The following is a 243,793-nucleotide window of genomic DNA, read 5'->3' as shown; positions in this document are numbered from 1 at the left end:
ATGTGTGTCTTTCGAAGGAGGGTTTCGATTCTAATTGATTAGATGAGGAAAGAAAAGGCTTGCTCAAAGAGGAGTAGGGAGTTAAAGTTTTTCTTGGTGAATGGGAACCCTGGGGCCCTTGAGCACGTGTGGTTGGTATGTTAATCTGGCAGCCATCAATCTGCAGTAAAGGTGTTGGACTCTTTCACCCTTCAGCACAGATGAGCCTCAAGGTTTCAGAACTTCTTTTGAGGGAGGTGTATCAATTACGTCTTTGGGGCTGTAGAAAGATAACTCCAGGAGAATCCAAATGACTTCCTCAAAGTTTGTTCCACCTGCCCTTACTCATCTGGTGCAAAGGAACTGTCTGAGCTACACGGACACATCCTGGCACAGCCCCTGACCGCCGAGGCCTTTCCCGTTTGATCACCGAGGTGGGGGTGGGGATATAGCGCCGGGTGGTGGCGTCCAGCTCTACTAGAACTCGGGCTTAGGCTCAGGGGACCGGGGAAGGACGAGGCCTTCCACGTCTGAATGGCTCTAATTCCTGCATTAGACAAGGACACGCGGGGCCCGCAGGCAAAACGTGCATAGTCCAGGAGCAGGTTGCGGCCCCGGTTCCCGCCGAACCGTAGCAACCGCCAGGAGAAATGTCGGCCGCTGAAGGGACAGCGCGGTGGAGGCGGAGCGCGGGTGAGGGGGCGGAGCGCCGATGAAGGGGCGGGGTAGAGGTCGTCGGCGGGGGCGGAGTGAGGACGAGGGGGCGGAGCAAGACTGAGAGAGGGGGCGGAGCGAGGGTGATGAGGCGGGGCAAGACGGCTGGAGGGGGCGGAGCGAGGACGATGGGGTGGAGCGAGGATGAGGGGAGGATCGCAGACGGAGGCCGGGGCGGGGCATGCTCAGCCTCAGGGCTCCGCCTCCCGCTGCCGCAGGCGCACCCGCCCCGCCTTCGAGCTCCCCAACAGCCGCGGCTGCGGCCGAGCGCGGGGAGGGAGGGGAGAGCGGGTCACGACGCTGCCGGGGCGGGGATAACCCCTCACGTGGAGCAGATGAAAGGGCCGCGGCGCGACGGCCGGGGGAACCGAGTGGAGCCTGCGACCCACAAAGCCGCTGCCGCCGCGATGGGGCTGTGAGGCGTCCGCCCTAGCTCGGTCCTCCGCCGGCCCGCGACTATGCCCGGCCGCGCCCGCCCTCCGCGCCCTCCCGCCGCAGGACCATGAGGCCGCGCTCGGGCGGGCGCCCAGGGGCCCCGGGCCGCCGCCGCCGCCGCCGCCCCCGCGGCCCCCGCGGCCACCGCCTGCCGCCACCGCCGCCACTGCCGCTGCTGCTCGGGCTGCTGCTGGCGGCCACGGGGCCCGGCGCGGCGCGGGCCAAGGAGACGGCATTCGTGGAGGTGGTGCTGTTCGAGTCGAGCCCGAGTGGCGACTACACCACCTACACCACCGGCCTCACGGGCCGCTTCTCGCGTGCCGGGGCCACGCTCAGCGCCGAGGGCGAGATCGTGCAGGTAGCTGCCCGCCGCCCGGGCCCCGCGCCGCCGCCGCCACAAGATGGCTCCGGGGGCTGCGCCCGCCGACCCCGCCGCGGGCTGGCTGACTGGCGGGCGGGAGGGGCGGCGAGGAGGCCGGCGGCATCCCGCCCGGGCGGGCGGGACGCGGCCTCCGGGGCACTGCAGCAGGGTCCAGCGCACGTGGGGGCTCTACCTCCCGCGGGTCCGGGGTGGGGGAGGGAGCCGCTGGGCATGGCACCCACTCTCGGGCGGCCCCCGGAGCCCATTGGGTACTTCTGTCTGCCTCAGGTGGAAGTCTCGGGAACTACCTGTTGAATGCCAACTTTGGAAAGACAAGTGTTGAGGAGTTGGTGGCTTGCTACAGGTCGTAGGCTGTGCTTTCCAGCCAATGCATGCTCCTTTTGGGAACGCCCAGGTTTGTCTGAGGGGCTGCACAACATCAGGTTCTTTCCTTGCAACCTGCCGCCAGCCTCACCTGAGTGCTGACCCTTCCAGCAGGGCTCTGGACAAGCAGGCAGGAAACCTGGCGGAGTGGGGATCGGGGGTGCCCAGCAATGGTGGTGGAAGGCAGCCGTCGCTGAGTGCTTCGGATTGCACTGAACCGGAGGGAGACCGCCTGCCCGCCCCTCGGCCAAGGACTAATGTGGAGGCTTGCAAATCGCCAGCCAGGGTCGCTTTCTGACAGGGCCTCCACCTTACTGCAAATGAAAGAGGTTTGCGTTCCAAAGGAAGCTAGCTAGGGGGAGCGTTAAACTGTGCCCACGGTTTGAAGGAGGGACTCTTCCCTGAAGTCTCTGCGGGTGGTTAGCGGGATAGATTTCCCGCTTCCTTGGACATGATTTTATCAACTTGTTAGTAGAGGGCCAGCGCACTTATGGCTGTTAATAGGCGCGCCTCTGGTGGGGGTGATTTGAAATGGTTGGCATGTCTTTGAGCCTTTTGGGGTGATGGGATCGCTGCAGGGCCTAAACTTTGGGCCTTTAGTCTTGGGTGAGTTATAAAGAGAAGGGGGCTGTGCGGACTGACTGTATAGCTGCCTAGAGTGTAGATTGCTTCTTCCTTTCTCTGGTGCGGACTCAGAGCCCAGCCCGCGTAGGACTGCAAGCATGCAGCTTGACTCCTTAGAGGTGTGTCCTTTACAAAGAGGGAGGATGGACCTATGGTGTGATTAATCAGCATTGCCTTACAGGACTCTTGTCTAAAACTTCTATCTGATAAATAGAAGGCAAAACACGTTGATTGAGTTCTGTGACTACAGACAGTTTTTAAAAACTGTTGAACTTTTTTCTTTATAATATTATTATTACCATCTCTTAATATAAAAGCTTTAGAGAGCATGCTTTGCAGACGATTCCTAAACATCTCTATTGCAGCCTTCAAGAATAGTTGAACTTAAATCTTGTTCCTTGCGACTTCTTGCCTCTCTTTGAGGCTTTCACTGTGTCCTGATGGCTTTGGAAATTGTTTGATTTACAGCTTTCCAAAGGCTGGGGTGGCGGGTAGGGGGGTTAACGTGGTTCTTCACTTTTTGAGGAGACTTTTGAAGTTTGTGATTTTTACCTCCAGCGTTTTAACTTATACTCTTTATTCACAGCAGTTTGGCTAGCTATCCATTAAGAGCAGTGCTGTGCTTTGGAGATAATCTTGGGTTCACCATTTAATACAAAATTAGCAGTTTAAACACACCATTTGTAACTATTTTATCCTTGTGAGTAGAGAGATAATGTGTAAATTTGGCAGAAGGAATTTATTCTCTTTTGAAACTTTTTGAAGTGCTTATCTAATTCTTTGTAGTCCATTAGCTTAGCCAAAAAAAGAAAAAAGAAAAATTAAGTCAACAATTGCTAAGAAAAAATGACATAAATGGCATTTAATAAGTTCACCTGTTAAGCAAACACTAATAGGTGTCCTTAATTCCCTTATAAGTGCAATAATATTGGTGGGCTTATCTGAGCTATCTGAACAGCCATTCCTTGGTGCATCCGATATCTTTAATAACTTTATTGTGGTGGCCAACTTGTTGAACTGTGTCCCTAGATGGAGTGCAGTGTGGCTTTTAGGGCTATGTGTGTACAAAGGCTGGTATGCTTTTATTCTTCGAATACTATGCAGTTGAAGAAATTGTTGTGATCCCCGTCTACTGGCTGTGAATTTTTTTTTTTTTTTTTTTTTTTTTTTTTGTGAGAGGGCTGGGGTTGTAGCTCAATGGAAGATTGCTTGCCTAAGCATGTGTGAAGCACTGTGTTCACTTCTCAGCACCACATATAAATAAATAAAATAAAGGTCCATTGACAACTAAAAAAAATTTAAAAAAAGGAATGAATAGGAAAAACAAATAGGTATTCAGCTTCAGATTATTCATGTTTTTTAAGTACTCTGAACTTTTCAAAACCTTTTATGTACTATCTTAAAATACTTAGTGATTTGCATTTAATGTTTTATGATCTTCACAGTTTATTTTCAATAACTAAAACTAAATAGTAGGACTATAGCCTTGCTTTTTTTTTTTTTTTTTTTTTTATATCCAGTGGGGTTCTATAACAGTATTGTTCTTGGTTAAAAAGAGGGGAAAAAAAAAACCTGAAAATTTCTCTCCTTTAAGAATTTTAAGATAAGAAATTGGTTTGTATTATTATTTTTTTCTTTTCCTATTATATACCAATGAAAATATCTGTGTGTTTATACAGTAGATACCTTATCATAGTCTGGCTTGCCCAGCTATTTATAATTAGAGTACTTTTTCAGTCATTTGCATGGGTTAGGGTATGGAGAAGTGTGTGTGTGTGTGTGTGTGTGTGTGTGTGTGTGTGTGTAAGAGAGAGAAGATTGTAATTCAAACCTTGGGATTTAGTCACCAGGAATATTGGTTCTTCCTTGTGCACTTTTAGGCTTAAATAACTATCCCAAGGTCAACAGTATAGTCAGTGTGAAGATATGTGTGTATGTATACATGTGTGTATATATATGTATTTGTACATACACATTTATATATTGTGAATACAGTTATGTAGGTATGAAATTCCATTAATTATTTGTATTATTCATGCAATGTTGTAGCCTATTTGCATGTAGGAGTGTCAGCATGCATTTGGAGAGCTGGAGGAGTTAATTACACTTCTGTAGTTCTGAAGCATGGCACTTTAAAGGTTTTTTAGACATATTGATACATATTTCATCTTTGAGCCAATTTGTTGCTGTTAATGAGATCATTATCTGAAACTTTTAGACTTGGCTATGGAACCCACATGGTTGATGATGTTAAATAAAGAGGCCCGATTAAACACTGGCTAGTGGTATGTGGATTGGTTAAACAAACAAAGAAAATTTGCATTGCTGGAGATGAAAGATTGTTTTAAAGTGGAAATACATTTTTTTCCCCTTGAAGTCAAATATTTAGAAATGCTTTAGAAATTCATTTGTGGAAGGAATCAGAATGATAGATTCTGTGTAACTTTAAAATCAACTTTTCTGGACCCTAGGTCAGATTTGAAGCTGGGAACATTAAGAACTAAATCAATTTTTTCAGCTGTTAGCGGTGGAAGGAGAACTGGGTGGTAGATTAAAAAGGCTGATTAAGGAGCTGGCTCTCTGGCTCAGTGGTAGAGTGCTCGTCTGGCACACATGAGGCCCTGGGTTCGATCCTCAGCACCACATAAAAATAAAATAAAGGTATTAAAAAAAAGACTGATTAAAGTCCTCAAATATCCACTGTTAAACTAAAAGTATCACAGAGAATAATTTTAAGAAACGAATTCCTCTGCCTGTTTCCCTGTCAGTGTGGTTTTTGCAGGTTAGCATTTGATCAAATACTTTCTTTTCATCTCCATTTTGAGCTAACAGGCCTGCCTCTAAAAACTGACTTGGCCTAATAGAACAATTACATGCTGACAGCTGACCTGGATTTACACAGAAGGGATTGCTGACTGTCTTGTCAAATGGGCCTTCATGGGTTAAAGCCAAGCATTTAATTTGGAGGAAGAATTAGGGCTGTATTTTGTGACCTTATAAATTCTTAGAGTCTCCTATTTTCTGTCTTGTACTCTGAGATCTCATGGAACTTACTAGTATAATTCGGAATAAGGATGAAGTTGGGAGTGGGAGATAAGTGTGGAGTCTGTAGACTAAAAGGAAGGCATCTATGGCTTCCATTTATGAGCCTGTGTTGTATACAAGGCAATGTGCCAAGCATGTCATGTGTTTGTCATCTCATCCTGACATTAACTCAGAATTAGCAACTATTGTTAACCCATTTTACAGAGGAGGAAACTGATAGGCAAGTTTAATTCTCTAACCTCACACAGCTAGCAAATGATAAAACCCGGATCGAAACCCAGATCTGTATGGGTTCCTTGATCTTTTTTTTTTTTTTTTTTGCCAGATAAACAACTTTGCTTTGTTAGGATTTTGTTATTAATTTAAGTCTAATGTTTAACGATCTACTACAGGAGTTCTTAACCCAAGGGTCACAGATATCCAGAGATGTCCTGTGAAACTCTGAATTTATTCACACATTCTTGTGAATGGGCACTTTTGTTTTCCTAAGCAGACATGCAAACTTCTTGGATGGTTCTGAAGTGCTACCCTCCTCCCAGGAGGAAAAGAGAAGGTCTGATCTACTACTTGTCATGGACTGGAATAGTCCAGTACTAAGAATTTGAGTGAGGTGATGTGGGGCTTAGGCTGGCAAGAGAAGCAGGAAAGAAGGCTGTGTATTTCTAGGCCTCCACGGAGCATATTAATTTGATAGACATTTACCAGAGCCCTGTTCTACATTGATACTATCTTCTGGTGTTCACAGTCTCTTGTGGTGTTCACAGTCATGTGCATGGATAAATGATAATCCTTCCTGACGGGGTTTTCCCAGTCAGGAAAAAAAAAAGTGAAAAAATAGTCAAATAATTTTTTTTTAATTTAGATGAAGTGCAAAAAGATGATCTGAATACAGGATTTAGGAGGATAGTATGAATGTATTCCTTTCCACAGTTCATTGAAAAATTAAGTGATGTGTCTGTTGGCATTGAAATGCTTTAAGAGCAGCTCCTCACACCTTCCCTCATGGACCTAAACTCTAAGGGAGTAGTTCCATTTGTTTTTATTCACCCCTGGATCCATCCCTGAGACTCCCATACCTGCTACTTACTCATCAGACACTTGATATTTGTTTAATGAATGATGGATTTAGAGTGGACGTCAGGTAGACACTGAGTGTCATGGGGTTTGATTAATTAATGAGAACAACTTTGTCTGGCTTGGCTGATTAACTTCAGGGTTACTTTTCCTTTTTGGTTATTTCCACAAGTTTGCTTGGTTAGAAGGAAAGGATATCTCTCTCTGGTTCCAGAAGACCCACTGGTATTATAAAATTGGGTTATATGGAGAGATCTGTGTGGGGTATGCACATTCCAGGGCAGGATACCTAGCATTATAAAAGTCTCAAGTTAACCTTTTCTAGATAAAACACTACAGACACTGTGGATAAAAAGATGTTTGAATCACTTGTGTCCCCGGGAGTAATTATAAAGGCTTGGTATTCAGAAAATCATCATTAATCTGAATATATGCTAAGTGAAAAATTTTGCTTATGACGGTTTCCCTAGTTTGAAGAATGTGGATTTATAATTTATAGTTCAAGGCAAAGGTGATATTTAAATTAATCTTCATGATCAAAAAGAACCAGTTGTAGTCCTTTAATATGTTAGATAATATGACCAAAATCCAGAGAGGTAAAGCACCTTACTTAGGGCCACATGGAACAACCCAGGGTTAATATTCAGGTCCCCCAACTTCAGGCTTTGTTCTCCCTGGCTGCATCTGAGCAGAGGGTACTGGGGAAGAGCAGATGCAGAAGCATGCCTTATGATCAGGTAGATTGTTGAGGAAAGCCAGGCACTCTTCAATTGTACATTGAGTTTAAGTGGTTGCTTTTCCTCTCTAATTAATTTAAATTGACTCTGTCAGTCTTTGTCAGAACTTTTAAAAATAGCTGCTAATTAAGCTGGTATACACTTGTAGTCCCAACTACTGAGGAGGTTGAGGCAGGAGGCTCTCAAGCTCAGCCTGGGCAATATGATAAGAACCTGTCTCAAAAGAAAAAAAGCTACTAATGATTAATATTACTTACTTACCATGTGCCAGGCCCTGGGTAGTGCTCTGCTCTCATTTAACAGATAAGGTAGGTGACATTTACCAGGTTTTCAGATGAGGAAACTGAGTGGAGAGGTAAAGTCACTTGTCAGAGTCATTGAGCATGTCAGTAAGTAGAGCTGAGATTCAAACTCTGGTCCCTTGGATTCTAAGACATTTCTGTTTTCACAAGACTGCTTCACTTGACACTTCTTGTGATGAGGTTATCAAACTGATGGTGGAATTTAAAGTTGAGCTTAAACCGTGAATGGTTGATCAAGAAGTGGGTCTATATCATCAACTGGGAAAACTCCCTACTCTCACAGAAATTTATTTCCTTCCTTCCTTCCTTCCTTCCTTCCTTCCTTCCTTCCTTCCTTCCTTCCTTTCCAACTTGCTTTCTTCTTTTTGTAATTACAGAAGGATCATTCCAACTTGTTTTTTCCACTAAGAGCCAGGCTGCCAAGTTTGGAAAGAAGGACCAGTGACTTGAAGTATACAACTGTCACTTGATGGCACTTCCGTTGTTTTTGGCTATTGGAAAGCTGGAACAGCTGAAGTATTCTGGCATTTAAAGGGATTTCTGGTGTGAGACACACCTCCTTCCTGTGGCTGACTTTTCAGAGCCATTCGGAGTCTGCATGGCTTTCTCCAAAGAGGTCACGTACTATGTTCATTGCCTTTCTTACTTTGCATAGGCTGCACATTCCCTAATTGTTGATTAAAAGGCTTTAAGAGCCCAAAACTGTGCATCGCCCTGCTCCTTCCTTTGGCAGACATTTAGTGGTGCCCTCTGTCCATCAGACCCCGAATGGGGTGAAGCAGGGAACCCGGATGAGTAAGACTCAGAACCTGCCTGCAGGCAGCTGAGGGTAGGGAGCCAGACCCCAAGCTGTTACTTGCACTGGGACTAAGGCTACTGAGAAGTCCCTGGAATAGGAAACTTGGTCCTGGTACTGAGTTTGGGCCTGGGCAACCCATTGTATGTCACAACACAGTATGTGGATTTAACAGTTTGGCCTTTCCCCCACTCCTTTCTACTTACCTTTGAGGTTAAGGCTGATAACCCCGTTGTGGAGACGTGCCTTTGTACCTGTCAAACAGAATAGGCAGGAGGTAAAGAGTGGAGTCTCTTTGTTCTATTTGTAGCCTGAATGAGATGTTTTAAAATCTGACTTTTAGCAGCTCTGTTGACTCATGATAGTGTGAAAAGAATAAGGTCAGCCGGGCCCATTGTGGTTCAGAGAAGAGCATTTTATTTTTATTACTCTTAAGATGTGTACTCTAAAGACTTAATATTAATCCTCCTCCTCTTCCCAGCAGCTAGTGTGATTATGATTGTTTGGATGTGAGAGTTGATTTGGTGGGGAAAAAAAACTTTGATGACTCTTGGAAGTTTGATGTGAAAATGTATGTTGAAGACTTGTGGCCTCCTGGGGCAGAAGCTGCTGCATTTTTTAAGCGAAAAAAGTAAAAGTAAGGATGGCTTAGCCTAAGTGTATGTAAAATTCCATCCAACACTAAGAATTTGATTAAAACTTGATTTCTGTTTGAACTTGAGTTAATTTTAGTATGTTAACTTGTAAGCAGACAATCACCAAATTCCTACTGTGGATACATTCTTGAGATGAAAAGTTGCTTTTGTATATCCATGATATATAGCTGTGACTTACAGATGTTATTTCTCTGATTTCTCCAGTACAAATGTGGGCTGCCTAATTAATTTCAGTTTATAAAAGAAATTGAGATTGAGCATCTAAGAAAGCTTCTTGAGGCCACAGAGCTGGGATTTCAACTTGGGTCCCCTAAAACCAGTGTTCACTGCCCCACTTGACTCAGGACCCACATGTATTTTAGTGAGATTTAGGCAAAAATGTTAGAATAAATTAAATTTTTATTACCTATAGACAGGGCTCAAACTCTATCTTAAAAAAATCTGTAACTAACTTTAAAAAAGGTGTACAAGTAATACAGGTTTATTACAGAATACTTGGAAAATACAGAAATATATGAAAAAAATTCCCTCTATCTATGCCTAACTCTGTTAACCTTTTTAATACCTGTGTGTTTTGGAAGCTCTTTAATTTTTTCCCCCATGAGCTTATAGGGATCTTAAAAAAAGCTGGGAAAACATGTAGTACCTATAACCCTTTGTCTATCTTGAGTATTTCCTGTTAATAAATGTTGTGAAACATTTTTAGTGACTGTGTAATATGTTCTTATTTTCTGTTATTAGAAGTAGTGTTGGGGCTGGGGATGTGGCTCAGCGGTAGCGCGCTCGCCTGGCATGCGTGCGGCCCGGGTTCGATCCTCAGCACCACATACCAACAAAGATGTTGTGTCCGCCGAGAATTAAAAAATAAATATTAAATATTCTCTCTCTCTCTCTCTCTCCTCTCTCACTCTCTCTTTAAAAAAAAAAAAAAAGAAAAAAAAAGAAGTAGTGTTATGAGGAACAATCTTTCTTTCTTTTTTTTTTTTTTCTTTATTTTCCTTTTTCTGTGCTGGGACTGGAACCCAGGTTCTCCCACATGCTAGGAAAGCACTCTACTGAGCTATATCTCCTTGCTGCTTTCTGTATCCCTTGATTATTATCATGGGATTTTTAGAATTAGGGTCATAAATATAAACATCTAAAAATATTTTTAGTTGTAGATGGATGCAATACCTTTATGTATATATTTTTAAAATATTTATTTCTTTAGTTTTTAGGTGGATACAGTATCTTTATTTCACATTTATGTGGTGCTGAGAATCGAACCCAGTGCCTCACACATGCTAGGTGAGTGCGCTCCCACTTGAGCCACATCCCCAGCCCATACCTTTATATTTTTATGTGGTGCTGAGGATCGAACCCAGGGCCTCCCATATGCTAGGCAAGTGCTCTACCACTCAACCCCAGCCCCAGTCCCAGTCCAGTATAAACATTTTTAAGATTCTTGCTACTTACAGTCAGATTGCTCTGTAGAAAGGTCGTTCTAGATGAGCATACCTGTCTCTCAGCGCACCCCATTCACAATGGATAGTGTGTCATTCTTAAAAAAAATCTAAATAACAGCAGAAAAATAACAAAGTCATAAAGTGAAAGCCTATATATTCCTGCTTTTTAGTAAATAGTGGAATCCTGGCTTTTTTTTTTTTTTTTTTAATAACAGGGATTGAACCCAAGGATGCTTAACCACAGGGCCACATCCCAAACTGTTTTTAAGTTTTGAGACGGGATCTTGCTAAATTGCTGATGCTGGCTTCAGAATCTCGATCCTCCTGCCTCAGCCTCCTGAGCCCCTGGGGATTTCAGGCATGTGCCATTGAGCCCAGCACTAATCCTGTTTTTTTTTTTTTTCTCTGTCATGAGATCTGAGTTATGGCTAGTTCTATGTAGGTACCTTGCATATCCAGCTACCTCCCTATAGGTGTCTCTGAGCACATTTCGGGAGCAGCAGGTTGCCCCTGTGCTCTGGGCAGGGGTGTGGTAGCTGTCTAGGCAGATGGCATTGCTTGGAGGCCTAGAGGAGACATTGTGGCCCAGACCATTGTGCTATCTGTAGACCCGTGGCAACAGATTGTTGCCCAGGAGGGTGCTACTGCATTTGCTGTTCTCTGCCCTGCCTCTTTCTTATAAGGCTTATGAACACCCTGGGTTGGGAAAGGCCAAATAAATCCAGACTTGAATTCAAAGTGACACTGTCAGTTCTTGGTGGGTATAGATACAAATAGAGCCAAGCGTCAGACTCTGAGGGGTACATCTAATGGGCAAGCCTGTGGGCTAAAAACAGTTTCTAGGTATTTTGTTCCATTCCCATTAAATATCTAGAAATTTTACATGTAAATTAACATGTTGAAAAATTAGAAGATCTGGCAACATTAGGTCCCCATGTGGTAACAGCCTGCTGTAGTAGAGTAACTGCACCCTACTTCAGATGGGGCGTGAGCTCTCCAGGTTGTGAGTCTCTATACCATCACCCAGCTTACTTCATAATTAAATTCACCAGTGCCTGATTCTTGTAGGCATTTAAGTTTGCCATCCTTGCTATTTCTGAAAGTTCCAATGTTGAACCCCTTCAGGTTGCACTTTGCAAGACTCCCTTCTCTCCTTTCTCTCCTTCATGTCAGATGTCCATCGGGGGAGCCCCAGGGGTCTCAAGTTATTCTGCTGGTTAAGGTTGTATTGGCCCTGATGTGATCAAAGTGCTCTTACATTGGTGTGGGTGCTTTTATTTTCTCTTGGATTTCTTGAAGGCTGAAGTCTCATATCCTGCGCCTTCATTAGGATCTTTGTCCCTTCTTTCTTTTTGTTCCATGCTTTTAATTAGGAGAGTTACTCTTTGAGATGAAGGGCACCTTGAAAATGGCACAATTTTGCTCTCACAGTGAGGTAACTGTGGGCAGGTGCCTCCTGCCATTGGTCACAAGAGAAACTGGCATTAAAACTCAGGTCTTAGGGATTCTGATGTATTCTTTCTAGAGCAGCATTTCGCTTTATGGTTGTGTTCTAGAAAATCTTCCATGAACCTGGTGCTTTAGTCCCTGATGTACTTTTAGTTGTATCATCTTGGTTTGTCTTCTCACCTGGGAGTACATTCTGCCCAGAAAGAAGGCTGTCTGCCATTTAGGTGGTCCTGGTTGCCAAGCCTTGTCCCATACTTGACACCAAATGCTTTTCTTTTTTTTTTTTTTTTTATTGGACGTTCATAACATTACATAGTTCTTAATACCAAATGCTTTTCTTTGTACCTGATTGTGTATTTTTCCTTAAATGCATTTGACATTGTGAATTCAGCTCCTTTATGTGATTTTTGTAATATAACAGTGTACCTGAAGATGTGACATCTTTTCTGAAATGCCTCTGTCTTGGAGTAGGTAGTGAGCTGGCGGCTAATGGCACATAAAGAATGTTGCAAGCTGACTTGCAAACTGTTTCAAAATTTAAATCAAGTTAGCTTGTGGCTAAGTCAAAGGGGAATGGTGGTGTTCTTATGATGATACTTGGCTTGCTCTACCTCTTGCTGACCTTACTTCTTCATGCCTGCTGTTGCCCAAGCCTTTTTCCTTCTCTATTCCCATCATCTCTTCTTTCCCACCAGATTCATCTTTCTGAATTAACCTCTGATCATACCAGTCCCTTGATCAGAATCTTTTGTGACGTCTTGTTGTTTACTACTGAGCTAAGAGGCTGGCTGGCTCTTTAGTCTTTCATTGTTGCCTCTGGGACTTGGGCCTGTGTATTCCTGCCCTTGTTCCCTGAATGGGTCCCAGTTTTTCCTCCCTCTGTGCTTTCCATTTTGATTGCCCTTCTGCGGAAATATATTACTGCACCCCAACATTCCTGAATGCCATTTTTGCTTTCTCTTTTACCCTTTTCCAGTTTTCCCACGTGCAGCCAAATTTCTAGCCATTCCCATCAAGCATTTTCTTGTTCCACCAGTATGTTTCTCTGAGCCAGAGCACTCCATCTTTCTATTGCCTTGCATGTAAAAATTCTCAGATATTTAAGTGCTTTTAGAGCATTATGCTTCAGGATAGCATAGCGAGGGCGATGCTAGTGTGTCCAGAAAAAGACTGGGCTTTTTGAGGAAAAACTTTCTATGATTGTAGCAACTATTCACAAGCAGTTTTCAGACATGGGTGTGTCCTAGGGCTATTCCAAAGAGTCAGGATGGACCAGACTCTCAAAATAACTTCACCTTGCCTGTGCTCTTTTGGAGGTCTGGGGAAGAGAGGTCGGGTGAGGAAATGACACCTACTAACTCCTTCCAGCCTGCTGTGTGACTGCCTGGGTATGTTCTGAGAGTGCTGGAGAAGGTGACATCACAGCCTGACTGTAGACTTTAGGGATGTGTTTTATTTAAGTATGTATAATATTTGGTGTCACTTTCCCTTAAGGTTTTCTTCTCCCTTTGGAAGCTCTGGCATGAAAATGGCACAATTTTGCTCTCACAGTGAGGTAACTGTGGGCAGGTGCCTCCTGCCATTGGTCACAAGAGAAATTGGCATTAAAACTCAGGCATGGGTCTTGATCTTGTGTTTAAGTGCTAAGTGGGAAGCAGAAATTTAAAGTACTACAGTAGTATGTCTAAAGAGTTCAGCAGGCTATGCATGAAAGAATTTTAGATTTCAAATTAGTGACATTTGATTTTCTGCTCTGCTGGGCCAACAGTAAGCATTTAGGAAATTATTAAATTATTGCTTAGTTGTACATGTTGGCATTGAGGTTTTTACTTTTCGGTTACTGTTGTTGTTTTTTGTGGGACAGTGTCAATTGCATGGGCATGGGGACCTCCAGGAATATTCCAGAGTCTATCTGTGATGTATTGTGTTTTACTTGTACTAGAGGGTTTTTATGACTGCCTTTTCATAGCGTGTTCACTCTGGAAATGTTCCAGTGGCCATCAATAAATGTCACCCTCATTCTAAGCCAAATGAGTAGGTAATATGTAGTTTTGAAGTTTTGATGTTATTAGGTTTAAATCTCTAGGACACATATAAACTAGCTTGTGGCATTAAATGTGCCATGTGGGTGATTTCGAGTTCCAGTGGCAATGGTAATTTTTGCATTTCCTGACTCTTGTGTTTAAATTTGCAGTCTCAACATTGCATCACCATAGGTTTTCACATTTAATGAATATTTATGTTTAACTGAGTTCTATACGAATGCGGTGGTTTCTGACTTGATTATAGCTTGCGTGTGCTGTGGCCAGGAGTGCCCTACAGACAACAGAGTTGGCACACGTCTCAGCATGCCAAGCCCCAGCGGATGTGGTTAGGGACCACGGTGACTGGTGCCTTAGTTGTCATGCCAACCTTGTTTTTGGAAGGGGGTGGGGGCTGTGAAACAACCATGAGATGGGACAGAATAGTTTTGAATATTCCAAGTGGAATTATTCCCTAGAAGTGCCCCTTCAAGAAAGATATTGTAGAAAAGCCTAGAATTTTTATTGCATACTGGATAGCATTAATTGCTTTTCTTAATGATTAATTTTCTTTGGCGAGACTGTTTTAATTGTCCTTTTGCAAGCCTGTGGAACTTATTTGGTGGGCTTTTTGTGTGTGTCTTTCCTACATACTGTAAAGAGGGAATCTTGGCTCTTAACATTACAAACCCTGCCAACATCCCTTGCCCTCTGGTAACTCTGACCTAGTGATGTCTGATTGGAGAAGGGAGAAGGAATAGACCAGGAGGAAGAGTGGATGGGGGACTTTTTCCTGTCTCCTTATTTTCATTTCCTTCTTTTTTTCCCATCTTCCAAGAATAGGATAGTCTTTCCTTGTTTTCCTATTCTTGTATATCAGCAAAGACCATGATCATGGGTGCCATCATCTGTAAGTGGGTTCTTGGGCCCTGCTTTCAAACTTTGGCGAGTAGAATTGAGATGAGGAGAGGAGGGCCGTGTGCTTAGCATCCCACCTCAGTGCCCTTTGCAATGTTGTCTTGCATGATTATTCTGCAGTGCTTGGTATTCTGCAGTGAACTGTCAGAAGGGGAATTGATCAGGCCTAGTAAGCCAGATGGGATTCCAGAAGGTAGAGTGGGATGGACTTGGAGGTGCCATCCATTGTGCTATGTCACTTCTTTATAGAAGGAGACCTGAGCCACTGAAGGCTCACACTGACCAGGTTCAATAGCTTATATAGTCTGGTAGAGGGCTTGTCCTCAAACCTCATCACACAAAAAAACCAAAGGAAAAGTTTCTGTTTCAGAAGAGGGAGGCTAATCGCAAATGTAATTTTCGCTTGTTGACTGGGAGTCAACTTTGATATTCTCTACTAGAATGTAACCTCCTTTAGGGCAGGGTTCATGTCTTAATCTGTTAACACTTCCCCACTTCAGACCAAAGGGCCTATTTGTGCAAAGTATGAAAAGCTGTTGTTTCCTCAGTATACTGACTTCTATTTGTGGCTGTAGGCTGAGAGCAGAGGTGAATAGCACTCCCTAGTGTTCTGAAGTGTGGGAGATGGTGCCGCAAGGTTCTCCTCCTTCTCCCTGTTGACCCATGAGGCCCCTGTCTATAAATGGTTCCTTTTTCTCCAGTGCTTCCCCTGCAGCAATCTGGTTTGCTGTTCTCATTTCTGAGGTCCCTTCCTAGAAAATCAGGGAGCCATAGAATTGTGTGTAAAGTTAGAAAATAGAGATACCAAGGGGGTGTCAGGAATTGAGTATGTGGTTCTCGGCATCTACTTTGGCTGGCTGCTTGTCTACTTGGTGCTAGCTCTCTTTTCTCTCTCTCTCTCTCTCTCTCTCTCTCTCTCTCTCTCTCTCTTTAAATATTTTTTAGTTGTTGATGGACCTTTATTTTATTTATTTGTTTGAGGTGCTGAGAATCGAACCCAGTGCCTCACATATGCTAGGCAAGTGCTTCATCACTGAGGCACAACTCCAGCCACAACCTCTCTTCTTTGAAGGTCGGTTGACTGGAGTATGGAGTTCTGAAACTTTTGGTAACTTATAGTTTAATGGGTGATCCTTTTGTGGGGCTGAAATAGCCCCATTATTTTTTGGGAAAAAATACAAATATATTCCTAATCACCAATTCTCTCTTTTTTTGGTGCAGGGCCCAGAGATTAAAGTCAGGGGCGCTTGACCACTGAGCCCTATCCCAGCCCTATTTTGTATTTTTTTGAGAGACAGGATCTCACTGAGTTGCTTAGGGCCTCGCTGTTGCTGAGGCCGGCTTTGAACTCGAGATCTTCCTACCTCTTGAGCCGCTGGGATTATAGGTGTGCACCACCGCGCTTGGCCCTAGTCACCAACTTTCAAGTTAACTTTTGAACTATAACCTGATTTGTGTACAAATTCTCTTTAGTTCTTATAACTACACCTTTTAAAAGCCAGCTGGATTTGGGAGGACACTTTCTTGTGTCATGAAGCTTTGGCATGGCTAATTAGGAGCGGTAGTTTTCAATTTTGCATTGCAGATACACAGTGTTTGCCAGGTTCCTTAAAGCATATTGTAAGCACTGAAGAGAGAAGTCCTTCTGGGTTTCCTTTGATGATGGGAGAGGCAGCAGAGTGGAGTCAGACTGACACTGCCAGATACCTGCTGTGGAAACTCGGCTTTGCCTCTGGATCTCACAGATTCTTCATCTGTACCATGGAGATAAACCCTTCCTAGACTTGCTGCAAAGATTACACGAGTTACTCAGCATGCAATTGATGTTTAGTCAGGATGGGATGAAGAAAAAGAACATACATAATTTTGTGATGTTCCCCACATATACCTAACATTTAAGTTGTGGTTTCCAGATGGTTGAAAAGTTTTATTCTGAAGTGGTAGCTTTTCCAGGTTACCACTCTTTGAGAGTGATAATACCATGGGAATCTTTTTTTTAAAAAACATGTTCAATGCCATCTTGCTTGTAGCTGTGTTCCTTCTGCCCTGGTGAGGGATCCATGGGCTCCTCAGAGAGAGGCCCAGGCTGTTTGTTCCTCCCTGACTCCCAGTCCCCTCTCTCTTCTCTGTGTCCTGGGAGTGGTGCTTCGCTGAAACTTACCTGCTCATCCCTCCTGTCTGCAGTTAGATTACCGCCAAGCCTCAAGCTTTGTCACTTGGGCATGTGCACACACACACAGACACATGCACATGCTCAGCTGGATGGGAATTATGAGTCTCATGTGCTTCTAGGCTTGCCGTCTGTTGTTGCTGAACCACATGGCCTGTGTTTGGGTAAGACTGCTCTGACGGAAAGCAGGGTGGTTGATTGCGCCTCTGGATCTGGCCAGGGTATGTGGAATGCTGTGATACACTAAGGCCACGCTCTGGGGGCCTAATTATGTGGCAAGCACAAATGACTTCAGCGCTTAGTTTAATCCAGTAAGCAATTTTGCCAAAGCAAATACTTTATTAATCTTACCCCCCCCCCGCCACCAAATTAGACACATTGACTTTTTCTAAAAATGGGAATGATTGGAGTGCATTGTGGGTCTTTTTTTTTTTTTACCCCCCCCATCCCCCTTCCACCAAGGCTGGGCTGTGCATTCCTCTCCTTGAATGGAGAAGGTGATTTCCATCGCTGTCTACCTCCTTCTCTCACATTCCTGAAACCGGGTGATGGAAATAGATGCTCTTTCTGTGAAGGTGTGTGTATACTTTTCTCCATGGGGCTCTGCATCTTCCCCCTTCAGCGCAAAAGAGTGTTTGCTGTCCTGATGGAACTTTCCTGGCTGGGAATTCATCTTGGTTTCCTTGGGATTCTGATTCAGGATGTGTGCAAAGAAAACTTTTTTGGGGTGACTTCTGTTAGTGACCTTGAGTGTATCTGGGAGGCTCAGCCATAATTTCTTGTATGGCTTGTGAGCGAGGTCAGTAGGACTTCCTACCCCATGCCCTGCGTCTCTCCTCAGAGTGTGTTGGGGCAAAGGGCAACTCACAGGGTAGAACAAATCTGGGATTAGAAAGTGAGTTTATTCTTATCTAAACTAGAAAAAAAAAAAGACCTCCAAATAAGCAAGCAACCTAACCGCACCTCAGAAAACATTTCTTGGTTAACCTCTTCCTTCCTCTTCTTCATGTGGCCTCTGCCTTTAAGTCTAAGTTGACTTGTTGGGATTTATCGGCTTTGAAGTTCTAAGGTGCTATTTTAGTATTTTTCTTTCACATTGCAGGTTTTGAGGCTGATTTAACTAGATTCTGGAGAGAGCTTACTTTACAGCATTCTTAAGAGCTCGGACAATCTTGAAAGAGTTAAACTCTAATTAGCTCATTCCTAAGGTATTTAATGCCCTTATTAAAACTCAACTGCTTGTTCACTTTTTTCTTTAGTGAATCAGATTTCTCGAGGAGCTGAGCCTTCGCTCCTCAGATCACAGGCTCACATGTTGAAGCTGGCAGTGCTAGAGGCGAGTTCCTATCTGTGTGACAGCATTTTTAATTTAACAGGACCGCCTTTGATGTTCCCAAATATTTATAGGCAGCTTTAGATCATTTCAGTGTGTGCTTTCTTTTTCTTTTCTCTCTCTCTCTTTTTAAAACTGGAGCAAAAGTTCTTCCTCATGCAACAGCCTTCCTTTTATCCTGTTAGTTTATTTTTGTTTCCTTTGCAGCTTTGGCGAAGGCTCTTTGGCTGCATTCACACACACATGAAGTCGACCCTTCGTTTTGCCTCCTTGGTAAAGGCCACCTCTCTCTATCATCCTGCCTGCCTGAGATTGCTTAAGGGGCTTCTGTTCATCCCTTCACTTTCTTCTATTCATCCCTTGACTTTTTAGAGTCTAAGTTCTCTTCAGATTTGACTCAGGAATCTACTTTCTGACTGATCCGAAAGCTTTCAGACCAGTGTAGAGACCTGGGCAGTGTGTGTGGAAGTGACTCTTTATAGATGGCCAGGCAGTGTTGTGGTATTCTGTCCTTGCTTCTGTTATCCGGGCCTCTGCAAGTTATGACTTACAATGTAGCTTCAGCAGATTCTGTCGTAACTGGGGCAGGACATCCAGATGGACAGAACTCTCTCTTGATCATTATAGGCTTGCCCTGTTTGGCTCTGCCAGACTTCTTGGCCAAAAGAAATAGAAAATCAAAGACTTTAGTCTCAGGGATGGGAAAAACAGAGCTGCAATGTAGATTTATTAAACCAATAAGGAAAAAGAAGGAAACTTTTTACCAATCAAAACAAATGATAGAACAGAGGATAGTGATTTCTCTAGCCTGGGCTCAGAGTAAATATTCTGCTTGTGAAACAGTCTAAGTTATTGAACTGCTGTTACTTACCTGGCCCTAGCAGGCAGGAGCCCAGAACATTTCATGACAATACCCCCAACCCCCCATTATTGCTTGCTTTGCCTTCTACTACTTGGAAGCCTTGCAGGGCTGAAGGTCACATAGGTGGTTGATGAAATATTTGAATGAATGAATACTGTGTGTTAGACACTGTCCTTGGAACTTTATACTGTTTGTCTCACTAGATCCTTGGGAGGATTAAGAGTGATAAGAAGCCCCCATCCCCCCACCCCTGTTTTGGCACATGAGGACACCAAAGTGCAGCCAGTAATTGGAGGACTGTGTGTACATCCTCACCATAAGTAGTGTGAGGAAGGTAATCCAGTGGTGGTCTGCTAATCTCTCACAGCTAGAAGCCCTCTTGAGGCTAAAATCTTTTGTGTGTTGTATTCTGAGAGTTCAGAACTGATTAGGCTCTTGCCATGCAAGGGGCACTGGGTGGAGAGCACAGCCCTGGTACTAGACAGGCCTATATTTGCCATCTTTGCCACTGCCAGCTGTGTGACCTTGGCCAGAAATTCACCCAAACTTGGTGAATTTCTCTTTCCTCATCTGTAGCATGGGTCACATCGCTTGTACCTCCAAAGCATTTTTTAAGATGAAGTGACATAATATATGTAAGATATACATTAAATGTTTAATGTATGTTAGTATCAGTGGCTGTTGCTATTACCAAATTATCATCATCAAGGAGTTCATAGTCCTGTGAGAAGACAGGTAAATTGTTCTTTAGATGACAGCTTGGCAGCTACAGCGGAGAGAAGTGCTGATGCTTAGTGGGAACCTAGGACAGGGCCAGTGGCTGGGAGTTTTATATACTTTGTTTTAGTGGATATGTACTGAATGCTTGCTTATTTTGTGCCAAGTGGAGTTACTGAATCACACTGATTCCCCCTCCTCCCCAAATTTTCCATTTTCCTTCTTGGGGGAATTTAAGCTAAAATGTTAATTGCCACCTGGAGAAAGATTTCCTGGAGTCATTTTCACATAAAACCGCAAGGTGCCAAATAGCACAGCTATATACTCCATTTAACAATTTATCTTGTATGGCCTTGTGCTATCCTTCAACTATTATTTTAATCTTATCTAATTTCCCCTAATTTTTCTGGTCTCTTCCACATGAGAACTTTATGGTCCTTGAGAATGTACTATCAACTTGCCAAAGGAGCAGGTGGTGACCGTTTTGTTCCCCACAGTGCCCAGATGGTGTCCGTGCCTTCTCATGGTCTAGTTCTGTGAGGATTTGTTGATAAGACTTTGCTTTGATTTGTTTTTCCAACCCAGCACCATATTCAGACTTAATTACTGGCACTGTAGCTTTTTTCTCTGCAGAGTTGCATTGTCTCAGTCATTGGCTATACTGAAACATGAGTCACATTCTCTACCCCCCCACCCATAGCTTTGCAAGCAGTGGGGTTGGTTGTGTAGTAGAATTTTTCTCTTTGCTCATAGTACATAATCTAGAGTACTTGTACTTGTTGAATTGATTGATAACTTATTTAATCTAGAACAAAAGACACAATTGAAAGGCAATTGTTGTCTTTGTATACTTAAGAACCCAAGTAAAACTGGGAGTGGTTGCATGAGGCTGAGGCAGGAGGATCGCAAGTTCAAAGCCAGCCTCAGCAACTTAGTGAGGCCCTAAGCAACTTAGAGAGATCCTGTCTCAAAAAATAAAAAGGTCTGGGGATGTAGCCCAGTGGTAAAGTTCAATCCTGGGTTCAATCCCCAGTCCCAAAAAACCAAACCAAACCAAACAAACAAACAAACAAAAAACAAACAACAACAAAAAAACCAGTGGTGATGATGGGGAGAACCCAAATAAGCCTTTCTCTAAAACAGATTTAAGATCATCTCTAGCTATGTCATTTCTCTTTTGAGTTTTCAGTGGGAAGTTTTTCTCTAAATATGCAGTTGATTTGATGTTAAGATGATGCTCTTACTGCTTTTGAACTGTGAAAATAGTGTTTTCATTTAATTTGGCTCCTTTTGGAGGGACCACAGGGGTCAACTACTTACATTCAACTTCGGGTTTTTTTCTTATTTTTTTTCTTTCAGTCCAGAGGTAGTTTACCACTGAACTACATTCTCATTCCTTTTTTAAATTTTTTATTTTCAGACAAGGTCTTAATAAGTTGCTGAGCCTGACTTTGAACTTATGATCCTCCTGCCTTACCTTCCCCAGTTACTGGGATTACAGGTGTGTGCCCCCACACCTGATTCCATGCTTTCTTTTATTTTTTTGGGGGAAGTACCAAGGATTGAACTCGGGCTCTCAACCACTGAACCACATCCCCAGCACCTTGCTATTGCTGAGGCTGGCTTTGAACTTGTGATCCTCCAGTCTCAGCCTCCCCATCCACTGGGATTACACGCTGGCGTGTACCACTGTGCCTGGCCCATACTTTTTAAAAATGGCATGTTTGATTTCACATTAGAAGTAGCTTCTGATCAGCTAAAAAAACTGATTGGAAGACTGTTCAGAAGAATGCAAAAATGACAAGGCAGCATGGCTGCAGTTCATCTCTGTCTCATTTTATTGAGAATGAAGTGAGTGAAGCCCTCTATATTTTCTTACCTTCTCCTGGGCATCCTTTTGTCCTTGGTGCACAGTGCATGCTGGCCATGCTGTGGATAAGAGTTATGTCTAGGAAACGTTTTAAAGCAGTGTTGGGTAGCATGCAAATCTCTTTTGAAGGGAATGTGTGGGCGTTACTAATTAGCAAAGTTTAGAAGAAAGAAAGAAGTCCAAGAGGGCTGAATTAGTACAACTAGGCCTGTATGTGGTGAAGTTTACATTTCTTTTTTTTTTTTTTTAAACATTTTTACCTTAGTTCTCGGCAGACACAACATCTTTATTGGTATATGGTGCTGAGGATCGAACCCGGGCTGCACGCATGCCAGGCGAGCGCGCTACCGCTGAGCCACATCCCCAGCGCCTGAAGTTTACATTTCTAATGATTTCAGGGAGCATCAGTTTGCCCCGTGTCATGTGCAGCATGTCTGTTCTTCCCCTTTGGCTGTCAAAACTGGGAGCAGAAGCAGAGTCCTTTCTGTCTTGGCTCTCCCTGGGCTTAGCTGGATATGTGATCCATTGAATGAAATTTGTTTTTGTTAAAGGAAGGAAAGCCTGCATTGATAATAAAGCTATAGGACCTGTGCTTTCAGTTTAGGTTTTTAAAATTGGTGATTAGTTTTATCTGCATGTGTTGAGGGGGAGCCACGATGAAGCTTCTGGCCTAGTGGAGACCATTGGTACCCAGGTGGGGGCCTAGTGTCTTAGGTGAGTTTTTAGATATGGTTGTGTGAAGAAGCTTTTTTGATATTTTGAATTTCTTTCCAAAGTTTTGAAGCCCTTTCTGGTCTTAGCTCTTTGTTGCTGCCTGCAGGAAACTTGCTTTCTGGGAATGGGCAGCAATTTGAAACTAACAGCTTTTAAGCCTGGGCCTTTCCTGGGGCTTTCATGTGGGCTTGTTTACCAACCCTACTGTGGACTCTTCCCTTTAGACCAGGGTGATTTCACAGAAAATCACTGAACTAACACCTGCCCTTGCAGGTATAGAATGTTATGCAAATGAGGTCTGTGTACTTATGATCCTGGGAATGTAGTTACTCCAAAAGAAGGGAGCACCTTCATTTAGCCCTACTACTTACATAGTGAATTGAGCCACATCCCCAATCTTTTTTATTTTTTTAGTTTGAGACAGAGTCTTGCTAAGTTGCCCAGGCTGGCTTTGAACTTGTGATCCTCCTTTTTTAGCCTCCTAAGCAGCTGGGTTCACAGGCAAATGTCATTGCACCCAACTAAAATATGATTTGTGTCAGGAAGTTTCAGTTTGTCTATTAGACTTTGGATCTGAAAAATAGTAAGAAAAAGAAAAAGAAATACCTTAATACTTTCTTCTCCTTATGGTTGTAAGCAGTCCTGGCCTCTTCCTTATGGACTGCCTTGTTACTGCATTTTGGGGTAGGAAAGTGAGGAAATCTTCAATAGGTTTCAGATATTGCAAGGTGTATCTGACCTTGCTTTGCTTATCTGAGTTCCAGCCCTAATGACCTCTTTTTCCTGAAGAGGGATGATAGATATGGGGCTTGATATTTTCTGAATATTGCTCACAGAATCATTGCCAGCCTTCTCTTGAGATTGTTAGGGGTGGCCTTTATGGGCCAGTGGTAAAGACAGGATGTGTCCCTGAGATGGTCCAGTACAACATGCATGGGCTAAGTGCCACATGTTTGGGGCCAAGAGAGAGTATCTAGATTTTAAGAAAGATTGGTGCTTGGATTGGCCCCTGCTGGCCCCTGTGGTGGGAAGGCAGTTTTTGCTGAGCCCCATACTGGATTGGCATCTAATGGGGGCTTTTCCTTGCTTGTATAGTTTGGGGTGTTGCCTGGTATAGAACATGCTTTTGGCAGATTCAGGAGGCAAGTGAGGCCTGGCTGGAGTCAGGAGACCTGATCTTCCTTCTGGTCTACTGCTTAGGGACTCGAGGGCAGCCAGCTGTCCTGGGCCTCATTTTCCACGACTGTAAACTGAGTACTGTAAACTGAGTTCGGGGGATTGGATACAATTATTGGAAGGAGAAGAAGAGATCTGCAACTGGCTCTCAGAAAGGTGTTTGGTGGGAACAGAAGTAGGGAGAGAGGCAACCTAACTGGGGAATCAGGGAAGGAAAAGAACTTCAAAGTGTGAGGGAGAGATGGATGCCTTTGAATGCCAGGGAAAGGTGTTGACTTTAACCATTGAGACCAGTGGGGACATCTATGTCATTGCTGGATTCCCCCCGCCCCCCTTTTTTCTTTTCTTTTCTTTCTTTCTTTTTTTTTTTTTTTTTGAGACAGGGTCTCGCTGTGTTGCCTTTGTTGCCTAGGCTGGCCTTGAACTCAATCCTCCTGCCTCAGCCTCTGGAGTAGCTGTACTACCACACCTGGTTGGTTAGGTTTTTGATGACAAAACCTCCTTCCTGCCCCATGTTTTCCAGCAGTTTGCAGTTGCAACAGTCCCTTTGCAGTGGCCAGGGGGCTGTTCCCCAGTAGTCACTCCTTTCATGAGAACTGCCTGGAATGTTAAGGGAGTAAGTGATGTTCTAGTGACAACCCTGAATTCACTTTATTAAAGATAAATAAATCACATGCCAACTTTGGTCTTTAACTGTTATTAGTTACAAATTGCTCTCCACCTATACACTCAACCATTCATGACACCTTAGGGGAAAATTGCTGTTGTGGCATTTGACCTTGGCTAACACTTTTTTCTGAGGGCATTTTTAATGTATCATGAGTGTGTAGAAACTTCTGGGGAGCAATTTATCAGCTGCCTTTCAAGTTCTGCCTATCACCCTTCCATTTGTGTTCTGTCTATTGACTGTCCTGGGCTTCAGCAAGAAGGTTGTGATTGTTCCCTATCCTGAGCTAGGTCCCCTAGGATTAGGCAATAGGGCGATAGGCTGGTTTGGACATTTTTCTGGTTATTGACAGGCCTTACTGTGGCTTCTCCCAGATGAATGAGGAATATATTTTTCTAAATCCAGCCAGTGAGCCAAATGAGCCACACTGGGATAAACTCTGTTTGTTTACAAATTATGTAAGAGAAGGGCCTGGCCATTAAATTCTTCTGAACCAGAATTCCTACCCCTCTTCAAAGTTGTAATCAAACTAAACAAACACTTTCCACAGGAACTAACTCCGGCCTGAGAAACAGGAGCAGATGCTCCTGGGAGGCCTTCAGCAACTTTGGAATGTTTAAAGTAGAAATATGTAACCAAGGTGAAGTTGTTCCAGAAGCATTGCTTGCTCTAGCCAGAACTAAAGCACGTGTCAGCTTTTTTATTTAGGGCAAGAGGTGCAGAATGAACTGAGCCAGTCCAGGCAGAATTTTCTTGAGAATGTTTAATTTTGGGTTTTTCTCTCCCTCTCCTTTTCTCTTAGTATCAGTTCCTTGTGACCTTTATTCCTGTCTGCTTAATTAATTAATTTATTTATTTTAGCCTGGTCCTTATCTTTTCTCTTTAGCTATGCTGGATTACATCTGGGGATCAAGGAGGCCTCCTCTTAACCCAAGCCCTTGATTATTGCTTCTTTGCCCCTAGGAAAGATGTCAGCTGCAGCACAGACACTCCAGGGGAGGGAGGCTGGGGCTCATCTTGCCTTTGTTGTTGTCCCAGTAAGACCATTCCTAAGTTAATTTTTGGGATAGACAAAGACCCTCTAGGCTCAGGGACATAGTCTTCTATCTCTTCTTAATTTGGTTTTTTACTGGGTGACTTATTTAGGTTTTGTAGTGGTAAATTTGGGGGACTTTAGGCATACCTGTATTAAAATAGATGTATACTTTCTAAAGCCACATGCAGACTTCTCTGGAGTATGCCCTAGATGAGCATTTCTCATTTTCTCAAGAACACCAGTCTTGCAGAATGTTCCAAGTGACCTAATTTTGAGAAATGCTGTTTACCATCATTCCCTCTTGAAGAAATATTCTGCATGGTAGTGAATTAATGGCTTTAATAAATCTTACTGAAAAGATTTTATTCTGTTTACTCTGGCATTTGTCAAATATACTTGACCACAAAACTCCTTTCTCCAAGGACCCAAAGTACTGGGGGAGATTCTGCTATAGGTACTTGGTATTAGGTTGGTTTAGGATCTGTCCTTGTTCAGTTGGATTATGAATAAGGTAGGCCAAGACTGGTCACTTCCAACTTAAGGACCCTGGGATATAGCCATCACCATGCAGAATGGCCTGGACATTTTTTTTTTTTTCCTATTTCAGCTGAGCAAACTTGTGTCTTCTATATAACTGAGTGATGGGGTATAGTTCTGTAGTATGAAAGAATCAAGAAATAGCACCTCTCCTTGAGGAATTTAATTTTTATTGGGTTGAGAAGAGTCATAAAAGATTGAAACAGTTATACTGTCCAGTGGTGTATGGAATAATCCCAAAGTGAATACAACCCCAGCTCCAAGTGACCTGTCCTGTGGCATTTTGGAGGGGGGTGGGCAGCAGGAAACGGGGAAAGTCTTTATTGTGACTTGATTTCATGAGCTGTTTTCCAGTTGGCTGAAATGCCTGGAAAGCCTCCTGGAAGGAGATGTTCTCTTGATAATCTGCTGGCCTCCCTCTTCTGGGTTTCCATCCTGGATCAGGAGTGGCTATGCTCCCCAATGATTTTTAGCCTGTACATTTGGCTGCCTGGTTTTGAGAGCCTGCAGCCATGGAGGAGTTGGATGGACATGCCTTTTTCATGTTTGTCTACTGTGATTAATGCATGAAAGATGAATGTAGTTGCCTGCAGGAAGAGTAAGTGACATTAGCTGGATTGAAATATTCCACCTTTAAGTTGCTAAGAGGAAACTCAGATCAGGAGTTCAAGTTCTTCTCTATGTGTTGTATTTTGTACAGTGTTGACTTGGGGTTTAAAAAAAAATAAATATAAAACTGGGGTTGACCTACCTGGTGATATTGTCAGCAACAGCCTGAGCATCTTCGCCTTAATAACTTTTGATGAGGCCCCAAGCCCTGCTCTCTTGCACCTGGGCTCAGCTTCTTTTCAGTGTGTCCCCACTGCCTTCCTCCTACCTCCATTGAGGAGGCATTCCCTTTTTTGCAGAGTGCTAACTGTCAGAAAGTCCTTACGTCTAACCATACTTCTGCTTCTTGGTTTCAGTGCTGTCTCTTGTAGTGTATAAGTGGGTTAGGGCTACCACAACCAATTATCATAGACTAAGTGCTTAAACAAGAATTTATTTTCTCACAGTTCTGGAGGTTAGCAGTCCAGGATCAAGGTGATAGCAGGATTGATGTCTTCTGAACCCTCTTGCCTTGGCTTATAAAATGATGGGTGGTTGTCCTGTGTTTTCACATGGTCTTCCCTGTGACTTGTCCAGATTTCCTCTTATAAAGGCAAGAGTCATATTGGATCTGGACCTGTTTTAACCTGATTACCTCTTTAAAGATCCCATCCCAAATAGTCACATTCTGAGGTACTAGGGTTTAATATTTAAACCCATCAATTTTTGAGACATAACTCAGCCCATAACATAGAGCCACTGAGACTTGAGGACCTTTCACATTTTTGAAGGTTGTGATCCTTATCATCAAAACCAATAAAATTGTGCTTTTCTTGCTGAGCAATCCCAGTTCTTTCTGTCATTCTTCATAGAAGGTGGTTTGATTAAAAAAAAAATTTTCTTTTTTTAGTTGTAGATGAACACAATACCTTTATTTATTTATATATGGTGCTGAGAATTGAACACAGTGCCTCACACATGCAAGGCAGTCTCTCTACCACTGAGCCACAACCCCAGCCCCAGGAGATGGTTTTGACATTTCTCATCATATTGAGTCTGAACTTGGTTCAGTTTAGGAAGGACAAAGTGGGATACTTTGAACTGAAGGACAAAATGAGATACTTTGAACTGCTTTGGTATTTCAGATAGAATTCATTCTAATGTTTTTCCCCAAGAAGAATTTTGATGATTTCTGAAAAAAATTAAAAAGCTGAAAATAGGCCTGCAAAGTTTCAGTAGCAACTATTCAGTTTGAACTGAATGTGTCTGACCATTGACACATGTGTGTGTATAAACACTCTCATGAGTTCAGTGCTAACTATAAGTCTTCTTTTGATTCAGGCATTTGTGTTCAGAATTAAGAATGCTAGATTTATTTACCACTCTTCTTCCTTCCTCATATTTCTTCAGTTTTAGGAAATTTAGTGGGTATAGTTATTCCAAAAGAACAAATGATTGAGGAGGAGATTTTTTTTTCCCTTATACCAAGTTGTAGTGTAAATAGATTTAAAATTATAAGAGATCCTCTTCATTTTTGGAAATTGTTTGTTTTATTGCCCATTTTCTCCACCAGAAATTGTCAAAAAGGCTCTGATTTGTTCTTTGCATTTTCAGAACTCATCAGGATGGAGTTCAGAAAAGGTATGTTGAATGACTGAATGAGTCCTCTTAATCACCTTGTGCTCATTTAATTGGGAGTGTCCTGATGTGTCTTAGAGTCCTAAATGTGGTATAATTGGCAATTCTGGTTGCTTTTCCCTTTTTAAATTTTTTCCGTGCTGAGGATTGAACCCTTATGCATGCTGGGTAAGCACTCTACATCGAGCTACATCCCCAGCCCTTACTTTCCCTTTTGCTGTTGAACTGTGGAGCTTCCCATGAAGAGCCCCATCCTGCTGTTCATTCTTCTGCTAACTTGTGGTTTGTAAATCCTGATTGATAGTTTTGACAGCCTTTCTCTCTTTCCTGTAGTCTCTTTAGATCGAGTGTGATACTCTTGGAGTTCTTTCTTTGAAGACGCTTGACTACACCACCCAGGATTTCCAAATTGTAGCCCTTCGATCCCCAGAGCCCTGGCCCCACACAGCTGTTAGGCCCCCTCTGTTTTGGAGGCCCGACAACATTAAAAACACCAACTATTTATAGCATACTTTTCAGTGTCAGTAAATTATAGGTTGCCCTTGCCAGTGGGATGGGGCAAACACTCATCTGCCTGCAGCTCTGTGATTGCCTAGCAGCCAGGTGGCAGGAGCTCAGCCTCACCTGAGTGCTTCTGGGGCCTCACCTATACTTGTATAGGATGCTAAGGCTGCTGGGATGCCATAGAGTTTCTGGTTAGAGTTCACATCCTTTGAGATAGAGTGGTTAGGGATGGGGCTGAGTGGGGTGGGGGTGGGGAGACACTGATGTATGTGTGCTCTTAAGAGAAGCCCATGCTGATTGCACTGCTCACTCGTGGGTGGCTGTGTTTTTAGCAATCTGCACACAGAAGTTTAAGACTTAACTCACTGGTGTACTGGGGAGTATTGTGTGCGCTGTTCATTTAGTCTTCACTGGAAGGGTTCACCAAATTTAAACTAGATAATTATAAGAACATTGATTCTAAATTTATGTAAGATACAGTCTGTAGGGTGACAGATTTTAAGAGTACATAAAAGCTTTTAAAAAGGCCCAATAGGGCATTGTTGGAAAGGGCTCAGCTTCTAGAACACTGCTGAAGCCATATTCTCCCTTGGCTGCCATGCCAAGTTGGACTTTGGGGGCTGGTTTTGTGTGGCTGCTTTTGAGCTCTGCAGTTCTTTGCATGGATCAGGGAGGGCTGGGGCTGTTCTCTTAGCTGGAGTTTCCACTGAAGTGCTAACTGCTGGATTCTTTGACCCTGCAGCCTATGAGGGTATTTATAACTAGCTGTTTGCGTGCTTAGAGGAACTGAGTCCCTGCTTTTCTGTAATGGTTTCAGAGCCATGTCCTCAGTATGGCCTGAAAGGGCAGGCCTGGGGAAGTATGGGGACTCCTGTCTACTCCCCATGACCTTGTTCTCTTATTTTCTGGCATGCTGGGTCAGGCCAGTGGCCCTTTCAGGGTTAATTTCTGTGCTTTGGAAGCAGCTGGCCAGTTTACACTCCTCCCTGAGCTGTACAAAAATACTTCCTTTGAAGTGTTAGGAGAAGCGGTGAAGGGTAAAACCTGGTGAAGAGTAAAATCTGGAGTGGGGCTAGAATGCACTTCTCTTCCAGGGAGTTTGCTGTGAGACGAAGCCCCCAGCCTTCATTATAACCTCCCAGGCTGGGGGGATCTTCTCAAAGAGCTTTCAGCTTTGAGCCCCATTGGAGCTGGCTGTGTGTGTGTGTGTGTGTGTGTGTGTGTGTGTGTGTGTGTGTTGGGAGCACTCGTGTGTGTGTGTGTGTGTGTGTGTGTGTGTGTGTGTGTGTGTGTGAAGTCTCCATGAAAGGAGTGTTTCTCAACAAGAGAGTTAGAATGCAGCTACCCCTTTGTAGGTGACAGGAATCCCTTTGAAGGCACTTTTCCCTGAGGCTGTTCCAAGTGGGGGTCCTATCCTGGAGTATATGTGAAGTTCTAGAGAGGCCAGCCCTCTTCTTGCTGTCTACTAGGGTAGAAAAGCTGCCACTGATCCATCTCATCTCAGTTTCAGGACAAATCTCAGAAGTCCAGATGAGCACTGGGTTCAGTATTTGTGACTAATCTCACCTCTGGGTTCCTGTTCATTAAGTGGAGCTGGCAGCCCCTGACACAAAGGTATTTTAAGGATCCATGGAAATACAGAGTTGGGGGCACCTTGAGAAAGTGCAAGATACTTCTCTAATGTAGGCTCTGCTGTTGAGCAGAAATGGCATTTAGGATAAAGGGGCCAAAGAGAAGAATGCCAGAGCAGAAATGAGACGGAACAAAGCTTGAATGTCTTCTTAATCCTTGAGTATTTGCAGCAGAGGAGGGGTTGGAGCGAGATGGGAGGAGAGGCAGCTGTTCTATTCTAGAGAAGAATGCCAACCTGTTTCTCCCTACAGATGGGGCCACACAAGTTCTTTCTGAACTGGAGTGTGCAATCTCTTCTTCCTTGGAGATGCCCTCATATAGATTTCTTACATCTTATTACACTAGCTCTCTTAGACAAGGATGAGGGTCACAGATACAAAAATAATACCATGTGGCTAACATTTATTGCTGCATTTTGCCCGGCATTGTGTTAAGCACCTAACATGAATGATCTCATCTGTGTCTCCCCAGAGCCCTATGCTGTTAACTGTTCTTGTCTCCACTTTATAAATACGGAAACCAAGGTCAGAAGAAGTGAAATGACTTATTTCAGGTTCTATTATGTACCAGTATGGAAATACAGACCCAGTCAAGCTGACTTTACACTCTTTACTCTTGATAGAAGTTATAGTAAGTGATGGAGAGTGAAGTTTAATTCTGTGCCTCAAACGTGGTCAGAAGCTGTTTATAGGGAGATGAGTGGAACATTGAACTCTGTTCATTCAGGCAGTTTTGACCCATGTTAGGTTCATTGGTTGACTCTTATTGATCAGTTATAGTTGAATAAACAAATGCCTTTTGCCTCGTATTTTTTGAAAGGTAACTGTTCTAACGACCAATTCTCCATGTTGTCTTTATAACACAAATGCTGTTTCTCTTTCCTTGAAAAGGAAGGGAAGATGATTGCCTGGCTTTTTAACTGAGGCTTTCTTAACAGTTGAAGATCTTGGTGTTGGGGATAGACAGATTGCTATACATTCAGGATCCTTCGTTACAGGATTTGCTCTTTCCTCAGCCTAGAATCAGAGTTGACAGTTCCTTCAAAGGGGCTTGAGATCCTGTTCTGGATCCTCCTCAGCTCACAGCAGGAAACTGAGTCCTGAGAAGCTGAGTAATCCCCCTCTCCACCCCCAAGTCATGCTTGGGGCCAAACTGAGGGCCAGCCTGGCAGGTTCCCAGATCACTGGCCACAGGCCTCTTCTTTTCACCTGAATTTCAAACAGGAGGGAAGATGAAAGGGATAGAAATGACAAGTCAGAGGAGTAGGAGGGCTCTCATTTGCAAACAGTTTCTTTTGATCTTCACCCCTTTGTTTAAAAAAAAAAAAAAAGCCACACATACAAAACCACAACTGAGCACATGGTTCCCTCTAGTTCACTGAGGGGCAGCATTTCTCTTTTAAGAAGGAAGCCCCCAACCCCCAGTGGTCTGTTTCACTTAGGGCCCCACACCCGCTCTCCCCTTCTGCTACTCGGCTGCCAGATGTCATGCTCCTCTTCACAAATCTTTCAGAGCTTTTTACTGCTTATAGGATGGAACCTAAACCCTGCCTTACCTTAATATTCTAAAGCCCTTGGCATTTTACTCCCAGTCTGTCTTTGCAATTGGGTAGCCATAGAAAAGTTAGCTCCAGTCAAATGTCTCTTCCAAATGCGCTTTGGCTTTTATTTCCTCTTTGCGTACATTCTGCCCATCTTTCAAAGCTGCTGCCTTCAGGTTGGGCCCTCACAACTGCAGCATCCACTTGTCTCTGCTGCTTCAGAACTAAACACCCTCATCTGGCCACTCATTTGGCACTTAATAATATATTCTTTTGTGGTGTTTAATTTATAGGTGTGTCTGTCTTCCCAGCTGGAAGGGTAAGATCACTGAGGTCCATGGTGTGCCTTCTCAACTAGCTGCTTTGTAGTCACCTGCATCATTCCATGGGCCCAGGTGCAAGGATCTGGGACTGAAATGCCATAATTTTTCTATTAATAAGAATGAAAAACCTGCTTGGTGTGGTGGCGCCCGCCTGTCATCCCAGCGGCTAGGGAGGTTGAAGCAGGAGGATTGCAAGTTCAAAGCCATCCTCAGCAAAAGTGAGGCACTGAGCAGCTCAGTGAGGCCCTGTCTCTAAATCTCTAAATAAAATACAAAATAGGGCTAGGTTGTAGCTCAGTGGTCAAGTGCCCCTGAGTTCAATCTCCTATCAAAAAAAAGAAAAAAAGAAAAAGAAAAAGAATGAAAAATCCACTAAATGAATTTCTGAATAAAAGGGATCTGTACAGTGTCAGAACCGGTACTTTAAATCAGAATTATTGAATAAATCAAGGAATTTAGTTTTTTTGGTATGTGTGACTTGCCTGGCATATGATCTATAAAAGGATTTTTGTCATAGAGTCCTTCAAGGTGAAAGCTAATAAATACATGCTATTTTAAATTTGCTGTTGATGTTTAGCACCCTACTTACCTTTTTAAAAAATATCTATTTTTTAGTTGTAGTTGGACAGAATACCTTTATTTTTATTTATTTATTTTTATGTTGTGCTGAGGATGGAACCCAGGGCCTCGCACGCGTGTTAGGTGAGTGCTCTACCACTGAGACACAACTCCAGCCCTCCCTAGTTGCCTTTTTACTTTTAGACTTTCACATCAGTGTTCTTAAAACTTCTCCCCCAACTCATTTCTTGACTCTACTCATAGTTATGTTTTTCTCTTAAAAATATTTCTAGGGGCTGGGGTTGTGGCTCAGCAGTAGAGCCTAGCACTTGGGAGGCCCTGGGTTCGATCCTTAGCACCACATACAACTAAAAAAATAAATATTTAAAAAAAAATTCTAATCATTTTAGCTTTTATGAGAAGATATTTTGTTTTCTCGACTGTTTTCTGTAGTTTGTAGTTGAGCTCTTGATTCTGAGGGGATCAGATATGTTGAAGCCTTCCCTGGAATTTTAAATTTGCCCCCCTAAAGGTGCACCTTTCTGTAGGGGAAGGATTTGTTTTCCCTTCTCCATCTCTTCCCAGTCCTTTGTCCGCCTTCTGGCCTTGTGTGTATGAAATTCTGGCCCTGAACACCTAGCTGCCCTGGCCCATGTCCCTTTCCCAGTTAACTTTTTTGTGCCCCTTCTGTATGTGGCATATGCAGCTTCAGCTGTGTGTGGAATATTTTTGCATCCTTTTTCCTTTTGGCACTTTTACCCTTTCCCAAGTGTAAAGCAGAAGAAGTGCTAATGACACAAGGTTAACATTGATAACTGTCCATTTCTAAAGTGCAGAAATAGGCTTGGAGAGGCTAGGTGACTTACCCAAGGCCACAGCCAGAAATGAGCAAAATTGGCCTTGTGAAGTAGCTCAGGGATGTGCCATGTCCCATGATGGCCCATTGTGGTGGTGTTGGAAGTCTAGTCATTTGTCAAGTACCTGTATGTACCTCTTAAATGAAAGGAGTTGTCCAAAGGAAGCAACCGGAAGCACTTACTCCAGGTGTTGTCTATAAATTGATTTCTGGGCTGTTTTGGCTCAGTGGCAGAGCACTTACTTTGCACATGTGAGACACTGGTTCTATCCTCAGCACCACATAAAAATAAATAAACAAAATAAGTCTATTTCTACAAGTAATGGTTATTTTTTTCTGTTACTGGGGATTGAACCCAGAACCTTACACATACTAGGCCAGGCAAGTAAGTGGTTTATCTCTGAGCTACATCTCCAGGCCTTTTTATTTTTAATTTTGATACAGGGCCTCATTAAGTTAGTTGCCCAGGCTCTTTGAACTTGGATATCCTCCTTCCTCAGTCTTTGAGCTGCTGGGATTACCGGCATGTGCCACCAAGTCCCGCAAGTAATGGATTTTGAGAGCTGGTTCTGGTATTTCCTCCCAGTTCTTGTGTATTCCTGGGTATTTTCCCAGAGAGTTGGACTCTGTGTTCCAGCAGTGGTAAAGAGCCCCTAAGGGGTGACACTAATCCCTCTCTGCCCCTGCAAAGACTGTCAGGAGAAGTGGGGTTTGTGGGCTACCGTTTTGGTAGCTCGGGTGACCATCCTGGAGACACAGTAGGAAAGTCAGATGTGATCTTCCCTTATCTTCATCCTGTGGCAAACTGCATTTTTCTTCTGAAATTAAAAATCTGTGAGGAATAAAAATAGCAAAGCGTTAGAGGTTAACTCTTTTTTCAAGCTCTTATTATAGAAAATGTTATATATGCCCCACTAGACAAAGATGGTGCAGTGCACAGTGCCCTGGCCATGTACTCATCACCATCCTCCCTTCAGTAGCCCTCCATGCCTGGCTCCACTTGTCTCATCTGTACTCCCAAAGCAAAGGCAACCTGTATCATTTTTTTCCTGTAAATAAAAGATAAATATCCTTAAAACAAACAAACAAATGGAATCACAAGGCTAGCTCCACAAGAAGTAAATGTTAAATTAGTGAGGTCTCGGGAGGGACAAGCATCCACTCCACCCTCGCACTCCTTAAGACACTCTGTGGCATCTGTGTGTCTGCAGTGGAAGTGGGGTCTGAGGGCCTCCGGTGGAGCCGGATCTGGTGGGGACCCAGCCTGCCTGCGAGAGAGAGGCTCAGGCTCTGCGCTGGCCCTGAGATGGTGATCTCGGATCCGCGTGGGCGCCGTGATGGTATCGGGTTTGCCCCCGGGCAGGAACCCAAAGATCAAAGGCACCGCGCACTGGGGTGCTTCAAAGCCGCCAGAACAGCCCGGATTGATGCCCAGAATGAGAGCGCTCTGCTGATGTAATCGTAGCCTGTGAGACAGGTTCTTTCTTTCTTTTTTTTTTAAACAAAGACACCCCTTGTTTGTTTAAGGAGTTGAAGTGTGTGGCATGGAGGACAGGCGGCATCGGGATGTCTCCTGGCCCAGGTGGGGCTATGGTGGGGCAAGAATGATGCAAGTAGCCAATTTTTAGGTAGTCTTGCAAATTTTCTCCATGAAAGAGAACCAGTTTCTGTTAAGAGCAGTTAATCCCCTGCCCCCTTCTTGGGTTGTCAGGTTTGTTCCCAAGTGACATTCCTGAGATTTTGAAAGCTGAATCCCCATCGAAGGAGACTCGCTAGGAGTACAACTGGTGAACCAGGTGGGATGTCAGGTCCAAAAGGAGGCAGGCAGTCTGTGGGCTGCCTTTGGTCAACCTGCCCCTGGCTAGATCCAGGAAGGAAGTGCATCTCTTCCCTTCCCCAGAGTTGTAAGAGGTTTCAAGAGGCTGGCAGGCAGAGCCATGTGGTGGGGGACAGGGACTCCCAGCAATATGTCTGAATGCCAGGATCTCCATCACCCTCCATTCTCTATTAAAATCACAGAAATATGACTGATCTTTGGGGTGTACCCAGATTATGCTGGTGTTTAATACACAAATCAGTGAAACCCAGTAACACATGAGTAAACTCATATCCATGTTGTTTCCTTGTTTAGTAAGTCTTACAATTAGCCAGACTGACAAGGTAGCCCTCCAAATTGAGCCAGTTCACTGGGTGTTATTTCTTCCCCAAATGTACCCCATATCAGAATTCAGGATCAGTAGGGTTTAAGGTATTCCTCAATTTAAATCATGGTGACTGAATTCATCTTGGCATCTTACAGGTGTCCCAACCAAACCCAACACCTGTCAAGTCAGATTTCTCTTCCCAAACCTGTTTCTTTTCTGTTATTCAAGCTATGAAGCTGATATCATTCCAGACTATGCTGGCTTTCTCCATGCATGTGGAATTGTTGGTAAACTCTAAGAGGGAAAAAATGGAACTTTTTCTTTCCCTCCCTTCCTTTTCTTTTCTATTATAAATTAGGTTTCCCCCATCTTCTACAAAAGCACATGCTTTGTGTTTTATTATAAAAAATTTTAGACACATAGGAACAGGGAAAAATTTTACAGTGAACACCCATATATATCCACCACTTATATTCATTCTATCACTAACATTTTACCTAATTTAGTTTATCACATAGTTGTCTGTCTACACATGATTTTAATATTTGAAGCCACACTCAGCACATTGTAGGTACTTAGATGCTTTAATGAATGTGAGACTGTTTTTGAGGGCCTCTTTAATGTTTCTGTACCTTTAGATCAACTCTCCCCTCCTACCCTGGCTCAAGTTGAGATCTTGCCTCTATATTCAGACACTCAAGAGAGAACCCAGGAGGTGGCAGAAACCGTGGACCACTTGGGGTACAGTTTGCTGTGAAGACCTTGTTATGCTTAAGTGATTTGCCATCCTGTCCTGAAGCAGAGCCCATTATCTTTCCTTCATTGCATCCTCCCTCCCTTTGCCTTCTAGTGGTGTGGCCTTGTGGCTGCCATGAGCAAGGGCACTTTTTTTTTTTTTCCCAGAGACTATAGGTTTTTGTACAATGGGTAGGGGAGGAAAGTGGCATGGTTATTATAGAGTATGTGATTAGCTATGGGGTGGAACTTTTGGTAGGTTTTAAGTAAATTGGTTTGGAAAAAAAATCTCTAAACAGCATTTTTTTTTTTTTTAAGTAAACAGAATGAATCAGGTTTCTTGAAGTATCAATGTGCACCTGTACTTTGGGGTTAGGGGGGGTTCCATTGAAGTTGGTAAAATCTGCTTATCTTAAATGTTAACCCTTTTATAAAAAGGCTTTAGCTCTCACTTGTAAACCTGTTAGAAGGATCCTGGAAGCCTAAAATTCTTGGACTTACTTTAAGTAAAATGAGCAAGTTTTGCAAAGTTATGATGGACCACACACACTTGGTTGCATTGTGGCTTCTTATGAGTGTAAATGTGTGCAATGTGCCTGTAAAGTCTTAAAGAGGAAGCAGCATTCACCTTTTTTACCATCATGAGCAGGAGATGGACAGGGTCTATAAGCTTAACTGATTCTTCAAAGAATGGCTAAGCTCTTCCTTTCTTAGAGGTAGCATATTGTAGTTCCAACCTGTAGTTTCCCTGCTTAGAGGGCTTAAACTCAGATATGGTCTAGGATATGTGTTTGTGTGTGTGTGTGTGTGTGTGTGTGTGTGTGTGTGTGTGTGTGTATGTGTGTGTATTTAGAACAATGATCAGACTTCACAGTGGTCTCCCATGATCTCTAGGGTGCAAGAAGTCTGTGACATGAGTCGAGTAGTGGACCTGCTGACTCTTCCTGTTGTGCCTGTGTTAAACCTGTAACTGTAGAAGGCAGCTACATAGTTTTTTTTTTTTAATATTTTTTTTAGTTGTAGATGGACAACAGTACCTTTGTTTTATTTATTTTTATGTGGTGCTGAGGACGGAACCCAGTGCCTCACATAGGTGAGATGAGCTCTATCACTGAGCCCCAGCCCCAGCTCAGCTATACAGCATTTTAATATTGAAACTAAGATCACCATCTCCAGCTTGATTCCTTTAAAGAACATTTTTTTCCTGTATATTTCAGAGTTGTGATCAGTGATAATTGGAAGCTGATTGATATATTCCTACCTTCTATTTGGTCTGTTTTTAATTCTTACCCAGTTCTTTTATTTTGGAGTTTTTAAGCCCATAGAGCAGTTGAATGAATATTCAGTTTATGGCAAAAGAATTGCTCAGTTAATTTTTAAAAAAAATTTTTTTTGGTTATAGTTGGACCCAGTACCTTTATTTTATTTATGTATTTATTTTTATGTGGTGCTGAGGATCGAACCCAGCGCCTCGCAGGTGCCAGGTGAGCGCTTTACCCGAGTGCTTTACCGCTGAGTCGCAACCCCATACCAGTTTGTATTCTTTTTTTATACATACTCTGGGTTGTTTTTCTTTCTTTTTCTTTTAACCTCCTTTTCTGATTCATTTTTTTAAAATCTCTATTTTTTTCTAGGTCGTTGGAATGTTGCCAACATCATGACATTTAATTTAACCCCTCAATACCTCAACACACATCTGTTGAGACTAAGGACATGCTCCTAACCACTATGCCATCATCACACCAATGACTTGACATGTTTAAAGATCTCCGTCTCAGATTCTGGGGTGGGCAGGGTATTGGAGATTGAACCCCAGGGGCCCTTTATCACGGAGCTACATCCCTAGCCCTTTTTATTTTTAATTTTGTGACAGGGTCTTGCTAAATTGCTCAGGCTGGCCTCGAACTTGTGATCTTCCTGCCTCAGCCTCTTGAACTTCTGGGGTAACAGGTGTGTGCCGCTGTGCCTGGCTCAGAAATGTCTTTTTATTGTTGGCCTTTTAAAAATCCAGGATTTGTTCAAACCTCTCATGTAATTTAACTTTTTCTTTTTTTTTAAACACACTGGGGATCAAACCCAGGGTTTCACATATTCAAAGTAATTTTTAAAGTATTTAGCATACATACATGAAGCAAAATACAAGGAAAAATTTCCTACTATCTTGACAAACCAAACCAATTTCACTTTTCCGTCTCCTACGTTCTTTAAAAATGAAGCTTCAAATAGACTTTTTTAGTTCATTTTTTTTAATTTTTAATTTTTTTTTTTTTAAAGAGAGAGTGAGAGAGGAGAGAGAGAGAGAGAGAGAATTTTTAATATTTATTTTTTTAGTTCTCGGCGGACACAACATCTTTGTTGGTATGTGATGCTGAGGATCAAACCCGGGCCGCACGCATGCCAGGCGAGCTCGCTACCGCCTGAGCCACATCCCCAGCCCTAGTTCATTTTTATAACCAAGATAATTGGAGGTATTTTGGAATAAAAGAAAGAAATAAGACTGACCAAAACTGTTGTGATATTTTACCAGAAATTGTGGTTGAAAATTCTTTCTGAGAGATTTGGAGAATACCAGGAAGCCAGTGGCCTTGGAATAATGTTTGAATCAAGAGGGAAAAAAAAAATCAGGTCTTCCATTTGTTTATTCAAAAGCTGACTTCTGATGATGTAAGAGAATCTGTAGGTTGTAGGATTCCCTTTTCCCTGTCTTAGACCAACCAGGTTTCTCTGTCTCCGTAGTGTTGACACTTGGGATGGGCTGATTTTTTTTTTTTTTAAGTTGTAGATGGACACAGCACCTTTATTTTTATGATTTTGTGTTTGTGTGGTGCTGAAGATCTAACCTAGTGCTTCACACATGCTAGGCAAGCACTGTACCACTGAGCTACAACCCTAGCCCTGGGATGATTTTTTTGTTTGTTTGTTTGGGGGCCTATCCTGTACATTATAGAATGTTTAGCAGCATCCCAGGTCTACCCACCAGAGGCCAGTAGTAAACCCTCTCCCCAGACATGATGACTACCAGTGTCTTCAGATATTGCTGAATGTCCCTGGTTGGGTCGGGAGTGGGCAATAGTCAACCCTCAGTTAAGAACCATTGCTCTAGAAATTCTTTAAGATTAATTGTTGAGTTGCTATTAACTATGCTACTGATAAATTTCTTTGGAGGAACATTTCCTATTATAATGAAAGTTCTTTTTAAGCCCTGTCCCAATTTGAGAACCCAGAAATTTATAGATGTCACTCACCAAGGGATCAGAATTAGTTGGCAGATGACAACCGAGTATGTGCCTTTTCATGATTTTTACACTTTATCTGAAGTCTTGTTATCTGATACTTTTGGTTATCTGAAGGTGGTTGGGTAATTGAAAAAGGTCAGTTAAGTTGAAGTAGGGAATGATTTTAAAAGAGTGATAGTTTAAAATAAAGTTATAAGGGATTGGGGTATAGCTAAATGGTAGAGCACATACTTAGCATGCTTCAAGCCTTGAGTTCAATCTCCAGTACCAAAAATAAGTAAGTCTAAGACTGGTAAGTTTACATACAGTCCTAGGCCTTTACAAAGGGGACAATCAGTATGGGCTTCTTACATCATGGTTGAAGCTAACAACCACTACTTCTCATTTACATTTCTGGGTTTTTAAGTAGCTGAGCAAGACAAAGACACTTGTAAAGCTATTGAGAACCTTCTATAATTTCACTTATTTTCCTTTGTGTCCTCAAATTTGCACTTAGTTCTCAGCACTTATTTAAAAATTAAAATTAAATAATATCTACTCCCATTAGCTGGGTGCAGTGACATATGCCTGTAATTCCAGCAACTTGGGAGGCTGAGTCAGGAGGATTGCAAGTTCAAGGCCAGCCTCAGCAACTAAGTAAGGCCCTAAGCAATGTAATAAGACCCCATCTCAGAATAAAAAAGACTGGGGATATGGCTCAGTGGTAAGTACCTCTTATTTCAATCCCTGGTCCCCCCCCCAAAAAAAAAAAAAAACCAACATTTAATTTTGTTTTTTTAAAAAAATTGACATAGTTTTCATAGAATAAAGCTCTGGTTTTTACATTGATATTTAATTTAGTTAGATAATTACAGGAGACAAGTTGGCCTAAAAGATAGCTCAGCTGGTGGGAATAGTGGTATGTGGGGCTATTAGAAGTTTCTTGGCTAGGAGTCTTCAGTGGTGCAGATGCTATTAACAGTTAAGCAGGTCTGTTAATAGCCCTCCCACTGTGTTCTTGAAGTGCATGAAGTAGCCCCCAGAGAAAAGTAGAGGTGCCTTTTCTAAGGTTGAGCCTTCTTAGGGGCCAGGAATTTGGGTTCAAGCTACAATTCTTCCCTTCTATCTGTGGATTTGAAGCAAGCCCTTCAGTGGCCCCATGCCCCAGGTTGCTCATCTGTCAAATGGAAATGATAGTAATGCTTGTCTTAGCTACAGAACAGGTTATCCCACAGGTTACATGCTGGCCATGTAACAGGAAATGCCTTTGTAAAGGACAGGGGGACACTGAGTTGTTGTTAATGAGCCAGCTATTACTTAGCCTGAGAATGAATGTGCTCTTCCGAGGGTATGTTGGCTGCTACTGCTTCTTTGACCACAGAACACTTGAACAGCAAGAGATTTTGGTCAGAAGAGGAAATGCAGAAGGCTTTGCTCAGTGCAGATTCATACCCACTACTGAGGAAATGGCTTTGGGTTTCTACTGTGTTGATGGTGAAGGCACGTCGTAGGACTGGGTCTTCGTCATCTGTCTTGCTTGAATGGAGCTCACTGGCTTCTCAGTGATGAACCCTGAGCGCAGACAGTGGTGTGAGAGCACAGGGGGTGAGTACCAGAGGTTGGACTGGAGTGTAAGCAGCAGCCAGCTTCTCCTCACAGAGCCTTTACCCTTGCTTTGGTGTGCATACAAAGTGAGTGATATTGTGAAGACTGAATTACCCAGGAAGAAAAAGAAGTGATCATTTCAGTACAATATTTTAGAAGCTTCATCTCCACCTCCCCACCCCTTCCCATCAACCCTAGGATGCTACTTTCTTTCTTTCAGTGAGTCATCAAGAAGTTGACCAGAGTTGAGCTGTTTGAGGTTAGATCAATCTGGCAATGATGTTCATACCGTGAAGGACTTTTCGTTGGGGTGCCTTATGGATTGAAACAGCCTGCATAAAGCAGAGCTATTTCTTTTGCCCTTTGTAACCTTCCTCCCCTGGCCCCCAAAGAAGCTACTATCTCTCAGTCTTGGTCCACTAGGTAAATGTGTTTCTTTGTGAGTATTTGTGTTACCTAAGAACCCTGAAATTGTGTATCATTTAACATGAGGGGGAACCCTAGGATTATTGTCCCAAAGCTGTTACCAGTAAGGCATAAGTTTTGCTGTTAGGCTAGCAGTGTTGTTTTCAGATGGGATTTGACAAAAGGCAAAATAATGAAAGGTTCCTAAGCTCCTAGGGAATACTATCCACTACCCATACCCATCTATGCATTTGTCCGACCATCCATCCAACAATGCTAGGTACCATATAAAGCACGAGGGATACTTCAGTGGAAAATATACCTGTCCTCATGGAGCCAGCAAAGTACTGGGGAAACTTAGGTTCTAGCACATTTCTATTCTGGAATCAGAGACTCCTCCTGTCCAGTTTACGCTAGATTTGTAAAGATAATTTGTGATTGAGGAATAGCCAAGCTTTGTTCAAACAGCAAAATGCAGGTAAGGTTGGTATGGTCAGAAAAGGTAGAAGGTGTGATGGGCTCAGTGACACCTGAGAGAACATTGGTAAGGATAATGCAGGTCACTGGCCAGGTATGCATCAACTTGGGTCAAAAGCCTTGGAACAGACAAGAGCGGTATGTGGCACCAGTAGCTACCCTCCTCCAGCACGGAGGACCCATTCAGCCACTCATGAGGCTGTTGCTGAGTGCCACTGGCAGTGATGAAAGCACAGAATCAGGGAGGTCTGTGTGGGGCAATGGGTGGTGGGAGAGTTTAGGATTATCTTAGTGGGGGGAGGCCTATCCTCTCTCCTGGTCTTGGTTTCCTCACTTGTAAAATGAGGCCTATATCTCAAAAGGTCTTTCCAGATTCAAATTTTAAAAAATAATAATAAATTTTGACATTGTTGAGTAAGAATGTAACTTGTTGCCTCTGATCTTTGCCATGATTCGCCTGAATGGAGGGGAACAGACTTTCCTGGTCCCCATTACCTTTGGAGCCAGTGCAGAATGTCCATTTTTCTGACAACTGGATCCCTATTGACATGCACAGAATCTTAGTGTGAGAGTATAGTAACCACATGGTGACACTGGGTCCACGTGTAAGCATCCTTACAACCTATCATGAGGCTGTTCATCTTGCCCTAAGAGAAATTGCTGCCCTCCCCTGCCCTCCAGCTGAGAGGCAATACTGAGCAGAGAAGTGGGCCTCTGCAGCTGGAACCCCAAAAGCCTGGACTGAAGTGACCTTTACAGCCTTGACTTGGGTGTCATTGGCTGTGGTTGACTCCCCTGTAAGAGCCGTCACAGAGGAAAGTCATCAGATATCTGTTTGCTCTGTAGCCTTCTTCACCACTAGCAAGTCTTTAGGACATGTCTTCCCTCAGATCCTGTCTGTTCTCTCCCTCTTTCCCCAATGCCCTCTTCTCCTTTGGTCTACTTTAATGGAGAACAAAACTACTTATTATATGGAAAAATAGATTGCCAACGTTTATTAGGATGGAGTGTTATAAGGGAGTCTGTGTGTTCCACATCTAACAGTGGCCATAGCTTCAAAAGTATATCATTTGACATTCTAGAACATACACTTTCCTCTCAAAGCAAAGCTGCATACCCAGATTCCAGCACAATCTTCTCTTTCTTCTTAATTTCTCTAGAAACTTTTGGAATCTACTTAGAAGAACTAAGGAACTGCACATTGTATTTGTTTCAAACCTAATCAAGTCAAGTTTGAGCAGCATAGTGATTCAAAGATGTTTTAAATATTGTTTAGATTTCTTTTTTTAAAAAATAAAGCACTTTCCCAAACCTAAATAAAGGAGTCTGTGTTCCCGATGAGCCACAGGCTCATTGAGTTAAGTTGAGCCTGCTGCTGCTTATCATAACTATTAAGGAGTTAACGTTACCTCTGCCATGTTTGAACATTAACCAAAGGGCTTCCTCTGCCATATCTGTTATCAGCAATTCCTTGGAATACTTTCTGGCAGTCGAGCTTTGTTCTTTCTCCACAGAGATGCTAGGTCAGAATGAGAATAGACATTAGGCCACAACAAAGGGAGATTCTTGATTACGTCCAAAGAAACACTGACTTTGTGGTTACATTGAGTTTGCCTTCGCAAGATTTTGTATCCTGTCAACCATGACCCTATTCCAGGAGTTATCTGAATCTAGGGGAGAAAGCTGTAGTGATTATTTCGTTATGTAACAGTAAAAGGAACCTATTTTCCTATTTGGGATGCTCATTTGAGTTGCTTCATGGAAACTGAGTGATAGTGGGGTGCAATTAAATGCAGTTGAGAGCTTTCTGCTTAAGGACTTGGGGTACTAATGTTCCCTAGGCTACTCACATGTATGGGAATGATTAAGGAAGGTACCGCTGTAGTGCAGATGTGTTCATTTGATTATTAACAAAAGGCTGGATGACCCAGAAACTTAAACCCTGAGAAGAACAAAAGTACTTTCAACTTTACAAATGGGAAGATCTTGGAGGCTCTTGAATAGCTCCTCTGGAGTGCTTTCTTTGCCACCTAGTTGCTTTGGAGCAGGGGCGCCTAATAGCTTCCTAGCCTAGAGGGCCCCATAAAATTTTAGCCTGTTTCTATATAGAGTGCTTTGGAGTGGCCATTTCTCTTTGCTTCTCATTTACTCTCAAATACCCCTTGGAAAAAGAGCTGATGAGGTGCATTGAGACTTGGCATCAAAAGCCATTCATTGGTAGTCATTGCTTAGCTCTCCTGTATTCTTGGTCTTTAATTTTTTTTTTAAATAATTTTGAAGAATTGCTGCCATCATGCAAGAAGATGTTAAAATCTGAGCAATGAGAAAGTATAAAAAATAAGAAGGGGAAGCCCTCCTATCCTTCTCTTCCTCCTGTAGATTCGATTATGACCAGCTAGGTGTCTGGTTTTTCTTCACTGTGTATTTATCTTTACATGGTTTTGCATAAGTGGGATTATCCTGTACATCAATTACTAGACTTGCTGGCCCAGGGCCTCCCTGAATCTAGGGCACTCTAGGTGCACTACAGCAAAATTTTGTGTTGGGTCACGATGTGTATGCTATGAGACAGGACATGCTCCCAGGCACTTGAGCAGCAATTACCTTAAGCCTCTGGGGTTTCTCCCCCCCCCCCTTTTTTTTTTGGTGGTGCTGGGAATCAAACCCAGGGCCTTGCATATGGTAGGCAAGCACTCAACCACTGAGCAGCATCCTCAGCCCTCTCTTCTCTTAAGCTTCAGACGTTATTCCACTTCCTGGATATGCCTGTTTCAATTCTTTATTTTTCCTGCCTTGTTCTCCTAATAGGGCTCTTCTAGAATGAAATTTCTGCGAAATTCAATTTCTTCTAGAGCAGTGCACGCAGACCCCTTTGTAGGAGACTTTTAAGCCTGCTTATGTGCCTGCCATTTGTCCCTAAGGTACCCCTGTGAGTGCTCTAATCACATGATTAGCTCTGGCTCTGCTGAGGCAGCAGGTCTTGGTGTCCCAAGGATAAAGCCTTGTTTTTAGGTTTCCAGTGATCCACCCCAACCTAAAATTGCTGTCTTTGCTTTTGGGGTGCTCTGCACATGTCCTTGGTTCATTTCTTTATTCAAGTTCTTTTCCTGAAGCATATTCACCAAGCTCCACTTCTTGCAGTCAAGACTGTTGTCTGTACACTTGAGGCCTGGCCTTTCTGCTGTTGGAGTGCTCTGCAGGTAAAACGCCCATACCAGTATCACCAGAACCAATCTGGCCAGCAACCTGGGCTCAGTATCCCACCTCATCCCATCTCCTCTAAGAATGGTAGGAGTCCTGCCTCTAGTGGCTGCAGATCATGATTTGCTACATTTCTTTCACTATGGTTTATAATAGAATCCATGTTCCTAATTTTGATCATAGGGTCACCTCCCAGCAGTAGGGTGATCAGCAACAGAGTGTTCTTCTAGTATCTCTAAATATGCTCCCCACCTGAGTACCCAACTGTCCCACTAATCCTGGGGATAAGAGAGGGGAGGAGATGATGCCTTCATCTCAAGAAGCACTGCCTGTACTTTTGCTCTTCTACCATCACTGGACTCACCCCAGTAGTCCTTCCTAGTGCTCTCTGTGGTGCGAGGGAGCTCCAAGGTGCATAGTGGTTGCAGGGTCAGGGTAATTCGCTGCAATCTGTGTTCTCATAAACATGGGTTTCTCTTCATCAGACTGTTACTCCCTCCCAAGTACCATCATTGATCTTGAGGCATTTCTTAGGCATCTCCATTCCACATTGTGTTCCCATGCTCCTGCAAATGTCTTTCAGCCTGAGGCCCCTGATTAGGGAGACCAGCCTCCTCTCTGCACTCCTGCTGCTCTCTCATCATCCTCTTGCTCAGAGCCCTGACCTGACTCAGCCACCACCTAGACCCAGGGGTCCTTCTAGCCTAGGTGTTGTGGATGTCATGGCCACCCAACATGCCATACCTATGTAGTCTCAATACTGTGGCCAGGTGCTGTCCCCTGCCCAAGAGTACTTCAGCAGCCTGCCCTGGAAAAGCATGGAACTCAGCACCTGAGAATGTAGGCCCTGCTTCTTGGTTCTGGGAAGGTTGCCCTGAGCAGCTGCTTGATCATGAGTGGGTGACTTCTGATCATAGTACATTTATACTTTCTCTTCTACCACCCCAGCCCATTTAGGCTCTGCCTTCCCATGGAGTTGGAATGAACTAATTAACTGTAAGAAGTATGATTTTTTTGTTGTAGTTGTTGTTGATAGACCTTTATTTTATTTATTTATATGCCGTGCTGAGTATTGAACCCAGTGCCTCAGACATGTCAGGCAAATGCGCTACTGCTGAGCCCCAGCTCTAGCCCCGATTTTTTTTTAAAGGGGTGATTTTTAAAATTTTCCTTGACTTTTGTAGAGTTTTGCTAATAAAAGCAGCCTCTTGAATGCCTCTGAAAGTAGAGCTGAAATACTGGGGAGAGCCGGGTCTTCTACACTATGTGGGAGTCAGGAGCCTAAGGATGTTCCTGCTGGGGAGAAGCCAGCTGGTGGTTATAAATAGACCCCAGAGGGGAGGGGCTGGGGCTGGGGCTCAGTGGTAGAGCGCCCTCCTCCCACGTGTGAGGTACTGGGTTCCATCCTTAGTACCACATAAAAATAAATAAAATACTTAAAAAATCAAAACATGAAAAAAATCCCTGAAAAGTCCAATATAAACAATTTATTATAAATAAATAAATAGACCCCAGCCACAGAATAGAAGAAGGACTCGAGGGGCCATCCCAAAGCCACCGTTCATAGCCTGACATAGCACCTTGCTCATTAGAACTGCTATAACTATGTTTAAGATTCTTCTTAAATTATGAAGATGAGTCTCTTAAGACTGTGAGTTGCATGCTCTGGCCAGTGCTGTTAATACAAACAGACTAGAGGCCGTAAATTTGAAGATGACCATAATTGGTTAATGAACAAAACAATTTTATCAAAAGGGAGGAAAAAAACAACCCATGCCAGATTGGTTTGTCTGAGATTTGCCTCTGTAGGTATCCCAAAGGTCCTTGTGGAAGCTGGCATGGGTGTGGGGGAACGGATGAGCAGGTCAATGTAAGCTGGGGAGTGGCCGGTGTGTGCAGCACAAACCATGTTTGGGCATGTGGCAGCTCTTAAAATGCTATTCATCCATCAACACACTGACCCCTTTTTAAAGTTTCATTGTTCTATTGTTTTGACTATAAAAGTGGCATTTGTTACAAAACCAGTTTCTGTGATCTAGAACAGCACTCTCAAACTTTTGTGTACATCAGAATCGTCTGGCCCCACCTCTTTGAGAGGCTGTTTCTGTAGCTCTGGGTGGGGCCTGAGAATTTGCATTTCTAACAAGTTCCAAAATGCTACTGCTGCTGCTGCTACTGCTAATCTGACAACCAACCTTTGAAGGTACAAAGAAATGAACACCATCTTATCGTTTGGAGAGTACGGTTTTTAACATTTTAGGGTTTAATGAATGTATGCATACTTATATGGACATATTCTTAAAAGAGGTGATAGTTCTGGGTGATAATATTGCATTTTTAAGCATCATCCTTTTATTTTATTTTCATATCTGTAGGAAAGTTGCAAAAATATAAAGAGGGCTCCCATATACCTTGCACCTGGTCTTTTTAAATAACTTACACTGTTGTAGAACATTTGTTACAACAAAGAAATCAACATTGTTAACTGAACTCTGTGCTGTTGTCACTTTTAGTGAAAATACATGTATTTTCATAAGATTCAAGTAGAACTTCAGAATGACAGAAACATGTCACTCTTCCCGTCCCACTTCCTATATATCCCAGGGTATTTTTCTCCTTTATGTACACGCATAATTACATGTACACCCTTCTTATTTTGGGATATGCTTTTTTCATTTAAATATGTCTTAAAACATTTTCTACATTAGTGTATCTAGATCTGCCCCATTGTTTTTTAAAAAATTTTTTTCCTTGGTTGGACACAATATCTTCTTTCTTTCTTTCTTTCTTTTTTTTTTTTTTGAATTTTTAATATATTTTTTTTAGTTCTCGGCGGACACAACATCTTTGTTGGTATGTGGTGCTGAGGATCGAACCCGGGCCCGCACGCATGCTAGGCGAGCGCGCTACCGCTTGAGCCACATCCCCAGCCCAATATCCTCTTTTTATTTATTTTTATGTGGTGCTGAGGCTAGAACCCAGTGCCTCATACATGCAAGGCAAGCGCTCTGCCACTGAGCCACAACCACAGCCCCTGCCCCATTGTTTTTTTTTTTTTAATATCTTTAATTGTAGATGGCCACAATACCTTTATTTCATTCATTTATTTTTACGTGAACCCAGTGCCTCATGTGTGCTAGGCAAACACTTTACCATTGAGCCACAACCCCAGCCCTGCCCCATTGTTAAAGGACAGCACACACTGTTTTTTTTGAACCCTTTTAAAAGTTATCTTATCTGTTTCCAGATTTTAAATCTAGCAGATTAAAGGTGAGGTCTGGCACACCTCCCTTTTATCTTACATTGGAGGTTAGAGATTACTTGCCTGCTTTTATGGAGTGCTTAGCATGTTCCAGGCACTGCCAAGTACTTAGCATATATTATCTAATTCAGTAATTGGAACAATCTTATGAAACGGGTATCATTATATTCCTGTTAACAGATGAGGAAACTGAGGGTCAGGAAGGTTAAGTGAGCAAAACCCTTTGACAGCGTTCTAGCTGAAGCTGTCTGAGGCATTTTGGGTGCTGTGAGCCATTCAGCTTAGTGTGCACATTGCTTGCTTGTTCAGCCTTCCCATGTGCTTCACCCGGTATGGTTCACAGTATGAACAGGAGGGGCATCTTTCAGGAACTCACAGTCTAGTGGAGAGAGAAATATATAAATGATTATAACTCTAGAGGTTGCAAGTTATAAGAGGTCACAAGGTGGGTTTTTGATGTCTTACAAAGACACTGATGGAGGAGATGTATGTGCCTGGAACTGGGACAGTGAGGCTGGAAGTAGAGATGCTTCCTGACTTAAAATGAGGTTACATCCCGATAAACCCTTAGTAAGTAGAAAACATTATGAGCTGAAAATGCATTGAATACACCTAACCTGTGGAATATTCTAGCTGAGTAATACAGCACACTGTAGAGTCTCAGTTCTTTCCCTGGTGATCTCATCATAGTGGACTGTAAGCTGTGGTTGACTGCCATGTCTAGCACCACTGGAGGGTATCACTAAACCAGGAAAAGATCAAAATTCAATGTATGTTTTCTATTAAATATTATTTTCACACCATGGTAAAATGGAACAATTTTCTGTTGAACCATTTTAATCAGGGACTTCTGATCAAATTCTGATTGTTACTTTTTTAGCGGAGTGACTCTGGGCAGGGCACTTAACCCCTCTGAATTTTTGTTTTGAGTATCTTAAAATATACTTTCGAGGGTTGGTGCAAAGCTTAAATATTAAGAACTAACTATTATTCTGCTTCATAAATACATTTCATTTCTCAAGACTAGATCCAGAAGCCTCCCTGAACTTCTTATGTCCCACTTTGGTTCCATAGCACACTCCTGGTGGGCCTACCTACACCACACTCTCCACTCATATCTCCCTTATATTCTGTTTACATTGCCTCTCTCTTGTCCAACTACAGTTTCTTGGAGTTCAGAATCTGTGCCTTTCATTTTTGTATCCCCTGCAGTTTAATGGGACACATTAAATATCAGTTGCAGAACCAGATGCCATAGCAAGGACTCACATCCTGCATCTCAGGTTGTGCTTACACATTATAGTTTTTGCAAATGATTTTACCTCTCCCAACTGCCTGATTTTTAAAGGCTTTTAAGGGCCTTTGACACCCAACCTTGATTTTTTAACATAGAATATAGAACATAGAAGTGTTATTGAACATTTTGTTCAACAGGATTTTTAATGAATTATATCTTGACACATGAGTAGTCTTCGTTACGTATTGACGTAATCCTTAGCTCTTTCACTGGGAGGAAAGATTTATGTTGATTACCCCCCCCCACCCCCTTAGAAAAGTGGAACAAAACCTCAGCAGGCCTGTGTTTTGTTAGCCAGGGCAGTTCTTACTAGACTGCCACAGGTTAGATGAAATGTTCACTCTTTTCCTTTACTGCTCACACTTTGTAGGAAAGAGCATTCCCACAAGGATTCTGTTCTGGGCCAACCACATTGGGATAATACCCTCAAGAAGTTTTGGTTGATCATGAGTGAGTTAAGGGAAAGACTTCTTGGAGAATTCTCTAAGTTTGTCCTCGGAGGATTGGTGGCTAAATATGTTCCATGTCAGCCTGAACTGTCTTAATGGTAACCTTGAAGAGAAGTATGATGATGTTATTTTTCTTCCTCTTGGAAAATCGGCTGAACTTGTATAGTATGTGACAATCCACTCTTCCCAGATTCAAACAGCAGGGTTCTCGTTTTTTAGAGGGCTGTAACGAAAAGCCACACTAGGCTTCTGCCTTTAATTTTTTGCCCCCCCTTAAAGGAGATTGCTCCCCTTTAAGAGAACCAACTATTCAGAAAACTTAATCACAGGTTCTTCTTCCATTCAGACTTAATCTGGTCATTCAGAGGCCTTTGCCCCTCCCCTTTAGAGGTGCCGGCGCCTGACCCAGGCCACAGAGGTCTTCCTCTTGGGCCTTCATAAGGCTCAGAGGGCAGGACTGGTGCCCCATTCTTTGGGGAGGGGGTTGGGTTGGGTCTTGTAAAGTTAATCTCTGGTTGTGAACTGTAACCAGTAAGGATTTACTCCATTTCAGCCAGAGCTTCAATGGTTTCAACCAAAATTTTTTTGATTAAAAATAACCAAAAGACCAAGTGCAATGGAACTTTATTTCACTGAGTTTGTTCATTTTATGGACGGTTGATCCTTTTTAGGCACTTGAGTCACCCTGATGAGCCCCTTCCCCCTTTTCTGTCTTTAGTTGTGTAACATGTTTAGTGAGAAAGTAGAGGGCTTAGGAAATCTTTTTTCATGTGATAAGCACCCATGTTGCTCCTCACATTTCTATTTTCCTCTGATGTTAAAGCAGCAAGAATAAAGTAGGGTTCGTAGTGATCTTTTTGCTGCAGAAAAGGTTAGCGCAAGGTGGCCGTGGTGGTGGTGGTGGTGGTGGTTGCTAAGGAAGAAAACCTGGAGTCCCTTTTGTGTTGCCTGGGTCCACCTGCTTATTCATTAGCTATGTGGCACTGAGCTCTCTGGAATAGTTTAAATGTATCTTTATTGTTGGAATTCAGAGGAATTTTTTGGTCTTTATTGTTTTTCATCTTTGAAATTTAATTTTGAACTCATTGTAATTGTCAGTGCTAAAATTCTGTATAGGCAACTTCTAACCTCACCAAACTTGTAGAATGAAATTATTTTATTCTACTTTTGAAAGTTCTATATTTACTCTTTTCTACTTGACCGATGACAATCATTGATAGTGTAGACTGGCTGAATGAGCTATTTAAATGCTATTTTTGTTTTTAACTCAGGACATTTTGTATCTGCAAAATGCAGTGAAGATCCATTGATCAAAAATAGGTGGTATTTTTTCAACTTCTGAGTTTCTAAGTTGAAAGAAATCTCTCAGACCATTTTAGCTTTGCTCTTCCACATGGGACATGGATCTTTGAGGGCATTTCAAGCCTGTGTCTTTGTGTATATATACCTGTAGCCCTGTGAATGAATCTCTTGGCTATTGCAAGAAATGGTTTTGAACAAACCTTCCCTTCTTTGAGGGTCTGGGTACTTTTTTAGCTGGGCTTGTCAACAGAGCTATGTGGTACAGACAGAGAGCTGTGGTACATATGTGGTACAGACAGATGTGCCCACCTGCCTGGTGGCCTAACTTCTGTGAAAATCCCTGAAAATTAAGGGGTGGATTGTTCTTATTTTTGGAAGAGGAAGAAGATCCAGCACTTTTATAAAGGTATGTCAAGTCATTTAGTAACAACCAGAAATTGAGCAGTGGAGTCCGAGCTATTAGCCCCTTTGTTTCTCGTTCCTACATGGGACTGGGAGTTGAAAGACCTGGGCTCTCCACAAGCCAGATGATCTTGAGCAAGTCTCTTAACATCCCAAGGTCTTTCTGTAGTGTGAGGGAACAAGACTTGATTGTCCTGTGTCTCCCCTGAGTTCTCCGTGGTTCCTAGGGCTGGTGGGACTAAGGAACTATTTGAAGTATCCCCTTAGGCCTGGGGACTCTTGTTGACTCTGTGCCTTCTACCTTGAAAAATGAGGGCAGCTTTTCCTCAAATTAAGCGGTGCCCTCAGATTCCCCTATTTAGATTTTATGAAGCAGTTGTAGGTCCTCTCTTGGGAAAGGGGCAATTTAGACTAAAGATTTAGAGATTTTTCTAGTAAGAAATGATCATATTTGTACTGAGGCAGTCCTTAAAGCTGATAATTTCCCTTTTGTCCCTAATGGCTACTCTTTCCCTAGCTATGAGCTTTATCTATCCATCTCAGATTTGCTGAAAGATTTGACGAGTGCTTAAAAGGCATAGTCAAGAAAAGCTATTTTCTGTATTTCTTTATCCTCCTACTTTCTTCCTTATCGAACAACACAAAACTACCAGGTTTTATGTTCCACTGGGCAGCTGCTGCGGGTCTGATGTTTTTCTCTCCCCTTCTCCTCCTTCTGTCCACGTACACCCCCACCCCCGCCCCCTCATTCTTGCTCCACTCTGGAGGGAGCTGTACCTTTGTGGTTCTTCTGCAGCTGCTGGACTTTGATGGGGACATGCTTGCTGCCTCTACACTTGCTTCCCTTAGCAACCGGTCCTTTGACGATGACCTCTTGCTGTTTGCCTGTTGTCTCTCATGTTGGATTATAGATGAGAGATTTACCAGGCTGGGGGTAGGGCCCTGCTGTTAGCACATTTCTTTTAGGGTTCCCAGCGTCCCTCAGCCTGAATTTTCTCTCCAAAATATGAGGTTTAGAAAGTGTGTGTGTGTGTGTGTGTGTGTGTGTGTGTGTGTGTGTGTGTGTCTGTACTTGTACGTTTTCATGAATACACAGAATATTAGGGCTTGAATCCAGGAGCTTTCAGTTTATAGGATGGTCCTAGTTGTGAGCTAATTTGGAAATAGTTGCTGTGGTGATTATTAAGGCTCCTTGATTTACTTCTCATTTTTATTATAATGTGGTTAACATATATGGGAGGGAGAGGGGTGGCACCATTTGTTCCCCTTTAACCTCCCCAAATGTTTGTTAGCACCAAACTTGCTTCCTGATATAATGTGAGCTCTGGGAGTTGCCGAATTATCTAAATCTCCACACATTTTAACACCCCTGTTTTCCCCCAAAGCATCATATTTTCTCTTCATTTAAAGCAGCAGAACCTCATGGTCCTTGGCCCTTACCCTGTGTGGACAGCTCGCAGCCTGCAGCTTGAAGCTAGGTTATGCACTTCTCTTTAGCTCTGTGGACTTGCCATTATAATGAAATTCTATTCCTTAACTGCTTCTTTGATAATGGGATTTTTAATACTTTAATTTTCTTTCTATTGCAGATATTATTTTTATAAACTGAGAAAGTTTACTTTTAATTGATTACGCATCCCCCAAAGTACTTGAAGAATGTATTTTTTTAATCTAAAGCTAAGTATTTAATAAATCAAGAGAATCAAGAGAATGCCTTCCATTTTTTTTGTCATTAGGATGCATTTGTGGTTCCTTCCTTCCTTCCTTCCTTCCTTCCTTCCTTCCTTCCTTCCTTCCTTCCATACTGGGGATTGAACCCAGGGGTTCCTAACCACTGAGCCACATATCCAGCCCTTTTTATTTTTTATGTTGAAACAGGGGCTTACTGAGTTGCTGAGGTGGCTTTGAATATGTGATCCTCCTGCCTCAGGCTCCCAAGTTGCTGGGATTACTGGCATGTACCACTAACCTCTGCTGTGAGTTTGCTTTTTTAAAATCAAGCCACCATCATTCTTTGTGTGAGAAATGCTTTGCAGTTTTGTCCAAAGAAAGTTAAATCCCTTAACGGGATATTATTAAAATAATGTATCATCTTTCTATAATCTGACTTCAGAATGACTTAATAGTTATGGAAATTGGTATTTGAACTGCTATTTGTAACAAAGTTCAGGAGGATTGTCTATTCACTAAAGGTGGATGAATGGCAGTGGACTTGGGAGCTCTTCCATTTGTTGATGGTTGAAATAATTAGTCATGGACCCATCTTTACTTGGAAAGGTTTGCAATTTGGGAAGAATGAAATGTGTTAGTAATTAATGGAGCAGGTTGTCTGGAGGCATCAGAGTGGTGGGAAAGGGACTTGGAATGGTTTCATTTGTGTTTGGTGGAAGGTGATGACTGCTGATGGCTGAGAAGTCACATACACTCTGTTGAGGTATACTTGGCCATGAGGGTCATCGAGTTGGAAGATGAATAGCTGAAATCATGGGCTGAGAAGCTATATGCTTCCTTGGCCCTTACTGTCATCAAGTTCTGGAGAAATCTATTAGGCTGAAAGAATAATAGCCACTTCTTGGGAAGTTGTTGAGGCCAGTTCAGAGTGTTGGAACATGGACAAAATTACAATGCTGTGTTTCTGTTGGATTCATCTTTTATTTCTTTCAATAAGCACACAGGGGAGTCCATGAGTGTTGTGATGGAATATTCTTCCATTGGTACCCTATTATCAACCATACATTGCTGAATAATACTATACTGTGTGGATATACCATTTTATTCATCCACTCATCAATTCATTTGAATTGTTTCCACTCCTTGGTTATTATGAATAATGAATAATGCTGCTATGAATATTCATTAACAAATTTGTGTGGACATTTTTTCATTTCTCTTGGGCACGTGCTTAGGGGCATATGCTTAGGAGTGGAATTGATGGGTCATATGGTTACCCTACATTTCATATTTTGAGGAACTGACAGACTGTTTTCCAATACCACTGAACCACTTTACATTCTCATTAGTAGTGTATAAGGTTCTAATTTCTCCATGTCCTCCCTAACATTAGTTATTACTTATCTAGTTGTTGATAGCCATCTGGTTTTAAGGAAGTGAGAAGTGGTATCTCATTGTGGTTTTGATTTGCATTTCTCTGGTGGGTAATGATGTCGAACATCTTTTCATGTGCTTACTGGCCATTCCTAAGCAATTTCTATTGCACAAATGTCTATATAGATCCTTTATCCCTTTCAGTTGGGTTATTTGTTTGATTTTTGAATTGCAAGAGCAGTTATACTTTTAAAATATTGAGAATTACAAATTTTCTTTAAGTGGGTTATTGAGAAATTAGAACAGATCTGTTAAAAATATTTTTAATTCATTTAAAAATGACTTTAGGGTTGGGGAGGTGGCTCAAGCGGTAGCGCGCTCGCCTGGCATGCGTGGGACCCGGGTTCGATCCTCAGCACCACATACCAACAAAGATGTTGTGTCCGCCAAGAACTAAAAAATAAAATAAAAGTCTCTCTCTCTCTCTCTCTCTCCTCTCTCACTCTCTCTTAAAAAAAAAAAAAATGACTTTAAAGGATCTGGGATTGTGGCTCAGTGGTAGAGGGCTCGCCTAGCACGGGCGGGACCCGGGTTTGATCCTTGGCACCACATAAAAATAAAGGCATTGTGTTGTATCCATCTACACCTAAAAAAATAAATATTAAAGAAAAAGAAAAATGACTTAAAAATCCATTGCCTGTTAACCAGAATAACTTTTTTAAATGAAAAATACATTTTTGTTTTGGAAAATGTAGTGAGATGAGTAGCCTGTTTTATATATTTGTTAATTCTTCCACTCTCAGTGCTGGGGATCGAACCCAGGACCTGGTGCATACTGGGCAAGTGCTCTACCACTGAGCCACATTCTAGCTCTGAAAATCTCTTTAATGCCTAGCATGTTAGAGGAAGTTGGGAACTGAGAAAGTAGCTCAGTAGTAGAGTGCTTGCCATACAGGCACAAGAACCTAGGTTCTGTTCCCAGCAAAACACACACTTGTACCACATATATATATATACTCACATACTTGAAAGAAAGTTGGATTCTCACCAGTTTCTGTACCTAGTCTATTGCAGTATACTGTGGTTGAAGTATGTGAAGAAAATCTAGCTTTATATGGATATGTTGTTGAAAAAAGGAGTACATTTTAATAGCCTCTTAAGATAATTAAGGATACTTTTTTTTTCTCTTTTCTTTTTTTTTGGTACCAGTGATTGAAACCAAGGGTACTTAACCACTGAGCCACGTCCCCAGCCCTTTTTATATTTTGAGACAGGGATTCCTAACCACTGAGCCACATATCAGTAAGCCACATATCAGTAAGTTGCTTAGGGCCTTGCTAAGTTGCTGAGGCTGGCTTTGAACTCATACCTCAGCCTCCCGAGTTTCTGTGATTACAGGGGTGTACCACTAAGCCTGGCTAATTATGGATATTCTTTAATACGATATCAAAACTTGACAAGTGGCAGTTTCTTAAGATTAGATGCAGTGTGGAATTCATACCAATGAACTCTTCATATTCTTTTATAGTGAAATCCACTGGTTTCTCTTAAACCCCAAATAGATCTTTTATAAACAGATGATTTTATATTATCATGCATTGGTCATTTAGATTCACCTAGTCTTGCAGCTCTTCCAAATTCACATTTCATTGTACAGTATTTAAAAATTCATATTTGTCAATATTCCCATTTATATCAATAAGTATCAGGACTTAAATTCATGGTAGTAGATGAAAGTTTCCCTGAATTCTGATTTTTTATTTGAAAGTTCAAATTTTGTCATTGGTAACACATATTTTCAGTTGCTTTTCTTGAAACAACAGGTTTGCTTCATTCATTTGAGAAAATGCCTGCCCTATCTCCATCTGTAAGTATTTGAGATATAACTATACATGTTATTTGTTCTTTTAATTACAACAGTGTACCAGGAAAAATTCCAGTTCAGCCTGAAACTTAGAATTTCACAAGCAGAGGTAACTGTCCATGTTTTGGTGCAAAGCAGAAGAGTTTTATGCAGCTAGGCGCAGTGACTCAGACCTATAATCTCACTGGCTTTGGAGGCTGAGGTGGGAAGATTGCAAGTTCAAGGCCAACCTCAGCAATTTAGCAAGACCTGTCTAAAAATAAAGGGGGGGGGCTGGGGATGTAGCTCAGTGGTAAAGTACCCCTGGGTTCAGTCTGTGGTTCTTAAATAAATATTTAGCTTTATTCATATTTCCCATTTCATCATTCAGTATTTTAAAAAGTGTACTCAGGTTGAAGTGTAATAAATTAATCGTTTTGATTGCTTTCTTCACATTGCTTTATCAACTTTCTTAAGAAAACCTCTTTAATTGAAAGTATATAGTGGTCAAGAGAGTACTTTGGTGACATTGCTATGATTATTGCAACAATTTTTCTCACTTTTACTTTTGTAGCATCACAAATGTCAGCAGATTGTAAAAGGAAATAGTAGTGTCTTTGCGTTATTACAAACATATTGTTGCCCTCACAGATTACCTGTAAAGTTTGAAAGACATCCTACCCTACCCAGGGCTTATAGATCAGACTTCGAGAATTGCTTGCCTAGACAGCATTGGATGGAAACTAGGATAAAATTGTTTTGAAAGTTCTTGCTCCTCGGTTATCTGAGACTGGCAGCATAGTCTTGCATAGTGATAGAGGCAGAATGCACATGATATTAAGCACCTTATAAGTACACCTTTCTTCCTATCTTTAGCAATATGCAGAATTGCAAACCTGTTACCTTTGAAAAATAAAATGCTTTTCTACATTCTTCTTCCTTTTCTTTATTCTGAGGAAAGTATCTTCTTTACAAGTGCCCCCCTTTTGCCAAATGTGCTGTTTCCCTTATTTCATGTTTTGAGTTTGGAAGGGCAGTGGTCCTTTAGGGTCTTCCTCTGTTTCTCTTTCTCAGGACACTCAATTACATTGAAAACCCTTGACTGGTGTCTAGTTCAAGCCCAGGCCAGTGGCTGGCAATGACCTGATCTTTGCCATGTAAATTCTCACTGAATGGCATGAGACTCCAACTTAGCAGTTCATGGAATTGTAAGGTGAGCCCAGTTTCCCAGCCAATTATGACTCCATCTAAAGCTGTAGCTGGGCTATTAATGTATTTTGCGCCTTGTCCTCTTTTATATCTTGCCAAACTCTGAGAGTCTACTGTATAGCTACTGGCAACAGGCCTCTGCCAAAACAGTTATGAATGTATCGTTTTACACCTCATTTTTCCTTGTTTCCCCTTGGGATGGCACCTTGCCGGTATTTCTCACTTCTACATCTTTCCACTGACTTAAAAAAATTATTCGTTTAACTTATTCCTGCACATGATATTACAGGTTTTTGGCTTCTGTAGTAGCATGTGAAAGAGACGTTAAAGAATAAAAATGTTAATGTCTTATTATAGGGCTCTTCCTTTTTTCAACTGCCAGTGGTTCTCTCCAGGGCCCTCTTATGATTTTGTTCCTCCAAAATTTGGAAAGAAGGTCTTAATAGAGGCAATCAATTAAAATGAGGTCACTAGGCTGAGCCCTCAAATTTGCATGTAGAAACACATAGGGAGAACCCCAGGTGAAGATGGAGGCAGTGATCAGAATGATGCTTCTACAAACCAGGGATCGCCAAAGGCTGTCTACCAGAAGCTAGGGGAAAGGCATGAAGCAGATCCTCCCTCACAACCTCCGAAGGAGCCAGCCCTGCTCGCACCTTGATCTCAGGCTTTCAGGCCTCCTGAACTGTGAGATGATACATTTCTATTGTTAAGGTGCTCAAATTGTGGTATTCACTGAAGCAGCACTAGGAAATCACTACTGGCTCAAGGTGGACCGCTGTCTCCCATGGGGGCAGGCTTCTGTTACTTACCTTGGACCTTTGTTCCTTAGGTCACACCAGGGAGGGTTTCCCAGGGTGCTTCCACCACTCAAAGAGCAATGCTCTTTGAATGCTCATGCTAATTAAGAATGCACGGTAATTAAGGTAATTAAGAATGCAAGATTGAGGACAGTGTCTTCTGGAAGGGAGGATGGAAAAGGTTAATGGACCCCTATATGTGTCTACTTCCTTCTGTCCACACCTGTTCCCCTGTGCTGGTTAGAGATGTTGCACTCTGACTGGACTCCACTTGCTCCCCTTTCCTGTGGAGCAAAGAGCATTGAGCCAGCATGGGTCTGTCTGGCTTCATTTTCTCCAAGAGCTTTCTTCATGGGACCCTCCTGCGGGTTCCCAGCTGACCGCTGATTTGTACCACACAGCCCAGAGAGGTGGCCAAGAAAAGCGAGCTGCTGGAATGCTCAGGGCCCCGAAACATTACCCTTCGTGGTAGTTTGGTTCTTGCCAGGATGTCCTTGTAAAACTTTTATGAAGATGTTGTTGTACTTGCATCGGAGCTTGAAAATTGCTATTAACCTTGCTAAGTCCCCTGTCCCCCAGGAATGTGGGATGCTAAGGAAATGCTTGTGGCCCTCCCTTCTGGATGGGTGCTCTACGGCAGCAGCTGCCTGCACAGAAAGTTGAGCTGGATAGATGGATTAAGGGACATCAGCTAGGCCTTTGTTTAAAAATATTTAAAATATGTTTGAACCTCCCTTTATCAACAAAGAACAGCTCCTTTTGGCAGAGAGAAGTTTTTCATTTCCATGTTTTTTTCCAATTTTGTTTGGTTCTTTTGTATGTTAGTGACTTTGGAAAAGTGTTCCCATTTACGTTTTGAAAACCAAGTACAAAAGGCGTTGCATAGTTACGTTCTATTTTGCTTAAGGGAAAAGAGCTGTTTATTTCTATTAAGAACATGCTGTTTATGAAGATAATCTTCTCTGACTCAAGTTAATTTTTTTTCTGGTGCAGAGCTTTGACAATTAAAAAATTGTCATATTTAAAATTTCTCTGGAATTAGGAGTTAACAGAGGTATATTAGTAATGCAAAGGAGCTTTGGAAGTTAAAAAGAAATAGAAGAGATTTCTCTGTCAGGATCCGCTGGTATAAGGGCTGGGAGTATTAACCCAGTCAAAGTCCTTGGCTATCAGGTATTTTGATTTAAATGTCAGAATAAGGTAGCATTTTCCTAAAATAAGATCCAGGTTTCCCCTTGCCTTCCTCCATGCTGATCACAGTGTATCAGGTTTCTGCCTAACTTCAGATCTTCTTTGGGCATCTTCCCAGTGTTATTAGAAACCTGAGATACTTTCCTGCATACCCGCAGGAGGGGCCTGGATGTTGTGCAACTCCAGGGGCCCCATTCATCTTAGTGTGCGTAGAGTAGACCAGGGAGTCAAGGGTGCTCAGTGGAGTGCAGCCCTTCAGAGCAGGCGCTAACCGGGAAGGCCTGTGGAGTGGAGATTCTGGCTTCTTGGATCAATTAATATGTAATTATTTTTAGACATGAATACTAGTTATAACTCTAGTATTCTGTCCTTAAACCAGATTGTTCATCTGAGAGTATTTGGCCAACTCTGGGTTACGGCTTTGCCCTCCAGCCTCTGGCTTAGCCATAGTTCAGCCACAGCTTGACAGGAATGAGGCCACAGCTGGTGAGAGATCAGTCTGAAGAATTACTAGTTGTCTCTTAAGGCTGCATTGAAATGGCTTGAGGGCCAATCCTGAAGTTGAAGTAAAGTGGGTGCCCTTGTTTGTCTTTTTTTTTTTTTTTTTTTAATTTTTTTGTAGTTGTGTATGGACAACATACCTTTTTAAAAATTTGTTTATTTTTATTCGATGCTAAGGATGGAACCCAGTGCCTCACACATGCTAGATAAGTGTTCTGCTGCTGAGCTACAGCCCCAGCCCTTGTTTGTCCTTTTTGTATCTATCTCCTCCAAGTGTTCTTGCCCTTCGGTTGACCCTGGAGGTTGGAATCTGTGTGAAGAAGATGGAGGGGGCTTTCAGTTAAATATTCTAGAACATTTTAAAAGTTTCAGGACTTTTTGCTGAGCCTAGTGATGTTCCACCAGCGATGAAGATGCTGTTCGTTATATCCTGAAAGGATATTTCTCTGCATCTAATCATATGTCAATTATTAATCAGATATTTAACAAATGGCACTTACATATATTTTGTTGAATGCTGCGGCCTTTCCATTTCTGTAGGTCAGCACTGGTTGGATATTGGCAGTTTTCCATGGCTTTACTTGGAGGGATCTTTTGCTTAAGATCAGGTACCTCAGGGCTGGGATTGTGGCTCAGCGGTAGAGCGCTCACCTAGCACGGGTGGGAACCGGGTTCGATCCTCAGCACCACTTAAAAAATAAAAGGCATTGTGTTGTGTCCATCTACACCTTAAAAAAAAAAAAAAATCAGGTACCTGGACCAGGCACACCTTGTGCAGGGCTGGAATTCTTGGTACATAGCTCACTATGAACTGTTCTTCCTCAGTCATTCTTAGAACCTTCACAAATCTTTTTAATTCTTATTTATTTATTTATCTGATTATTTTACAGTAGAATGCATTTTGACATGCTGTACATGGTTTAGAGTCACTCCACTAGTGTAATCATACATGTATATAGGGTAATAATGACTGTCTCTTTCTACAGTGCTTCCCATCCCCAAAACCCCACCCCCACCCCTCACTTCCCTCCATACAAACTTCCTTCATTCTTCCCTATCCCCCTGCCCCACTATGGATCACCATTTGCTAATCAGAGATAACATTCAGCTTTTAGTTTTGGGAATTGGCTTGTTTCACTTAGCATGATATTCTCTAGTTCCATCCATTTACCTGCAAATACCATAATTTCATTCTTCTTTAAGGCGTATATGTATATGTACCACATTTTCTTGATCCGTTCCTCTGTTGAAGGGCATCTAGGTTGGTTCCATGGTTTAGCTATGTGAATTGAGCTGCTATAAACACTGATGTGGCTGTGCTACTGTAGTATGCTGATTTTAAGTCCTTTGTGTGTACACCGAGGAGTGAGAGAGCTTGGTCAAGTGGTGGATCCATTCCAAGTTTTCTGAGGTATCTCCTTACTGCTTTTCATAGTGGTTGCACCAATTTGCAGTCCCACCAAGAACCTTCACAATTCTGCCATATCCTAGTGTCACCTTTTTATTGCCGTATCTACTCAGCTCCTATGACAAAATACTGTAGGTCTGGTGGCTAATACAGCAGACTTGAGTGCCCTACCTTTGAACCACAACCCCAGCCCAAGCAGACTTTCTTTTTTTTAAAAAAAAATCAATCAATCAATTAATTAATTAATTTAAATGTGATGCTGAGGATAGAACCCAGGGCCTTACACGCACTAGGCGAGAGCTCTACTGCTGAGCCACAACCCCAGCCATACAGCAGACGTTTATTTCTCAGTTCTGGAAGCTGGTGCCAGAATGGCTGGTTTCCGGCGAGGGCTTTCTTCCTGGCTCACAGGGGGCTGTCTTCTTGCAGTGTCCTCCCATGGCAGAAGGGAGAATGGAGACCACGAGCTCTGGTGTTGGTGTCTGTTCTTATGAGGGCACGAACCTCTTCACAACAGCCTCACCCTCTTGACCTCATCTAACCCTCATTACCTCCCAAAGGCCCCATCTCCAAGTTTGTCTGGGAGTCAGGTCCACCTGATCCATGGGCGGGGCCTTGTCTAACTCTAGAGCACCCTGAGTGCTGCAGAGATGACTAGATGCTGGGAGGGGTGCCACCTTAAGGAGGGAGTGTGTTCTTTGCAGGCTGCTTTCTGGGATGGAAATGAGCTAGTAATATATGGTGCTTACCCTCAAATAAAAGGAACTGGACATGTGTGTAATGCACATAAAGTGGGGAGGGGTGTTGGATAGTTCCTGCTTATACCTGAACATCTTCCTATTAAATGGAGTATCTTGTTTACTTCGTGTGTGTGTTTTTTTTTTTTTTTAAAGCCATACATAACTCCTTGCATTGAATTGAATATAATCCTGCCAGAGGCACCTCCTGACTCTTCTACCCTTCCCTCTTCCAGGACTGAAATTTTCTGTGTGAATGACAGTGCAGCATGGAGAGTTGGGGAAGCTAGTTTTGCCTTTCTCTTACAGATAAAGGACTTGTCTGCAAAAAAGAGAGATTGTCTTTCAGTTTTCTAAAGTCATATGGTTTTACAGAGAATGTCCTTCTAACTTCTTGAGCCTTGATCTGAGCAAGAACATTACCTAATTGCCCCAAGCAGTGTGTGAGGTCAGCATGTAATTCTTGCTTTGACTTTATCTGCAAGAGGGCTGAGAACCGAGCAAAGCATTTCTGCTTCTTGAGACCTCTTTGGGCATCATTCAGCCTCCTGTTGAGGAGGAGGGGCCCCACTGATTGAAGCATGGAATATAAATAGTCTCTGAAGGTTGGGAATTAACCAGGGACAGTCTGGATAGAAAATAAGGCCTAATAGTTATAACCCATTTACACTCCGTAATTTAGCCCCAGAGGTCTTAGCAGCCAAATGAGGTCCAGGGCACCAGACTGACTGTTTCCCCCTCTCAGCACATTTTGATTTGTTAAGAAGATGGATTTGAGGGCTGGGGTTGTGTTTCAGTAGTAGAGTGCTTGTCTAGCATGTGTGAGGCACTGGGTTTGATTCTCAGCACCACATATAAATAAATAAAGGTCCATTGACAACTAAAAAATATTAAAAAGAAGATGGATTTGAATTAAATCCTAGAGAAGGTAATACACCTATTGTGCAGGATGCGGGGGCTTTATACTCAGGCCTGTCTCCCTTTGAAAGTAGCATTATAGGCAGTGCAGGTGTACATAGCATAGCTTTGGGTCTATCACAACCCTGGGCTTTACGATTGGAGCCAAGAACAGTGCTTTCCAAATTCTGTCTTTATCAAGGACTTTTGTTTTGGTGGCATTAGTCACAAAATAAGACTAATTGTTTTTAAAAATTCCAAGCTGAGGATTATTATCCAGAGCCGCTCTACAGCTGGATCTGCAGGTAGACTCTTTATGTTTCCCTCACGACATCTGTCACAATGCATGTCACCCATAGGGTGCTTAGTAAATTTATTCAGATGAGGTTATAAATTTACAAATTGCTTTCTAATTAATTGGATAAGGATAGTTAGTCTTTCTGAGATTTTGCCTATTACACTGAACCTTGTGCAATTTCCCCTGAGATGTTACAATGTTCAGAGATGGGAAACAAATATGGGTTGTGCTAGTTTTTGCATGTGGAGAATTTAATGGGGAAATCAAGTAGGATGCTTTGAAAAGCATGACTCCTTACTCCCTTTGTTAATAGAACCTGAGGTTACAACACTTTTTTTTGGAACAAATTTTTGTCTTTCTTGAAATGCAGTAACCAGTTGGTCTGTCTACAACTATTTGAGTGTCTACTAAGTAGGCAATCAAGTAGTGATTGATAAATTTAGAGATAGATAAAGCAATGAGTTTTCTTTTGTGTGTGTGGTACTGGGAATTTAATTCAGAGCACTCTACCACAGAGCTACACTCCGCAACACCATGCCTCCTTTTTAAATTTTATTTTTATTTATTTTGTGGAGGGGTACTGGGGATTGAATGCAGGGGTACTTTATCACTCAGCTACATCCCCAGCCCCCTCATTTTTTTGGGGGGGGCTACTGAGGATTGAACCCAGGGGTGCTCAGCCACTGGGCCACATCCCCAGCCCTTTTTAATATTTTATTTAGAGACAGGGTCTCACTGAGTTGCTAAGTGCCTTTCTAAGTTGCTGAAGCTGGCTTTGAACTTATAATACTCCTTCTTCAGCCTCTGGAGCCGCTGGGATTATAGTGCCACCATGCCCAGCCCCAGCCTTAAAAATAAAAAGAAAATTAAAAATTTAAAAAAATTTTTTTTTGTTTGGGCTTTTTTTTTTTTTTTTTTTTTTTTTTTTTTTTTTTTTTTTTTGAGACAGGGCCTTGATAAGTTTGCTGAGGCTGGCCTAAAACTTGCAATCCTCCTGCCTAAGCCTCCCAAGTTCCTGGGATTACAGGTATGTGCCACCCACCCAGCTCAGTTGATTTTACTTTTGTTCCTCTCCTTTGGAAGCAAAAATGTTACAGTGATTAAGAACAAAGACCTTGGGGTGGGGTGTCAGAATGCCTGGTTTGAATGTGGGTCTGGCAGACCTCTATTATGTGTTCTGGGTATGTCACCTGGGCCCAGGCTCCTCTTTGCACAGGGAGGTCATCTCTCTCTTGCTCACCTCACACTGGGAGGAGGCAGATGTGACCTGAATTATGAATTGTGAAGCCTGCATATCTAAAATGGTTGCTACTAATGGATGGGGAGGGTATAAGAGTTGCCCTCAGGGTACAGAGGACACTAGGAGCTTCAAGCTCATGACTGGCCACAATTGGTTCTCCTATCCTCCACGGATACCAAATTCTGTTCAATTCCTTTAATAGATGAATTTCTAAATTTGATTTCTGTTTTAGCCCAAGATAAACAAGTGACTGTTCAGAACCATATGAATTGCGTCTAGCATGTATAATCATTATATCTCATAGCAAGGAATAAATAGGACTCTGGGGACTTGACAACATGAGCATCTGTTCATTACCAGAGAAAAAAGAGTCACTTGGAAGTGAGTACTCATCCTAGTATGAAACTTCTCATTGATCACAAGTGTTGTGAAAATAATTTTTTTGTATATTCTTTTATCCTTCCCAAGGGAAGACCAAGTTACTTCTCAAGTGTGTCTTGAAACCTTGGGTAAAAATTCTGGTTTTGTTGGAAAGCCAGAACTCAGAAACAAGAAGATCCAGTGTTGTTCTTAGAGAAAGAGAGAAGCTCAGTTTACCTGAGCATCTGTCCAGCAGCTCCGTGGGAAGTGGCCCTTTAACTGTGGAGCCCCAGCAGTTGGGGGAACACCTCTGACTGCCACAGCCATTAGCTGCTGCTTCCTCTTACCTTCTCTCTCTCTCTCTCACCTACATGACAATAGTGGAATGCATTACGATCATAACTATCCATTCACAGCACAATTTTTCATGACTCTGTATATAAAGTATGTTCGTGCCAAATTATGCCATTATACATGAGCTCTCTTATTTATTTTTGCATTATAATTCTTAATACACCTTTATACCACAATTTATCATATCTCTGTTTGTATATAGGGTATGTTGACACCAAATTCACATTTTTCGCCTCTCTCTTTCTGTCTCTCCCTTTTGGGAGTAATAGTCCATTTCAGGATGCAGGTGAACCTCTGGTCCGAGTAGGCCAGAACATGATGCCCTTCTGTGGCTAAGGAGTTAGCTATTCACTAAGACGTATGCTATATAATAGTAATAGCATCTTATTGCCATTTTAAAATTAGAACCATGTGCAAGTGCCATTTTTGTAGGTTTAAAAAAACTGGGAAATGATATTCCTTTCATATGGTCCTTCCCAATAACAACGCTTGAAAATCCGAGTTTTGATTTCTGTCATGTCTGTGGATAGGTGTTCTACAGACTGAATGTTCTCGTGTTCCTTTCCCATTCATATATTGAAGCCCTGACTCCCGATGTGATGTTATTTGGAGATGGGTCCTTAGGAGGCAGTTAGAATGCAATGGGCTCATGAGGGTGGCTCCCTCTGATGGGCCTAGTGTCTTCATAAAAAGATATCTCAGAGAGCTTACTCTCTTTTACCTTTCGTGGGCACAAAGAAGGGTCATTCAAGCACACAGTGAGACGGTGGCCACCCACTAGTCAAGAAAGCCTCAAAATGAAACCAACCTTGTTGGCAGCTTGATCTTGGATTTCCAACCTCAAAACCGTGAGAAATACATTTCTGTTGTTTATAAGCCAGTCTGTGCCATTTTGTTATGGCCACTTAACAGACAAAGATACTTGGTTCAGATAGAAAGTAGGAAGCTAATGTGAATATGTGCTTCATCAACTTTTGGTCTGGACAAGTCATTTTCAAGGTGTTCACTTTCTTAAGAATCACCTAGGAAGAATGTTAAAACTCAGTCTGAGTCTCAGCCCCAGAGATTCTGGTTGGTGTTATGTGTGTGTGGTGGGACTGTGCATTTTTTATTTATGGTTTTTTCCTTTGGGGTAAAACTTAAATGGAATTAAGTATACAAATCTCAAGTGTACTATCCTATGGTTTTTGCAGATGAGTTCTCTTTTGTACCTTAGCCCCGTCGTGATAGAGAAGAATATGACATCAACCCAGAAAATTCCCTTGTGCCCTATGTATTTTTTTATATTTATTTTTTAGTTGTAGCTGGATACAATACCTTTGTTATTTTATTTATTTACTTATTCTTTTTATGTGGTGCTGAGGATCGAACCCAGGGCCTCGCATGCGCTAGGCGAGCGCTCTACCGCTGAGCCACAAGCCCAGCCCCTGGACTATGTATTTTTAATGGCACCCCAGAATGTCTTATTAGTGGTTCCTGTAGCCAGAGAGCCACTGTTAATTAATGATCGATGACACTGCTAAAATATTAGATGTAGTGAACAGGTCTACTCTTCTGAATTCAAGGTTCTTAAATTTTGTAGATCTTGGGTCATATCAATTGGGACTGTATTTTTAAAGAGCTAACCTGGCAGCTTGGTTGGAAGGAGACTACAGTGACTTGCCTTTGGGCCCACCTTGCCGCCCCTACTGCAGTTGAGGCATTTTCAGTTAGGAGTGTTGACCCTGTGTGGTCTCATGGGAGCTGCCACCTGCCAGGCTCCCCCTTGCTTTGACTCTAATGAGAGGGGTCCTTTGGAATTCCACTGGCAGGGTTTACCAGCTACTCTTCTCCTACTGTTCCCAATCATTCTTAGACCATCCTTGGCTTCTCCCTAGTGATGCCCATGGCTCTACCATCCCTCTTCACTTTATAATGTTGCCATTTATATCTTGTCATGCAGCGATTTGTTATTTGACATGTTTTCTCAGCTGGTTCTTACAACAAAGTTGTCAGCTTTACTGATACATGTCTCAGGCCAGCTTCAGATGTTCTCTGGGTCATTGCCCCTAGAGACATGAGCAGTCAGTTATTTTTCACAAAGAGGAAAACCTCTGATTGTAATACACTGGTAGAGGTGTACTGTGGTTGGGCATCATGCCACGAGGGAGTCTAGAACTGGTGTATGGTCATTTGTTACATGTTTACATATGGAGTTCTCAGTGTGTCATTGGAGGTGCACATCTATGTAGTCATGTGTGGGCATGCATGCACATCAATAGATACACGTGAATACATGTGCCTAGATTGGGGAGGGACAGCAGAGGAGGACAGCTGCAACCAGAAAAGCTCCGATACAAAGGAATGAGCTGTCATCTTAATGCCTCCACCCTTAAGAATGTTCTCTTTTGTGTTTGCTGTTTTTTGACTGGAATTTGATGTGAACATTCTTTGAGTTTGCAAGAATAAAATCCTGAATCCAGAGTTATAGGTAGGGAACTGCTTTTTGTTCAAGTGCATTGAAATAAGTCATTTTTCTTTTTTTGTACAGTGCCATCTACTGTGAGTGTCCTTTCAGAAGGGCATGGCAAAGAAGGTTATTGTATGTCTCAGTGTGTACGCCGCTACTGACTGGGCATTAAGACTCCTGACATCGCGAGGGCTCTGCTCTAGGTTTTAGTCTTTATTCTACCAATATTGGGGTTTTCTTTCTTTCTTTTTAAAATTTTTTTTTAGCTGTAGATGGACATAATACATTTATTTATTTATTTATTTATTTTTATGTGGTGCTGAAGATCGAACCCACTACCTCTTACATGTGAGGCAAGCGCTCTGCCACTGACCACAATCCCAGCCCCAATATTGGGTTTTTCGAAGCACGGAAAATAACAACTTGCATACTAGTTGTCTTGAAAAGGCATTGTTTCTTGGGCTTTCCATTGTCCAGTCCTGAGCTGGACCTGAATCAAGAAAGAAAAACTTTCAGTTATTTATAAATCAAATGCCCATCTACATAACTGAAGTTGCTGGTAGTCATCAACTGGTCAACACTGGGATTCTCAAGACTTTTGGTTGAGTTGTAGAGCTCCATGATGTTGTTGTTGACTCTCTTTAGAATGTTTGTTTACAGCCCAAGTTCAATAATTTCCTCTTATCAAACATCTTTTTTGGGGCAGGGGTAGGTACTGGGGATTGAACTCAGGGGCTCTTGGCCACTGAGCCACATTCCCAGCCCTATTTTGTGTTTTATTTAGAAACAGAATCTCACTGAGTTGCTTTGAACTCGTGATCTCCCTGCCTCATCCTCCCAAGCTGCTGGGATTACAGGTATGTGCCACCCTGCCCAGCTCAAACATCTTAATTGAGATTTTTACATCCAATCAACTAATCATTTAAAGATGCAGTGTGTAGCTGACAGATGTATAAGCCTACGAAGCCATTATTACAGTCAAGATATAGAAATTTTCATGACGTCGCCTGGTGGGCCATCCCTTCCTCTATCCCAGACCCAGACAATTACTCATCTGCATTCTGTCTATATATTAGTTTACATTTTCTGGAATTTCACCTAAGTGAAAACATCCATTATGTACCCTGAGAGAAGGCAGGAAATTTGGGTTCTTTTATTCAGTAGATGATCTTGAGATTCAGCCATGTTATAGCATGTATCAATGTTTTGTTGCTTTTTATTTCTGACTAGTAGTCCATCTTGTGGGTGTGCCAGTTTGTGTATCTATTCACCTGTCCACTGACTTTGCATTGTTTTCACTTTTTGATTATAACATATAAAACCACTATGGATTTCAAATAAAAGATTTGTTTGGAAAAATGTTTTCATTTCTCATGTAAATACCTAATAGTAGAATTTGTAGATCACGTGGTAGATGTCTGTTTAACTTTATAAGAAATGCCAAACTCACTTCCAGAGGAACTGAGTCCTTTGGAAACACACTCCTGTTGCCGTCACTTCGTATTATCAGGCTTTTAATTTTAGCCATTGTAGTAGGGACAGGGCAGTAAGCTGTGGTTTTCTTTGCATTTCTGTGATGACTACTGATATTGAACATTTTTTCATGTCCTTATTTGCCATTCCTTATTTGTGAAGTCTGTATTGAAATATTTTATCCAGTTTTATTTAGGTGAAATTAGTTTAAATTAGGTTGTTTGCATTTGCATCATTTAGTTTTTCATATATTCTGGTTTATAACTCTCATTCCTCTTTTGAGACTTACAATAATTTGTGGTCTTCATTTAAAGTGGGATACCCCTCTCCGCCCAAAAAAACCCTGTCCCACCATTTATCCTCCTCTCAAGAAGGGCATTTCTATACTCTTTCTCCTTCATCCACATCTAGCTCATCAATAAATTCTGCTAGCTTCAGAATCCAACCAATTCCTCCCACCTCCACAGCTTCTGCCCTATTCCAAGCCACCATCATTTCTCCTCTGGGTTATTAAGAGCTTCCTAACTGGTTTCCCCTTTACCCTCCCATCCCCCCCTTCCCCACCCCATAGTCTTTTCCCAAGCATAGCAGCCAGAGGAGTCCTGTTAAAACATCTGCCAAACCATGTTACTACTCTATTCAGAATTCACCACTGACTTCCCAGCTGACTTCCGAAGGCTTATAAAGCCCTTTGTGGTTTGGCCCACTCTAACCTGCCTCTCTTTTCCCTGTACTTTCCCCCTGCCCACTCTCTTCCAACCACACTGGTCTTCTTGCTGTTCTTCAGACATGCAGACCTAGCTCAGGTATTTTGTACTTGCTCTTTTTTTTTTTTTTTTTTTTTTGTGGTGCTTGAGGATTGAACCCCGGGCCTTGTGCATGCAAGGCAAGCACTCTACCAACTGAGCTATATCCCCAGCCCCTAGTACTTGCTCTTACTTCCTTGGTATGGAATAATTTTCTATCCCCAGGCATGGCTATTTCCCTGCTTCCCTAAGTGTTGTTTAAATATCACCTTCTGTTCAGTGTATAAGTTTAATTTTGAATAGTTCCCCACCCCTATTCCAAACATCACATATAAAAAAAATTAGAGATGTAATTATGCTGCAAAACAAGAATAAACATCTATGGTGGCAGGAGGTGGAGGAACAGAAACACAATGCAAAGATTGATGCTGAAGTCACAGTCCTGCCGTGTTTTGAGTTTGAAAGTGGGTGCTGGTGCCAGAGCTCTACTCTGGAGGGGCAGTGAGAACTAAAAGTAGCCCATGTGGGGAAGAGACTGGTGACCCCACTTAAAACCAAGATCTGGCCAGGGCTTCTGGACAGTTATTGCTCAGTTGAAGCCTGGGGCTATAGGAAGAATACAGCCTTGCAACCCACATGGGACCAAGGCCAATAGGAGGCATTATGACTGAAGTTTACCTGGGTCACTGTGTCCTGTGATCCTGATCTGCCAAAATAAAGAATGTTCTAGGTTTATGGATCCTGAGAGAAGTAACTCCAACACTTTTGGAGAAGAGATGATACCAGTACCAGAGAAGCCCCCACCTAACTGACTCCATGCATTTGCAAATCCAAATTCAAAAATACCAGAGGAAGCTGGGCACTGTGGTGCATGCCTGTCATCCCAGTGGCTCTGGAGGCTGAGGCAGGAGGATGGCAAGTTCAAAGTCAATAGGGCTGAGGTGTGGCTTAGTGGTCGAGTGCCCCTGAGTTCAATCCCTGGTACAAAAAAAAAAAAAAAAAAGGAAAAACTACTTCAGATGATAACCAGGGCTGGAGTTGTTGTTCAGTGGTAGAATATGTACAACCATACCCAATCCCCATATCACCAAAAAGAAAAGAAAAAGATAGTTAACAAAATCAACAATGGGAGATTAATTTGTGTAAGATCACATGGAATTAGAGCGGTCTGACAACGATTTTAGAATGTATCCTGTAGTATTACAGGAAAGGAGATAGGCATGGTGGCACACATCTGTAATCCCAGTGACAGGGGAGCCTGAGGCAGGAGGACATAAGTTCAAAGCCAGCCTCAGCAATTAAGCAAGGTCCTAACCAATTTAGCAAGACCCTGACTGGAAATTAAAAATGGGCTGCTGGGGATGTCACTCAGTGGTAAAGCGTCTCTAGTTTCAATCCCAGTTTAAAAAAAAAAAAAAAGATTATTGGAAAAGGAAGAATGAATTGCATCAATAAGAACATAAAACACAACAGATAGAAGGGAAATGTGACTAGGTAGATAAAGTAATATTAGAAATGAAGGCTAGGGTGTGGCTCGGTGGCAGAGTGCTTCCTCGCACATATGAGGCACTGGGTTCCATCCTCAGCACCACATAAGAAAAAGTAAATAAAATAAAGGTATTGTGTCCATTTACAACTAAAAAAATATTTTAAAAAATTAGAAATAAAAACCAGGCATTGAAATTTAAATCTTAGGTGAAAAATCCAAACTTGATAAAGGTGCAGGTAGATTGGTGAATGGGAAGAGATGCTTCAGAATTTGCAAGGGTGCATAAAGGAAGAGTGAACGTGTTTTCATAGAGTGGTCAGTGATCCAGAGGGCGGCCTCTAAGCCAGGACTGACCCTGCTCCAAGGAAAGAGGGTATGGATGGTGACAGACAAGCACTATTAGAGGCATGAAGGGTGAGAATTTTCCAGAAGTACAATAAGATGTGAAGTTTTCAGGTTGAAAGCACAGAGTGCGGGGCTGGGGATGTGGCTCAAGCGGTAGCGCACTCACCTGGCATGCGTGCGGCCCGGGTTTGATCCTCAGCACCACATACCAACAAAGATGTTGTGTCCGCCGAAAACTAAAAAATAAATATTAAAATATTCATTCTCTCTCTCTCTCTCTTTAAAAAAAAAAGAAAAGAAAGAAAGCACAGGGTGCTTTGCTTAGTAACAAAATGGATTGAAATAAATTGATAAATCTACCCTCAGACACACTGAAGTAACATAAAATAGCCCAATATAGGAATAAAACAAGTCTTCAAAGCTACTAAAAAGAGAAGACAAATGACCTATGGTGTAACAGTTTGAAGGTAAAGTACCCCCCCACACACAATTGTACTCCATTGTAAGCCTTAATCCTAAATACTAAAGCAGTAGGTTATTGCTTACATTCCACTTGAAAGGTTTTGCTCTTAGCCACAAATTAGGTCATTTGAGAAAGGATCTGGGTTTGTATTTTGTAGATGAAGATCCTTGAGGCCCAGAGGGGCTCAAGGCCACAGTTGTAAAGACTTGAATTCAGGCTGTTGTCCAGAGCCCCTGTTTTGCTCCTTCTCAGGCTAGTGAATTAACTAAACAGCTACAGTAATAAGGAGTTAGTTCTCAACTCCTTATTATAAGTTCAGGTGTTAAGTTAAAGATCTCTCCTTGTGGCTTCAGTTGTGGCTGATGACCTTCTACATCAGGGCTGTGAGTGGTCCCCTGGTTTCTGGATGTAGATCAGCTACATCTTGATGGAGGAGAGAGCAAGACTGCCTGGTTATCCTCCAGGTCCAACAAATAACCAGATGTCTGGTTCTGTACTTTTTTGGCCTCCAAATTAACCTGTCAAGTCCAAAGTTTTCAATTCTGCAAATATGTCAAAGAAATTGACACGGGTACATTAAAATAGATTGGAAATCATAGGACTTATTACATAATTTATTAATAAATATTAATTGTGTCATTACTGAATATTATCACTAATAATTTACCTGTTACTTTTCTCAAAGGAACAGAACTCTAAAAATTATGTAAATATCTATGTCAAGGTTACTGTAAGTGGGATATTTGTTGCTCAATTTGTTTTTTAGGTATTCCATAAATGGGACGGTGGGATACAATGGGTTAAAAAAGAAAGACTTATTTCCTTTATTAATACATAGCTAGAACAACTTTGTGTATTAACTATTTGCTATTATAAATTTTTCTTCAGATTAAGAAAATTGACATAGTTGATAGTTTCTTTTTGTTTTCTTCCTTCCAAAGTATCCTGGTTTTCGCTACCCTGTTTCCTTCCTTTTCTTACCCTGTTGAATTCCAAACATTTAATTTTGTACATTGTTCTTTTTCAGTTGGACATGGACAAGGAAACTTTGCAGAGATCAGAATTAGTTTTTTGTGCTCAAGGCTTTGGGGAGAGTATCTGGGAGTAGATGGGAGGTGTGTTGGGAAGATCACTGACTTATGGAGTGGGTAGAGTGCTTGTGATGAGGGTGATGGGGTGATCTGTTCTGTAGTAAAGTCATCAAGTTTTTAGCTTCTTAAGGAATCAAGGGATTGGGGTATGAAACAACAATACGTTAAATACTTGGACATTCACACACTAGCTCAAGAAACAGTATTTTCTTTTCTCTTCCTGCAAAATGGGACCACCCTCCTGAATTTGGTGTTCTTATTTCCATTGCTACATCTGACTTAATTGGTCTAGGATTTGGCTGAATATATCATGGATGCTTGCTTGCATAGTCTAAATTTGGACCTTTGATCTGGAGGCAGGGGGTTCCTGAAGCTCAGTTTGGCTTTCTTTTTACCTTTGAACCAGGTATGTTCTCTCTCGCTAAGAGACTGGCTCCCATCACTGCTAGAGTCCTGTGTTCTCTCTATCCCTGCCAGCTCTTCTCTTTGCCTCATTGTTGCCTTCTTTTCAAGCTCAACCAAAGATGTGAGGACAGGAATTGTTCTTAACACTTAGACTGGATAAAACGTGACTTTCTTTACAGCAGGTGAAGTAATGGGAAGACATTGATGCCCACAGTGGGAGGGGGCTTGAGAGCCCAGGTGCATAGGCTGCCTGGCTCTAAATCTCTGCCCTGCCACTTATTTGTGTGTGACCCTGAGTATATTGCTAAATTTTCTTTTAAGAGAGAGATAGAGATAGAGAGAGAGAGAGAGAGAGAGAGAGAATTTTAATATTTTATTTATTTATTTTTTATTTTTCGGCGGACACAACATCTTTGTTGGTATGTGGTGCTGAGGATCGAACCCAGGCCACACGCATGCCAGGTGAGCGCGCTACCGCTTGAGCCACATCCCCAGCCCTATTGCTGAATTTTTGTCTTGACTGCCTCATCTATAAAACAAAAAGTATCTACTTCAAAGGTGATTGTGGGGGCCTGGGGCTGTGGCTCAGTGATAGAGGGCTTGCATAGCATGTGTGAGGCACTGGGTTCGATTCTCAGCACACATAAATAAATAAAGGTACATTGACAACTAACAAAGATTTTTTTAAAATATTTTTTTAAAAAGGCGAATATGGGGATCATATGAATTAATACCTATAAAAGTAGTGGAATAGTGCTTGCAACCTGGCAAGGACACGTTAAATGTTAGCAGCTGTCATTATCATCTCTCTTCTTAGTGGTTGTGTTAAGCACTGCTCTAGGGGTGTAATGTATGGTGTCTCTCATCTTCACAATAACCTCATAATTGTCAGTATTGCTATCTTTATGTATGGATGATAAAACAGAAAGAATTCTGGCCATGCAGGAGGTGTTGGGCTGCTTGGGTCTAAAGCTTTGCCCATTGTCCTAGATCCCGATGCTTTCTTCTTGTGACAGGCCCTGGAAAGCAGCCTTGTCCTCTTGACCTGAAGCTTTGGTGTGGTCATTATGAGAGTTGGGTACACCCTGTTGTCAAACACACAAGGCCAGGGTCTCACTGATTTGGCTGACACTTTTTGATTCAGTTTGTTAATTACATGAACAGCAGAAGGAAGGGTAGATACCATGGTGTCAGCCTTCCCTGATCTTTGTCCTTCATAATGCTGCTGAAACAAAAGGGGCCAGATGACCTCAATGTGGGGTGTGGGATGCTCTGTGACTGAGGAGTCCATTTGAGACTGTCACCAAGATTTTACCTTCTGCAAGTCTGTTTTGAAGTAGGTAGGAAGCCTAATCCTCATCAGAACCCAGAGGTGATAGACACTATCTTATGACAGCCTTCCTGGAGATGGAGGAGGTGAATGGAGATAGAGGAGGTCTTGCAATACACCTATGGTCCTCATGGCATTTGCCTCCGTGGATTTGTGGCAGGATGCTGTGGCAGAGAATTCCCTCAGCCCTCTGACCCACAGGCCCACAGTCTCTGCATCCTTTGACCTGAAGCATTTGGGTCCCCTTCTCTAATTTCTCCCCTGGTGTATATCAGGGCAGTGAGCTTTTTAGAAATACATCCAGCAATACATTTAGTTTATCCAACTGGGTAGAGACCAGCATCAAACATAAGGACTGTGTGTCCTTATATACACACAGTCACACAATATAATCTTGCCCTCACTTCGAAACACAATAAAACTTAGACCTGCCTCAAAATAAAATAAAAAGGGTTAGGGATGTAATTCCATGGTAGAATGCCCTGTTCAATCCCCAGCACTGGTGGGGGAGGCGGGGGAGAACCACAATAAATACTGGTTGCTTTGTGTAGGAACATAGAGCCAGCTGATTTCTTTAAGTGGTTGTCTTGAAATTAGACACTGCAAAAACTTGTCTGACACCTAGAACTGATTAGTTGAAGACCCCAGCAATATGTCCCTTATCCCCAGCAACATAGCAGTTACCTTCTAGTGTGTTAGAACGTTGGGGGAAGGTAGGGGATGGTAACATAAAGGATCAAAGGATCTCAAACTGTCCAGAGGGCCTCCCCCTCAATCATCCATCACTAGTATGACATGTTGAACACTATGCCAGAGTTTCAAGGTGCCCTGTTAGGGACAAGGGTAGATTTAGGGAGTGGCTTTAATGAGACCTACCAGGGCAGATCAGCCTGGGTTATGACCTCCCCGGTCCACTCTTCTTTGAGCAAGAACTTTTATAAGCAGATGTAATAGGCATAGGTAGCTTAATGAGGTGGGGAATCGGCAAGAAACTACCCTAGCCTGTGCTAATAATTCCTGATATATAGTTTTTGTCTCCATGGAGCCCACAGCACAGCTCAGACTTTATCTCATTAATCTTCCCAAAACCCCCATGAGGTAGGCAGGTGGCGGGCATTCCCCTTGTTCTCAGGATCAGAGAGAACGGGGCCCTTGTGTGACTTGCCCAAGGTCATACAGGGTGGCAAAGCCCAGCATATAATTTATTGCTTTTAACATTTGAGCCTGTTGTTTCCTCCCTTCCCTACCCCTCTTCCCCTGCGATTAACAGACTACACAGGGATATTTTAAACAGGTGATTTTCATCAAGTGTCCCTTCCTGAAGTGCTCTTGGCTCCTTCCCTGGGTTTGGAAACTTACCAGGGCAATTACAGAGAGTCAGAGGACGGAATGAGGTGAGTCTGTAGCCTGTGGGTATAGCTAGCGAGCCCTTAAGAAACCCAGAGGCACCATCTGCCTCCCTGGGGATCCTTGCCCATGCCAGATTCGTCCCTGGTGTCCTGCTTTGTGTTGGTTTCTTGCTTGATTGTGTGGTCTTGGAATGTTGAATGGAAGTAATCCTGTTGCATCCAGTGCCCCTCTCACTGACCCTCCCATGAGGCTGCGCCATGCCCATTCCATCCCTGCCTGGGGGGATACCCTTGTGCAGTACCCCATAATCCACCCCACTTCCATCCAGCCTTGGATCCTTATTGAGTATATTGACTTGTGCCATCTCACTTGGGTGAGGCAGGCGCTGTCCTGTTTAATAGATGAGCAAGCGGAACGTTGGGGAGATGCGGGGATTGCCTGGGTAGTGGAGCTCGGCAGTGTTCTTTTCATCACAGCATGCCGCTGATGATAATGAGTCTTACCTCATTAGATACTCTCCCCTCACTTACCCTTTATTTGCATAATTCTTTTTTTAATGGTATTTTTGAGTTGTAGGGAGACATAATATCTTCATTTTTATGTAGTGTTGAGAATCGAACCCAGTGCCTCACACGTGCTAAGCAAGCACTCTCCCACTGAGCCATAACTCCAGTCCCTGTATAATTCTTTAATAACAGCTTCATTGAGGTATAATGCACGTGCCACATAATTCACCTATATAGAGTGTACAATTCAGGAGTTTTTAGTGTATTCATGGTGTTCTACAGTCTGCACCACAGTCCATTTTAGAACATTTTAATCACCTCAAAAAGAAACCTTTGGCTCTCATTTTGCTGTTTTTCTATCCACCCTCACAACCCTTAAGCCTAAGCAACCACTAATCTACTTTATGTCTGTATAGATTTCTCTATTCTGGACGTTTATATAAGATGTAGATTTTTGTGACTGGCTTCTTTCACTCAGCTTCTTTGGCTTGTCAAGTTTTTCCAAGTATTAGTGTGTCCTTTTTAGTGCCAAATAATATTCCATTGTACAGATATACCACATTTTGTTTACCCATTCATCAGTTGATGGACATTTGGGTTATTTCTACCTTTGGGCTATTATGAATAATATTCTTATTTTTTTTTTAAAGACCTCTTTTTTATTTTTTTTTTTTTAGTTATCGGCGGACACAACATCGTTGTTTGTATGTGGTGCTGAGGATCGAACCCGGGCCGCACGCATGCCAGACGAGCGCGCTACCGCTTGAGCCACATCCCCAGCCCTGAATAATATTCTTATAAGCAAGATTTTGTGCATATATAGTTTTCATTTTCTTGAGTATACACCTAGGGATAGAATTGCTAGGTCATTTGTTTAATTGTGTGAGGAGCTTCCAGACTCTTTTCCAAAGCAGCTATGCCATTCTGCATTTTTACCAGCAGTGTATAAAGCTGTTAAGTTTTATCTTTTTGTATTATAGCCATCCTAGTGGGTGTGAAATGGTATCATTGTGGTTTTGATTTGCATTTCTTTGAGGGCTAATGACGCTGAGCAGTGTTTCATGTGCTTATTGTTATTTGCACATCTTTTTTAGAGAAATATCTGTTTAGATCTTTTGCCCATTTTTAATTGGATAATTTGTGTTTTTATTATTGAATTGTAAGATCTCTTTTTGTATTTCAGATGTAGGTTCCTTACCACATAGAAGATTCTCACATATTTTCTTCTATTCTGTGGTCATCTTTTCACTACCCGCCATTCCCATACTGGTGATTGAACCAAGGGGTGTTCTACCACCAACACATATCCCCACCCCTTTTCATTTTTAATTTTGAGGCACAGTCTCATTAAGTTGCCCAGGCTGGCTTTGAATTTGCAATCCTCCTTGCCTCCAGGATTGCTGGGATTGTAGGTGTGTACCACCTACAGTGGTATGTATTCTTTGATGGTGTGTATTTTTTACAGCATAAAAGTTTTAAATTTTGTTGAAGTTCAGTTTATCTATTTTTCCTTTGGTTGCTTGTGCTTTTGATATTGTGTTTATTTGCTCATCTTTCATGTGCCAGACACACAAGTTCTTTATATTTAACCCTCAGGAATGTAAGCAGGGTTGGAAGGATCAGTACTGCCCTTTGGGGAAACAAGGCTCAGAGGTTATGTGATTCTGACAAGGCCACAGGGAAGTGACAGAGCCGAGTTATACCTCAGGCCAGTATGGCTTATGATAGATAGCGCAGGAGGTTCAAGGTTCCCTGATGGAGTCGGGCTAAAAACATAGGCTCTACTCTTAGGCTGGACCCTAAAGTGCCTGTTTTCCACACTGTATTGGATAATTCTTTCTGTTTTAATTTCTATGTTTTTCTAATTAAAGAGACTTCTGGAAAGAAAGAAACTTAGACTCTTGATCGGGAGGAAATGAACCTGTCTTTGAAAGGCTTACCTTCCACTTTCTTTAGAAAACTACTCAAGATTACAAAAAACTGGGCTTATTACATTCCACCAGATCCTTATAAAGAAATTCCTCCTGTCAGGAGTCATTGTCTTTATAAAGAACCTTGACTCGAACTGTATTGTGATACTTGGAGGATACGTATTTTTAGATATATGGTGAAATGATTTTTTAGTTTTGTTTTTGTTTAGATTAATTTTGTCTCTTTTCTGCTGTTGGTGTTCCTTCGGTCATTATGTCCTCTTGAACAAACTTGGTGTTAGAATGATGAGCTGAATTGCTGTCATCATGAATTAAAATAGTCTTTATTGTTGATTGCACCCTGTCTGCTACATTATGCTTTTCTCTTGTGTTTTTTTTTTTCCCCTCTCCCTTTTCTTTTTCTGTTTTTTGATAGCACTAAAGATTAAACCCAGGGATGCTCTACCACTGAGCTATACCACCAGCCTTTTAATTAAATTAATTAATTAATTATTTTATTTTTTGGTACTAGGGATTGAACCCAGGGGCACTTAACCACTGAGACATATCCCTAGCCCTATTTATTTCTTTGTTTGTTTGTTTATAGACAGTCTCACCAAGTTGCTTAGTGTGACCCTAAGTTGCTGAGGCTGACTTTGAACTTGGGATTCTCCTGCCTTAGCCTCCTGAGTTGCTAGGATTACAGGCATGTGCCACCACACCTGGTTTATTTTTATTTTGAGACAAATTCTTGCTAAGTTGCTCAGGCTGGCTTTGAACTTGTGAGCTCCTGTCTCAGCCTCCCCTGTTGCTGGGATTATGGGCATGCACCATCATACTTAGCTCTTTTGTATTTTTCTTGCTGAGCACCAGCAGGCAGCCTGTGTTGCCTTGGTAACTAGCATGTTGCGTGCTCGGCGCTATACATGTGTCTGGCTTTCCAACTTACACAGAGAACTTTCTCTAGGGGTGTGCTCAGCCCTGCTGAGCCAGCCCGTTGGAAGCTGGCTGTGGTGTTTGTTGTGGGAAAGGAGTGCATCTCTTTGATGATGCATGTTATTTATTACCTAGTTGTGCCATTTGTTGGTTTTTAAACTGTGTTATCCGTAGAGCTCACTTATAAGAAAAAGCCCTAAGTTTCCAGTTTCCATTGTCAGTTGCATCAGCAGATGTACATACATTTTAGATTTTTTTGAAAACCTGTACTGATCAAACAACATTTTGGTAAGAGAGGGCTCAGGTCTTGTTTGCCTTTTCTTGTCCAACCTTCATTCATGGGGTCAGTGCTCAGCAAGTGTTGGTATAAATGAATAATAGACTCCCCCAAAGAAAAATCTCCTATTGTCCTTATTCTCCAACCCATCAACTTTTAAAATTGTTTCCCGTCAGTGTAGGGCCAGATGCAGATGTGGTTTTTAAATAATAGTTGTTGTGTATATTAATTTTACTTTAAAATTTTATCATACTTTTTCTACCATACCATCGTTATTGTCTTCCTTACCAAAAGAGGAACTAAATAGGATATTCTTTGGTTTTCTCTAAAAACTGATGCCCACTGGGGGAGATTCCAGCTGAGTATTCAGAAAACCAGAGTCCCTATTGGAGAAGTGTTGGTGTAATCCTCAGGCACAGTGAGTTGGAAATCTCCAGCAAATAGCAGCCACAGCAAGCTCCTTTTTTGAGTCTGGGTCCGTTTCCATCCCCCATTACAGCAAAAACAACAAGGGAAAAAAGTATATTCAGGTTCTTCTGGATTCTAGATCCAGAAAAAGGTTTAGGCTGTCCGTTGAAAGAAGTAAAGAGTTGTCCATTTCTTTGTACATAGAAGAGAAAAAACTAATCCCTAAGATTCAAGAGAAAAATGGGTGGGGCTGTCCTTTTTCCATTCCTTCACATAAATTATAGTCTTGATCCTAGCCACCACACCTTTAAGAAAAGGTCTGGACTGTTTGATGTGAAACTGTACCACAGCGACACCCTACCCTGGCCGACATCGGCAAAGGACAAAAGGAAGGAAGTTTCCCTTTTAAATCCCCAGGAATCTTTTGATGAGATAATATTACAGAGTGAAATGTCTGGTCCTCCTGTTAGTTGAGTGTTTGGCTCCTGTGTAACAGTGACCCACTTAGAAGCAGGCGGCCCTTTTGAAGTTATTTTAAACTCTCAGTGGAGTGTAGAGATATTGTAACCTTGGATAAAAGCACCACCAGCCATGGTTTCAGTTTTGCCCTTCAGACAGGTGGAAAGTGCAGCAGTGTATCTCAAGGATTTTGTGCTAAAAGCTTCTTAAAGAGCTGGTCTTGGTTTCAAAGCTTGGCTTGATGGACCATACTCAAGGGAACGTAGTTTTTTTTTTCTCCAGATATATAACCTTGCCTGACAGAGTCTTCGGGCTTAGAAGTTCTCATAGATTCTTTTGTCTATTAACAAAACAGTGAAACCATGATAGCCAGCTCATGCGGCTCTCAGAAATTTGAAGAAAGTCCATTTTCATATTTCAACATTAAACCAGTTGTTCCATCAATGACACCAAAGATGGTCAGGTGCCTGCGTTGCTTGTTGTTAACCATTTTGCCAGTGCAGCTCCTTACCTGGAAATGCCAGTGGCATGTTCAGGGCCTCTTCTAGAGATCTTAGGATCTGTAAGTGTCTGGGAGAAAATTGGGGCTTCCTAGAGTGGTCACCCTGGTTTTTGTTTGTGTATATTCTCTGTGACACCAAAATCCCTATCCCACTCTGGTGCCACCTGTGAGTTATTTTTGGTTGTGAGCATGGTGAAGCCTGCAGGGTCTTCCTCCTCCACTGTCTCTCCCTGAGTCATCCTCTTGCTGTCTGTGTTCCCAGCCCTCCCAGCCCAGGTCCTGGATGGCTCTCACAATAGTCATCCCAACCTGTCTTCCTTTAAGTGTCCACTGTCTTGTGCAGGGAGCCTGTGGGATCTCTCTTGGGCCTGACAAAATGCTTCCCCTCCTTTCCAGTCAGGGGGACCCATAGAATCTTCTGGGATACCTGGAGGAAGAGACTTTTTGACCAGCAATGCATAAAGTTTTGATCAAAATAACGAACCATGGGGCTGGGGATGTGGCTCAAGTGGTAGTGCGCTCGCCTGGCATGCATGCAGCCCAGGTTCTATCCTCAGCACCACATACAAAAAAACCCGAACCATTATATTAATAAAAACACAGAAGTGTAAACTGGACACAGTGGCACACACCTGTATTCCCAGCTGCTCATTAAGATGAAACAGGAGGATTGTAAGTTCAAGGACAGCCTAAGCAATTTAGCAAGATCCTGTCTTAAAATAAAATGGACTGGGGATATAGCTTAGTGGTAAGTGCTCCTGGGTGTTCCATCCCCAGTGCTGGAGGGGACTGGGTAGGTAAAAAGTACCCCAGGCAAGATAAAAAAGACTATTCCACTGTTTTACCCTTCACCATCTCTGATGCTATTGCCGGAGGCAACTATTTTCAATTCTTCTGCTCTTCACCTCAGTGAATATTTCTCAAGTTCTGTGAATAATGTTCATACTGCCACTTGATATTTTTAGTCCATTTTAAAATTGCCTTTTTATTTCCTGCTATAAAAAGATGAAGGTTTTAGTCTCTTTCTTTTTCCTCTGCACCCCCCCTTCCTTCCCTACATTCTTCCAATTTAGTTATATCACAGTTGTTGTTTATATGTCAGGGTCTGCACTAATTTGGCTGTCAGTTTTCTCATCTGGGCCATCCCTGCAGGCCCTGCCTTGCTCATGGTATAACCTTCTGGTGTAACTTTTTATTTCTTCCTGGCGTTAGTAGTTGTGTATCATTTCCTATTCCCTGCCCTCAGTTACTTGATTTTGCCCTGTAACTGTCACATTTCGTTCTCTTGTCCAGGACTGTAAAACTCTCCTTACTACTGCACACTCATTGGGTAATGATTCAGGATCTTGTTTGTTTGGCTGTCACACAACTGTCATCCCCTGGCCTCATCTGGACAGGTCACTTGCCAGGCTGGTTGCAGAGCCTATATCCTGAGATTTCCTTCATTTCTCTGCTGCATGCCTTGTGCCTGGATCCCATGCCTGCCTCTTCCTTGTTTTAGTCTTTCATTTTGTTTTTGCTTACTGCAGATTTTGAGACTGGACATGAGTGGGAAAGCTTGATATCCTCTTTTCCTCCCCTTCTAGTGCCCTGGTGGCCAGTCAGCTGGGAGTGGTTTTGTGTGTGTTATACGTTGGAAGCCTTGGCCTTCTGGCTGCCTTGGATTCACAGCAGGGCGAGGAGAACAGCCTCTGTCCAATGCCATTACTTGTCTTTTTTGTCCTGAGAATATCTGTTGACTTGGTAATCAATTAATGTAAGAGCCAGGTCTTTAAGAGTTCACCCAGTAATTTGATTAAATCCTGACCTGTTTGTCCTGACCACTTAGCCAAGCTGAAACCCAAGTGGCTTAAGAAAAGCAGAGTGGAGTCGTGGCAGCTGGCCTGTCTACCAGAAGCCAAAGGCAGTTTGGCCAGTAATAATTTACTGAGCACCTGCTGAATACAAGGCCCTAGGTGGGGTAAATGGAAACTTCCAAGTAATACTGTGCTTTATCAAGGGGAGTGAAAAGGAACTGTGGTAAGCATCATACAGAGTGTTTGGGATCAGAGGTGGAAGAAACTTAAATGTAACTGTCAAGAAAGCCTCATGGAAGAGGTGACATTTAAACTAATCTTGAAGGGCAGAAATTTTTTTTATTTTATTTTATTTTTTTTTTTAGTATTGGGGATTGAACCCGAGATGCTTAACCACAGAGCCATGTGCCCAGCCCTTTTAAAATATTTCATTTAGAAATAGGGTCTCCCTGAGTTGCTAAGTGCCTCGCTAATCTGCTGAGGCTGGTTTTGAACTCGTGATCCTCCTGCCTCAGCCTCCGGAGTTGCTGGATGACAGGTGTGCACCACCATGCCTGGCCAGAATATTCCAAGGCACAAAGCACAAGTGAGCATGATGAGTTCTAGAGAAAGGGATTTTTTCCCCATCTATTGAACATCTTCTACGTTACTATGTTTGTGTATTTTATCTCACTTAATCCTTGATATCCTGTTTATACAGATGCTGTTGTCCCAGAAAATCAAGGTGTATAGAGTCATCTGCCTATGTGATGTGCCTCTAAGATGCAGGAGAAAGATTTAGACACAAGAGAACATGATTTCCAAGTTCTCATCTTCCCATTCCCAAATACCACTTGGGACAAAACAAGGAATAAGAGTGCACGAGCCACAGCTGAATAATAATGGTGGCACACTTCGTGGTAAAGGACTAACTGGGAATTTTCCCTTCAGTTGATTTAAGCAAGATATTATTGTTCTGGTAGCATAAGATCAAAGTTATAACACAGGTCATACTTTCAGTATGAAGCTTTTCATTTGCACAAAGTTCTTCTGTAAATACATCACAGGAATTTTGCTTATCTTCTCATTTCAGTCTGTCCTCTTCCATAGTGGCGAAGAAAAGTGTTTATTGGTATTTTTGTCGAGTTCCATTCTAGATTTCTGAGTCTGTTGGATTTTTCCCTTTATGTTTTCATTAGTATTTCTTTCTCATGTGCCTCATACATGTTTTTAGCCTTACAAATAGTAAGGCCAAAAATTCTTAAATTTCAAACATTTGATTAGGTAAACCCTACTCATCAACATTTTAAGAAAGTAAACTCAGAAAAGACTATAATTTTAAAATGTTTATATGCCCCATTAAGTTCAAAGTTAAAGTGTTTAAAACATTGTACATTGAAGTATTCTAAGACTAATTTTGAAGTGCACACAGGTCCTGTGTGTAGTTAGTCTGCATGATACTGGTTGGTGTGAATTACGAAGTTTTTATGTGATAACTCTCTGGAGCAATGGTGTGGAAGCAGTGCTTAGCTGAACCTTTGAAATAATATGTGAATTTCAAATGTAGAAGGTCTCCATTCTGTATAGATGGCTGTTATCCAAAAAAAGATCTTGGGATTTTTTAAAATAAGGGCGTGTGTGTGTGTGTGTGTGTGTGTGTGTGCGCGAGAGAGAGAGAGTATGTGTTTAAGAAGGCAATAAATAAAGATTTGATTGAGGTTATATCTTTTAAAAAAATGAAATTGAATTTTTTTTAATTTAACAAATTAAATAGTAATGATAACCTTGTTTAGATTTCTGGGAATAAACAAAGAGTAAAACTCGTGTGGATAGTATTAAGACACTTTCAGTACGTTTGGCTAAGAATATGGATATTGGTGTCCTTCCCTCATGTTTTACTTCTGCAGCATGATCATCAAGAGTCATTTTCCAAGTGAGAGTACTCTCACTTTGCTCAAAGTTCTCTCTTAACTATTTGATCATTCTCTATGGAAGCACCTATGAATATTTCTTATTCTTTAAGTAGATTATTTGTCATTAGCTTTGAGTAGAACCCTATCATTGTTGACTAATTAGATTTTCATGGGCCAGGCATATGGTGCATGCCTTTTGTAATTCCAGCAATTTGGGACACTGAGGCCTGAGGATCTTGCAGTCGAGGCTAGACTCAGCAACTTAGCAAGACTTTGTTTCAGAAATAACAATAAAAAGGACTGGGAATGAAGCTGGGGATGTAGCTGAGTGTTAAGAGATTTGCCTAGCATGGGTGAGGCCTGGGGATATAGCTCACTGGTAACATACCCCCAGGTTCAATTCCCAGTACCAAGAAAAAAGACTTTGATGGACTCTGTTAAATTCTGTGTTGGTTGCTGATTTGCAATTGTAGTTTGCAACTTTTTAATATAGTCTATTTACTGTCTTCTTTGGTATTTCAACAACTGGAAAGAATTTGCTATAAGGATTAAATGAAATTAAAATATATAAACATAGGAGCATAATATACGTTTAATGAATGGGACAGCTCTCTGCTTCAGTCTTCCAGACATGGCATAAGTAATTTGTATTTGACACCTTTGCCTAGAAGACTCTATCCTTTGTGACAGGTCAGCTCACTAATGAATATTTTCATGTATGACTATTTCTATACCCTAAAAAACATTCTTCTGAGCTCATAACTTTGACCTTTGGGTAAAGAGAATACCGGGGTGTAAATGACGATAGTCCTAGGAAAACAGGTATTTCTGGAAGCAGATACTGTTGTCAGGGTTGAATTGACAGCAACCTGAATCTTACAGTGTTTTCTTCTAGCAGTTGGGTTGAAGGAGCCCATTATATTTGAGAAACATAGTAGGTAAGATTGAATTTGCAGGTTTCGGCACCTGGGGATGTAGACAAGAATAAGGAACTCTGAAGAGAAGGAACTGGTGTGGTGATAGGAAGTGGTGATAGGAAGTGGCGAGGATGATGAGGTGGTTTTCAATCCTGTGAGTCAGGATTTTGGTAACTTCTTTACCTTTCACAGGAAAATAAACAACCCACACCAGCCAGTTGTACTCACTAGTGCTTTCAAAACATACACATTTTTTAAGTTGTGTATGGACTCAATGCCTTTATTTATTTTTATGTGGTGCTAGGATCGAACCCAGTGCCTTGCACTTGCAAGGCAAGTTCCCTACCACTGAGCCACAACCACAGCCCTCTTTTGCTTTTTAAGGCTTTGATCCTGTTCAGAAGTCAACACCTGTGACAGGACTGACATGTTGAGTTGCTAACAGTCACCCAGGTGTCACTGGAAGAGCTGATAGGGGAGTCGTGGAGGAGAGTGTGGGTGCTGAGGAGAGGAGAGAGGGTCTGGCATGAAGTGCAGCCTAGGGTGCTGGCATGACAGACCTGAGTGGACCCTGACAGACACTTGGGGACCTTTGGGTGTGTTCTGATGTTTACACAGTTCAGATTTCTGCCTGCCTGGGGACGCATTCTTAACATGCCTTTTGTGTGGAACTGAGTATTTTTCGCTCCTCCGTGGTGTGGACCTCTGGCCTGGTCAGGCCTACTTCATCCTCACGATGGCTGCCATGGGTTAGACCTCAGCCTCAACTTCTGCTGCTCATGGTTCCTATCCCAATCCTCTCCCCTCCACATCTGCCGCCCTCCCGGGCCTCACCTTCTCTCGGGCTGCCCTTGACTGTCCCTCCACTTTTTTCCACAAAACTTGCCTTTGCTTTTGCATTCTATGTGTTCAGCATTCGATTACATTTAGCTTTACCTTGTGTCATATTTACTGTAGGTTTATTCTCCCTAACTTAGCATTTCTCAAAATGTCCCATGAACAATGTGATCTATTAAACACAAACAGGCTTAAAATTAGAGTAGGAATTGGTGGTTTTAGCAAAGAGTTAAAGCTTTGTGTTGTTTTGTTTTTTGGTACTGCAGATTGAACCCTAGGTTGTTCTACCACTGGGCTACATTCCTGATTCTTTTTTATTTTGTGATAGGGTCTGACTAAGCTGCTGAGACTGACCTTGAAGTTGAAATCCTCCCGCCTTAGTATAGGCATGTACCAATACTGTATCTCACAACTTTTTGTTTTTTAAACCATAATCTTCTACATAGCTTTAATTTACAAATATAGATCCTGGTCCCTATGAAGTGTTCCTCTGTGTTATTTACTTGTGCGAGAACCTGTTTTTCATCTTGTGGGGCTGTTGTTCTGCAACAAGGACTGCTGTAATTGGCTTTGGTTCTGGAAGTGTGGAAACTGCACTGTCCTTCACTGTGGATCCCCACATTAGCTGAAGGCAGCACTAGGCAGATGGCAGTAATTTTGGAGTAAACAAACTCAATACAGTTGTTCAGTTTTTTTAAACAAATGTTTCTATTGTGGCACTCATATAAAATGCATTTTAACCATTTTGAAGTATATAATTCAGTGGCATTTAGCGTGTTCACAGTGTTGTGCAACCATTACCACCATGTTGTTCAGGAACATTTTTATCACCCCCAAGAGGAAACTCTATACCTATTAAGCAGTCACTCCCATTTTCTCCTTCCATAGCAACCACAAGTCTGCTTTCTGTTTGTGTGATCTTCCCTGTTCTGAACATTTTATACAAGTAGATTTTACATGATATGTGGCCCTTTTTGCCAGGTTTATTTCCTTAGTAGAGTTTTGATAAAGATACAATGTCATAGGACTGGATGATACCTCTGCTCCTCCAAAGCAGTACTTCTTCATCGATCAAACCACATAAATGTCTAAGTAACAAAAAGCAATCATCTATCTGGAGACCTCTAAGTTACGTGGCCAGGTTAGAACTATCATGGAATGTAGTGGAAAAGGGTCAGAAGTGTGGTTGACATTGCTGTTGACCTGGGATTTCAGGAAGCTGGTTTCAGCCAACACTCAAAATCTTTTCTTGGAAGTCAGAGGTGGTACACATCCCCTTTCTAGTTGGAGGTCTCGGCATTCAGTCTACTCATCATTAATAACTGTAGATCATTCCAGAGTGGTTAGGCCCTACAGGGGCACCCTGGGGAAAAGGTCTCACAGTTCCACTGTTCTGTAGAGCCCTGAGCCTGAAGGCTCAAACAAAAATTAGATATACCAGGGCTCTCTCTCTCTTGAATTCCCAGAGGATACAGTACTCAATCACTATAGAAACAGCAATTGGTGGCCCCTTCCACTCCATGCTCAGCAACAGTAACCCCTCACTTGCTCTGTGGGCTTATGCAACCATTTCCTCATTCCATGAAATTCAGATTCCAAGGATCTCAAATCTGGGAGCTGCACCCTGTTTGTACCATTCTCCGCCCAAAGGTGTATCTTTCACCCATCTGCCTAAATGGCAATGCATCATCTTCTGCCTAAAAATCTGTAATAAGAACCTATGATACTATCTTGGTGTTCCAGACAAGCTTCTAATTTTTGAGAATTTCTCTTTGCCTTCTTGGTGTAGACTTTGGCCCGTCTATTGATCAGGCTGGTCTCATTCTTCCCCCTACCATCATCTCTTACCAGCTCTTTCAGGGCTTGGAATGATGGCCCTGATTGGTCCCATTCTTCCTTTGAAGCTCATTTGAGGCTCAGCAGCTGTGCAAAGCTTTCCCAAACATTCTAGCAACCTTTGTTGCCTGCAATAATTCCCTGTTGCACTCAAATACAGCTGGAAACATTTTTTTCCTAAAGATTTTCTGTCTTCCTCCCTCTCTCAGTCAGATGGCCAGCTCTCGGAGGAAGGGATCACGAAGTAAGCAGGTAGCATGGGAAGGTATTCAACTATGAATCTGAGTGACAGGTTATACCTCTAGGTCTGCCACTTCATAGCTGTGTTATCTTGGAAAAGCCACTAAACTTAAACTTCTGTTCTGATCTGTAAAAACAAGTGGGGGTAAGGTGGATGTATTGGTTTCCTGTATGCTGCTATAACAAGTTATTACAAATTAAATGGCTTAAAGCAGCACCATTGTATTCTCTTATAGTTCTAGAGGTCAGAAGTCCACAATGGGGCTGCAGGGCTTCGTTCCTTCTGGAAGCTGTAGGGGAAAATCTGTTTGTTTTTTTCAGCTCCTGGAGACTGCCTGCTTTCCTTGAATATTGTCCCTCTTCTGCATCAGAGCACATCACTCCAACCTCTGCTTTTGTGTATCCTCCCCTCCCCTCCCCTCTCCTTACTCTCTCCTCCCTCTTTCCCTTTTAAGGACCCTTTTAATATATCGGGCCCGCCTGAATAATCTAGACAGCCTTCCCTTCTCAAACTGAATCATATCCGGAAACTGTCTTTTGTTGGGTAAGGTAATTTATTCAGAGGTTCTGGAGATTAGGACATAATCTTTGTCTTTAAGGGCCCTTATTCTGTCTTAGGTCTCCAGTGTCTCTCACTTGCCACAAATCAAAAGACGGATTTTTTCCGTATGCAAGAACTTACTTAGCACACACTGCTGGTTCATCAGCTCCTTGATATGTTTATCCATGAGGATTTTTCTCTTTGCGTGTTGTTGGTTAAGGTTCTAGGATCTGATACAACTCAATGATAGAACTGTGAGCACATATCTTAGAATTGCCATTTTTCAGGCTTTTATGTGAGAAAATTTGTTGATGTTCTTCTGCCAATCTTTGATTTTGTGCTTTGCAAAATTTGAAAAGACTAAACTAATTTCCACTAACCCAGGAGAGTTTTTAAACATTCTGCTAATCATACTGGTGATTCTGCCATGTTTCTGGTTCTCTCTCCATAAAGTCCTGGATGTGTCTCTTGCTTAAGTTGAAGTATATGTGTTTTTTTGTGTGTTGTTTTTTTTTTAAGGTTTAGGAGCCAAACGGTTTTGGATGCTCACCTAGCGAGTCTCATTTATAATTGCTACTTAATGTTAAATTCATGGTATTTCATAGCGATTTAGGTTGGCACTTACATGGGAGTTATACTGTTTTCCTTTCCCTACCTCCTATCTGGTGGTTTCCACCTTGAATGACCACTACTTACAAAGCAGAAGGAAAACATCCATAAAATATATTTATAGTGGGTCTGTTATGTTCTCCCCAGCACATAGATCAGTGTACTGAAATAGGATTACCCATGGGTTGAAAACTGTCCCCTGTCTTAAAGTTTTGAGTTTCAAGGTTACATTTGGCTGGAATCTGAGAAATGTACGATGTGAGTCAAACTGGCCTGTTGAAATTTTCTTTCCCTTTTGTCTCTAGATGCACCCACTGGGCCTGTGTAATAACAATGATGAAGAGGACTTGTACGAGTATGGCTGGGTAGGAGTGGTGAAGCTGGAACAGCCAGAATTGGACCCCAAACCATGCCTCACTGTCCTGGGCAAGGTAAGTACCAGGCCCTCTGAATTGCTGCCATTCTGGTTTGTGTTTTCCACTCATTTCCCTAGGTTTTTAAGTAGTTGGTTAGAGAGAAGAGTCAAGCTGGCACAGCGCCTCTCCTGGTGAAGTTTTGTGTTGAGGATTCAGACAGATCTTAAGGCAACCCACCACAGTGCTTACAAACTTGGGCTTGGAAAGAAATTGCCAGCTTCAGAGACAGCTCTTACCCCTTGTGTTCATGTGCTAGTTGCTTCCCCTCAAGGAGTCTGTTTCTCGTCTGTAAAATGACAAATGAGAAATAATAGAAATTAGCAATAATAGAAATTGAGAATAGAAATTGGCAATACTATGTCTTACAACACGAGGACCAAATATTTCAGAATCCTAAGATGGTGGGGGGGGGGTAAAAAGGTACTAAGGTGCATATAGTTTCTATTAAATAACCTCCAGAGGATCTAGGACAGCACATAGTAATCACACACATTCCAATTTGTCTAGCAAACCATTGGGATATTCGCATTATGTGGGATAACTAAAATCTAAATAGTCTCATGTTAGTTCAGGGCAGGCTTTGCCTCCAAATGAGTTCAGGTCCATTAAATTTTGCTGCCAAGTAAGTTATGGAAAAACTTTTGGGTTTTAGAGCTTTTTAGGTTTCAGAATGGCAGACAGCAATTATGGTCTTGTTTTAGAACTTACCTCATAGGGTGGTTAAGAGGTGAGATGAGATGCAAATACCTCCTGTAAGAGTAAGCTCTCCAAAGACATCTGCTGCCGCTGACCATTGTCACCCATTTAGAAGTACTAAAAAAGACTTTTTAGCCAGAAGGATCAGCATTGCTTCTGACTGCAGCGTAAGATAGAAATAAATCCATCCATCAGGGACCTCAGAATACAACAGGTAACTGTTTTAAAGTGGATCATTTTGTTAAAAGGAAAGGTTCAGAGAAAATTATTTGAATTTTGGTTGGAGGAAAAGTGGTGTCCCCTATGGATATTACTGCTGGACATCTCTTATGTTCTCAAAAGCTTTAGTTCTGAGTACTGTTGGGAGACAGCTGGTGGGGGAACCATCCTGGTTACTGACATCTTAGGCTCTCTTGAGAGATTTAGGCAAGAGAAGAGGTGATTTGGGTGCAGGGAACCAGAGAGGGGAGCCTTTCTCAGGTCTAAAGAAGCCCCTATCGCCTGAAAGACTTTTGGCCCTGGAGACCATCACAGATCTAATTTTTGATTTTTGTGTCCCTTTTGTCTTTGGAGTAGCAACAGGGCACTTGTCAAGTTTTCCTGCTTTTCATTTGATGATGTTGGTTGGGGGGCCCCTCAGGAATTGATTACCTGTTTGGTTTATAATTCACAAAGTTCAGTCAAGATGTTTTAAGTAGCTCAGGCCCTGATACTTTATCATTTAAATAGTTGACCCAGAGCTGCTTAATGGTTGTAGTAGAGCAACAACCCTCTTAAGAATATTTTGGTATTTTTCTAGGAGAAATGCCAGCTATGTCCACAGGTAGGAACAGAACTTGCCTTGTCGGTGTTCAGCTTTCTTCTCTACTTAAACTGCGGCTATGTAGCGCTCAGCTCCTTCGCTTCATTTGCTCTGCTCCGCAGTGGTGGGGCTCCATCTTTATATCTGTTGTGTCTATAAATGGGTTGGAATGGGATTCAAAGGGTTACCTTACTGTTGTCCTACAGTTTAATGGTAGGGGCACTTGTTGAAATCATTCAGAGAACCCGACTATTTCTTCCTCCTCCTGGATTAGCCATCCGTGGTTTTACTTGGAGAGTTTTATATGGTTTGGCCTGCTAGTCGGTGAAGCCAGAGGGAATAGAAGCCTTAGACATATATTGAATGATTAAGTACTTCGAGGGTTTATTCATTCACTAAATGGTTATTGAATGCAGGACCCGAGGAGCTAAGTGTGTAGTTCTACCTGCCTGAGAGCAGCTAACCCCATGTTTCTGTTTGGAAAGACTACAGGGTGGGAGGAAACATTGGCACACAGTTATTGCCCTTTGTCTTAGAGTTGATACCTGCATAAAATCATTAGCAAAAAAAGCTTGGTCCAGTCAAAGTAAGATGATTTCATATTTGCTTAAAATTGGTGTCCGAAGTATGATGAGTCCGGCCTGCGCCCACCCTGTCTGTCTCACGGTCTCTTTCTCATCTTCATAAAATGTGATTCTTCTCAGCTTCAGTTTCATTAAGTTTGCTGTGTTTTCTTTTTTTCTGACCTCCGAAGGGCAGGAGCAAAAGACAAGAGTTTTTAATTTACTAGGAAGGCAAATTAATTCCTGTGAGTAGCTGAGTCCCTTTCAGACAGTATGATTTTCCTTCCAGTTCTTGGCTGAGGAGTCAGGGCAAAGAGCGGCCCAGAAGTCCAGGGAGGAGGGCTGTTGCAGCTCGCAGCAGAGTGCTTGTGGGAGGCCCTGGGCTCCATCCCCAGCACTTAAAAAGTTGAGAAAAACATAGAAAGAAAGTACAACAAGGCCGGCTTGTGGGTGCACATGGAGGGACTCCTCTGGGTGGATGTTGGGACTTGTGGAAAGCCATGGAAGGGAGGCTTCTGTCAACTGAAGCGTGCAGGCATTCAGAAAAGCCTGGGAGAGACAGGGGAGGGCTAGACATGGCCCTTCTCTCTTACCATCACCCACCCACCCATAGAAAATGCCACAGGGTGAAACCTTGAAATAAGAGAGGAATGTCCTAAATTTAAAAAAAACTTAAATGCCTCTCCAGGAGTTCAAATAAAGTTTCTTTTTAAAAACAAAAGACATAAACTCATCACCTTGGTTTATTACCAAGTGCTTTTGAACTTCTTGGAAAAGAACACTATAAACTTATGAGAAAAATGATTTATGGTCCTCTCCTTCTAATCTTTTCGATGCAGTAGGAGGAGGCTCAGACAGTAGGATCAGCTAGGGAGGCCGATTTGGGTTGAAGGAGAGCCCCCCACAGGGAAGCAGCAGGCCAGGGCGCCATGCCAGACCCTGCCTCAGACAGGCACAGGGCAAGTCTCTTAAACCTCCAGGGCTCTCTCTTTCATTTTATGTGAAGAGCCTGTCCTGGGTCCCTTGCACTTTTAGTATTTTGAGCTTCTGGATCATATGTAAAATCTTTCCTGGATATTCTAGTGTGGGGAGATTATAGTTACACCATTGAAAGACAGACTCTTTGGCCTGAGACAGTTTTAAGTCCTAGGTTATTAAAAGAATAAACTGACATTTCTGGACAGCTTTATTGAAAAATAAGGGTCTCAATCATCCCCCAAAGTACAAGAATCTGTTTAAATCCAGGCATTTTAATCCTTCAATTCAGTAAGTGTTTATTAAGCATCTTGTGGGGCTGCAAAGAATTTAGAGGGTCCACTTTAATAGCTTTGACTCCCATGACCTGTCACCTCATGGAGAATTTCATGGAAGAAAAGATGTACAGGAGCACTTGGCCCTGATTCTGTAACTTCAGGCAGAATAAATCCTTCTCTACCTTCCGAATGGAGTGATTCCCAACAAGGGTTTTGAAATTGCATGGTTAACAGGCGTGGACTCAGCTCTTTCCATGCTTAAGAGGATAGTGTGGGGACATTAATAAAAAGACAAGGAATTTCATGTCACAGAGACCTTACATTGGCTGAGTGACCTTACAAAGGTGACTTCAGTTCTTGGTGTCTTACTCATTTGTGAAATAGGCTAATGCTGCCTTTGTCCTTTTTGTGCCGATTCTCATGAGACGTTTGCAACACCCTTGGCTCCAAGCTTGACCACAGTGATGCCAGGTGAGAGTATGAAAGCATCGTCACTTGTTGGGCGCCCTCCGCATGGCTGGAGCTTTTTGTGCAGGTGTGGTGTCTCCTTGGATTATCCGACTAACTTTGAGTTCCAGTTCATGTTCTCATGTTAGGCCAAAGAAATCAAGTCCCAGAGAGGTTCTCTACATAACCTAAGATGGAACAGCTCAGAAGAGCTGAAATAAACCCTCTGCTGCTTCACCAATGTTGGTTTCTTCTCCTTGCCTTCTTTTGTCTTGGCCAGTTTTTCTAGATAAAGGTGAGATGCATTTTAGTGTAGCCGCAGGCCTGATCAGGACTGTGCTCCACACAGTGGCCTCCCACCTTGGGCTCCACTGACAGAAAAGGGGATTTGCTCTGAGGGTCCTGGGCTGTCCCAGAACCTAGGAACCCACAGTGGTGTCGCGGCTGCTGCTACTGCTGCTGCTGCTGCTCTTCTAATGCAGCCACTCCTGGGCAGCCTCTGCTGAGTCTTCTCTGCATGCATCTGTCTCTTTCTGTCCCTGCCCCTGGTGGGACAGGTGGGAAACACAGTCCTGAACATTCCTGGCTTGACACACTGTTTTGAGTCTAAAAGATTCTAGAAAACAGATTCATTGGCCCCTCTTGGATCAGGTACTTGGAGGCTTAAAACACTGGAACTTGGCCTGCCTCGCCCTGCTGTGTGTGGAGAGCGAGAGGAAGTTTTGTTCTCCAGAAGGGATCTGGGGGAGGCAGTGCTGGTCTGCAAGTAACTCCCTCAGTTTATCCTGAGTCACTCAGAGAGGTCCAGTGGGAAGGAACTCTTGGTTCATAGGCCAGATCCTCTTACCCTGCACATAGGCCATGACTGTGGTGAGCGGAGAATGGCTAGTCCAGACTGGAGGGGTGGGCAGGTTGTACTGAGAGGGGCTATGTGACAGAGCATGAGACGTGAGACAGGACCAGGGGAAAGAATCTCCAAAATAGGGCAGGGAAGAGGGATCAAGGGTTTCTTATAGGGACATTGGAAGTTGTTGAGGAAGGAGGAGGCTTTCAGGTTAAGGAAGGTCTCCTTCTGGATAACTGGAAGCCACTGAAGGCTTCTGAAGAGGACCCGTGTCATAGGACCCTCCTCTCTGGATGATCATTTTGCAGTAGGGTCTAGGCTGGATGGAATATCTGGTTGCATTTTGCGGCTTGATGTTTCTGGTAACTGCGTCGACCCAGACTAGTTCTCTGTGATGCTTTGGTGAGGCTCAAGCCAGTGAAATGACTGAGGAGACCTCATGTTTGCCCTCTGTCCTTCCCTGTTTTCACATGTAGGCAAGTGTGCAATGCAAAAGCATTGTGGCCAGCAGAGTGGCAAGGAGGAAAATTGCTGTTTTGTGAGCAGGAGAGCTGCTCCGTGCGTACCCCGAGCTCCTCTGAGGAGCAGTGGGAAACCATGGTGCAAAGGGTTGATGGAGCTTGAGCCCCTGTGTTCAGCCAAGCAACCTTGTACAGCCCTTAAAGTGTCTTGGAAGTGTCATAGCAAAGAACAAATAAAGACCCCCGTAACCAGGATGACCAGAAGATGGTTAAAAGAAGCTTTACTTTTCTTGATAGTTGGAGGGTAGGGAGCCTGTAGTGGCTAATACTAATCAACCTGGCTTTAAAACCCAGTTTCAACCCTCTGAGCTCTATGACCCCTATCACTTAACTCCTCTGCATGTTTCCACCTCCTTAAATGGAAACAGAACCTAAAGGAGAGAGTCTGTGTGGTGTTGATCATCCTGGCACATCCCTATGCACCAAACAAAGTAGTGGTTCTTAGGGTCCATCTTTTCTTCCTCACTCTCCTTCCTTTATTAGCCTCCAGGTTCTTTGAGCACTCAAAGTTGTATTCTTGAGTAGTCATATCCATAGAGGTAGAAAGAATGGTGCTTGCCCAGGAGCTAGTGACAGGGGAGAATGGGGAATTTTTGTTTAATGGATGGAATTTGTTTGGGAAAAAGTTCTGGAGGTAGATTATAGTCATGGTTGATAATGTGAGTGTGGTCTATGCTGCCCAACTGTGTGCTTAATGGTAAAAATGGTAAATGGCCTACTATGTATTTTACCATGGTAAAGAGAAATCTGGTATCACTTTTAAATCATTTTATAATGTGGGGGGTAGGATAACAGGGGTATAAAAACTGATAATAAGCCTTTTTTTCCTCCCTGAAGTGATAGAGTAAGTTCCATCATGAATGGATGACTGATACCACTAAATCCTGGTGGGAAGAAGAAGAGAAGTAATAGTACAGATATTGTAGGTGCGGTGAGAAGAGAGACCAAATCCTTCTTTTACACCAGGCCACCCTGGGAAAGATTCTTACATATATTTCAAACAGCAGCTCTTAAAATAGAGAATTTAGGGGGATAGGAAGGGTAGCAGAATACAATAGACACTAGTATGGCTATAATGTATAAACGTGGCTGTAAAACCAATGTGATACTGCAATCTGTACACGTGGAAAAATAAGAATTCATACCCCATTTGAATCAAATGTATGGTATGTCAAGATCACTGTAATGTTTTGAGCAACTAATAAAAAAATAGAGAATTTGGTTAAAGGGAGAAAGGATTTATTTCTGTTCTGTTCTCATGACATAGTGGATAGAGGACAGGAAGATGAAACTAACTAAAAGACAAAGATGTTCTTCACAAAACATTAACCAGAACCTGATATGCGATAAAGTGATGGGCAGCAGTTTGGTGCTTTAAGAGAAAAAAAAAAAAAGGACTCAGGAATAATCCAGGGAACAGTTGCTTCATGGTGATGAATGGGTTTTGACAAATCTCTCTGAATTAAGGCTTTTCTCTGATGAGCACTACCTCACTGGGTTCTCCAGTAAAAGTCGAAGCTAGTCAAGTCATAGTGTGGGTGTTAATTTAGCACAGCAGTTCTCAAAGCATGGCCAGGGGACCTCCTTAAGGATCTTCAAGGTTGTTTCTATGGGAGTCCACAAGATTAAAATTACTTTACAACAAAAATGAAATGTCATTTGCCATTTTCACTGACATTGTCTCACAGGTATATGGTGGTGGTTTCCAAGTGCATCACTGAATGGGGTGACTTTATCTCTCCGACAACTAATGGAATGTGTGTTTGCATAGGCTGTGTTTTGAAACTTTCTTTTAAAATTCCTAATGTTGTAAATACCAATAGCTATAAAACATATGAACAAAAGTTGTTTAAGGCTCTTAATTTTGGGGGGGTGGGGTGGGGGGTGGTACTGGGGATTGAACCCAGGGCCTTGTGCATGCCAGGCAAGCACTCTACCAACTGAGCTATGTCCCCAGCCCTCTTAATAATTTTTAAGGTAATTTAAAATGAAATAGGCCCTGAAATGTAAGTTCACAACCTGGCATTTTGTTCATACTGCAAGATCATCTCTTAGAGCTTGGCTGATCTCCATGGCTTTTAAAGTCAGTGGAAATGAGTAGAAACTAGCAGACAATACAGGAAACAGAGGTGAATGCATTGTCATGAAATGATTTTGTTCTGCTGTACTGCAGCCAAATGAGTGTTGGTTCTGAAGTGTTACTAATTTGAATAAAACAAACGGGATAATGTTTTTCACATTTAATAACAAGAATTAATTGGAAGAACCTAAGCAATGATCTTACTGTCTTCGAAGCTTGCATTGGGATATAAACTCTGTCTTGACCTTCTAGAACAAGGCTTACCTGCATGGGCCTTACTATACAGGAACTTGGGTACAACTGCTTGTTCCTTTATAAGCCATATATGTTTTGGGGTAACGAGGACTTATCCTTCAACATACCATTCTCTCTTGGGGTTTTGGTCACAGGTAGGCATTTCCTGGGATACCTGAGTGCCCAGGTCCTTATCCCAAGCCCAGTTTAGCACTTCTGAGTGTGAGATGCCCATCTCAAGAGGGATGGCAGACTGAAATCCCGGGGTCTAATCTGCTGTGGGAGAGGAGAGAGGTCCCAGGGTTTGGAGGCAGCTGTTCCACACCTCAGGCATTAGACTCTCCAGCCTTCTCAAATCAGCAAACCAAGCTGGTGACTGTCCCATTCTGAGTGCAGGGCACCATGACTACAGCTCATTGCTTTGGCATCTCTGGAGGCACTCCGTGCAATTGCTTGGGACACTTAAATACCTTTTAGGGTCTTCTTATTGTAGTGGTTCTCAACCAGGGGCAATGTCTGGAGACATTTTTGGTCTTAGACAAAAATGTCAGGGGGTAGAGATCTACTCTTAGTGGGTAGAGGCCAGGGTTCCTGCTCAGCATCCTACGGTGTAGACAGCCACTACTGCTAACAGTAATCTGGCCCCACAAATACATAACACATTCAGTTATTATTTATCGATTAATAATAAAGGGAAAAAAGAATAATCTGGTCCCAGATGTCAGTAGTATTGAGGTGGAGAAGCCCTATTTCATTATGACATACAAGTTTTCTTTCCCTAAAATCACAATATAGTCTAGTTCTTCCTCTTTCATTCCATTCTCTATCCCATTGCCTTCCTCTGTGGTGACATGGTAGCCTTTGTGCTGTGTTCTATGAAGTGAATGGTAAGTGTCATGGCACATCTGTGTCTCCATGTAAGGAGTGCAGAGACCAAGGCCAAGAGGCTGAATAGCTTCGGTCCTGCTCAGCAGAAGCTGAATAACTGGGCCAGCTGATGTCTCTTTGCCCTGTTTCTGCATATCCCCTTCTGTAAAGACAGTTGTAATGATTTTAAAATGTTTGCCAAGTTCTTAGAAAATCAACAAATTGTAGTTTCTTCCCCTTAAAACATGCTCCTACCAAGCAAACGGGAGCCCTTTTCTAATGTGAGCCATGCAAGGCAAGTTTCTTGTTGAGGAGGAAGTTTGAAGGTCCTGAGATTTATTTTAAGGAACACTTCTATAAATATCTCCTATATATGGTTAAAAAGGAAAGTAAGAGAGGAACTTTTAATAAAAGAGATCAGATCAAGAGGAAAAGATTGATGTGATATGAGTGAAAAAACTCAGAATGCCACTTTCCTTTTGAGGGCACATGTCTGATTTGAAAGTCACAAACTTTTAATTTAATACTTTTCATCTATACCTAAGTCTTCCAGGATCCTCTTTTTTTTTTTTTTTTTTTTTTTTTGCGGGAGGCGGGGTGCTAGGGATTGAACCCAGGGGTGCTTAACCATTAGTCACATTCCCACTCCTTTTGGATTTTTTTATTTGAAACAAGGTCTCACTAAGTTGCTGAGGCTGGTTTTGAACTTGTGATTCTCCTGCCTCAGCCTCTCGAATTGGTGGGATTACAGGTGTGCACCATTATGCCTGACCCAAGAACCTCTTTTTTTTTTTTTTTTTTTTTAATTTATTTTTTTAGGTGTAGGTAGACACAACACAATGCCTTTATTTTTATATGGTGCTGAGGACCGAACCTGGGTCCTGCCCGTGCTAGGCGAGGGCTGTACCACTGAACCACAATCCCGGCCCCAAGAACCTCTTTCTTAAAAGCTATATTAAACACAATTTTTTAAAAAACTATATCAGAGACATTTTCAGCTATCAAAGCCTAACCAAAACCACTATTTGAAACCTACTGGGAGATTTATGGGAGTTTTGAATATATGAGTGAATAGAACAAATAATGTGTTTCTACCCTAGGCAGCACAGGTGGCTGGCCACCTCCCAGAATAGGGAAGCCTGACTCACAACAATCCTCTTTGCCACTGTCGCCATCCATGGAACCAGACTCTCAGCAGAGCAAGGGCCACAAGTGAGACTGTCCCAGAAAACAAAAGATGGTGTGATAGGCCAACTAAAAAACTCAGAAGTAGCCACTGAACTTGGTTGCTTTTGAAAAACTGTTTTGAGTTATGAAAGAAGTTGGAACCTAATATGTTAAGTCATCATAATATATAAAGAACCAGTACCAGGATATTTGGCCAGAATCTCTCATTTTTATCAATGAAACCAAAAAAAAAAAATGTTAATAACTGATTTGTATGAACCTATTCTACTATGTTTACAATAGATGAAAAAGGAAGCTTTAGAAGCCCAAAAGTCTCTGTCTTCAAATAGAGGGGCCTATTGTAGCTATAGGTTTTCTTAAATGTATCAACTCTTAAGGGAACCTCACAGAATGTGGAATGTGCAATTGTTATGTTCCATTTATTAAAATCATGTTTAAAAGTATCTAGATTTAAAAGTTTCCCTTTTCATCTGTTGTAAACATGGTAGATTGGTTTGTAAAAATAAGTTGTTAGTATTTTTTTTTACTTTGTTGATTTAATTGGTAAAATCTTATCATTTTAAATTCTATTTTAAGCCCAAAATTTATAGCATTAATTTGTCTTACTATTTCAGTTACTGTTAGAAGTTTTGTGGTCCCTTTCCTTGTATTTTTTCAAATATTTTTTTAGATGTTGATGGACCTTTATTTTATTCATTTATTTATATGTGGTGCTGAGAATTGAAACCAGCGCCTCACACATGGTAGGCAAGGGCCCTGCCACTGAGCCACAACCCCAGCCCCCTTTCCTTGTCTTGTTTTTAAGTGTATAAACAGTATAATAATGGGCTGGGATTGTGGCTCAGTGGTAGAGTGCTCGCCTAGCATGGGCAGGACCTGGGTAAAATCCTCAGCACCACATAAAAATAAAGGCATTGTGTTGTGTCCATCTACACCTAAAAAATAAATATTAAAAAAATAAACAGTATAATAATTTATATCACCACTTTTTGGGTGGAGGGGTACCAGGGATTGAGCTCTGGGGCACTCTACCACTGAGCCACATCCCCAGCCCTACTTTGTATTTTATTTAGAGATAGGATCTCACTGAGTTGCTTAGTGCCTAGCTTTTACTGCAGCTGGCTTTGAACTCGTGAGCCTCCCGCTCTGCCTCCCAAGCTGCTGGGATTACAGGCACCCAGCTATATCACCAATTTTATATTCCAAGTGCCAAAGACAGAGCCTAACTCATATAGCAGACACTCAAGAAATATTTGTAGCACAAAAAATTAATTATGCAGATTGAAAATAGAAGGAAAGAAAACCACCTTGAATTCTATTCCCCTAAGACAAGTACTGCCAATTTTGGTTTATTCCTTTATTGTGTTCCTCCTGAGCCTGCATATAATTCTTAAACATATAAATGTCAACCCTGCCTTTTCAAACCTAATAATGAATGCTATTCATTTCACTAATTTAATATCATTTCATAATCTATCATTTTAATGACTGAATAACAAAGTTAAAAGAATGACTTAGTTGACCATTCCCCCAGTATTCAGTATATAGATTGCTTCTGTTTTATTTCTAACCTTTATAAGTAAACCAGACTGAAATCTTTGCATAGGATGGGCTTTCTGATTGATTGCCCCTGCCTTCTGAATTATTTCCTTAGGTAATATTCTAAGAGATGAGTATAATAAAAAGATACAAACATTTTTTAAGTGGCTTTATGTAAACAGTTACAAATCACTGTGTAACAAATTTCCCTTAGTTTACAGTGCCACCCATGAAGTAAGAGTGAACCATTTTTCACAGAAACAACAATGACTCTTGTTGTTAATGTTTCTTTTACTAATTTAGTAAAAATTTAAAATTAAAAACTAAAAATTTAAAATAGCAAGCACTACTCTGTTTTCTTTTGCATTTCTTTGATTACTAGGCGCCCCCAACCCCATGGCACTAAGGATTGAATCTGGGGCACTCTACCACTGCCCCCCCCATTTTAATTTTTTTTCTTTTTAGTTATAAATGGACACAGTATCTTTATTTGTTTTATGAGGTGCTGAGGAGGGAACCCAATGCCTCAAGCATGCTAGGAAAGCACTCTACTGCTGAGCTACACCCCCAGCCCTGCTGCTGAGCCCTTTTCATTTTTATTTTTTGAAACAGGGTCTTACTGAGTTGCCCAGGCTGACTTCATACTTGAGATCCTCCTGTCTTAGCTTCCTGAGCATGTGGGATTATAACTGTGCACCCTCATGCCCAACTTGTGGAAAATGTTTTTTGTTTCTGTTTTATTTTTAAAATAATATTTGCAGTCGTAGATGGATACCTTTATTTTATTTGTTTACCAGTGCCTCACACGTGCTAGGCAAGCGCTCTACCACTCAGCCCCAGCCCCAGCCCCGGAATGTTTTTTAACTGACCTTTTTTCTTTTTAATATTTATTTTTTTAGTTGTAGTTGGATACAACATCTTTAATTAATTGATTTATTTTATGTGGTGCTGAGGATCGAACCCAGGGCCTCACTCGTGCTAGGGGAGGGCTCTACCGCTAAGCCACAGCCACAGCCCCTTTAACTGTCCTTTTAAATTTTTACACAGTCATCATTCCTTCATAATTTCTTCTGTTACTTCTAAGCTTAATTATTCTATTTTTCCCTTGGAAATCCAGAATCATCTTTCCCTCTTCTACTTTTTCTAGGGTTGTTATTTTTATTTTAATATATAACATCTTAAAATCATATAATTATTTTGATGTAATTTTAGGAGCAGGAAGTAGAATTCTTAAAAGTTCTCTTTCTCTCTATATATTCCCTCCTTTTAAAAAATAACATTATGTCCTATATTCTATAATAGGATCATATTCTCCATTATGTACTGTCAAATAAAAATCTGTATCCCTTTTTGGTCTAGTACCACACTGTTTTGATTTTTGTTGTCTTAAAGCTTATATTTCTAGAGCTAAAAGAACTGTGCTTATAAACACATTTTTTAAAACTCATCTGTAAATTGACAGAACAAGTACCTGCTTGTGCCACTCTTTAGATAAGGGAATCCTAATTTTCCCAGCCCAGCACCTCATATCCCTACCTGGGACTGTGTCAGCATGAGGAGTTTTTCCCAGAATCTGTGTCACTATCATTATTTCCATATTGAAGTTCTGTTCTACTCTAGCATGCACACATGCACATGGTGTTTTGTTTTGTTTTAATACTGGAAAGGTATACTGTGATTGTGATTTAATGTTGCCAAAACTACTATCCATTTTTTGGACAGTTGGATTCTATACAGAAACAGGCATGATCAAATTGTTCCTGTGAAGCTATGAAAAGGGCTTTTTTAAAAACATGTCATGTTTTTTTAAATATATTCATAGAATCGTGCAATCTACTTTCTATGGATTTGCCTAATCTGGGACCTTTCATGTAAATGAGATCATACAATATGTGGTATGGTTTGTGTCTAGTTCCTTTTACTTAGCAAAACATTTTCAAGGTTCATCCAAGTTTTACCTTGTATCAGTACTTTCTGTCATTTTGCCCCCCTCCCCCCCCCATATACTGAAGAGTAGGGTTACTGAGTCATGGCAACTCCATGTTTGACATTTTTTAAGAACTGCCAAATTGTGTTTTTAAAGTGGCTATACTGGGCTGGGACTGTGGCTCAGTGGCAGAGCGCTTGCCTAGTATGTATGAGGCCCTGGGTTCAATCCCCTGGCACTACAAAAAATAAATAAATGATATAAAAGTGGCTGTACTATTCTTCATTCCTAACATCAGTATATTAGGGTTCCAATTTCTCTCTATCCTCACCAAAATTTATTATCCGTCTTTGATCATATAGCCATCCTGCTGGGTATTAAACGGTATCTCATTATGGTTTTGATTTGCATTTCTTTGCTGACTAATGATGTTGAGCATCTTTTCATGCGCTTACTGAGTTTTTTTTTTTTTTTTAATATTTTTATTTTATTTATTTTTCAGTTATTGGCAGACACAACATCTTTGTTGGTATGTGGTGCTGAGGATCGAACCCGGGCCGCACGCATGCCAGATGAGCGCGCTACCGCTTGAGCCACATCCCCACCCCGGCTTACTGAGTTTATATAGCTGTTTTGGTGAAATAACTTTAGATTCTTTGCCCATTTTTATTGGGTAATTTCTTTTTGTTATTGACTTATAAGAATTCTTTTTGGGTTCTGGGGACTGAACTGAGTTCAATTCACGGCATGTTTTACCACGGAGTGGAGTTGCATTCACAGTCCTTTTTCATTTTGGGACAGGGTCTTGGAGAGTTGCTTAGGCTGGCCTCAAACTTGGCATCCTTTTGTCTCAGTAGTTGTGATTATAGGCATGTACCACCATGTCCAACTTATAATAAGTCTTTTATTTAGATACAGTATTTGAGAATATTTTCTCCTACTCGGTGGGTTTTATTTTTTTCACTTTCTAAATGTCTTTTACAGCACAAAGGTTTCATTTTGATGAAATCCAATTTATATTTTCTGCAATTCATGGACTTTTGTTGTTATATCTAAAGGAAAAAAATGAGTTCTTTATGAGACATCCCAGAGGACCTTAAATATGACCATGTAAAATATACCACATTAAGGACAACTAGTGGAAGGCTCATTCTTTTACTGAGACCCACTAATTGTCCTTAGTGTGGTATATTTTACATGGTCACATTTAGGGTCCTCTGGGATGTCTAGTAAAGAATTAATTTCTTCTTTCCCTCTAAAAGCTTTTATAATAAAGGGCTGGGAAGCATTAGTCTCTACATTACTGGATCTTCTCCTGACTTTTCTTCTAAGATCCTTAGTTTCACCAGGGACATCTGAATGACAGTAGTCTCCATATATCCATGGGAGGATGGAAGCAGATCTCTAGGCATGCCAACGGTCAGGGCTCCCTCAGTTCCAGCTCAGGAGCTGAAGGGCTAGGTTGGATGTTTGGAAAGAGCAGAGAGCTACTGCCCAGGCTCCTCCTTTTTTAGCTAATGAGGGTTCTGGAAAAGACTGGCCCACCACTAACTAGAATTCCAGAAAGTGCCCCTGAATGTGGATACTCCTGCTGCCCAGCCTTAGGGGACCTGGTTTCTTATGAGCTTAAAATTATATTCCATCAGATCTAAGTAAGGAAAGACAAGCCAGTCTTTCAAAGTAAATATAGGAGAGCTGCCGTTTGAAGCCTAATGCTCTAGGAAGGATGTAGGCGAGTGACAGCTGTCAGTAAGCCCCCCGCCCCTGCTATGCTTTTTGAGCCTTTGAAAAAAGAACAGCTCAAGGCCCCATTTTAGAAATTTCAAGATCTGAAAAATGTTTTCAAAATAATTTTTCTCTCAAAGGTTTGCTGATAAGCACCAGACTGAAAATAATTCCCTTAATGGTTGGGCCCTTGTTTTCAGAAGGGGGTGTAGATGTTTTTGTGGGTAGGGAATCATTAACCAGGATTCTGTGCTCCTAAGAACAGCACCAACAAGTGGTGCAGGGACCTTTCATTGCATTCTGCCCATAAACCACAGCCCGTCTGGAAGGTCTGACTTTAGACCATTCAGCCTTGGCAAGTGTGCACTTCCGCAAGTGCCCTGCAGAAAGGCGAGCTGATAGTCAGATGCACACAGCAAAGGAAAATGGTTCTGCGGCGGCTTCACGCCTACTAGACCTGAGACTGGTAGTTCTTTTCCTAGTGCCAGAAGTATCACCGTTATTTCTGGGCCATTTCTATCTATCATCTGAAATTTATCCCAAACACTTCCCATTGTTTGTTTTAGCATTCTGTTTCCCCCCTTTAGTCCTTTTGATGATGATACAGTGCAGCTGACTTTTATAGAATGATTTTTTTTTTAAAATGAATAAATGCAATGACTACCAAACAAAGTTTTTACTTGGCATGGAAATTGACTCTTCCCTGTAAGTCAAAGTAGAGTCCATTTGTTTTACAACAGCATTGCCTGTGCAGTTGCTTTCAACTATCTGCCCAACCCACCAAACACAGGTAAACAACAAATTTAGCATACACCCCATCTCTTAAGAAGTGGCAGCCCTGGATCCCCAGCACCTGGGGGGAATAAAAGGGGGGTGGTTCTATAAAGCTGCATCTCTTACCAGCCCTCCCTTCTTCCTGATCCCTCTGTACTGTTGTCATCTTTTCTTAGGTTGGGATCTCTTCTGTGAATAAGAGAAAATAAGAAAATTGCCTGTTTTAGGCAATCCAGGTGTGTTTCAGAGATTTAGAGTTAAGAAGTCAAGTAAATATTTTGGCAGCCCAACAAAGGTAAGAAAGGGAGAATGCACCTAATGGGCTTCTCAAATTACAGGCCTGTCCAAACACCGCCTTCCTCAAGAGAAGTTGGTCAGGGACGAAGCCTGCCCTGCCCGTCAGCAGCCAGGCTGGTAGAGAAGTGGGCTCCCTTCTCTCTCTGGTGTGGCCCTGAGCCAGGTAGGACTCTGACTTGACTCAGTCTGGCCCAAGAGAAAAGATACTCATCAGTAAGCAAGGAACTAGTCTATCTTAACAGACCGATCACATTGCTTCCTCTTCCCCTGAAAAAAAACATCCCAGATAGCTTTTCTCCCCCTTTAAATTGGAGCCCTGAAGAATGAAGCACAGTGTCTTGGATACCTTTAGATGACAGGGATTTTCAATGTAACTTCATCCATCTGTAGAATCAGGAGGTAGACAGCTGTGAAAGGGGACCAGGAAGCAGCATGTGGCAGGGCTGCTAGTCTTTCAGACTCAGGATTTGGGCATCTGAGTGCACCCCAACTATGCCAGTCTAGGTGGCTGCTGTGTCCCGTGGTGTCAGAACAGTAACATCCCCAAAGGAAGGAGCTCTGACCTACCAGTGGCATGTCTCTGTTCATGCTGTGCTTTGTCTCTCTTCTGACAGAAAGGCAGACATAAAAGCTGCCTCTCTTCCCGGCCCTCCCCCAGTGGCTTCCACTGGATCACCTTGGCGGGGCCTCATCCCAAGGAGGGCGGGCCGAAGAGGGAGGAAGGCGGTGGCGGCTGCAGCAGCGGCTCCTTTGATCACCTCCCGCCCTCCCGCCCGGTTCCTGGCCCTGCTGCCAGCAGGCCGGCCAAAAGCCCAGCTCTACTGATCTGATGAGGTGCTGAATAGGACCCGAGGGGCAGTGACGAGTGAGAAGAAAGCCTCGGGAATGAAAAGGAAACCCCGTGAACCTGCTCGGCTTCATTGGCCGGATTTTCCTACCAGGGAGCCGCTCAGTTCCTGCCAGCCTGGGGCTGCCTGCCCCTCACCGGCCCCTCCTGTCTCCGCTTTTCAGACTCTGTGTGTTTTGTGTTTGAATCACTGCTGCTCTCCCTGGTTCTCAGGCTGGGAACCCACTGTGCCTGTTTCCATGGTCACTGGGAAGCTCTTAGCGCCATGTGCTTCAAAGGGAACCTTTCCCCTCCCGGCGCTGTGCTGCCTGCCCCAGGCGGGTGCACAATGAGTGGCTCCTCCACGCCAGGCCTCGGACCCCCTTGCCAGGAGAAGGACCTTGCCTTTGCCAAGAGAGGCTGTCCAGCCTCACAGAAATAGCCCTCTGCAGAGTAGGCGGATGTGCACACACTTGTGACACCGAGTCTTCCTGGGCCCCTTTGTAGATTTTATTGTATGGAGAGATTACAGACTGAAAGGGAGAGTGTTGCCCTTTCCCACATCTCTGTGTGCAGAGCCTTCCTGAAAGGGAAGGAAAGAGCAAAGCCCAAGCTCCTTGTAGGAAAAGAGGTGGCCTCTTTTCAGTGAGAGTGGGGAAGAGATCACAACTTGGGTTGGGGCATGTGTAGCAACTGGCACATCCTCAGCTAGACTCTGGTCTTTTGAGCCAGCAGAGAGTAGAATCAAGGCAGGTGCCTCTGGCTCCCTGTCCCCCAAACTGGGATGGGAAAGAATGTGCTAGCTCACTTTTCCATGGCCCAGAGATGCCTGAGCAGTTGCCCACCCTGTTGAAATTTGTTTTTGCTTATTTGTTGAATGTTGCCAGGAAATGAAGCCTCTTGTGTCTGCCTGGGGAGAAAGAGGCAATGGTTTAGTGGCTTTCAGGGTCAGGGCTGTTCCATGATATTGCTGGAATTAAAAGGTGTTTATCATCTGAGAAGTTTGCATTTTAGATGCCAAGCCTGTCCCCCAGCTCGGAGCTCACCATTTAATTGTGCATTGGGCTACCGAGAGTATGTTACTGTTTGAGTCTTGTTTTTCATCTGGGCTATTTCGCCCTAGTGTTCCTTTTCTCATCATTTCTGGTTCCTTGTCAGACTTCAGGCTGTCTGTCCCTTTCCTGCTGTTAGAGTATGGGGATGCCCTACAAAAGGCACTCTGAGTAGTTGTGCTCATAGGGAGGAAAATTCTGGAGCAGTTTCAGATTGCTTTTTACATTACTAGAGGAAAATTCTCCTTGATGGTGTGGACTCTGGTTCCTACTTTTAACTCATCCTTCTGGAAAAGGTTTTCAAAACTTGCATATGCAAAGCTTATGGAGACTTTTTTTACACCAAAATAACATTTATCTGTCTTCACTGACCACAGTAGCATTTTAAGGATAGTCTTTCAGAAAGTCTTGTTTCAAGAGCGCCAGCATTCCCAAAGATGCTTTTCTGTTAGAACACATATTTAGAGCCCTAAAGCCTAGTGCACTTGACATGCCTGTGAAAAGCAAAGTGAAGAGTGATGCTGGTTGTCGTAGTGACAGGCATCATGATTACATTCCTGTTGTGTGATGGTTGTTTTCACACATGATTCACAATCCTTGTAATATCTCAGGAGGGTATGGTTTACTAGATTGTGTTATTAACATAAGGGCGATGGTGCACAGTGACTTGGTAATGTGTGGTCATGCAGCTGCCCACAGGTAGGTAGGCAGGTAGGAGCCCAAGACTGCCCACTGCCTCCCGCTCCCAGTGGGCTCTGGAAGTGAGGGCCCTGGCTCCAGTGAAAGGTCTTACATGAGGCTATCAGTGGTTGTCAGATTACCTTAAATATTCTAGAGGGGAAAGTTGGTTACACTTAGTTACTCAGTTCCGCAGTGGGCACTTAGAAGTCTAATAAGTGAATTAAAGGGCCTGATGAAATAATCCTGTTTAAAGTCACTGTTTTCTCTGATGTAACTTTTTTTTAAAGTCAACAGAATGCCTTTATTTCATTTATTTTTTAAAATTTTTTAGTTTTAGGCGGACACAATATCTTTATTTTATTTTTATGTGGTGCTGAGGATCAAACCCAGTGCCTCATGCATGCTAGGAGAGCACTTTACCACTGAGCCACAACCCCAGCCCCATTATTTGTTTATTTTTATGCATTGCTGAGGATCAAACCCAGTGCCTCAAAACGTGCAGGGCAAGTGCTCTGCCACTGAGCTACAGTCCCTCTCATGTAGCTTTTAATTTGCCTTTAGCCAGGGGCAGTGGAACCCACCTCTAATCCCAGTGATTTAGGAGGCTGAGGCAGGAGGATTACAAGTTTTAGGCCAGCCTCGGCAACTTAGCAAGACCCTCAGCAACTTAGCAAGACCCTATCTCAAGATAACAAAAATAAAAAGGACTCAGGATATATTGCTCAGTGGTAAAGCTCCCCTGGGTTCAATCCCACTACCAAAAATAAGAATAAGAGTTTGCTTTCCATTTTTCCCTATTTGCTCATCTTCCCCTTCTATAAGCAATCTGTTTCTTTCCTTTTAGCAAAAGGATGTGAAGTTATGTCTCTTTCATTTATATGCTAAAACAACAAGGGAATGAGAAGGTGGAACAATTCTCTGTGTTTAAAAATGTCATCATCACTGTGTCCCATTTGGTGGGCAGAGTATGTGCTCCAAACTGCTCTTGCTCAAGGGAGTTGAAGACTCTGATTAGTTGCAGGTCAGATTAGGACACCACAGCCTCTCATTCCAGAGCACTGGGCCACAGCCATGGAGTCTTCTGTGGCTGAGTTTACCAGTGCATGCTTTCTTAGAGATGATTGCTTTGTTCATTCCATGTTCTGAATCAGTTCTTCCAGGATTCTTTATCCAACTTGACATGCAGAAATTAATGGTAGCTTGATAGTTTAGATCTCTTAGGTACCAAGCATGTGTTTGGAAAAAGGGACATAAAGTTCTTATTCACTTGAACTTTCTGATTTTTATGTCTTTCCTTCTTCCCAACATTGGACCCATCTAACATCAGGACTGAAAGAATGAGTACCATTTTCTTTCTGTGTGTTCTTTGATAAAACTCCACGGGGAGAGAGGCCTGGCACAACCTAGATCTCATTCAGATCTCTGCGGGAGGAATGTCCACTGGTGATGGCTCTTGACTTGAATTTATTGTTCTTCAGAAGAAGATCATGTTTTTTTTCATCATGTACACTGATGACTGTGCTGTAAGCAGCTTACTTAAAAATTAGGAAAGTTGTTTCTTACCCATTGCAATTTATTCTTCAAATTATTTATCTTGTTTGTCCAAATTCTGTGGCCAAGCTAATATAGGTAGTCATTTAACCAAGAAGGCTTATAATGGACTAGGGTTTATAAGTTAAGATGTGGATGTGTCTAGATACTAAATTTAGTTAGTGTCTCAGAATTGGAGCTTCCCAAACACTCCTTTGCACTGGGTTCCCTGGTCTCTTGATGGCCAGCAAGCAGCTTTGGCATGCTGTGGTACTCTGGCCTCTTTCCTTGGGGCATCATTGTAGGGAGGGAATCAGGACAAGTTCCTTCTGGTATTGATTTAGACATCACTTTTTCTTGAAAGTCTTTCTGGACCAGCATCATGGCATCAGGGATGGCTCCACAGAAGAAACAAAAACTCAAGCTTTCAAGAATGAATGGGCTTGGGGTAAGGAAGAGATGGGGGAGGAAGTTCCAGAAGTGGGGCCAGCAGGAACATAAATAACACATAGCATGTTCCAGAGCCAGCGCACTGGGCCTGAGTGTCTGAGCAAGCACAAGAAGATCCCCTTGATAAGGAAAGCATTCCCAGGGAGAGCAGAAGAGGAGCGTGAGGTGGAGGGAGGGGAGCGGGCTCCCAGCAGAGGGAACAGGATGTGCTTCAGCCTAGAAATAGCTTGCCTATTTCTGGACATTTCTATGGTATTGCTGTTCTGTGGCAATTTAAATATAAAAGGATTAAAACTTTGCAATGTGTTAGAGCTATCTTCAAACTCAAAACCCAGAGATATCTTTTTTCTTTTGTGGTGCTGAAGATGGAACCCTGGGCCTCACACATGTTAAGTGCACAGACTACCCCTGAGCCACATTCCCAGCCCAAATCCAATTTTTTACATGAAAGAACCAATGTGATACTGGGTAGAACTTACCAGTCAACATAAAACACAGCAAGGCTCCGGTTTCCCTTCTCTGTGGTGCTAATTATTTTACCCTGACTCCTCTCTTCTCACTCTCTTTTTAAAATTGTAGTTAAATATATTCCATGTGAGAGTTGCCATTCTCAGTGTTCTAAGTGTACAGTTTTATGGCATTAAATACATCCACATTGCTGTGTGCCCATCATTGCTGACCACCTCTAGAATTTTTTCATCTGCTCCAACTGAGACTCTGCTCAATAAAACACTGGTTAATTCCCTGGTTCTGCCTTTCAGACTCCCTAGCAAACACCATTCTTCTGTCTCTGTGGATTTGACCTCTTTAGGTACCTTGTATGAGTGGAATCATGGTATTTGTCCTTTGTGCCTAGCTTCTTTCCCTTAGCATAATGTCATCAGGTTCATCCATATTGTAGTGTGTATCAGAATTTTCTTCCTTCTTATGGTTGACTGTGTATTCCATTGTCTGGATATGCCACATGTTATTTACCTGTTCAGCCATTGGTCGGCTGGGTTGCTCCCACCCACATTTTGGCTGTTGTAAATACTTAAGAACTTGAGTGCACACATGCTCAAGGCCCTGCTTTCAATTCTTTTGGGTATATACTGTACCTAGAAATGGAATTGCTGGCTCATGAGAAGGCTCCATGTTTAATTCTTTGAGGAACCACCTTGCCATTTTCCACAGTAGCACCACCATTTTATTTTCCCATCAGAAATATATAGGGTTTTACTTCTCCCTATCCTGTTACTACTTCTTTTCTGGCGCGCGCGCACGCGTGTGTGTGTGTGTGTGTGTGTGTGTGTGTGTGTGTGTGTGTGAAAGTCATCTTAATAATGAGATAAAGTTTTGATTCGCGTTTTCCTAATGATTAGTGATTTTTGCATGTTTGTTGTCCATTTATATATCTTCTTCGGAGAAGAACTGTTCAAGTCTTTGCCCATTTTTTAATCAGATTTTTTTTAATTGTTATTTTGAGTTGTAGGAATTCTTTATATATTCTGATTTCAATCTCATGTCTGATAGGATTTGCAAATGTTTTCTCCCATTCTGTGGGGGTGCCCATTCACTCTGTTGACAGTGTCCTTTGATGTACAGATGTTTTTCATCTTGAGGAAGTTCACTTTATCTGTTTTATTCTTTTTATTGCCATTATGTTGTTTCTTCTTCTTCCTCCTTCTCCTCCTCCACCTCCTCCTTAATTGGTCCTCACCTAGCAATTTTTTTCACACACAGAACACTTTACCACTTCCTGCTGAGTCTTGGTTTATCCTTTACTGTTGTCTTGAGAATTCCAGAAAGGAAGATAGTTCTTGCTTCTTGGGCCAGGCTTCCAGTGTCTTGATGTGTTAGAAGATGGGCTCTTGTGGACACAAAGAATGATAAGGGACCGCACAGGAGGTGCCCTGTGCTGGCCGCAGGGGTCCAGCAAGCTGGCTACACTATTCTGCGGTCAACCTCTTGCAAATGGGGAGCTGCTGTCCGTCTCCATGGCCAGCTGCCACCAGCCTCATGGTGTGAATGGCGAGGAAGTAGGGACTGGCGGCTGGCTGAACTCCAGGATGCAGGCTTTGCTGGCTGAGAACCAAGGCGGAGGGGGAAAAACACTCCATGTCCGAGAGAAAGAAATGCCAGCTCCAAGACCTATAATTCTCAAGTTTAAAAAAATTTAAAAAAAAAAAAAAAAAGATTTTTCAACCAAACTGTGCTTTTATCTTTGGTTCTGAATGGGAGATTGTTCACACAGCTAAGCTGGCTGCAGAAGCCAGGCCAGTTAAAACAATATGTAGGCAGCACTCCTCCAAGTAACCAGAAACTGTTGGCTCAAAGGAACCTGAACAGAGGAACCGACCTGCTGGGAGACGTTTTCCAAGTAACTCCAAGCAACTGCTTGAATGTAAATCCTCCTGCTGGGGAATGGCACTTTGGCAAATGAAGACCCTAATTAGAGATGGAAGGGTTTCTATTTTGTTTTTCTTTAATCCTTACCCTGGGGCCTTTGCAGGGCCGCCATGTCTCTGCTTGTGTGCAAAGAAATTTCCAGCTTCTCTTTGTAACAAGATCCTCTTTTGGGAAAGCAGCAACAAGCTGACAATGTGGGCCCACCACAGCCAGGGGACCCTGCAACCAGCCTAATCCAAAACAAAAGACCTTGGGCTAGGCCAGAGTGACTGTGTCACCTGGATTGGCCTATCGTTTGAAGTTGTTGGCCAAGTTTGAGTTTATGCTGCCCCTACCCAGGTGACACCTGAATCCATGCTTGGACTGCAAGTGAAACTTCTTCAGTTACAACGGAAAAAAGAAGTGTGAGCAAAATGCAAAGTAGGGAGTGAGAACTGGAGCCCCCAGGTACCAAAGCCATGGTAGAACTAAAATAGACAGCAGGGCCTTCTCTGTCTCTTCAGCCTGCTACGTAATTCTTTGGCTCTTAGATATAGACAGTGAAGCATAGAGGTCTCGTTCCAATTGATCACCCTTTAGTTCTCAGAATATCCAGAAGAACCCCACAGGTGGTGAACATGCTGTGCTGGTTTTTATTGTAGGTATTTTGTTGACCTGCCCAGCATCCATAGGGACTTAGAATGAATGATCCCACTCAACTTTACTTCTCTGTGGCCCTGGAAAGGCAGATGAACAGAGCCTCTCTGGGCCAAAAGTATTAAAGTGCTGGTAAATTACAGAGCCACTTGTAGATGATTCTAGATAACTAAAGTGAATACTGTGACATGCTTTTCAGTCTTTCAGAGTAGTTGTTAAATTCATGGCTTAGTGCTTCCAAAACTTGTGAGGAGATGGGGCAGGGGTGTGACTTAATGGCACTGTGCAAACCTGCGAGCACACAACTTTTGAGGGAAATTTACATTTTTGAGCCAAGCATCTGTTCTGTGCAGAGCTCTGGGCTGGCCTCTGTCCAAACAGTCCTTAAAAATCCGCATTCATAGAAGCTAATCCATACACTACTTGAAAGATGCATACTCTGAGACTCTGCAAAGGGCACTGACCTGCAGACACCAGCCACTGCCCTGTCCAGGTCCCAAGTTAGGTCCAGGCCTCCTGCTTTTTCCAGCCCATCTCAACTGTTCTTGGCACATCGGTTCTGCCCTTTGGGTTAGTTGAGCCTCCAGTTGGTGGTTGTTCCAGTTCTGCATATGTGACAGGACACGTGGAGAGATTTCTGATCGATCATCTGCCTCCTCCCAGCGCTGAAGCTCACTGCTGCCAAAGAGCCACCCATTCCTGGTTGCCACATGCTAGAAGAATGCATGTCTGTTGCACTTACTACCCAAAAGTCCTCAGTTTGCTCATAGTGTCTGAAGTTAGGCTTCAGGGAATCCTAAGACATTTGTTTTTCAGTTCTACGCTTGGGGTAGGCTGCTTCAGCTTGTTGGAGGAAAGTAGCCCAGTCTGTGTGCTGCCTGCACAGTGGTGACCGTGAACAAGGTCCCTTCCATGCTAATGACTATTCCAGTTCCAGCTTTTCATTCTTGGTTTAATTTTTAGGGGCTTCTAGAAGCTACAGAAAGTTGTTGGGAAACAGACTAAAAAAAATAATAAAAACAAGTTTTTTGATACTGTATTGATCCTTCTAAAAAATAATAAAAACAACATTACTGGGCTGGGATTGTGGCTTAGTGGTAGAGCGCTCGCCTAGCACTGGTGGGACCCAGGTTCGATCCTCAGCACCACATAAAAAAAAAAAAAGCATTATGTTGTGTCCATCTACAAAAAAAGATTCATATTCTCTCTCTCTCTCTCTCTCTCTCTCTCTCTCTCTCTCTCTCTCTCTCTCAAAAAAAAAAATTACCATTGTGTCCTTGGTTTTGTTTTGTTGCTCTTTGCCATACAAATGGCAGAATGTGGTGGCAACTTTTGCCCCTTGGTTATTATCTGAAACGTTTATCAGGTCACACTCCTCATTCAAAAATTGTATCAAATTAAAATGAGGGTGGGAGAGGGTCCCTGATACCTTGCTTGTCAACTTAAATTTGTACTAATGAACAGCTTAAATCATTCCTTCATAAATTTGTGATGTCCGTGACTTTGGAAAGGGACTCACGTGTCAAATATCAAATTATGTCACAGAATTTTGGATTACCTCTATAGGCCATAAAAGCATGAGTATATGGAGTAAGTGGAATAACACTGGATTTATAGCCAGAGGGATTGGTTGGAGTGGACCTGGCACCTGGGTTAGAGTACTGTAGGCAACACAGAATATTGATAGCAGCCTTTCCAGGATAGCCTGGCATTATTAACAATATAAAAAATGTCTCCATGCTCAGAGAAAACGATGCAAAAGTCTTAATATCTTTCTTTACATATCTTTTCCCTGTGTTTTTCCTTCTACTCTGGACATTTCTGTATTGCTGTAAAGTTACACAGCCATCCCAAGTGCTGTTGTAACAACAGTGAGAATCCTAGTCAGTCTTTACAGAAAGATAGTTATCACCACTGGTTTTCTTGCTTTTGAATTATGTGCCTGTCCACCACCCCATGGCACTCCCGCTTAGTAGTGGGCCTAATTGAAGTCACTTGTCAATGCCCTGCATCCCCTGATAATAGCAGCCTCCTGGCTTAAGTTGCAGTGCAGGCCTGGATTTTGTGATTCCTGAGTATAAATGCGATCCCTGGGCCAAGAGCAGTTCAGCAGTTGCCACTCCATGGTGCAGAAGCTAACCTCACAGTCTTTTTTTTTTTTTTCCTTTTCTTTTTTAATTTTTATTTTATTTATTCATTCGTTCATTCATTCATTTATTTATTTATTTTGGTATCAGGGATTGAACTCAGAGGCACTCAACTACTGAGCCACATCCCCAGCCCTGTTTTGTATTTTATTTAGAGACAGGGTCTCCCTGAGTTGCTGAGGCTGGCTTTGAACTCATGATCCTCCTGCCTCAGCCTCCCAAGCTATTTCACAGACAGTCTTGCCACAACCCCCTGTTGGACAGGAGGCTGAGATGCCCTGGCCTCCCAGTTTTACCTAAAAGTAACATGGATACAATGAGCTTGACTAAGTGGCTCCCTTTGGAAGCTCAGTGTAGAGCATACTAGTCCATGGAATTTGTTCTTATGTTTATTGGACTTCCATAGCCCCACACAGTGTTCTAGACATTACCTATATAGGTGAAAGTGGACAAATTTCCTCCTTTCATTTGCTTCCCGATTAGTAGGGGAGACACAGAGACAACCAACATGCAAACGCACAATAAGGTCAATCCAGATTGTGATGTGATTCTGAGACTGACAGAGTGAGAAGTGGAGAGCCGCTGCCTTGAGCAAAGAACCCAAAGTCGAGGTTCCTGGAAGAAGGAGGGAGACACTGTACACAGCCTGTCCCACATCAGAGCTTACCACCTCCGCTCTAGCACATGATCTTCAGCACATCTGCTGCTTGAGGTGTGCTCTACTGCTTCCTGTCATTTCTGTCATTTTCAAACCCATCAAACAGCACTTTGCTACCATATTAGGTATTATCCTCTGCCAAGTAATGAAAGGAAGACACTTGAGACTTACAGAAAGTTAGCTACTTTATTTTAGGTATCTTGCTAAATATTATCTACTTGACTGTTTTGTGACAATTGCTTTTAAATTATCTAAAAGTTGCATAATATGCTGTGTGAGGTAAAAGGATATATATATATATATATATATCCATATATATATATATACACATATAGACATGTATAGATATATAGTTACAGATGTATACCTTAGTTTTACTAATAATTGCCTAAAACTTATATTTTGCCTAACAAGTCCAAAGCTTAATTTAAATCCAGTCTTGGTGTTTTGCTCTGAGTTCATATTATTCCTTCCAGACTTCTTTCTCTCCCAATGACTTTAAGAAGGGAAGGATTGTGGCCAGGGATGTAGCTCAGCAGTAGTGTGCCTTCCTAGCATGTAGGAAGCCCTGGGTTCCATCCTCAGCGCCACAAAAGGGTGGGGGTGGTAGAGGGGGAGAAAAGGGAAGGAAAGGATGAAGAAGAAAAAACGGATCAAAACCAAAATCAGTTTGGCTGTTGAGGCTTGTATCTTACACCCTGAACTAAATTATGTTGCAAGAATTTAAGTGATCATTACTAAATGATGTCACTGGCACTGGGGAAGGTCATTGTCACAGACCATGCAGATTGCCCAGTGCATCGAACTCAAGTTCACATGAAAATCTGGAAACTAGACCAGCAAAGTGTCCTCTCGACCCTTGACAGATGCTTTGGGGAAGATGAGGTAGTGTTTGAGCTCCTTGAAGGAAGATGAGAGCCCAAGACAGTCATGATGGATTAGAGAACATTCTCCTTAGACTTTAGCTGAGGTGTCCATGAGCATTGGCAAGGCGGGGGTGCCCAGGGGTGCACTTTACCTCTGCAACACATTTTCACCCAAGTGACCTGAAACTAGAGGAGAAATAACACTGTCGTAGGTAGAACAGTTGTCTACGTCTAATATTCAGCAGTGATTCTTGACCCACATATGGTCTTTTGGGCTGGGCCAGTGAGAGGCAGAGACAGTCTGACTCTGGAGTCTCCTCATTCATTTCCATTCCTAAAAGTGGAATATTTTCCAGAGAGCGGGTTTTATGCAAGCGCTCAACCACTGAGCTACAGCCCCAGTCCTATTTTTAACAGCCAGAAGAAGTGTGTTCATTTTTCAGAAATGGTAGGACTATGTAGCTGGAGCACACAGTGCCTGGAGGCAAATGGGGGGATGGTGGAGGTCAGGTGGACTGAATTCAAACTAAGCTGAGTCTTGAACATCACATGAGGAGTCCAGACTATCCTCTAAAGGACTAGAGGATAACTCTGGGCATTATGTACAGGATGAAATGGCAAACAAATAGAGACAGTGAAACTTATGCAACACGGGTTTCTCTGCTCACACGGTGGTGGTTCCACAAACCTACCTGGGTCTAGGAGAAACTTGAGAATGTAAATAGGATGGTGGAAAAGCACAGTGGACAGTGCAGGTGAGGCAGCACCACCTCATGCATTCATTTAGCACAGGTCTGTCAGTTAGCTTTTGCTGCTAACGAACTGCCCTTCAAACTTAATATTCCAAAAAACACTTTTTTTGCGGCTTGTGATTTGGTCGAGCAGCTCTGGCCTGGCCAGCATGGGTGACGTCTGTAGTCAGTTGTTGGTTCAGCTGGGCCTGAATGGGATAAGATGGCACCACTCCTGTTTAGAGCTTCACCTGGGACAGCTGTGCCTCTAATGCCCCAGTTAGACTAGCCTAAGCTTCTTCACATGGAGATCTCCAGGCCCAAAGCATGAGTACTTTCCAAGCCCCTGCTTGGGTTCTATCTGTTCATGTCCATTGGCCAACACAAGTCACATGCTCAAGCCCGGCTTCAAGAGGAGGAAATAAACTCATTCCTTGCTAGGAGGAACCACAAAACATTGTGGCCATTTTCTTCAGTTTACTCCAGGGGATATGGTAGGAGGAGATACTTGATTCTTTAGGTTCATCGTGTAACTTCCAGTTGAGCCTGGAAAGATGGAAGATCATAGGAGAGCATCTTCAATTTTGAAGACTTTTGTACTTTTGGAGATTATTTCGGTTCACCAAATGAAAGCAGAAGTGTAAAGTCAGTGCAGTACAAAACAGTACCATTCACATCCATCACACTGCACTAAAGCAATTACTATAAAAACAGATAAAATGCAGGTTAGACTTCCATTCTGAGTCCCTTTGCTCAGAACAGTATTGTCTGATTTGCAGCAGTCAGTACCTTAGTGCCATTACTCATTGAAGTAAAGATCAAGTAGTAATCATAGCTATTATGAATTGTGGCACTTGCCATATGTCCAGACTATGCTAAGCACCTTACAACTATGAACTGTTTAATGCCATTAACAACCCTTTAAAGAATCATCACTATCCCAGTTCTACAGATAAAGAACCAGGATCATATATTAAGTGATTTCCCCCAAGGCTTCTATTTAGTATATGATAGAATCAGAAATAAAAATTTTGGTCAGGCCACTGAGCTCTCCTGACAGTGGGCAGCAAGTGTACACACACAACTGATCATCCTTGTCTTGATGAAGTATTCTCTTGTATATGCTGACCTAGGATCTGCCTGCTTCCCAGAGGCCAGGTGGGTTCTGCACTACTGGCCAAACTTACCCATTCATCCAGATTTATTGAGTAATTAAAGTACTATTGTAGATATCAGAAGGCAGTATTATCTTCTCAGTCTGGATAATTTTTTTAAAAATTGGCTTTAGAATTTTCCTATAATAACTAAAATTAATGTTATATACATGATAAAGGATTATTATAGATTTGCTTTTGAAGACAATAATGGGAAAAGAATAGTTGTGGATTCTCCTCCAGCCATGGTGCTTTTTAAAAAATATCTTTGTTGAAAAGATAAGTAATAGTATAAAGTATAGAGATTGGTAGTTTGACCTGTACACACACACACACACACACACACACACATACACACACAAAAAAAAACCATCACTATAATCAAGGTGAAGATCTATCATTCCCCAAAAGTTCCCTCTGTTCCCCTTGGTCATCCCTCTCTCCTGTCCTTTCCAGTCCCCAGAAATTACTGATCTGCTTTTTCCTAATATGTATTGGTTTGCATTTTATGGAATTTTATAGGAATGGGATCATACAATATGTATCTTTAATCTGGCTTTCACTCAGCAAAATTATTTTAAGAGTCATCCATTTTGGTGGTGTAGTAATCCATTCCTTTTTATGACTTTTTAAGTCTTAAATAAAAAGAGAAAATGCTGCTTTTTTTACTCCAAACTTGTGCCAGAACTACTGAAGTTATTTACAAATTGTCCATTAACCAAGCAATGGCAGTGATGAGTTAATCTATAACTTGGTCTGCTAGCTGTTAATGTGACCCCCAGCCTCTTGACTGTCAGACCCTGATTCTAGACACACTATCTCTTCAGGTGGAAATTGAAGTACGGCTGAGGGCCTTGAGGAAGCCGTTGTTTCTGAGTCTTGGTCCTTACCCATCATTGCAACTCGATGTAGCATGTGCTTGTGGTGGCATGTGGCTGTGTGTGGCTGTGTGACCAGCAGACTGGCAGGAGCTAAGTTCCCCATTAAAACCTCTGGCTTTCAGTCTTATGATTTTGAGTTATGCAAAAGCCCCAGTCCCATTAGAAGCATTCAGTATGTTGGTGAAATTATTGTTGTTATCAAAGTACTCACTTTAAGATTTATTAAGTGAACTTAGTTGGTACATTTGAAATTATTTTCATGTATTCTCTTTTCAAGATTCCATCTCCCTTCTGATCTAACTTACACCCATCTGCTACCAAGTCCTTTATAGTCAACCTTTCTTTAACAAATTGGTTTTTAAGAAATTCCTTACTAAGAGATATGGCTTCATATCTCTTAGTAATGTTTTAGTGGTGATTGTTTAATACACAAAATGGCAACATTTTTTACTAACACACTAGTATATTTTAAAGTTATTTTTGGGAAAACTAACATTGAATTCCTCTAAATTCTGATCCCCCACCGGCCCTTGCCAAACAAAAACTTGGACACTGCAAGACTTAATAGAGTATAAAAAGTAGAGGCTCAGGGTTGACAGGAAGCAGTTGGCTCTGAGCGCCCTCCCCTGCTGACCTCAGGAAAGTCGCAGTCTCCTTTGCAAATCTCAGGTGTGGGTTAGTTGTACTTTCCATCCCATAGCAGGGCTAAGAAGCCCTTAACCCATGCAGATGTACCATAGTCAGGATCACCAAGAGACCCCCTGTGTCCCTCTGCATGAGGACTGCAGGGATTCTTCCCTTGCTCCCAGGACAGGAGAAGCAGGAACTCCTCAGGGTTCCGCATATGCTCCTGGGATGGCAGAAGCAGGCTTAGTCTCCTTAGGGTGCTTCACATGTCCCAGAATGAGAAAAGCAGGCTCAGTCTCCTGAGGTGTGCCACACTGGCCCTTGGGGCCAGGAAGGGGAAGCCAACTCAGTTATGCCATGTGAGACCATCTGGCCAAAACTCATCCTCAAAGGGAGTGGTTTGCGGTCCTCCATCTGGATTTGGCTTACAGTGCTTTCACGTGTCCCAGCTACCTGGAGGGTATGTAGTTTTTATTTGTTTAGCCTCAAAATGATGCCAGCCAGTCCTGTGTGCTTGCCTTCTTGAGCCACCATTGGCATATTCTGCAATTACCTGCTTGTTTGGGGGGTTACATAAAACACATAGGTGTAGCTCTGTCTACTTACCCACAGACCAGACAGCCAAACCCTTGGATGTAAAACAAACCTTAAGCACCTGGATCCCAACCCAGCTCTCTTCCTGTTCTCTTCAGACTTCCCCAACAGGAAGGGCTCTGAGTAATTGATAGAGATTATCCCTGACTCCCTTAATGTAACCTTTTTACTCTTTTACTGGGATTAAGCTGTTCCTTTGCAAGATGTCCTTTCCTTAATGACACAGTCATTTACCTATTATTGACAAAAGGAAGTGATTGGCCTAGCTCCACCTTTCTGTGGCCTGTAGTCCCCTTAGTCACCTTCATTATAATGCTTTTAAAGATGTTGGCTATTTTTTTTTTCAATCCTCAGTGCTGTTAACCGCTCTCACACTATAGTCCGCCTTCCTGTAACAAAGCTTGCCTGTGTGTTGTGGGTGGGAGTGTTGGTATTGAGGAGATGTTTAGTTTGTGAGCGGGGGCTCGAGGGCGGCATGCCTGCACTGGAGGAGACCCTTCACAGCGTGACCAGCTGAGACCTTGTAGAAAGTGGAGACACAGGCCCTGAAGTACCTCCTTCCTCCTTTCCCCCCTTTCTTCTTGCTGTCCTGCAGTTCCTCTCCTTCAGGACTGTGCTTGTAGGATCCCTTCTGTAGCTACTTGTGTTCCATGGAAGGAACATTTAAATCTTTTAGAACTGTTAGATACCTAATATTGGTTGAATTAGTGAATCCTGGAAAAGACAGTTGGCTAAAGTAAAGCATTTTGCCTGGATACACAGAGCAGCAGGACCAGGCCTTGGGTAAGAGTTCAGGACTCCTTCCAGGGAAGGTAAAATTTCAGTTAGTGATCCAAAACCACAGGGACTGCTTGGATGCGCTGGATGGAAACTAGCTGTGGGCATGCTGACTGCTACCGAGAGAAAGGGTGGGCGCTGACATGTTGGCCTTGGGAGTGGACTATCATATGAAGCCATCATGCACCCCAGAGTTGCCCTTGCAGACCTCTCCCTCCGTGCCACTTGGTGTGACTGCAGGTTGTGCTGCTTCCACCAGCATGCCATGTGTCCAGCTCCTGGCCAGCCCTCTCTTCTCTCCTTTCAGGCTGCTTGGCCTCCATGAAACCCTTCCTTACCACACCAGCCATATCACTCCACCCAAGTTCCTCCATCCCAGACTGTGTTGAGCATCTTTGAGGTGGCCCCACACAATTGATCCATTTGTCGCCTTGTTGGTCTAGCTCTATTTCTTTAACCCACAGATGGCCTGCCTCCCACTGCTTTGCAGCCCAGACAGAGGCATCAATGGGACCGTGAACTTAGGAGCAGGAAGTACTAGTGAAGATTGTTGCTGCTGTACCCCTGACGCGTGGTAGCATGTCTGGGAGCATCTTTTTCCCCCAATTCGTGTCAATTCTTTTTTTGTGTGTGTGTCAGTTATTGGGCTGAGGAAGGCCAGTGTGGTGCCTATTCTGCTCTCTCCTTCCCCTACCATCATCACTGCTATTGTGAAGGCTATTAATAAATAGAAGGCCAGGACTAAAATGCATTTGGAAAAAAACAAGAGTGTACTTATGAAAAGACCTTCACCTTTTAGCCTTTAGAAGTATGATCATGACATCATTTCTTTGAATTAGACCCTAAAATATGACTTTTGTAGTTTAACTCATATTGTTTTATAGCCTATCCCATAACCTCAGCTGCTATAGCCAGTAGCCCTCTCCACACCTGTGCCCCATCACTAAAAATGCTCCTAATGACAAAAGTGTCATGACTTATTTCAGAGAAGTGTGTATTAGTTGGGTGGTTGACACAAGTTCTGTGACTTAAGAAGTTCAGCTCAGAGTGTATTTGAGAGCTTAATTCAAGAAGGCATGTGTTTTTTGAAAGAGTAATGAGTCTTAAACTTGAAAATTATGTCCTTGAGATTCTCATCTTTCCCAATTTTTATCAACCTGTTATGACAGAAGACCCTTCTGAAACTTGCATTCTGTCCTACTAGTAGATACAGGCCCCTGAGCCAGGGGTCATCTGTGAGTCTCAGACCTTGCCCTGTTTAGACTAAAATAGTTGCTCTTGTGCCCACATTTGTGTCCTCCTGGCATCAGTTCCAGGTGCTATGCCAGCAGTTGGTGACCACAGAATGCCTGGGATAGTAAATGTCCATGAGGCCTTTCATTGGGAAGGGCCTAGCCTTCTACTCTTGGAAGAAAGGGGTTTCTTTCTCCCCAGATATGACAAAAAAAAAAAAAAAAAAAAACTCAGTTGTTTATTGACTTGGAAGCACATTTTCTCTTTTACAGCGCTGTCCTCAAGTCTGAGTTAGAATAGCATAAGCGGGTTTCTTGAAAATATAGCTGAGAAAGGAATTTGACCATTCTAGGAGGAAAGGAACAAGAGTTAAGAAGTTCACTCCCAGCCCACTACCTCTTCCTCTCCAACCCCCATAAGGTCTTGGTCTTGTGGTTATGTACCTTGGTTGCACCTAAGAATTGACTTGATCTGAGGATCTCTCAAACCTACGGAGGCCAGGTGCACCTCCAGCCAGCTCCCCTCGCTCATCTCCGTGGGGGATTATATTCAACAGTGCCCCGCCCCCAGGGTCAGCCACTGAGCATCCTGTGCCTGACTTGTGCCATGGCAAAATTTCTTGCCCTACACTGTGATGTCCCTGTGTGTATGTGAAACCTTCAAAGATAGAGTCATTATCGTGAATGCCTGCCCGCTTTGCAAATATTCTGGGCCTGCAAGAGGGATCAGAGGATGCCTCTTCTCTTTTTCCTGGAGAGGAATCCTGTATCTATATAATCCAGAGAAGGGCACATGCAAAAAGTATGTGCTGTGTTCAAAGGAGGGAGTTGTATATACTGATGATTCCCAGGGATTTACTAGGTGCCAGGTGTCTTCTCAGTCAGCTCTCCCACAAGGAATCTGATTAGCATCATCCCCATTGCACAGAAAGGGAAATGAAGCAGATAAAGATCATCAGGTGCTCACAGTGGGGGAGTTGGTTAGGCAAACTAGGATTTCAGACCAAGCAGTGCGAAGTGGCAGCTCCTCTCTGTCTGTGGCAGTGCTAAAAAAAAAAAAAAAAAAAAAAGATTGGGTTGTCCAGCCTGACCTTCAGGCTGTGTTACTCTTCAAGGCCACCTTGGTGGGGTGTCATCGAACCTATTGCACCCAGATAAGAATAGCGGGCCGAGAGCCTTGTGACTGCCCTTCCCTAGAGAAAGGGATTTGGTTCTGTTTTTATAAATGATCTTGGTATAGGGCTTTAAAATAATGAAATAGTATCATTCTTAAGTTCTACAAAGTCAGATAAAGGGGTATCAACACAATGTTGTACAGAGGTGACTTTCGAAGCCACTTAAATAGATGTTAAAAAGTGTACAGAGCTGGGCTGGAGTGGTAGCTTAGTGATAGAGCGCTTGCCTCACTCGTGTGAGTTACTGGATTTAATCCTCAGCACCACGTAAAAATAATAAATAAATAAAACAAAGGTATTGTGTGCATCTACAACTAAAAAAAATTTAAATTAAAAGAAAAAAGTATACAGGGTAAAGACTGTGTGAGCTGGCGTGGGCCAGTGCAGTGTCTGCAGTGGCAGGGGTTTGACCGTCTACAGTGGCAATGGTATGACCCCTTCTAATGAAAAAGCTTCTGACTAAGTAGACATGCTTTCAAGCTGCTAACCAGTACAAATTTGCAGCCTACCCCCTTCCAGGTAAGGCTAGATGTGATGCAGTGTGGTAGGCAACTAGGGAAAAATGATTCTCGTGTTGACTATTTAGTGGCATGACATTTGTAAAGGAAGTGTGGGAAAGAAGGGAGTCCATCTGAGTTGGGATGAGAGCTATCTGGAATTCCTTGTGAACTGGGAAGGTCAGTGTTTATACAAGCTAGTAATTGAACACTTGGAGGTTCAGCATTCATTCATGCTCACATATGCACACATCACCATGCTTGACTTTAGAAACCCTGGAGTCAAGATGAGTATTTCTCTGGCCTGGATTATAGAAGGGGCTTAGGTCAAATGTCAGCTCTCTACTTTGTGGCTGAGTGCCCAAGGGCAAGTTGCGTAATCTTGGAGTCTCCAGCTATAAAATGGGGCCAGCACCACCTCTCTTGCAGAGTTGCTGTTCAGATTCAGTACTGTCTGAAAGCACTGAATGTGCTTTCCTTTCTTTTGGGGGGGGGGTGTGGGTACCAGGGATTGAACTCAGGGGCTCTCCATCACTGAGCCCCATCCCCAGCCTTATTCTATATTTAAAGACAGGGTCTCACTGAGATGCTTAGCACCTTGATTTTGCTGAGGCTGGCTTTGAACTCCTGCCTCAGCCTCCGGAACCACTGGGATGACGGGCATAAGCCACCGCACCCAGCTAGGTGCTTTCATTTCTTACTCCCCCTTCTTATAGTCTCATGCTTTGGGCCCATACCCCACCCTGCCCTTTATGAGGCAAGGGGTGGGGCATACTTTAAGGCCAAGTTTCTGGCCACAAGGTAAAGAGTCCAAAGGGAAGCCACTTCTGACCATTCCCAAGGATCCCTCAATTCCCCAATATGACCCTGTTTTGCGGGTTTCCAGCCCTTGTGAGCCTGCTTTTCTAGGACTGTCCTCCTGGGGGCAGACTGGATGGCAGCTACTGTTCTTCCCAAGGAGAGAGCTTGGTTTTGGAGGCTGGAGTGATCCACCAGCACCTGTTTGAGGCCCCTCCAAGTTGGCTACCTGAACTGCTTTGGTGAGGGGCTCCAAAGAACGAGAGAGAATCTCACTTGAAACTTAACCTTTGAGGTTTTTGTGGAGGTGTATGTGTCTAGGGCAGGATATGTTGTACTTGATGGTTTGTTAACCTGTGTCTTAAGCCCCATAGATGTCTCAGGCATGCACATTTTTATTCAGATTGCTTTCCTCTTAATAAAAATAACAAAATTGCATAAGCAAAATAATCCTGCTTTGTACATCAGTTTACCACCTGATTCAGGAATGCTGTAATGACTTCCTTTGCCTCATCCTGAATATTGCTAGAGTGTTAGTTGGATAGCCCCTGAGCTACATCTGTCCAGCCGTATCAGGGTGTACCATGGACATTCACCTCGGAGGATCACTGCAATTTCAGGATGCATGAATGTTTTCTACCCTCTTGAATTTTGAAATTAATTGGAAAACTTTTAGAACAATATTGCTACCACATCAAACTCATCTCTGAGGGGCCCAGGCATGGTTATTTTTTCAGCTCCTTCCCGCCACTGCCTCCTCCGTGGGCCAAGGTTAAGAACCAAGACCACTGCAGCAAGAAGCCCAGCCCTCAAGGGGGCCTGTCTTCATCTGGGAAGAACTGCTGTGGAGTGTGCAGATTTGCAGGCCCCATTGTTCCTTGTTAAGCCTGATTTTGCCACCTAATTAACATTTGTTTACATTAGTTAGTTGCCACATGTATAGAAGGCAGAGGTCCTTTGTGAAGTTTCTAGTTACTGTTTGGCTTGAAGTGGGACTTTGGGGAGCTCAACCTAAGGTAGTTGTTTCCAAAAGTTTCTCTTCCAGGCTCTGTAGCCATTTTTTCCATGACATCCTTCACCCAGCAGTATCAGTGGAACTGGAGGGTGTGAACAGGTTCCCCCGGGTTTTTGGTGCTCCTTGTCAGGTGTTAAAATAAAGAGGATCATTGTGTTTCTTGGAACTGATCTGAAAGTCTGTGTTTAAGATTAAGATCTAGGGAAGTGCATTTCCGTTTGACACCCAGTAGTTTCTGATTATGGAAAGAGTACCAACCTGTACTGGTGACACAGCTGTGGACTCTAGCCTTCCTGTCCACTCCTTTAATTAGGAGAGATTAAGTGGGGGGGGGGCTACATATTTTGAGAAAAACCCACCTTGTTTAAACTCAGGCAGCCTTAACCACTAACTTAACCACTGAATGCTCGCTGTTATATGTCTCCTAAATAGATCAGCATAATCTTAACTAGGACTTAAAATGCATCATCTTCGTTCCGGAGCTCAGAACCTGCAGCCGATGGGAGCCTTTGGAGGCTTAATGACTTTAATTATGGTGAGAAATATCTTCTCCCTGTGGGGAGAAATGCCGCCAGCCAGGAGGGTATTTTCTGGGCGAGAAGGCCGGATAGCAGCCCGCCCCAAAGGCCAGCCCTCTGGGTAGGCGGTGGGAGCCTGGGGAAGCTAGGCTTGGGAAGAGGAGGGACTCTGAGAGCACCCACCCCCCCCATACCAACGGAGGTGGAGAGGGAGGAGGTGGAGAGGGAGGAGGGACCTGGGGGCAGATCTCAAGGGGGGGTGGTGTTGGCCGCAGGGCCTCTGAGTTCTGAGCTGTTTGTGGCTTCAGTGCTTTGATCTCCTGCCAGGGAAACCTGGAAGGTCAGGCCGGGCTACAGCCAAGCCCTGGAGCGAGGAGCCCGTGGAACGGGCAGCAGTGCAGTAACACCCACTCCTGGGGGAAGTGACCCTACCCAGTTGCCCAGGCCTCCCGCCCTATCCTCCTTTACCTTGGGGCCCTTTTGTGTGTTAGACTCTTAAGCAGTGAATTGGGAACTCCAGGTCCTGAAAGTAAACTAGCCAAATTCTCTACAAGTTTGACTTGATAAAATTATATGCCTTCTCTGTCCTTTAAAAGAAACCAGGTTATTTTTGTTGAGCTGTGTGCCCCCTACCCCATATGAATTACTCAAAAGCGCAGGCGATCCCCCTGGTGCCTGATTTACCACACACACCCCCTTTCTCACACTGTCGCCCTCCCCCTTGGCACCAGGTTTTTCTCACCAGTTACCCCTGTGCTCTGGTGTGTGACCTCATTTCCTATGGAATGAAAGGTTTCTGTTGGAAAACAGGGCCCTTGGTAAGACAGGCTTTGCGAGCCCCCTTGACTGGCTCGAGCGTCCCATGTCATACAGTGACTCATGCTTCAGGGAACAGCAGCTGACCAGAATGTGCAAGAGGCTGGTGCCTGGGTGGTCACTGCTAAGTGAAGAACTAGGGGAGGAGGGAAGGAAAAAGCGAGGAATGAGGGTTTAAAATCCACTTAGTGGCCTCCAGAAGGAGGAGCATAAAAGGATCCAGTAAGCCTGGCTGTTTGGACTGGGTAGGACCCGCCAAGAAAGACCTGTGGGTGTTGGGCGTGGCCAGTCCCCAGGCTGGCTAGTTGGTCTCTCACCCCTCCCTGACCACAGAAGCAGGCCCCACCACAGCAACATAAACAGGGCTTGTTATTGCTGCCCTGCTTTTCTGTAGGCTCAGGCCTTAGGTGGACATGTCTCTTAAGCCAGTGCTTTGGTCTCTGATTACCCCAAATTAGGCCACCATTGAGTTGAGAACTTTGAAGCTGTAAAATCTTCTACCAGTACAACCAGAGAGCCATGCTCCAGATCTTCGAATCTGGTAGGGAGGGCAGACTCAAGTCCCACTCTCCTCTCATTTTGGAGGATGGACTCCATCAATCTTCTAGGCCAAAGGAAAGCCTAGTTTCTCTAGTGATAATGGGTGGAAGCTCTAAAAGCATGTGTCTGGTACATTCCGTCCTGTAGACATGTCCAAGGGTGGTCTTTGGCTGGCTTTTCTTAGGTGAAAACACTGAGGGGAAGAACAGACTCGATGCCTGCACACAGTTTTGTGCAGAGGCTGTTTTCTGAGAGCTTTGATATCCAGAGAAGAGCACGCACAGACACCTAGGGCCTGAAAAAGATCCACAGCAAGGCAGAGACAAAGTGTCTACCTAGTAGGTAGCAGTCTACAAGTTTGACTTGAGGCCTTGTGCAGTGGCACACACCTATAATCCCAGCGCTCAGAAGGCTGAGGCAGAAGGATCATGAGTTCAAAGCCAGCCTCAGCAATTGAGTGAGGCCCTAAATAACTCAGTTGGATCCTTTCTTTAAATAAAATACCAAAAAGGGATGGGGATGTGGCTCAGTGTCTAAGTGCCCCTAGGTTCAATCCCTGGGATCAAAAAAAAAGAAAGAAAGAAAGGAAAGAAAAGTTTGACTTGATAAAATCATATGCTTTGTATGTCCTTAAAAGAAACCAGTTTATTTTTGTTAAGCTGTGTGTGCCCGCCGCCTCAGGGGCCCAAGAGCGCAGGTGATTCCTGCTAATAAAATAACCGATCAGCAAATAGAGAGCAGAAGATTTTGTGGCTACTAAGAAGTCAACTCCTGAAGTGCAAGCAATATCCACTTCAAGAAGACGTGGTAGAGAATGATCTTTCTTGACCCAAGAGTCACAGCAGCCTAGAGGAGACCAGGCAGTCCGCGCCACAGTCGGTGCTGTACACAGCAGGGCCCAGGTGTTTGACGCCAAACTGTCTGGCAAAAGTTGGTCCTCTTTAAAAGTTGGTCTATCAGCAAGATTTTTTGGTCATTTACCCAGTGTCAGGCCCTTTGTTGAATTCTGGGAATTGAGCAGGAAAGAAGTCTGACACAAAGGTTGCCCTCTAGTGAGGGAAGCATTTGAAGTAAATAATTACAGTGTGATGTCATAAGTGCTGCAGTGGAGCCCCGAGAGAGGCTCCGGGGAACCCCACTGCCCTGGCCAAGGAGAGTTAGAAGAGGTAAAGAGGAATCCATGGGGCGGTGGTGTGAGCATTAGTGAAAAGCCCCTGGGGGTTCAGAGAACGAATGATGGAGTTCCAGCCCCCTCGAGGCTGGAAATTGGAGTGTTGAGTTCGGAAACAATGAGCAGCCAGGAGATGAGATCCTTCCCTAGGAGCAGTACAGAAATGGGAGAGTAGGCAGGTCACCTCCATGATTTAGAAAGCCTCTGCTGTGCTGGGGGAGGGTGGGCTGGAGCCCCCATGGCAACATGTGATCGACTCACAAGGTGACAGGGTGGCAGCAGTGGGGATGGGAAACAATGGATGAATTGAGAAGACAGTATAACTGGGTAAGCAGATGTGTATACTGATGCGGGCAGAGGACAGGGAGGGCACAGGCACCTCCTGAGGAAGAAACTAAAGTTGAAGGAAAGGAAAGGTTGTAGGAGGGACAGTACAAGCCTATGGCAAGACCCCTTACACCCACATTGGCCTGAGTAGGAGATGACTCAGATGTCCAGGACAGTGTGCTCTGCTCTGGAAACAGCTGCACAAGTAACTTGGGGATCCAAGCTGAAACAGAAGGCTGATTGCCAAGTCATGGGAACCAAGCCCTGGGACTCTGGTGCCATTCTGAATTCTCTACAATCCTGTCTCTGCCCCTTGGGGCAAGCTGCTGAATGTAAGTCTGCCTGAGGAGAGCCTCAGTGAATGCGCACACGGTCAAACAGCAAGATCTCCTCACCCAAGACAGCAGCAAGTATGTTATGGCAGACACTTCTACAAGGTCCTGGCTGGTATCTTCCTTAGAATTTCTTGGGATGATTTGGGCCTCTTGACCGATGAACTGTGTAGTTGGATGTTTTCATACCAATTCCATCTCATATAAATTGTAGGTGTGTATATTAAAATGTAGATCCTCCATCATGACCCAACATCCTCTACTTGTGAGAGTGGGAGAGAAATAAGAGACGATACCCCTTGTGCATAAGCATACCACCTGCCATGGAGCATTGGTCCCAAAGCCTACTTCATGGAAGAGAGGGTGTTCACAGACATTGCTGGAAAAGGGATTTTGTGTCCAAAAGTTTGGGATGCTGGATAGATAGGAGCCTCGAGAACATTAATATCAGAGGCAGCATTTCCCTAAGGACACTAATGAGGAAAAACTGCTATGGAGACATGAGATAAGTGATCCTATGTTCTTGATTTGATGCCTATTTGTTCTTGGTACTAAACACTGACTCTCCCTGGCGAACTTCCAGCCTCTTCAGAGAGGTCTCTGCTGGCCCCAGAGGCAGAAGACATGCTCTATGGAGACAGAGGTTTGTCACTGCTTGCTGTTCACTGCTGGACCTTTCCCCAGGGGCTAGCACACATAGTAACTGGTTAATAACTACTGTTGAACAACTAAATTAATAAGTGGTAATATAAAAGAATTAAACTCCTTTCCCACCTACTGTGTTAATTAGTTGAGTATGGACCATGCCCAGGGCAATCTGCTTTGTTAGGCTTTATGGGGTATACAAACATGGTCTGCAAGATCTACTTCCTAGCTTCTAGGAGTCTCTGTTAGGCTCCAAGGGTGTGCTGGGCACTCAAGCAGGGTGTTTGGAGATAGGATATCTATACCCTTTTCCCTCAGCAGGACCACTCGGAGCTATTTTAAGGGCAAATGCCACCAAACTAATTACAATATGGATACAGCTCTGTTCATACTAAGAGAAAAAGTAGATATCCCTGTGTGCCCTTGTCAGAGGGACAGTCATTAAATAAGCTTCGACACAACCGAGTTATATGTGTAGCTGCTAAGAATGAACATTTTCCTACATCAATGCCTATAATATTGTTGAGAAAATTATTGAGGTAAAGAATAAATAGCAGACATGGAGCAGCGCACATCCAATTTATTTATTTATTTATTTATTTTTTTTTTTTAGAGAGAGTGAGAGAGGAGAGAGAGAGAGAGAGAGAGAGAATTTTTAATATTTATTTTTTAGTTCTCGGCAGACACAACATCTTTGTTGGTATGTGGTGCTGAGGATCGAACCCGGGCCGCACGCATGCCAGGCGAGCGCGCTACCGCTTGAGCCACATCCCCAGCCCATCATCCAATTTATTTTGAAGTACTTTTTGCTGTGTGTACGTAATACATGTACATTTTTTTCTTAATTTTACTCTTTTTCTTTAAATATTTATTTTTTAGTTGTAGTTGGACACAATACCTTTATTTCACTTATTTATTTTTATGTGGTGCTAAAGATCGAACCCAGGGTCCCGCACATGCGAGGTGAGCACTCTACCACTGAGCCACAACCCCAGCCCCCTTAATTTTATTCTTACTAATGCATGGGTTAAAGGAGAACATGGAAGGATGTAAACCACAGTATTATATTTAAAAGCTACCACAAGAAGGGTGATAGCAGTGCTGGGGATATAGCTCAGTGGTAGAGCACTTGCCTATGATGCATGTGGATCCTGGGTTCTACGCCCTGACTTGCACAGGGGGAGGAAAAAAAAATAAGATTTTTAATGACTCATTGAAAGCTTATGATAAGTATTTAGAAAAAGTGAAATGCAAAAAAAAAAAAAAAAAAAAGCTTGTTTGGAGCCCCTATATGTGGAACTTTCCAAAAGAGCCCATGTCATCTCTGAGAATCCAAGCTTCCTTGGTTATCCTATGATTAGGAATTTGGGACAAAAGAGATTTTCTATCATCATTTGGATTAAGATTATCTTCTGTCTGGTTTCCCACAATGAGAGTTTAGGCATTGGGGACACCACACCCAAGTGTTTGGCAAAGGAATAGGCAAACAGGAGACTCCAGGGAGCACGGATTCTATGGGTCCAAGCCCCAAACCAGTCTGAGTGTAACTATACATGGTGGGAAGGGGGACATGAGATCTATTCCTGATTGGAATTTCTTTTTTTCCTTTTCTTTTTTGGGGTGTGGGGGTACTAGGGATTGAACTTGGGGGTACTGAACCACATCCCCAGCCCCTATTTTGTATTTTATTTCGAGATAGAGTATCGCTGAGTTGCTCAGCATTTTACTGTTGCTGAGGCTGGCTTTGAACTCATGATCCTCCTGCCTCAGCCTCCCCTAAGTAGGATTTCTGAGCAGTGCTGGCCTCTAGACTCTATGTTTATGAGAAAGGTCATGGGACCTTTCTAATCAGAATACCCTTGGCATTGGGACACTATAGACCTCCTGACGGGAAACCACATCCATGGTCGGGGAACACTTTTTTTTTTTTTTAATGGCAATCAAGAGTATGATCCCATCTGGCTGTCTTTCAGTTTTAATAAATGTTAATTGAGTTACCATAGGAACAATAAGTGCCAACCACAGTAGGCCCCCCTCTTGTAAGGGTTCAAATTTTATGCTTTTCAAAATGGATCTGTGTGCAGATATTGCCATTTGCTGTCAGTGGCTGCAGACGTTGTCTACCTTGGGTTCTGCAACCCTGGAAAGGGTAAATAAGGACCAGGACAACCTTTTATTTAGCATTCTGCCTGCTGGGCTTCCAGTCACCTGCTGACAGGTGGGGCCTGCAGTGAGGATCAAAGCAGCATAGGTGATAAAGGATTTGAAGATTCCCTCTGTGGGAAGGGTATACAGAGGTCATCAAGGCAAGAACTCTTCTTGTGCCTGCCAAAATGTCACACCTTTTTTCTGCTGTCACAGCCTTCTCTTACTCTCCCTTCCACTCCAGTCTCTGCAGTTTTTAGGGGTAACTGCCTTCTGGACCAGCGAACAGTGACCTTAATCTAGCCATATCCACACAGGCTGCATCCTTTCTTTCAAGTAGCCTCGAGAGTTTTGGACACTGAGTGTGTGGCACTGTGGAGACTGGGTTTGTAGTAGTCACAATATGGACAATCTCCCAACTAGGGTTAGGTTTATTTTGAAATAATATCCTGGCTCAAGATTGACTTGGTAAAATGGGAGATGCTCTAAGGTATGAAGATCGACTCAAGAAATTTGCCTCATCAAGTTTTTTAACTAAAAATGAACAAAGGGAAAGTGTGACCAAGAAGTATTGTGTACTTTTTAAATTTGCTTTGGGGAAATTATAATAAAGAATACTTTTTTTAAGTATGGGTTATTCACAGCCTATTTTAAATCCTAAGCTGGCTCTTGACAGGCAGGTTTCCAGTAGGGTTCTGAGCTAACTCCCTTCCTGTCCAGTCCTGGTACATGCAGGAAATATAAACTTTTTTTTTTTAATTTTTAATATTTATTTTTTAGTTCTCGGCGGACACAACATCTTTGTTGGTATGTGGTGTTGAGGATCGAACCCGGGCCGCACGCATGCCAGGCGAGCGCGATACCGCTTGAGCCACATCCCCAGCCCCATAAACGTTTTAATAGTCTGCATTAAATATAACTTTAAAAGTAAACTATGAGAATTAAGTATTTTCTAAAACATGGCGTTTGTCCTTGGCTCCTGTGTATGAGCTGGTTGAGCTGTATCTGAAATCGGGCTGTAAGTGGAATGGAAGCACCTTATTTGCCACCCACCCTCTTCACTGTTCAAACTAGGCTCCAAACTAGGAAATTGATGCTACCTTGCCTTATATTTTCTTAATTCTGCCACCCATGTCCTCTTGCTGGAGGACATGACACTGCTGTTCTGAGTTACTCTGGATTCTCTGTTGAATGGCCAAGACTGAGAACTCAAAGGGACCCTGGTTATAATTACATGGGCATCCACCTCCTTTGACAGACAAGGAAACTGAGACATGCTGAAAGAGATTCTGTAACTTGCTTGGGAATAGCCCCCAGTATTGATTCACTCCTGATTTCTAGTGCAGAACTCCATTGTAAAACAGGGTGGGGTGGACCAGACCAGAGGCAAGACTTTTAATATATTCCACCTCAATTTTTTAAAGAAGAGCTGGGTGCAGTGGCACATACATGTAATTCTGGCTATTTGGGAGGCTGAGACAGGAAGATTACAAGTTTGAGGGTAGCCTGGACAATTTAGTGAGACCCTGTCTCAAAAAAACGGGGGATATAGCTCAATGGTAAAGCACTCCTGAGTTCAGTCCCGGTACTGCAAAAAATAAAAAAAAAAAAAAGAGAGAGAGAGTCTCCTGCAGAACAGAGACAGATTCTGCAGCACAGCAACTAGGTTGCCAGAGCTTCTTAAACTGCTGAAGAACATGCCTTGCCCAGGAGAACCACTGAAGAGATTTTTGGTCCTGCTTTTTGGTACCAAGTGCAGTAAATTGGTTTAAAAGCTGTGGGATGAGGCTGCCCTCTAGTGGTCCAGTGGAGTCATTAGACTAGCCACGTCAATATAGAGCCATTATTCCTATGGAAGGAATTCAGATTTTATTCTTTCTCAAGCACTCGGGCCTTTGGTGCCTGTATTGACCTCTGAACACTTTCCATCACTTGCCTGTCTAATAGCATATAGCAGTCTTGTTTTTGTTTTGTTTTTCCCCCACATTTTTTTAGAGGAGTCACTTCCTTAACAAGATTCAGACTCCTAAAAGTAAAAGTCTTATAGTCTACTTCTTCCACAGCTTCTGCCCTGTTGTCCACTTGGCTGGATGTGAAATTAGAAGGTTCATTGGGATGGAAAGGAATCCTTTCCCCACTACCACACCCCCCTTCAAAAAAAGAATCCCTTCACTTCTCATTTGTTTCTGAACCTTCTAATCTCATCGCTCTGATCTGTAGTTCCCTAAGTAGTTGAATCATACGAATCCCTCAGAAAGCTTATAGAACTCAGTTTCCTGGGCCTGACTCCAGCCCTGCTGAATCAGTCTCTGTGGTTTGAGCCAGGAAATCTGCTTTACAAACTTCCCAAGTGGTTTTTGATGTGCAGCCAGGTTTGGCAGCCAACTGCTCTAAATCCCCATGTACAATTATTTCTCATAGCTTCCCCCCAACACAGTGTCTCCAGAGGTCTTCAGCTTGTGTCACTGATTAAAAGTGACCATTCTGAGATTCATTCAGAAATAATCAACATGCTGTTCCAACTAGGTGACGTGGGAGGAAAGAAAAGGACCACAGAGATGGACCAAAGGTGTTTGCCTTGGTTGCTGAAGGCTCAGTGTTCACCAGAGGAAACACTGATATCAGTGTGTCTGTTGATCTACAGTTCGTTGTTAATGTTAGGGGTGGTTGAGGAGCCAGGCTTATCAAGTACCCAGTTACCTGTAAGTCACCTGGTTCTTAGGATATGCGTACCAAGTAGGTGGCATTGTCCCATTTTAGAGATGAGAGAGTTGAAGTTTAAGAAAGCTGAGTAACTTGCTCAGAGCCACACAAGTTGGTTATTGTCAGTCTGCTTTCACATGCAGGCCTAATGTCCAAGGTCAGCATTGGTGAGGTCAGAGGACCAGAGTTGCCAACCTGTTCTTTTTCCCTTTGCCAGGCCAAGCGAGCAGTGCAGCGGGGAGCTACTGCAGTCATCTTTGATGTGTCTGAAAACCCAGAAGCCATCGACCAGGTAAACTCGCGCCACACCAACCCTGAAATCTCCCTGAGAGAGGCACTTCCTTTAGTGAACTTGTCTGCTGAAGTAAGTTGTCTGCATTTGGACATCCTACCTGGGGGAGGCGTATTGAGAGGGGTGAAGAGCCAGGGAGTTGGGGTGCAAAACATTTTCAAAGACTCCTCTGGGCCGGCAGCCTAGCTAGCCCATCTTACAACAACCATCAGCCTTAGCGGCCCTTTTGGGGACCCCGAGGCTGTCTTGCCTCACGATTTCAAGGATTTCCAGATACAGATTTCCAGCCCCTTTCTCTTGCTATTTTATTTTTATTGAGCCCAGGGCCCTGCACAGGCTAAGCAAGCTCTCTTCCACTGAGCTGTGTCCTTAGTCCTCTCTTCTTAAAGTCAGCCCATCTTCTAACGAGGGCTCTCTGCTTCTCAGCTAAACCAAGGCTCAGAAGACCCACTCAAAAGACCAGTGGTGTACGTGAAGGGCGCCGATGCTCTCAAGCTGATGAACATTGTTAACAAGCAGAAAGTGGCCCGAGCAAGGATCCAACACCGCCCTCCTCGAGTGAGTGTCCACACATGACTTGTCGGCTGCTCTCTGTATCTTTGTTTCCTTTGGGCTGATGCTTTCATTCCTGTTGTTTCTTTAAAATACCGGCATACCCCAGGCTCCTGCAAGTCAAGATCAGCTCTAGGATGCCAGGAAAATATTTCACCCATCTTCCTTTTCAAGAAGTTGAAAAAACTTACCAGAAATAGATGGCTTGTGCTAAGAAAATTGTGCTCTCCCTGCCTGGTATTCCCTCTCATCCTTCCTTCTCTCTCTCTCACATGGCGCCTGCCTCTGGGAGCCACGGGAAGGAGAATGAAGGTGGAATGCCCAGCACTTGGGTTCCTGTGTCGCCCTCCTTTCATTTGACCCAGACACTAGAGAAAAGGCCTGTATGTCCTTTTTTCCATGGGGTAAATTACCTTCTTCAAATTCCCCAACTCAAGCCCAGCGTGGTGGCACACGTCTGTCATCCCAGCAGCTTGGGAGGCTGAGCCAGGAGGATCACCAGTTCAAAGCCAGCCTCAACAAAAGGGAGGCCCTAAGCAACTCAGTGAGACCCTGTCTCTAAATAAAATACAAAATAGGGCTGGGGATGTGGCTCAGTGGTTGAGGGCCCCTGAGTTCAGTCCTCAGTACCCCCCACCCATCCCCCAAAAAAAACACAAACTCCCTGACTCACAGATGAGTCTGGGAAAGATAAGCTTCCGACTGGGCTTGACTTACACAGCATTTAGTCTTCTCTTCAGTGTGTTGAAGAGACACTAATGGCTATTAACGCTGGCCTGGCATGTTTTGTACAACCTCAGGCTGAAGGATAATAGGAGCCTGGGGCTAGTACCCCGGGTTTCTTCCTCACACGTGGGATGATACGTACAATATCCTGTTAGGACAACTGTGCTCTCCTTGGTTAAATGTATGTCCGAGGTGAGGTGGCTTCAAGCGGTTGGGGAGTGTGCCGTGAGGAAAAGGTTAGAACTAAAACTAGAGGGAATTTGCAGAACTGACTTGCTGGCTTCTTTTTAAAGGAAAAAAGAATGCTTTGGTAAATATGACTCATTGTAGTGGAAGCTGATATTTGTGGAAGCAGCATACAATTTTCTGAGTTGTTGTAAACCGTTAATTATATGGTTAGTAATCACTGTTCCCTCAAAACATGACACTCACTCCTTTGTCCTCTAAATGTGATTATTTGTATTTATTTGGAAGAGCTTTTCTTAATGGTTACATCAAACTTTGCACTATTCCAGTGGTACCAGGCTTAACGAATAGAGTTCACTTGGCTATGGGGAGGCCTGAGGGCTACAGGCCTCCCCCAGCCACACTGAGTGCACCGTGTGACGTGAACAGAACCTCAGGAGCTTCCTGTACACAGTGGGAACACGCACCCCCTGTGCCTGTTACTGGCTGAATGGAGTCTGACTGACCGTCTTTGTCTTCTGTTCAAGCAACCCACCGAGTACTTTGACATGGGCATCTTCCTGGCTTTCTTTGTCGTGGTCTCCTTGGTCTGCCTCATCCTCCTTGTCAAAATCAAGCTGAAGCAGCGACGTAGTCAGGTAATCCCCCAGAGCAGTCCCAGAACACTGACCCCATTACTCTGTTGCTGGTGAAAGTCAGGGCTCTCATCAGCCTACTGTTTTGGGCGTCCAAACTCCCAGTGCTCCCCAGCACTATGCCTTTACTGTTCCAAAAGGGGCAAAGGCCCAGCCCTGGGGACATTTCCAGCTAGTTTTTCAAAGGAAATGTTTAAATGTACTTATGGAATCCTTGAATTTGGCTTCTCAAGCAGATCTGGCACCAGCGGCCCGAGTGCTTACTAGAAATACAGAGTCCCAGGCCCTCGGCCTGCCGAGTCCATATCCGCATCTACCAGACTCTCCTGGTGATTCTCCAGCCAGCATGTCACTATGTGCTTATAGGAAAGGAAGATTTAGGGGTAGAGTGGTGAGAGGACCAGCAGGAATCTAGACTCTCAGATGTAGCGGTGTAACATCTTGAGAGGCAGACGGTGCCACAGCTGGCAGAAGTCCGTCAAGGAGACGCACCAAGTTCTCACAAGGGGTGAGGGCCACCACCGACCACAGGGGCTGATGTTTACTGAGCACATCCTGTGTCTGTGCCAAGACTCATGCATTGCCTCACCCTCACAGCTTCCTCCACTGTAGACAAGGAGTGTAAAGCAGTCTCACTGAATTGGGAAGCAGCGGGGCTATGGCAAGACCTCGGCTACCAGGGCCACTCGAGTACAGCCTGGGCTGATATCATGGATACTCCAGGGGTCTGGAAAATATTTACCATGGCCGTCTGAGTTTTAAGTTTCTCAAAAATCTGTCTGGCAGCCGGGCTCAGTGGTGCACACCTATAATCCCAGTAGCTCGGGAAGCTAAAACAGGAGGATTGCAAGTTCAAGACCAGCCTCCACAACTGAGCAAGGTTCTAAGCAACTTAGTGAGGCCCTGTCTCAAAATAAAACGGGCCGGAGGTGCGGCTCAGTGTTTACATGCCCCTAGGTTAAATCTCCAGGACCAAAGGGAAAAAGAAAAAAAAAAAATCTGTTCTGGCCTGATAGCGACTGTCCCAGTACATCAGGTACCAGGCCCCAAGGATAATTACCACTGTTAATATGTACCAGATTCTTAATACTGACCCTGTTCTGCCTTGCAGAATTCCATGAACAGGCTGGCTGTGCAGGCTCTGGAGAAGATGGAAACTAGAAAGTTCAACTCCAAGAGCAAGGGGCGCCGGGAGGGAAGCTGCGGGGCCTTGGACACTCTCAGCAGCAGCTCCACGTCCGACTGTGCCATCTGCCTGGAGAAGTACATCGACGGAGAGGTAGTGGCAGAGGCAGGGCCTGTATTGGGTGGAGAGAAGGTGGCAGATCAACATAGACACTCGGGCCACAGTCTTCCCCACACCCTAAAAGGGGTCAACACAGAGGTTTCTAAGGGATGATGCTCACCAGGACTGGGGAGGACACAACACTCCCCACAGGGTCCAGCTAGATGTAAGTGATTTCAGAAATTGATCAGAAACATATGGTAGGACAGAAAATGTCTAGTTTTAAGAATATTCACAGGGGCTAAGGATGTGACTCTGGTGGAACACTTGCCTAGAATGTTTAAGACCTTGAGTTTGATTCCCAGTAACTAATACACACACACACACACACCAAAAAAAAAAAAAAAAAAAAAAAAACACATTCACACATGCTGGCTCTGTTTCAGAATCATTCTTCTAAAATTTATTAATACTTGATATGGTGTTTTTTACTTGGAAAGAGACAAGGAACTTGTCCCTTTTTTGCTTTTCCTTGCAGCTCTTTTTCGAAAGTTACAAATCTTTTTTTTTTTTTAATTGTAGTTGGACACAATACCTTTATTTTATTTTATTTACTTTTATGTGGTGCTGAGGATTGAACCCAGGGCCTCGCATGTGCTAGGCGAATACTGTACCACTGAGCCACAACCCCAGCCCGAAAGTTAAAAATCTTAAAAAGAAGTTATAAGAATATTACATGAGTGACATAGATTATTCATCTAGAATCACCCATCACTAATATTTAGCCACTGTGGCTTTATCTATAGATAGATATATGTGGAGCAATTTCAAGTAAACCACTTGAATTGTTGACATTTGATGCCCCTTTGATGAAAGTGTCCCCCCCTGTTGGATGACAATGAGTTTAGTTTTGCAGAGTCCTTTGGAATGACAGGTTCCTGCATGGGCTCTGAGTAGAGACTGCCTGGGTTCCAACCCAGTTTCCGGATTCTAGTTTTGTGAACTTGAGCAAGTGACCTCATTCCCTGTGCCTGCACTTGTGAGGTGGGCCTGAGACTGACCAGCATTCTAGGTGACCACAAAGATCAAAGTACAGGTAGACCTCTGTCACCCTGACAGGCACAAAGGTTTGATATTAATTTGGTCAGATTTGCAGGATGCTTAGGCTCAGGAACCACAGAGGTGGTTTTGCACCGTAAAAACCCCCATCGTGTTCTCTCCACATAGGCTGATAGTGTTTGGGGTCCACTGACAGAAGGGACCACCCTCTCTACCTTTCATCCCACCCCGTCAATCACAAGTCCTAGACATCGCCCTTTCTATCATCCTCACTTAGGGTACCTGGAGGCAATGCCTCCTACTCCAGATGCATAATATCTTAGGGTGTTCCTGACCCTCTTTTCACACCCCAGGCTTCATATCCTCATATTCACATCCTCTCCAACTCCAGGAAAGGAGCTGTTTCTGTGGACATCCACTCCCTCTACTCTGAGGGCTCGGGCCGAGGGAGGGGTAGTTTTCTTCTCCCTAGACCCCCTTCTGGGCTCTGTTTTAGGGAGTGGGGCTCACCTGTAGCTGGAGGCAGAGGAGAGTGGGAAATATGTTAGTCAGAGGCCCACTGCTGCCACAGGTTCCTGATAGAATCAACTTAGAAGAGCTTTATTTTGGTTCAGTTTCAGAGGTTTCAGATCATGATCAGTTGTCCCCATTGCTTTGGTTCTGTGGCGAGGCAGCACATCCTTATGGGAGGCTGTGGTCGAGCAGAACTTCTCACCTCATGGCCAGGGTGCAAGATAGGGGAGATTGGAGTCCCCAAATCCCCTTCAAAGACATGCCTGCAATGACCAAAAGACCAATGCCAGGCCCCACCCCTGGTAGTGCCAAGTTGGGGATCAGCCTTTAACACATGGGCCTTTGGGGAAGGTTAGGGTCCAAACTGAAGCAGGAACGTACCAATATAGTGAGCAGGAGTTCTCCGCCCATGCCAGACTCCACAGAAGCAAGTATGTGTGAGGCAGAAGGCGAGGCTGCTCCCGCCACGTCCTCCCTTCAGGCTGTGTCCCCTCTCTCCCTTCCCAGGAGCTGCGGGTCATCCCCTGTACTCACCGGTTTCACAGGAAGTGCGTGGACCCATGGCTGCTGCAGCACCACACCTGCCCCCACTGTCGGCACAACATCATAGGTAATTATCACCTGCCTTAATCATTGGTGAAGAGTCAAGTCAAAGAACACTGTCCCTTCCTAGTGCCTAGCAAGAGCATGACACATGTCATAATCTAGTGAGCAAGCAAGACCACCATAGCATTGTCCTCTTACTAGAGGCATGTGGCCTTAGGTTCTGGAGATTGTCTACACAGTCCTTAGAAAAGCTTGGCATTAAGAACCACCCGAAGGGGGCTGGAGCTGGAACTCAGTGGTAGAGTGCCCGCCTCACATGTGTGAGGCACTGGGTTCGATCCTCAGTACCACATAAAAATAAATAAAGATATATATATATATATATATATATATATATATATATATATATATTTAAAAAAAGAACCTCCCTAAGGGGCTGGGGATGCAGGCAGTGGTAGAGCACTTGCCTAGCATGCTCAGGGTCCTGGGTTCCATCTTCAGCACACACAAGAAAATCACACCAAGCTCAAGTTTAGGCTTCACATTAAATAGCTTCCTGACCTTGGACAAGGCCTGTGGCCTCTCCAGCCTGAGGCCCCCAGTCTCAGTGGGATGACAGTAATGATGCTGCCGTGCTCAGACCACAGGGGTGTTCCCAGGGACCACAAAAGATAATGAATGTGGCAGGTTTGCAACGCTGCTCCTGCATCACTCTTATGGGGCAGGAAGGAGGCACTTTTATCCTGAGTCCTTATTGCTTTCTGTAGACAGGTGCCCTTGTCAGACGGAGCAGTGGGGAGGAGAGACACAGGCCCTTATGGGACTAACTGCCTTCCACACGGAGGCAGGCTGGGCCCTGCCAGCACAGCTGAGTTTGGAGATAGCTTAGGATGTGGCAGGGTGGTGAGAATAAGCACTGGGACGTGGCCCAGCTTGCTGCTTCAGTTTCTTTTTTTTTTTTTTTTTTTTTTTAACTTCTCTAGCCCCTGTCACCAGTATGCTCAGCCCTGCTTACCTTGTTTCCTCCACCTCTCCCCAGAACAAAAGGGAAACCCGGGTGCCATGTGTGTGGAGACCAGCAACCTTGCACGCAGTCGGCAGCAGAGGGTGACCCTGCCAGTACATTACCCTGGCCGCGTGCACAGGACCAATGCCATCCCAGCCTACCCTACAAGGACAAGCATGGACTCCCATGGGAACCCCGTCACGCTGCTCACCATGGACCGGCATGGGGAGCAGAGCCTCTATTCTCCACAGACCCCCACCTACATCCGCAGCTACCCACCCCTGCACCTGGATCACGCCCTGGCCACTCACCGCTGTAGTCTGGAGCACCGGGCCTACTCCCCAGCCCACCCCTTCCGCAGGCCCAAGTTCAGTGGCCGCAGCTTCTCCAAGGCAGCTTGCTTCTCCCAGTATGAGACCATGTACCAACACTACTACTTCCAGGGCCTCAGCTACCCAGAGCAGGAGGGCCAGCCTCTGCCCAGCCTCACGCCCAGGGGCCCGTCCCGTGCCTTTCCAGTGAGCAGCAGCGGCAGCGGCAACCTGCTCTTCCCCACTGTGGTGCATGTGGCCCCGCCTTCCCACCTGGAGAGCGGCAGCACTTCCAGCTTCAGCTGCTACCATGGCCACCGCTCAGTGTGCAGTGGCTACCTGGCCGACTGCCCAGGCAGTGACAGCAGCAGCAGCAGCAGCTCTGGCCAGTGCCACTGCTCCTCTAGCGACTCTGTGGTGGACTGCACTGAGGTCAGCAACCAGGGTGTGTACGGAAGCTGCTCCACCTTCCGCAGCTCCCTCAGCAGTGACTATGACCCCTTCATCTACCGAAGCCGGAGCCCCTGCCGTACCAGCGAGGCGGGGGCCTCGGGCAACTCTGGCCGGGGGCCTGCCATTTGCCTTGAGGGCTCCCTGCCGCCCGAGGAGCTTCCGGCAGCACACAGTTATGGTGCTGGGAGGGGAGAACCGTGGCTGGGCCCTGCTTCTCCCTCAGGGGACCAACTGTCCACCTGCAGCCTGGAGATGAACTACAGCAGCAACTCCTCGCTGGAGCACAGGGGGCCCAATAGCTCTACCTCAGAAGTGGGGCTCGAGGCTTCTCCTGGGGCTGCCCTGGACCTCAGGAGGACCTGGAAGGGGAGCCGGGAGGGGCCCTCATGTGCCTGCTGCTGTGAGCCTCAGCCCCCTGCACCGGGGCCTGGGGCGGGGGCAGCCGGAGGTGGCAGCACCTTGCTCCTGGGTGCTCTGCTCCTTGAGGGCTGTGGCCCTGTGGGTGGGGAGCCACAGACCAGAGGCTCCCTCGGCCTGTATGGCCTCCACCCAGACCATTTGCCCAGGACAGATGGGGTGAAATATGAGGGCCTGCCCTGCTGCTTCTATGAAGAGAAGCAGGTGGCCCACAGTGGTGGCGGGGGTAGTGGCTGCTACACTGAGGACTACTCAGTGAGTGTGCAGTACACACTCGCCGAGGAGCCCCCACCCAGCTGCTCCCCAGGGGCCCGGGACCTGAGCCAGCGCATCCCCATCATTCCGGAGGACATGGACTGTGACTTGGGCCTGTCCCCAGACTGCCAAGGGACCCACAGCCTCAGCCCCTGGAGTGGGACACTGGGCCTAGATGCCCAGCGGCCCCACAGAAGCCTGGCAACAGCCAGGGAAGAGGAGCGGGTTCCATGCCACCAGGCTGAGGTACTGCTACAGCCTGGCTGCCCTTCAGAGGAGGCAGGTGCCACCAGGGTCGGCCTCCCTGTTGCCCACCAGGACACTCAGGGGTCCAACACCCTAGCCACTGAGGCTGCAGGTGAGAGCAGAAGACAGCAGTAGGCCAGGGCAGGCATTTCCATGGCGTCTCTTCTCCATCCTCTTCTGAGGGACTTCCTCTGAGCCCTTGGCTTTAAACATCCTGCACCTGATGACTTCCAAACGTCATTCCAGTGTCTACCCGACCTCCCGAGTTCTAGATCCCCTGAGCCCTCTGTTTCTGTGATGTTGTCCTCTCTTCCCCCAAATGCTTCATAAGCATCCCAGCCTGTTACATCCACAGAAGCATTCACCCCAGAGTGCATCTTGGATTCGGCATCTTCTCTGCATCCCTCACTGCTGCCCCCTCTGTCCAGCTGTGTTCCTTTCTCCGGAGTGTGCAGTGGCCTTCTGATGGGTGTTCTATAACTGGCCTGGCCTTCTATTCCTCTTCGGAGGCAGAATATCTTTTTTTTTTTAATTAGTTATTGATGGGCCTTTATTTGTTTGTTCATATGTGGTGCTGAGAATCAACCCAGGGCCTCACACATGTTAGGCAAGCACTCTACCACTGAGCCATAACCCCAGCCCCAGAATATTCTTTTTTGAAACATTAGTTGATGTCTTTAGAAAGACCTTTAGTGACTTGCCATTACCTTTAGAATCTTAAAAATGTAAACTGCTCCCCCAGTTGTCTGTGATTTGGCTCCTGCTGACCCATCCACCATTGTCTGTTCTATTCTCCTTGCTCTCTGCTCTACCCCGCTGTGGCCTGTCCCAGCCAAGCTCATTTCTGCCTCCAGACCTCTTCAGATCTCAGCCCGGTGACCCTCCAGCCCCTTCTGGGTCACTCTTGAACCATCTGCTTACTTCCTAAGTCATCTCAAGCCAAGGTTACTTTGTGGGAAGGTCTGCAAGCTTGTGAGGTGCTCTTCCTCCCTGTTCTTCCCAGGGCCTACACCCAGCAATCAGTTAACATCACTTTGTACATTGTGTTTTCATGCTATCTAAGGGCTTCCAGAAGGCTCTGGGATGAGGAAAACATGCGGCGGGGGTGGGGTGGGGGGGTGGTCTTAGCATACACTGAGCTCCTCTCAGAAAAGGAGCTGTGCTTCAGTGGTTACCATGCACACAGTCGGTGTGACAGAACTGTCACTTCCTAAGAGCCTGCCCATCACAAAGGACAGGGTACCTGGGGTCCCTCTCCTGTTCCCTATGCATGTTCCAAAGCCTGCAGTGCCACCTCCCTCCCTTAATGAGTGTTCTCCTTCTCTCTCCTAGGACTGGGATCTCACCCACCAGACAGCAGCAGCCCAGGAGCCTGAGCTCAGAAGGAACTCTTATCTGGAAATTGGGAAATTTATGGAGACTCCAAACTCTGACTTCCTTCAAAACAAAAACAAGAAACAAATTTTTTTTTAGCTTTGACAAACACAAAAGTGGTAATAAAGAGAGCCCTCTTTCTCAACCCAAAATGTGAGCCACCTGTGGCAACTCCCCCACTGCCCCCCCACCCTCATTAGCAAACCAACAGACAAAATTCTGAATCCTTTGTGTCTTTTGATAACATGTTATTTTTTGTTTTGTAGAGTGTGTGCTTGGGGTTCCAAGGTGTGTGGGATTGAGTTCTCTGTTTTTTTTTTAATATTATATGTAAATGTAAAAAGTTATTTAAATATATATTTTAAAGAACCCTAGCTGCCAACTTTTGCTGAAAAAGAAAAAAAATCACTGCTGCATTAAATGAACCACATCATGTGTAGATACTGTTGTCTCCCCTGAGGGAGCTCAGGCCTTTGAAAAGCTCAGGGCTACACCTGCCTTAGAAAATGAACCAGAAACTTGAAGTAAAGCTAGTTGATATGGGTACAAACTCTGAGGAACAATGCAAAGCTGCCTTTCTTTCTTGTGGCAAATCTGAACATAAAAAATGTCAGGTCCTCTCCGAAGCCACGCCTCCCCAGCCCACACCTGTAGGCAGAGGATGGAAATGGCCAGGAGTTCAGCAGCACTGGAGAGCTGAGTCGAGCCATTGCTATAGAAGCCCCAGGGTGAAAGGGACAATTCTGCCCAGTATCCTCAGTCGGTCCCTTTGGGTCATTATCCCAAGCAAAAAGTTCCTGGTCCTGGTCTTGACAGAGGTCCAGATTATAATAAGGGCAGTGTTCATGTAGTCTTGTACACGAACTCTCAGCCCTGGGGCAGGGAAGAGGAAGCTCTCCCTTCTGTGATCCTGACTTTGGAATCCTTTGGAAAAATATTTTGTGCTTCCTGCCACTGGCTGCAGAAGTGGTTCAGCAGGGTGTATGGGGCAGACACCCAGGAGGAATGTAGTTTTGTGGCCTTGGTGTCCTATGGGGCTGGGAGGAGTGCTCTGCGCTCTCCCAGCAGCACACTACCCTTTGGAGAAGGGATGGGCACGCTGGAGCAAGCCTGTGCACTTGCACGTTTGTGAGGGCGCCCATGCCCCTTGACTGCTGCTTCCTTGGACTGCCTTCCTGGGGGCAAGTTCTCAGACCCCTCAGGGTGTGCACTGAGCTCCATTCGAATGATGCTTTTCCTATTCCATTTCCCCCCACGGAAGCACTGCTTCAGGGTTTTTCAGCCCTCTGCCTAGTGGCTGAAATTGCTCATCTCGCCTGTAAATGTCTACTACCCTGTCTACCTAATGCACTATTATGTATTGATTCTCCATGAGACAGAGAGACTATCAGATAGTTTAGACCCCAAAGGGTAGGGTTTTGTATATTTTTCCAGCCTTTTGTTTGTTTTTTTAAAAGGGGGAGGGAGAGTTTTAAGAACCCAAACTTGTTTCTTTTTCTTTTTTTTTTTTTTAAGATGTTTCATTTTTAAAAGGGAGAGAATATTTAAAACTACTTCAGATCAGGGATTGTCATCCTTTTTGTCCAATGTAGTCCTTGTTGTCCTTTAAAAAAAAAAAAAAGCAACTAATCACATTAGCCTTCATGTGAAGTAATTTCTGGTCACTTTTATTCATTTAGCAGATACTTGTTGCCATTTAAAGTTTTATCTGTTTGGTCTAAATGTTCATTGCAGCATAGGAACCTTGAGCTCTGGCCTCCTGTAGGGGAAATAGGGACCACCCTAGGTTGCAAGGAAACCCTTATTACCACTCAGTCGGCTCACAGGAAGTCAACCCAGAGTACAGACTGGAACGTTTTCAATGAGATATCTTTATATAATCCTTTTTTCTTTAAAACCCCAGTCTATGATCAGGAAATGTACTTATTTCTAGCTAGGATTTGACACTGATCCCAGCATCAAAGGGTGGAGCCATTTGCCATTTAGGAACTCACTGTGGAGAGATTTGTCCTCCAGCCTCTGGGGTATGGTCCCTTGGGGGTGGCTCCCCGCAAGCTGTCCCAGCACACCTGTTGGCGAGAGTGTGAGAAGCGCCTAAGCTGTTGACATGAGATCAGGGCTGCCTTTATTTCTGGGGCCAGGAGTAGCAGCTGCTCAGGACAACAGCTTGCATTACATGGTTTAGGGAAGGGGGGTGTATGGCTTTTAACATGAACTGCAGAAAGCAGCTTCTCATTGTTGAGATTTTTGTTGTTTGTGGTTTTGCTTTCTTGTTTTTAATGCCTTTGAAGCATATTATCTTCCTTGTCTGAAACCATACCCCCAAAGCAGCTTTCTTTAGTCCTGGCTAGAAACCACTCCTCAAAAGCCTTAAGCATTAAATAGATGGAATACAGAATCTGGCTGCCACTGGATTTGTTATGTGCATCCAATTTCGTTTTGAAAGAGTGATAGCTGCAGATGACAAAAGAAGGATATTTAATTGTTGTAGTAGAAGCAAAAATGAAAATTTAAAAACTTAAAATGTCAACCACCATCTTTTGAATTTGTATTGGCTCACCAGACAGGGAGGTCACCAGAATAAATTAACAACTATCTGTGTCACCATTAAATCAAAAGAAATGTCTTCTTTGAAGCTCTAAGACTCCAGTAATCGTGACAGGTACCTTTTTCCGTGGACTCTCAGTGGCATGGTGGTGGTTTAACCACGGAAACGGAGCATCCCACTTTACACTGAGAACCCCACATCCCCCGAGTCAGGGAGTGAGTGTGGTCTTATGGCCCGGCCCTGGGTGTAGGACAGCCATATAAACTGAAGAGTTCTAGAACCAGCTGAAAATGGATGTTTGGATGTTCTGACCAATGAGGTACCTCTTTGTGGACACAGGTCCAGTAAGCTAGTTTAACTCAGCCCCTCCCCCACCCGAGGCCCCCACCATTTTCCTAAGTTCACCCTGTTTTACTGCTCAGATCTTCCCTATGTGCTCCTTGTCCCTCCTTCACATTCAGGCAGGGCTAATGCTTTTTTAATGAGGTCTAAAAATGAATTACTAATCAAGAGCATTGTCTTTTAAACAGAACTGCCTTTTTCTATTCTTTATATATAAATTCTATTGTGTTGGTCTAACAAGGCACTATTTTAAAAAGTTTTGTTTTAATTTCTCCCATAGCACTTAAAAGATATTTTGTAAAAACTTTGCTGTAAAGATTTTGTAATAAAATGGTCTAAGGGCTCTTTTTCCAACATTACCATTTTTTTTAAAAAATGTTTTAAAAGCTAGAAAACAACTTATGTATATTCTGTATATGTATAGCAGCACATTTCATTTATGGAAATATGTTCTCAGAATATTTATTTACTAATATATTTATCTTAAGCCATGTCTTATGATGAGAGTGTGACATTGTTGGAATAATCATTGAAAATGACTAACACAAGGCCCTGTAAATACATGATAATTGCACACAGATTTTACATATTTGCAGACCAAAAATGATTTAAAACAAGTCATAGTTGTCTATGGTTTTGTAACAAATTGTACAAATGACTGTAAAAAAAAATACAATTTTATCAAGTATGTGTCTTATATGTTGTCGTTGCTGTTTGGCTAAGGTCTTCAGAACCTACAAAGAGCTTTGCATGAGCTTTGCATCAGCTTGCCGGTGGAAGCATCCATGTGATTTCCTCTCCTGTTAACATGGAGTCCAGGTTACAGGGCATTTCTGCAATGTCACAAACGGTCATCTGCTAGGGACTGACTGTGGGTTTATTTCCTTGAGGTGGTGGTAGGCTTTCTGCTCAGGATGTGTGGAGGGAGACAAAGAGCTTAACAGTCCACTTTTTAAAAATTTGGGACCTCAGCCATTGGCTTCCTATGCAGGGCTTTTCCTATGTACAAAAAAACCTCCAAACACTAGCCCTCAAAATTAAATAACCATGTGCTGGATGCAGGGTGTCACACCTGTATCCCAGCCGGGTAACTAAGTGAACAACATACACAAATAAATTACCTACCCATGAGTGTAGAGGGGATTGTTTGTCTTGTTTCACAGTCACTAATTTGTAAAGCACTCTTTGAGATTATGTAGAAGGTGCAAAGTAGTGTTTATTTTTCAGACATCTAGCAGAGAATATCCTATTCCCATGAGTTCCTATTTTTATTTTTCACTCTTTAACTTGGGCCATTTCTTGGGCATAGGCTCATGGACACCAGCCACTTCCTACCAGACAGTGGGTCCTTCTGAGCACCTTCAAGGGTGGTGGCCTGACTGCACAGAGCTTCCCAAAGTTTTTGTTTAATGGCCTTGCCCAGCTCCAAGCTATATCTCTTGGGGGTTCCTGAAGGATTCCACAGCATCGGCTCCACCACAGCATGGTACAGAGCCCGGTAACACTCTGTGGGGAGACCATGGATTGTTAGCGAGTCCCCCAGCACCTGCTGTCTCATTGGGGTTTCAGGAGGCAATGCTCGGCCCTTCCAGGCTGCGGTCCCTCTGTCCCAGGATAGTGCTTGGGTGGCGGCCACGCGTTCCACATATCTATCTTCAAGATCTTGGCGGACTGTTACTTTTTTCTCCTTTGAACTTTCTTTGCTCTAGCCAGGAAGAAAGCAGAGAAGTCAAAGCTAAAACTTGAGAAGGGAGCTCAGAATAATTATCTGGGATTTATGTCTCAGAGTCTTGGTTACAGCAACAACCAACATTTGTCCAGCATGTTCTAGCTTACTGAACCCCTTTATATACCACTGCATGTGTTCCCCGGAGCCCTGGAAGGTCAGCAGGAGACAGCTTTAAAGGCAGAGAAATTGGAACTGGTTTACCCAAGGCCACACAGTTGGAGGGTTAATAACCACAGCTGTCATCTATTGAACGCTATGCAGGATCCTAATTATTTACTCTGTGCCAGGCGCTATTCAAAAGCCTTTTGCATGTATTAACTCATTTAATCTTCATGAAGCCCTGTAAGGGAGAGGCCATTATCCCTCATTTTATATGACAAAATCAAGACACAAAAGAGGTTAAGCCCAAGGTTATCCCCAATTATGGTCAGAGTTAGGATATGAACCCTGACAGTTGAGCTCCAAGACATGCTCTGAGCTCCACTGGCCACCAAGGATTGACCGAGCTGGCTCCCATCAGCCTCTAGCTGCCAGGTTCTCCATATGGAAGCTCACAGCTCACCTCGCACATACATGTGCCTAAGCTTGCATGATCCTGGCCTTTCTCACCCTTATTTTCCCTTCACCTCCAAGTTCCTTTTGTCTGTGTTTATGAAGGTCCCTTCATCTTTCTGTGGAGTGATGTGGAATACAAATAATATATACTGGGCTGGGGGTACAGCTCAGTTGGCAGAGTGCTTGCCTCACATGCACAAGGCCCTGCGTTCACTCCCCAGCACCACAAAAAATAAAATAATAATACATACTATGACCCTAGATCTAGTTCTCTGTCCACTCTGTCACGGGGCACCCTCCCTCCCCAATCCTGTCTTCAACTTTAGAATTTCCCTCTTCCCACCCATCCCACTTTCTCCACTCCTGGCCATTGTCTACCTCGACGATGCTTCCTGCAGGACTCTGTCCTCGTCCAGGTGAGCCCAGCAGCTGCCCTGCTGGCCGCTTATTCTTGGATCTGATGGAGTTTCTTATCCTGGCCTGCTGCGTGGCTTTCATTGTTGAATTGTTCCTGGGCTTTAATCTCTTCAGTGGCTTCGCTTCTCCAAACTTGGAAGGTACCGGACAGCATTTATCCTTCAATTGCCTCCGGAGCACAAGCTTAGCCAGAGAAAACGAACTGGCAATTATTGGGTTCTTTACCACTTCCCAGCAAGAGGTGGTACCTGGTGCTGGGGTCTTGATGTTCTGCCTTGCACATGCTCTGGCAGTCCAGATGTTGGTGAGGGCTGGTGAAACCACATAGCAATCCTGAAGCCTGGTGTTCAGTAAGATGGACCGTCGGAGTCCATAGGTGGGGATGCTGGGGTCACGTCTCACATTGATTGGGTGCTAGAGTTATAAGGGGGGGTGAGAAGGAATAAAACAAAAAGAAGACTAATTCTCAATCAGAGACTAGATTTATACTTTGAAGGCTAAGTATTAACATCATTCTATGGACCGTTTCTTCCACATGAATCTTAGAAATTTTGTTATATGGCTCTCTCCTGCTCACTGAAATAATCATCTCCTTCTTTTTCTCCTTCTTCTTCTTCTCCTTCTTCTCCTTCTTCTTCTTTTCTTCTTCTTCTTCCAAGTAGGGTAGAGATAGGAACTTTACAAGGTCACGACTCTTAAAGAACATAGCATGCTGGGCAGAAAGTTGGGGGTTGGGGGGTCGGGGAGGGTTTACTATAAAAGAAGACGATTTTAGTCCTGCTGGAAAGAAAGGAATCCACGCAGGAAAGGGATGGGAGGGAATCACTCAGGGACTGGGATGGGAGGGAATGACTCAGGACACCTATGGGAGCTGCAGTCACTTCACAACCACACCGCAACACAGAATTGACAGCAGGTGAGTCCTGCCAAACCCCAAGACACCTTTTAACCAGGCTCCCATGAGCCAAGAAAAGCTGCTCAAGAGGAAAATAAACTCTAGGATCCATAGAGGCAAAAGCCCGTGTAATTCATACTTGCCTCCATTTCCGGGGACTGGGCAAGAACAAGAAAACAATTTGGATAGGTCAGAATCACATTCTTCAAGAGCCCTGACTTTCTAAGAAATGTCATCTATAAGAAAATAAAATCAGCTGGGTGCCGTGGGGCACGCCTATGATCCTAGTGACTCAGGTTGCTGAAGGAGGAGGATCAAAAGTTCAAGGCCAGCCTGGGCAACTTAGCAAGACCCTGCCTCAAAATAAAAAATAATAATAATAAAAATAAAAAGGACTGGAGGTGTAGCTCAGCGGTAGAGCACCTCAGGGTTCAATTCCCCAATACCCCCAAAATAATATAAATTAATAAATAATATCACCTTACCATATTTCGGTTGCCTTAAATTTTATTTTAGCTAGCTTAGTAGGGGGAAGAAACATGTATTTTCTTTTTCTTTTTTTTCTCTTTTGTTTTTTGTTTTGTTTTATTTGAATATTTCTAGTCACCTGTCTTTCTCTGCCTCAGCCATGTGGGGGCAAATTGCTGTTTAGACTTGGGCTTAGATGTAGGCAGTTTGGAGCCATTATCTTTAGTATTTGTGATGTCACTTTGGTTTGTGATGTGGGTGTGGGTGGGTGTTACATCATCAGGTTTTATAGTTAAATTATATTGGAAGGAGTTCCATTTTGTTGTTGCTCGTAGCCTCAGGAACTTCTGAAGTCCTCATTTCCCCCCCAGAATGGCCTGGGTGGAGAGCCTACATTCTCCAGAAGCATGATCTGCATGAAGCGTTGTCAACTACGCAGACCAGATTGGTGGATATGGGTAGTGAGAGGATGTACCCTTACACGTGCAAAAGTGCCCTTCTCCATGCACATAAAGAAGGTACTGTTAAGTTCTCAGAATAGCTGCCAACATTAGGGACCAGAAATGAGAGAACACGTTCCTGCAGCCCTGGGCACCTCTCCCTGTGTGTCTCTCCCACGGAGACTACAGGGTTTCTGGAATGTGGTATTATTTTACATCCCATGGCAAATGCAGTAATTAGAGCTGTTAGCAGTGTCAAGGGCTTGAAAGGAGAACAAAGACGCCTCTTCCTGGGAACTCTTAGGCAATGCCTTGCTCCTTATCAGGTGTTGGCCCTGTTGGTGGTTTTCATTTTTCATACGCAAAATGCCAAAGGAGGCTCCCTCCCGAAGGGGAGGAGAGTGAAATGATGGAAAAACAGAGTATGAGCCTGGCAGGGACTCCTGGAATTGCATGTGTTGCCTGTTTGAATTTTTGAAGTGTTGTCCCTGGAGGGAATCAAAGCCTTACAGGCAGACCGCACCGTAGGCTGCGGTGGAGCCACCTCCAGGCCGACAGCATCTGGACCCACAGACACTTGGGAGGACAATGGTGCCCATTCAGTGGCGAGCCCTGGCCTCACCTCCCAAGAGGTGGGTCAGTTTTAGAGCAGGGCGTTGGAAAGGGTTTGTCTTTGGGAAGGGTTTGCGAATGTCTGAAGACTGGGCAGGCAAGCATCCTTTCAAAGCCGGGGAATCTTGAAGAGGTGGCACCAGGCTCTTGGGTCTCCTGAAAATGACCATCTGCATTCAGTTGTGCCCAGCAGGGACAGAAGGCAAACATGGAGCCAAAAAGGCACAATTGGAAGAGCTTTTCTATTTCTCTTCTCTCCTGTCTTGAATCTGGCTTTTCCGAACCTCCTCCTCCTTCCCACGACTCCTTGGTCGGTCATATTTACTTTCCTAGGTCTCTTACTCAATGACCAAGGGACACAGCTCTGACTCGCAGCACTTTGAACTTCCTTCTTTTTACACAGAGCTGTTCACCTAGGTGGCTTCAGACACAGTGTCTTCAAATCTGGTAAGTCCCTCCTTCTGTCTATTCAGTGTAACTTCAATTGACTGTACCCAATCAGGAAGCCTTCACCTTCCTTATAACCAACCTGGGTTCTATTTCTCCTATGTTGACAAAATTTGTTATCAATTGAACATTTACTGAAGGCAAAGTGCTGTTCCAGGAGTGTTTCAAGTCATGAAATGCCACCAGAGTACCATGAGCATGGGTCCTCTTGCCATCCCTACATTACAGTCAAAGAAATTGAGTTACTCAAGAGCCATGCCCTAGGGCTGGGGATATAGCTCAGTTGGTAGAGTGCTTGCCTTGCATATAAAAGCCCCTGGGTTCAATCCCCAGCATCACCAGGAAAAAAAAAAAGAAGCAAGAGCCATGCCCCAACCGGGTGTGGTGGCACACACGCCTGTCATCCCAGCGGCTCAGGAGGCAGAGGCAGAAGGATCACGAGCTCAAAGCCAGCCTCAGCAACTTAGCAAGACCCTAAAGCAACTCAGTGAGATCCTGTCTCTAAATGAAATACAAAATAGAGCTGGGGATGAGGCTCAGTGGCTGAGTGCCCCTGAGTTCTACCTCCAACCACAAAAAAAAAAAAAAAAAAAAGGGCCATGCCCCAGGTCCCATAACTAGTAACCAAAAAAGACTGAACTCAACCAAATTCTACACCGCCCTTCCTCTGAACCAGTCACTGCCATGAGGTGTGTCCTCTGGTCAGCGCACCCCTGGGCCCAGTTTTAGTCCTATTCTTGTCATGAGCCCTTCTCTGCCCAAACTGGCATCCCAGATCCATTTTCAACAGGCAAGTAAATCCACATCTTTAAACCTTCATGTACTTCTCTGTGAAATGAGGATAGTAATAGTGCCTACCCAAGAATTACTGTGAGAACAGAGTGGAACGATCCATGGGAAGCACTTGGCATGACTTCCGGTGCCTAGACAGTACCCAATAAATAATGTCCTTGCCCTAGGATGCAAAAGAAAAAAAAAATCACTGCATTTTCTGTCTTTGGGGTGGTGGAGATTAAATTGGAAAACACATCTACAGAGAATAAATAAATAATTTTCTTATAATTATATTTATACTGTGGCCCATATGCTCATTTAACACTCTCTAGCCCCTAGCTAGATACGATCTTCACATCTGGTCATTTATATACATCTATGGGGCTTATGAAGCCAAGCAAAAAGCCCATTGAATGTAGGAAATGTTTTGACCTGGCTTGGCTATCATAGCAACTCTTTCTTCATGATCCATCTTCACCAAATATGAAATCCTACTAGAATTGGACTTGATTGACCTCACAGAAGTGGTGTATGCATGGGAGCTACATTCCCTGCCTGGTTGTAGAAGTTTTCCAGAACAGTCCATGTTTTATTAAATGGATAGGGAAGCAGGCAGCCGAGGATATGATAAGGAAAGTAGCTAGGCTTTAACAGAGATTGTTCCCTTTAGAATTATAAAGTCAGGCTGGAAAGACTATTTGGTCCAAGGTCCTGAAAACTGTGGCGCAAATTTCCATCCTCAGTGCCAACACTTGATCCAGAGAATTTGGGGTTGAGGCGGCAGAGCTTCCATATTGCTGAAAGGCTTGTTCCTCCATCTGATGCTCCTCTAAATCTTTTAAAATTTTATTCTGTTGAGCTTAGTCTAAATAACCTTATTTTCCACCCATCCTTTGGAGCTGTGTTCCTGACATATCTAAACCAGAGCTTCTATTGGGAAACACATCTGCCTGTCTTTGATGCTTAGCCAAACTTTTCTCATAATATTTTTAGCTCCTATAATCTTTCTTCTTTCTTTCCTTCCTTCAGTTTCCCTTAGCTTTTATTCTGTTTCTGGAGACTCAGCTAATCAAGAAGAAATTGATTCCATTTATTAATTTTTGTCTTTCCCCTTTATGGCCCTCCCCCCACACACACAAATTTCTCTTTTCCTCAGAAGATATTTTTATTAACACTCCAGAAGCAAACTTCCACACCCATGTGGGAGTATATCTGAGGTCTGTGATGCAAAGGAGAGAAAAACTTTGGAGAGAGATTTTGAAAAGATTCCTGAACTATGATGCAAACTCGAGGACCAATGATTTAGACCACATGTGCTGAACAGGCACCAATCGTGGGCCAAGGATGTGAGATGATCGGGTCCTGTCTGATCCAGGATGTAGATGAGTCCTATTTCTTCATTTCCAACCCAAACATACTCACCTGGAAGCTCCACAGATAGCTCTGGGTCACTGTGTTTAAGTCCAGATTCTTTCTCTTCCCTCATCTCCATCAGAACAACAACAAGAAAAAAAAAATGACTGCTTCTCTGGAATTTTCCATCACTAGATGCCTGAGCCAAACCTGGGACAAAGGATCAGTAAGTATTCTGTGCTGAGTCAAACCAGAGTCCAGAGGAAAATCGGGACCATGGATCCTATCTTTATTGAAAGTATTGACATTGGTTTGGAATGTAGTTCAGTGGTGGAGTGCTTGCCTAGGTTGTGTGAGGGGAGGGCCGTTCCATCCCCAGCTCTGGTAGGAAAGAGGGAAAGAAGGAAGGAAGGAGGAGAGGAAGGAAAAGGGAAGGGAAGAAAAGGAAGGAGATGTTAAAAATGTTATCGTTCTGCTCATCTTGGATATCCCCCCCCCCCCCCCCCGTAATGAGGACGGAATCCAAGGGTGCTCTACCACTGAGCCACACCCCCATACTTCTTTCTTTCTTTTTTGAGACAGGGTCTTACTAAGTCGCCCAAGCTAATTTGGAACTTGTGATCCTCCTGTCTCAGCCTCCGGAGCTGCTAGAATTACAGGTTATGCCACTACATCCAAAGGATTTTTTTTTTTTAAATGAGATGAGGTCTCAGCATGTTGTCAGGGCCTGCCCAGCCCCTGAATTCCAAAATTCAAGCGATCCTCCCTTCTCAACCTCCATAACAGTGGATCTAGAGGAATATATCACCAGGCCCAGCTTCATTGTGGATTTTCTTGGTATTTGTATTTTTAAAAATATTATATTAAAATGCTGTTTATTAATTTATTAGATGTGTAAATATTTATTAAATAATATTTATCATGACTACTGAGGTGTTTTTTACTGTGTTTTTTATTATGTCTCCTTAAATTTTTAGTTTGAGTCCGTATCTCCCTTGTTTCACCATAATCCCAGTCCTGGAGCACTCTCTGTTGACATTCCTGTAGAGACAGGGAGACATTTTACCATAGTGTTTAAAAAAAGAGACCTGGGATCTCTCTGCCTAGGTTCAAAGCCCAGCCCCACTACCATGTGAACTTTGTTTGGATGCCAAGGACCCTTCCCTCATTAACCTACTGGGGGATTCTGTGCAATTTGACCATAAACACTCCGTACAGTGCTTGGTAAAATATGTTTGGTATTGTTGTCATTATAACCGGATTCCCCTGACTAGTACTCTCTGTAAAAACAACTGTCCTAGCCAGTCAGGGTGGCACATGCCTGTAACCCCAGTGGCTTGGGAGGCTGAAGCAGGAGGAGTTCAAAGCCAGCCTCAGCAACTTAGGGAGGCCCTAAGCAACTTAGTGAGACCCTGTCTTTAAATAAAATATTTAAAAAAGGCTGGGGGGGGCTGTGGCTGTGGTAGAGTGCTTGCCACTCATGTGTGAGGCACTGGCTTGGATTCTCAGCACGGCATATAAATAAATGATTAAAATAAAGGTCCATCAACAACTAAAAAAATATTTTTAAAAAATGGCTAGGGGTGCTGGGGATGTGGCTCAAGCAGTAGCACACTTGTCTGGCATGCATGGGGCGCTGGGTTCGATCCTCGACACCACATTAAATAAAAAATAAAGACATTGTGTCCACCTAAAACTAAAAAATAAATATTAAAAAAAAATGGCCGGGGATGTGGCTCAGTGGTTCAATTCTCGGTTCCAAAAACAAAGCAAAACTGTCCTTTCATCAGAAAACATCCCACAACTGGGGTTTCAAAGACACTAGACTGACCCAAACTCCACCAGTTTGTCTCCAGTTCTTAGCAAATCCTGCTCCTTTCAGAGGAGGAAAAGGATCTGACTGCAGAGCTAAACAGGCAAACAAACAAACCAACACCAACATCCTCCTGGTGGCCCAGAGCCTGCAGTCAATGTCCCCACTCTTTCCATGAAATAAAGCTGCTAAACACCCCAGGCATGTGAAGCATTGAAATGAATATCTCGGGCTGCTCCCGGGACCACATAACTGAGCAAAAGACCTTGAGCCCTTAAGTGCCATGACCTAGACACACTCGGCTGTATTTTTAGCCTCTTGTGCACTGTTTCCATCACCTGCGATGGGCTTTTAAACTGGAAAAGAGAAGATGGGGGTGGGGAAGGCTGGAGGGACGCTTCTTAGAGCAGCCAGAGGGGGCAGGAGCTCGCACACTTTCTGAGTTCTGTTGGACACAGGACCAATTTCATGGGTTGTCGCAACACAGGCTCTATGCTTGGAAGGGCTCTATGCGTGCTTTAATGCTCTGCTGTCACCAAAGTTAGAACAAAGGACCCCGCATTTTAATTTCTCATGGAGCCATGCAAATCATATAGCTGGTCCTAGTTGTACCCAAAGGAGAGGAAGACAAGTCACTGATGAGGGCCGGTGCCAGCCCAGCAGTGGGGGCCTTCCTCCAGGGGAAAGGGCAGTCGAAAGGTACCATCAGGAGGCACGGATGGCCAAATAAACCTTGTTTCTACCTCTTACGTGCCTCTTCCTATTTTCTCCTCTGACAGGTGGGATGTGGAGGATGTGTCCCTGGGATGGAGTGTGTCTGGGGCGTGGGGCGGGTTCGCATACTCCAATAAGGAGCCCAGAGGATTCTTGAACTAGGAATGACAGGGAAAACAAAAACCTGAACAAGATTTTTCTTGCCGCAGCGTGTGGGTGGAGAAGGACACTGGCTGAGAGGCCTCGTGGGAGGTAGCTGCGCCTTTGGGGTCCAGCCTTGGGAGCGCGGTGTGTGCGTGTGGGACCGAGGTTGTTGTGGGGAACGTGGTTTCTAGGAGTGGGCGACCCGGAGCAGGGGCCGGTGTACGGGATCCCTTGGGGCCGGTACCGCCCAGCCCCTGGGCGCTTCGAGTCTGCACAAGAGAATGAATGTTCCCGCCGCCGCGCCGGGCGCAGGTCTGCACTTGCAAGTCCGGGACCAGGGACTTGAAAGCGCCGGGCGCGCCGCCTGGACCTGTCCCACGGGGCGTCGCCGTGGCATTTTAGGAGGGAGCGGTAGGAAAATCCCCTTCGCCTGGGGGAGTGCGGGGGAGGAAACAGGCCTACCACCGAACTGGGTGCGGCTGGGGAAGACCTTAGGGGGCAAAGGGCCTGCCACGCAGGGGCTAAGAGTTTAAGAAAAACACAAGCCCTCTGTGCCCTAGTGTCTCAGTCTGCAAAATAAGCAGCACGGTCCCATCCACTTTTGGACTCTGCTTTGGGCGATTTACTTGCTTTCTATTTTGCAAATGGCAGAGGCTCAGGTCAGGAAACTTGCCCTAATTGACATAGTGCGTGATAGATTCTGAACAAGAGCTCACGATGCCTCCTCCTTTGTAGCTAGACTTGACTTGGAGAAAGAAACTCCACATTTACCGAGTCCCTACTGGGCGTGCATGAATGTTTGCATGCATTATCTCATTTAGTACAATCGCTTTGGGGAGTAGTTGCTTATCATCACTCCCATTAAACAGAAAAGAAATTTTGAGATGAGAGTTATATTTCCTTCACGCCGGTCCAAGATCTTACAGGTGACTGAGTCAAACATCACAGGCTAACTCCAAAGCACCCTTTTATTAACCACTACGATAAGCCAGGCAGGAGAAAGAGGTTTGCAAACTGCCGTTCTGATTATTACCGCTGTGGTTGATCCCGCGTGGGTCACGACCCGAGTGAGGGTGGAGCAGGGATCACAGAGCGCCCGACCCGCTTCAGCCGGGTCAAACGTCCGCTAGGGGACTCAGAGGCGGGGCCCTGACCCCGCCCCTCACCTCCCGGCCCCACCCCTTGGTCGGTCAAACAGGTTGCACGGTGGGGCGGGTCCAGGTGAGGGGAGGTGGGCTTGGCCCAGAACGTGAGTGGCAGGCGCGGGGCGGGACGTGCGTGCGCCGTCAGCTCCGCCCCTCGGGCCTCGCCGCGGAGCCAGGCGGGCCCCGGGCGGCCGGGGCGGTGGCGGCGCTGGGGAGGGCGGGCCGGGGCGGGGCAGCCGGCGGCCGGGGCGGGGCCACACTCGGGCCCCGCGTCCGGCTCCCATGGCCGCCCCCGGCTCCCGGCGCTGCCCCCTCTCCCCCGGGCCGCGCCCCGGGGCCCCGCACTGACGGCCCATGGCGCCGCCCGCCGCCCGCCTCGCCCTGCTCTCCGCCGCCGCGCTCACGCTGGCGGCCCGGCCCGCGCCCAGCCCCGGCCTCGGCTCTGGACCCGGTGAGTGAGCGACCCCCGGCATCTGCCCGGTGTGGAGCCCGCCCGAGGGGCGACTCGGGCCTGCGGGTCTGTGGGGCCCACTCTCTCCCTCGCGGGTGCCTCCCGGGAGCACTTCTCCAGGCTCCTCAGCGACGCCCCCAGGCCCGGACGTCCTCTCCTCCTCAGTGCCTCCCGGACCCCTTCGCCAGGCTCCTCAGTGACGCCCCCGGAGGAGACGTTTCCTCTGCCTCGCAGCTTGGGACCCGCTGCCCAATCCCTTCAACGATTAATCCTGCGCTCGGGATCCAGTCCCCAAGTCTCGGCGACGTCCCAGGGCCGGGACGGCTGCCCCTCCTCGAGGCTCTGCATCCCTTCCCCAGGACCCTTAGGAACACTACCCGGAGCCAGGATCCCCTCCCCGAGCCTCACTACGACGCTCCCTGGTCCCCCTTTCCTCCCCTCCAGCCTACACCGGTGTCTCCCGGCGCCTCTCCATGCAGGAGCGGGTGCGGAGGCGGGAGGAGCGGGCGCCGAGCTCCTCTGCTCGTGTCCCAGCTGTCCCAGCTTAGGCGACACTAACTTCAGAGAGCTGGTTTCGCGTTGACTAACCTGCCCTGCTAGAGGCAGGTCCGGGTCCCGGGAGTATCCCCTGTTCCCAACCAGGACGTCCCCTGCCTCCTTCACCCCTGGGGCCCCGCTTTGAACTTCCCCAGGACTCAGGTGACTTCGATCAGTGAGAGAAAAGAAGAAACAAAGCGATGGGAAACTTCTCCCTAAAGAACCTAGGGTGCTTCTCCTAAGGGTGTGCAATGATGAGTCCAACTCTTGGGTAACCCTATAGTTTAAACAGGTTACCTGCTCCCCAAGCCAAGGCAAGGTCTTCCTGAGGTGGGTGCCTGAATCAGGACGGAAACTGGGACTTTGCTTAGCTTCCATACACACCCTTCCTTGTAGCAGAATCCTTTCCAAGTTGAGAAGGCAGGAGGATGTTGGCTGGCTCGATTATGTTTCTCTGCAGGTTGTTTGGGTGTTGAGTATAGGACATTTGTGAAAGGGAAGGGAAGAGTTCATTACCAGTCTGCCTGAGTAGGGAAACCGGTCTCTGGTTCTTCATCCAAAATTTCAAGCTGTGATATTTGAAAAAGAATATTTTGCTGGTGGAAGATAACTCCAAATTCCTTTGTTTACTCAACTTGGATTACTGAAAATCTAGGACTTAGTGTTGTCACTTACTGTAGTTACTTTGGGCCATGCTTTTGGTTTTCTGAGCCTTACATTCCTCATTTGTAAAGGGGGTGAATGGTGATAATTCCCTTGCAGGGTATTGTGAAGATTAAATGATATACTGTAGGTAACACCCACATACAGATGGCAGTCAATAAACATTTTAATAATACTTTTTATAATGCTTCACAGTTCACCAAGTGAACTTCACAGTTCACCTCATTTACCCTGGGAATGCTTGTGAGCTTCCTGTCTTATGAATCCTGTAAAAGGCAAAGTTTGTCTTTAGATCAGTACAAGGGTCTCAGAGCTGTAAACCTGAGGCTCAGTAAGTGGTTTCAGAGAGATTGCTGCTTTCTATGGGACTTCAACAATCTGATCACTTCTAGTGTTTGCTTTATGTGAGAAGTGAGGGAGGGACATTCTGAGAGCCAGGATATGTCAACATAACTGTAACCTAGTAACCCCTTAGCTCCACTTTGCCATCTGTGTGTTCAGGATTAATGTCCTCTAGAGAGAGAGAGAGAGAGAGAGAAAGAGAGGTATGGGTGGAAATAGACTGGTTCCTCTTCTGGAAAGGGCAGAATAATGGCTCTGGAAAGTGTAAAGTGAGCCAATTCTCTTATGCTTGTTGCAAGGTGAATCTCCCTGGGTACCTTTGCTTTGCTAGGTCAAATGAAGCAACTCTTACATAGTTTAAACCCCCAATCCTGTTATGCTTTTATTAGGAGTCTGGGGTAAAGGCAAGTAAATGCCATTGTGAAACAAGTTGTGATAAGAGGCCCAGGTTTTCAATTCGGAATCTCACCATCTTGGTTTCTTACCATTCTGATTCATGAGTGCTTTTGTGACCTTTCCTCTCCAGTTCCAGAAGCAGTTTTAGAGATATACCACATAGTCTTCAGCATCACATCCCGTCAAAAGCCTACCCACTAGTTTTTTAAATCCTTTCCAATAAAAAACACGTTTTACACTGAGGATATGCCAAGACTGCCATTTCATATTTTGTGATACTGTAATTTTCTCTAAAATTTTGTGGATGGAAAAAATTATTCCAATAGTTATATTCTGCACAATTTTGTAATATTTAAATTACTGGTGGTTTGCATTTTTGAATGCTGACTTTATAAAAACAGTTAGCTCATTCCCCATCAATGCTACTTCTAATTACAGTGTGTAGGCAACCCCAAATGATCTCCCTTCTCTCCATTCTTCCTTTGAGATTCTCTTTCTTCCTTCACACTTATAAGAAGTACACTAGAGGTTAATGGTAGGATCTAGACTGTCCTCTAAAAGAGGAAGGCAGCCAAGACCAGGGGACCAATTGGCTTCTTGTACTGGGCTCCCCTTGGGAATTTACTGACATTTAATGGAGAGTGATAAGTTTTGGTGATCTTGCTACTTGAGTTCTTTGTATAAGGCACACTGCCTAAGGCAAACCACTTTCATGGGTGTTTTACCACCCTGGGAGCTATTAGGTCTATATCAACAGAGCTCCTCTTAGATTAAGATTACCTTTTATAAGTATGTAATTGATGTTCATTCCTCTCTAACTCTTCAACTGGCCTGCAGTATGTCTGGCCATAAAACCTGTGATACTTAACAGAGAAAGCTTCATACTCTCTGTAAAGTCCGGTCCCACTCAAGGACTTCATTAGTGCTAACAAAATTACCTTTGCACGACATGGTGTCTGAAGTAGAGGGGCTGGGGTGGTGGCTCAGTGGTAGAACACTTGCCTAGCATGTGTGAGGCACTGGGTTCAATTCTCAGCACCGCATATAAATGAATGAAATAAAAAGGTCCATCAATATCTTAAAAAAAACCCACAAATACTTAAAAAAAAAGAGTGGAGCAGAGCAAAAATGCATATCAGTTACTTGTGTGCTCTAAGTATTTTAAGATACACCATTTTGACCTGACACCAGAGATCTCTGACCCTTTTGTGAAAATTTGTTTTGGTTCTTAGATAACTTACATGTTTGACCTATGAAATGAGCCCTTTTATAAATCTTAAAGCAAAAAAGCATTTCATTTAGGCTCATTGCCAAACAACAGTGAGTTGGTCCACTCAATCTAGATATTATTGATATACTCATGGTTCAGTATAGTTGGACCAAAAGTAATAAATGATTAAGGTAGAATAGATTGCTTTAAGTAGCTTCTTGATCTCCAGATTGGATTTATTTTATTTTACTTTATTTTTTGTACCTGAAATTGAACTCAGGGTGCTCTACCTCAAAGCCATATTACTAGCCCTTTTTCCTTTTTTTTAAAGTTGTAGATGGACACAATACTTTATTTATTTATTTTTATGTGGATGTTGAAGATTGAACCCAGTGCCTCATACATGCCAGGCAAGTGCTCCACCACTGAGCCACACCTCCAGGCCCCTTTTCCCTTTTTATTTTGAGACAGGGTCTCACTAAATTATGCAGGCAGGCCTCAAATTTTCTAAACTTCTGCCTCAGCCTCCTGAGTCATTGGGATTATAGGCATGTGCCACCACACCCAGGTAGATTAGGGATTTTGATATATCATCTTCAGTTTAGAATTTTGGGGCTTGGAATGCCACCTGAGGCTCTAGGTCAGATGTAGGCAAACGTTTTTGTAAACAGCAAGACAGTAAAGTATTTGGGTTTGGACCACATACTGTCTCTGTTGCAGTTACCCAACTTTGACTTTGTAGGGCAAAAGCAGCCATAAACAGAATGTAAATGAACAGGCCTGATTGTATTCCAATAAAACTATATATATTTAAATATATGTGTGTGTGTGTGTGTGTGTGTGTGTGTGTGTGTGTGTGTGTGTATATGTATTTTTTTTCAGTACTGGGGAATAAACCAATGGATTTTCTACCATTGAGCGATAGCCCCAACATCCTTTTATATTTTACTTTGAGACACAGTCTTCCTATGTTGCCCAGGCTAGCTTTGAACTTGCTGATCCTCCTGCCTCAGCCTCCCAAGTAGCAGGGATCACAGGCATGTATCATTGTGTCTGCCTTCATATAATTTTTTATATATCACAGAATATTACCTTTTGATTTTTATTTTCAAAATGTAAAACCCAGTCTTAGCTTGTGGGCCATATAGAAGCAGGCAGTGGGCTAGATTTGTCCTTTAGGCTATAGTTTACCAAGTCCTGCTCTAGGTCCATGTGTACTGATTTTTTTTTTCGGCATGCATTGGTCTGGAAAAGGTTACTAGGAGGCTTGATTTCGGTAGTGGATAAGCTTTGTACCATTTACTGTTGGCTAACCTTAAGATACATGTAGATCCAGGTGTAGTGATCCAGGTATAGTAGTTCCACTTACTCAAGAGACTGACAGGAAGGTGGTTTGAGGCCAGCCTAAGCAACATAATGAGACTCTTAAAAAGGAGAAGAAAGGGGCTGGGATGTTGGCTCAGTGGTAGAGCACTTGCCTAGCATGTGTGAAGCACTGGGTTCAATTCTCAGCGCCGCATATAAATAAATAAATAAAATAAAGGTCCATTGACAATAAAAAATGAAGCCTGGTGTGCATACCTGTTATCCTAGCAGCTCGGGAGGCTGAAACAGGAGGATTGCAAGTTCAAAGCCAGCCTCAGCAAAAGCAAGGGGCTAAGCAATTCAGTGAGACTCTGTCTTAAAATAAAAAAATAGGGCTGGGGATGTGGCTCATTGGTCAAGTGCCCAAGTTCAATCTCCAGTACCCCCCCAAAAAAAATTTAAAAAGGAGAGAAAAGATACAGACTGGAGAAATAGTTAAAGTGATAAATTCTATATTTTATCACATTTTAAAAAAGTTGCAGTTGGGGGAAATGCTCATACATTCGGATCTTTAATGACTTTCAAAAAATACTTTAAAGGGAAATTCAGTATGGTTCAGTGTTCGCTACTTAAGGAAAACAGTGCCTGTCTGAGAACCGACTTATAGTTTGTCCAGTTAACTATGGCTACAGATGTTGGTTGGAACAGACCCTTGAGAGATCTGTTTCTCAGAGAAAAGCCCAGGCAGCAGGTGGCATCAGCCTGGAGACCTAGAAAAACAACCAGGAAAGAAAAAAGAAAGAAAGAAAGAAAGAAAAAGAAAACAAGTATCTGTCACTTTTCTAAGCCGTTTATTTTTCTTTGCATGGTTCTATTGTCATATTTAAAGTGGTCTTCACAAAACAACAATGTGCTTAGCATGGCCGATTATTTTGTTTTAATTAAAACATTTTTGAAAAAACAAAATGAAACATTCAAACATACCAAGTTGATTGTGTTTGTACTGTGGAACAGTTAATGCAAAACACTTGAGAGAGACGGAAGTTTGGATCTGTAGTTTTTGCCTCCCAAATAAGGACAACTTAGCAGGAATTAAATGTGTCCCTTAGAAAACTACCTATACAGGGTTGGAGGTGAGATCTCCTCAAGCCCTGGCACCACTTGGCAGGCCAGTTTCTGGCTGGCTCACTGTGCAGCCTCTGCGTGACTGACAACCATGACTGACATTTCTACTATATTCCACTTGACCTTGAGACTCCAGCTAGAACCAGGAGGTATTCATCCAGGAGGAGCCTTCCTCAGTCACTCTAGTTTTTCCTCCCTCTCTTGTCATCATTGTCTTCCTCCCAAGGTGGCAGCACTTTTTCCCTAGACCTCACTTTCTGAAACACGGTCTGGATTCAGACTGAACAGGGAAAGTAGAGAGGCCATTGTAGAAAAGTTGAGAGGGATGTCCTTATAAATAACCACTCTACAGAACCTGCCTTCTCCCTCTAAGGAGATTCCCCCCCCCCCCCAACCCTCTTTCTAGGTAAACACTGCCTTAGCCTGGACTTGTACTAGTCTGGAGAGGAATGAAGTCGGGGGTAGGAAGCACCTGGGCACACAGGGGTTTTTAGGCCACTTCACAGGCAAAGTTGCCTCTCTCCCTCCCACTTCTACAACTGTACCCTCTTGGGGCTGCCCCATCCGCTGGGCCCAGATTCTTATTTCCCTTGCCATGGATTTAATTCCTGGCAGGGAGCCAAAGCATTAAACTTTTATTGTTCAATTTACCACAAGGGCGGGGCCCTGCTTCTAGTGGGCTGAGGAGGCTGTGGCCGCTTCCAAACCCGAGTGTCACACCACATTAGCAATTGCAGACTTTGAGGGCTGGATTTCTTTCAATTTGGTTAGATACTTGGTTAGAACCAGAACAGTATATTCACACTCCAAGTTTTAAAGCTAGGAAATGGTAAAAACAGCGTAAGCAAGTTTTAAAGATGATTCATGATGGTTGTAGTCATGTATGGCTGACCCTGCATGGTCTCTTTATATCTTCCAAACAGATAGATTAAATGGCTGTGCAGTTTCTTTAGTGTCCTAAAGTCGCATGACAACATGGCAACCAAGTAGTTCTCTTTTAGAATAGCAGGGACTGTTAACCAATCCCATCACAGTATGTAAATTACTTGCTGCTGTTCAATCTATAAAAATTCATCTTCAAAGAAAATTATTGGGCTGGTAAAAATATTTTTAATAATGACCACAGAAGCCATATTTGTTTTTCTTTGATGTTCTTCCGAAGACTCTTCTGGTTCTAATCAGATTGTTCCCACATAAAATACAGTGGAAATCTACAATAATAAAATCCCTATTCCTATGTCTATGGGGAAATAAACAGGATGGGACTGTCTTTTTAAGGGGCTTTCCCCTCGCCTTTCCCCAGACTCAAAGCCTCTATTACTGGTGGGTGTTTTGGCATCAGTTAAGGGCCTTCAATCCTTCCCTCCCTCCATGTTTTGCTCTTTCATTAAAGTGTTTCTGTTGTCTAATTATATCCTTTCAATCAAATTAGAGACTGCAGCATCTGGTGAGGGCCCTAACTGCTGCCATCTGCACCTCGTATATACAGGCCTTTTCAGCTGAGAATCACTCAACTTCCAAATGGCAGGAAGAGATTTAGAAAGAGTTTAGTTGGAGAGGAGGTTAACTTAAAAGGAACGTCTTCAAAGGCTGGGTGCTACGCCCTGCTTGCTGTGATGTATGCACAGCCATGCAGAGCTTCCTTGGCTTGGCTTACCAAAGAATCTTCCCTAGCCCTTCTGCAAGATGAAGAGGTTTCTGATTGTCTTAGCCGAAATGACAGGCCCTCTCCTCCCTGTTATGGTTTTGGAGGAGCCTATACCAAGCTGAGAATTCTCCCTTGAGAACAATCTTTTGTTATGTGAACACTGGTTAATGAATGTGACACTTTTTGTTTATTTGACCATTTCTTCTAACTCAGTGATTTCAACAGAAGGAGATTTTGCCCCTAGGGGACGTTTTGCAATACTTAGAGGAATTTTTGGCTGTCACAACCAAGGGGGTGCTATTAGCTGTCTATCAGCTAGAAGCCAGGTATGTTGCTAAATATCCTAGAATGCACAGGGCAGCCCCCCACACCAAAAAATTATCCACTGTAAAATATCAGTAGTGCTGAGAGTGAGAAACCCTCACTACTTTATTATTATTATTATTATTATTATTATTATTATTATTTTGTCCTTCCTTTCACCATGGCCTAGGAGCAGGCAACTCTGATTAACAGGTTTTTTTCCCAATCTTAAGAAAGTAGATTCTTCATTGTCCACATCTGGTTTCTTTAGCATTTCTATGGACAATGTTTCAGAAACCTAAATGGAGTAACGAGGCCTGTGATTGACTTTTCCTTCCACTCTCTAGAGTAAAATTGCCAGATTAAATGAAAGATATTCAATTAAATTTGATTTTTAGTATTTGGGAATACTTAGCTTAAATAAGCATCCATACCAAGGCTTGGAGTTTAAGGTGATCAACTTCTCCAAGATCTGTAGCAGTAGAGACCATGAGACTTGTTGTAGATCCCCTGGCTCCTATGGGAGTATAGTGCTTTCTATCCTTGACACAGCCTTGCAAGTTCACCTTTTGTCATTTTTGGTTTTTTGTTTTTAGTTGTAGTTGGGCACAGTACCTTTTTTTTTTTTTTTTTTAAAGAAAGAGTGAGAGAGAGTGAGAAAGAGGGAGAGAGAGAGAGAACTTTAATATTTATTTTTCAGTATTTGGCGGACACAGCATCTTTGTCTGTATGTGGTGCTAAGGATCGAACCCGGGCCGCACGCATGCCAGGCGAGCGCGCTACCACTTGAGCCACATCCCCAGCCCTGGGCACAGTACCTTTAAAAAAAAAAAACAAAACTTTTTTTTTGTTTAAATATTTATTTTTTAGTTATAGGTATTGCAATGTCTTTATTTTATTTTTATGTAGTGCTGAGGATCAAACCCAGTGCCTCACACATGGTAGGTGAGCGCTCTACCTCTGAGCCACAACCCCAGACCTGGGCACAATACCGTTATTTTATTTATTTATTTTTATGTGGTGCTGAAGCATCGAACCCAGTGCCTCACACATGCTAGGCGGGCGCTCATTTGCTTAGTTACAACCCCAGCCCCTCATTTGTTTTGGTTTTTTTTTTAAAGAATTGATTTATAACAAATTGAGATATTACCCATCAGAAAGCTGGACTTGGCACTTTAAAAATATCTCATGCTTTCTGTTTCCTTATGTGAGAGCTATCTACTGTGAAATTATACTTCAAGATTGAGGAGCTATTTATAAGTAAATATATAAAGTAAATCCATTTGTTGTCACATATTACTTAAGTAGATAAATGCTTCATATCATCAAAGGGTGATAGAATGTGTTCCCTTACTAGCAGTCAAATCCATCAAGGTACTTTGATTTTCTTAGATTTCTGCTGAGCCAGTGACTTCTCACTGAGTCAATTCTTCAACTAAGTCTTGATTTAGTCTCTCTGTATATGTTATAGATATAGGGGCCATTAGATTAATGGTCTTCGTTTTTTTTTTCTTTTTTCTCAAAACTGTCAGGCCTGAGGTTGTGGCTCAGTGGTAGAGAGTGTGCTTAGCATTCATGAGGCCCTGGGCTCTATCTCCAGCACAGAAAAGACAGAAAAAAAAAAAAAATGGGGATGGAGGGAAGAACCCAACTATCTTTGGGTTTTAGTTTGATGACTTTATGTGTTTATAATATCCTAAATGATAAACAGAAATTTTTCAAGTACTAATGCATATGCGTGGTGGCTATTCCTGGCAAAAACACATGTACTTCACAATGACAGCCATGGCGTGTTTTCCAGTGGGCCCTGCTGAGGGAGAAGGGGAGCGTATTCAAGATGAGAGACAGATGGGAACACCAAGCCAGATGGGTACCCAAGCCACTGCATTGTGGCCTTCTCTGCCTCAACAATTATTTGTTTTTTAAATTTTTACTTAAAAAATAATAATGCTCCTCTGTGAAGTGTTTTCATGAGTCTAATGAAAAACTGTACTTACTCTAAGTCCTATGCTTACTATAGGTCCAGTTTTCTTGGAATGATCTTTTGAATAATTAAATATTTCATCTGTTAATAGAAATGAATAAATTAGAGATTCAAAAAGAAGCCCTCAAGTCCCCTTCCAAAAGTATAAATTCCATAGTTAAAATAATTTCAGGCTGGTGCTGTGGCTCAGTGGTATAATGTTTGCTTGGCATGCATGAGGCTCTGGGTTCGATTCCCTAGCACCACACAAAAAACAAACAGAAAAACCAACCTTTAAGAAACATGGTCTTTTTTTTTTCCCATGTTACTGTTTTTTTTTTTTTGTATATGAGTGTGTGTGTGTGGAGGGGGGGTGCTGGGAATTGAATCCAGGGCCTTGTGCTTGCTGTGCACGCATTCTGCCTCAGAGCTGCACCCCCAGCCTCCTGTGAGTGTTTTAAGGACACTGTCTCCTTAAATGAAAATAAAGATCTAAAAGGTATTTTAATGGAAAAGCTACTGATGCTTAAAAAATTACAGTGATTATTTATGTGGTAATTCTACTTTGGGCAAAAGTGCAGCTGGTTCGATGGTCATTTTGCACAGTTAATACATAATCCAGGAACATAACACATGAATATCTGTCTTGATTTTAGGTGGCTGGATTTATGGTTGATTGAATTTATGGTGCTTAAAAAGAAACTAAGGTAGATTAATTATAAAATGAGATGTTAGTAATTGTTTTCAAGATGTCCTTTAAAATTTTTCATTATGGCAAATTTAGATCATGTACCAAAAAATAGGAGAGTGTAAAGGAAGTCATATATGTTTTTTTCCCAGCTTCCACAATTATCAACCATGGCCAATAGCTTTCATCTGTGCACCCTGACCTTCCCCCAGGTTACTTTGTAACAAATCTCAGATAGCATATCATCTTATCTGTAAATATTTTATGTATCTTTAAATTAGGAAAACTTTTTTCTTTCTTTTTTTTTGGGGGGGGTACTAAGGATTTAACATAAGGGTGCTTAACCAGGTTGACTTCAAACTTTTAAATCTTCTACCTCAGCCTCCCAAATCAATGGGATTATAGGCATGTTCCACCACCTCCAGCAAGAATTCTTTAAAAAAGAATAATAATAAATAGTACCATTATTGCGCCTAAAAAACAAATAATTCCTCAGTGTCATCAAACATGCAGTCAGTATTCAAATGTTGCTGGTTGTCTCATCAGTATTTTTTTATAGTTCAGTCAGGATCTAAACAAGGCAATATTTAGATAGTATGAGTCTTAAGTCTGTATTAACCTTTAGGTTTCCCTTTCCCCCTCTTTTCTTTTTTTCTTTCCTTTTAGTTGTAGATGGACACAATACCTGTATTTTATTTATTTATTATTTTTATGCAGTGCTGAGGATTGAACCCAGTGCCTCACACATGCTAGGCAAGTGCTCTACCACTGAGCCACACCCTGGCCCCTTCCCCTCTTTTTTTTTTTTTTTTTTTTGTTGCAATGTATTTGTTGAAGATGCAATTTTTCTTTAAGCAAAAGGAAGACTTAAATGCTTCTTCAGAGGGAAGGCCCTCCCTCCATAGAATCTCCATAGAATTCTTATATCCATTGGAAAAGCAGGTAGAATAACAAAATTTTAACCCTGGAAGAGATTTTTAGTCATCTGTTATTTCCAGTTACGTCACCCCGGACTTTTGAATCTTAGTTCCATTTTGTTAGATCTTGAAATTGTAGATGTTTGAGTTTAGACTAAAGGGACATTGAGGACCTTCAGGGTCAAATCCTCCCATTTTGCAAGTGAGGAAACCAGAGATAAAATCTAGGACCCAAGTGTCTGGGTGGTTTGCTCAAACCATACCTTGTCAGCTTGTGTCCCATTATCTAGTGTCATTTCTCCTTTATGCTAATGATTCTCATTATGTACTGTGTGTGTAGCAGGGTCCCTTCCTACAGCTGTCTTCTCCCTATTGTAGATCTGATAACCTCCTCCATGTGATCACAGAAATCACTGCTTTTGGGGAACAGAGATGTCACCTCTGTAGTGTGTGGAAAAGGGTTGGGAACCACTGCCTTCCCAGGGTTATTTATCCCTATATCTATCATAGGGTTGTTCAGAGCAGAAATCAGCATCCTGTAGTGCTTTGAAGTGTCTCAGGGTAGGGGCAGCTTATCCAGGAGTTTGGGCCTTGAGGATGACCCCACAGGTTCCCACTGGGCAGCAATCTGTAGTTGAAAGCCAACAGAGAGTAGCAGGTGTGTTGTTGAACATTTGACAGCACTGTCAGGCTGCACTCTAAACAGTAAGAGGAGCTTTTCCACCTAAAGCTTTGCACTTCTGTAAACTACTTACCAAATGTCATAGACATTAAAAAAAAAAAAAAAAAAAAAACCAGGAGATATTCCCAGTGGAAAATGTTGTTTGCTGTCTTATATTAAGATGCTGGAACTGAATTTAATGTGTATTGCTTCATGTTGATTCTAAAGTAGGCCAATACCAGCCAGATTCTTCCAACGTAATATCAATAGAGAAGCTAAATTGTCCCAAGTAGGACAGAGATTAAACTTCAGTGGCCTAAAACAAAGATTCTCACAAGCATCACATGTAGAGATCCAACCAATTCTATCAAAAAATCAGGAATCTTCTAGACTCAATATGAGAAAAATATTGTTTCTCAGTAGTATGGTTTTAGACAAATAATGTGTTAGTCAGCTTTCCATTTCTATGACAAATACTTGAGATAATTTACTAATAAAGGAAAGATTGCTGAGCACAGTGGCGCACGCCCGTAATCTCAGTGGCTCTGGAGGGTGAGGCAGGAGGATCTGTTCAAGGCCAGCCTCAGCAACTTAGTGAGGCCCTGTTTCTAAATAAAATACAAAAAAGGGTTGGGGAGCTGGGATTGTGGCTCAGCGGTAGAGTGCTTGACTAGCACATGCAAGGCCCTGAGTTCCATCCTCAGCACCACATAAAAATAAATAAGTGAAATAAAGGTATTGTGTCCAACTACAACAAAACAATATTTTTTTTAAAAAAGGGCTGGGGATAAGGCCCCTGAATTCAATCACTGGTACGAGAGAGAGAGAGAGAGAGAGAGAGAGAGAGAGAGAGAGAGAGAGAGAGAGAGAGGAGATTATTTTGTTTTAAAGCTTTGGAAATTCATTTAATGATCACTTGACCTTGTTTTGGGCCTGGGGTGAGGCAGCCCATCATGGCAGTAGCATTTTATGGGGCAAACTGCTCACTTCATGGGTAGGAAGTAAATATAGGAATGAGGGCATGTCCCCAGTGACTGAAAGACCTCCAACTAGGCCCCATCTCTTAAAGGTTCCACCACCACTCAGTAATGCCCAGGGCTGGGGACCACACCTTGACCCTTGGGGGACATTTAAGATTCAAACTAGTCAGGCATGATTACAGGTATTGCACACCTGTAATCTCAATGGCTCGGGAAGCTGAGGCAGGAACATCATAATTCAAAGCCACCCTCAGCAACTTAGTGAGGCCTTAAGCAACTCAGTGAGATTCTATCTCAAAATAAAACATAAAAAGAATGGGGATGTGGCTTGGTAGTTAAGCTCCCCTGGGTTCAATCCCTGGTACCCCCCCCCCCCCCAAAAAAAAGGGATTCAAATTACAAACTGGGTGTGGAGGCGCACACCCATACATCTCAGCTACTTGAGAGGCAAGGCAGAAGAATCACAAATTTGAGGCCAGCTTGGGCATTTAGGTAGACTCTATCACAAAATAAGAAAATTTAAAAAGTCCTGGTGTGTAACTCAGTGATAAAATGCTTATGTAGCATGTGGGGGCCCCAGAACTGAAAAGAAAAAATTATAGCATTATGTCCAGGACTGACTTAGTTATAGAGCTTCATAGAGAATATTTTCTTCAACTGTATTAAGTCTTATTAAGGAGCAGATTGTCTTTTAGATTAACTGCTGCACTAGCTCACATGTCAAGTTTTAGTTGTTTTAATAGAACACCTTTGTACAGTTTTATTACTTTCTTTCTTTTTAAGTCCGGAGGTCTTTTAATTTTTTGTACCTCATATTCCATGAATTCATAAGGACTAGGTTCTAGCAGCTCAGTTTCTTTCATTGTTTCTCACAAAGCGAGCTTCTCTGTGAGGGAGCAGGCTGGTGCTTCGGTTGAACCCAAATACGGTTCACTCTGGCTTCCTTCCTTTTCTGTTAATTTTATTCATACGTTTAAGGACGTCATCTCTGCTCTTGGGGTGGTCAGTGTGCTCAGTGCTCATATTAACCCTCTCGGCAAGAATATTGCCCTTCACTTGTTTGTTTCTGACAATGCCAGTGCATTGGGTCATCCTGTAGAGGACAGCTTTGCTAGGGTCTGTTGTGGGTGTGCCTTTTTGAGTATAGCCCTTTCCCTCCATGTCTACCATGTCACCTTACTTGTAGATTTGCATGTACATTGCCAAAAGAACAATTCCATGCTTTGGAAGGCCTTCATGTTCATCATTTAGAGGAATTACTGGAAACTGTGGTTCCAGCTGAAAGGATTTATTATAGTTTTAAAGATGAACTTTAAAAATATGGTCCATGTACTCAAGAGGCCAAAGCAGGAGGCTCCCAAGTTTGAGGCCAGTCTAGGCAACTTAGGAAGACCTATCTCAAAATAAAATTTAAAAAGGGTATAGGGATGGAGCAGGGGTTGTGGCTCTGTGGCAGAGCTCTGGCCTTGCACATGTGAGGCACTGGGTTTGATCCTCAGCACCACATAAATAAGTAAAATAAAGGTATGTGTCCATCTATGACTAAAAAATTATATATATATGTGTGTATATATATGCATATATGTATGTGTGTGTGTGTGTGTATATATATATATATATATATATATATATTTTTTTTTTTTTTTAAGGGTATAGGGATGTAACTTAATGGTAGAGCATTTGCTTGTACTAGGCCCTGGATTCAGTTCCCAGTAGGAAGGGGACGTGGATGTACATGTATAATTTGACTGTTTTTGTTTTTCTTAAATACTAGGGATTGAACACAGGGGTTTTCTTCCACAAAGCCACATCCCCAGTCCTTTATAGAATTTTAAAAAATTCTTATTTTGAGACAGTTTGAGCAGCTCAACTCTCGCTGAGTTGCTGAGGCTGGCTTCAAACTTGTAGTCATCCTTCCTCAGTCTTCAGTGGCTGGGATTAAAGGTATGTGCCACCATGCCCATCTTAATTTAACAGTTTTGCTCAACTCAACTTGTATTTTCCTCACTTATAAGTATTGAATTTTGTGATTTCAGTAGCATATATAAATGAAAATATATTTCATCATATTTACAGCTGAAAGTTTGATTAGGAAATGCCTGTTTGCTGCATTATATCATTTTTTAAAAATATTTATTTATTTATTTTTTAGGTATAGATGGACACAACACAATGCTTTTTATTTTTATGTAGTGCTGAGAATCGAACCCAGGTCCCGCCCATGCTAGGCAAGTGCTCTACCGCTGAGCCACAATCCCAGCCCCATTATATCATTTTTCTTACCTCTTATTTATTAACTGCTAGTATTAAACATAGGATCAAACCATATATGTTTTCCACCCTGATGGCAGCCTGATAACTTTAAACAAAATTGTGATAGAATGATGTGCCAACTGCTCATTGTTACACTGTATTTTTATAGCTAACTACTTTTATGCATTAGAATAAGCTAAATTATTAAGATAATTTTATTTTCAAACTTATAATACAGTCTGATTATTTTTATAAAATTACATAATAATAATTTTTGTACGCCCTACTTTGTGCTAGGTACTTTACTTACACATCCTCCAGGTTTATATATATATATATATATATATTTTTTTTAGTTGTAGTTGGACACAATATCTTTATTTTGTTTATTTATTTTTACGTGTTGCTGAGGATCAAACCCAGAGCCTCGCACGTGCTAGCGAGCACTCTACCAATGAGCCCCAGCCCCAGCCCCACATATCCTCTAGTTCTTCCATCTCCCTTGAGCTACAGATAATTTAGCCCCCACCACCTATTTTGCAAGCAAAGAATCTAAAGTTCAGTTTATAAGCCATAAAACTGAGTGAAGCCTGATTCTTGAGCTCCTAACATGTGCTTTCCATACTGGGTCACTTTGTTGCTAGATGGCTTCTTGATAAGAGCTTTCCTGGCTTTTCCCCTAACTGGGAGGCTGTACTTTCTCAGTCATTGTTGCTAAGTTGGAAATGCTGGAGGGCCTCAGGGCTCCAGCCCCAGATGACCTCTCTGTCCATACACAGTAATCTTGTTTTGTTCACATGGAAGTGCTGGGGATTGCCACATTTCTAGCTCTAGCCTCCGCCTCTTTCCTCAGTTCTAGCCTGGTGTAGCCATCTGCATACTCTTATGTGCTCTCAGCTTTCTGAAAGGTGTCTCGTACTTCACCCATCCTAAACCAAACCTTCATTACACTCCCCAAACTCCGCCCTTCTGAGCCCTCTGTAGTATGGTAAATGGCATCCTTGCTCACTAGTTTCTCAGGCCCAAATCCTTGATGTTCTACTTGATGCCTCCTTCTCTCAGACTAGATTCAAACTCCTGGCAAATATTTTTTGGCTCTACCTTCAAAATATATCTAGGGCTGGAGGTATAGCGGAGTGGTAGATCATGTGCTTAGCACGTGCAAGGCCCTGGGTTTGATCCCTAGCACCAAAGGAAGTAAAAGAAAAATATGTAGAGAGAGAAAGAATATATTTTGGTATCCCACAGTTGTCAGCCTAGTTCAGACCACTCCTTCTAGCCTGTCCTTCTACAGAAAGCCGCCCACTGGTCTCTCTGCCTCTTACTCTCTATAGTTCTCCTCCCAGCAGCTAGAGTTCTGTTAAAAGATAAATCAGATTATTCTGCTTATTTGCTAAAAATTTCTAATGCCTTCCCCTCACAATTAGAACAAAATCCAAACTCTACTTTATTTAGCCCTCAAGACCCTACCTGTCCCCACTCAATTATTCTACTGCAGATAAGAGGAACAGATGTATTAGAACTTTGCCCTTGTTTGGGGTCTTACGTTTGCCACGCCTTCTGCCAGTAATGCTCTTCCCAGCTCCTTCTCTCAAGTTTGTTCCTCCCTCACCCACGTCTCTGCTCAGATACCTGCTCCCCTCTAGGCCCTCTCTTGCCATCCTGTCTTATAGCCTTGCCACTATAGGATATTAAGTTTGATTGGTTTATTGTGAGCCTGTCTCCCCTGTTAGCATATGAGCTCTGTGAATATGCGGTATTTGTTCACCACTGTGTTTCCAATGTTGTGAACAGTGCCAGACACATGGTAAGTTCTGAATAAATATTTGTTGAATTAATGAATAATATCCTGGATATTAGGTCTGTTGCCTTCACTCATTCTCTTTCACTGGATACATAAATATACAAGGAACCCTGTGCTTTTTTTATTTGTTGGTTGTTTTAAGCCACTCCTTACATAACTAGCCAAAGATTATGTCAGCTTCGTAGCAATAGAAAATAAGGGAGGGGAGGGTCCTCATTACCTAGTGTACACCCCAGTGTTCTGATGAAATCAAGATGCAGAGATAACTTTAAATCCAGGACACCCTGGTTTGTTTTTCTTTTTTTCCCACAGTGTATGTGAACTGGACAAGTCTGGTTTAAAAAAAAATAATAGGGGCTGGGGTTGTAGCTCAATGGTATAGAGCTTGCCTAGCACACCGAGGCACTAGGTTCCATCCTCAACACCACACAAAAATAAATAAATAAAAGTATTTTTTAAAAGTGAATAACTTGGGCTGGAGACACACCTCGGTGGTAGCATGCTTGCCTAGTATTGTGAGACATTGGGTTCACTCCCTAGCACTACATAAAAATAAAGAAAATATAGGTATTGTGTCCATCTATGACTAAGAATATTTTTTAAAAAGTGAATAACATTTAAAAATAATAATAATCATTAAAATCTGGCACATTGCCTCAGTTTCCCTAGTGTAATTGAAGATAAGATTGAGTTCCAGGAAAACAGACCAAAACAGACAAGCCTGCACGTTCCCATTCCTGCTTTCAGATGACATCTTATCCCCATTCATGAGTATGGTCACATGTATGGATGGCTGCCACATTCTTTTGTCTTACAAATCAAGTCATCCAAGCCTCTGGGAACATGACCTACAGGTTGCTGTGGATTGTGGGGCTGCCCATTGGTCGGCCTGCATTTCTGGCTCCTCACCACTTCTTTTTTTTTAAATTTATTTTTTAATATATGTGTTTAAAGTGTAAAACATGTTGTTTTTATATGTAAGATCTGATAGGAGAAAAAGATATATTAACACATGATAATTAAAATTCTAGCAATTGGCAAAGGTTGGCTTGGTGTTCTTAGAATCATCTAGTCTTAAGGCTCCCAAAGCTGATGATGTACCAGAATCATCTGGGCAGTGGGTTTTTTTTTTTAGAATTTTTTTTAATATTTATTTTTTAGTTTTCGGCGGACACAACATCTTTGTTGGTATGTGGTGCTGAGGATCGAACCCGGGCCGCACACATGCCAGGCGAGCGCGCTACCGCTTGAGCCACATCCCCAGCCCTGGGCAGCGGGGTTTTGTTGTTGTGTTGTTTTGTTTTTGGTACCAAGGATTGAACCCAGGGATGCTTAATCACTGAGCCATGTCCTTAGGCCCTTTTTATTTTTATTTTGAGACAAGGTCTCACTGAGTTGCTTAGCACCTCACTAAGTTGCTGAAGCTGGCTTTGAACTCTCGATTCTCCTGCCTCAGCCTCCTCAGCCTCTGGAATTACAGGCATGCACCACCATGCCCAGCCAGGCAATATTTTAGTAATGCAGGTTTTCAGATTCTACTCTAGCCCTGAGTTTGGAATAGGGCTCTGGTTTGGTCCATACCATACATGTTCATATTGTTTCTCTCTACTTTTCCCACCTCTCTGTCAGATCAAATGCAGTTGCCCCATGGTATCCATAGGGTATTTTTTCCAGAACCCTAAGGATACCAAAATCTGCTGATACTCAAGTCCCTCATATAAAATGTCATATAACTTGCATGTAACCTGTACATATCCTCCCATATACCTTAAATCATGTTGAGATTATTTTTATTACCTACTACAATATAAATGCTATATAAATAGTTGTTATACTGTACTTCTTAGGAAATAATGACAAGGAAAAAAAAGGTCTGCACATGTTCAGTTGCAGATGCAATGTTTTCTCTGAATATTTTAGTTGGTTGACTTGGTAGATGCAGAACCTTTGGATATTCAGGGCTGATCTTCTACTCTTTTTTTTTTTAATATTTAGTTTTTAGTTTTCGGCGGATACAACATCTTTGTTTGTATGTGGTGCTGAGGATCGAACCCGGGCTGCACGCATGCCAGGCCAGCGCGCTACCTCTTGAGCCACATCCCCAGCCCCTACTCTTTAAAAAAAAAAAAAAAAATTGTTGTAAATGGACACCTTTCTTTCTTTATTTATTTATTTATTTATTTAAGAGAGAGTGAGAGAGAATTTTTAATATTTATTTTTTTTAGTTCTTGGCGGACACAACATCTTTGTTGGTATGTGGTGCTGAGGATGGAACCTGGGCCGCACGCATGCCAGGCGAGCGCGATACCGCTTGAGCCACATCCCCAGCCCATATTTTTTTTATTTATTTTTTATGTGGTGCTGGAGATAGAACCCAGGGCCTCACACGTGCTAGGCGCTTGCCTCTCTACCTCTGAGCCACAACCCCAGCCCCTGATCTTATATTCCTAGTGATAATAAGTGCTTTAAACAAAGGGCAGGAAAAGATCAGTGGAGATGATGGAAGGGCTTTCTGAGGAGGTGACATTTAGTCTGCAACAGGAAGTATTAGAGGAAGAACATTTCAGGCAGGAAATAGCGTGGTGTGTTCACAGAATTAAAAGCAGACCAGTGTGGCTGGAGCATGGCCAGGGACTAAGGGAAACCTCGGTGCCAGGGGAAGAAGGGGCTGGGGCCACATCACACAGGCCCTGAAGACACCGTGAAGAGTTGGGGTTTGTTCCAAGGGCTTTTGTTCCCCTGATATATTTGAGTTCTGTCTGGAGAATAGAATGTGGAAGAACAAAAGGGGGAAATTGTGAGGCCTAGACAGTTCTGTGGCAAGTGGGACTAAAACAGTGGCACTGAAGGTAGAGGGGAGGCGGCAGTTTCAAGGTACGAGGACTTATAGGTGAATGGGGAGCGTGGGGAGGGAGAGGATGGAGAGTAGGCAGACTCAAGAGGGTTCTGCTAGAGGTAGTGTAGGGTGGGTATCCACTTGCCTCCTTTGTAAATGGAGTCACTGAAGGGTCCCTTTCTACTGGGCTGGTGGTGAGTCTTCATCTGTAAAGCTCCTAGAATGGAGCTTGGCACACAGTAAAGCACTGTGTAAATATCAGAGCCGATGTGGATGACAGTGATTAGTCCAAAGTTTCACAGCTGGTCAGCAAGTCCCCAAGAAGAAGCCAAAGCTTAGCTTCTTGGTTAGCGTTTGCTGTGCTGTGCTGAGCTGCCTCCTTCAGTTACCTTTGAACTTAGCTATGCACACTCTGTGGAGGCCTGGCTGTCATGGTACACGACGAGTCCCACTTAGTGTAACATCTGAGTGTTGCACCAAACTTGATTAAATTGCTGATGCTTTCCATGTAGCCTAGATTCCAGATTCTTTTGGCTATCCATAAAATTCTGCCATTCCAGACAAAACACAGGTCCTGCATGGTGGGAGGAAGGGGGAACTGAAGGGGAGATGTGTGGATAGTTTTTAAATATTAAAAGAAATACATTCCAGGGGCTGGGGTTGTGGCTCAGCAGTAGAGTGCTTGCTTAGCACGTGCAAGGCGCTGGGTTTGATCCTCAGCACCACATAAAAAAATGTAAATAAAATAAAGGTATTTTGTTCAACTACAACTAAAAAAAATATTTTTAAAAAAGGAAATACATTCCATAATATCAGTGTGCTCATGTCGTCCACACGCTGCATAGACATGGGTAGGCATGTACCCTCACCAACAGGAGGCATTGTTCAGAGTCCTTAGGATCGGAAGTTACAGGTCACTGCATGCCAGAAGAAGGAAAGAAGGAAAGCTAAGAATGCTAGAGTAACTCCCCCAGACTGTCAGGTTTCTAGTGATACATCTTGGAGAAGTGTTTGAAGTGCTTCTCTCTGTCAGTTTCAACTAAGTTAATTTTAAAAAATCGCTCTTTGTACTGTGCCTTTCTCATGAACCTCTGTGAGTTTAATGCATACAATATGTGGGTGGAAGCCTGTCAGCCTCAGTTCCCATCCCCCCAGAGTCTGACAAGCAGATTTTATTTTTTTTTTTTTTTTTTTTTTTTTTTTAAAGAGAGAGTGAGAGAGGAGGGAGAGAGAGAGAGAGAGAGAATTTTTTTTTAATATTTATTTTTTAGTTTTCGGCGGACACAACATCTTTGTTGGTATGTGGTGCTGAGGATCGAACCCGGGCCGCACGCATGCCAGGCGAGCGCGCTACCGCTTGAGCCACATCCCCAGCCCTGACAAGCAGATTTTAGAAGCACATGATTGCACCTGCAAGGATTTGCCACGTTATGAAATGGGGCCTGAGACTACTTTCTGTGCATCCTATAGGAAAGACTTTCAGAAGGAGGTGAGAGAAGATGCCCCTCTGGTCTTTCCTTGCTCGGGCCCACTGCCTGTTTTGTTGCACCTATCTCCAGACAGCATGGGGAGGACTGTTCCTCATTATCAGGGAATGTGAGTCAGTCCCAGATTTGTGTGATTGGGATTCCAAAGCATTGCTGTATCCGATGGTCTTATTAAATCCAAGTGTCAGTGCAGCCTTTTAGACTGTAGGGGAGAAGAGCTCAGTTACAGCTGGTGACCTGGTTCTAGTTACCACACAGAGACACTGGCGAGAGCAATGACCCCCTCCAAGTACCCAGAATTCTACAGGCATGGCTGTTACCAACTGTTCCCAGATTTGGGGGTTTCCTGGTTCACTTTATAGGCTTCAGTACATCTCAGCTTCCTGTTTATATCCTAGATAGGATCTGTATACTTTAGGGGAAAATGTCCTAGTGTCCCAACAAGCTAGTGCCAAGATTAGTCTAGCATTTCCAGGGACCTTCTTTCAGATTTACTCGGCTCTAGCACTGTTAACTGTGGAGTGTTCAGGATCTAACAAAGCACTCTTCATTTCCAGTTTGGTCCAAACAAAACAGATAAAAAACATCAACCAGAGAGGGAGTAGACTATAAATGTTGCCAGGAAATTAGTCTGCTCTGTCTTTTCTTTCTCTAGAGTGTTTCACAGCCAATGGTGCCGATTATAGGGGAACACAGAACTGGACAGCACTGCAAGGTGGCAAGCCGTGTCTGTTCTGGAACGAGACTTTCCAGCACCCGTACAACACTCTGAAATACCCCAATGGGGAGGGCGGCCTGGGCGAGCATAACTACTGCAGGTAAGAAGGGGCCCGGGACTGTAGAGATAAGTCTTTTATCTCTTGTTCTAACCCTGCTCATGCTAAGGAAAGTGTTCTTGCTTCCTTTGAGCCAACTCAGAAAACCTTTCCTGTCACGATTTTCTAAATCTTCCCACACCATAGACAGACAGACAGATAGACACACGCATGCGCGCGCGCGCACACACACACACAAATAATCTGTGACTATTTTCAACCTAATTGCTTTGATATTTACTGGCTTTTAGAGCACTGCTGTCCTGTCTGATCACTAACCTGTCAACTTGTCACTTTGGGAGGGTTTTCCTAGTTGGCTACCAGGGGACAATTCACAGACAGCAAAGCTTCTGAGGCTGGTGAGAATGTACTATTCAGACTGTCTAGGACCCGAACCTCCCTCTGCTTCTTAGCAGGAGAAGCCGACTGTCAGCCAGACAAGGATAACTTGGGAGCAGCTATATCCATCGGATTTGTGCTCTTTATTCCTTTTCAGTAGACTAAGGTGTTTCTTTACTTTTCATCTCCTGTCTGACTTTAGCAAGGGTCATGTGGCGTCATCTCCCCACTACACACACACCTGCAGATGGGGTTTGGCTGTGTTGCCGAGGCTGGTTTCTGCCTCAGCCTCCCCCTCCCAAGTAGCGGGGCTATGGGTGTGTGCCACCATGCCTGGCTAGCAAGAGCTCTGGATTTCACATCCATTGTGCTTCAGATGTGTTTTCATGATCTCCTGGGGAGATGATCCTTGGCTTTGATCAGGTTCTCCAAGCTATCTGCCATGAAAATAAGATAAGAATCACTGTTATGTAGGGACCAGAGCAAAGATTCTTAACACCTTTGGTTGTATCTTTTAGCTACTTACCCCCAAGATCCTGATTACATGACTCATGGTTCAGCAATGTGTTGAATTTAATCATTATTAGGACAGGTGCAAAGGCTGCCTCTTGAGCCATGAGGCCAGGGGAAAATGATTGCTGAGCTACACTCTGTGTCCCAGGTTCTGCAAGTATGTTGGCCTCTCAATCATATGGCCCTGTTGACCCAGCTGAACCAATACCTGTGTTCCTGCATTGCAGGGGCCACGCTGTTTACCTCTGCCCTCATGTGCCTTTGCTGACACTCTAGGGCCCTCGTGGTTGCCTGGCGTCCCCAGGCCTGCGGTCTGTGTTTTCTTCATATTGCCCCTCAGCTCTTGCCATCACCTCTGTCTTAGCTTATGTCCAAAGACCATCCCCCCCATAGTTGCTGCTGCTTTATTTTTTCATTTGTTACTATGGAAGTATTAAAATTTGTTCCAAAATCACAGATATCTGTCGCTTAGATAAAGTCTCCCATTTTACCTCTTTCCTTGAAACCCTCCCCACCCAGTCCTACTATTGTACATGTGCTACCTCCCAATTTGCTATCTTTGTATTTTAAGTTACATATGTTCACTGAACAATTGTTTCATTTTATTTTCAAAGTTGTACATATTTAATTTCTTGCATAAATAAAAAAATTAGTCACTCTCTATTTCTGGCATATTACCTTCCCGTAATTTGCTATTCATAGGAATAGTTGATTTGGGCTGGGAAGGATGTTTAGGCAGAGAAACAAGTATTTATTATTTATGTTTACATAGTTACTTATCTCGTTGAACAGCGAATCTCCTTTTCTTTTTCTTGTTTGTTTTGTGTTGTATTTTTGGTGATGAAGTCTTGCTAACCCTGACCCTAACCCTTAGTGTCCCAAGTGTAGCTGAGACAGACACACTGTGCCTAGTTGCTGCTGCTATAGTTTCTCCTCCTTCTAGTGAGCTGGAGATTGAACCCAGGGCTTCTGACATGGCAGGGCTTTACCACTGAGATATACTCCCAAACCTCTCAAGTATCTCTTAGTAGTAGACTTTTGGTTTATTCTACTACTCTCTTGCTTTCTGTCAAGCAGGTCTTCTCAGAAGAGCTCCTATTTTTGTTTTTTATTTTAGGGTACTGGAGATTTAACCCAGAGGCCCTTAACCACTGTGCCCCAGCCCCAGCCCTAGCCCTTTTTATTTTGAGACAGGTTCTTACTCAGTTGCTTAGAGCCTTGCCAAGTTGCTGAGTCTGGCCTTGACTTGCAATCCTCCTGTCCTAGCCTCCCAAACTGCTGTGATTACAGGCATGTGCCACCACACCCAGCAGAGCTCCTGTTTTTAAATTTGACTTTCAGTTAAATTTTAAATTTCCAATGAGACTTAATTTATAATTAAATAAATTTATAGTTTATTTATATGAAAAAGTTTTGTGTTTTTTTTTTCCCCTGGCAGATTAGTACCCATCTCTACTCACAGCCTTCCAGAAACACACAAGTAAATATCCATTAAGAGATCAGTGAGGGCCAGGAGCACCTTTCTCCTGAGCCCCAGCCAGCTGCAACCCTCTCCTTTGATTTGATGGAATGTACCAGACCTGAATTACCAGTTTATACTTCAAAAAAGGGAGGCTGAAATTGTTGATTATTATCCCATCAGAGAGTCCAGGCCTTTTGTTTCAGCACTTACAGTGAAGTAAGGATGAATTTGCTTGTTCTTTATTTAAGCTATTCTGATGCCTTTCAGAGTGGCTTTGACATTGATAATAAACAGTTGTTTTCTAAGGGCTTTACCCAATACTACATCAAAGCTGAACACTGAATGGAGGGAGGAAAATGACAGTGAAATACTGTTTAAAGAAGGGCTTTGTACAAGTTCTCCTACTTTGATTTCTCAGCTGTCACCCGACACCATGTTTGTCTTGTGTGACTTTTCAGACCCATCGCATCTGAGATGTCTGAGTTGGCAAGTGATGGGAATGTTCTTCTCTGGGCTGGGCTGGAGATATTTGGATTAGAGGGAAAGGCAGAGACTGGGAAGAGCAGAGTTGGGGCTGGCACCTGCCTTTGGGCACAAGAAATAAAGGGACCCTTTGTGCCTCAGGGAAGCTTATCTTTTGGACCATACAATAGGCTTATCCCGCTCAAGCTTGATAGGGGTTGCTCCAAAGCTCCCAGCAGTGGGGTCTTTATGCCCATTTCCGGCCTAACTGGAGCGTTAGGTTTCCAGTATCCTGAGTCTAAATAAAAGAACCTTGGGAAGTGGTGAAGAGAGGCGAGGCTTCTCTGTGTGTCCAGTAGTCCTTGCCATTATTTGATCCACTTCAGCGGCATCACATGATGTCTCTGAATTGAAAAGATCCTAAAGGGCATTTATTCCAAGCTGTTCTTATTTAGAAATGAGAATAAATAAATCTTTAAAAAATATTGCTATATCGTAAGTTTGTGCCAGGATGACAAGATCACAGGTTCTAACTGAAACTTGGCACTGTTTTCTTCAGAATTTCTAAGTAGTCAGTGTTTGGGGTAAGAAATAGGACCCATTTCTGTCAAATGTGAGATGACCAGCTTGTTCCTAGTGGGAACTTGCCAGTGGGGTCTATATTTTGTGAATTCTTATTTTACCTTTTAAATATTATACTATTGGAGCCAGGCATGGTGGTGTACAACTGTAATCCAAGCAATTCGGGAGGCTGAGGCAGGAGGATCACAAGTTCAAGGCCACCCTAAGCAACTTAGTGGGACCCTGTCTCAAAATAAAAACTAAAAAGGACTGAGGGGCTGGGGCTGGGACTCAGCGGTAGAGCACTTGCCTAGCACGTACGAGGCACTGGGTTCGATCCTCAGCACCACATAAAAATAAATAAATAAATAAAGTCATTAAATAAATAAATAAGTAAAATAAAGGTATTTATTTAAAAAGAAAAAAAAAAGGACTGAGAATATAGCTCAGTGTAAAGTACCCTGGGTTAATCCCCAGTACAAAACAAAAACAAAAAAACACCTCCAAATGCCAAAGTGCCATTCTGTGTCAGTTCACATCCCATTAGCTTTGTGTTCACCCAGCTGTTGAACCTCCACCTTCTGTGTTCCCAGTGTCTGGCACAGTTGGTTTAGTGATCAGTTGACCTCATTATACCTTGGTGAATTTTTTGGAGCTTTGCTCACTTCTCCCCAGCCTTACGAACATGTCAGAGTGGATAGGCTTCTCCTTGTAGTATTAACCTGTTTTTCCTTCTTAATAAGAGAGGACATTGAGATATATGCCAATTATTAGAAATAACCAGGACCCAAAGCAATTCTTTCTCTGTAAAATAGAAAAGCAATGAGCCAGTTAACTTAAAACATCAGCAATGTTATCAGTTGTATCCTTTTCCCCAATAGAAACCCGGATGGAGATGTGAGCCCCTGGTGCTATGTGGCAGAGCATGAGGATGGTGTCTACTGGAAGTACTGCGAGATTCCTACGTGCCAGAGTAAGACTAATATCCCACTGATGATGTACAGGACCTGTGCACTAAGTGCAGAGTGGAAGGTCACGGCCAAAGGACAGGTAGTTCAGGTTGGCGGATTTCCTGAAGTAGGTGCAAGGAGAAGCCATCCTGGGCTGAGGAGTTTTATTTTTTGAGGCTTTTCAGAAATAGGGATGCCCATTTCCTCAGCACCCTATTCCCTGGGTTCCTGGGATGGGTAAGCCTAGTGAGAATTCTTAGTTAATTTCCTCATGTTAATTCTTTCATAGTTAGAGAGGGCAATAGCTCAATATCAGGCTGGTGTGGGGGAAATTTGCACTTTTTGTAATGAATTTGGGGAATAAATTTTTTTGGAATGAACCTTCTTAAGCATTTTGAAGCTACATTATGAAAACATGTTATTATTTGGTTTTGAAAAGATCCCCTGAAAAATGATACTTAGTAAATAACTTGTTAAACACTATACAATGTCCATACTTTACCCACATTAGGGTAAAGTATTCTGTTGATTTTTATGATAATAATTCTTAATGACTTTCTTTAGCCTTTTTAAAAAAGACCTGTTTTATAACTGTTTCATTCATTTATTCCTGTATTCAGTGTTATTATATGCAGGGTACCAAGGCAAAAGGACACTTAGGCCTTTTAGAGAGTATATGGTATAGAAGAATCTTAAAAAGAAACAATATCTGGGCTGGGGTTGTGGCTCAGTGGTAGAGTGGGCTTTTGCCCTTGTAGGCATGAGGCACTGGGTTCAATCCTCTGCACCACATAAAAATAAATAAATAAAATAAAGTCATTGTGTCCATCTACAACTAAAAAAATATTTAAAAAGAAACAACATCATCATCATTATCATTATCATTACTTAGTATGGTACCAGGGATTGAACCCAGTTCATACCTAACAAATCTAAGCCACATCCCCAGTCTGTTTTATTTTAGTTTCGCGACAGCGTTTCTCTAGGTTGCTCAGCTCCTCACTAACTGCAAAGGTTGGCTTTGAACTTGTGATCTGCCTGCCTCGGCCTCCTGAGCCACTGGGATTACAGGCATGTGCCACCCTGCCCAGCAAAATAATCTTTAAAACAATGTAGAAACAAAACAAAAGAAAAACAAGATAGAAAATATTGTAGAAAGATGTTTCAGAAGGTTTAAAGTATGGAAACTAAAATGAATCTGGTGCTACAGTTATCCCTCAGTCTCTGAGAAGGACTGGTCCTGGGAGCCCCAACAGGTACCAAAATCCATGGACACTCAAGTTCCTTATATAAGATGTATAGTATTTGCATATCATCTATATACATTCTCCTGTATGCTTTTAAATTATCTCTAGATTACTTATAATACCTGATACAATGTAAATGTTGTATAGGTAGTTGTTATATTGTATTGTTTAGGGAATAATGACAAGAAAACAAATGTACATATTCACTGTGGATGCAGTTTTTTTTTCCCCAAAATGTTTTTCATCCATGGTTGGTTGAATCCATGAATGTGGGACCGTCAGGTATAGAACCTGAGGATACAGAGGGACAACTATATAAAAAATTTAATAATGTAGTATTTAGAATATATACAAATTTTTGATATTTTGTGTGTGTTTGGCTCTAGGGGTGGAACCCACTTCACTGTGCTGTACCTCCAGCCCTAGAATATATTTTTAAACAGGTTATTTAGGAACAGAGTCCTAAAGCTGAAGAAAAAGACAGTTCATTCCTAACAAGTCTGCGAGCTTATTTTTTCCTTGTTGTTTCATATTTTTCTTTGCCCTGCAGCTCTCTCACTGCTCAGATCAAGAGGCATGTGCACATAGAGTGACAGGGCGGTTTGCAGGGGACCTGGGCCCTGGGCCCCTTCTCCCTCAGGCCCTGAGCAGCAGTCTGCATTCTCATGCTTCAAGGAAAAAGAAAGGGCTGCTGAAGCTGCTGCAGGCCAGCTCTTGCTTTCCCTAACTCGAATGCCACTACTGCCTGGCCCGAGACCCCGCTTCACCATCTTCCAACTTGAGTGTGCCTTAATTCAGTCCCCAAATTGAGAAAACTGTAAAGACCAGAAGAGTGGGCTTTTGCCCAGTCTGCTTAATCAAATTTCTAAAATGAAAAAACATCTCATTCCGTCTGGCTCTAGTTGTATAAAGAAGAAAGGGGCAGGGGAGAGGAAAGTAGATTTTCCTCGGTCCATTTGTTCTACACAAAGATGGTCTTTTACTACCAGCCTGTGTCATTCTCTCAGGAATGACGAAGAGGGGATTTCAATCTGGGCACTTTTATGTGGAAAGATAATCTTTAACTCACATTTATAAAATATAATTTGGGCCAGTAGGAGCTAATTCATGTGGTCATTGAAACTAGGTTCCAAAAGAGTAAATTATAGCAAAATAATACAAACCACCTAGCATATCTCTAATTTGTAATATTTGCCAAATATTCCTCACTGACCCAAAGAAAAAAATTAAATATTTTTTTCCATTTTTTTATTGCACTTTGATAACCTTCTCAAATGCTCTAGGTAAAGAGACTTGTAAAAGTTGGGAATAAGAATAGCACCTCGGGGCTGGGGATGTGGCTCAAGCGGTAGCGCGCTCGCCTGGCATGCGTGCGGCCCGGGTTCGATCCTCAGCACCACATACCAACAAAGATGTTGTGTCCGCCGAGAACTAAGAAATAAATATTAAAAATTCTCTCTCTCTCTCTCTCCTCTCTCACTCTCTCTTTAAAAAAAAAAAAAAAAAAAAAAAGAATAGCACCTCATTGTGGGGTTGGAGGGTAAGTGGTGTCTAGCTTTGGTTCTTTGGAAAACCCTTTGGTTCACCTTGTGGTCACCAGGGCGCTCCCCATTAAGCCAAACCTCAGACCTGGAATCTGGAAGAATATTGTGCTTCCAGTGTGTCTGCTTAACACAGATGAGGAAAACCCCTAGTGCTCTCTGCAGCAAGAGACCTTGGTAATACCCTGGTGGATTTAACAGAGATGCAGTTTGCCTCTTTTAGGCCAGTGTTGCCCTATTTCTGGATGTGGAGTCATACTTTTCATGATTAATACTAACTCTCTGTGTAAAGCCCACTGTTCATGATTAGCACTGAATTTGTCATACAGGAAAAGGCCTGTGACATGATCAGGTTCCTGGAAAGTTCATATCTGAATATAACAGGCCCAGCAGGAGCCAAGGGGAATGAATGTTTAGGGACAAAGCAGAATCGGGTTGAATGGTGGGCCATTGTGTGGAGACCGGAATCTCTGCCCCTTGGCGTCTTACGAGAAGGCCTACAACAAGCAGGAGGCAGCGATGAAGTACGGTTCAAAAGGGGCAAAGAGAAGTTTGAATGGTGCTCTTGACCTATGGAGCATGGATCAGAACTTACTGTTAAAAGGAGAATAACTCTGAGGTAATTGGATTTGGCCCTCAAATTGTTTCTGCCAGTATGTTTCTTAGAAAACTCAGTTCTTATTAGAGCCAGGAAAAATAGATTTTAAAAGCAAATTCCAACATCATCGAGTTTAACATCCCTCTAGATCCCATCCTCTAGATTTCATGGTCCTGTTGGGTTTTTTTTTTTTTTAATCTTTATTTTGTATATTTATTTTTATGTGGTGCTGAGAATTGAACCCAGTGCCTCACATGTGCAAGGTGGGTGCTCTGCCACTGAGCTACAGCCCCAGCCCTGGTTTGGTTTTTGAGGGGGAGGCCTAAAATCCTTTCCATATTTCTCTTTTATTACATAATCATCCTCACCATTGTAATTCCTTTCATTTCATTTCTTTTGAGAGACATTTTGTGTGGACCTTATATGCCTTTGCTTTACTCTGTTTTACCTGTGGGTTCTTCATAAAAGTTTTGTGATGATTTTAAAAAGTGAATTGCATAATTGTGAGTGGGGGAGTGGTCTATAAATAGCATTTAAAGGCAAATATTGTTTTCTTCACATAGCTGATTTGATCCTAAGGACACTGGCATGAGAAATTTACCTTCTCTTTTTTTTTTTAGGTTTATAATATTTCTAAGTAATTTTATTTAAAGGGGCAAACTAGAGGGCTAAATGATTGCTTTTGGAGTGTTGAGACCATAGGTGATCAGTTTTCTCCCTCCTAGTATGCTGTGCTAGGGTATAAGTATGTCAGGAGGTATTAATCCCATCATCAGACCATCGGGTGTCCAAAGTCCTGGGATCATTTACCACTGCCAGCAAGCAGACTTGACCGGGAATCTTCAAAAGGAAATGGCATGTATGCAGAGTGGGGATTGATGGTCCATTCCTGTTCAACTTCTGACAGATTTGGAGGTCTAGTCCTTGATCGGTTTCCCCTGCATAAATCTTGCTTGGTCGACCAAGCAAGATTTGGTCTTGGTATGTAAGACCATATTAGTAGACTGAAAAATAGGAGGATGAAGCAGGGGAGGCTTTTGGAAGCAGCATCAGTATTTCTCAAAAGTCAGAATGATTGCCTCACAAGGTCCTTATGATGCTGAAGCATCTCCACAAGTAAGGGTGGCCCCTGAGGTGAGCGCGGTTCCGTGGCCGGAAGTCCCCCCTACCTTCTCATTTTTGAAAGCTATTTTTTGTTTGCTAAAAAACATTCACCTAGGGCTGGCATTGTGGCTCAGTGGTGGAGTGCTTCCCTGGCACAGGTGAGGCACTGGGTTTGATCTGCAGCACCACATAAAAAAATGAATGTATGAGGGACTGGGGTTGTGGATCAGCAGTAGAATGCTCACCTCGTACATGCAAGGCCCTGGATTCAATCCTCAGCACCACATAAAAATAAATAAATAAAGGTATTGTGTCCAACTACAACTAAAAATAAATATTTTAAAAAATAAATAAATGAATGAAATAAAGATATTTTGTTCATCTACAACTAAAAAAAAATTTTAAAAAAGAAATTCAGCTATAAAAATTTCTTTTTTCTTCTCTCTCTCTCTCTCTCTTTTTTTTTTTTTTTTTAGTACCAGGGATTGAACTCCAGGACATTAACCACTGAGTCACATCCCCAGCCCTGTTTTTGTATTTTATTTAGAGACAGGGTCTCATTGAGCTCCTTAGGGCCTTGCTAAAATGCTGAGGTTGGCTTTGAACTTGCAATCCTCCTGCCTAAGCCTTCCAAGCCACTGGGATTATAGGTGTGCACCACTGTGCCTGGCAAAATTCATTTTTGAGGTACAGACATTTGACTATAGACTGACTAAAATTTTAAATTAATTTTATAATATTTTATTTTATATTTATTGATTTACAACTGTACTGGGAATTGAACCCAGGGATGCTGTTATCAGAGATACATCTCCAGCCCTTTGTATATTTTATTTTGAGACAGGGGCTTGCTAGATTGCCCAAGCTGGCTTCAAACTCATGTTCCTCCTGCCTCAGGCTCCTGAGTATCTGGGATTATAGATGTGCATCACTCCACAGCTTAGAATATTTTAAATATTTTTAAAAATACACAAGTATTCTAGGCATAGTGGCATATATGTATAATCCCAGGGACTTCAGGAGGGCGAGGCAGAAGGATCAACTAGTTTAACACCAGTCTCCGAAATTTAGCAAGACCCTAAGCAACTTAGTGAGGCTCTGTCTCAAAATAAAAGATAAAAAGGGTTAGGGATGTGACTCAGTGGTAAAGTATCTTTGGGTTCAATCCACAGCATCAAAGACAACAGCAACAACAAAACATAAATGTAACATTCAGAGTATTTAGATTGAAATATGTAACATGATTAACTTAAATTATGTTACTTTTCTTTTTCTTTTTCTTTTTTGGCCTTACTGGGGATAGAAACCAGAACCTCGCCCATACTAGGCAAGTGTTCTACCACTGTGCCACATCCTCAGTCCAGTGACATAATACTTTTACGTGTTGCTCACAAGGATCTGAATTCATTGTTATAGTTTGTTATTAAAGTTTTAGCTATTAGCTAGGTTTGGTGGCATATGCCTGTAGTCGCAGCAGCTTGGGAGGCTGAGGCAGGAAGATTGTGAGTTCAAAGCCAGCCTCAGCAATTTAGCGAGGCACTTAGCAACTCAGTAAGATCCTGTCTCTAAATAAAATATAAAAAGGGCCAAGGATGTGGCTTGATGGTTAAGTACCCCTGGATTCAATCCTCGGTACCAAAAAAAAAAAAAAGAAGAAGAAAAAGTTTTAGCCATTAAACTTATTAAAACTATTAGTTATTTAAAGTTATTAGAACTATTCATTATTGAAGTAGTTATTAAAATTAGATATTAAAGATCAAGGTTTAAAATCAATAAAACTTCAAACATATTTAGAAGTTAAGCTCCTTAAGCTCTGACCATATACCAGACCTTGTATCCATGGAGGATAAAATGATGGTGTAACCTGCCACTTGTAGAGAGCCACCATTCTAGGACACAAGACAGATCCATGAACAGAGGAGCACATACAAAATACACCATGGTGACGTGAGCAAAAGGTTGGGATCACTAAAGAGTGGGATCTGCCCAAGGAGGGGGAGACAGGGCCACCCGTTTGTCCAAGAAATAGGGCCTTAGCATAGAGCTTCTTAACTTTAAAGTGTATTCAGTCACCTGAGATCTTATTAAAATTCAGATTCTTTTTCAGTAGGTCTAGAGTGTGCCTGGGAGTCTCCATTCCTCACCGACTTCTGGGATGCCAGATGCCTGCCCAGCTGTTCTCAGTAGTGAGGGTCTAGGTGGAGGTTTGGGTGGAGCAGAGGTAGAGAGGTCTTGGAGGCAAGGAAACAAACACTCATGCTCGCTGATGAATTCCAAGCAAGTCAGTGTTGTGGAAACATAAATTTTAAGAAGGAAGGAGCTCTGAGTAGATAACCATGAGCTCTGAGTAGATAACCATGAGACCAGGTAAGGGGTCTTGTGGTCTGGTAGGAGCCTGCACTTGGTCCAGGAGGCTGAGGAGATGCTATATGTTCAAAGGACACATTCCTCCGTAGCTCCTGAAGCCTGTACTAGGGATTTGGGGTGAGCTTTCTCCTTTGTAATCCATGATAAGTGTCCTTCACAGGGACCAGCTCTCAGAGCATGCCAGCAAAGGTACCTTGGCCACATGGAATCCCGGGTCCGTCTCAGCTGGTTACCTCAAGTTCTCTTTAGCTAAATAAATGTCCTGGTCTGGTTAAAATAGATTTGTTTTCATCAGCTGTTAGTATTTGCCCTACAAAAATGCAGCCCCCTAAACAGGATTTGAAAGCTTCCTATTGGGATCCCTAGTAAGGAGTTTCAAAAGCTGCCTTAAAGAATTTGAGTAGAAAGCCAAGGGCGCTTTGGCAGTGGTGGTCAGGGCGGTCTCTCAATTGTAGAAATGTTTTCTTTCTGTCAGCACTTTCTGCATCTTGATGTCAGCACTGCTGTTCAGTATTTTTCACTATTGTCAAGTGCCTACCATGAACAAAATATTCGCATTTACGTTATCTTAACTTTTTCGGCAATTCGGGGAAGTCGGTAGTGTGTCCACTCTCCCTCCCCCATTTTATAGATGAGAAAATCTGTAGCTCCATGGTTAGGTGCTCTGTCAAGGATTGTACTCAAACAGGATTTGAATCTAGGATTCTCAGTAAGCCTAAGCCGAGTGCCTTTTCCTTTTAGTACGTGAGAATAGCCTCGCTTCCTTTATTTCTAGACAGGGGCTCTACAGTTGGTGCGGGCTACCACTGAGGTCTTTTTTCTTTTTTTCCTGTTGGGGATGGATCCCAGGGCCTCACTCATGCTAGGCAAGTGCTCTACCACTGAACTACATCCCTAGCCCCTGAGGTCATTCTTTAGAATTTTCTTTGTGGATTGTTTGGGAATTAAAGTTTGAAATTCAGATAGTATGCTGAATTATTAAGATTGCCTTTTTGACATCGTGGAAAGCAGAGGATTAACTCAGTGGCGACAGAGGGTCTGCAGTCCATGCTGTTAGCTCTAAGTCATTTTCTTTTCTTCTTTGGGTTTGGGAAATCCCCAGCCCCAGGAGCAAAGCAGGCTGCCCTGGTATCCAGGAAGCATTTACTACACAGCAGAGCCCCCCTTTAGGAGGCTGGGCCTTCTCTGCAGGGTGTTCCTGCCCAGCTGTTCTCAGCTGGGAAAGGGCTCCCCAGCTTGTACCCTTTGCCCAGAACACTGCATCAGCAGCTTTGTGCAGGCCTCAGGGGCTTTCCTGTCACTTCGTTTCACTGTTGTGGTTGAAACTCACCTTCTCTCTCAAGACACAGCTCTGTTCATCATTTCTGCTTTGCAGCCAAAATGAAACCTCCCACTTTCCTCAGGAGCTAAAGCAATATTGAAAGTGACAGGAATAATACAAATTTTGTGGTCCCTCTTCTGTGTTTCAATTGTAATTACTTACTGTTTTTGTCCAGTTGAAACCTTTATGACTACCCAAATTGTCCTTGTCAGAATCCTGTTTTAGTGTTGATTGTTCTTGCTCTCTTTGAGTACTTTTGTATTCCTAACTAGACTAAGCTGTTCAGAGGCAGAAGCCAGGGTAGCTCTGGAATTCCTGTGAAGCAGAGATTAAATTAGAGAGGATTTCTGTGGACCTGCATTTGCATAGCAGGCACGCTCATTTTACATGGATTGTGTGTTTATTTGTAGAGGGGTGATGATGGAATTTATGGTTCTTCCCCCACCCCGCATCCAAGCATCTCCCTGGCAGCCACTAAAATAACCATATATTTTATTAGTCTTCCTCCACCCAGCACAGTAGAGGCCAGACCAGGTGCTCTCTAAATATTCTTTCCTAGTCCTATGAAGTCATATCTCTTCCCATGAGATACAATACAAGCTACTGGAAAGAATGTGGGCTTCAGAATCCCTTGGCTTAGGCTCAGATCATTATTCACTTAATAGCTTTAGGCAGAAGGACTCTTCTCAGAGTCTTGGTTTTCTCATCTGGTGTCCTGATTATTTTGAAGACTAAATGAATAAAATGCATGCAACCCCAAGTACAGGACCTGGCTCATACTAGGCAGTATCAGTAGGTACAGTGGTGGTTTGCTTTCCCCTGGGAATGGATTACCATTGGCATATTCCTGCCATCTGATTCCCAGAATATGTTATTGATGACCTGATTTTTCTTTTTCTTTTTTTTTTTTGGGGGGGGGGGTTACTGGAGATTTTACCCAGAGGTGTTTTACCACTGAGCCACATCCCCCGCCCTTTTTATGTTTTATTTTGAAACAGGGTCTTGCTAAGTTGCATAGGGCCTTGCAAATTTGCTGAAGGCTGGCTTTGAACTCACAATCCTGCTCAGCCTCCCGAGTTGCTAGGATTACAGGCGAGTTGCTAGGATTACAGGCGTGAGCCACCACACTAAGCCTGATTTTACTTTTTGGTCATACCTTTTTATCCTACCGACTTGGGGCTTGATATGGTCCTTTAGCTGCTGCTTCAGCGGCCAGTTCACAGGACCTTATGTAGCACTCAACTCAGGGGACTCAAGAGCCCCCACATTTGTTGTTGTTGCTGTTTTCTTATTTTTTTCCCCCAGTACTGAGGATTGAACACTGGGTTCTCGACCACTAAGCTACATCCCCAGCCCTTTTTATATTTAATTTTGGCACAGAGTTTTGCCAAATTACTGAGGCTGGCCTTGAACTTGATCCTCCTGCCTCAGCCTCTCAAGTAGCTGGGATTACAGGCCTGTGCCACCTCACCCGGTTTCCTATAATGCAGTATTATGGTTTCATATCCGGTATGGACTCTGTTATTATTATTATTATTTTTAAATATCTTTGTAGTTGTAGATGGACACAATGCCTTTATATGTTTCTGAGAATCTAACACAGTGCCTCACGCATGCTAGGCAAGCGCTCTACCACTGAGCCACAACCTCATCCCCAACTCCATTACTTTTTATAGCAGATGTTATTTAATCCCCCGTCCCAATAAAGACTTTTTAAACCAAATGGACATTTTTCCTTGACACACAGAATATTCTAAAGCACATTTGTAATTTAAAAAGGAAGAATCATTCAGATCCATAAGGATGACTTTACTGAGAATTTTTACACTAGCACTTGCTTGTAAGGAGCATACATAAGCATAAGAAAGAATTCCTTAATCTTCTGATGTAATTAGAATTCAGAAATCTGAGTTATAAATGTAGAATAAAATTGGGAACTAGCATCCCAACTATATGAATAAGTGTTGAATTATGAAACAGAGTGTCGAGAGTGTTCGAAGACAAGGATCTCAGTAAGGATCGTGGGAGTTGGGAGAAAGGTGACGGGGCTGGATAGGGCAGGGAGCACTAGGTTAGGGCAGGCTGACAGAGGCTTGAAGAGCATGGGATGACATGCATGTGGACTGGGATCCAGGCTGCCCAGAGTGGCCAAGTGGACTGAAAGGAACCAGATGAGACCTTGGAAGCCAGAGCTGAGAAGACGGGACTGACTTGCTGAAAGCCTTCATCTAAGAAGAGGAGCCCAGGGTCCACTTCCAGGATGGACTGGAGAAAGGAAGGCTGGAGAAGAGAGGATGGGTGTAGATTCTAAACCTGGGAATAAAGGTCTGGTCCGCAATGGCAACAGTGAGATTAGACAGGAAAGGTTAAATCCAAGCCGCGTTTACAGGAGACTGAACTTGATGACAAGTGGAATATATGAGGGATGAACAGCAGCAAGAGTAAAAGATGACTCTGTGTCTTCTTGCCTGGGATGTTTGTGGTGTTCCTGAAAACAAAACAAAACAAAAAACAGCCCAAGTCAACACATTGAGCTCTTCTTCTCAGCTGTATCATTCCTTTTGAACTTGGACCGAACTTTTGTCAAGTAGGGTGTTTCAGTTGTTTATTACCAAATGATAAGCCACCTCAACCCGAGTGACTTGGAGCAACAACAGTTTATCACTTCCCCCGTGTCCACGGGCTGGTGGAGTTCAGCTGCGAGGCTCCCTGCTGCCTTCACCTAGGCTTGATGAGGTAGTTGCAGTGGGAGCCCTGCCAGACCTGGAGGTTCGAGATGGTTTCTTGCCTCCGCTCAGTGCCCTCTCTGCAGCAGTGTATTCAGGCTTCTCATATGGTGACTGGGTTCCCTCATAGAGGAAGCAGAAGCTGCCAGTCCTCCCAAGGCAAGAACTCCGAATTTCACAATTCACGAAAAAGCTGTGCTTATTTCTGTATATAAGTGAGTGAATATGAGACTCAGAGGCACAAAAGTAAGGCTGCCAGAAGAACCAGAGTGACCAACAAGGAGCATTTTATGTATAGAGATTTATTTATTTATTTGGGTACCGGGGTTGCAACCAGAGGTGCTTTACCACCGAGCTACATTCCCAGCCCTTTTTATTTTTAAAAAATATTTATTTTTTAGTTGTAGTTGGACACAATATCTTTATTTTATGTATTTATTTTTTATATGGTGCTGAGGATCGAACCCAGGGCCTCACACATACTAGGCAAGTGTTCTATCGCTAAGCCACAACCCCAGCCCAAAGCCACAACCCCAGCCCTAGCCCTTTTTATTTTTTATTTTGAGACAGGGTCTTGCTAAGTTGCTTAGGGCCTGGCTAAGTTGCTGAGGCTGGCCTTGAACTTGTGACTCTCCTGCCTCAGTCTCCTGAGTTGCTGGAATTACAGGCATGTGCCATCGTGCCCAGTTTAGAGAGAAATATATAGCAGTAGTTGAGGCCATGTTGTGATAAGACTTGGACCAAGATGGCAGCTGTTGGGTGTGCAACAGATGTTGCAGACGGACAGAACAGAGTGTAGGTGCTCATGGTCACAGGCTGGAGAATATGGTGGATTCATACTGAACCTATGAATTCTGTGAATGAAGTGTTGAAAATGATTGGTCCTCTCACAGGACACCAGTTGCACCATCTCATGTGATCTTATTCCAGAGAGGGAAGAAATGAGCTACAAAGGCACCAACCTAGGACCTCTGGGGCAGAGCATGATATCAACACAGGGCTAAAGGACAAACTAAGCAGAGCTAGACAGTGTGGTGGTACATGCCTATAATTCCAGCCACCTGAGAAGCTGAGGTAGGAGGATTGTAAGGTCAAGGCCAGCCACAGCAACTTAGGCAGACTGTGTCTCAAAATAAAAAATAAAATGATCTAAGGAATGTAATTCAGTGTTAGAGCACCCCTGAGTTCATCCCCCAGTTGCAAAACACACAAAGCAGAGCTTGTGCCTGTAGTCCCAGGGACTCAGTAGGCTGAGGAAGGAGGATTGCTTGAGCCCATGAGTTTGAGGATAGTCTAAGCAACATAATGAGACTTTGTCTCGAAAATAAAATAAATAATTAAAGCACAGGAGTTATGTCTGAAGAAGTAGATTTTACTTTTAAGAAAAAAATAATAAGCCAGGCACAGTGGCACATGTCTATAATCCCAGGGGCTAGGGAGGCTGAGGCAGGAAGATTGAAAGTTCAAAGCCAGTCTCAGTAACTTATCAAGGCCCTAAGCAACTTAGCAAGACTCTGTCTCTAAATGGAAAATTTTAATCAAAGTGCTGGAGATGTGGCTCAGTGGTTAATAAGCATCTCTGGGTTTACTCCCTGATACCAAAAAATAAAAATGATAATAAAAGGAGTTCTACAGAGCTAAGAAAAGTTTTCTAAAACAGAGGACAAGAACTTATTCTGGTTTCTTAAAGCAAATGTCCCAGATCCGATCAGAACACTGGAAGAGAAAGCATAGCATCTGTCAGGAGTGTTTCTTATGTGAAAGATCATTTGAATTCAATTGAGCTTTTGCCGTCTTTAGCATGCCTTCTGTTGGATGAACTCACTCAGGCTAACCTGAGCAAAAGGAATTTATTGGAAGGACATTAGGAGTAAATCACAGAACCTAAACCCTCCATCCCAAGCACCTAGGAAGGTGGCATGCCCTTCTCACCATCTCTCACTGGGCCCCATGGAATCCCTTCTCTGCCTGTCTCTTAGCTTGGCATTCATTCTCCTTCCTCTTTGTATATCAGCAGGATCAATTCACTTGTCCACTCATGTGGTCCAGGCGTGAGTTTGGGATCCTCAACTCGTACTTGACAGATCCTTACAAGTCTAGTGTCTACAATTCACTGACTAAATCCCAATGCCAGCTTCCTGGGAGAAGGAGCCTGGTGGCCCCAGTGTGAGTCAACTGTGGCCAGAGGATGATGGGTCCTTTGACCTGTCCCCAGCCAGAGGCAGTCATGGGAGTGGATTTTTTGAGAAGGTAGCATGAGTAATAGGTGGTTCTCAGAGAAGGACTGTTGTCCCTGGAGCCCCACCCCACTCCCCCATGGTGGTGTGTGCAGCATCTTCATAACAAAGCCACAGTTATATCCGAGTGTTGTGGGTATTTAGCCAGCCTGCCTGGTTTCCCAGAACCTCCCTGTGAAAGTAAAAGAATAGGTCTGGGATTGTAGTTCAGTGGCAGAGTGCATACCTAGCACATGTGAGGCACTGGGTTCTATTCTTAGTACTGCATATAAATAAGATAAAGGTCCACTCACAACTGAAAAAAAAAAAGAAAAGAAAGAAAGAAAAGAAAGTGGCACATGTCTGTAATCCCAGTGCTAGGGAGGCTGAGGCAGGAATATTGAAAGTTCAAAGCCAGTCTCAGTAACTTATCGAGGCTCTAAGCAATTTAGCAACAATCCAGTTCCTGGATTAATCTGAAGGGTGGACTATCTCCCCACAGCTGCCTCTAAAATTTTACCTTGACCAAGAACTTTGAAAATTGCAAGAGAATTTTGTATAGTAGTCTGTACTTATCCATGGTTTCAGTTTCTTCAGTTAATCACGGTAAACCATGGTCCAAAAATATCAAATGAAAAATTCTAGAGCTGGGCATGGTGACACATACTTGTAGACCCAGCTACTCAGGAGGTTGAGGCAGGAAGATCACTTGAGCCAAAGCGCTATAGTGAGACCCTATCTCTTAAGAAAAGAGAAAAAAAAATTCTAGAAACAGTCCATAAATTTAAATTGCACTCCACTCTAAATTACATGTTGAAATCTTGCACCATCCTGCCCTGTCCCAACTGGGATGTGCATCATCCCTTTGTCTAGTGTATCCACATTGTTTCTGCTACCTGCCCATTAAATCACTTGATAGTCATCTCAGTTATCAGATTGACTGTCACAGTATCAAAGTGCTTGGGTTCAAGTAGCCCTCACTTAATAATGGCTCCAAATCTCTAAAGTAGTCATGCTGGCAGTTTGGATATGCCAAGAGAATCATAAAGTGCTTCCTTTAAGTGAAAAGGTGGGGAACGTTCCCAACTTAAAAAGGAAAGAAAAAAATCATATGCTAAGGTTGCTATGATCACAGTAAGGATGAATCTTCTTCTATCTGTGGAATAGTAAGTAAGGAAAAAGAAATGCATGCTAGTTTTGCTGTCGTACCTCAAGACTGCAAAAATTAAGGCCACAGTATATGATAAGCTATTAGTCAAGATGGAAAAGGCATTAAATATGTGTATGTTTGTAAAGGAGGGAAATTACAGGGTTCAGCCCTATCTGTGGTTTCAGGCACCCACTGGGGAGTCTTATTCCTTGCAGATAAGGGGGGATGACTGTACTTAATTGTCATGAGTTTTGAAGCCTCAACTATGCTAAACAAGGGGTCCATTTTGTATGTTAAGATGATTTTTTAAAAAGTGCAAGCAATGAAGCCTCTTCGGTGAAAGGAAAAATGCATGACCAGGCCACAAGGACTTTAAAGTGGCCTTGAAAGTAAGAAGGAATTTGAGAACAAATATCCTTTTTCAAATGGACTTTTCCTCCCTGTTTCTGGGAAGAATACAGGGTGGGACCCAGTCTGGAAATCCAATCGGTTGACCAGTAATGCTTTTGAAGACAATATGACGTGTCTTCTCTGGCGGGACTTGGAGCCACACTTTCCAGTACGAGTCAGAGGGCAGTGGCACCCCTTAGAGGCTGATGCTGTTTTAGAGGCTCCCCTCAGGGTGCAGAGTGTTGAGGGACCCACGTGTGTAAGAACTCAGCCTTGGGCTGGAGTGTGGCTCTGTGGTAGAGTGCTTCCCCAGCATGTGCCAGGCCTGGTTCCATCCCCCATCTCTCCCCACCCACCCTGGGAGGGTGGGAAGAGGTTAGGGGGTGGCCACCTTGGGAATCTCAGGGAGTCACTTTCATTTAGCTTGCAGGCCGGCCCTAGAAGAAAAGAGGGAGGGAACATCAAGGAAAAAAATCCCATAGACTTTACCCTGGCCTTCCATTTCCAGCATGCATGTCCCTATACAAGTCCCTTCACACTGTTAAACTGGTCTTTGTCCAATAGGAATAATGTCCTCTCTTCTGCTTTCCCAAATAGGGCTAGTGCTTCATGTAAGATGACACATGTGAAGTGCACCGTATGTTAGACAGATGTAAGAGATTAATGCTTTAGTGTCCAGAAAAACTACTTTCTGATGTGGCTGCCTTTGATTTTTGTCTTTTAAATCAATGCTTTTTTAACTTTTTTATTACTCAGCAAGTTGTCCTTGTTTGTGTGGTAAATGATGAACCCTTATTATGTATAATGATAGTAAACTGTTTTTATTCAGCACATACCATCCTGCCAAGCTTTGTAGTATTAACTTTTGGAAATTTATCTCGTTTTTTTTTTTTTTTTTTTTTTCACAAGAAACCTTTGAGGGCTGAATTCTCCTTCACTCCACTATTTATGAAACTGAGCTTAGAAAGATCATGATAGAAGGGCCAGATAAATCCTGGGGTTTGTCTCAATACAAAATGCCATCTGTAATTGACCAAATTATGCTGCATACCTATCTGAGTATACCACAGCGGATTCTACCTTTAATGGATATCTATAAAGCACCAGTTTACAAAAGCACTAAATAAAATAGACCAGTAAGCAGAGGAAGGACCCAGGGGGAGGGAGAAGAGGAGGGAAAGAGGAAGTCCTGGGGGCTGAAATGGAGCAAATTATATTGCATGTATGTATAATTATGTCATAATGAACTTCACTATTATGTACAACTATAATGCACTAATAAAAAATAAAATAAGCACATTAAGGGGCTGGAGTTGTGACTCAGTGGTGGAGCATACACCTTACACGTGTGAGGCACTGGGTTTGATCCTCAGTAACACATAAAAACAAATAAAGGTATTGTGTCCTTTTTAGTGTCCATCTACAACTAAAAACAATTTTAAAATATAAAAAAGCACATTAAAAACAAGGGGCTGGGGCTGTAGCTCAGTGGCAAAGTGCTGGCCTAGCACATGTGAGGCACTGGGTTCGATCCTTAGCAAGACATAAAAAATAAATAAAATAAAGGCATGATGTCCATCTACAACTGCAAAAAAATTTTAAAACAAACAGATAAACAAAAAAATGCTGACTGTTCCAGACACTCAATATGTTGCTCAGGCTGGTCTTGAACTCTGAGTTCAAGCAATCCTCTTGCCTCAGCTTCCCATGTAGCTGGACTATAGGTGTGTGCTACCACACCTGGCTTATTTTTAATTTTTATACAGTTCTAATAAGCTCCATAGTTTTGTTCTAAGTCTGTGAAGCAATTAAGAAGAGAATAAGCAGGACTGGGGTTGTGGCTCAGTGGCAAGAGTACTTGCCTAGCATGTGTGAGGCTTTCTTAGCACTGCATATAAATAAATAAAGATCCATCAAAAACTAATAAAAATATTTTTTTTAGAAAAGACGAGAATAAGCAGACTGCGGGCCTGACAGTAGTAAATCAGTAAGTAGTAGTAAGTCATTACAGCTAAAAGGGGCATCTCAGAGATCTGAGGTTCCAAGCATTGTTAATAGTGACAGCAACTGTTTTGGACTAAATGTTTGTGTTTTCCCAAAATTCATATGTTGAGTCCTGATCCCTAATGTGATATTTGGACATGGGACCCTTAGAAGATTATTAGGTTTAAATGAGGCCATGATGGCTTAATGTTCTTATAAAAAGAGGAAGAGCCAGGCACGGTGGTGCAAGCCTGTAATCCCAGCTATTTGGGAGGCTGAAGCAGGAGGATCACAAGTTCAAACCCAGCCTCAGCAACTTAGCGAGGCCCTAAGCAACTCAGTGAAACTCTGTCTGTACATAAAATGTAAAAAAGGGCTGTGGATGTGGCTTGGTGGTTAAGTGCCCCTGGTACCAAAAAAAAAAAAAAAGAAAGAGAGACCAGAACTCTCTATCTACACCATGTGAGTACACAGCAAACCAAACGGAGTCAGCAAATAAGAAGACAAATTAACTGCTGAAGTCAGACACAAGAGCGTACGTAAAAGGAGCACACCAGTCTGGGGCCATTTTGGTGAAGGATTTTTTATTATTTCAAGTCACCAAGAAAAATATAAAGTAAATTAAACTATGTTAAATTTTTAAAAGACATATCTAGTACATTTTGGAGAGGTTTCATCCAAAGTGATGATGATGATGATGATTTTAAGTTTTATAGGTAACTTTTATGGAAAGCTCATTTATTCAAAACAGTTTCTAGATAGTCAAAGAAGACAATGAGCAGGAAAGAATCAAAAACAATGAGTACTAGCTTTAGTGGATGCTGTTGTGTAGATGAGCTCAGCTTTTCACCTCCACCTCACCCTATCACTTGATGCTGCCTAAGAAGGACCTTTCCCGCTTACCCCGTGATTTTAGCTTGTTCATTCAGCAGAGTCACAGAGCAACTGCTGTGTGACTGGGACCAGTTCAGTAGTATGTTGAAGATACAAGTTGTTCATGGTTATTTGGGGAGAGAAGCAAGTAATAGATGTTTGGAATCAAACTCAGCATAGACTGCTGTAGGACTATATGGCATGGCCTGAAACCCTCTGTTTTTTAGGGGGGTAGGGTAGGGAGGCTGTGAGGGCCACAGAACTTCAAGGGGAAAAAAAGAGAATAAGCAAGCTCATGATTTTCAGATTGCAGTCTTAAGACTTAAGGGGAGAATATTCTCAGCACAGGGAATAGCAAGTCCAAACATCCAGAGACCAGAGAGCAAGGTGTCTTTGGAAACTTGCAAATGCACTACAACCTGGTCATCGTACAGAATGAGAGTCAAGGGCTAGAGGGGAAGGTCATGCTGGTGGGGGGAGGCAGGGAAGCAGCACAAGTGGGGTGCGGCCTTGTGTACAGTTCAAGAAAGGCTGGACCTCATGGAGGTGGGGAGCAGCCAGGGAGCTGTGGGATTTGGGGCAGAACCTCATAGCTCTCCCACTACTGCTGCCTTTCCCTTCCTCTGTCACCGGTCATGCTTGCTACTTACTGTTCCTGCAAGGACAAGGTTGTTCTTGCCTCATGCTTTTGCACTTGCCATGCATTCTGCCTAGCATGTGCTGGAAAGATTATTCTGGTGCATGTGCTTCCTAAATGAGAGTGGGAGAGCCTAGAAATGGCGATGGAATAGGAGTCCCAGGCTGTGGTCTAGGAGGGAGGAGACGTGGGTCTGCATTGCAGGAGTGGCAAGGTGGACTGTGTGAGATTTTCAGGAGGCAGACTTGACACTGTTTGTCACGGGATGGACTTGGGAGGCAAGGATGGTACCTCAGGCCATTGATGTTCAAACCGGGGAGCACAGCAGCAGGGTGCAGGCTAATTCCCAGCAGTCCACCCTCATGGTGTGGTGGGACCTCCCTGCCTTGTTGGAACATGAGCTGTCTGGATTTGCTCACCAAATTGTTGGGAATAAATCTTATAGATTCCAGCTGCAAACCGTAGCCTTACTGATGTCTAACTGTAACATTTATGACTATGTGCCTTAGGCTTTCTGTAAACTAATACATAATAACATGCTTATTTGTGAGCATAATAGAATAAATGAAACAAAAATCAGAGTAAGCTACCAAAATGATGATGATCGAGTAATTCTTATTAAGAACCATTTAACGTATGGTGCAGGTTTCCATATGTAAGTTCCCTTTAACAAACTCATGGTAACTCCTATGCCCCTGAATAGAGATGCTTAACTCTTTGCGATTGTTAAAACCCTAAGACCCAGACATTTCCAAGTAGGGCCCCCACTGAACACTGGACTCCTGCCGCCTGGAGCTATTCTGTTTACATTTGCTACTATAGAGATTTGGTTTGTTTCCGAAAGATGCATTTTAACATTTGTGTGGTGAGCCACATTTGTTATATTTGAACCATGTGTGACGCAAGGGAGAAGGGTAACCACTTGGCTCAAAGGGGGAAGGGTGAGTATTTGGGTTAGCAGAGTACTTCCTGCCAATTTTAAATGAGCTGGTTTGATAGTTAAAGAAATAAAAAGTGCGCGTGTGTGTATGTGTGTGTATGTGTGTGTGTACATATACAAACACATACATGTGTGTATTTTTATGTACTCAAAAGAATAACATGGAGCTGGGTGTGGTGGTACATACTTGTAATCCCAGCAACTCAGGAGGCTGAGGCAGAAGAATCCCAAGTTTGAGGCCAACCTCAGCAACTTAGTGAGGCCCTAAGCAACTTAGCAAGATCCTGTCTTTAAATAAAAAATTAAAAAAGGGGGGCTGGGGATGTAGCTCAGTGGTAAAGCACCCCTGGGTTAAATCCCCAGTACCACAAAGAAGAAAGAAAAATAATAAGTTAATGTGGAAATAAAGCTGATTAAACTTGACAGTGCTGTTTTTCAATCTTAAACATAAAGGAACAATACCATTTAAGACTCTGCATGGGTGTCACTTTGGAATTGATAATACATAACTTTCAACTGACCTTGAAGTGCTTCTAGGACCAGAGGTCATTCGTGTCTTAATCAGTTATATAAATTATGAGAAGCCAGAGAGTGGGAAAGGACTTCACTAAATAGTAGAGTGATTCCAAAATTAATAACACCAATGTAAAACTAAAGTCCAGAGTGATTTGTCTATGACCCACAATGAGTTCATTCCTTCATTCAATAAACATATATTTAGTCTGTGTTATTTAGATGTACTAGTTATCTATTATTGTGTAACAAATTATCCCAAAACTTAGTAACTTAAAGAAGCCCACATTTATTTTCTCATATAGTCTATGAGTTACAAAATCTGGCTCTGATTTAGCTAGGCCCTCTATATCAAGGTGTCTCACTAAGCTACAGTCAATGTGTTTGCCAGAGATGGAGTCTCACCTGATAGCCCAACTGGAGAAAGACCCGCTTTCCAGTTTATACAGTGGTCAGTAGAATTCAATTCTTTGTGGACTGTTGGACTGAAAGTCTCAGTTCCATGCTGGCTGTTAGCTGAAGGCCACTCTCAGTTCCTTGCCAGATAGCCTCATGGTGTATTGCTTTGTTCAGGTATAGAAACTGAGAAGGCAATAGAGTCTGCTAACAAGACAAGTCAGTCTTCTGTAACCTATCAAAGAAGTGATAGCCCATCAATGTTGCCATCTTCTGTTGGTCAGAAGCAAGTCACTGGTCCCACCCACAGTCAAGGGGAGGGTTTGAACATTAGGAGGTAGGGACCTGTCTTAGGCAGTTTAGGCTGCTTATAGTGAGATACCACAGACTAGGTGGATTAGATAGTGGACATTTATTTCTCACAGTTAGAGAGGCTTGGAAGTTCAGGGTCAAGGTGTCCAATGATTCAGTGTTTGGCAAGGCCCCCCTCTTCCTGGTGTGTTGACAGCCATCTTTGGCTGTTCCCATATATGGTGAAAAGAGAGAGGGCTTTGGACTTGACCTCTTCATTTAAGGGCATTTAATCCCATTGTGGGGACTCCACCCTTATGACCTCATCTAACCCAGCTTATCTCCCAAGGGCCCTTCCTGCACGGACCATCACACTGGGGAGTCAGGCTTCCACTTACACATTCGAGGGTGGTAAAAGAGAAAAACATATTTTTCCTATGTATTCACACACTTCACTTCTGACAACAGATGTGTCTGTTTTTCCCAAGTCAGCCACACCCTACCTGCCTTCAGTTACCACTCAATCTCATCAGGTGATTAATTCATGATTGGGTTAAGGCTCTCACAACCCAGTCATTTCCCTTCTGAACCCTCTTGCATTTTCTCACATTTGAGCTTTTGGGGGACACCTCACATCCAAACCATAACAGCATGATTATTAGCTCCAGTCTCCCCTTTCTGGAGGAGGGGGATGGGACTGAAGGTTGCAGTCTTACCACGGCTTGGTCTTCCTACTGGTCAGCCCATCCTGAGGCTGTTCAGGAGCCCACCAAGAGCTGCCTCATTAGAACAAAAGATGCTCCAATCCACCTGTGAAATTCCAAGGGATTGGGAGCACTGTGGAAGGAACCAGGGGCAGAAACCAAATGCATATTTCTTATTACGTCATCAGATATACAAACATCTAGTCCATGGCAGGATCATTGAAGTCTATCTTTGAAAGTTGTCTACCACATTTGGTACCTTTATTCTCAGATTCAGCTTTTTAATTTTTTAAAAATTTGTTCTAATTAGTTATACATGACCACCTTTTTAAAAATATCACTTTTTTTTTAGTTGTAGATGGATACATTACCTTTATTTTATTTATTTATTTTTAATGTGGTGCTAAGGATCAAGTCCAGTGCCTCACATGTGCTAGGCAAGCGCTCTACCACTGAGCCACGACCCCAGCCCTCAGATATAGCTTTTTTACTAGACCAAACCATCTGATGTGCATTTGTGAAACACAACTTTGTGCTCACTGTGGTAGGCTGAATAATGACCCCCCCAAAGATGTCCATGTTCTAAGTCCCCCGAGTCTGTGAATATATGACCTTAGATGGCATAAGGGACTCTGCTGCTGTGTTTAAGGATTTTGCAGTGGAGAAATTATCCTGGATTATCCTGGGTCTAATATAATCATGTTGTCCTTACAACAATGAGAGGCAGAATCTGAGCTTAAGAAGGAGGGAAGGAAGGTGATGACGGCCCCAGAGAGGAATGGTGTAGCCATCAGCCAGGAGATAGGGGCAGCTGCTAGGACATGGGCACGGCAAGGAACAGGTTCTACCTTGGAGCCTCCAAGAAGGACTCAGCTCTGCTGACACCTGATGCTAGCCTGATATTACCCATCTAGTACTTCTGACCCCTAATGGAAAGATAGTAAGTGTATGTTGTTATAAGCTAGTAGGTTTGTGGTAATTTTGTCCCAGCAGCAGTAAGAAATGTATTCACTCACCAAAAGATCTCAGGGAATCTCCACCAATGGCAGTTTTTTTTTTTTTTTTTGGTGGGGTGTTCCAGGACACTTGACCACTGAGCCACATCCCCACTTAGTGCCTCCCTTTTGCTGAGGCTGGCTTTGAACTCACAATCCTCCTGCCCCAGAGGCCTCCCGAGCCACTAAGATTACAGATGTGTGCCACCACACCCAGCCCTCTCAATACTGATAAGGTTTAAAAAACATCGTAGGGCTGGAGTTGTGGCTCAATGGTAGAGCACTTGTCTAGCATGCATGAGGCACTGGGTTCAATCCTCAACATCACATAAAAGTAAATTTTAAAAGTTATCAAGTCCATCTTCAACTAAAAATTAAAAAAAAAATTTTTTTAAAGGGCTGGGTTTGTGGCTCAGTGGTAGAACACTTGCCTGCACATGTGAGGCATTGGGGTCCATCCTCAGCTCCACATAAAAATAAATAAATAAAATAAAGGTATTGTGTCCATCTACAACTAAAAAAAAGTATTTAAAAAAAGCATCTTAGAGTTTGTTTAAGAATCTCATATATTCTTCAGAATAAGACGAAAACATGGTTTTTAGCATAAAATAGAGAGGCTTCCATTTTTAAAGCTGCTGCTAGTTTATTTATACTTCAGGAGTGGAAATATTGGCTGAGATAAAAGTACCTGGCACAGTTTGCTTTTTCTTCTCAGTGATTCACAGCCAGATGTTGCAAATTTTTTTTCTTTTTCTTCTTCTCCCATCCCCTCTCTAGTGCCTGGAAACCTTGGCTGCTACCAGGATCATGGAAATCCACCTCCTCTAACTGGCACCAGTAAAACATCCAACAAACTTACCATACAAACCTGCATCAGTTTTTGCCGGAGTCAGAGGTATAAGGTAATGATCCTGTGGCTGTGTGACTGTAGGAAAAAAATAGACAAAAGTGCATTTTGCTGAGCTGACTTGAAAATATGTACAACTTTAGCACAAAACAAAACCTGTCAAACCGTATAGCTCTACTTTTCTGCCAAGGAATAATGAAAGGAGGAATGGACTTGATTCAGGAGTGTGAGGCAGCACTTTTGTTTAGAGACTGGGAAAAGAGGAGAGGAAAATCCCCAACAGCTGCTTCCCCGTGTGACCTCTGACAGAGTTAGGTATCCGCTCATGGGTGTTATGCAGGGACATCAATGGCTTCACAGAGAATCTGAGAATAATAAGACAAGGTCATGGTTTACTTCCTAGCCTGTTCACCAGTCCAGAATATTTTCTCTTCTTCCTATCCATTCCTTTATCTGAAATTCATCTCTTAATCATTGAAGTTCAATAATACTACTGTTTGTTACATCTGAAAGAGAGAAAAAAATCCATTTCCTTTCCCTCCCTTCCTCCCTCCCTCTCTTTTTTTCCAGTTCAGTCTAAAGGCCACTAAACAGACTCAAGGGAAGAGGATAGCCTGACTAGGTTCAGGGCCTATGTGAGGCAGGTAGCAAGGTATTTGGCTCAACCTCATCAAGTGATTGGCTGCTTGCATAGAGCTTGAGCATGTAAATGAACAGATCTAGGATAATGGGAGCCAGGTTTCTTCTTGTTAGAGAAGGGAGTTACAAATGTGGAAGTCAGTGAAACAGGAACAAAACCTATAGTGTTGGATAGGGATTGGATTAGAATAGGGCATGGTTTTTGATATATAGAGAGTGAATATAGAAAAAAATATAAGTGTGTATATGTGTGTGTGCGTTGTATGTGTGTATTTATATACATCACATATAACACACAACACGCACACACACACACACACACCTATATGCTTTGTTCACTGAAGAGCCTGCAAGCAGTGACATATCAATAGCAGAGAATACACTGAACACCTAAATTTTGGTTTCTAAATACTATTCTCCACTAAAAAGAAGCATCTTGGAGAAAATTACTGATTATAGTGTTGATTCTGAGAAAGTACAAGATGAACCTGAAACATCTTATGCAGGAAAATCAAAAGGATACAGGAGCCACTTAAAGGGGCTTCTACCAGCCAAATCTGGCATAATTTGTGCTTCTAACCAAATAATGATAGTAATAAATGTACCCCATTTTATAAATAAGAATCTGCAAACCCACACTAATGGATGAATGAATTAATGCAAGAATGAAGAAAATTATTCCTTACTAGAGAATGTAAATTAATAAATATAAAGAAATGTTGGAATTAGAAAAATCACCATTTGGCAACCATCACAGTAATAATCAACTCAGAAAACAAGTATGAAGGTATGTAAATATTCCAAATCCTCATCTACTAATGAATAAATATTTACATAGCCACAAGAATCTACCTACAAAATACTTACTAATTATACAGAGAAAACAATTGATTTTACTAGGGAGAAAACTGTTTTATGCTATCTTACTCGTGGTCAAAGTTAGTCAAACAAGTGATATCACAAAAACTAGACATTGTATCCCACCTTACAGGGCAAGAGCTGTGGTGATACTTCTACCAAAAATGGTTAGAAGGAAATATCAAAACAAAGTACATTCTACAAAAATTTTGAAATCACAAGGCTCAAGAAAATACTGATAACTAATTATTCAATAAAGTTAAGTAGTTGATAAAGAGATTGTGTGGCCCACAAAGCCAAAAAGATTTGTCATCTGACCTTTTATAGGAAACGTTTTCCAACTCCTGCTGTAGATCAGTGGAATCTAAGAGTCCAGAAATAGATCTGCACTAATGCGGACAATTGATTTTTGACAGAGGTGCCAAGGTAATTCAGTAGGGGAAAGGATTTTCAACAAATGCTTCTGCAGAAACACTGGGACTCTTCCCCCCCCACCCCCCGTACCAGGGATTAACCCCATGGATAGCCACATCCCCAGCCCTTTTTTATTTTTTGTTTTAAGACAGGGTCTTGCTAAGTTGCTCAGGGCCTCGCTAAGTTGCTGAGGCTGGCTTTGAGCTTGTGATCTTCCTGCCTGTGCCTCTCAAGTGGCTGGGATTACAGGTATGTGCCACCACATCCAGCTAATACTGGGACTCTTTGTGAAGAAAAATGAACCTTTATCCTTGCATAATCATAGACAAAAATTAACCTAAAATTATATGACTGAAAAAAGTCCTATGGCTTAAGAATGGATGTATAGACCAGTAGAATAGAATTGAGAGTCCAGAAATAAACCTACATGTTAATGATCAATTGGAAAATAATTTTTTTTTCTGTGCTGGGGATAGAACCCAGAGGCACTATGCTTACTAGGGAAACATTCTACCACTGAGCTATACCCCTATCCCTGGTCAATTAATTTTCAACCAGAGAACTAAGATCAGTTGATGAGGAGAGAAGAATCTTTTCAAGAAGTAGTACTTGAACAACTGGAGGTCCATACGCAAAAGAATGAGTTAGGACTCTATTGCACACATCTAAAATAGATCAAAAACCCAAATGTAATTAAAACTATAAAACTGTTATAAGGAAGCATAGGTATAAATATGCCTGACCTGGGATTAGGCAATAGTTTCTTAGTTATGATACCAAAAGTACAAGTAAGCAAAGAAAAATAGAAAAATTGGACTTCCTCAAAATTAGGGTTAAGGTTAGGATTACTTTTTATGACACTAATAACAAAGTGAAAAAGCAACTTATAGAATGAGAGAAGATATTTGCAAATCATATATCTGATGAGTCTAGTGGTTAAAATGTATAAAGAACTCTCACAATTAAAATCTGAAAAGACAGTCCAGGGCTGGGGCTCACTGGTAGAGTGCTTGCATAAAAAATGCTATATATATATATATATATATATATATATATATATATATAGAGAGAGAGAGAGAGAGAGAGAGAGAGAGAGAGACGGTCTAGCAGTCCAGCCAGGCCTAGTGGAACACACCTGTAATCCCAGCAACTCAGGAGGCTGAGGTAGGAGAACAGAGTTCAAGGCCAATTTGGGCAACTTAGACCCATCTAAAAATAAGGCGGGGAGGTGGGGTGCCAGGGATGTAGCTCAGTTATAAAACACTCCTAGTTTTAATCCTTAGGACCAAAAAGGAAAAAAGACAATACAGCTTAAAAAATGGGCATGCGCTGTGGCACACTCCTCTCATTCTAGTGGGCTTGGGAGGCTAAGGCAAGAGGATCGAGAGTTCAAAGCCAGCCTCAGCAACAGCAAGGCGCTAAGCAATTCAGTGAGACCCTGTCTCTAAAAAAAATAAAAAATAGGGCTGGGGATGTGGCTCAGTGTTGAATTCCTTTGAGTTCAATCCCTGGTACCAAAAAAAAAAAAAAAAGGTCAAAGAACTTGAATAGATATTTCTCTATAGGAGATGTTCAGTGTCATTAGTCTTTAGGGAAATGCAAATCAAAATCACAAGAGATACACTTGATACAACTAGATTGGCTATAATTAAGGACAATAACAAGTGTTGGTGGGTATGTGGAAAAATTAGGACCTTCATATGTTGCTGGTGGAAATGTGAAATAGTGCAGCTGCTGTGGAAAAGTCAAGCAGTTCCTCTAAAAGTTAAAGCAAAATTTTCTCATGACCCAGCAATTCTGCTTCTAGGCATATACCCAAGAGAGTTGAAGACACATGTTCACACACAAAAAATCATACACAGATGTTGATTGTAGCATTATTCATAAAAAGATAGAAACAACCACTCGAATGAACATCAACTGATGAATATTGGGTAAATAAAATATGAAATATATATACAATAAAACATTACTCAGGCAGTATAAAGAAATGACATACTGATGTTTGCTACAACATGGGTGTACCTTGAAATGCTATGCTAAATGAAATAAGCCAGAGACAAAAGGCCACATGTTATGTAATTTCATTTATATGAAACGTACGGAACAGGCAAACCCCTAGGGACAGAAAGTAGGTTAGTCATTGCCAGAGGGTGTGAGATGGGAGGAATCAGAACTAATTGAAATCAGTACAGAGACTCTTTGGGGTGTTAAATGTTCTAGAATTAGATAGTGATGATGGTTGAACAATATTGAATATACTAACAACTACCTAAATGTACACTTTAAAATGGTAAATTTTATGTAATGTGAATTATATTTCAGTTTTTAAAAAGAGCTAAAACAACTAAACTGCTAGGGTAGAAAATCTTACATTGGGTTAGATAAAGATTTCTTAAATAGAAGACAGAACCACAAATAAGCAAAATTCAATAAATTGGACTTATCAGTATTAACAATGGAATCTTAAGAGTCCAGAAAATGGAACAAAGTTAAGAAAATGGAACACAAGCCACAGGAGAAAGCAGTTGCCAAATCTCTGTATCTGATAAAGGACTTATATATAGAATATATAAAGAATCTAACAACACAATAAGAAAATTCAGTTTAAAATGGACAACATGTTTGAACAGATGTTTCATCAAAAAATGATATATGGCTAGTCAATAAACACATTTAAAAAGATGTTTAGCATCACTAGTTCTCAGGGAAATACTAAAAGAACTAAGAATTGATAAGAATGTGGAGCAAGTAGAAGTCTTATAAACTACTGTTAGGGCCAGGCACAGTGGCAGACACTATGAACCAAGAGGCTCAGGAGGCTGAGACAGGAGGATCACAAGTACAAGGCCAGCCTCAGCAACTTAGCAAGGCCTTGAGCAACTTTGTGAGACTCCCATCTCAAAAAATCAAAAAGATGGGGTTGGGTCAGTGGTAGAGCACTTGCCTAACATGTGTGAGACACTGGGTTTGATTCTCAGCACTGCATATAAGTAAGTGAATAAAATAAAGGTCTATCAACATCTAAAAAAATATTTTTAAAAAATCAAAAAGGCTAGGGTTGTAGCTCAGTGGTATATTGCCCCTGGGTTAAATCCCTAGTACCCCACCCCCAAAAAATAAAAAACATAAACTATTGGTAGGAATGTAAAATGGTACAACCTCTTTGGAGAAAGTTTCTTATAAAGTTAAATATATACCTACCTTACTATTCAGCAGTACCACACCTGGATATTTACCCAAGATAAATGAAAAGCTATGTTCATAGAGACTTAATCATTAATATTAATAATAGTATTATTCATAATAATACCAACCTATAAATAACCCAAATGTCTATTAACTAATGGATAGATAGACAAATTGTGGTATTGTATATCCATGCTGTGGACCACTACTCAATGATAAAAAGAAAAAATATACCTGCCAACCTGAATAAGTCTCTAGAACATCATGCTATTGAAAGAATTTTAGCACAAAAGACTTTATATTGAGCAAATATATATTGGGTCCTAGATCTAAATCTAAAATGTAAAACTACAAAAGTTTTAGAAGAAAATCTTTTTTTTATAGAATACTTTTTTTAAAAAGTTTTTATTTATTTTTGTGTGGTACTAGGGATTGAACTCAAGGTCTCATACAAGCTAGGCAATCTCTCTACCACTGAGCTACAGCCCCAGCCCCAGGAGAAAAAAAAAAATTTTTAAATTTTTCTTAGTTATTTATGGACACAATGACTTTATTTTGTCTATTCATTTTTATGTGGTGCTGAGGATCGAACCCAGTGTCTCACATGTGCAAGGCAAGTGCTCTGCCACTGAGCCACAACCCAGCCCCAGGAGAAAATTTTTGACCTAGATTTAACCAAAAAGTGCTTAGGCATGATACTAAAAGCAAGACATGTAAGAAAAAGAACTGATAAATTTTAATTTTAACTTTATCAAAATTAAAAACTTTAGCTCTGTAAAAAATACTATTATGAAAACAAAAAGACGAACTACAACCTGGAAGAATATATTTAGAAATAATTTATAACCAGAATGTGTAAAAAAGCAAACAAACACACACTCAACAACTATTAAAACTAAGTAGTGGGCTGGGGTCGTGGCTCAGTGGTAGAGCATTCGCCTAGCACATGTGAGGCCCTGGGTTCGAGCCTCAGCACCACATAAAAAATAAATAAATAAAAAAAATATTCTTAAAAAAAAAAACAAGTAGTAAAAAGCTAAACAATACAGTTTAAAAATGAGCAAAACCTAGATAGATAACTTCACAAAAGAGGATATAGGGATGGCAAATAATCATATGAAAAGATACTTAATATCACTGCCTTTAAAGCCATGCAAATGAAGACCACAGTGAGACACCATTACACAGGTATAGAATGGCTACAATGAAATAGACAATAAAAAATGCTGACAAGCAAATGGATTTGTGCAAACAAATAATTGCATACATAATTATTGCAAATGCAAAATGGTAGTCATTCTGGAAACATTTGGCAGTTTTTTTAAAAAAAGTTAAATGTAGGGGTGGGGTTGCGGCTCAGTGGTAAAGCGCTTGCCTTGCACGTCCAAGATGCTGGGTTCAAGCCTCAGCACCATGTAAAAAATAAATAAATAAAATGAAGGTATTGTGATCCAGCAATCTTATTCCTACTTATTACCTTAGAGAAATGAAAATCTATACAGATGTTTATAGCAATTCTATTCAAAGTCATGAAAAACTAGAAGTAATCCAATAGATGAATTAACTATGGCAAATCTATGCAACAGACTCTGTCAGCAATAAAAAAGAGTGAACTTTTGATACCTTTACCAATTTGGATGAACCTTGAACACATGCTGAGTGAGAAAAGCCAGTCTTAAAAGTGTATGTTCTGTATGATTCCGTTTTATTACATTTTTCAAAAAGACAGAACCAATAGTAGAAAACTGGTTGTCAGTGATTGTGGGAGGGGAAGGGTCTTCTATAGCAGTGGTACAAAAAAACTTACTGGGATGGTGCAACTGTTCTGTACTGGTGTTTGCACAAATCCGTGCAAATATTGAAATGTATAGGACTGTCTACCAAAATACTACATAGTAATATAAAAGATTGAATGAAAAGTTTAACTGGGGCCTATAATGAGCTTACCTGGCACAGGGTAAACAATATGTTCAATGGTTATTATTATCAATGTTTCAAATTTATGGGATTTTCTCCACTTTAAAGCATAATTAAATACAGTAGAAATGCCAACATTCAAAAGGATACCCATTGACAGGGAGATAGGCTGTTGGTCTATGGTGGTGTGCAGCTACTAGTCAGCTTGGGATTAAGAGAGGGGCCAGGAGAGGTGGCAGGGGAAGGGTAGCCTGGGAAGATGAGGATGATTGCTGGGGCCGACCCTGCCAGGTTCCTCCGGGCCACCTGACACCGATGATAATGCTGCCCGTGTGCTGCTTCTCTGTTGTGGCAGTTTGCCGGCATGGAGTCAGGCTATGCCTGCTTCTGTGGGAACAATCCTGATTACTGGAAGTATGGGGAGGCAGCCAGCACCGAGTGCAACAGCGTCTGCTTCGGGGATCACAGCCAGCCCTGTGGTGGTGACGGCAGGATCATCCTCTTTGACAGTAAGTATGCCTTGCACCCATCACTGCCCAAGGCACAGTAACGCTTGGACCAGGGCAGCAAACCTGCCCTCTCTTCCATGGATCCATTCGTTCACTTGTCAGTGCCATAGGCCAGGCACTGCCCAGGCCCTGGGAATACAGCATGTAACATTCAGACTCAGCCCCTGCCCTCTAGAAGGGAGGACAGACGGTTGACAAGTGATCCACTACTCATGCTGAGCACTGTGAGGTGGCGTGGCCCATTGTGAGCTGCTTAGAAAAACCTGGAAGAAATAACCTTTCCAGTTTTACATTACTTGCCGTGGCTCACTCTGCCATGCGTCTAGTGAGAAAACAGGAGCAGAGTGTATGGATTTGCTTCTTCTTTTTTTTACCCTAAATTGAATGCAATGTTAATTCAAAGAGGGAGGATGGAAAATGGACATTAAGTGTTGATAGTGATATGGAGAAATCAGCCCCTTCTACATCACTGATGGAAATGTAAAATGATGCAGCTGCTTTAGAAAGCAATCTGGCAGGACCTCAAAATGTGGGACATAGCCAGGAGGGCATGGTGGCACAGACCTTTAATCCCAGTAATGCAGCAATGCAGGAGACTAAGGCAGGAATAGCGCCAGTTCTAGGCCAGACTCAGCAACCTAGGGAAACAACTGTCTCAAAATGAAATTTTAAAAATGGCTGAGGATGGAGCTGGGAGCACATCCCCGGCCCCCATTTAACCCATTTTCATTGAGCTCCAGCTATATGTCAGATAAAGTTATATTTTTGTGGTATAATATCTTTACTAGAGGTATCAAATAGAGACAGTCTGTCTTAAAGTGAGCGATTTAGCAAGTATCGCCTTTCATACTGAAAGTATATCTACAAGGTAGTTAATACTGGTATACAAATATGCACTAAAATGAATTAATTATAATGAAAATAATTACTATTTATGGAGTGCTGGCTGTGTGCTAGACTTGAATCTGAGTGTTTTTTTAATATTTTGTGTTATTAAATTGTCCCAACAACCCTGTTGATAAGAAAACTAGAATCAAAATATGAAGTAAATTACTTAAGCTAATGAATGCCAGAGCCAAGATTCAGATTGTTTTTAGTCACTAGAATCCCTATTATTAACAGTAATAAAATAGGTCATAATAACTGATCCATTTTCATGCTTTAAAAATATGTGAACAGGCCAGGTGTGGTGTACACCTGTCATCCCAACCAGGGCAATTTAGCAAGACTGTATATCAAAAATAATAAGAGAAAGGGGCTGGGGACATTTCTGGTTTAAAAAAAAATTTTTTTTTAATTAAAAAAAAAATTCCCAGGTGTTCTGGTTATTTTCAGAGTGGCCTCTCAGCTCTGCAAAAGCTGCCCATCTCAGACTGCATCTACCCAAGGATTGAGAAGGGTTGACTATATCAAATGACCAGCATTAGGTTGTGTGTGTGTGTGTGGTCATTTGACATAGTCACATAGATGCTTTTTGTTTTGTTTTGTTTTTTACTTTGTTTACCTTCTGTGTTTCATTTTGAATAATTTCTATCGATACCTATCTTCAAATTTATTCTTTCCCTAGCTCTGTCTAGTTTGCTGATGAGCCCATCAAAGGAATGCTTCATTTCTGATATTGTTTTACTTCTACCATTTATATTTGCCTCTTTTTTATAGTTTCCGTATCTCTGCTGAAATTTCCAGTTCTATTTTTTCACTAGATACTAACTGCATCCATCGTGTAGTCTCTGTGTCTGACAGTTCCAGCATCTGGGTCATTAGCAAGTCTGGTTCTGTGGTTGGTTTTATCTCTTTTTTTGCGGTGGGGGGGGGAGCAGTGTGGTGCTGGGGATTGAACTTGAGGGCACTCCACCACTGAGCCCCACCCCCAGCCCTACTTTGTGTTTTATTTAGAGCCAGGGTCTCACTGAGTTGCTTAGTGCCTCGCTTTTGCTGAGGCTGGCTCAGCCTCCCACTCTGCTGGGATTACAGGTGTGCGCCCTGGCCCCGCTGGCTTTCTCTCCTAACAGTGAGTTTTATCCACCCCTTTCTATGACGCTAGGGGCAGTAGCCTTTTCACCTGGGCTGGCCTGCTTAGTGTGCCAATTAAACCAAACTGCCAGCAGGGGTGCCAGGCTTGGGTTTTGTTGTTCTTGCATCGCTCTCAATGTACACGAAGCTTCAGAGTCCTCTGGTGCCGGCTGCTGCTATTACCTGTGCTTAGTGTGGAGCCTGAGGTGCCAGTGGGTTTGCTCAGTGTGCTTTTCCCATCGTCAGCACTGAGCAGTCCCCTCTGTGTCACAGAGGGGCTCTTTCTCCACTTTCTTTTCCTTCCTCAGAGGTGACTCTGGTGCCTGTAACTTGGTGCTGTGCTCTTGGGGGAGGTCAGAGGAGCTTCCTAGTCTCCCTGCCCCATCCTCAGGACATGATACTGAGCTGCAGGAGGGAGGCCTTTTCAGTGTTCCTGCACACCTGTTCTCTCCCTGGACTCCAAACACTGTCTTGGTTTGTGGTGGACCTTGGGAGTTTCCCGCCTGTCCCCAGGCGTGGCAGACCTCTGCTTTGCTGGATCCTGGGCCCAAGAGGCTCAAGGCAACCAGAGGCTAATGCCTTTGCTTCTGCTTTCCCTAGAGCAGTGGATTCTTTGCCTGGTTATTTGGCAAGAGGAAGGAGGGGTTTTGCATCTATCCTTCTCAAATGAGCCAGGAGCAGGAGGGCTTGCTGCCCTCACCAGCATCGGAAAGCCTTTGCATCCTTTGAGAGGAGGTAAAGGATGCAAGTACTGTTTCATGCTTGTCTCTCAGTGGCAGCCTGTCACCTCCTGCACACCTTTGCCACCAAGGGGCACGCTGACTTGCTGCCTAATCCCAGTCACTCCTCACAGCATTTGATGGAGGCCTGTGCAGAAGAGCCTGCAACAGAATGTGTCTGGGGCTCACGGCTGCCCTCAATTGAAAGGGAAACCCATACTCAGTCTTTAAGAATTTGTTAAAATTCGGGCCTGGGGATTTAGCTCGGTGTTGGAGCACTTGTGAGGCACTGGGTTCAAGCCTCAGCACCACATTAAAAAATAAACAAAATAAAGATATTGTGTCCATCTGCAACTAATATATACATACTTTTTTTTTTTTTTAAAGAATTTGTTAAGGGCTGGGGTTGTAGCTCAGTGGTAGAGCACTTGCCTGGCATGTGTGAGGCACTGGGTTTGAGTCTCAGCACCACATATAAATAAATAAATAAAGGTCCATTGACAAATATATGTATTCATATAAAATTTTTTAAAAAAAGAATTTGTTAAGGGATGAGGTTGTAGCTCAGTGGTAGAGTGCTAGCCTAGCATGTGTGAGGCACTGGGTTCGATCCTCGGCACCATATAACAATAAATTAATTAAAGGTATTGTGTCCATCTACAACTAAAAAAAATGTCTTAAAATAAAAGAATTTGTTAAAATTCTGGCTGCTAGTATGGCAATATGTAAAAACGTGGATATGTAACCGATGTGATTCTGCAATCTGTATTTGGGGTAAAAATGGAAGTTCATAACCCACTTGAATCAAATGTATGAAATATGATATGTCAAGAGCTTTGTAATGTTTTGAACAACCAATAATTAAAAAAGAAAAAAGAAAAAACATATTCAACAAAAAATTGCAAATTAGTAAGAGAAAAAAACAAAAAAACAAAACAAAACAAAAATTCTGGCTGCTTTCTTCTTACTTGCTTCTGTGGAGGTCACCTCTTCCTCCCATATTCTGTCACAGATGAAACCATTTGTGTGGCCTGACTCTCCTTGGAAGAGCTTCTTGCTTTTTAGAGTTATAGGATGAGAAATCAATGTATTCTTTTCTTTTTTTCCATGCTTCAGATTGGACCCAGGGCCTCACAAGCTAGGAGATATATCCCTAGCCCTGGCAGCATATTCTTGTTTCTCTTTGTGCCCCACAGGGACACAGAACTTTCCTAAAGCCTGCTTTCTAACTCCCCAGCCCCCTGCTGCCCCCCAAGGTCTTGTTTACACTTCACCATGTAAGAGAGGAAGTGGTTATGTCTCCTTCCTAGAGCCTGCCAATCAAAAACAGGCGCCCAGGGAAATCAGATGTGCCCAGTCAGAGCAATGAGAATCTAGGATTCCCCCAGGCAGAAAGTCATTTCTTGTGCCAGTTTCCTGCTTGAGAAATGAGTGTGGACCCCTCCTGTGCTGCCCCTCTGGGGTATCGGGGACACCAAGCAGCTGTGGAGCCATTCCTTTTCCAGAACTTCACCTCAAGTGCCTCCCCTGCCAAGAGATCCCCGTGTTTCCGCATGTCCTCGAGCCATCCTGGGGTGCAGGAGCAGGTGCTTTCCCCAGCCTGGACCTGAGAGAAGGGAGGAGCCTGGAAGGGAAGGGTGGGATCAGGTGGCCCTGCCAGTCCCGCACCCAGACTCTCTGACTCCAGCACAGCCCAACTGCTGTGCTGTGTGCTGGTGCTCAGGTCTCCTGGGCCAAAACAAAAAAGTCTCCACAGTCATTTGTTCAGGGTTTAAGTGATTCATTTTGTGATTTGATCCTGAAACCTGAGAAGGTCTGGCTTTAGAGATAAAACAGTCCCCAAATGGGTCACATTGCTTAGGAAGAGTTCTGTTTGTGCCAGCTTTGGAGAGCGAGTCCGGTAGCCAAGACCCAGACCCAGGCCTGCTGTCTCCTTGTCTTCTGCAGCTCTGGTTGGCGCCTGCGGTGGGAACTATTCAGCCATGACATCCGTGGTCTATTCCCCGGATTTTCCCGACACTTACGCCACAGGACGAGTCTGCTACTGGACCATTCGGGTTCCGGGAGCCTCCCACATCCACTTCAACTTCACCTTATTTGACATCAGGGATTCTGCAGACATGGTAGAGCTGCTGGATGGCTACACCCACCACGTCCTGGTCCGTTTCAATGGAAGGAACCGCCCACCTTCGTCCTTTAATGTCTCTCTGGATTTTGTCATTTTATATTTCTTCTCCGATCGCATCAATCAGGCCCAGGGATTTGCTGTCTTATACCAAGGTGAGACACCCTCAGCCTGTGTGCCTCAGGCTTGTTTTCCCACGAGGGTGACTTTCTAACCAAGTGGTTCTCATCAGTTGGACAGGAGCTACTGACTCCACCCCAGATTACCCCAGCACTATACCCCCTCCCCCCTCCCCACCTCCCATTGCACAACTTGATAATGTTTCAGTTTTGCATTTTAGTAGCTTTAATGACAGTTTTTGTGGAAGGGCTAAAAGGATAATGAAAAGAAAGAGCTGAGATTGGTAGAATTGAGAAACTTGCAAGAGGTCACTCAGTCCATCCTCCTGCCTCTAAACTTCCCAGCCAGTCCCAAAGACTGGTTGATCAGCTTTCTTTAAGCCCTTCTAAAGTGGAGATGTCCCCTGTGGCCCTCTGGTGTGAATATATGTATGCTAGATGTGACTCTTTACCAACAGCTGAGAAACATGGAAGGTGTGAGATAGGAAGAAAGAGGGTCTTCCAGGCAAAGGGAGACCTGGCTGCCAAGCACAGGGTTGGGAAACAAGAAATCATCTAGATTCTTCCCTCTGCCTCTTGCAGGCCCACAGCCAGAGCCTCACGGTTTTGCTTTGGGAGCAGCAGGACCAGTGGAAGGAACCCTACCCAGAGCAAAAGACCTTCTCTTTATAACTAAGGCTTCCTCCTTCGCCTTCTGCTTCCTGTTGTGTCCATCAGCTTTCCCCCATAAGCCCTTTTGATCTTCCAGCTGTCAAGGAAGAACTGCCACAGGAGAGACCCACTGTCACCCAGACCCTGGCCCAGGAGATCACCGAGCAGGCCAACCTCAGCATCAGTGCTGCACGCTCCTCCAAAGTCCTCTACGTCATCACCACCAGCCCCAGCCACCCGCCGCAGACCGTCCCAGGTAGCAGTTCCTGGGCACCATCAGTAGGGGCTGGCAGCCACAGAGTTGAAGGTAGTGCTCTTGGCAGTTACAGAAACAAAAGAGCTCTTGGGTGTTTCTCATTCAGAGGCAGGTTGGGGTATAGCCTTTGTGACCTCTGCTTTGTCCTGGCCTTGGAGATAAATGTTCTCATTAGCAGTTCCTTTGTCCCTAGGAAAACTCGCTGACTTCCAAAGATACAGTCTAGTGCCTTTTGTACATTGTGATTCCTTAGCTAATTGTGTCTTAATAAATCATAGATAATCATAGATTAATCTTTGTAGAGCCCCAGGTTGTAATTCCAATGGCATTTGCAAGAGCTTCATTCATTCATGCATTCCAAAGATCTACAGGGTCTGGGGATGTAGCTCATCAGAAGAGCACGTCCCCAGGTGTGGGGCCCTGGGTTCGATCCCTAGTACCAAAATAGAGGGATAAAGACACATGTGGGGCTTGGCGTGTAGCTCATTGGTATAGCAGGTACTTAGCATGAACAAGGTCCTGGGTTCAATCCCTGACACCAGAAAAAAGCCAAACGATAAATGAGTGCTTCTGTGGGGGCCAGGCCCTGTCCTAGGAACTAGACTGTCCACTGAACCAAATAAATCCCTGCCGTCCTGTGACCTCTGGGTGGGAAGAAAAAGACAAGAAGCAAAATTAAAAACCTGATCATGTTAAGAGCTGTGTCATGTAGGAGAGGGATGGAGTGGTCTTTAGTTCTTCAGCTAACTTGGCTGGGTGCGTACATGCCTGGTCCCATTTTCTGCGACAGAACTAGCACCTATATGAACTGCTAGAGCTGGAGAGGACTGTTGGTGCTGGCAGCCTAGAGGTTCTCACGTTTCTCCCCTGTGCCTGACAGGACCCACCATGGAAGGTCAGGGAGGAGGCCTCTGCTATGCTCATTCCTTGTCATTTGGTGGTGGATTTCATAGATCACACACCTCGTTGCCTGAATGAGAAAACTGAGGCTCAGAGACTTGATGTAACTCGGTGGCACAGTGACTCCTGTGGTAGAGACAGAATGTACCCACCCTCTGACTCTGAGTCCAGTGTGCTTTGTATCATACCGAACAGGGCAAGGTACTGAGAAAGCTGGGGTCCATGCTCAGCCCAGCTTACAGCTGCCTGCTGCTGCCTGCCCCCCATCTGCCATGGGGGCTCCTTTTGGATCTGCACCCCCAAGCTGCAGACCTCCTTTGGACCTTGAAGCACAAACATGTTCAGTGGACCCTTGTCTTTTGCACTTGTAGGATGGACAGTGTACGGCCTGGCGACCCTCCTCATCCTCACGGTCACAGCCATTGTTGCAAAGATACTTCTTCATGTCACGTTCAAGTGAGTACAAGAGATTGCTGCCCGTTCCAGGAAGGGGAAGCCTCATAATGCCTTTTCTTCTGGGCTTCGTTTGTCTGGGTGCAGTTGTCACTTCAGAACACGATTCCAAAGTCCTGAGTCCTAGACATTCCTCCTCCTCCTCAGAGTGAAAAGTACAACTGGACAAATCTCACTAAGTAAGGTTTGAGGGACGGAGGGATCGAGTTTGCTCCTGTGTCCATGGGATACAGTTTCAGTGGCATAAACAGCAATAATTTCCATTTTTTGGCATGTGCTGGTTCTTTATCGTGATATTTATGCAAGACTAAAGATTCCTAGGAAATACCACACATACTTCCTGATGTCTCCTGGAAATTGGGAGACAATCTTAGGAAGAGAATTCTAACGTTTTATTAACTATTTCTTAATAATTACCTTAAAACAATTATTTGAAGGCTGGGGATGTGGCTCAATCGGTAGCACGCTCACCTGGTATGCGCAGGGCGCTGGGTTCAATCCTTAGCACCATATAAAAATAAAAATAAAGATGTTGTGTCCACCGAAAACTAAAAAAATAAATATTAAAAAAATTCTCTCTCTTTCTCTAAAAAAAAAAATTATTTGAGAAGCTTAGAAGCATTATCCTTCAATTCTGACCAATTGGGGCAGAAAGTTTTTCTTCCCTTATTTTGCTGCTCAGGTTTAACAGTTCCACCTTCCAGGAAGGGGGCAATTGTGGGTGCCATTGATGTTTGTGACTTACAGAGACGAGTTCTAATTTGTTCTAGGCCTTGACTACCTTCTTTTAGTTCCTAGTCCAGCTCTTCCCATTACAAGGTCTTCCGGAACATTGATGTCCAGTGAAAGCCCCTTTTGGGGGGACCGTCTCACTTGCCCTCTGCCACAGACTTTTTTTTTAATATTTATTTTTTAGTTATAGGTGGACACAATATCTTTATTTTATTTTTATGTGGTGCTGAGGGATTGAACCCAGTGCCTCACGTATGCTAGGTAAGTGCTTTACCTCTGAGCCACAATCCCAGCCCTTTTTTTTTAAAGAATGATTTTTTTTTTAGATGTCAATGGGCCTTTATTTTACTTGTTTATATGTGGTGCTGAGATTCGAACCCAGGGCCTCACACATGCCAGACAAGCATTCTTCTGCTGAGCTACAACCGCAGCCCATGCCACAGACTTTTTATACATTGAACACAGCCTCCTCTGTTGTCTTGTAAAGGCCACCTTTGGTCACTCTGGGATGACCTTACCTAGACATCTTCACCAGAGACTTGACATTTTTCAGTAGAAATAATGACCTTATTGTTTACTAATCTCACTCTCATCTCTTTTACACACACACACACACACACACACACACACACACAGTTGTCCTTCAAAATCCTTGGATGCTCAAATCCCTTATATAAAACAACAAGGTATTTGAATATAACATGCACATTGCCCTATGTACTGTATGCGTATAATATGTAATATAAATGCTATGTAAATAGTTGTTACACTGCATTGTTTAGGAAATAAATAATGGGAAAATAAGGAAAAGCATCTGTACATCTTCAGAATAGTTTCTTTTTCCAACTATTTTCATGTGTAGTTGGTTGAATCCACAGTTGCAGAACCTGTGGGTTTGGAGAGCCAACTGTATACATAGGTTTTAAAGGTCAAAATTCCCATATTCTGGGGAAGCCCCTCAGGCCTAGTTCTGTCTTTGTGTCCCCTGCAGCAGCAAGAGAGCAGGATACTTCCTGTAGGGTCAGGTGTCTCACAGCGTGACTGAGGCCCTAAAGTATGTACCTAAGTCCCCTCTGTTGGAGACCTTCTGAGCTGCCCTGCCCAGTGACCTTGGGGACTGACATCTGGAGTGTGCTGGGGCTGGAGCTGAAGGTGAGGGAAGATACTGCTTCAGGCAGAGGAGTTTTGCTCTTGCCCTGTTTTAGATGGGTGAGCTTCCATTCAATAGCATTTGGGACAGAGTTCTTTAATTTAAAAAGAATAATTTGAAAATTCATACTCTCCCAGGCCACCCTTTTCCAGATTTGAAGAACTCTGCCAGTCAGAAAGTCTCTTCTTGTGCTGAGAAGGACTCTGCCCTGCTGCCCTTGCCTGCTGTCCGCCGGCTGCATGTCATCCACACAGTAGTCCTTCAGATATTTAAAGCTGGCCCTTAGGTCCTTCCTGGAACCCCAACCCACTGTGCATCCCGTTTCTTAGGACAGGTGTCTCATGAGATGGCAGATTGTTTGGGGGCTCTCTTCTGATCTACTTGAACTTTGTGGTTTTTGTTTGGCAGATCCCACCGTGTTCCTGCTTCAGGGGACCTCAGGGATTGCCACCAACCAGGGACTTCAGGGGAAATCTGGAGCATATTTTATAAACCTTCTACTTCAATTTCCATCTTTAAGAAGAAGCTCAAGGGTCAGAGTCAACAAGATGACCGCAATCCCCTTGTGAGTGACTAAAACCGCACTTCCCAGAACTCGAGGTCCCTCTTGGGGCTCAAGGTTGTCAGGGTCGACCTCCCCTGTGGTTCTCTGACTGACTCTTCCCTGCCTCCCCTCCACCTCAGCCTTTTGGGGTACCCTTCAACACATTGAGAAGGGGCGCCAAGCTGCAGGGTGAGCCTAGCCCACTGCTCCTGCTTCACCAGCTGCGTGTAGGAGAGAGACCCAAGGGCTCAGGGCCAGGCCCTCCCTGCGCGTCTCTCTGGTCTAGCAACTGGGGGTGTCAGGACCGGGCTGAGATGACAGAGATGGCCACGCTGACACTGGGCTCAGGTTCATTCTAGATGACTGTTGGGTGATGGGTAGGTTTAGCATATGTTGAGTTTTTCTTGCTTCTTTATTTTGTCCACACCCAGATCAGTTTCCCCTGGTCTTCACAGTTTGGCACAGGACCAGACTGGGAGAATTCTCAGGTTCTTTTGAGGGCTGGCCTGGTCATGTACAAGCGTGGACTCCTGGGCATTAGCACCTGCCAAAATGTAAAGGGAGTCGGTGCTCCATACTTGCGCTGGAGGTTTGCTCTCTGGGTGCTAGGCTAGGGTGGCCTGGGAAGGCCTGAGAGAGGGTCTAGGACCCCCATTCATGTCTTCCACACACAGGCTTCTCTCTAGAGGTTTTTTCCAATAGCTCACTGACCTATAAAACGTCCACTCATTCTCACGCCTCAGACTCTGCTGGGAGCGTCCTGGGCCCTCAGTACTTATGGATTGGATTTGTCTGCCTGGCTCCCTAGCTGCCCTGGGTCCTGTGGAACCCACTCCAGGCCATTTTCTCCGCTCTCAGCCAACTCTCAGTTCAGAACAGGGAGTATAAAGACTGGCCCAGCCTCTGGGCAGCGTTGAGTGAGAACTGGGCTGACAGTGCCTGCTGCAGTGTCTCTCCTTGTGAAAGAAGGTTAAATAGATATATACCCTGAGGGCTGTGTGCTCTGCCCCTTCTTATGGGGACTGGGAGGCCTCAGGAGTGACTCTGTGGTGCAGAAGAAGGTTCTCATCCCTGGCAACAGGCCACCTTGTCCCTCACACAGGGAGGCAACTGCGGAGATTGGTGAGGGGAAGGGAAAGTTTGGGACTGGAGGTCCTTGGAGGATAGGCCCCGAGACTGAGATCTCCAGCTGTAGCAGTGCTGGCCGAGAGAGAAGGCATCTTCAGAAGTCCCCGCTATCCGGAAGCTGGCTTTGCCCACAGCAGCTGGAAGAGTAGCCTATGCCCTGAAGGGCCGTTGTCAAGAGTATGGCTGTCCTGTGGGCACTCCATCTGAGTGCTTGCTGTGTTTCTGGCTTCCTGGGTGCCCTCCTGGGCACTGTGCCTACCTCCCCCACATCCCCAGGCCACTGCCTGCTCTGGCTGACCTGGGATTCCCACAGCCCATTGAACCCAGCTGCTCCTGGGAGAATGGAAGGTTGAATGGGGCCAGCTGAGAAGTGTCTGCAGGGAGAGAGGACATTCGGCAGTGCCAGGCTGGGGGTGCTCAGAACCAGCAGTTGGGGCAGTAAGAGGGAGGTGGGCAGTGTGTCCACAGGCAGGCAGGGTGCTACCCCAGCAGCCGAGATGCAGTGTGCTGAGAGCCCCCGCCGCTCGCGGCCGTCTCCGCTGTCTGGAGGAAGGGCGACTATGCCAGAGCAGCTGTCCGCAGGCCCCTGGGCCTAGAGACAGGCCTTCACTCCGAGTATCACTGGAAATAGACTGCCCGGCCTCTCTGCTCCTCTCTATTCATGGCTTTTGTGGAATCTCCTGTCAAACACAAGCGCCAGATGTGTGCGCTCACCCAGGGCCCCGTGCTGTGAACAGACCCGCGCACAGCATGACGGGAATGTAGAGCCCAGGAAGGGCTCTCCTGGCCAGAGGCATTTCTAACTGCCCTAGCTAATGCTGGTCACTGGGCTTGGCCTCCTGGAAGCCACCCCCCATCTGCCTCCTCACCCTCCACATCTCAGGATGCCAGGCCCTAGCCAGCACGATATCTGAGCTGTGGCCCCAGCAGCCCCTCTCTAGAGACCCCAGGAAGGGCAGCAGTGCCCCGGGTGCCTCCTCTGGGTGGCCTGAAACAGCCCATACCTCCAGATCCCCTTCCTCTCCAGGAAGCAGCCCTGGAAACCCAGCCGCACCTCACCATAGCTTGGGGGCAGGGCTGTGAACCGTCCCAGGCCAAAGCTCCATAAACATCCGACTGTGGCCTTAGAACCTGTCAGCAGCATTCCCCAGAAGGCCCCTAGAGCCACGCAAACACCCAGGAAGTAAATGACCCCAGAGGAGGTGAGGTGGGCGTCCAGGAACACGCACTGTGGGAGGAAATGAAATGCCTTGAGAAACGCCTGGAGCTGAGAGGAGAGTTAGGAGGTGACTGGAAAAGGGCGACCCTGAGGCTCCTCCGACGACACAGCGGAAGGCTCTGAAAGAGGCAGGATTGTGCCCTGAAAGCACAGGAGGGGACAGAGCGTCGGCCTGTGAGCCTTCTCAGCCCTGGGCACTGCTGGCACCCAGGGCTGCCTTCTCAACATGTGCACCCACAGAGGGCCCTCACTAGCCAAGCGTTCCACCTCCTGGGTGACTGCACCTCAGCCCTCTGGGGACCAGCTGCCTGGTGTCCAGCAGTGTCTCACAGTGTCCTTTGCCCTGGGAGAAGGCAGCAGGAGGCACAGGGTGCACTCTGTTCTTCCCCATCTGTTCAGTCACTTGCAAAGCAGAGAATAAATAGGAGTGAACCCCCTGCCTGTGTCCATGTTGGCAAGGACGGGTGAGGCTTCTTGGGCATGAGTAAGGTGACCGGGCGGGCGTGCTGACTTCTTCAGTGTGGATTCTGGCTCCAGACTCCGGTCAGCCCCAAGTCCACAGAGATCAAAGCACTTGCAAGTACAGCTGTCCTGGCCCTCAGGTTGAACCCCGTGGTGTGCCTGGGCCCCGAGCCAGCCTCACACCCATTGTCGGCCCAGGCAGGAGTCTGCCTGACCCCACTCAGGATCCAGATTCAGCCGCTGGGCAGACACGAGGGCACGCAGCATTGCCTGACCGCCACAGGCACCGTGCACTTAGTCTTCACCAAGCACTTAGCAGAGATGGCCTCCAAGACCCGGCCTTCCTGTCAGCTGAGGCCAGGCCGGGTCTCCCCAGTGACCACCCCGCCTCCATATCCGGGCACCTGGCTCTCCTTGGGTCCCGGTCTCCTGGGGGGCGTTGGCCGTCTGCTTTGTTACTGCCTGGGTTCCGCCTTTCCATTGTTTCCTCTGTGTCTTTGTTTACCCTCCTCACTGTCTACCTCCTGGCCAGGTCTCAGCTTAGCTGCCCTGGTTTGGGGTGTTTTCCAAACCTCCAGCCACAGAGGCTCCCCTCAGACTGGACAGCTGGGGAGACAGGGCTTCCCCTCTGCCCGCAGGCCCCTGGCGCCACCGCCCGGGCTCCTGTCTCCGCAGCTGGAGCCGAGCACTGGCTGGACAGAGAGGACAGGCAGAGGCGGCTCCTGCTTCACAGGGGAGGTCCCTAGGCGCACCTGGAGGCCCTCCTGCCTGCGCAGGGACCCCAGGGGGTTCTCACCGCACCAAGACCCTCCACATCCAAACTCACCCCCAGCAGGGACTTTGACTTTGGATGACAAGGCTTTATTTGTAAATATTCTCTTAATATGCAACTTTGAGAACAAAATAGAAACATCATGTATTTTAAAATATAAAATGAAGTGTGACGCACTGTATACAATTTAATATATATTTTTAGGATTTTGTTATTTAAGAAAATGGAATGTAATGGTACTTAACTTTTACAAAAGAGAGAAAAAAATGTTATTTTTACTGTCTGAAGAAAATAAATATTCTCATGGTTGTAGAAACAGTGGTGGGCCCTGGGCTGTCATTTCTCTGGGTGCTCCTCCAGATGACCTACAGGAAGGTGTGACTGTGGGATTCTCAAGTCTTCTCGGTCGACAGTCTGCCCCGTTGGCTGGCTCTCTCCTGGTGCCGTCTTGAAATTTCCTCTGGTCTTGTCACAGCTTTGACTACTGTTGATCTTCAGCCAGGAGGGTCTGAAAGGCAGGACTTCTAGATGGCTGTGCTGCTCCGGGGTTAGGGAGGAGCACCAAGCTCTGACCAGCGACCGGGACCTCGGCGCACACGGCCACCCTCAGTTGGACCCTATTCTTTAATATCAGTAGGAGCGCCAGGTGAGCGCCAGGCTCTCCCGCAAGGTGCCATCGTATCCAGACATTCCTTTACAGCAGGCACGTTGTCCCTGTTTTGCTGATGAGGGAGCTGATGAATGACACAGCGAGGGACAGTGGCTGAGAGTGCAGCCTTGGAGGGAGCCTGCGGGGTCATGTCCTCCCGCCATCAGATGGAGGCCAGTGAGATCAAAACAGGAGGGCACCGAGGGCTCCAGTGCAGGAGCTACATCAGGTTCCCAAGGTAGAGATTTCCTCCTTGCCTTTTGGAAAACCAGACGGGGTAGGACGGGGGCGAGGAGGCCGATCGGGGGGTCTCGCGGGTACACAGGCCCGTGAGAGCAACAGAGAGAAAGGTGGGCCGCACCAGGCCAGGGCCTCAAGGCTCAGGCCCACACCCCACTCATCACTGAAGGTGTGACCCTGACCATTAACCTGCCAGGTGTGCCCTCCCTGGGAGCCGCCAGGTGATCCCCAGACTTGCAGTCTGACCACCAGTCCACTTCGAGTGTGCACACGACACTGTGCAGAGCCCCACCGCTGCCTCCTTCATTGACACAGGTGTGTCTGTCACTCAGGCAAACACTGCGTCAGCCAGGGATGCATCACGGTGCGGAGAGGTGTGTGACAGGGGTGTAGGTGCAAGCCAGTCATTCCCAGATGCTTCTCCACAAGGGGCATCGCCCCTTGGCTTGGCTTTTTTTTTTTTTTTTTAAACATTTTATTTATTATTTTTTTTTGAGAGAGAGAGAGAGAATTTTTTTAAGATATTTTATTTTTTAGTTATTGGCGGACACAACATCTTTGTTTGTATGTGGTGCTGAGGATCGAACCCGGGCCGCACGCATGCCAGGTGAGCGCGCTACCGCTGAGCCACATCCCCAGCCCCTTGGCTTGGCGTTTGTACCCTTCCTTCGCCATTGTCCTCCCATTAGATCATGGGACAACTCCTGTCCCAGCCCTGACACTGCTGCTGCCCTGCAGTGTGACGGCACCTTTAAAGACAGCTTCGCCTGACTGTTTATCTTCTCTGAACTTTCCTTCTCTTCCCAGAAGCTCTTTCCTTCCATGAAGGAAAATATTTTTCATGGCAGGAAATGACTGGTGGAAAACAAACGGGGTGGCCTCGCTGGTGAGTTTCTTAGAGACAACATTGGGCAGCAACAGAAAAATAAATAAACGCGACTAGAATGTGCAACTGTCCTGCCTGAGAGCCCCATTAGATCATGGGACCACAGGGCCTGGAAGAGACCCCTAGACCCATTTGAGTGGACTCTGGGGACACTGATCTTAACTTCACGTTGCCACCACCCCTCCTCTCACACCACCCTGGGGACCAACGGGGCAGCACCAGCTTCGTCCTTTGTCAGGCAGTCGAAGGCGCTCCATCCTGTGCAGAGGAAAAGGGCTGGACAAAGGTGACATTGCTTTGAGCTTGGAGGTCACATGACCATCTCTTCTCCCCACTAGGTCTGTGAAACTGCGGACAGCCTCCAAGACACAGAACTGGGGAGCTTTTGTTCCTCCATAGTGGGGTTGGGTCCCCACAGGGGATTGTTTTTGCTCAGCCGAAAGGGACACTTTGGAGATAGACTATTTCGACCTCAAGAAGCAACAACATCTGTCTGTAGCTGGTCTCCAGCTGTTGTCTGGAGCCACCAGGCCCCACTGAATGGACCTATGCCCGGCCACTGGGGGTAGGCAGTGCCAGGTTGGGCTGGATGTGGACCAGCCTGTGTTCAGGAGGTCCATCTCTATGACAACCCCACTGCAGGGATGTCCTGCGCCCTCTCCGTGGTGGTGGCTGAACCTGTGAGCTCTGGGCACCTGGGCTGGGGAACTGGGCATCTTAGGGGGAAATCTTAGGTCCTCATTCCTCAGAAGAAAACAGAAAAGTCTGAAACTGAACAGGCTTTTGCAATAGTGAAACTGCAAATTCCATTTATTTCACAATTAGGAGCATCTACCCTGCATTTGTCCCTGCCCAAATGAAGCCACTGAACTTATAAAAACATAATTGGGGAGCTGGGCATGATGGCACAGGCCTGTGATCCCAGTAACTCAGGAGACTGAGGCAGGAGGATCGCAAATTCAAGACCAACCTCAGCAATTTAGCAAGGCCCTAAGGACTTGAGGTGGGATCCTGCCTCAAAATTTATAAAAGGGCTGGGAATGTGGCTCAGTGGTTAAGTAACCCTGGGTTTAATCTCTAGTACCAATAAACAAATAAATAAAACCTACACCTCTTCACCTATTTGAGTATACATACTCCTTTGAGGATCAGATGCAGGTCTGCAGTCCCTTCTTCTAAAAAGATCCCCCACCCCCACAAAACTTCCCATGACAGTTCTGGTGACCCAAAGATCCCCCAGATTTGGGATCTCTCCATTAAGCCACAAACATGGTTATTTGAAGGTTAAAACCAAGGCCAGAATTGGTAATAACAGTTAGAAGGCTGAGGCAGGAGGACCACGAGTTCAAAGCCAGCCTCAGCAACTCAGCGAGGCCCCAAGCAACTCAAGAGAGACCCCGTCTGTAAATAAGTTTTTAAAAGGGCTGGGGATGTGGCTCAGTGGCGAATCATCCTGGGTTCAATCCCTAGTATCTTCTTTTTTTTCAAAAAAAAAAAAAAAATGAGGGGGGGTGTAACAACAACAGTAACCATGGATACATTTTTTTAAAATATTTTTTTAGTTGTAGTTGGGCACAATACCTTTACTTATTTTTATGTGGTACTCAGGATAGAGCCCAGGGCCTCACACGTGCAAGGTGCACACTGCCGCTGAGCCACAACCCCAGCCCAACCACGGATACATTTTACTGACCACTTATTAGCATTTATGCCAGGATTTGGCAAACTTTTTTCTGTACAAGCCTAAATTCTAAATATTTTAGTATTTAACATTTTAGACTTTGCAGGCCCTCTCGTCCCTATCACTACTAAACTCTGGCAAGGGAGACTGTTCTCTGGGACCCTACGCCGTCACCACATGCCAAGCAGCCATGAAGGCAGCTCCATGAGGAGTGGAAGGTGACCCCAGCCCCTTTGTTATTAGTCACGTAGCTGTGTAAACAAGTGAGCACAGTTGTGTTCCAGTAAAACTTGGACGTGGAAACTTGAATTTTACATAACTTGCACATGTCACAAAAGACTATTCTTTTTAGTTTGTATTTTTCTCTAACAATTAAAAAATATGAGCGCCATTCTGAGCTCAAGGACCATAAGAAACAGGAGGCAAGCCCACAGGCCATCTTGGTTTTTGGGTTTGATTGTTTGTTGGTACTGGGGATTGAACCCAGGGGCACTTAACACTGAGCCCCATCCACAGTCCTGTTTTGTATTTTATTTAGAGACAGGGTCTCACTGAGTTGCTTAGGGCCTTGCTAAGTTGATGAGGTTGGTTTTGAACCTGCGATCCTCCTGCCTCAGCCTCCAGAGCCTCTGGGTTGACAGGCCTGAGCCACCGCGCCCAGGCCATTTTTCACATGTTATCTTATTTAATTCTCACAGCAACTGTGTGGATTTGGCAGTTTTTAATCCCCCTTTGTCAGGTGAGTTGAATGAGGCTCAGAGAGGTTAATAACTCACTCATGAAGCACAGGAGTCAAGACTAGCACCCACCTTCAAGCCTGTTTGTTCTCCTGAGAGACAACATGGGTGAATTTGTATTGTGGAGAAAGGGAAGAAAAGACAGTGGGGGACCCTGGTGCCTTGGCCCTGGGAGTGGCCTTGGCCCTGGGAGTGTGGGGACAGTACTCCTCCTCCTCCTCCTCCACTCTGCCAGAAGGGTCTGCACAGCAGGGAGGCAGCTGGTTTCCTGAGCTAGTCCTTGGCTCCCCTGCAGAGGCTTCAAGGACACAGCCTCAGATCCAGGACAGCTGGCAGCCTCCACATTGTTCTGCGTCTCCCAGGTGCTCTTAATTATAACCAGTTTGCCACCCTCAGCAATTCCTTGTTCCCCTTTGCTAATACCCATGAGTTGGAACCGTCCCCGGACTCCCAGCCAAACACTGGGCTGAAATCACTTCCCTTTCCCATGTAGAGAATCCTCCAGTCTCTTAGGGACTTGCTCTTCTCAGCGAGGTGGGCATTCTACTTGGCTGGGATTTGCCACCTGAGTCTCCGAGGGGGAGGCGGACCCTGCTTAACTTCTCCAACCCTGGCTGACTGGCAGAGGCCTGTGGTTCTTCTTGGGTGCTCTTCTGGCTTCACCCCAGTCTTCCCAATGTGCAGCCTGGGCCTGAGGCTGTGGAACTTTCCATCCCAGGAGCAGACTTCCAGCTTGACTGGGTATTATTGGAGGCCGAAGTTTCTGGAAGCTGGGATTGAGGGTAGTGGCCTCATGTGGGGAGGGAGGACAGGGCTTCATGTCACACCCTGTGTACATAACCTTGACCAAGTGACTTGGCCCTTAGAGAACCATTAAGGACTGGGAGCTCTGGACCACGGAAACCTGGGCTCAGTCTGGGCTTTTCCATCTCTACCCCAGACCTCAGTCAGGTTACCTTACCTGTCTAACCTCCATTAATTCGTCTCTAAAACAGGTAGAACAGTTTCTCATATTTTGCTCAGTCCCTGTCCATGAATCCTCAATGCAATTTAATGATTGTTAGGAGTAAATTAAGGATGACAGTCTGGGAAGGACTCAAAGTGACAAGGGCCTGGCCCATAGTCCTGATCTCACAAGTGAGGCTGAATCACAAATCAGACATCACAGGGACCAATGAGAGCACATTATGCTTAAGTGAGTCCTGCCTGAGGATCAAGGCCATTAACCAGGCTCCAAGCTAACAATGCACAAAGGGCAGTGCTCCTTAGAAAATAATTCCTGAGCCGGGTGTGTTGATGCACACCTGTCATTCCAGCAGCTCTGGAAGCTGAGGCAGGAGGATCATGAGTTCAAAGCCAGCCTCAGCAAAAGTGAGGCACTAAGCAACCCAGTGAAACCCTGCCTCTAAATAAAATACTCAAAAAGGTCTGGGGGTGTGGCTCCTGAGTTCAATGCCCAGTACCAAAAAGAAAAAAAAAAAAGAAAAAATAATTCCTGATTTGGTTCCTTTAAGTATTAGTTTCCTCCAATATACTCAATACATGGCCCCATTTTTATAAGTGTTTGCTGACCTTCTCCTTGTCAGAAATATATCCAACTGGTGAAAATACCCTTCCCTGCAGGCTCCCTGCAGACAGCAATTTCATTGTCTGTTGCTTCAGATCAGGGAACGAATACAGGGTTTTGGATGTCCTCCTATTTCCAAGGCTCCAGAGAGGCAAACAGGCCTTAGCTCTGGCTCAGCTCTTGGCAGCCTGGCCTCCCCTAGGGCACAGCCCCCAGCCCCTGCCTACGCGCTCAGCCGGTTCTGCGGGGCCCTCCCTGCTCCGCCTTCCTCACTAGCGCCACCCTGTGGTGAGACTGGAGGTCTGTGGGAAAAGGACGGCCTCGAATCTCCACCAGCAAGCGACAGGTGTTTCTTGGCCTCCACACCCTAGTCCTGCTCTTGCCCCAGCCCTCTCCTTGTCATCCTGACAACTTAGAAGCGCTCTGATTGGCTGAGGTTGAGACCCCAGAGTCCTGACAACGAGAACGTGTTAAGAGCTTCCTATTTTTCCTGCTTATCAAATGAACTCAGTCCATTAGCAAGGGAGGGATCAGATAAGTTATTCTACCTCCACAGTGTGAGATTTTATGTTGACGTCAAAATTAATGTGGTACATTTGCAGATACCCTATGAGGATATCCTAAGTGAAGAAATGAGGTCATAGATAAAAGCTTAAGTATAATACCACTTTCTTTTCTTTTTCTTTCTTTCTTTTTTTTTTAATATTTATTTTTTAGTTCTCGGCGGACACAACATCTTTGTTGGTATGTGGTGCTGAGGATCGAACCCGGGCCGCACACATGCCAGGCGAGCGCGCTACCGCTTGAGCCACATCCCCAGCCCCTCTTTTTTTTTTTTTCTGAGGCAGTATGTTACCTAGGCTGGTCTCAAATTCATGGGCTCAAGTGAGCGCCTGCCTCAGTCTCCTGAGTAACTGGCACTACAGGCACATGTCACTGAGTCCACCTTTGCAAGATTTGTAAAGAGACTGTACATGTACAATATGTCTTCAAGGGCACAAGGCAAACCCCGGAAGTCTGTGCCTGACTCTGCTTGTGTTCACCTCTGGAACAGGAGGAAGAAAGGGAGGGGATAGGAATGCTCACATTTTATTTGCTGTATTTTCACGTGGCTGAGTCTTTTATATTCATGAGTTGCATGTACTATTTTGAAAATAAGATGCACACTCATTATTTAAAAAAAAAAAAAAACCTGGGGAAGCATGAAAAATGAAGAGCGACTTAAGTCTCTTCATCACAGTACTCAGAAGAAAGCACTGTCCCAGTACAGGCTCCAGCGCGTGTGCTTCCAGAACAGTACAGGAGCATTAAGGAGCGTCGCTTGCCCTGCTTGGACAAGTCACTGGGGCCTGGCCAGAGCCACTGAACTGGACATCCACTTGCTACCCAGCACCACCCACACCCAGCCCTGTCCCCCACCTGAGTCACCCCCCCAGGTGCACAGGGCCTCCCAATGGTGGTTTTTCCCAAGGGCCCGCAGAATATCCCATCCACAAGCCAAAAGGTCCTTCTCTTTGTTAACTACAAAATAAACATCTCCAGGCCTCCTGGGCCACTTGCAGTACAAATGTTTATGCCTTTGGAAAGAGGGAGGAAAGGAGAGAAAGAATGAAAGGCTTTTGCAAGTTCTCCTCAAGCAGATGGGCGCCAAGTCAGCAATTAACCCAGAGCCATTGGGTGTCTGATCTTCCGCCAGTGGGCCTGCAGCAGGTTGGGAGACGACTGAGGAGGGTCTGTGCTCTAACTTGGCGTCTGATGGTCCTTCCAGACTTGGAATACTCTCTGGAAAGGATTCGGGCTGCATCTTTGAAACTCTAAATTAGGCATGAGGGACTCACCCCCAGGAAGAGCAGCCGCAGCATTCATGAAACCCTCAGTGTTGGGACCCTTGAGATGGATGCAGTGGGGCCTAACTTGCCCACGCTGGTTGTTTTCATGGTGAAAATTTACTAATGCCTAAGGAGCAGGTTCCCTACTGAGCGTTGACACCAAGTGTTGTTTGATTTGACCTGTGGGACCAGGGAGAACAAGGGGGGCAGCTGTCATCTGAATCCGTCATGACCCTCTCGGAGTCCTATCATGAGAGGCTAGGGACCCAAAAGCATCGACCTTCTCCATCTTTCCATTGGGGAAACTGAGGCCCAGTTTGTAGCCGAGTTCCATCTGTTAGTCAGTTTTCTGTCCCTGTAAGCAATGCCCGAGATAATCAACTTATTAAGAAAAAAAAGTTTATTCTGGCTCATGGTTTTTGGAGGTTTCGGTCCATGATTGGCTGACCCCGTTGCTGTGGGTGAGGAAACACATGGGGAAGGAGCCCATGGCAGAGCAAAACTGAAGAGGAAGGGAGCCAGGCCCTAGAACCCCCTTCAAGAGCACAGCCCCCAGTGACCAAGACCTCCGACTAGATCCCACCCTTACAGGTCCCACAGCCTCCCAATAACACCAAGCAGGGGACCCAGATTCAATCCCCGGGCTTTCAGGGAACATCCTAGATCCAAATTATGGCAGGCCAATGGTAGCTTTACCTTCATGGTCAGTGACATTCCCGTGACTGCATGGAGACAAGAACCAGACTGGGAGACTGAGGAGCAAACAGTCCCCCTGGTTTGTTCCCTGGGCCTCAGGCTAAAAGGAGGCATCGTGCAGCTTTGAAGGGTGTTTCTTGCTTATGCAAAGTCAGCCATGATGCTTCCATCCTGCAGCTCCACCATCAAGACGTAAAGTGTCTCCCACAGGCAGGTGGGCGAAGGGAGGGCAAGGGGTCTTGGAGAGGTGGCAGGGTGAGACCTGGGAGTCAAGGACCCACCTCTTCCCACATCCCGTTGGTCATAATAGGCCACATGGCTTTCAAGAATACAAGGGCCCTCAACAACAGACTTGATAAACACGAGGCGTGTCCCAGAAGCCCAGAGTCTCGTCCGTCCAGCAGACCTCAAGATTGTTGCTCAGCACATGAGGGGAGCAATAGACCCTGAGCTGGGGAAGTAGACTAGGCCCCCGTGGGACACGCCGCACGGGGGACAGGTGGAAGGGGAAGTATTGGTCTGCAGGCCAGGCTCGTTGTGGCCCAGGTCCCTCAGATGAGTCCAGCTCTATTCGTCCATTTCTGTTACCATAAAATACTGGAGACCAGGTGCTGCTCCCGTGCAGCCAGGGTCCTTCCCAGTCACCAGTCCCTGGTTCTTAGAAGTCCCCGGCGCCCTTGCCTGCTCCTCTTCCCCACCCTCCATTTCCATTTCCCGGGTCACTCTTCTTTCCTGCAGAGCTGACCAGGACTCCCCGCTAGTGTGGCCTTCCCTTGGCCCCTTCAAGAGCTATCAGGATTCCCTTGACATTCATCTGGGGGACTCTGGCACCGTCTTGCCCTGGAACGTCCCTCTTTGGCTGTGGGTGCTGTTATGGTTGGGTGTGGTTTGTCCCCCAGAGCTTCACAGGGTGGAAGCTCAGTCCTCAGCATGGTGGTGTTGAGCTGTGGGAGCTTTGAGAGGTGGAGCTTGTGGACGGTGCCTAGGTGGGGGGTGGGGGGCATCACCCTCCAAAGAGGTGAATACTGATCTCTCAGAGTGAGTGAGTTCTTGTGAGGTTTGCTTGCTCTTAAGTGAGGCTACGCTACCCCCATGCACCTGCTCCCTTATGCACGTTTTCCTTTCTGTTCCTCCACCATGTTTTGATACAGCCAGGGAGGCCTTCACCAGGGCTCCATGAGATGGATCTGCCCAATCTTGGACTTTCAGCCTCCAAAATGTTGAGCTAAATAAATATCTTTTTTCCTTCCAGAACCAGCTATTGAACCCAGGGTGGTCTACCACTAAGCTACACCTCCAGCCCTTTTGGGATTTTTAAATTTTGAGATATGGTCTTGCCTGAGCTGGCCTTGAACTTGTGATCCTCCTGCCTCAGCCTCCTGAATGGATGGGATTACAGGTGTGTGCCACCACACCCAGCCTAATAAAACTTTTTTCTTCATAAAGTGAAAATCAGTTCATCCTCACAAGAATAGGTTATTATAAAGCAAGAAGTGCTTTTTCCCCTACAGTGCTAGGGATTGAACCAGGGACACGTGGCAGTGTGTCACAGAGCCACATCCCCAGATCTTTTTATTTTTTACTTTGAGATAGGGTCTCACTGAGTTGCTTAGGACCTCACTAAGTTGCTGAGCCTGGCCTCAAACTTTCGATCCTCCTTTCTCAGCCTCTGAAGCTGCAGGGATTACAGGTATGTGCCATTATGCCTGGCAAGGTTCTCTACTTCACTTTACAAAGAAAGGTACATTCAAGGATGCCTGTTTATTTTTTTCAAAAACAAACCTGATGTGGAGACATTACAAAAGTAGGAAGTAGATTAGCTAGCCCAGATCAGAAATGATCATTGACTATGGTGTGGGGGGACTCTCTTCAGGTCTAAGAAGGTTCCTGAGGAACTGATGGAACCAGTTCTTTGTTTCATCGACTGGAACCATCTAAGGAAAGAAGGAAGCTGGTACAGGGAGCTCAATCTAGTTACAAAGCATGACTTTAGAGAGAGGAGTGATTGGTCATAGAGACTTGCTGTCATTTACTGAGCAGTTACTATGTGCCAGACACACATGTATTAGTTACCTTCTGCCGTAAAAACAAATGATTCCAAAATGTAGCCACTCCATGGGCTGTTTGGACATGCTCAAGACATGGTGGCTGGCTACCCCCAGAGCAAGTGACCTAAGGGAGAGTGAAGTGGAAGCCACAGTGTCTTCTATGACAGCCTCAGAAGTCACGCTCCATGGCTTCCATGATTTCCTGTTGGGAAATCAGCCAGAGTCCACGTGAGAGGTACCTGCACCTGGGGTGGGGATCCTTGGCCACACTCATCTTGGAGGCTGGCCGCTGTGACATGTTACCTGGATGATTTCACTGTTCCTCACCACGGGGTTGGTCATATTCTCTCTAACTCAAAGGGGAAACTGTGCACAAGACCAGTCAGTTAATGCCTAGCAGCCCTAGGATGTGACCCCAGCTGTCCTTGGACACGCCTGAGCCCTCTGCAGAGGAGGGGTGACAGAATCAAGAACTAACAGACGCTGAACTCTGGGGGCAAGAGGCGCGTCTGTCCGTCGGAGGGTCTCAGGTCAGGCATCTTCTCTCCAGCTCTCCTCAGGCTGCGGGAGCTTGGCCCTCGGAGGCCGTCAGTGAGCAGGGCACAGGGAAGTCCACTGCCTCTCTCCAGCCCCCCTCACTTCTGCCCCAGATGAGGGGCTGCCATTCAGAATGGGCCAGACCCCAGGGTGGCCGCTGGGTCTAGTTTACTAATGGACAGGGTCCCTGTTAGAAGACCCACCACACCCGGGCACCCTCCTGTCCACACACGCAGACGTCTGACCACCCACACACATGCACCCACTCTCCTCCCCGACTCTGCCTGGGGGTGACCAGATGGCTCCTTTGTCCACAAATATTTCCCAAGCACCTGCTACACACTTGGCATGGTGCCAGGGAAGGGGACCCATAGCATTAAACATAGACGTGGTCCCTGCTCTCTTGGAGCCTGTGGCTGTGCACCTTAGTGGGGGGCTGATCTTCTGGGGGTCACTTTTCCTCTGACAACACCTGCAGCTCATTTACCCCTTCAATTCAGCTTTTGGAGACAGGCATGGGGGTCTCCCCACCAAACCTTGGACTCCTGCCCAGTTTTCCAGAAACCCACATTAAGGCATCCATCATCTGTCTAGTTAAAAAAAAAAAAATTGGGGGGACTGAACTCAGGGTTACTCAACCACCAAGCCACATCCCCAGATCTTTTTATTTTTTATTTTGAGACAAGGTCTTGCTAAGTTGCTGAGGCTGGCCTCAAACTTGCAATCCTCCTGCTTCAGCCTCCCTAGTCACTAGGATTGCCACCATGCCCAGCTAGTTAATAATATTTGAGAAACTTTAGTATCTGAGGAAGTTCTAGATGCCTACCCTCTTGACTTTCAGTCAGGATGAAATGGAGCATTCAGTAAATCCAGCAAGGGAGATCAAAGATTTTTCCTGTTCTTTCCCTCTTCCCTCAGATTATGCTAAGCAACTGATCAGGCTGGTCCTGCTTCCTGTCTTCTGTGGGTGGCTGTATTTTTTTTTTTTTTTAATACTTAGGCAGTTCAGGATTCTGCAGTGTGAAACTCACCTGGTCTCAGGGGCAGCCTGGAGGGAATTTCCTCAAAACACAGTTGGGCTCTGAGTGGCAGGTGACTTCAAAGGGCTGAGTGGAGAGGCCCTGCCTACCTCAGACAGGAACGCTGAGCTCAGGACAGCCCATCACACTGTGGCGCCCTGAGGCAGCCCACCGGTAATGGTCAGCAACACCTTTCTGACCTGGGCTGGGACCCTCGAAGGTGAGTCCCCCTGGAGACTGGAGCTCAGTGGTTGGGCGCTTGCCTCCCTCATGGGAGACCCTGGCTTCGTCCCCAGGACCAAAACAAACAAACAAAACCAGAAGCCAACTGCACCCAGGAAGCACCACAGACAGCAGAGGGAAGAGGACTCCCACAGGCCTCCAGCCCAGGTAGCCAAGTTCCCCTCTGGAAGGCCACAGAAAGCCACGCGGGACTTGCTCACGATCAACAATCACAGTTGACTAACGCCAAAGGGGAATGTGTCCCCGTGACATCAGGGGAA

General features: G+C 43.7%; 3 protein-coding genes across 5 annotated transcripts; 2 read left to right on the top strand and 1 right to left on the bottom strand.

The window, feature by feature from the left end:
• The first annotated feature begins 1,195 nt into the window (after positions 1–1,195).
• On the top strand, positions 1,196–146,994 carry Znrf3 (zinc and ring finger 3). Of its 2 annotated transcripts, none has more exons than XM_077796811.1 (9): positions 1,196–1,486; positions 91,151–91,276; positions 137,148–137,222; positions 137,649–137,780; positions 139,214–139,324; positions 140,433–140,600; positions 142,626–142,728; positions 143,704–145,464; positions 146,685–146,806. In XM_077796811.1, the coding sequence occupies exons 1-9, from the start codon at positions 1,196–1,198 to the stop codon at positions 146,726–146,728; spliced, it is 2,811 nt and encodes a 936-aa protein (XP_077652937.1). In that variant the 3' UTR covers positions 146,729–146,806. The 2 variants fall into 2 exon arrangements, with proteins under 2 accessions (XP_077652937.1, XP_077652938.1); XM_077796812.1 differs by having other exon boundaries at positions 1,416–1,486; positions 143,704–145,352; positions 146,685–146,994.
• Positions 146,995–150,884: 3,890 nt separating this feature from the next.
• Positions 150,885–161,478, bottom strand: C3H22orf31 (chromosome 3 C22orf31 homolog). The gene is given in 5 exon segments (XM_026413328.2): positions 150,885–150,943; positions 150,946–151,321; positions 152,279–152,731; positions 160,158–160,407; positions 161,144–161,478. Coding segments are annotated over 5 exon segments (1,473 nt in total).
• Positions 161,477–231,699, top strand: Kremen1 (kringle containing transmembrane protein 1). Of its 2 annotated transcripts, none has more exons than XM_026413330.2 (9): positions 161,477–161,573; positions 183,347–183,509; positions 187,725–187,816; positions 210,563–210,687; positions 218,005–218,158; positions 222,838–223,170; positions 223,883–224,041; positions 225,313–225,397; positions 227,685–231,699. In XM_026413330.2, exons 1-9 carry the CDS (start codon positions 161,477–161,479, stop codon positions 227,851–227,853), a joined length of 1,377 nt encoding a protein of 458 aa, XP_026269115.2. In that variant the 3' UTR covers positions 227,854–231,699. The 2 variants fall into 2 exon arrangements, with proteins under 2 accessions (XP_026269115.2, XP_026269114.2); XM_026413329.2 differs by having other exon boundaries at positions 223,883–224,092.
• Positions 231,700–243,793: the final 12,094 nt, after the last annotated feature.

This window comes from Urocitellus parryii, chromosome 3 (genome assembly GCF_045843805.1).
Source record: "Urocitellus parryii isolate mUroPar1 chromosome 3, mUroPar1.hap1, whole genome shotgun sequence".
NCBI lineage: Eukaryota > Metazoa > Chordata > Mammalia > Rodentia > Sciuridae > Urocitellus > Urocitellus parryii.
Note: the sequence above shows the minus strand (reverse complement) of the source record. Positions and strands in the feature narration are given on the sequence as shown.

What these genes read in the sequence shown, in the direction of transcription:
- Znrf3 (XM_077796811.1), top strand. Translation starts at nt 1,196, where the DNA reads ATGAGGCCGCGCTCGGGCGGGCGCCCAGGGGCCCCGGGCCGCCGCCGC. An exon ending in CCGAGGGCGAGATCGTGCAG is followed by an intron (nt 1,487 to 91,150) that starts GTAGCTGCCCGC and finishes TTTTGTCTCTAG; the next exon opens with ATGCACCCACTGGGCCTGTG. An exon ending in GCCTCACTGTCCTGGGCAAG is followed by an intron (nt 91,277 to 137,147) that starts GTAAGTACCAGG and finishes TCCCTTTGCCAG; the next exon opens with GCCAAGCGAGCAGTGCAGCG.
- Kremen1 (XM_026413329.2), top strand. Translation starts at nt 161,477, where the DNA reads ATGGCGCCGCCCGCCGCCCGCCTCGCCCTGCTCTCCGCCGCCGCGCTC. An exon ending in ATTTGCTGTCTTATACCAAG is followed by an intron (nt 223,171 to 223,882) that starts GTGAGACACCCT and finishes TTGATCTTCCAG; the next exon opens with CTGTCAAGGAAGAACTGCCA. An exon ending in CTTCTTCATGTCACGTTCAA is followed by an intron (nt 225,398 to 227,684) that starts GTGAGTACAAGA and finishes TTTGTTTGGCAG; the next exon opens with ATCCCACCGTGTTCCTGCTT.